At 47.9% G+C, this 279483-nt stretch overlaps 61 protein-coding genes across 61 annotated transcripts; 25 read left to right on the top strand and 36 right to left on the bottom strand.

The window, feature by feature from the left end:
- Positions 1-4029: 4029 nt before the first annotated feature.
- AFUA_1G00780 (DUF2841 domain-containing protein) lies at positions 4030-4958 on the bottom strand (the record flags this gene model as incomplete). Its single annotated transcript, XM_744737.1, has 5 exons — positions 4030-4085; positions 4133-4321; positions 4371-4576; positions 4627-4739; positions 4875-4958. The coding sequence occupies 5 exons, from the start codon at positions 4956-4958 to the stop codon at positions 4030-4032; spliced, it is 648 nt and encodes a 215-aa protein (XP_749830.1).
- Positions 4959-6505: 1547 nt separating this feature from the next.
- On the bottom strand, positions 6506-7113 carry AFUA_1G00770 (uncharacterized protein; the record flags this gene model as incomplete). The annotated part of the gene is made up of 2 exons (XM_744736.1): positions 6506-6919; positions 6967-7113. 2 exons carry the CDS (start codon positions 7111-7113, stop codon positions 6506-6508), a joined length of 561 nt encoding a protein of 186 aa, XP_749829.1.
- A 3270-nt stretch (positions 7114-10383) lies between these two features.
- On the top strand, positions 10384-10740 carry AFUA_1G00760 (uncharacterized protein; the record flags this gene model as incomplete). The annotated part of the gene is made up of 1 exon (XM_744735.1): positions 10384-10740. The coding sequence occupies one exon, from the start codon at positions 10384-10386 to the stop codon at positions 10738-10740; it is 357 nt and encodes a 118-aa protein (XP_749828.1).
- A 614-nt stretch (positions 10741-11354) lies between these two features.
- Positions 11355-13103, top strand: AFUA_1G00750 (phosphotransferase family protein; the record flags this gene model as incomplete). The annotated part of the gene is made up of 3 exons (XM_744734.1): positions 11355-11428; positions 11478-12091; positions 12175-13103. 3 exons carry the CDS (start codon positions 11355-11357, stop codon positions 13101-13103), a joined length of 1617 nt encoding a protein of 538 aa, XP_749827.1.
- A 9369-nt stretch (positions 13104-22472) lies between these two features.
- Positions 22473-23539, top strand: AFUA_1G00740 (uncharacterized protein; the record flags this gene model as incomplete). The annotated part of the gene is made up of 3 exons (XM_744733.1): positions 22473-22922; positions 22945-23158; positions 23184-23539. The coding sequence occupies 3 exons, from the start codon at positions 22473-22475 to the stop codon at positions 23537-23539; spliced, it is 1020 nt and encodes a 339-aa protein (XP_749826.1).
- Positions 23540-30620: 7081 nt separating this feature from the next.
- AFUA_1G00730 (DnaJ domain protein) lies at positions 30621-32652 on the bottom strand (the record flags this gene model as incomplete). Its single annotated transcript, XM_744732.1, has 3 exons — positions 30621-31313; positions 31649-32502; positions 32556-32652. The coding sequence occupies 3 exons, from the start codon at positions 32650-32652 to the stop codon at positions 30621-30623; spliced, it is 1644 nt and encodes a 547-aa protein (XP_749825.1).
- Positions 32653-34350: 1698 nt separating this feature from the next.
- On the top strand, positions 34351-35096 carry AFUA_1G00720 (uncharacterized protein; the record flags this gene model as incomplete). Its single annotated transcript, XM_744731.1, is given in 4 exon segments — positions 34351-34604; positions 34617-34827; positions 34930-34971; positions 35025-35096. The coding sequence occupies 4 exon segments, from the start codon at positions 34351-34353 to the stop codon at positions 35094-35096; spliced, it is 579 nt and encodes a 192-aa protein (XP_749824.1).
- A 1978-nt stretch (positions 35097-37074) lies between these two features.
- On the top strand, positions 37075-38233 carry AFUA_1G00710 (uncharacterized protein; the record flags this gene model as incomplete). The annotated part of the gene is made up of 6 exons (XM_744730.1): positions 37075-37092; positions 37182-37286; positions 37551-37562; positions 37583-37809; positions 37883-38043; positions 38214-38233. The coding sequence occupies 6 exons, from the start codon at positions 37075-37077 to the stop codon at positions 38231-38233; spliced, it is 543 nt and encodes a 180-aa protein (XP_749823.1).
- Positions 38234-38916: 683 nt separating this feature from the next.
- On the bottom strand, positions 38917-43463 carry AFUA_1G00700 (uncharacterized protein; the record flags this gene model as incomplete). The annotated part of the gene is made up of 6 exons (XM_744729.1): positions 38917-39768; positions 39844-40091; positions 40148-40535; positions 40657-42072; positions 42175-43183; positions 43288-43463. The coding sequence occupies 6 exons, from the start codon at positions 43461-43463 to the stop codon at positions 38917-38919; spliced, it is 4089 nt and encodes a 1362-aa protein (XP_749822.1).
- Positions 43464-44258: 795 nt separating this feature from the next.
- Positions 44259-44588, top strand: AFUA_1G00690 (uncharacterized protein; the record flags this gene model as incomplete). Its single annotated transcript, XM_744728.1, has 1 exon — positions 44259-44588. One exon carries the CDS (start codon positions 44259-44261, stop codon positions 44586-44588), a length of 330 nt encoding a protein of 109 aa, XP_749821.1.
- Positions 44589-52852: 8264 nt separating this feature from the next.
- On the bottom strand, positions 52853-55444 carry AFUA_1G00680 (uncharacterized protein; the record flags this gene model as incomplete). Its single annotated transcript, XM_077803769.1, has 4 exons — positions 52853-53098; positions 53144-53342; positions 54971-55199; positions 55246-55444. The coding sequence occupies 4 exons, from the start codon at positions 55442-55444 to the stop codon at positions 52853-52855; spliced, it is 873 nt and encodes a 290-aa protein (XP_077659942.1).
- Positions 55445-59895: 4451 nt separating this feature from the next.
- On the top strand, positions 59896-60111 carry AFUA_1G00670 (uncharacterized protein; the record flags this gene model as incomplete). Its single annotated transcript, XM_744726.1, has 1 exon — positions 59896-60111. The coding sequence occupies one exon, from the start codon at positions 59896-59898 to the stop codon at positions 60109-60111; it is 216 nt and encodes a 71-aa protein (XP_749819.1).
- A 2430-nt stretch (positions 60112-62541) lies between these two features.
- On the bottom strand, positions 62542-63810 carry AFUA_1G00660 (DUF2786 domain-containing protein; the record flags this gene model as incomplete). The annotated part of the gene is made up of 2 exons (XM_744725.1): positions 62542-63202; positions 63272-63810. The coding sequence occupies 2 exons, from the start codon at positions 63808-63810 to the stop codon at positions 62542-62544; spliced, it is 1200 nt and encodes a 399-aa protein (XP_749818.1).
- A 1154-nt stretch (positions 63811-64964) lies between these two features.
- On the bottom strand, positions 64965-66387 carry AFUA_1G00650 (glycoside hydrolase family 71 protein; the record flags this gene model as incomplete). Its single annotated transcript, XM_744724.1, has 2 exons — positions 64965-66260; positions 66310-66387. 2 exons carry the CDS (start codon positions 66385-66387, stop codon positions 64965-64967), a joined length of 1374 nt encoding a protein of 457 aa, XP_749817.1.
- Positions 66388-70116: 3729 nt separating this feature from the next.
- AFUA_1G00640 (putative choline kinase) lies at positions 70117-71308 on the top strand (the record flags this gene model as incomplete). Its single annotated transcript, XM_744723.1, has 2 exons — positions 70117-70593; positions 70676-71308. The coding sequence occupies 2 exons, from the start codon at positions 70117-70119 to the stop codon at positions 71306-71308; spliced, it is 1110 nt and encodes a 369-aa protein (XP_749816.1).
- Positions 71309-79552: 8244 nt separating this feature from the next.
- AFUA_1G00630 (putative SWI/SNF family DNA-dependent ATPase) lies at positions 79553-82741 on the bottom strand (the record flags this gene model as incomplete). Its single annotated transcript, XM_744722.1, has 3 exons — positions 79553-81028; positions 81102-81892; positions 81991-82741. The coding sequence occupies 3 exons, from the start codon at positions 82739-82741 to the stop codon at positions 79553-79555; spliced, it is 3018 nt and encodes a 1005-aa protein (XP_749815.1).
- Positions 82742-83312: 571 nt separating this feature from the next.
- AFUA_1G00620 (F-box protein) lies at positions 83313-84623 on the top strand (the record flags this gene model as incomplete). The annotated part of the gene is made up of 2 exons (XM_077803768.1): positions 83313-83363; positions 83433-84623. The coding sequence occupies 2 exons, from the start codon at positions 83313-83315 to the stop codon at positions 84621-84623; spliced, it is 1242 nt and encodes a 413-aa protein (XP_077659941.1).
- On the bottom strand, positions 83810-86009 carry AFUA_1G00610 (Atg14 domain-containing protein; the record flags this gene model as incomplete). The annotated part of the gene is made up of 4 exons (XM_744720.1): positions 83810-84332; positions 84499-85219; positions 85328-85655; positions 85770-86009. 4 exons carry the CDS (start codon positions 86007-86009, stop codon positions 83810-83812), a joined length of 1812 nt encoding a protein of 603 aa, XP_749813.1.
- Positions 86010-89674: 3665 nt separating this feature from the next.
- Positions 89675-94127, top strand: AFUA_1G00590 (uncharacterized protein; the record flags this gene model as incomplete). The annotated part of the gene is made up of 10 exons (XM_077803767.1): positions 89675-90137; positions 90261-91408; positions 91493-91670; positions 91725-92038; positions 92126-92272; positions 92351-92713; positions 92765-93084; positions 93157-93610; positions 93669-93816; positions 93874-94127. The coding sequence occupies 10 exons, from the start codon at positions 89675-89677 to the stop codon at positions 94125-94127; spliced, it is 3789 nt and encodes a 1262-aa protein (XP_077659940.1).
- A 1368-nt stretch (positions 94128-95495) lies between these two features.
- On the bottom strand, positions 95496-97181 carry AFUA_1G00580 (transcriptional regulator PacG/VIB-1; the record flags this gene model as incomplete). Its single annotated transcript, XM_744717.2, has 3 exons — positions 95496-96222; positions 96258-96974; positions 97036-97181. The coding sequence occupies 3 exons, from the start codon at positions 97179-97181 to the stop codon at positions 95496-95498; spliced, it is 1590 nt and encodes a 529-aa protein (XP_749810.2).
- Positions 97182-97891: 710 nt separating this feature from the next.
- On the top strand, positions 97892-99458 carry AFUA_1G00570 (uncharacterized protein; the record flags this gene model as incomplete). The annotated part of the gene is made up of 2 exons (XM_077803766.1): positions 97892-98892; positions 98947-99458. One exon carries the CDS (start codon positions 97892-97894, stop codon positions 98867-98869), a length of 978 nt encoding a protein of 325 aa, XP_077659939.1. The 3' UTR covers positions 98870-98892; positions 98947-99458.
- A 352-nt stretch (positions 99459-99810) lies between these two features.
- Positions 99811-101508, bottom strand: AFUA_1G00560 (Pfs domain protein). Its single transcript, XM_744715.3, has 4 exons — positions 100389-101508; positions 100129-100330; positions 100021-100077; positions 99811-99957 (listed from the first exon to the last, which is right to left on the bottom strand). The coding sequence occupies exons 1-4, from the start codon at positions 101379-101381 to the stop codon at positions 99917-99919; spliced, it is 1293 nt and encodes a 430-aa protein (XP_749808.3). The 5' UTR covers positions 101382-101508; the 3' UTR covers positions 99811-99916.
- Positions 101509-102795: 1287 nt separating this feature from the next.
- Positions 102796-104931, bottom strand: AFUA_1G00550 (uncharacterized protein). The gene is made up of 2 exons (XM_744714.2): positions 104799-104931; positions 102796-104737 (listed from the first exon to the last, which is right to left on the bottom strand). Exons 1-2 carry the CDS (start codon positions 104855-104857, stop codon positions 103378-103380), a joined length of 1419 nt encoding a protein of 472 aa, XP_749807.1. The 5' UTR covers positions 104858-104931; the 3' UTR covers positions 102796-103377.
- Positions 104932-110683: 5752 nt separating this feature from the next.
- On the bottom strand, positions 110684-113890 carry AFUA_1G00540 (glycoside hydrolase family 3 protein; the record flags this gene model as incomplete). The annotated part of the gene is made up of 6 exons (XM_077803765.1): positions 110684-110797; positions 110908-111346; positions 111632-111932; positions 111963-113369; positions 113527-113645; positions 113841-113890. 6 exons carry the CDS (start codon positions 113888-113890, stop codon positions 110684-110686), a joined length of 2430 nt encoding a protein of 809 aa, XP_077659938.1.
- Positions 113891-116413: 2523 nt separating this feature from the next.
- On the top strand, positions 116414-118868 carry AFUA_1G00530 (gluconokinase). The gene is made up of 2 exons (XM_744712.2): positions 116414-117427; positions 117493-118868. The coding sequence occupies exons 1-2, from the start codon at positions 117200-117202 to the stop codon at positions 117868-117870; spliced, it is 606 nt and encodes a 201-aa protein (XP_749805.1). The 5' UTR covers positions 116414-117199; the 3' UTR covers positions 117871-118868.
- Positions 118869-118949: 81 nt separating this feature from the next.
- AFUA_1G00520 (F-box domain protein) lies at positions 118950-121566 on the bottom strand (the record flags this gene model as incomplete). The annotated part of the gene is made up of 3 exons (XM_744711.1): positions 118950-119535; positions 119690-121377; positions 121432-121566. The coding sequence occupies 3 exons, from the start codon at positions 121564-121566 to the stop codon at positions 118950-118952; spliced, it is 2409 nt and encodes an 802-aa protein (XP_749804.1).
- A 341-nt stretch (positions 121567-121907) lies between these two features.
- dld1 (FAD-binding oxidoreductase) lies at positions 121908-123957 on the bottom strand (the record flags this gene model as incomplete). Its single annotated transcript, XM_744710.1, has 5 exons — positions 121908-122000; positions 122082-122257; positions 122318-123556; positions 123675-123755; positions 123807-123957. 5 exons carry the CDS (start codon positions 123955-123957, stop codon positions 121908-121910), a joined length of 1740 nt encoding a protein of 579 aa, XP_749803.1.
- An 814-nt stretch (positions 123958-124771) lies between these two features.
- On the top strand, positions 124772-126587 carry AFUA_1G00500 (lactate 2-monooxygenase). The gene has a single exon (XM_744709.2). The coding sequence runs from the start codon at positions 125189-125191 to the stop codon at positions 126401-126403; it is 1215 nt and encodes a 404-aa protein (XP_749802.1). The 5' UTR covers positions 124772-125188; the 3' UTR covers positions 126404-126587.
- A 735-nt stretch (positions 126588-127322) lies between these two features.
- On the bottom strand, positions 127323-128941 carry AFUA_1G00490 (putative biotin-dependent 2-oxo acid dehydrogenases acyltransferase; the record flags this gene model as incomplete). Its single annotated transcript, XM_744708.1, has 4 exons — positions 127323-128402; positions 128466-128537; positions 128589-128692; positions 128767-128941. 4 exons carry the CDS (start codon positions 128939-128941, stop codon positions 127323-127325), a joined length of 1431 nt encoding a protein of 476 aa, XP_749801.1.
- Positions 128942-129976: 1035 nt separating this feature from the next.
- AFUA_1G00480 (putative glucosamine-6-phosphate deaminase) lies at positions 129977-131198 on the top strand (the record flags this gene model as incomplete). The annotated part of the gene is made up of 3 exons (XM_744707.1): positions 129977-130055; positions 130123-130271; positions 130335-131198. 3 exons carry the CDS (start codon positions 129977-129979, stop codon positions 131196-131198), a joined length of 1092 nt encoding a protein of 363 aa, XP_749800.1.
- Positions 131199-131751: 553 nt separating this feature from the next.
- On the bottom strand, positions 131752-133356 carry AFUA_1G00470 (betaine aldehyde dehydrogenase; the record flags this gene model as incomplete). Its single annotated transcript, XM_744706.1, has 2 exons — positions 131752-132766; positions 132872-133356. 2 exons carry the CDS (start codon positions 133354-133356, stop codon positions 131752-131754), a joined length of 1500 nt encoding a protein of 499 aa, XP_749799.1.
- A 1645-nt stretch (positions 133357-135001) lies between these two features.
- On the top strand, positions 135002-136724 carry AFUA_1G00460 (GMC family oxidoreductase; the record flags this gene model as incomplete). The annotated part of the gene is made up of 3 exons (XM_077803764.1): positions 135002-135248; positions 135343-135427; positions 135533-136724. 3 exons carry the CDS (start codon positions 135002-135004, stop codon positions 136722-136724), a joined length of 1524 nt encoding a protein of 507 aa, XP_077659937.1.
- A 780-nt stretch (positions 136725-137504) lies between these two features.
- AFUA_1G00450 (N-acetylglucosamine-6-phosphate deacetylase) lies at positions 137505-138854 on the bottom strand (the record flags this gene model as incomplete). Its single annotated transcript, XM_744704.1, has 2 exons — positions 137505-138425; positions 138483-138854. The coding sequence occupies 2 exons, from the start codon at positions 138852-138854 to the stop codon at positions 137505-137507; spliced, it is 1293 nt and encodes a 430-aa protein (XP_749797.1).
- Positions 138855-141877: 3023 nt separating this feature from the next.
- On the top strand, positions 141878-143612 carry AFUA_1G00440 (unc-93 family MFS transporter; the record flags this gene model as incomplete). Its single annotated transcript, XM_744703.1, has 4 exons — positions 141878-142468; positions 142529-143136; positions 143214-143309; positions 143375-143612. The coding sequence occupies 4 exons, from the start codon at positions 141878-141880 to the stop codon at positions 143610-143612; spliced, it is 1533 nt and encodes a 510-aa protein (XP_749796.1).
- Positions 143613-144189: 577 nt separating this feature from the next.
- On the bottom strand, positions 144190-146443 carry AFUA_1G00420 (putative carboxypeptidase S1; the record flags this gene model as incomplete). The annotated part of the gene is made up of 11 exons (XM_744701.2): positions 144190-144531; positions 144580-144759; positions 144861-144919; positions 144986-145139; positions 145202-145252; positions 145309-145425; positions 145473-145488; positions 145557-145680; positions 145750-145866; positions 145932-146036; positions 146095-146443. The coding sequence occupies 11 exons, from the start codon at positions 146441-146443 to the stop codon at positions 144190-144192; spliced, it is 1614 nt and encodes a 537-aa protein (XP_749794.2).
- A 1427-nt stretch (positions 146444-147870) lies between these two features.
- Positions 147871-150661, bottom strand: farB2 (uncharacterized protein; the record flags this gene model as incomplete). Its single annotated transcript, XM_077803763.1, has 5 exons — positions 147871-148241; positions 148305-149342; positions 149388-150086; positions 150156-150346; positions 150411-150661. 5 exons carry the CDS (start codon positions 150659-150661, stop codon positions 147871-147873), a joined length of 2550 nt encoding a protein of 849 aa, XP_077659936.1.
- A 2126-nt stretch (positions 150662-152787) lies between these two features.
- Positions 152788-153402, bottom strand: AFUA_1G00400 (uncharacterized protein; the record flags this gene model as incomplete). Its single annotated transcript, XM_744699.1, has 2 exons — positions 152788-153063; positions 153178-153402. The coding sequence occupies 2 exons, from the start codon at positions 153400-153402 to the stop codon at positions 152788-152790; spliced, it is 501 nt and encodes a 166-aa protein (XP_749792.1).
- An 8349-nt stretch (positions 153403-161751) lies between these two features.
- AFUA_1G00390 (uncharacterized protein) lies at positions 161752-164566 on the top strand (the record flags this gene model as incomplete). The annotated part of the gene is made up of 4 exons (XM_077803762.1): positions 161752-161883; positions 162057-162947; positions 163376-163934; positions 163983-164566. The coding sequence occupies 4 exons, from the start codon at positions 161752-161754 to the stop codon at positions 164564-164566; spliced, it is 2166 nt and encodes a 721-aa protein (XP_077659935.1).
- A 20803-nt stretch (positions 164567-185369) lies between these two features.
- Positions 185370-187023, top strand: AFUA_1G00350 (ferric reductase family protein; the record flags this gene model as incomplete). Its single annotated transcript, XM_744694.2, has 5 exons — positions 185370-185575; positions 185620-185854; positions 185905-186649; positions 186696-186763; positions 186814-187023. The coding sequence occupies 5 exons, from the start codon at positions 185370-185372 to the stop codon at positions 187021-187023; spliced, it is 1464 nt and encodes a 487-aa protein (XP_749787.2).
- Positions 187024-190743: 3720 nt separating this feature from the next.
- AFUA_1G00340 (uncharacterized protein) lies at positions 190744-191136 on the top strand (the record flags this gene model as incomplete). Its single annotated transcript, XM_744693.1, has 1 exon — positions 190744-191136. One exon carries the CDS (start codon positions 190744-190746, stop codon positions 191134-191136), a length of 393 nt encoding a protein of 130 aa, XP_749786.1.
- Positions 191137-192779: 1643 nt separating this feature from the next.
- On the bottom strand, positions 192780-193022 carry AFUA_1G00330 (uncharacterized protein; the record flags this gene model as incomplete). Its single annotated transcript, XM_744692.1, has 2 exons — positions 192780-192904; positions 192953-193022. 2 exons carry the CDS (start codon positions 193020-193022, stop codon positions 192780-192782), a joined length of 195 nt encoding a protein of 64 aa, XP_749785.1.
- Positions 193023-194070: 1048 nt separating this feature from the next.
- On the bottom strand, positions 194071-194907 carry AFUA_1G00320 (uncharacterized protein; the record flags this gene model as incomplete). Its single annotated transcript, XM_744691.1, has 3 exons — positions 194071-194208; positions 194349-194536; positions 194595-194907. The coding sequence occupies 3 exons, from the start codon at positions 194905-194907 to the stop codon at positions 194071-194073; spliced, it is 639 nt and encodes a 212-aa protein (XP_749784.1).
- Positions 194908-196272: 1365 nt separating this feature from the next.
- Positions 196273-197740, top strand: AFUA_1G00310 (putative class V chitinase; the record flags this gene model as incomplete). Its single annotated transcript, XM_744690.2, has 5 exons — positions 196273-196349; positions 196395-196687; positions 196739-197199; positions 197230-197345; positions 197395-197740. 5 exons carry the CDS (start codon positions 196273-196275, stop codon positions 197738-197740), a joined length of 1293 nt encoding a protein of 430 aa, XP_749783.2.
- Positions 197741-198312: 572 nt separating this feature from the next.
- On the bottom strand, positions 198313-200251 carry AFUA_1G00300 (ankyrin repeat domain-containing protein; the record flags this gene model as incomplete). Its single annotated transcript, XM_077803761.1, has 5 exons — positions 198313-198391; positions 198960-199209; positions 199310-199650; positions 199808-200086; positions 200211-200251. 5 exons carry the CDS (start codon positions 200249-200251, stop codon positions 198313-198315), a joined length of 990 nt encoding a protein of 329 aa, XP_077659934.1.
- A 1027-nt stretch (positions 200252-201278) lies between these two features.
- Positions 201279-202719, bottom strand: AFUA_1G00290 (uncharacterized protein; the record flags this gene model as incomplete). Its single annotated transcript, XM_077803760.1, has 5 exons — positions 201279-201360; positions 201400-201501; positions 201560-201842; positions 201893-202093; positions 202557-202719. 5 exons carry the CDS (start codon positions 202717-202719, stop codon positions 201279-201281), a joined length of 831 nt encoding a protein of 276 aa, XP_077659933.1.
- A 2920-nt stretch (positions 202720-205639) lies between these two features.
- On the bottom strand, positions 205640-207537 carry AFUA_1G00280 (uncharacterized protein; the record flags this gene model as incomplete). Its single annotated transcript, XM_744687.1, has 2 exons — positions 205640-207177; positions 207231-207537. The coding sequence occupies 2 exons, from the start codon at positions 207535-207537 to the stop codon at positions 205640-205642; spliced, it is 1845 nt and encodes a 614-aa protein (XP_749780.1).
- A 725-nt stretch (positions 207538-208262) lies between these two features.
- AFUA_1G00270 (uncharacterized protein) lies at positions 208263-208778 on the bottom strand (the record flags this gene model as incomplete). The annotated part of the gene is made up of 1 exon (XM_744686.1): positions 208263-208778. The coding sequence occupies one exon, from the start codon at positions 208776-208778 to the stop codon at positions 208263-208265; it is 516 nt and encodes a 171-aa protein (XP_749779.1).
- A 9946-nt stretch (positions 208779-218724) lies between these two features.
- On the top strand, positions 218725-221062 carry AFUA_1G00250 (putative serine-rich protein; the record flags this gene model as incomplete). Its single annotated transcript, XM_744684.2, has 2 exons — positions 218725-220817; positions 220876-221062. The coding sequence occupies 2 exons, from the start codon at positions 218725-218727 to the stop codon at positions 221060-221062; spliced, it is 2280 nt and encodes a 759-aa protein (XP_749777.2).
- A 1156-nt stretch (positions 221063-222218) lies between these two features.
- On the top strand, positions 222219-222600 carry AFUA_1G00240 (uncharacterized protein; the record flags this gene model as incomplete). Its single annotated transcript, XM_077803759.1, has 2 exons — positions 222219-222472; positions 222558-222600. The coding sequence occupies 2 exons, from the start codon at positions 222219-222221 to the stop codon at positions 222598-222600; spliced, it is 297 nt and encodes a 98-aa protein (XP_077659932.1).
- Positions 222601-223915: 1315 nt separating this feature from the next.
- On the top strand, positions 223916-226195 carry AFUA_1G00230 (uncharacterized protein; the record flags this gene model as incomplete). The annotated part of the gene is made up of 1 exon (XM_744682.1): positions 223916-226195. One exon carries the CDS (start codon positions 223916-223918, stop codon positions 226193-226195), a length of 2280 nt encoding a protein of 759 aa, XP_749775.1.
- A 6294-nt stretch (positions 226196-232489) lies between these two features.
- AFUA_1G00220 (uncharacterized protein) lies at positions 232490-234658 on the bottom strand (the record flags this gene model as incomplete). The annotated part of the gene is given in 2 exon segments (XM_744681.1): positions 232490-232763; positions 232782-234658. The coding sequence occupies 2 exon segments, from the start codon at positions 234656-234658 to the stop codon at positions 232490-232492; spliced, it is 2151 nt and encodes a 716-aa protein (XP_749774.1).
- A 3187-nt stretch (positions 234659-237845) lies between these two features.
- AFUA_1G00210 (uncharacterized protein) lies at positions 237846-239500 on the bottom strand (the record flags this gene model as incomplete). Its single annotated transcript, XM_744680.1, has 2 exons — positions 237846-238488; positions 238890-239500. 2 exons carry the CDS (start codon positions 239498-239500, stop codon positions 237846-237848), a joined length of 1254 nt encoding a protein of 417 aa, XP_749773.1.
- Positions 239501-244495: 4995 nt separating this feature from the next.
- Positions 244496-245692, top strand: AFUA_1G00200 (ankyrin repeat domain-containing protein; the record flags this gene model as incomplete). The annotated part of the gene is made up of 1 exon (XM_744679.1): positions 244496-245692. The coding sequence occupies one exon, from the start codon at positions 244496-244498 to the stop codon at positions 245690-245692; it is 1197 nt and encodes a 398-aa protein (XP_749772.1).
- Positions 245693-249645: 3953 nt separating this feature from the next.
- AFUA_1G00180 (uncharacterized protein) lies at positions 249646-250411 on the bottom strand (the record flags this gene model as incomplete). The annotated part of the gene is made up of 2 exons (XM_744677.1): positions 249646-250259; positions 250294-250411. 2 exons carry the CDS (start codon positions 250409-250411, stop codon positions 249646-249648), a joined length of 732 nt encoding a protein of 243 aa, XP_749770.1.
- Positions 250412-251188: 777 nt separating this feature from the next.
- AFUA_1G00170 (PLAC8 family protein) lies at positions 251189-251691 on the bottom strand (the record flags this gene model as incomplete). Its single annotated transcript, XM_744676.1, has 4 exons — positions 251189-251307; positions 251335-251431; positions 251482-251570; positions 251628-251691. 4 exons carry the CDS (start codon positions 251689-251691, stop codon positions 251189-251191), a joined length of 369 nt encoding a protein of 122 aa, XP_749769.1.
- A 298-nt stretch (positions 251692-251989) lies between these two features.
- On the bottom strand, positions 251990-252373 carry AFUA_1G00160 (uncharacterized protein; the record flags this gene model as incomplete). Its single annotated transcript, XM_744675.1, has 1 exon — positions 251990-252373. The coding sequence occupies one exon, from the start codon at positions 252371-252373 to the stop codon at positions 251990-251992; it is 384 nt and encodes a 127-aa protein (XP_749768.1).
- Positions 252374-254953: 2580 nt separating this feature from the next.
- Positions 254954-256529, bottom strand: AFUA_1G00150 (BRcat and Rcat domain-containing protein; the record flags this gene model as incomplete). The annotated part of the gene is made up of 2 exons (XM_744674.1): positions 254954-255440; positions 255529-256529. 2 exons carry the CDS (start codon positions 256527-256529, stop codon positions 254954-254956), a joined length of 1488 nt encoding a protein of 495 aa, XP_749767.1.
- A 10133-nt stretch (positions 256530-266662) lies between these two features.
- On the bottom strand, positions 266663-268950 carry AFUA_1G00140 (uncharacterized protein; the record flags this gene model as incomplete). The annotated part of the gene is made up of 5 exons (XM_077803758.1): positions 266663-266714; positions 266796-267003; positions 267053-267209; positions 267472-267687; positions 268387-268950. 5 exons carry the CDS (start codon positions 268948-268950, stop codon positions 266663-266665), a joined length of 1197 nt encoding a protein of 398 aa, XP_077659931.1.
- Positions 268951-270864: 1914 nt separating this feature from the next.
- Positions 270865-271753, bottom strand: AFUA_1G00130 (uncharacterized protein; the record flags this gene model as incomplete). The annotated part of the gene is made up of 2 exons (XM_744672.1): positions 270865-271226; positions 271366-271753. 2 exons carry the CDS (start codon positions 271751-271753, stop codon positions 270865-270867), a joined length of 750 nt encoding a protein of 249 aa, XP_749765.1.
- A 2745-nt stretch (positions 271754-274498) lies between these two features.
- Positions 274499-275166, top strand: AFUA_1G00120 (uncharacterized protein; the record flags this gene model as incomplete). Its single annotated transcript, XM_744671.1, is given in 3 exon segments — positions 274499-274709; positions 274844-275071; positions 275090-275166. The coding sequence occupies 3 exon segments, from the start codon at positions 274499-274501 to the stop codon at positions 275164-275166; spliced, it is 516 nt and encodes a 171-aa protein (XP_749764.1).
- A 2309-nt stretch (positions 275167-277475) lies between these two features.
- On the bottom strand, positions 277476-278219 carry AFUA_1G00110 (uncharacterized protein). Its single transcript, XM_077803757.1, has 2 exons — positions 277718-278219; positions 277476-277636 (listed from the first exon to the last, which is right to left on the bottom strand). Exons 1-2 carry the CDS (start codon positions 278017-278019, stop codon positions 277510-277512), a joined length of 429 nt encoding a protein of 142 aa, XP_077659930.1. The 5' UTR covers positions 278020-278219; the 3' UTR covers positions 277476-277509.
- Positions 278220-279483: the final 1264 nt, after the last annotated feature.

Here is a 279483-nt window from a genome sequence, read left to right as displayed (position 1 = left end):
TATAGGAGCTTGCTTCCTTTAACACTGGCACAATTCTTATACTCCAGCCTAATTCCCATCTCATGCCTAATACTCACCTAGTCATATTCCACCAGCAATATCCCAGTTCCCCCCTTACCCAACTATGTTGCCTGTATTTCACGCTAATAACTTTAAGACATGGACTCCCCCTTTCCGCACAAGATCCTCCTCTAAGCGCTCACGCCTACACCCTCCTTCTAATGAGCCTCCTGCCATCAAATTTCGTCAGTCACCCCTCCCTTAAGCATTGCCATTGCCTAAGCATTAGCTCCCAGCGTGGCCCCCAGCCGAGGTTTGCATTCATGCAAGTGCTGTGGCGCCATCTAGTGCCTTCCGGGCCCCCCAGTCTCCGTCCCAGGAGTTATTTAGGCTGCACTCTGCCGCGACGCCTGCCCTAATACCTGCTACATTATCTGACCTGTAGCACGCAGAGCGGCTGGAACAGTCTCTGAGAAATAAATCTAGTCCATCATCAGCTCCGGATTTAGCCACACCACGCAGAGTCCACAATACCATTGATGCCTTAATTAATGCGCCTTTTTTTCCAGAGGATGCCCTAAGATATATATCATCACCTAGTGTATCCAGCTCAGACAAGAGCTAGCAGGATTTTCCCCAAGCAGCAGACAAACAAAATAACATTCTAATTAACCCAGTGATCCTCACCAACAATGGCCCCTGGGAGACGGAAGACGAATGCCAGCATATTAACACGGACGGTAATGCCGTCATCTCGGAGCCTGTTTGTCAATATCCCGACCCTCCACTACTTCTCCGCGACACGCGTGCTGAGAATAGAAACTCTAACGTATATCCTAAAGCGCAAGAAGGAAACTCTCAGTCAGATAGCCCGCTATGCAACCAGTCACACGCACAAGTGTCTACTAATAACAACCCTAAAGCCTACATTCGTGCGTCCAGCAACCCCCTTGAGGTCCTAAACAGCAGCCAACAGTTGAAAACCCGCAAGCAAAAGTTGCAAAAGTCGCATGGACAACCACAACTGTGCAAACAGGTCAGAGGTTCTTCCGCTACCGCCTTGAAGGAGAATTCTTTTTCATCACTTCGTTCTCACTTTACATCTGTATCGGTCGATGAACGCCTACAATTTCTGTCGTGGCTGTTTGAGGGCGCACTACCACGCTGTATATCTGAATTGGATCTGGGAGTGTCTACGCATATCACATAACTAATACATTATGAGTCTCAGCCAGCTGATTCCACTGCGCTTCCTGAGACCTCTCGGAAAGACATGCTGTAGTCGTCAGAAGAGAAGGACCTTCTATTAAGGCTCAGGAGAGATGAGAAACGACCTTGGTCGGACGTGGTAAGGCTATTTTCGGACCAGTTTCCGGGTCGGAGTCCCGGCTCCATTCAAGTATTTTGGAGCATGACCCTCAAGAATAGGGCACATTAACGACGATAAACTTTCAGTCTCTTAACCTTTTTTCTGTTTCCGAGCCTACATAGTGCGATATGTAGTTGTGGAGTAATAGAGTTGGGGATGGGGCGTGGCACGACGATTGGATGAACAGCTGGCGGACGGACAAACATGGACGTAAGTCGTTGCATCCCTGGGACAAACCAGAATATCCTAAGTATTGCCGACTTCCGAACAGGGAACCGATTCCCCAGGAAAACTTCTCCCCTTGTTCAGGAGGGCTTCCCACTGGTCAGGATACTCCGCAGCCAGCAACCGAAAGTTTCCGTTTTTAGTCCACGAAATCCTCGACGTTCGCGCAATATGTATTAGCCTTAGGATACAAATCACGATACAAAATGTGGACACGAAAAACTTAGCTGCAGGGACTATCCGGGAAATATCGTTCACATGATTCTCTGATCTTCTGTCTCCATCACTCGAGTGGTAATGTCCAATAGGCGACCAAATTCTAGTCGTGCGGAGAGAGCAAAAGCAACAAACTGATTACTCAAATATCTAGATACATCGTTTCCAGCACATATCTTGCGAAGTAACTTGCTCAACCGATGCTCTTTTCCTACTCCTCAGCTTCGTGATGTTGAAATTGACGGCTGTCATAACTTCCACAATCAAAGGCCGCTTCCAATGCGCTGACCCTCGCAATTTATTTGATATTGAGCTTGAGGATGTCTCAACCCGAGAAAACAGCCCCGTTGTGAGAGAGACCGACTTGGAGGCGGACCATGAAATTGGGTCCCAACCCTGAAATGGCCTTGGTGATCGATGCGAGGATGCTTCTCCTAGTCTTGGTGCATGGGAAAAATCTGTGACAGTATTCGAAGACTCTCTGCTGATGCTACAATTTTCCGACGTAATCAGTCGGAAGCCAGGATGCCCCTGGAAATAAAAGATTGATCAATTGACCATGGGCAGGCAATCATTCATGCTTTGACATCAAGCAAGTTCTCCGTAGCACGTCAATGGCAGTACAAGCAGCCAAGATGATCCTCAGGACGGGACTCCTGGGTCAGTTCCGGGCAACTAAAATACTCATAGCGTAGACGAGTGATCATTGTCATACAGAAGCCAAGGAGAGTTCTGGAGTATCAACCTCCTGAGGCAAACATGCACCCTTGCACGATATCACGACGGTGACTCAGCCTTGTGGTGGCGTCCTCCGTCAAGCAATGGGTACCTGGTTTCATTTGGATGCGCCTGAGAATCTTGGTGATGACTAATCCAAGGAGCCAAGCCGTCAAGGGAAGGGGTCACGTGGCAAAAATGGCCGCAAGTTCCTCAAGTCTCTTTACGGATTTTCGATATCCTAGGAAATCGAAACGGACACTTCGCCCTCGCGCCTTAAATGGCAAACGCCGGCGAGAGCAACGCACAGGCAAGCGGGCTAAGCTTTAAGCCAGAATTTTTAATATTTTGCGGATCATGTTCAAGTAAAAGCAGAAGCACGTAGTATTGAAGTGAACAGCAAGCATGAACGTCCAGAATCAGAACCAGTCAACGCACACTAAGTACACAATAAATGAGATGCCAACAGGGGACCCTTGCGAGGCAAAGAAATGGGTTGATGGTGCAGAATCCCAACCTCAACGCCATAATCGACGACATCAAAACACCCAAACCGCTTGCGGATCAGCATGCAACGCTTCCGGTAGCGCATGCAGTGATTCGACTTTCCAAGGATTGCTGGACAGACATAGTGTGCCTTTCGAGGATATGCCAGCGAAACATCATGACGTCCAGAGACACTTCAACCGTCGAAGGCAGGGAAGGATCAAAATCGGAAACATGCGCTATGTGAAGCCAGTGTAATTGTGTGGGAAGCGCTGATGATTCCAATACCCTGACCAGGAGTCCCAGTCATTATTGGCGTTATTGTTCTCGTTTGACCATGATTGCTGAGGAAGGCCGTAAGAAGTGGTATGTGCAGAAGATTCTGGATTTGACCGAAGCGTCAGCTGGGACGAACCTGGACTTAGGGCTGTAGAATTGACTGGGCCAAAGCCGCTATGTTGAGCCATGAGAGTGCAGTGGCAGCAGCGGCAGGAGTGGTATGCCGACTGTATAGGTTGAGTTGATTGCAGCCAGCGAATTGTGTGTTCAGGAGATGGAACTTGGTGCTGTTTGTTCGTGTAGAGTCCGGTTGAAGGAGCCTTCATAATGCTAAAAGATAGAAGATAATCAGCATGATGGGTATAAGGGTGAGAAGAGCAGTCTTACCTGGCTCCCAAGTTGATAGATTGAGCCACCGTATATGGCGTGTGATACTGGCCATGATAGTACAGTAGGTTGGCTGACGCTTCAGATGTAGAAGGATAGAGGCTAGGTGTAAGCCTCGGCGAAGATCTTTCTGAAGGACTAGCCGGAGATGTCGTTTCGATTTGTTCTTCTGGGCTTCCACGATAGTACATTGGTTTGGCTGGCGCTTCAGATGTGGAAGGATGGGAGCTAGGTGTAAAGCCCGACGAGGGTTCTACCGAAGGACTAGTCGGAGAGATCTCTTCGATTTGGTCTTCTGGGCTTCTCACTGGATATCTCCCTCGTCCATGCTTGCTAGCTAACCAAGAAACTTAGAGGAGCTCCCAATTCAGCACCTCGTCTGGCGCTCCGGTAGCTGTAATGCCATCTGAAAGAATTAGTACATCTATCGAGATCCTTAGACTTGGTACTCACCATGGTTGCGTTGCGTTTCTACTTCCTCTTCATTCTTTCGAATTGCGATGATCTCGTCTAGGACCGTTAGTGCCCTTTCTGTTATCTTCCCAGCTTCAGCTTTCTGCTCTGCGGCCTCCAGCAACTTAGCACATGTAATTTTTCCTTTCCCAGACATGCGGAGAATATGGATCAAGAGAATGATCCGCTCTATTAAAAAATTAGTTGGGTTGGCTAGCAGATAATAATGGTGACCCACTATTAGTCAAAAGATGATGTGGTGTTTCGTGTCGGAGTCTACGTGGCCACCACTTTGGCTTTGCCTTGTCACCTCCAGAATAGGGATATAAGTGTCTCTTGTCGGGTTCAATAAGTTCAATCCAAGCTTCACCAATAACGCGCCAATCGTTTTGGGGGCAGCTGGTCAAGATCTGCCAGTACTGAACTGTTGCCTGCTGAGTGTTACTGTAGTCAGATAGGACCTCAACAGCTTTTCGCTTGCCCGGATTATCGACAGAGGCCCTGCAGCGTTTGACTGGACGGCCAGAAGACAATTAGGTGGGTTGACCTGAGAGTAGAACATCTTGGAATCTTTCGCGAAAATCTTGGGTGAACCAGGAACGAGTGTCTTTAAATAAACCAGCTCCAGTGGCCTTGATCGTACCGTCCTTGTCCTGGAAGACAACGGCCTGGAAAAGATAAGGATTGCAATGTTCATTAGCTGTTACTGATCAGAGGTGCCAGGAGTTGGAAGCCTTCTTACTATATTCTCCCATCCAATGAATTGATTTTCATGGGAAGACCTTTTAGTGGATGGGACCCGAGTGCGAGAGCTGTTGGCGGCCATGTTGCGAATCGGCTCTAGTGTATGAGGGAAGCTGTACGAGAATTCAATAAAAAAAGAGTCAGATGAGAAGTATAAGAGATCTCACGGATGAATAACCTTGAAGATGAAGTACTTCCGTAGATGCACTGGAAAGACAATAGGAAGAATGGCGACATATGTCCTAGTAGTCTGTTAATACAAAGGTGGGGATGAAGTCTTAAATAACTGCATCAATTGTAGTGCTGGGTGCTGTATGCGTCTTTCTGCTCCTCATACTCCCCACCCTTGTCAGGCTGCTGCAGACTACTCATATTAATTCTTTTTAGGACAAACGAGGGCACCATGCTACCCTCCAATCACTTTTTTAAGGACAGGTTGGAGGCAAAGAGTGTGCCGGACTAGTATTGCCTATGACTCGTGGTGCACGACAATGGTACATGCACGACAAGCTGCAGACAGGGAAGTCATGCAGGGGCGCTTGTGGGGTAGCATATCTTCCTCTGCTCTGCTAGTGCGAAGTAGTAAGGTACATGAGTTCTCTGTCCTACTTTCCGCATCTAGTGCGATATGGATTGTGTATCATGGCTGGTATGATTGCATGAACGCGAAACCCTGCAGGCCCTTGCTAAGAATGGAGTATCTTCCCTCCTGGCAGCAGTAGTCGGATGAGTCTCTTCTGGAGCACTTGAAGTAGCAACTATCCTCTCCCCTCAGCTATAACAAAGTACCAAACGCCACCATTAAGGTCAAGTCTATTCTGGTAACCAGTCCTAGTATAACGGCCCGTGTGTCTGATCAACATCCGTAATCTCACTCTTGCATGTACAAGCACTCAGGACAAGACTCGTGGTGACAAATATAACAGACTAGGCCTACCGGTACTTCCGTCCTACAGCTACAGCAGGGCCGCCTAAGGCGCAAACCGGGTGACTTCTTGTCCCAACCATGTTTCGGCGCTTCTCCAGCCCTCCTGTAGATTAATGGCGGCCTCCTGACAGCACGGTCGTTGTCTACGGGCGTATGAATGCCTGTTTCTTGCTGTAACCCATCAGCTAGTGGACGCCAATGACGATTGCTACTCCTTACACTCTCGTGTTCTTCTTTGTCCTTCTTCCTTGGAATCAGCCCTTCCCTTCCTGCCCCTGTATTTTGCCGCTTCCTAGTTTCCATCTAATATATTAGTAACTGGGGGCCATAATTATGCCCAGAGGGGACATACAGAATCCATGTTACGCTTGATGAAGATGAGTGAAGGCAGCAGAAGACTCAGTATCAGCAATGCGCTTCTTCTTAAAGCGGACGTTCAGGGCAACTAAGACAAGAAAAGTTCCCATCCATATACCAAGAATAACGTAGACGAAGGGAACCATTGCTTGAATGACGTGGATTTCATGCCTCCTTTTCTCAACGGATTGACACTATTTATGTTCTTGCCAGGGATGAAAGCAGTTTGTGACATACTCTATTATGGAGATAGGACTATCGGTTTTGTATAATACCATGATAACATCAAGCAGCAGAGCAAACACCAGTAAAAGCAAATAACAGCAACGGAAGAGTCAGATCATTCAGTGGGGACCGCTTGAAACCATTCGAGCCTTAGCGTACGAATAAGGAACATATACCCAGATATCAGCCCCTTGATAGTGAAAAAGAGCCTCAATCAGATCTTCGCTAGACTCCGGAACACGCGATTCCTTTGCTCTCATCTCAAGATCATCCAGTGGTAGAGAGACCTTGTAGAAGAAGTCGACCGTGCGTTTGCCAGTGGATCCAATATACGAAGGGCGAACTGTGAAGCGTTCTGGTTCTTCCAGGGCCTTCGCCTCGTCCTCATCGACAGCTGTACTCTGGTCCGACATACTATTGGAGCAGGAATTATCCGGTTTGGTATCCGCAGTGCAGACCTCTTGTGTATCGAGATACTCGGTCTGGACGACATATGCAACGATCTCCCCATTGACATATCTAACAGAGGTGTTCTGCCAGAAAGTAAGGAGACGGAAGCAACCTCATCGACAGTACTCACGATAATCTTATCTTCAAAAACGGGCATTTTATCGGTTAGCGAAGTTAGGTCGTCTTCGTTCCGTCCATTCCTCCTGGTGCTGATGAAGGGCCGTATGCGCTCCCAGCACCACCATATCCATAGCACGAAGACATCATACCAAGCCATCTCGATCAAGCCATGCAGCGATTGTGTAACACGCTCTGGTCAAAGGAAAGACGAATTGGTCTGTGCTAAATTACGGTGAGGACCTGGGACAAGGCTGGCGCCTTTATAGACTACGCTGCGCTCATTGAGAGCTTGCTGATGAGAATCGAATCATTTGGTTTAGCTATGTTTATTGAATCTATCCATTGGACAATCCGATACATTGTCTCTATTAATTACTTCAGGAGTTTTCCCAGTGCATCTAACCAATAAGAGTGAGGAGAGCTTATACTGGACGTTCTGTCTCCAGTGTGGTGTACCGTCCTGTCCCGTCCCGTCCTGTCCTGTCCCGTCCTGTCCCGTCCTGTCTTGTCCCGTCTATCCCTTTCCCATCTTTCCCATCATCCCCCCATCCTTACCGAGTCCTAAATGACAAAGAAAATAAACCGGGCTCTAAAGTGAGAGTCAAGCGCTGCTTTCCATCTTAGGGCGCGAGATGTTTGCATCAGGTACCCCGTATCTCGTACAGTAGGGCGTATCATTCGGTTGGACATCCCACTGTACACACCTTTTAATGTTCGGAAGAGGGCTTTTCCGTCCTCCCTAAATGGGATGTCCATCTTGATGACTCAGCGAATTTGTTTGATTGGAATTTGTCGGAAAAGATGGAGGGGTATTGGGCCCAAAGTCCACAATAAGCCAATTAAATTTCTATCAGGCCGTAACAGCACCTTGGGCCACACGAGACGACGGCTTCACAACATTCCAGTACTGGCCCATATACACTACTAGAAGTCGAGTTTTTTCTTCCGCTAAGCCTTCAAATAGTCGATTCTTGCTGCTTTGCGGCTACAGATGCGCAAATACTGACGGCTTGCAGTTGAGGAAACAAGTAGGACATATTTCCCTACCATCGGCTGCGACCTTTACAGTTCAAATAATTCTCCTCGCTTACTTGGCGGTCCGGACCAGTCATGACCAATGTTGTCGGGCAGAAGGCGCTGAACGGAGAGTGGGAGCGGATATCAAATAAATGCTTCGAGATCCAGGAAGATATGATCATGACATTCGAAGGTCAGTCCTGCAATATTGCAGATTCTGAGGGAAACCCTATTCCGAATGGGAGCCTCGGACCTACAGATGGACAAACGACAAGGGTTGTAAAGGCTGGCTACCGATGCTATGTCATGAGAGCAATGGTGAAGTTTGAAAAGACACAAGTCGATATTTGCTAGATGTAAGGAACATTTTCACTAATGAGGATCACCAATCCCCAAGATGTCAGAGATGTTGAATCCATCAGAATACCCCATCCTAATTACCAAAAGAGTGTCCTCGTTAATCTTCTTTGGCAAATACAGGGACAAACAGTTCGTTACCGACAAGCCTCCTCTTTCCTGCTCATCCCTCCATAGCTTGCTCGTCTGCATTCCGGTCCGAAATGGCTCGGGCAACTTGTCGATCATATGACGTCTCATAAATGAGAAGGAAAAATAGGGGCCTTCGCCGAATAAATTCGGATTTTCTGGGAATATGAGTCATGGCTTCTATCGCTATTCAGCTATACATACCTAAGGCTTGGGGTTCCAATCGCGGGAGTTTTGACGGCCTCTCTTCAAACGTAGGCTCGTCTCCTTGTCTATTTAGCTCTGTTGGATTTTGCTCCTGGCTACCGTTCAAAGCAATTGGGCGCCCTTCGTGCCCTGTATATTAGAATCAATTAGCAAATCGTGGACCAGAAGTTTGCAGAACAGCCTCACTTATTGGAAGGAATTCTCTTGACGTCGCTTCAGCCGGCAAATCACTGCTCTTCTTTACCGGTGCGGAGGCAGGAGAATTTTCGCTTTTGTCGTGAGGTAGATCGCGACAAATCGTCTTGGTGGCCAGAGCAAGTGACTTTTGAGGGGGGCATGATGCCCACCATTCTTCGAGCTGCTTATAGAATGGCCCAGGCGGTATTTTAGGCAGACCGTAAATGGAATATGACAGAGAACAAAGTAAAAATAATTCTGCACTTATTAAATAGACCTTTCTAGCAAAATAGCGAGCTCGACGCCTAATGCTTCGGTTTGACGATGATCTCTTTTGAAGCGATTCATCAGTTTCTGCCCAGAGCTCTACCCAGGACTTGGCTTGAATTGCCTCGACATCAGGTAGTGGATTCACGATATCAAAGAATTTATCTTCTAGGCGAGGTTTAAATTGTTTGTCGAAAAATGAGTTGTCGATTAAGTCCATTGTTCGAAGTCTCCGGACTTGGAAGCCACAAAAGACGAGATCAGACGGTGTGCGAAGAGACAGGACATGCCAGGAAGGGACGGGAAGGGAAGGGAAGGGACAGGAAAATGGGAGTTGCCCTACATTTAAGGCTGCGCGGGATGATGTCCCTTCAGCTAATTGTCAAGATCGGCACAAACATGATTTGGGGAAAGGGATATGGCCTCATGCACTGATCTCGACTACAGAAGCACTTATTTGTTGGAGACCTTTCCTGTGGCGTCATGGAAGGGCGCCTAATCAAACATCAGCCAATCTTATTTGGTAAATTCATACTTTTTGTTGCGGGAACAAACTAGGCGTGCATCCGTCTACTGTAGTAAGCCCTGGAAGAGTCCCATGACAGCTCAAGCGTGGTTAGACGCCCAGATGGGAATTGTGACGGTTGGTATATATGCGTCAAATCAACCCAGCCATTCGCTGGATACTGATCTGGAGAAAATCCAAATGCCGTGTCCCTCCATCCAAGTCCAATTAAATCTCATTTATGGATTGATAGGACGGGCTATCCAATTGTCTGACCTAACCTCCTCACGGATAGCACGGTCCGATTTGACCATGGCGCAAGTTCACAGGTACTATCACCCAGGCCAAGGCGCAATCACGATGGTGAGATAAAGAGATCTAGACTCTGTTTCGAAAATTCAATAACTATTTTTGGTTAGGAATTAGCGCCGACACCTCACCGACTATGTAGGCGATTGCCTGTGCCGCTATGCATTAGTTGCTCTTATTCCAGAGTCAGCATCCGCTAAACTGACCAACCATGACAACTCGTGTCGCAAGCTTCAGGTTTTATCAACCGCCCTTACAAGACACCATAGAATTGGTGGGCAACAAATAATGTACTTGCAAGCCAAGACGTGATTTCACATTCCATATCCCAAATTCGCAGCCTTGGAATAGTATATATTAGTTGGGGAGTCGCAAGATCAGACGGTTTATATTTGTAGTTGCCACAGAAAACTTCGAACATTACTTCCCCATTCTTCTGCATCCGCTGATTGTCTCATTATGTCACGTCGGGCTTGGGCCAATGTTATGGAAGCCATCACAGGGCGAGGCTCCAAGGTCTGGGAAAAGCTAGCCAAACCAACTGTCGGCAGGGGAAAGACGCAGTGGCCGAAGTCCCCTAGCGATCTTGAAAACCATGGCGTCCGCTTCGACTATGACGGGACCCTTGAAGAGGACGGCCAAGTTTACCACAAGTACCAGGTTCAACCTAATGCGGGAAAAATCCCCAGCTCATGGAAGGAGTGGAGGGATAAGCATGGCGGGACTCATGCCGTTATTGGGACAATCAAGATTAAGCAAGACGCAACAAAAGACGACGTTGACTCGGCTCTGAAGTCTCTCGAAGAGAAGCTCTAGTTTGTCGAAGGTTAGCATCCTTGTCCACTCCTTAAAGATACCATTATTTGCCAGTATTGGCCTATGATCTTTGTGTTTGACGTCGGAATAGCATGCCTTCCGTCAAGCTTGGTTTTCGTTGTGCGGCGTGGAAGAAAGAAAAGACTTCCTAAGGAATCGCAGATTGTTAATACCTAGCCCAACGCCTCTATGTCATGTGGACGAAACATAAGTAGGATTCTTTGTACCGGGTCCTAGCTGTTGAATTTCATCTCTTCGTTGGGAATTAGTAAATCACGTTTTTTTGACGGTAGTAACGTAGTTGCCGAAGGAATCTTAATTCCCTAGCCTCTCGCAACACATTAACAGAGAACGGGATTACGGATCATGGAAATATTTTATTCCGAATGACTTGGCAACAACATCCTCCTCAGAAGCCCGAACAGTGACCGGGCTTGCTGTAAATCATGTTTATAAATATGCCGATCCCCTGTCATTGCAGGTTTTTGAAAAGGGGACGAAAAATCTAAAGCACAGAAGAAGCTCTCTATAATATGCGGGTCCGAAACTTCTTTCGCGCTATCCGCTCTCGCCTTTTACCCTCACATAGATATCGAACGAGGCAGGTCAGGAAGATGTCAGAAACCGCTCACCCGTCGCTCATAACTTCCAAAGACGATCTATTCAAATATACCTCTGGCAGATGGATGTGTGTCTTCATTCAAATGAGTACTGCACTTTAGGCTAACGTACTATAGCCATAATGAACATTTGCGTTTGGCCGAACGTTACCTCCAGTTCGACATACCTGCTCTCCTGAACGTTATCGCTGCCGCGTCTGGCCATATGACCTCTGACATCGTTTCCTTTTCCAAGTTGGCTGAAGGTGGATTCAACCGTTTGTTTCAAGCGACCTTCAGAGATGGAAAGCATGTCATTGCTAGACTACCATATCCTTCTACGGTGCCCGAACGCTACACAGTTGCCAGCGAGGCTGCTACTTTGGACTATCTCCGGCTACATGGATTTCCTACTCCGGAGGTGTATGCTTGGTGCGCAACAAAAGCAAATCCGGTTGGTGCTGAGTACATTATCATGGAGAAGTTGGACGGCACCCCTCTGGGCGATATATGGTACTCGATGACACCAAAAGAACAACACAAAACCATGAAACAGATTGTTGAGTGGGAGGCACGATTGATGTCAATGGAGTTTCCTGCAATTGGGAGTATATACTATCAGAGGGATCTTCCAACGGGAAGAAAGGTTCCACTATCTGGGCAGCTTGCCAGTGAGTTCTGTATAGGACCAATGGCACATTACAGTTGGTGGCACGGAGAAAGAAGCACGCTTGATATTGACAGAGGCCCCTGTGAGTTGATCGTATGAGGAAAGCACTTGGTGCAACTCATTAATTACTAATAGGGTCTTCATCAAGCGATATATTTCGTGCAGTTGGTAGACGGGAGATGACTTGGGTCAAAGCCTGTGCGAAACCTCGTCTTCCTTATGAGCGCCTATATAGGGAGATATACGGGTTTTGCCAAGTCTCCCCTAATCGTCACATTGAGAATCTGTCCGAGTATTTAACCTTGGCGCCTTGTCTCGGTTTCAGGATGGGTTCATCACTGGATCGGCCGGTCATCCGACATCCTGATCTTCAACCGAATAATGTTCTCATATCAGATGCGAATGAGGTTGTCGGATTAGTTGATTGGCAGCATTGCACTATCCTTCCCCTTGGGCTTGCAGCTGGTATACCGAAATATTTCCAAAATTATGGTGACCCTGATTCGGAAAAGCTGATAGAGCCCCGAATCGATCTCCCATCGAACTTCGAGACTTTGCCCGAGTCTGACCAGTTCGCGATACGGGAGGCTATCCGAAAAAGGCTGGTACATTTCCTTTATGCCGCTTTCACGAAGCGGCTGAATGAAGAACATTATGACGCAATGTTTGACGAGTCCGCTATCTTGCATCAGCGTCTTTTCAAGAGTGCGGGTAGTCCTTGGGAAGGGGACTCGATAACTCTAAAGGCTGACATGATCCGCGCCGTACAATGCTGGACGAGTCTGATCTCAGCCCACTCTGTCGGATATGGCCGGGAAACATGTAGCACGCCCACAGTCACATACCCAGACAGAGTTGTCCGTGATATTCTGGCTTTAGACGCGCGACAGAGAGAAGCTGACGTCGCAATGGATCAAATGCGGGATGTTTTAGGTATCGACATTCTGGGCTGGGTGCCAAATGACGAATACGAAACTGCGAAAGAAAAAGCGCGTGAGTTAAAAGCCAAGATGCTTGACGCGGCCGAGACCGACGAAGATAGAATAGGGATTCAAAACCACTTTCCCTTTGACGATTTTGATGAGAACTCCTGAAAGTGGCTCCTTTGATGTGACAATCCTCATGAAGTCATCCCTCTGGATCATCACAGTTTCACGATAGTTTGTCCCGAGGAATCTCATTGGCCGGGAAATTTTTTTCAGCTTGTTGAATCTCCTTCTAATGCATATTAGGACTAGCGGGTTAGGACGCAAGATGCGTACCTGACCGCCGAAGTTCAATAATGCTACGAGAAATATCTGCTTGGCAGGCAAGGCGTTTAGGATGAGCCGTAACTCGTATGTGTTATTTACCATTCGGCGCCCACGCATCCACACAAAGTGGCTCATCTACCCACGCAAAATGCGAAATCCCATCCTTTCTAGTCTTACCAACAAGGAATAACACGAAATCAAAACCAGAAATAGAAATTAAATCAATTCAAGACAAGGCGATTGGTACAGCACGCTGATAGCCATGCGACCCAGATATAGGACTACTTGGGAGTCACTGCAAGGGTCTAGGAGAACCATGGCCTGCACACACTGTGGCCTCTGTATGTTCCTGCATTATTCCGGCCAACCCTGATCTATCAAGCCATTCTTTTCAGGGATGGAGGACTGGTCTTCACATTTTCTGAAATGGTGGCCTCGAAAGATCGTGGCCCAGGCGCGGATATAACGCTGCCTTCATCTCTTTACGCATAGTAGAAATCGCTGGTCCCCCATTATAAAATTTAAACCCCTCATACGAATAGAGTGAACGCGAGGAACCATGCTGGATACTAAAATAGGTACGACGCATCCAAAACTGAAAGAGAGCTCCAGGCCAAGCAGAAAGTCAATTCGCCAGAAGCGAGACCGTCGCAAAGCCGGCTTAATGAAAAAAGCTTCCGAGTATAGCAAGATGTGCGGCGCCGATGTTTGTTTAGGTATACGAACAAGAGACACCGGTCGCGTTTATATATTTTCCGCGGATGCTTCGGGATTTTGGGGATTTGTTGGAGCACAGTTGGTATCACCTCCCCGACATGCATATCTCTTCAATAGCTGATTCGCTTAGGGATCCTATTATCCAACCCCGAGTCAGATCACTGACAAGGACATTGGCAAGTCAGGAGATCAAGAGCTGTCTCCCACTCATTAGAGGCGGAACCGGAAACGACCTGGATTCGCACGTGACGCTCTGTGGACCTTTTCATCCAACCAGCCAACCAGTGGATTTTGAAGAAATGGCCGCATCATCTGCCTGGGTCCTTTGTCTATCTACAAAAGAGACGACAAAAACCGGCTCACAATCAGTGCCCCAAAATTAGACAGCGAGTAGGCCAAATAGTACTCCACCTGTGTCCATAACAATATAACAAACTCCCACAGCTTATCAATTACGGCTTTCTGCCTCCTGTCCGTGTTTGCACATAAGAGAGCCGTAACAAATTTCTCGAAAACATCCAGCTCATCAAAATCATTGATGCGGACTGGTTCAATCCCTCCCTGTCGCTTGACAGTAAACTCCTTTTCTTAGGAGACGCATAAACAGGATGTCTGCTGCCGTTCCCCGCTGGATCTTGATACCAGTAACCAAACAATACGCCCCGTTCAAAATAATGGAGTTGGGGAACGCATGGGAGGGAGACTCTGGGTATCGTCGCTGCAAGACTGAGTGGCACTAGGAGAACCAGTCGACAGTTCAATCAACCGAATAGGGGCGTCAGGATCGTGCGGCATGTTGATGATAGCTGGCTATTTCCAGCCTTTCTTCTTGGATTCGGCTTTTCCTTTTGACGTCTGGGATCTAGGACGTCGATTAGTATTGCTGACCTGGAGAACTGAAGCACATACGCCTAGTGTTTTTCTGCGGCTTCATTTTCAGCTATCTCCTATGGTGAAGTGCCACTCAGGAAAGGGACAGCCGCTACCTTTATGCACCTGGCAGCCCAGCTATTCATTGTCACTATCTTCCAACTTCGCTGCACTCACGAGTTATTGGCAGCAACGTCACCAGCTACAATTCGACCTTGCTTATCAGCTTGAGCTTGTTCTTCTCTTTTTAGGAGCTGCCGCAGTTTGCGTCACATTCACTGATGATGGTTGGAACGTCTTCCGACCATTAGCTGGTGATGGTTAGGGGTCACAGGGGGCAGCAGGAGCAAGGCATGGTTCGCTACTGTACCATGAGTGGTGAAGCTGGCTATGTCTAGCTGATTTGTCGGATCAATGGACGCCTTGCTCCTGGATACTCGGACCTTGCCGTCTCCAACAAGACAAACAGCGGCGGTATCCTGCCTCCGCGGCCATCGAGAGCCAACCGTTTGAGTTGCCTATGAAGCTGAAGCATGATTCAGCCGGGGTATCTGCCTTGGACATGGACCATCTGACGTGCCAGGGCCTCTACAAGCATCGAACGCCAACCAAGAACGTATGTTGGTCGTGCATGCACCACTTGTTCTGTCACAGCCACCTGTATGTGCACAAATTTAGAACTCTTGCGGGTTCCAGATGGCAACCTGCCTAGCGCTGAAGTTGCTTCACGTTCAACAGTTCTTCGGGGTCTTCCTATCGGTGTCAGGTGGACGTTCTCGAAAATGACAGTAAGGCGCTCGGAGCATGTCAGGCACGAAGAAGACTTAAAAGGCCATCTTACCCTCTTCCTGTCGGACTGCTCTCTTGTTTCTGGAGACTACCCTTTCCTAACATTACAAACGGTTTGCTCTTATACCAAGATGAGACAGCCCGAGTCGTATCGAGGTATCACTTTTGGTTATCAAAGAAATCTGCGCTGCCGCTAACGTCTGTAAGGGTAAATAGACAAGCATGATGTGGACAGCTCGCGAATCGTTTAGTTAAACATGGGTTTTCAGGTTTCCCTTCCTAAGCTTTGTTTCAGGCGCGGTTCTCTTACTACGGATGTTGTGAAGAAATACGATAGCTGTCTAAGTTGCTCTACACAACATATCCAGCCGTGATAAGCAAGAAATGACATGCGCTTCCAGAGGGACTTCAGCGCTAGGTAGATAAACTGGCTTGTGACGGAGTAGCGCTAATGACGACAAACAGATCGCCTACTGACAGTAGGCGACTCGGCGGACTGGCGGAGGGGCGGTATGAAGACAGGTTCTTACCAGCTTGTTCGTTGACCTGCTGAGCAAGCCTATTTACTAAGCTGACAAACGCAAGCCGTAGAGGCTGAAACTCCAATACTAGGTCAAATTGGTCAGGATACATCGCTCAGGTACTGACGTTCGACCCTCATGCCCCGCGCGTTGACAGGACCTGGGCGCGCGGGCCTAGGTCCGGAGAACGCTCGGATTAGTATGGCTGAATCTCGGCATTGCTTAGGCCTCCCCATATCCCAGGCACACAAGTTTATAGCTGGCTGATCCGTAGGCCACCTTTCACGTCTCACGCATATGGCTATGCCCCGCATATCTTAGGAAGTAACGGCGAAGTTTCTAAGAGCATCTCTTCGATTGCTACTATGCATCTCATTCTCTTCAATGCCTTGCGGGTTTAGAGACCCTCTCAGAGGAGGTAGGGGACATGGGAGTTACACTAAAGTCATGTGTTCAGGCTGGCAGAGACCCAGATTTTGCCTTGGAGATCGGGAGCTTAATGGTTCACTTCCAATATTACCAACTTCAATCATTAGTTTGGTCGTAGCTGGCGGAAAATGCAAACTTCACTGGAAAGAACCACTGAAACAGCGATAGTGTTTGGTCTGATAGATATCCTACACTCGGTGACCCTATTCGTATCAACTGCCCCAGGGATGCTCGCGATCTCTTCGAAAATGACCCTAGCAGTTCCTCGATATGCACCTTCTCGTCCTCAGCCAAGCCTACCCGGCGCCTGTGAAGCTGCATTGGTCATCAAACGCGCATTTGGATCTTGAAGGAACACCTGTCTCTAACTGCAAGTTAGAGGAATATTCACGTCGGTAATGGGAAAGCCGCTTGAGGATCACTCATTTACGTGCGGTCATGGCCACACTTTTCCGTGGGCCTCAGGATGGCGGTGCGCGGCCTGGCAGCGATTGCATCACGAATCTACGAAGTTATAGTATTCGATGACACGGTTAGCGGGGCGCCAGAAACGGCCCTCATTGAACCGCCCCTCTGCCGCTTGCCACCGCCTGCCCCATACCGAAGTCCCACTGCCCCTTGCGGCCTAGCGCGTCCGCTTTGGGGATCGCGCCCGTGTTCTCGCCGCTTTTGCGCCCATTGCCTGCCGCCTCATGCCTCCCGCACAATCTATATAACCCCGTCCACACTCCCTCGAAAGGCAACGCACTTTCTCTTCCTCTTTCTCCAGCTGCCTGCCTCGCGCCCAGTGCACTGCCCCCTTTCTAGGATGCCGCGTTATCCAAACACTGCCCCTTTCTGGTATGGCACTGTCCGCCTCTTCTCTTTTTAACATCGGAGTCGCCGACAGCTTGATCTATTGGTAACTATTGCTCCGTTGGTGTCTCAGCTATTAACGTCTCCCTTGTCCATGTGCACCCTATTACATGTGGCCGCCATCGGGCCACAGGGCTCATGAGATCCATGGCGAATTGCGCCTTGTGTTGCATGGCTAGTGAATATAGATGCATTGTTTTTCCTGTTTAATCTCTTCCTAATTAGAGTGCAGGGGCGTGAGGTACCACATAACGCAGGTGGAATCTCCCACACGGCTGGAATAATCCTTCTCTTTGACTCCTCACCGCAAGTCTGTGGGCGCAGCTGACCAGCGTCGCGTCCTATGCCATTCGTGGCTGATCCTTAACTCACTATTCTCTGTACCCACCGAGCCTACACTTTCACCTTGACTGCTGGCCAATGGCAAAATTGCCGCATGTGTCTTTAGCATATTTTGTATCTCTGAGAGGTCTTAAATACAAGACTTAGGGGCAGCAGGCCGGCGTGGTTAGCAGAGAATGCTCCATCCTTATTTCATTTCCGGGCGGACCATGTGAGCGAAGGTCAATATATAGGCTGCTCCAGGAGTAGCTAAAATAGTGATGATTCTGCCTCAGTAGCTCTTTTCTCCCTCCATATATACTATTGGAGCGACGAGACAATTCACCGATGGGCGAAAGTATAAGGAAGATCAAACCCGCGAGGATAGCAGTATAGGAGCTTGCTTCCTTTAACACTGGCATAATTCTTGTACTCTAGCCTAATTCCTATCTCATGCCTAATACTCACCCAGTCATATTCCACCAGCAATATCCCAGTTCCCCCCTTACCCGACTATGTTGCCTGTATTTCACGCTGATAACTTCAAGACATGGACTCCCCCTTTCCGCACAAGATCCTTCTCTAAGCGCTCATGCCTACACCCTCCTTCTAATGAGCCTCCTGCCATCAAATTTCGTCAGTCACCCCTCCCTCAAGCATTACCATTGCCCAAGCATCAGCTCCCAGCGTGGCCCCTAGCTGAGGTTTGCATTCATGCAAGTGCTATAGCGCCATCTAGTGCCTTCCAGGCCCCCCAGTCTCCGTCCCAGGAGTTATTTAGGCTGCACTCTGCCGCGATGCCTGCCCCAACGCCCACCACATCATCTAACCCGCAGCACGCAGAGCGGCTAGAACAGTCTCTGAGAAATGAACCTAGTCCATTATCAGCTCTGGATTTAGCCACGCCACGCAGAGTCCACAATACCATTGATGCCTTAATTAATGCGCCCTTTTTTCCAGAGGATGCCCTAAGATATATATCGTCACCCAGTGTATCTAGCTCGGACGAGAGCTGGCAGGATTTTCCCCAAGCAGCAGACGAATAAAATGACATTCTAATCAACCCAGTGATCCTCACCAACAATGGCCCCTGGGAGACGGAAGACGAATGCTAGCATATTAACGTGGACGGCGATGCTATCATCTCGGAGCCTGTTTGTCAATATCCCGACCCTCCACTACTTCTCCGCGACACGCGTGCTGAGAATAGAAACTCTAACGTATATCCTAAAGCGCAAGAAGGAAACTCTCAGTCAGATAGCCCGCTATGCAACCAGTCACACGCATAAGTGTCTACTGATAACAACCCTGAAGCTCATATTCGTGCGTCTAGCAACCCCCTCGAGGTCCTAAACAGCGGCCAATAGTCAAAAACCCGCAAGCGAAAGTTGCAAAAGTTGCATGGACAACCACAACTATGTAAACAGGTCAGAGGTTCTTCCGCTACCGCCTTAAAGGAGAATTCTTTTTTATCGCTTCGTTCTCACTTTACATCTGTATCGGTCGATGAACGCCTACAATTTCTGTTATGGCTGTTTGAGGGCGCACTACCATGCTATATGTCTGAATTGGATCTGGGAGTGTCTACACATATCGCACAACCGACACATTATGAGTCTCAGCCAGCTGATTCCACTGCGCTTCCTGAGACCTCTTAGAAAGGCATGCCGTGGTCGTCAGAAGAGAAGGATCTTCTATTAAGGCTCAAGAGAGACAAGCAACGACCTTGGTCGGACGTGGTAAGGCTATTTTCGGACCAGTTTCTGGGTCGGAGCCCCGGCTCCATTCAAGTATTTTGGAGCACGACCCTCAAGAATAGAGCACATTAACACGGTATGCTTATCAGCCTCTTTTTATGTTTCCTGTCCCCGAACCCACATAGTGCGACATGTAGTTGTAGAATGACAGAGTTGTGAATCCTCTCCTCCCCACTTCCCTCTTTGTGAGGACTTCCCACAGATCAGGATGATATCCTGAGTTCGACAAAAACTGTAAAAGTCACTTTTGTCTCCATTGTACGTGTTCTCAGGCGCCTACATGTAAAGGATGGCTTGAAGGCCTTACCACCCTGATGATGATCCAGCATTAACTTCTGAGGACAACGCTGACGCGCCTAGTTCTGTAAGCGCGATCCATTCTGTTTTTGCTTTTGGGCGGCTCCTGCGCCAGCTAATGTATTGATTAGTCATTAGTATTGGAAAGTAAAGTTAACTAGTGGCGGCTTTGAGAGTAGTATATATATCCCTTGTTTCCCCTTGTAAACTTGTCGATTCCTCAACTTAAACTGTACAAAAGCTTACACCCAGAAAACAAAACCGCCTTTTAGAACGCATTCAATGCAGGGTATGATGAGGGGAGAATATAACAGTTGCTTCCAGTCCCCACAACTGTCTTTGGTCAGCGAAGAATTATCTCTCAAGCTAAAATATACTGAGGCCTAAGTACTAGATCATCTGTGATAACAATACTCTCCAACTGGAAGATTAATAACTTGACGAGGCGCTGGAAAAGAGCCGCAAATACTGGTACCAGCTTGCAGCTTCAGCCTATGAGATTCGGGGTTCTGGTTTGATTTGAGAGTTCGTAAATCCTTGCCACGCTCTTCATAGGATTCCGAAACTCCAACCCCGCTCTGAAAGACACCATGTTCGCCCTTTTGGGATCTCTCCAACACCTAGCCTTTGCTTAGAAGGTTCCTGTACTTGGAGACTACCAGCAGATCAGGACTGTGATAGACTCAAGAAAGAAATTCCACATCTCGCTTTGCTACAAGTCGGCAACGATACTGCTATGCCTTTCACCTTCACTGAGGATACCTTCAGTTCGTGGAATGGAATCGGAGAAGAAAATTGCACTGGGGCCAGTTATCTAGGAATTCTTGCAATTGGATGGTGTTATGTTTTATCTGCACAGCTGGTTGAGACGCAAGGAGAGAAGGCTTCTATACAGTACACTAATTCTAAGGCTGGGTACAATAATGAAGGATTCACGCATGTGCCTTCAAAATATGCTAAAGCGCGAAGTAGAACTGGGTTTAAGGGATGAAAAAAGAATACAAACAAGCATGAGTACAGTACATAATCAGTTGATCAGAGAGTCCTGAAAGTGAGCATTTATATCGTCTGCCTCTGCATTTGCTTCAGTCATGATACTGTGGTTGTCCCCTTTGATTAGGCTGATCTCTGCCGCTGCATCAAGCAACTCTGCCAGCTTGGAGACTCCTTGTCAACAGTCAAGAATATCCACATGGACCAGGCATCAAGCGTGGGTTATGGGGACATAACTTATGGGGTCAATATGAATCGCAACAATCAGTGCCAATAAATCCACTCGGCGGTACCGGCCAATATTTTCTGAACGAACCCCAAGGCCATCGAGGACTTTGCCCACCGAGTCCTGCACACAGGGACGGCTTTCAGTAAAGAACTGACCAGTCCATCCTCTTGGCAAATGATGCAGCGCTTCATACTACCGGGGGTGCTCGAAAGGCGGCCGACGGAGATGGGTGTCCATCCAGAGATTGCCAGATGTCTTTGATGGCGTGTTGGTTTAGCACTGGGTGGGGACCTTGCATCAGTAACAGCGCGTTGATCAATTGTTGAACTATTTTGACTCATCATCGACCACTCCCTCACCTTCATTTGGCTGGGGATCTCAATTGGACTGGGGAAGAAGTACACATTAGGCTGGAAGGATGGACAAGGATGCGGACTGGCGATCAAAACTCAGGAATTGTTGGACCATTTGCTTATCATCCAGCGTTCATCAACATCGTCAATGCAATGTTACTACGGGCAGACTAGAGGGGACTGTTTCGGGCCACTGTGGTCTTCAACAACAGACATGAACTAATAGAGTCAAGATAATCGCTGACTCGCTGGCCCATGCAAGTCACGTCGCTCAACCGACGGGTCCTCTACAAATGAGATGCTGAAGTTGTTGAGCCCGGTAAGCGCCCGGAAGATGTTCCAAGACATGGGTCTTGACAAGAGCTTATCTTTCCGAAATTGCACCGCTCCCTTGAAGTGATGATCTGGAACCTTTGCGCATACAAAAAAAAAAAAAAAAAAAAAAAAAAAAAAAAAGGGTTCGACAGCATGACACCGCTGATGGTAGCATACTCCAAGACAATGAGGGCACCCGGTCCCAGCGGACAGCCCGAGTCGGTCGTTCATCCGATTTTGTTCAACGATTTGAGGGATTTGCTTCCGTTGTCGTCATCGTCATCGCTGGATAATGGTACTGTGTACCGTATTAGCGTTCTACTGCTACCGCTCTGCAGCAAGTCAGTAAAGCGACCTTTCGGAACACTGTGGTGGGCAGAGTATAGGAGACTTGGGGGGAAATGATTCCAAAGAGGTGCTGAGATAGGTAGATGACGGCCATCCATTGACTACCGAACCCCATGTTCGTGAGTAAATGGCTGATGTTCAACCGGTAGTGCCCACAGCTGTTCAACAAGCAAATGAAGCAATGACAGCTAGCCACAGGGCCCGAAATATCCAAGTAAAGAACGGACGGTGGTCTGAAGGGCGCTCCTTGACATTTAAGTCATTCCGCACCCGAGGGTGAAGAGGCCAGGCCTCACCAGCCCTTTGGGAAAAGGTTTTCAAGGTAAGACTAGGTCTCCTCTGACATATGACTACAGTACCATGAGTCAGTTGTCAGAAAATCTGAGTCCCGGTCGTCCCCATCCAGCGCTGGAAGAATGATTGGTTTTGATTTACAACCGCTCCCGGGTGGCCTTGAACCACCTACTTCAATCGAGCCAGACGTGATCAAAATTCACGATTACTCGGAGAAATATCTGTGGGTGCTGAACAATAACGGCAGCATCTCCTTCAACCGCGGCGAAAGTCCAATTAGCACGCAGCTTTGCGAGAAAGTAAGCCGACTCTTCACTACCCCAAGACCGCATGTGCTCGAGGGCCCTTCCATCAGTTGGGTGCAGGTTGTCCTTTTCGCAAGAGACTCGCCTGAGCACTTGAACGAAAATGGGCCTTTGAGAGTCGGGGATAGCACAATTCAGCTTTCAGAAAAGGACCGCGATGAGATTCTCTCCGGAGGGCCATGCCGGTATCTCGGCCCATGGCCCGTGGAGGGGGACTGTCAGAGAGAACTGGTACTAGTGAACGAAGATCTGGATGTCGTCTGCAGGGTGAAACATACGCTTTTAAAAGGTCAGAAATCTGCTGATGATCTTGTGGGCTGGTGTTAATACGACCTTTACGGATGCAGTCGTCGAATCACTGGATGCCCTGTGCCAGAAGCTCTCATTCCGTGGAGATCTCCTCTCGCGGACTCCGAATGAGCAACGCCAGCCGAGCACTTTTGAATCCGGCACTTCATCTGATATCTGTAGTATGACTGAGACCGCTCTAATTCTGGTCCAACGTTTGGGTTTAACTAACTACTACAGCTATTGAGTACATCGCACCAAGAGCTGCAGAAATCTCAATTAGGAAAGACGCTTCAGGAGTCGAATCGGCTGGCCAAGAATGCAACGTGGAACCTGCCGCTGGCTTCCCTCACAGCCCACCACATGGATCTCGCGATTCCTCTCAAGCCACTGAGTCTGATCATTCAAATTCGACAGCGGATGAGAAATACGGTGTTGTGGCAGTGGTCCAGCAATCAAGACGCGAAGTCAGCGGTTCCAAGGGAGACTATTCCAGATATCAGGCCACTGAAGACCTGGTCCTGCATGCTTCTCAAGGCAGCTTGATAAGTACACCGACACCCATTCCCCCGTTTATTAGGAAACTGGTTGAGTAAGGTTGTGCCAGAACCCTCATAATTCTTGTACTTATAATAGCAGTGCTCTGGAAAACCCCAAGAATTCACGACTAATCGGCTGGTCCGATGACGGCACCTCCTTTATCATCCATAATCGGAAAGACTTCGTGAAGCAGGTACTCCCAAGTATCTGTCCAGGCAAAACGTATAAAAACTTCCTTTCCCTTCTCTGGCAATATCATTTCCACCTCAAGCATCCCTCGCCAAATACGGATTGGAGTAGCACAGACGAGAGAGAATACCTTAACCACCACTTTCACCGCGGCGACGAAGAAAGCCTAGCATGCATCCAGGCGCGCTGGAAGAAAAGCCCTGTGCCTCGCACGCGGGCAGGGGACTTAGCTAGTCCATCGTCTTCGGTGCGAGTCACAAGCTTTCATAATGGAGGTGACGGAAGGGGCAATTCTCAGGATGGCCTAACAGCTAAGAGAACCGGAAGTCCAGGCGTCGAATCCTGCAAGAGACGGAGGATTACAGGTTAATACAAGGACCAGAAGAGATCCGACATCCACTCAGGGGCACTTTGCACCATCATTCTGTGGAACTTCTAGTATATATGCCCTGCTCAATTAGCATTCCTGACGGAGGATCTCTTTCTGCTCTTCAAGATGAGGCAACTTACACGACAGTTGATCGGATGGCCAGTGACCCACCCTTCCACTCCGGTCCTTTGCCTTTTTTCGGCCCGATTATATATATTCGAAGCTAGGGACATGGTTACTACTGACGCATATGGGCAAACTGTTGGAGGGAACGCCAGTCGCACCGGATCACCCTTAGAATGTAATACGCCGTCCTAGAGATGGATTTTCCTGCCTGTACTATTCATGAGAGGAGACCCTAGTAGATTAAGGGCTTTCATGGCTTTGCCCTTATCCTTTCAAATGGGATTGATAATCGAATGTACACTGCCCAGTTTGACACCTCCTTTCGCCCTGGTAGAGCCAGGTTTATTTCCAAAATCCCAATGCAAGATTTATCTATATGGACCATTAATATTATCGGTGTGTAGTGTGCTGGTCTCTGTGTGATGTTTAACTTAGTAGTCGTATTAGCGGATCGAACCCTGGGTACATATAGGTCCGCAGGTTCTTTGGTATTGACCGTTAGCCAAAACTCATTAGCTCTTGTATACGGGGGACATGCTTTAAGATTTGCCTTGCATTGTTACGTAAGTCAAGCCAAGGGGCGAGGATATAACCACTTCTGCCACCCTTAGGAAATTGTCCTACCCTGCCTATGTTCCTCACGTCTTCCTTTAAGCTACACCATCTCATCATATTCCTTCGTCACTTGCCCTTCAACATGGCAGATTCTCCTGCGAAGTCGGACTTTGCTACCGTTTGTCCATGTGGAGTATCTGTACGGAACTGCCTTGACACGCTCGCAGAGTTGAAAAAAGTTAAGAATGTGAATCAGTCGACTGATCGGGATATTTGTCACCTTCAACTACTCGGGGAGAAGCTGCATTGGTGGGCAGCGAGATGGGACACACCAGGAGTCAACATATCCGCTTCACTGTCTCCCGACGTCCAAATCCAGTGCTCCCTAAGCATTATTTCTGGTTTGGTAAACCAACTACCGCCAACTTATGAGGACAATTACGACGAAACCAGAGCTATCATAGAACAACAGGAGATGGCTTTCTCGAATGAAGCAGTTCAAAAGCGGTTCAAGAGCATTTTACAAGACATCGTGATCAACTGAGGGAATTAGAGGGCTTCCTTCCGTCTGGCTTTGCTCTGAATGGTGCAGTCATTTCAACCAAGCTCTATCTGCTAGTTCCCAAAAGCTCATCGCATTGAGTCGCTAAGTGTCAAAAGACGGTCTTGTCCTGGGACAGGTCTACAAATGGATTATTGGACATGATTGGAAGAGCTAGCTTCATTTGCAAAAGCTCAGTTTTTTCGTTATAGTTTCATACTTTCTTGTATTTTACCCTCTAGTTACTAGCATTGATAATCGAAACTTGCGAGTAGCGCGGCCCTCTGCCCTATGACACCGGAAGCATATATAGGAGCCTGATCACAGAGCACTTAATGTGGTTCGAAGAGGCTCACTTTATAGTCTTCATTCTCTACATAATGTGGTTTGAAATGGCTTTCTACTTTGTCTCTATTCTCTATCTAATTTGGTTCCTATTTATCTTTTTTCTTTTGTGCGCCTATTACTATCTAGCACCGGTTAAGAACCCAAGGAAGCAAGCAAAGCCTGCATCAACAGATGAGGCAGGCTGTAGCTCCGCCGGAGCTAATACAAGCACCTCCAGATCGACTCCTCCAATTGCAACAATAACCGAGGATGATATTGATTCTGAGCTTTGTCACGCTGGAGTGTACTTTGCGGACGATTATCCAACTAGTAAGCACCTAGTACCAGTACAGCACACTGGCTGACCAGAACTCTACTAGGGACGATATTTATCCACAAACGACTTGAAGACGAGCGATTCTGCTGCTTGGCACCAGCATCTCCTGCCGTTCGTGCCAAATGCGAGGACATTTTCCCGCGTAGTTGGGACCGGCTCTCTTACAGTCAATGCTATATAGCATTGATGAGCATGTCTCGGACAGAGACATTGGGAGGAAAGCTTGGCCAGTCGATTCGGAAAAGAATCAGAGCTGATCTACTTGCCAATGAGGAATCCAAGGAGAGTTTAGACGGCCAGTTCGCACGCATTGCCATACATCTACAGCAACCCGTTTACGTCTGGGACCCAGAAGAGGCTGAGGTTATCTGGGCTATGTGGCTGTGGTTGACCTCAAGCCTACATACTAAGTGTGATGACGCAAGCCGTAAAGGCTAAAGCTCTCATACTAGGTCAATTTGGTTAGGAGACAGCGCTCAGTTAGTGACATTTGACGCCCAAGCCTCAGGCGTTGACAGGACATGGGCGCGCGGGCCTAGATCCGGAGAACGCTCGGATCAGGATGGCTGTATCTCGGCACTGCTTAGGCGTCCATATATCCCAGGGACACAAGTTTACAGCTGGCTGATCTCTAGGCAACCATCCACATCCCAAGCACACGTTTAGGCCCCGTACATTCTAGGAAGTAATGGCAAACTCCCTGAGTACTTCTCTTTGGCTGCCACTATGCATCTCACTCTCTACAGTGCATTGTAGACTTGCGAATCGTCCCAGAGGAAACAGGGGGCATGGGAGCCACACTAAAGGCAGGCGTTCGGGCTGGTAGAAGCCCAGACTTTGCCTTGGAGATCGGGAGCTTAATGATTCCCTTCCAATGTTACCAACTTCAATCATTAATTTGGTCGTGGCTAGCAGACAAGCAAGCTCCACTGGAAAGAATCAGCGAATCTCTGAGTTCAGAAGGACCCTTGGCTGGTAGAGTTAGTATGGCTGACAGATTAGAAATGGAACCGTCACTTTCTACGTCTGGAAGAGTTACAGTACAACCAGGTCTCTAGAAAGCTTCCCTTTTTTTTTTCCTTTTTCCTTTTTCTTTTTCTATTCTAAAGAGCAAGAGCAGCTTCGCACAAAAGAAAGCAAATAGGAAACTAATAGAAAATTATACGAAATACAAAACCCGAGCCGTCGATATCATGTCTTCTAACCAGTTCTCAGCCTTGAGGACCTTCGTAGGGGCATGGAGGATGGAGCGAAGCGGTCACGTTTCCTCTTCCGGGAATTCAGCGCCTCCGGTATACCAACTTGATTCTCCTCCGAAGCATGCTGTGGAGTCGTCTGTGTGCTTGCTACGATCAATCAGCCAGGCGTCACCTGAAGTTAAGTATAACACATACCATCCATATATGCTGGTATCTCGTTGCGTATGGGGGTAGCTGTTTGCACGCCCACTTTAGTCTATTAGTAAATAGCCACAAGCAGGAAGAGTACCATACAGTACCATCAACTGGAGATAGTTCTTGCAGGCCACGGGCGAGGCACTCTGGACAGGGAGATGCGGGGGATCCAGTCCTGGCAGTGCTCTCACTTCGAGGCTGACTCTCTATAATCAAGCTATGGTTCCCTTGTGGATTGGAGTGGTCCGCTTTGCTCTCGGGAGTAACAATGGGATTCAACGATGGTGTGCCGTATAGAGATTCTGCAATAACGCCCAGCTCGCTTCTGTATCTCTCAAGGACCTCTTGAGACGGGGCGCCGTATAGAGATTCTACAACAGCGGGTAGCTCACTTTCGACTCTGTTAATAACCGCTTGGAACGGCCCGTCATCAAAGTGGGGGAGTACGGAGCCGTGGGGAGTTTGCCCAACAGTGTTTATGTCGCCGCAGTCAATTAAGATTGGGTTATCCACTGAGTCACCTACTCCCAAACATAGGAGAAATGTTAGTAGCAGTGTAATCATATTGAATAATGAATATGCGTTACCTTGGGTGGCATACGGCACTTCCGACGGCAAAGAATTTGCCATTCTTGTGTAAGCAGGAGAGGTCTAGGAGGTTTGCGAGAAGAGTAGGCAATGGAAGGAACAATATAGACGGGCTGAGGGGAGCGAGAGGCCCTTTTAACTGCTCTGTCATGCCCGGTCTAGTTGAGCTCCCTGCCAATTGCAGCGGCAAGGTCCACACCTGAGAGCAAAATGCCCCTGGAGTCGGATGTTATAATTAGTATAAACTGCGCACATACAGGGGACTGCGACAGAACAACAAGCTGTGCATGCCTGAGATAAGTTTTTGGTTGGCCCTCAATGCTCCTAAAGGTCCTGGCATGTCAGATGGCCCATGCTCAAGGCAGATACCCGGCTGAATCATACTTTAGCTTCATAGACGACCCAAACGGTTAGTTCTTAATGGTCGCAGTGGTAGGATGCCGCTACTGTTTGTCTTGTCAGAGACAGGCCAGGTTCCAAGTATCCAAGGGCAAGGCGCCCATTGATTCGACGAATTATCCGGACAAAGACGGCTTTCATCACTCATGGTACATTAAGTAGAGTATGCCTTGCTCCCGGTGACCCCCAACCGGCGCCACACCAGCCAATGGTCAGAAGACATTCCAGCCATCTGTGAATGTGACGCAACCTGCGAGTGCTGAAAAAGAGAAGGGCTGGTTCAGTTTGATAATCAAGGTTGAATCGTAACTGTGGCGTTGCTGACCAGTGGGCAGCGAAATTGGAAGACAGCGAGAGCGACTAGTCGGGCTGTCGTATTCATAAAGGTAGACGCTGTCCCTCTCTTCAGGGCACTCCACCATGAGAGATAGCTGAAAATGAAGCCACAGAGAAACCACTAGGGGGTATGTTGTCTTAATTCTCTGAGTCAGTAATGCTAAGCGAACGTAGTAGATCCCAGACCTGAAAAGAGAGAGCCGAATCCAAGAAGAAAGCAAGGGAAGCTACCGGCCATCATCAGTATGCCACACGATCTGACGCCCGTATTCTATCAACCGAACCGTCAAATGGTTCTCCTGGCACCACTCAATCTTGCAAGAACAGTACAATCTCACTTCCAGGCGATCCCGGACTGCGCTATTTTGTGAACGTGGCGTATTATTTGGTTACTGGCATGAAAATTCACTTGGAAAGGCAGCAGACATCCTGTTTATGCTTGTCCTAAGGAACGGGAGTATACTTTAGAGCGACATGGAAGGATCGAACCGGTCCGCATCAGTGTTTTTGATGAGCTGGATGTTTTCCAGGAATTTGTTAAGACTCTCTTCCGCACAAGGTCAGACAGGAGGCAGAGAACCATAACGATAAGCTGTGGGAGTTCACTATATTGTTATGGATACAGCAGGAGTACTATTGAATCCATTGGATCTCTCGTTGTAAGCCGAAATTTCTCGTTGACACTCGTTGTAGAAAGATAAATGACTCAGATAGATGGCCCTTTCGACGTCAGAGACATGCTCTAGGGCATCAGTTACCAGTCTCCCGGGTTTTAGAGGATTATCCCTTTAGTGGCATTGAAGAGGAACACTGATCGTCTGTGACAGATCCTGGTTAGCCTTGCCACCGGGAAATCTCTAACATGCTTGGGTAATAAAAGCCTTTGGTTAGCTCTCACTGCTTCAAAGATTTGCGGCCTGGTTAGGCTGTACTGGAAGCATATTAAGTCCTCTCTTATAACTCGAATGGTTGGCTCTCGGTGAAGCCGGTGATGAGGTAGGACCGCTTTACAACTTGCAGTAGCTAGGAAGCTGTGCTTCGAACGGAATGGGGACATAGTCCACCACTTGCCATCATCGTCTCGTGGGACGCATTGGCGGCTCACATCCCCCCTGGATGATTTCCCGGTCCAATATTAGCATGGAAGTAGAATAAGTCAGAGTAGAAGGCTTTTGACTCGTTCATGGGTTTATTCCGTAAATACGATGCGGGGCCGTTCGATTGTTCTTGCCTCCGTCTCTCACAGCCGTGTTTTCTTCGTTCAGACGGTGATCTAATGCGGAGCGATGGAAGTCAATAAGACGGCCCACTTTAGCCATCATTCCACAAAATGTTTTCGAGCCAAAGGTCTTCATGCGTGACATCGAAAGCGCGGATCGCTTTCCGTCGCAGTACCGACGAATACTCGAGTTTGATGACGTTGATGCCCCAAGCTATAGGCAGCATATGATGAATCTAACCAAGTGCATGTATGGAGAGATTCGTGATGGTTCTCGCCAGCGCCCTCCCCATGTTCCCGTAACCTTTCATCCTCGCCCAATGCGTCCATAAACAGCCAATCCTGCTTTGCCCTCTCGCACCGTCATAGGGTTATCAATATCAAGGCCAAAATGGTATCATGAGTCGTTCCCCTACCATTTTGATTACTCGGCCAGTCCATCCTAATATGCGTGGAATCTCCAACAGAGCCAGTCTAGGGCCGTTCCTGGTACCCTCGCGTCTTGGCGTGCATTAAAGTCATGAAGAACTCGATGATCGAAGGCGTTCCACTCTCTAATGTAATGTAAACAACTCGTTCGTACGATATTGGCATGCCATGCTCCTCAAGGCAGTTCAGGTTGTTAGAACCCTCCGGTGGGCTGGGACTTTCCGGTCAAGCTGAGCAGTTGCGAGAATTCGAAGATGACTCGGTGACATGTTCTTTCGATGTGTCCCATTAGCTGAAAACACCATTCATATCGTCTCCAGGTATATCCTAATCGAGGTCCATGGCTTCCACATCCCCAGGATCTCCACCTGTTGCCTCTTGGACTATGCTACCTCTGATAGTATTCTGCACCTCCTCAGCTTCTGTTGCAACACTGGCAGGTTGCGGTGTAGTTCGCAGCGCCCGATATCGTGGTTTGGCCCTCTTGCTAGAGCCTCGTGGGCGCTGAGCATTCTCTTGCTGAGGGGCCTCGTGCTGCGCTATGAACACCAGCCAGCTCTTGAAGGCGTCAGCCCACTCCTGCAATGAAAACTTTGCCTTAGGAAATGCTCTGTGCGGCTGCCACGAAACGGATGGCGACCTAGACAAACCCTGGCCGAATAGATCTGGCTGGCCAGGTCTTGAAGTACTCGCTCTTGCCGAGGCTCGCCCATGGCTGTTCAGACTCTGGTCGGTATCCGGTCGGTCATTCTCTGTCGCGGGTGATGTAAATGATCCATACTCAAAATCGCCTCTCCAGTCCTCAGCAGTGAATGCTTTGCGCAAATCGTCGCGACTCCTACGCTTGAAGGTTCCGTTTATTGGGGCTTGGCCAACATTTGGTGTCAGATTGCTGCAGTTGGAAGTGTCAGCCTCAGGGTGCATTATAGAGATCGAAGGCGAGAGTCTCATACGGATCTGATGTTGGCTGCTTTGAGGAATCTGAATGTGCCAGTCAGTATCCGGTAGTTCATGATACGACTAGAGGGATATTCAGCATGGATAGGCCAGCAGAGAACAAGCTATCGAGTGCTTGCCGGAAGAGATGACGAAGGTGGCTTACCGTTCCTTGGAGCGGAACCTGTCTGAGAATGAAGATTGGCAGACTTACGGTTTTGCGGTCTGCTCTTGGGAATGGTCCTTGTTTCGCGAGCTAAGGTATCATCTGTGTCACTCGAGTTTATGAAATTGCACTTTTGATCTCCGTGACTACGGGACTTGGAGCAGGCGCTTTTGCGTCGTTCGCTGCCCGGGGAACTCCAACCTGTATGGGGTGTCCGCGATTGGGCGCTGGATCTTTTGGGTGGATCGCGCACATCATCGGAATGATGCCCCGATTCCGAGAAGGACGCCCTATCGCCATCTGTACCGGCATTCTTACCGCCCGTTTGTTTAGAATTAGGTTCTCTAGTGTTTTCGGTTCCACAGCCGGACGGTGCCGCGGGTTTCTCGGTCGTTGTAGTGGGCGCGCCTTCCCTTTGATAGTCGTCAAGCGCTTGAAAGCGCTCTCTTCGGGGTACAGTGGTGTAGGACGATGTGTTTGCAGCCATGGGTTCGTCACCACTAGCAGACCGGGGAGCGAAACCATGCTTCTTCGGTGTAGACTGTGTGCGGGATGACTGGTCGGTGGGTTTCTTGAAATACTCATAGGCGGTTTTCGGTCTAGTGGGTTGCCCCGTAGGTGTTGCATTCGGTCTAGGCACAGAATCCGTATATCCTGCTCTCGCAGTACGTGGATTAAAGCGAGACCATCCTGTTGTGGAGTTTCCCCATGTCCCCTGAAACCGTCGATATGCGTCAGCCCCGGTCCGTCCTGCACCGTACGTCTTCTCCCACGGTGGCTTGGGACCGGATCTCCAGTAGTTCGCATAACTCTGAGTACCGGTGGAGTACGCACTATGAGAAGACTGTGGGCGACCCGAGAACGGTTGTCTGGAGGTCTGAGCCTTCGGGGGGGTTGCGGAGGCGTAAGGGTTGGCAGGCGTTCTCCGGGGTGTGTCCGGCTTGGGTGGACCATAACGGTTGCCGTAGCCAGCTTGTAGTCGATCTATATCATATTTTCTGCGCTGTTGGGGGTCACTGAGAATTTCGTGAGCTGCTTGGATAGCCTGGAATTTGGGCTTAAACTCGTGCTCCCGACCTGGATTTCGATCGGGATGGAACTTGCGGGCTGAAATCTCATTAACCCAAAAGGCATTCACTGAATGCGGGTTGTTGCCTTACCTAATTTCCTGTACTGCTTCTTGATGTCTTCCTCATTCGCGGTGGCCGTCAGACCCAGGTCCAAGTAATAATCCCTATTCACGTCTGGCTTGACCATGGCGAGCAGGCAGCACCAGCTTCAAAATGCGTATTCAGTCGTGTGCGCAAATTGAATTCTGAAACGTATACAGCCTAGCGACGCCTTTAGAAGCAGTGAAGGGAAGGCTGTCACCGGAAAAGGAATATGGAATGCCATAGAGTAATGGCGACATAAGATGCCTCCTACCAGATAAAAGTCAATGGGGAAAGCAAAATTTGCCTGTGCTCTGCTCTGTTCTGCGCAGTTTGGCGCACAATCACAGGGTCAACTCGCACAGCATTCGGTGATCTGTGTACTAGCTTTGCGTTATTAGTCGAAACCAGAAGGCCCCAAGAAATATACCGAGAAACATATGACTGAATCCGAGGCAGTCGATCGACCCTCCTCGTCGGTCATATTCCGTCTTGTGGGATTGTTAGTTAGGTGTTCAGTGAGTCGATGCGCGAGATGTCACTGGGGCGGGCACTTCATTTGTCTCCTCATGTCAGGAGTAGACAAAAAGTCTTTTATTTGGCTTTCTAAAAGTTAACTGTGCCGATTAATATCAAGAACACTCCCTTTTAAGAATCATAACCCCAAACACCGAAAGCTAAAGGTTGCAGCGAACGGAAGGCGCGGTCCCTATAAGAGAGGGGCTACCGGCCTCACTTCGCCGAAAAGCGACGAAGACTGCATTTGATTTGATGTGGCAAGGGAAGACATGTCTCAGTTCTCTCTGATACGGTCCAATGCCGAAGCGTCACAAGCGGAATATGGGAGAGCATCAATTTAGGGCAGTCATGGATGAAACTGTCGTCCTTCTAAACGCACTCACTGCGAAGAGACGTAATCGACTAATTGATGTCCAGATATTTGTCGACTCGTGTGAAATATTAACAAAGAATCCAGCGACCAAAAACCATACACCTAGCAAAACTATGCGCAATCCAATCTACAGTATCCTTAAAGACATCCTCTACATGGTTCTCCAGGATTCATTTGACGTCCCGTGGCACATGGTTTCCCCGTCATTGATACAAAGACACAGACGTTATACCCTCTTTAGAATCTTCAGCCTGCATTACCAGGAAGCTGAAAGTGCAGAATCCGATAGTAAATGGTCTCCGTAATAGAGAAGGATCTGGCTAGCCAAGGTAGCAACGTCGATACGATTTTCGCTCGCCCTTGTGATCAATACGTGCTGTATGACTCTGAGTAAGGACTGAAGTTCGAGGTCTAGATGACAAATCTGGTGGGTTACCATACCTGGGTGAGGGAACGGAGCGAGCTACTTGAAGAGATCAAGGTTAGAAAGTCGACGGCGGCCGAATCCAACGGCCAGCGTTCTACGTTGTCGACCCCTAATATCCCATCTTTCCCTGCGGACTTCTTCATAAGATACATCATTAAATCCCCTAGAGCCTTTATGCTTGGCAGGTGCGACTGGCTTGTCGAGCGGGAAATACAGTTCTCCAATGCGGCTATGATCCTTCATTAGCTTCACCGATTCATGGAAGCGTGTACGGGCCATACCAATTTTGACCGTACCGTCTTTGCCGAGCAGAATATTTTTGCAGATCAAGGATCGATGTTCGAAGTCTACAGTTGCCAGATAAGTGATGCCGCTCAAAATCTAAGGACACGTCAGTCGTTGCAGCGAGCGAGTGTTCGGCGGCTCAAGGGACACACTTGCGCGATTATTGATCCTAGCTGACCTTCCGTGGGATAAAGGGTGCAATGTTGCACCAGATGTTGGAGCGTCAGAGGAAGATTGTCGACTACGGCGAATACTATGCCGTCGTTGACATAGCATTCTTCGGCGCACATGACGTTTTCGTGGTCAATCCGCTGGAAGATGCACAGAATCTTGTTTCTGATCTCTGGGGGGTGCCTCCGGATAGCCTTCGTCTTATACGGGCGAGTTCGACGTTGCACAAACACGACAGTGCCAGCCAGCTCGCAGCTAAAAAGCTGTTGGAATGTATCGAATGGTGATTCCTTAGCTCGAACTACTACCAGTGGCTCAGCAGACCTTTTTGCTTTCACAACCTGAGGAAGGCCGAGCTGCTTCGGTCGGCCGGTTACAACTTTTCTTGCCTTACGGTCAGACTCCATCTTTCTCTTAAGTCTCAATCTGAGCTCGTTCCTATTGCTCTCTTGATTGGCTGGGCGATAACGGGAACTTTTTCCCAAGCAACATGCTTAGCTGACATAGTAGGCTATAGAAACCATGACTTCTAATATACGCCGCAGGGGAATATGTCAAATGCATATGTCAGTAAACTTGTGCTCCCGACCGCCAAATTGAGCAAATAGGGTGGGTCATGTTGTTGCGGCGACCAAGCTTTCCGAAAAATTGTACGTCTGGAATGCACTTGAATGAGCCTTGTGTTGCACTATGTTTTCTTAAGGTTCAACAAGCTAGACCGGACCATCAGCCCCACCATTTAATGTCCGTCGACCAAACTACAATTGTAACCTGACTCACTGGTGTAAAACCACATGGGAGAGACGTAAAATGATTAGGGCAATGGCTTGGTTGACCACAGCTCATGAAGTTCAACAATCCGGATAATACCCGTTGCCCGCCTGGAGTTGTTCTGTTGGAGCGAATCTGACTGTTTATCCGCCGGCTCAACCATATGGGACCGCATGCTCAAAGGGGGTCACATCATAAACGGGGTCCAAGCTGCAAATAACTGATTCTTCTATTAAGTCTCGGTAATCGTTGCTAGATATTCAAGTTGCTACAGGACTGACACATCGTACTGGCCCTCTTTAAGCTATACGATATTCCCTCCAAGTCTTCGACACCACAGGTTTCCTTCGCCAGTCATGCATGTCGGTTATACAAAGGTCCCTTGGCAGCAGTGCGACTCCCCGTCACAATCCCCCGTCTGCAGTTGCAACGCATCGGACATAGATGACGACATACCCGCCTACCAAGATACCCATTACCCGAGCGTCCTATCGCCATTGTCTCTCACCCCGCTAACCCACACACATCCCAACCTCCCCCTGATGTTGTCATGGGGCGATCATTATAAGGGCGACGACGATTATCGATCCTGGGTGAGAACAACAGTTACTCTTCAGCCGGGAAGTGTTTTTCACAGAAGCGAAGGAGTAGTGAACATGTTGCTGCAAGAAGTCTTCTCTATACTCGCCCCCCGGAAAAGATTGCGCGACATGAGCACCGATTACCTCCTACCGCTAAGGGCGGGGCTATCTCTCAAAATAGTGGCTCGATATGACAAGCAGTCGCATGCCCTGTCGGGCGAAATAAACCTATTTTTGAGCAGCGAGCTCGTGGCTATCGGGAAAGCGCATTGCAGCCCGTACGACTATCCGCTGGAGCAAGCACAGAGACCTGTCAATAGGAACCATGAGGAGGCCTTTTGAAGGGAAGAATATCCGAAGGTTGTGATATAGCGAGAGGGGACTTGCCATAACAGTCTTGGCTTTTCAATCTCCTTCTGTATGGTAGCCTGTCCAATGTGAAGAAGCATGTTGTCAACAAATGATATGAAGGGAGTGGTGACTGACGCTGCATTTTCTAAGAAGGAATAGCTCTTTTTTGTTTTATGAGACACTTTAGGCGCTGGATTCAAATGTACTGTACCTTGTCCTTTTCCCTCCTACGCACAGAAATATACTGTGGTTGTATGATTAATAGTTACTGTACAGGGCAATTAGGTCTCGCGACCCCTGCTGACCGGCAGGAGACTAACTCCAGCACAAGTTAGATTGGAAACGCTCTTCAGTCAGGGGAAGTTGCTCCCTGCTTGTTCCAGCCTTGCACTCTACCGCGTTCCCAGCAATATAATCACTGATCCATGTGGCCAGCTCTTGCCAAACTTTTTAACTGAGTGCGTCCAATATTATGCAGCTTCAAATTTTTTCTGCTATGGCCAAGCGATCGAGTCAAGATACGTACGGCGCAGGCTTGGTCATGAGGATTCGTTGACCTCCACGAGCAGGGCCAAGGTGACGTCCAGCTGCGACACAGGCCACGACATGGGCAAAATCCCCCGACTGTGAAAGAGCTTCTACTATGCCGCGATTATGGAACGACCGTAACTTCCATTTCCTACGTCACCTTCGACCCAGATAAACCACCTGTGGACGTCCATCTGAGGCAGATCAGATGCATAGCAAACTGGCCGCAGGCCAGTCAATTCGTCAACACAGCAATCCCATCTGTGCCTAGCAAAAGCAGGTATCGCGAGGGCAAATTCCTGCGGGGCTATGAGGTTGAATATGGGCTACGCAATCTATCAGGGAATGATGATGCTGAGTCGATAAACTGTGTCATTCAGCTTCCGAATCTGCTACTCGATGATGATGGAGAGGCCGCGGACAATGACCAGCTGTCACAGCCGAGGGAGGCGCTCCATAAGGTAGGTATAACTGCCAAGGACGCCATCAGGGACTATCTCATTGAAGTTTTTAAACATACCCATGGCCAACTGGCCAAACGTGAGGACTTCAATGAAACTTGGGAGGTCGAACTCGTGCTGTGCATGTCATCCAACTGGTCAACGCAGGCGTCTCTCAAAATTCATTAGATGGTGCTTGACGTAGCGGCGGAGACGGATATTACAGGAAGGGAGTTTTCCACATTTATCACCGATGAACCTGAAGCTGCAGTAACCTTTGCACTGCGCCACGAAGTATGTACGGATGCTCCCCTATGTCTGCGTTCACGTTACCTAAAATCTACAGGATGGGTCCAACTTCATTGTGTGCGTTGCTGGAGGTGGTACTGTTGTGAGTTCACCTAGAGGTTTTGCTTATCAGCAGCTGTACGTGACTGATGGTTCACGTCTCTCTAGGGTGCGGCAGGAGGATCCCTTTAGAGTCGATGAAATAGCCACCCCAGCCGGTATGTCCCCTTCCAATATTTATACTGTGTAGCAAGTTAACGACATTATCAGGGAAAGACTGCGGTTCGAGCTTTATTAACCAGGCTTTTATTGAAGAAACTAGAGAAAGGCTGGCACACATCATTGAGCTGGGCAGCGAGCCCAGGTATTCCAAAGAAGCGGTCCTTCAAGACCTATTTCGTACCTTCGAGCATGAGTTGAAAAGAGCCTACGACTCGACCGACTGGGACGAGAGAGACACTAGAAACGTTTTCGGCTTAAGGGAGGACCCGACGAGGAACTTTGGGAATGCGGTGCTTTTCGTCACGAGGTAAGACACCGGCAGGATCTCAGGTGTCCACCTTCTGACGGATTTACAGAGAACGGATGAATAAATACCGCAGACGAAGCCCCGAGGGAACCGTGGATTTGGTAGCGGAACAGCTGGAGCAACATAATGGTGAAGAGGTCAAGGTGAAGCTGTCTACCGCGTCGGACATCCCTCGAGGCGTCCTGTTGAAATCAGTCTATTTGTCACTGACTGCAGTAGGCCATTCTCCTCTCGGTAAGTTTTCTAGATCGCCGGCCCTGAAGCAGTGCCTGAATGACACTTTCGGTGCAGCCGACCTTAAAGTCCTGGAACAGGACGTGTAACCATCCCGGTTCCTTCTGAGATTCTTCCGGCCATGAAGCTGATGATTATACAAGAGACATGACAACGGCAGTATCTCGGAGTGGTGTTCTTCGTGTCCTGAATAAGAGGACGAGTCGCCGCCGCAAGCTGAAGCTGAAAGGGTGAGTGTTAGGTTGGCCACTGGTTGATAATCTCCCGACTAGCTTCATGTTCACCAGGCCAAAAGCCCAGAAACAAACCAGCGTCTAGGAGGTCATGCGGAAAGGCCCAGTGACTCTTCCAGTTGAAGCGTGACGAAGTTACAGACCCGAGCGGGAAGCATGGACAGATACTCGAGTTGTATCCATACCGAACTACCGTCTACTTCACGACAACAGCTATTTACGAGGATGGTGCCAACATCTCCAGAGAAAGTACTACCTTGCTAGAAGATCTCTAGAGGATTAGCCAATAAAAGCACCAAAGACTCCTTAAAATACCAGACAATTAGGCAAGTTGGCAAAACTGCACACGGTTTCTCTACTCCTACTAGAGCTGCTTCATATCATTTGTAGCTCAGAGGAATATTAATCGTTTCTGGTCTCATCGAAAAAGTGAGGTTTCATTTATAAGGCAGATGGGGAATTGATCTGATTCAACAAGGATTGTTTCCGTAGCCCTATATGAATGAAGCGTACATTGCGCCCATGAACGTTAAATTTATTTGCTGCCCTACGGATCAAGCCCTATGGACAGCCAGGCCAATGCCGAACTAGAGTAGAGATCTGGAAAAAACAAAGAGAAAAGAGGATGGTTGTACAGTATCTAGACTCTCCTCCGCTTAATTGCTCCCTGGGGATTAGCAGATCCTCTGAACGAGAAAGACTCGAGAGATGGCCTGTGCTTGGAGAGTTCTCCAATAATGCGTGAGACTACCATTGCATGTCGGTGTGCAGTATCCGCCGCAAGGGAGCGACGAGACGTGCCATCTTCCGAGCTTAGCTGCTTGCTGTCATTCAGGGCGGAAGGCTGGTCTTCTCCAGCAGTACCTAATTGGACGAGCTGCAAGGGCACCGATTCCGCGACCGTCCCATCCTGTAGCATAGCCGGTTGATCAACTGTGGGAAATACTGTAGCAGTAAGAGGAGAACCAGCGTCCCGGGTTTCACAGCCCGGTGCATTGACAGGTATGGCACAATCCGCGAGCGCGTCATCAATCCACCGAGGATTAGTGCAGCCTGGGACAGCCAGAAGAACGACGTCCGGAGCCATGTGTGGAAGCTCTGGCTTCGTATGGGACACGCCTATTTTTCGAAGACTCACCGCGTATCCCCGCGCTAGAAGCGTTGTCGTCGTTTCTGCCAGCTCCTCCCAAAACTCCGCTTGCTCTCTGATGCGATGCAGTTCAAGAACGATAAAATCTGCGCTCCATACCGCTGACAGAGCCACCAAGGTGCAGCACTGGAGTAAGTGCGTGTGTTCCCTCAACCGTTCTGCGGCCGCAGCTGCATCGGTAGGATCTGGGTCCGGTAAAGCTGACCTGCTGCAGCCCGCAATCGTCACAATACGGCTCAGCTGTGGATCTTCCAGGCCAGGTAATTTGGACTTCCCGCTATCGACGTCGGCAATCACAGACGCAGGGTCACCGGAACAGAGAAAAGCGCCAGGACAGTGGTCCTACGAATGATCCAGTATTAGTCGCAGTCTGCAATTCCTAGAGAATCCAGCCAGTTGACGGATCTTATATCTTACCAGCCACCATTGCCGAGTTTCGTTGTCCCCTATGACTGCCGCGCGAATGGGGTATCCTGCCCGTGCGAAGGCAGCCGATAACTTCGTGTCACCGAAGGAAACATCAAAAACTGACGCCACAGGGATTGTCGACAAAGGAAGGGCGCAGCCACGGTCAGGTAAGGGAGGTGCCAGCGGAGTCACGAAGAAACTGCCATCCTGTAGGTCGCCGCAGGCCGCATAACGCGCGAAATATTCCTTGCTTGAACCTGCTAGTAGGCAAGGTTAGTAGCGTCACTTCGATGGCTAAGAGCAGTATGACTACCACTGTCAGGCGTCCGCGTGGCATGAAACACAGTAGGATATTGGTCGTCACCACCAACGTCCTCCAACTCCACGTTCCTGGTGTCGATTAGTTCCGCGTCCTCTTCCTCGCCCATTTTCGCAATATCTCGGAAGTGAAGGAGCAATTCCCTGTCACTAGGTACGTTACTCTTCCTCTGGAAAACACAGTGATTGACAAGGAAAGAATATTTTGTCACGAGTAATCGGGAAGTATCATTATTCCTGTCGGTTGGCAGGAGAATGTCATGGACATATAGGACGTAACGAGCGGTATGGCCCTGGGCATCTGGCTCCCTCAGCGTTACGCGGGCATACGCCCTCCGGGAGAACTGTACATATTGGTCGCATGATCGATAGAGTCCGTTTGCCTGGGAAAAGTTAAGTGAACGAGAACAAACGGGATGAAAAGCAGATTAATAACTGAAGGGAAAGACAGCCTGAATATGCGCAACAAGATAAATATCGCCACGAAACACAAGAATGATTTACCTGACAGCTTCGGGCCGGATTATTTGCTGTATCCGGCAGGGATCGAGGTATTTCCGAGTCCGAAACGCTCGTCTCATCTACAATGCAAGGCACTGAGGATAGGCTGCTCTCACGGGGTCTGACCTGTCGAGGACTAATCGCCATTTGGCCGTGATCCCTGTCGGTGTCAGTTATGGATGCGCCTCCCGGCGCAGCAACAATTTCGTCTTCTGTAGGAAGGAAAGCAAGGGAACATGTAGGTAGGGCAGAAACGTGAGATTCAGCTGCCGGTCCATCACTCAGATGAGAGATGCATTCGCACCCTGGGACTAAACTTCTCTCGTCGGGCAGCTGTGAACTCTGCAAATCCTGGATGCACGACACTGCAGGGGTTTGGGCACTTGCCATCCCCTTGCTGGCCACCTCCGTGTCCGGCATTAAGATCCTCTTTTGTCCGAAAGCGCTCAGTTGACTGAGCGAATTGGCTGCTGTATCTCGGTCCTGAACGTTCTCTATGGGGCAACCGAAAACAATTTCACCATTCCGCAACCACACCGTCTGCTGCAATGTTCCCATTAGCGCCCCATGAGTCGCTCGAATGGGCCCAGAGGTCTGATAGCAATCGGGAGCGCCATCCACATCTTGCAATCTGGCGACAACTGGTACCCACGGCCCTTGGTTCAGATCACTGAAGCGAACGGTCCGAATATCGAGCGAGACCGTCTTTCGTGGACAGTCACAGGCGTCCTTATCCATATCGTACATCAGACTTTCCATGCCATTTGTGCCAGTGACACAACTGGACCCGTGCAGGACCACCATGTACCTGACTTGAGAGCCATACAACTGAGCAAACGCAAGACTGTGGCCCGTGGTAAAAGAGACCTCTAGTGCCCGTTCATCCTCCGTAGTTAACAACCGAATCATGCGGGGCATCTGCTCGAGCTGTTGCTGGCATTTCTGAACTAGACGTTCCATTAACAGGCTGTGTTCCTTGGCGGACGGACTGTATATGATCGCCAAGGCTCGGCAATATAGTTCTTGTACAACGTGATGGCAGACGAAGGTGCTAGCCTCCGGTTCGATTGACGGATGGCACGCATGACTGACGCCGTGGTACTGAAGCCATTTGTCGTGGATATATAGAACGTGGCCATCCGCCTGGTACGCGAGGTCAACAGTATGGATATCGCACCGAACAAAGACGAGCTTCAGTTTCTGCGTGTGTGTATCTAGCGCGAACAATGCGCGGAGAATTCTTGCCACGCCCTGTGCGAATACAGTGCCAGGGATTGGGGTCTCCGCTGAAGATTTCAGTCGGCTCTGCAGCTCTTCAAATGGAGTGCGAACCTGGCCATGCTTCTGTAATACTTGCCAGAGCTGATTCGGTAGTGGGTGCGGCGTTTTCATGAGCTCTGTTTGAATGACGACAGTATCCTATCCAGCACGAAGGAAACCATAAGCAGATGCGATGGATAAAATTGCCCAGGGAAAGCACGCGGAAGATTGGTTCCTGGGTCATCGGATAGCGGAACTCACCTTCTCTTGGCGGCTTCGGGGATAGTAAAACAAATCCTTCATTTTCGATTCGTGACTCAGTATACCCCACATCTTCTTGGCCGTAAGTTCCGTCACCCATTGGTGGGCATCGTTCACTTCGATTGGCGGTGGGACACACTGGAAGAGGTCGAGATACTTTGGGAGAACTGAGGCTTCCGCCTGGGCTATCGCATGCTCCCAGATTGAATGAATATCTTGCGTGACCTGCTGGCCGTTCAGTAGCCGCCTGCGGTCCCGATCTACGCTGCCGCGGATCAAGTTGTAGCCGGAATGGAACGTCGGATCATTGATGCTTCGCTCTTGCACACGGATGCCTTTCAAAAACAGGCACCCCCGATACATCGGTTCCAAGAGGAGGTCTCCGACAGCCGTCCGAATTCGCCCGGCGGGTGCATGAAGGTCGACCGTGTCGCACATCCAAGCTCTGAACTCTGTGAAAGAGACCCGCTCTCCCCTTCCTCTTTCCACCGTCACTGACACGTCTTCCCACGCACTAGGGCTAGGGTCCGTATCTCTGCCTCTACTACTGGCCCCCATCGGCTCGTGTCTAGCTTTGGCGTGTGAGAGACGACAGTAAAAGTTGTTTCTTGATTGCCCGCCGTTGAATCCAAAATTCCAGTTAAACCCACTTGCAGCGATCTTAACGTGGTGATTATTGCGGGAGAGCACAAGGGCGGCGATTTTAAGTCCTTCCCCGTGGCCCCCAGCCAAGCTCTCATTGTCCTTTTTGGTCGTATAGCCCAACTCCAGGCATTGAGGGTCCAAGGTCGCATGGAAGTTCGTAAACTCGGCACTCCCTCGTATTTTATCGAATCGAATATATCCAAGTGTTGGTCCAAATGCTCCCTGTTCTCCTTCAGCCTGCGGCTGAACCGGTCGTCCTTTAACAAGTATTCGTATCTCGTCCCGCGTTTTGTCCCGCGTGGCCAGGACTTCCGGAGCGAAGTCTAGCAAGCTGAGATTATGCCTCTCGATTATTGCGTCTTTCCTGCACCTCGACTCAGAATGACAAGAAGCAGGAATAAGAACGGAAAGATGATGCTCCTTCATCTGTATAAAATGGGCAAGATCAACACTATAAACGAGGCTTACCAATTCTGATATAGCTCTCGGAAAGCATCCCGGACTTGCCAGTTCGCAGCATAGCTCCGAGTAAGGCCGAGTCCAATTCTGCGGGGAACTGCCGCTCTGGGAGCGTCCTCCTGGTTCGTCTGACTTGAGTGGTACGCAGACGTAGTCGCTACTCGATCAGTATGCGTAAGATCCATTTTTCTCCGCGTCGTGATGGATTCGTAGGTCCACAAAGAGAATATCCTGTCTACGGCGAGTCGTGCGCCGTGATGGTAAACTTCGATGATCAGGTCATCGGGATGCCTCGCCCTTTAAGCTTCTCAAGGAAGCTTAAAGGTAATCAAGACACCGAGATGTCTGCTAGAGTATCGTGTGTCCATCTACTCTTGGTTGTCTGAGGTCCGTCCATTGTTGATGGTAATCTATGAGCCAGTCACGATTCAGTTGAACCGTGCTCATCAACCCACGAGAAAACCAGCACGAGTCTCTCCTTAGTGTCTTGATTGGCGTAATTTACAACAAACGCCCGTCTGGTATTTACATCATATCAATATCAATCTCCTTTTTGAGAGGTCGACGTCCTCTTCGCCCACGTACCAGTGCTGTTAATATGAAGGTGGTCTATTGTCTCATCCTATCTGTGGTTGATACGTAGTGTAAATTCCAGCGAGTTCACCGAAGGCTTCTAAATCTTGAAATTTTGGGCCTCTCATTTCTGCGGACAAGCAAGCTCTCGGCAGGTAGCTCCATGGCAAAAAAATTATATAATTGAAATCACTGGTTTCTTCGCCGTGACGGCTTACTCCGACCTAGCTGTTCAGCGCATATGCTTGGAGGCTAGAATTAACCGTAGTGAAGAAATTAGGCAGTGAAGGAATTGCGCGACAGGGCGCCATGAACGCGGTAAGTGATCCTCAAGCTCAGGTTTATCCTGCAGATTAGTCTGAACGTCGCTGTAGGACATAACGCACTTTCTTGATAATCTGTCCATCATGGGTCCTCTGGTTGCCAGGATTCTGGAAGAAGGAGATAGTGAGCTTCGCAAAGAGAGGGCTGCACGTCATCGAGCAGAGGACGAGCTCAATGGCATGAAGGAGCTCACAGACATTCTCCTTCACCTCATCGAGAAGATCTGGGCGTTCCGATGCACAAACAATCAAACCCCGGATGACGCTTCTCAGCAGCAGCGTGCAACGTTGGAGTCAATTCTCGACTCGGCACTGGCTCAGCTCGAGCTGCAAAGCGTCCAAATTGAGTATGAACAACTTCGACGGGAAAATGACCAGCTTCGAACCTCCAATAACTTGCAGTTCGAGAAGTAATGTGTGTGCCTCCGTATGCGCCGCCGTCTTGCTAGCATCGGGTTCTATCAGCCGTGCAACAACTTGCGCACAAGCTGAGGGGAAATCGCAATCACGTTCCCGGAATGACATGTTACTGCACCGTATTATGAGACAGAAATTGAGACCCGAGTGAGTGGTTCGTCCATTACAGTTATGTTTAGAAGGATAGTATATTTCGGATGCGTGTTATCCTATGATACTGTATGTTAGCCTAGCAGGGAGTTTCTGCAGGGGCGATCACGTGGAAGACGCAGGCAGAAAAGATAATTCAGAGTCGAGTAAGTGAGTGGTTAAGGTGACAATATTACGTGTGACGATGGGCGAGCGTAGGTACCAATGTCGAACGTCAGAAACGCTGTTCAGCAATGCCTTAAGCGAAAGCGGTGGGCCGAGAACAAAGTTGAACCACCTTGTTCAATGCTAGGGGCACGGTGCATACTCAGTTAGCAGGAACATTATTCTGACCACATGAGAAACATAACGTCGCGATAAAATACCGATGGACCCAAGCGTCAACAGAGTCTACTCTCCAAAAACCTGGGAATAGGTTTCAGTGCTGTTGAACAGGGTTCAACCGAAATATAAACGGAAGTAAATGAGCTGGTTGAACACTGCTTTCTGTTGCCTAGTGAGAAAATTGTGCGCTATTGGTCCTAGTTTAAGGATGGTGTGCATAGGCCATGGTAGCTCCCGTTTCTTCCGATTGCGCGGCTCAACGCAGCATTTCAACGAGTTAAACCTTCAACTGTGGCAGACCTGCGACAGCACGAAATTCCTCGTAAAGTTCAATGGCAATAGGCTTAGACGGCTGACATTCCCTCCGCTTAATAGTCTCCAGACAAACCACTCGCTGGAAGACTAGCCAAAAGAAAAAGAAGGTTTAACCAGTTAATTGTCATCAACGACCTTGCACTTCGTAGAATGACTGCTTGTTGAAAGGGGCAGCTGATAGTTGTGCTTGACTCAAGACTAGGACTGGATAAACAGGCCAAACATTGGTGATCTCACGCCCTCAACGGGGAAGGGTAGATAATAGCCTGGCCGTAACTGGTCACCTGTCGCTTCGGTCTTACATAGCTGCTCGTCCATACATCTCACACGAAGTATGCAAGCCAGATACATATCTACAGTACACGAAATCGCATTAGACCGTAGCCTCAGATAGGGCACATCCGTGTTTCCTTGTAGCAAAGCCAAAGTGTGTGTATATCACGATGGTTTCTATATACAGAGCAAAAATAGGAGGGAGGAAACTGAATATGGTAGGTTGAGACGATGAGGCACAATTAGGATTGAGTAGTCGCCTCCTGTGAGGCAGCTGCAGGAGTGATGGAACCCCAATAATACTACTCTTGAGTCCCTTTTAGAGTACGGTGGCGGCAACCTAGACCGAATATACAATTTAAGTTGAACGACCACCAACAACCGACCGCCGATATGGCTGCGTTGGACTCGCAACCAGCATCTGTTCAACTGATTATGCTGTTCCACAAACATCCTGAACCCCAAGCCAAAGAAAATCCCCGGTTTATAGAGGCAGATTTTCAAACTTCGAGCGTTATGCTTCGTACCTGCCCGTCGTTCACAGTCGTTACTTTGTCGATCTACGAGCACCTCTAGTTGGGCCTTGCGCATCCTACGAGGGCGACTTCCAACCTTTTCGCGTGCATTGTCTCTTGTTTGTCCCTTGCACTACCTTGTCGCATAGAAAGCTATTGGGAGCTGGGGTTAAAACTGCGTGAGAGGTCGTTGTTGACATCCGTAGTAACGGAGATATTAGACTGGCACATGCCCGGACTTCAGAAAGCAGGATCAGGCATTCCTCCCTCACGGCAACTGAGCCCCCCGTGTTGTATCAAGCTCCCCCCCAGCGATGGCAGGCACCTCTTCGTGGTGCTGGGGATTACTACTCAGTCCACCACACATGGATGGACGAGGAAGCTAAGATCTGCCGTACTCTCTCTTTCTGACACTATTACATCATCCCTCGTCACGGATCCTGCCAGAAAAAATATTTTGGAGGTTACCGGCAGTCTGATTCTCTGTTGCTAAGTCCGGGTGAGTCAAAGCCCTACAAACTCCGTCTGTAGTATTGCTTTTGATCAGACTGGGCCAAATAAACAACAAGTCAAAAAGAAAACTGATCGCCTGACGGTACAGTATATCTGCGAACTCGAGAAACCGGTACTGTATACAGCAAACAAGCGCGAATCTCCAACAGTAGCTCGGGGCAGAGAAATGTACATAACGAGGAAAACTGTTTACCGTTACTGTAAAATTCTCGGATGACTCAGGTCCATGTCAGTGATGTACTTATAGCACATAATATCCATGACACTTAATGTTCCTGCCACCGGATGAAACAGAAGTTATACAGTACTGCCTTTTACTTACCCGGGCAGTTTGCAATTACTGAGAAGTCGAGAATCCGGTACGTAGCACCGTGGTTTCCGGACGTTAACGAGGGCATTCAAGGACAAATCGTGACGTCATCCACAATCACTCCCCTTTGTACAGTATTTGACAACAACAATGATGCCCAGGTTCTGCGAGTATTAAAAACAACGCGACCGAATTTGCAACCATCTCTGAGAGTCGTAGCACCCATCCGTTATTTGCGTAGTCCCGTATAAGACACGCCATCGAATCGTCTAACTCTTTTTTTTCCGGGGCAACAGTTATTCATTTGCCGACAAAAACATCACAGCTCTCCGATACAGCTGTAATCTTGTCAGGAGCCAGTGTTCATCATGCTGAAAAGTGTTGATGGTTCGGGGTTCGCCAAGTTGAACATGCCGCCTTATCGTGGTTGAACTGGTTGAACGTAACTGTTGGTCAACGATCGTCGGTTTTTGAAGGCTTCAGTGGGCACGAAGTGGGGCTGCCAGCCAATCGGAGACGACTATTCCCCCATTTTCGTAGAAACAGCACGAAGCATCGTACCCATGTTGAACCATGCTGCTGACTTTCATGTACTCTTTCTTATGAACAGGGCTGGCATTCAAATAAGCGAAGCCCGTACAATGTCTCAAACAGCAAACGCGCAACTCCTGTCCTGAAAAGTTGTGCCAACTCCTGAGTGTCCGACAGCTGAACAATGTTGCGGGTGCGTGAGTGGTCAACATGCGAACAGAACCCACACAACATGCGTTTGACTGTCATGGTTGAACCGTGCAACTAATTTGAGCGCCTCGATTCACGTATGCCTGACGACTTGATTGTAGTGGGCCACGGCCGACTACAATAGAGCCAATACATGATCGCTACGCGCTTAGAAGTCCTTGCTGGAAAATAGATCGCTTACCACTACAGTACTGTGGATTAAACATGAGGAAAGTTGTTTAAGAGGGCCAAGACTGCATGGCTTTCTGTTTTATAACGTAAAATATAGTTAGTCTCACTACCCTTAACCTTCACTAGGTAGTCCTGCCTACCTGAACACTTATTAAGTGTAGCTACAGCAGGCCATATACTGCTAGCCAGCCATTAGAACAAGCAACTGTGTGAATGAACTGCTCATGGTTCATTATGACAGACAAATAAACATTAACTTATAGGTACAGTAAACCATGATGAAGATGCTGGTCTTTGTAGTGTAATATAAGGTGGTCTATCTCTGATGAAGTCAGCGCACTTGCCCCTGCTTAACAACTGGTTCACAGGCTCACTTAGAACTCACTAAACTGTGACGGTCGCTCTTGAACTAATAAACATATTCAACCTGTTCAGCTAATTCAGGTGGTTTAACCGCGATTAATAACGCAAATGCGTCACCCAGTGCTCACTGAGGGTTGAAATATTTCTTAATGTTTCCTTACTGCAGATAGGCCATTATAGCGTACACTATCTCAACCAGTACATGTTGGACTTCATGAAATGAGGCTCCCTTAAATCAGCTGCATGGTTCAACGGCGATATATAACCAAACATAAGACCCCTGGTTCTACTATTTGTCCTGGCGTTCAACAATGCTTGTTTAATAATATAAAACACCTAATATAGTTCTATATGAGCTACAGTACAACAGCCAGCCCCTTTAAGTTTCTAAGAGCTCTAATTACCTTCATAGCTGCGTCTTCAAGTCCTGCAGGGGTTGTGGTTAGCTAAGTTAGCACCAGGCTCTTGGGTAACAGATGATCACCTAAAACTGGCGACTTTGTTTAACTAAGGCGAATACCCATGCCCAACTAATCATTCATTAGGTGTCATTTCTACGTTTGCTGCGATTTTCGCATTAAAGGGTTATACCTATAACTGATTTATCTATATTAAGATGAGTACGATTCAGGTTCAGCATCATAAGGTGCTCCTTGTTTTTACCCTCTCTCCCTTCTGGATGGAAAATTGGACACACTTTCTGCTCTTTGTTCTATGATTAATTGCCAGCCCACTTAGTAGCTATTCATTAAATATTGGTGATTGCTCTAGGAACTGACGGCCAGGTTCAACCAGCTCAACCATAATATGTAATCCACGTTAGCAGCGTGATTCAGCACGTTGAAACACTGAGTAATACTTTTCTCCCTGCTATTAGTAATGTCGCTCATTCATAGCAAGATAACTGAAGAGTTCCGCGACAAATTCTCGTAGAGAACCTGTGCTAGGTCGACTCTTTCCAAAACAGAGGATTAGGCCCTTTTGCTCATACTTTACCATGCATATCTTTCTGCCGTTAACTAGTTAGGTTCCTTTTTGCCCTTGTGCATCCATTCAAGCTGGCTAGTTTTACCTCATTCAAACATAGAACACGCTGGAACCTCAGGACTAGGGGGGGTGTTCACTACAGTTAAACAACACCAACTGATGTTTTGATTTCAATGTGTTAAACCATATAGATGATAATGGTAACCACCTATCATAGTTAAGCATTATAGCCGACTGAAGCAGTCATTCCAAAGCAGTAGCTAGTACTATTCTGGTTATACTACAGGCAACACTGAGCCCTAAGAGTTGCGTGAGTGGTTACTGTATTATGGTTGGGAAGTCTTGATAGTCTAGGGTTGAATATATCAAACATTCTATCATGGTTGAACTGGTCGAACGATGGCTGTTGGTTCGTGATCATTAATTCTAAGGGCATGCACCAAGTGGGACTGCTAGCTAATCGGAGACTGTTTTCCCTGATTTCTTGAAGAAAACAGGAGGAGGCATCGTACCTATATTGAACCATGCTTGCGATGTTATGTGGATATCAAGGGGTTGGCGCTAAATAGGCCAAGCCTGAGCTGTAAAATGACATGAACAGCAAAGCACGCAGCTTTTATCCTGGAAGGTGGTACGGACTTTAGGGTCCCATCACAGTTAAATAATATTGCGAACGTGACCATTCAACACGTTAAACCATAGTTGAACTGACTATTATTTGGGAGGTGGGGTGTGCTGATTAGCGCACCATACTCTCCTGAGCTAATATGGACTACTTAGACTGACTACTCTACATCCTAGAATTAGCCGTTCTAAAAGGTTCAGCTAGTTCAGTCGCGATTAATAATAAACATAAGCTACATAGTTGAACAAGTTACATCTCAGAGCATTAAATATTATCTAATTATACTGGTATGCGAGGAATAGCATCTCACAGTCACACCTATAGTTAAAGGTAATACTAGGAAGACGTCAGCGCGTAGCAAGGGGGAAACAGCACAGTAAACATAAACAAAGCAAAAAGAGGACCGCGCATGCGTTGACTTGTGGGCACCCTGTCTAGTCTTAGATGTGGGTAAGCAACTTATATGATGTTGTCAGCCAGCCTGGGTGCCAAATCTAGTAAAGGATTTACGGAACTCTCTGGATTTCTGATTCGACTAATCAAACCACGAAAAATAGATCATATTGCGATTTAATTCGCTAATTTGATTCTAATTTCAGTGAAATCTATCTTTCCTGCCTATAAATTCTAGTATGAGAGCGTAGATTCGAAGAATCAGACCTTCGTCCCCTGATATTCTGCGTATATGCGTTTACCATACAAATGTTATCATCTCGGATAGGCTAACAGATGTCTCCTAATTGCCAGGGAAGTTACTAATTATCACTAACACAGATAACCCTGGGTGAGGACTTTTGCAGAGTGAATAAGCCTTATACAGTACTGCCTACGCAGCATAAAAGAAGCAGTCCAGGGATATCATGCCTCTTACAGAACAATCCAGGCCTGTCCTATAACATAGCGCTGTGCTAGTGACAACGCGCCACGCAACCAAGGGATTAATCTGGATCTCCTTTTCTGTAATAGGTTCCCAGTCTGCCAGCAGCCATGGGTATGAAGGAGTACCTCAAGTTGAGAGAACTTAGACACACGGTGAGGTGCTTACCTCTTAAGCAAATTTGTAAACAGTGGTCACCACGCATCCGGCGTAGCCTGCTTTCCGTCCATGTCTATAACAACAATCAGTGGCAGTGCTGAGTTTACGCGCGGTGCCTGCTTCACTGATAGACTGGCGGTTCTGTCTTTCTTTTAGTGTTGAGTATGTCTCCTGGCAGTGCCTTTCAATGCCTTTAGTTTCCCCCATTGTATCACTTTCTTGAGAAGTAGAAGCATACTCACTGAAAGAGTCTCTAGTATAAATCTAGAGCGACTTCTACAACGCCAGGGACAGGGTGGCGATAGGACTTTATCTATAGCTCATATCCAGTTCATAGGTTTGTCGGGTCGTGGTGAAAGTAAAAAATGCTGATAAATATTAAAGGAAAGTCTTTTTAATAATCTTAGTGCTGTAGCAAGGCGGGCCTAACTATGCCTAAAGGCTTAAAAGGCTTTATATAGACACGAATTACTGGATGGAGATTTGATGTTTAGGGCAATAAAATTTGCCCAGGGAAATTGATGGCATTGCCCGTATATTTATTTCTTTTAATCAAAGAGACCGTGATTAATATGCTGCTGATGAATGGTTTCTTTAACTTTCACACCCACCCAGTCTTCCTGACATATTTGAGGCCAATTGAAGTGTTGGTACGTATCGCATTTGTTGCTCATGCTTAGTGTCCTTTTTGTTGCTTGAGAGACATTAAGAGTTGCTAAGAAGAGTCCGCGCTTCGTTCCTGGGAGGGTTGAAGCCCGGTAGGTCCACGCATCTATATATATATATATATGCTCATTCAAATGAAGTTGTTTCCCACCCAGCGCGGTAACTATGTAGGCTGGCTCTAAAGAGAGTATAGCAGTAGACGAAAAGGTTTTGCTTGCGTGATAATATTGGACACCGAAGTTCGTAGCTTGCCAAAGCGTACAATAATAGTAGCATATCACGCCTAGGAATCGCTGCCTGGACTATCATTATTTAAACCAGTCCCAAAGTTGCTTAGTGCCTGTCTGAAGATTCTGTCCCGACTCTCCGGATTGTATAGTTCAGATGGCCATGATATTCATGCTAAAAGAATACAAAAAGTGCAAGTAATTAGAAACTGTAAAACAGGATGGTAATTAGTAATACAAGTCTCGTAGAACAGCTACTTGACGAGCAGGTTCTTTGGCTACACTACTCGGAACTCCGCTACTCTCTCATTTTGGGTTAGTTCGGTGAATTCTTTCTCTAGCCTAGCCCCTCTCTGTTATTATCTGATGCTAGGGGACAGCAGGGGCTAGATACTGTTCTGTGCCAATTCCTGCTTATGCCCTGAGTCAAACAGGTGAGCGGTGGCTGCTGGCTGCCGTACATCTAATCATCTCAGTCCGCCCAACCATCTACTAATCGCTAGGCCCTCTGTTTGCGTCCTAGGCTCTCCTGACTGAGTAACTCCGTTGCCCCACCGTCTGTTCTTTTCCCTCTTTGCTAACTTCCCTCCCTTTTCTTCGTTTCAGGCCTCTGCAACTCACGCTAGACACTTCTTCACTCTGCTGCTCTAGGGGACTGCTCATTCTACAGCTATCTCCCTGTCTGATTGTCCTTCTATGCTCGTTATGCGTAGCTGTAGAGGAGCCGTTGTTATTTGCGAGTCAGTTCTGCCTTAGATAGATGCGGCCGCTTTTACAATGGGCAATAACACCAGCGCGATGGTGGCCACTGATCAGTGCGATGATCCGACCGCCCTAATGGACTGTCGACCTGCTGTGCCTCCATGAGCTCCTTAATAGAGGTTAGAAAACCACTGATGGTGCAGAAGCCCATCATGCCCCCGAGGCCTAATCAGATTATCTCATGGACGCTGACCACAGGGAAGGAAATGCACTTTCGGTAATAGCCACACACAAAGCACCCATTGTGTTTGCTAACAGTACCCAGATCACAGCCCTGCCACAGCTAAAAGCGAGCACGGATGTAGTTGAGCTTCGTCTGGCAGATAATTCCAGGGGCGTTGAACTTGCAACAGAGGATGGACCCATAGCAGCAGTAAGACCTATTGATTTTCTCGGGTTCTCCGTTGAGCTTGAAGAAGAATGTCTTGGCCAGCCAGGCTCGGACGAGCTTATCAGGCACCGTGTACGCAAAATCCCGGAGTGAATCGAGGGCGCGGATGTCGTTGAGCTCCGGAGCCTTTCTGGGAATCTGCTGGTCTAGTTAGTATATACTCCCTTTGATATCAGCGGGCACAGTGTCCAAGGCGTCCTGCCACCCACGCCGACCATTAACAGCCAGCGAGTGGAGAAACATCTGGAGGGCGCGGTCGATGAACCTGTCGCGCAGCCAGCGGCGGCCTGGCTCTGTCATCATGGGTGCTTCGCCGACGGCATAGCCAGTCCCAACACTGATGATGAGGTCTGGCTGTTTGCGGGTGGGCCAGATAATCTTGCTCTCTTAAAGGGCAGTGCAGAGGGGACAGTTGGCTCTGACGCCGCCATCCTGGAAGGTGCCGATCCCGGGGAGATACTTAGGCGTGAAATACCTGTTTCAGTTAGCCTCTCGGACATCTGGTGCAAGAGGATGCGTACCCCAAGGCAGCCACACTGTATCTCGCCCTGAATTACGCAGTGCATGAGGTTAGCACTTCACTGGAAGCTGTGGTGCAAGGTAAACCAAGGTGAGTAGTCTAAATAGTAGACTAACAAAGGGTGAATCAACCAGGGAAAGCGCAGGTACTCCACGCATGACGCCTGGGCAAGGAAGGGATATAGCAAATACAGAAGGATGACAACAGTAGAGGAAGAATAGTGGAGGAAGGAATGAGGCAGAAGGATAAGGACGGGAAATAACAGCAGGCAACCAACGGGGGCATGTACACCTCCCATAGGAGTGGCTCCCGCTCTTCCGGTAGGAAGAGCTTGTATGCGGATTACATCTGGGCACAGCCAGCACTGCGGTAGTTGCAGAAGAGGCTAAGCAAGCTGTCGTTGTCAACCTGACTAGCGGTCAGGGCCACGCGGACGCCAGAGATAAGCAGGGCGGCCGGGCCAAACAACCAGCGCGTGGGATCGAAGGCCTGCTGCAGTGTCTTATTGAGGGTGTTAGAGTTGTGATGACTATCAGACACCCAGGTAGTCAGAAGGTCCCACGTCTGTGCCAGGATCGTCTGCTATGGGGGCCGGGGTTGGAAGATCTGCCGTGCGAGAGCCCTAAACTTAGCGTGGGCCACGGCCGCTGGCCTTCCAAGGTTGATGACCTCAGACACGATTACCGCGCCTGCGGTGAGGGGATTAGTTACCAGCCAGGCCCTAAATAACGTGCAATAAGGGACTCTTACCGACGCTGGTTCCCAAATTCAGGTTGAAGGCCTCGCGAAGTCCTTGGGAGCCACTAATGCGCTCCTCGAGGGCCGTGAGGAATCCCAAGGTAACAACGCCGCGAACGCCGCCGCCGTCGAGGGTGAGAATGGTCGGCCGTTTCGTGGGGGGCAGCACCTGGGCGATGCATGAAAAACACGCGAGACACAGCGGGCAGGAGCGCAGCTTAAAGTGGTACTCAGCACCCTGACTGCGGGCCCTAAAGATCTGCACGCAGATGTCGCATATAGTATGCTTGCAGGGCAGGATATGCTCTGGAGCTCGACACAGGCACAATAGACAGACGTGAGTGGAATGGACTCTGGACTAGAGTGGGGCATTCTCACGCAAGACAGTTTATCGGATCTGGGCTGTAGGAACGCCGGCAGAGAGGGTGTGGAAGAGTGACACGAACTCAGCCTTGACAAGGGGACTGAAGGTGCTTTTAGACAGGAACTGGGATATAGAGCAAGCTGTAACGCAGTCTGCGGCATACAGGGTTCAGAACATTGCCCTAGGCTTAAATCCTGGGTTCGTTAATACCCTAGTATCTGACAGAAGAGAAAAGAGAGAAAAGAAAAGGAGGAAGAAAAGAATAAGCGGGCAAGAAGGGAAAGAAAAGAACAAGTAGTTAATGAGCGCCTGAGCTTCATCTCAACAATGCAGCTTACCATGCATTCCTGGCAGATAGGTATCTATGAGCAAAGCTGACGCAACATACAGGATCACAGTGTCGGTGGCCGCGCTAGCCCGGTCAGTGGTATCCAAGAAGAGCCGCAGATATCGCGAGGCCTGGTCTTCCAGAGGTTGATTAGGGTGGCATGCTTGAATGCAGTTGAATGGGGCCGTAGGCTGTCGTGCAATGTGATATAGAGACTTTTGCCAGATCCAGTCAAGATGAATGGCGGAAAAGAGCTCATGGGCCTGGCGCCGTGTGAGGTATATCTTATCTAGTTCCTGTGAGAGCAGTCGCCGCAGCAGCTTGAAACGACTCACCAGGGATAAGAGCACTCAGTCTCGCAGATCCAGCACGCACACGGAGGCGACCAGGCTTGCGATAGCGACCGCTCGCAGGGTGCTCTCCAGGGTCTCCAAGGGACCGGCCATGTCTTGCGGATTGGTCAAGATAATAATTAGCCATGGCCGAGCAATGCACGTTGGTTTGAGAGCATCGGAGGACAGCGCTGCGCACCATGCAGTGAGGAGGTTCTCCACCTGACAGATGCCGCTAATGTCGTCTGTAAAGAGCGTCCAGGTATCAGTGTGAGGAAGGAGAAGGCGGCGGTAAAGCAGGCCTTGGATCTCCTGGTAGGACTGGCCGGTGCTGTTCTGGATATGGTAGCGGCAAAGCAGGGCTCGTGGACAAGACTTGGCTGTTAGCTGCGAAAGGCTACCGTTGATGAAGATGACTGTGTGAGGGTGGGTGACTGGGGCATAATGCAGCCGGGCAAAGCCCAGTCCGCCCTGTCGGCCGGTGTTGTTGTGGGGATATAATGACCAGAGCACCTGGGCCTTGGCCGTCCTCCTAACAAAGAGGTGAATCAACGGATACTAATTTGGAGGATGTTCCATCTCTGTAAGCACTTGTGCCATGCCGCCACTATCAGTGACCGCCTAACCACCCACTTCTGACTCTAATCCTAACCAGGCCGGCATCTGTAAGCGTGTCTCGGGGCATGTAAGACACAGGCCTTTAGCTGCGCTTAGCTGTCTGGAAGTAATGTCTAGGTACCCTCTGGGTTTCTGTTCATTTGGCGCATGCTGGCTTTGCGGTGAACTGGGTCTAATAAAGGTGACTAGAAGGGCTCTCTGATGAGAAATCACTGTGCCCTCCTGCAGCAGGGACCTACTGTTCCTATCTGCTTGAAACTAACGGGTATGCATTTTCTGACTTAATGACTATTATAGAAAGAAGGGCTGAGTGAAACTGTTTCTATAGAGCTCTATATACAGGGGCCATACTGTACTTGAATAGATAATGTCAGCAGGAAAGAGCAGCGGAGCCGACTGTGGGCACAATTTCCGATGAGGATATGAGGAAGATGAAAGAAAAAAAAGAAAAAAAAAAAGGAAAGAGGGAAAGGAGTGCCAGAAAGAACAGACGAGCCACAACTCTAGCGCTTAAAAGTGTATCTATCTATTGTACATGGATGGCATGGGGCACCATAGTTTGGAGGGTTTGCAGAAGGGAAAGGGAGGGCTGGGGGCAGGGGTGACGTGGCGTTAGGGCTATCTAATAGAACAATAATCACCCGGCAGTCGGTTATGGCCCTGGGGTAGGACCTACGTGGGAGCCGATCCTGAAATGACCCATGACTGGCGCCTTAGGGCTAGCTGTAGATGGGTCTCGCCGGGCCAGATAATCGCCTCCTTAGACGATGTGGGAGCGCTATTTCATTAAGAGTTAGAAGTTCTGGCTAGGGCAGTTTCACTATTACTAATTAGTTTGTCAGTGGGTATTGCAGACAGAAGATGATTCTGACTGACGCGTAAGGTAATTAACACAGGACTGTATGAGCCCGTAGTCCTTATTCCTGGATTCCTTCTCCGTCGCCTGTCTGACTGACTCCCGAAGGTTTGAAACCTTTCCCCGGGACATGATGGGCGTGGAGGCTGGAGGGATTCCGATCGTTAATAACTGAGAGCGCCCTTCACTTGACTCTCGCAGAAGGTGCTTCGAAGGAGATTTAACGGGGGAGATCAGCTGTTTAACCGGTTCTTAGAGGCTTGTATCATTGTTCCCAACCAAGATAGATGCTGTGGGTGGTGGGATTTTAATCCGCGGTAATTAAGTGCAGCCTGCCTGCTCAGCAGGCTGGTCTGACTCTCATAGGAGCCTCTTCAAAGGACCCTTGACAATGGCCATCGGTTCAGGACTTGAGGGCACGCTTCATTCAGACCGCCGCCTCAGACGCTTTGCCTTTCTGGGCTTGCTGATAAGGCTTGGGCTGCAGACTCTAAGAACTTTGATTTTGCCAAGCCCATCCTCCACCCTGCGTGGCGCGGACGGGGCGCCTTCTGCCTAGTAGACTGACTAGTGTGCGCTCAGCTCTCTTATCTTCTCTTTCATTTGCCAGCGCTCCATTTTAGAGCGTATGGCTTGTGCCCCTTGAGGAGTTCTGACATGTTTTCTCCACTAGCGCTTAACATCAGCCTATGAAACCTTCTTATTTCTCTGCTCAATGACCTGAGGCAGCTTGCCTTCCTTGTAATTACTCCAGTCCTCTCTGCGCGGCATGGCGATATGACGTCGCTCTAGCTTGGTTAAAAGTCACAGGGAATAAGAGGGGCTTGCTTTAGCAGTACAACAGAGCACAATGAACATGCTCAGTTTTAACCACAGATAATTTTGTTCTGTATAAGAATGAGCTAGGAGAAGAGAGAAAGATAGGCAGCGCAAGGGGAGGGGAGGAACAGGGCGATTCCTTATGTCCCTTACTGGGTCGTTCAGCTGTGCTCAGTCGTCCACTCAGTGGTTGGCCCTTGGGGAAGCAAGTAGTACCACCTGGGAAGCAGACCTATTTAAACTCCTGCGCCGCAGAACAAGCATAGTTCAACATATTCTATGGAGTCTCTCCAGGAAAACGACCAATTCGGACTCAGGTAGGGGAGGGAGGATGAGCTAGGGGGTTATGGTTGATAAAGAAGCTAGTGCAGAGCTAAGGAGTCAAGGCCTGCACCCTGGGCCACTCAGCATTATTGGCCTTTAGTAACCATTGAACGCTAGAGGGCCAGCCCGCGAATTCGAACCGCCCGCACTGTTTGAGGGGTCAGGCACGCACGCGTCGCTCTTTTACTTAACGCCATCCCTGACTCCCGGCCATGGATGATGTTGGTTGGCTCAACCAGACCTGGAGGCTACTCTGTCTAATAAGATACCAGCCAGAGGCAAGTGGAGCGGTAGTAGTACCGGGGGCGGGTTTATGATTAAAAACAGGGTAGCTCTGCTCAGACGCTACTATATAAAGGGCTGTGTGTATGTTATCTGTGTTTACTATTTAATTTTCCCTGGCAAACCAGGGTTGGGTACAGGCGGTTGAGAGGAGGCTTAAGTCCTGTTTTTCTTTGTTTATCCCTTGGTGCATCCAATGCTGATAGGAAACAGGCTTTAATTCATCTCTCAGTGGCTACAACCTTTGTCTAGCTCAGTCACGCCCAACCCTCGCCCCTGCTCCCCCAGTCTCTCGCTCCCGTGATGCCCAGCCATAATCGCTGTAACCCCCCTCGGCGTTGATCAGGCCGCCAATCGTTGCGCCAGAGTGATGATTCTGATTCCTCAGACGAAGGCAATTACTCACGGACTATGGCGCTGGACGAGGCCTCAGAGCTGGATTACGACACATTCTAAGAGAATCTCAAAGGTCATGCAGCCAAAACCAACGTTAGAGCTGTGGTGGGCGACTATTTTGCCTCACCCAGAACATCCCACTAATGGATGATAGCTTGAGCGACTAGCACCCAGTAGAAATCAGTAAGCCTCAGAGATAATGGATTGTTTTGCCAGTCTTTTCATAAAGCTTGTTGCTGGGTTTAAACTTATCCTAGATTGTATGCCGCCCAAATACTCTGAGAGAATTCTCCTGGAACTACAAGAGCAGTGGCACTCAGATCTACAACTGTTTCTACTGCTCACTGAGGAGAACCTTTTTAAGAGTGCTATGCCGCAACACGGAGCCGTTGTGATGCGGGGCGAAGGAATACCAGTGCCTGTTGCTCTAGCCAGGACATCTGCTAAGCGACCAGCATCTTCAGACGTACGAACAGAGAACCCAGACGGAAAGACCAGACGCAGGGAGGAAAAAGAGAGGCGCGCAAGGCTTCGTGGGAAAGATGCTGGCATAGCGGGGGCAGGGAGAGAAACACTCGCTACTAGTACCCTTCTGAGCGACACCCTCGGCTGTTTGTCAACGCGGGATGTCTAACATCCTGTCCCACGCATCACCCTAGTTAGTAGCTTGTCTATGGTGACTGGTCTGACCAGGCAGATGAACACCCCAGTGCAGCTAAATCCAGCTACTCTAACCACAGCCCCATCTGCTGAACTGTTAACGGGACCTCCACCTGCCCTAATGCCTAACCCTCAGGCCTCTGTAGCACTGTATCAAACTAGCATGGCGCCTAACCATCCAGCAGCGCATGCAATGGCCCCCCCAGTGCCGCCAGCGACCCTGGACAGAATTACTGGCCTTCTGCAAATGCTAGTGGACTGGCTACCTCCCCTTACCAGCACTGGACATCTTCCCACTCAGCCTCCTGCAATGAGCGGCGTTCTGTTAACTATGCCGCAGCTGCCAGAGTAGCCACTGGTTAAACAGATTATTGCGCCGGTGCTGGGTGATATCTATGCTTCTGGAGCCAGCCAGTTGCCTCAAGGCTCTGATCTGGAGGGATGGATGAGCTTTATGATGGATGATGGACACCTGGGAAGCCTGGGGTTCGACCCCGACGCGGATCTTTAAAACCTTGTATAATCTACTTTCGTATCTTTTCGCATTATATCTCTGGCCCTTTCTGGTAACACTCCTGCGAGTGAGGCATCACTCTCCCCTCGCCCTAGGCTTAAAGAGTAAAGTATCGCATTGTTCGCGGCGTCTTCCCAATCTGTACGGATCCGACGGCATTTGCCCCAGGGACGCTAACAACGCCATGTCTGACCGTATTTCCCGCCAGTGGGTTGAATATATCGCGGACTTCGTGAATGCGGGTCCTCTTTGGGACCATTCAGACGGAAATTTGAGTGGCAAAGAAGGCAGCAAGCTCGCCCCACGGCAAAACCCGCTGTTGTCATCTGGCGATCTCATGCCTTTACTTTACCCTGATAGTCCATCAGCCATCACCCAAGCTGAGGATGCTTTCACGTGAGTTACTCCACCTTTTACGGCGTGATGTGCCTTGCTACTGACAATTTAACAGATACAGGGAGGAGATGCGGTAAGTAAGTCGCGACAGTTTTGGTAACCCTCTTGTGAGTCTGACTAGAAGACAGTCAGCTTGTGCTTGATGTTGCTGAGTAAGGTGGCCCTGCGGAATCTTTCTTGCAGTAAGCCTCTGAGACGCTAACCAGTGCTAATGCAGAATGGAGAACGCTCACGACCACCAGGTAAAGTTCTGAGGACTCACTGACTGGGAAGATGTTGGACTGACCATCCAATCATAACCTAAGGGCGTGTCTTGAGTGGTATGTACGGAACCCAAGGGGACGGTTTGAGGCTTGGCTAGCATGTTCAGGGGTGGTGTCCAACGGGCTCATCTCTTATTCTCTTACAGACAGCGAAAGGAGACTGATTAAATCGCGGCACAGATCACAGACATACAGGGCCAACTGAAGGGAATCCAGGAGCAGAACAGGTATGTCCAGATGCTGTCCGCAGCGAAGACGAACCGACGGCTGATCGTCACCTCCAGCGCACGGGACAGTTGCCTGAAGCAGGTGTGGGCTCACGTGAGAAAGCTAAATGAATGGGCGGCGGAGGCCCGGGAAATCATTAACGGGAAAAGCTTGCCATCGCCTGGCCAGTGTGGGTCGCTGGACGTGTAACGGGGCTGTGCGGTAAAACCCCGTTAGAGCCAGATAATTCAGACAAGCTAGATTTCTCGTTTTAATGCAGTTCTCGTTATATCGAGGACTAGTGAATACATGAGCAAGCAGATACACGTGACTCGTTGTAATGAGGGATCTGGTTATATATATGGAAAATTAATTCAGACAAGGAGAAAATCTGGCATTATCGAGGTTCTCGTTGTATCAAGGCTGGTTATAGCGAGACTGTCGTAGTGCGTTTTTGGTAGATCCTATGTAAGGAAAATCGTTGCCTTATGCGATATGACGTTTATGGGTAGAGTGTAGGTGGGAAGAGAAAAGAGAGCTCAACCGCTCGTTTTATTGGCGGTTATTTAAGGGTCGGACAAGGTTAGGCTCCAGCAGACAGGCAATGGAGTCAAAAGTACCTGTTGGCGAGCAACATGCACTAGCGCTTCCGCGCCATTTTCATTCGTGGAAGAAACATGTGCGGCCCGTCCAGCCTGCCCACCAGGGGATGGCCCACCGGGTAGTGTCAGGAGTTCGAGTGCTGGACACAAGCGCCCGTGATCTTGTGGGACAGATCTCGCATTGCGTCGATCGTGCCTGCCTACAGAATGACGATAGACTGTGCCCAAGAATGCCGATAGATTGCTTGCATGGAGGTTGACACAACGTCTGACTCTCCTAGCCGATTAACTTGGGGGATGCTCATGCGACAAAGTGGCTTGCTGATCTGAGCCGCTATTGTTGAATACTGTTGGAAAAATTTGGAACCCCGGTGACACTCCGTACAGGGCGGGCTTCTCCGAAAATGCAGTGGGTCCATCGTCGGACAGCGAGAGAGTTCCAAAACACGGGTGGCCAGAACAGACGGCAAAGATGCATCCGACATATCCGGCTGCATTTGGCTAGTCTATGAAGTGCAGCGAGTGCCGTGTGAATAGTTATCCTCCTTGTCCGTCTTGTCTCCCGCCGTGGTGCTTCCGTGTTCCGCAGCAGTTTTGAGGCATCTCTTTGTGTTATGCGCCCCTTACTGACGCACCAATTCAAATCAAGGTACCGCCCCTGCTAAAGGCACGGGCGACGCTGTTTGATTTGCGGTGTATTTCTCCGAATGCACTCAGTAAGTATCCTTTGAACAAGATCGCAGATTAACCACAGAATGACGGCTTGCAATCAATTATTGTCTATTATTTTTCGATGCTTTCTGTTGAAATTGACGTATACTTTAAGTTGCTGAGTACTTATTTTTTGCGCTCTTACGGGTAAGGAGAAATCTAAAGTCCAGTACTTGATTGCTTCCTATTGAGAGCTCCGCAAACACTTTCTGCACGGGGAGTTGTAGACTCTTTGTACTCCACGGTATCTGTCTGCTACACCTCTAGATTATTCAGATCCTCGACACTGCATCGTATCCCCCTTGCGAAAATGGACCGCAATGGGAATATTGCACACACTTAGACCCCAGTGGCTCAGCGACTATCTTGCCGCAACCGAAAGGTATATCCTGTTCTTATGCGGTGAGAGGTCCTATTGTACGTACTGTACTCCTTTATTACATAACTTGACACAATGATATCTGCTCCAATTGTACTCCTCCTCCCAACTTTGGGGCGCTTGCCGTATTATCGCCTGTATCCTTGATGATTATCGACCCCACATCTATAGAGATTCGGGAGAGTAGGCTCAACGAAGGTAATATGACAGTGGAGGTTAAAGGTAGAAGGAGAGAGATCATAAATCTCAGCGGTCTGAGCAATCAACGGTTTCTACTCAAGGCGTCGCTGACGGAGGTTAATTTTCGACCTGTCCTTCCATCCCTGCCGATAAGCGTGCGTGTCTCGAGCCGCAACTGGACGCGACCTTTGGCGATATAGCTTTATGTTGTTTTTCTCAATGAAGTCATCAGCAACTTGTTCTGAAGTGGCGCGGAACCGCGTCAGCTGCATCTCAGACGCCCACGGGGAGGGCACTGCATGTTCATTCGATATGGGCGCGGATGAAGCAGCAGACAACTTCCGTTCAGCGGAGGACAGGTGTATACTGGCAAGGTCGGAAATCCTATAACTTTCTTGCTTGATGGCTGTTTCAGTATTGTCATCCACGTCTCGCATAATGTCCATAGCACTCTTGTCGTTCTCGTTAAAGTCGTCTTCTCCGTCGCGGTCACTAGAGTCATGCATAACAAAAAGCTCGAAAAGGGTATCGGAGTCATCAAGGAACAGACCATCGCAGAAAGTATTCTCAGCTTCGGCTCCAACAGGATCGATGTCTATTGCGGGTAGGGTGTGGATTCTATCAAGTTGCTGTTGGCGCCCCGCCGCTCTGGCGGCGACGACATCCAGCTCCTTTCGCCTTACTTCCTCGAGCTCTCTCTTCTTCTTACGGTTGGCCATGGCTACCAGCCCATCGGCAACGCCGATACGATAGCTGAACGTAGGCGAGCCGCCTTTGTAGGAGCAGGCTCAGTCAAGAATCTTATTATGGGTCATCTCGAACGCCGATGCCGCTGCAACTGTATTCTCCGCGATGCCGTAAAAAGTCCACCGTATGGATGAACCATAATCTGTTGAGAAGCATTTGCAATCGAAAAAGGTGCACATGGCCGTGGCCACCTTGCCGACGAAGCTCTCTTTAGTAACACGCTTTGAGGAGTCAGTATGCCTAATCGACACCACACTTCTTCCCACATATTGGGCCTTGCTTTTGTCGGGTTCGCTAGCCAATAGATCAGCCTGGGTGACATTGTATTGCGTCATCATTTTGTGAGCGATGAATAGCGCGGCTTTGGCCTCCGACTCCGTGGAACTGCTATGGGCAGCTCGGTTCAGACATTTCTGGATCTTCTCAAGGATACCTCGGTCCAAGGTCTCGTTCGCTTCTCTGGGTCGCTCCTGGGCGGTTTCGGTCACAGTTGCCTTTTGCAGTGGTACCCTTGATTTTCGCTCTTTTCGAGCAAGGCCGCGCTCAGGAGGTGGCATTGCTTGACCGGTTGTCTGTATTTTATGAAAGGTAGATAAATGTATCCGTCTTCGCATCAAAGGCAAACGGCGGATTAGGGCGGGCTTCGAATAGTTATATGACTATTGATTGGCCCCTATCTTGCCCTAGCCTTGGCGCTAAGGATGTGTCCAACCGATCCGCGTTGCAGCTGTTTCTTGCTTAGCGTTACCAAGAGACAGCAACTGCAGTATACCACTTCCAGGCAACCGACAGATAGGCTCGAGCCAACAGCAGAAAGCCATGCTAGGCGCAGTGTTCCCTCTGTTGCTACAAACGGATCACCCTGCCCTTTCTGTTTGTGTATCTCAAATTCAAGTTCCAAACAGTTGAGCGTACACTGGGCAGTTCAGCGCGTCCCATCGACTAGGATGTCCGGGTGTCAAAGAATGATCGTATGCAGTTGGTGGAGCATTCGCCGCTGATCAGAAAGGAAGAATTGTTTAACCTGTCGTCAATCTCTTAATGCTCGTCAATCTAAAGCTCTGGGTTGCTACGAACTAGTAGGACTCAGAAGTGCTTTTGTGTGGACAAAGTCGCTGGGCAATTGAGTGTTCCCCATTTGCAAGACGCCGCATGTGGCACTAACAAATACCAACTCCCTCCGCTCCTCGGGTGATGACGTTCGTACGCAAGTAGCTGAGCGAAGGCTCGCAATGTTTCGAATTAATACTCTAAGAGGAGCTAAGTCACTCGGCTCTGTCTATCTTGATGGGAGACCGCAACGATTGATCTTTCATCTGCCATGCGGAGAATCGAGCAAAGTCCGGTATAGCTTGTCCGTGCACAACTCAGAGATGACAACTGAGCTTACTGTTGGTCAACTTCCCTTCCTGCTTGTCAACCCCTTTCATTAATGCTGCGGGTGGTTTACAAGGATATATTGGTCGAAAATGTAGATGCCGCTATAATCTCTGGACTTTACACAGTGAGTGGAGTAATTGAATGGTCATACGAAATACTGAATGGCTAAGTTCACGATATGTGACTACTTCAAAGCAATGGAAAGCCCCGAGCTGGTGTAGTAAGTGCCGCATTTACCACGCGGGCGGTATTCTGCAATAGAAAGATGCGCCCATACTCTGATGGTTTCCAGCCCTAATGGGCCGTTAAGGTCCAGTCCAGCCATCCATCTCACACATGCCCATCACCTGCCAGATTTTCCGGAGATCTTTGAGGATATGTACCGTTCTTACACTTCTGAAACAGCCGCTGGGTTGGAAGGGAGATAAATCTCTCGCGAGATGGTTGACGAGCGGCAGGGGACTCGGCCACTGCCAACCCAGGCATTCCAATTCTGGATATTATTGGGGCAGTCTCCAGAGATTGCTTTTCCTCTCAATGTCAAAACCTTGTTATCTCTCCTCGACAAAGTCACTTCTACATCTCCCGTTGCACCATTGAACGGCGCACTCCCGTGATAGATGCCTTTGCCACTGCTTGGCTCGCTTCCCCATGTTCCAGTTTGCGTGACGCCACCAATGGTCACCTCTGCCACGGCGTATTCTGTGAGTAAGGCAGAGTAATAGATACGATCCTTGGTCACCTCTTGAGGGCTGAATTCAACTTGCCCATGACTACGCGTGTTCGCCGATGTTCCACCCGCATCACACGCAGCTCCCGGAGTTGTGCGATACCATGTGACCAATGACTCCTCATTCACTGCAGCACTCCCATTCTTATAATCACCGACGATGAATGGCAGTAATATCCGCCATCCATCATGTGGCATGCCCTCGACATAATTAAATGGGGCCTTACCCGTTTTAAATACTCCATATCCGCCCTGATGAAGTGGTCCGATGTAATGCGATTCGCCGTAGTCATTCCACGAAATGATCTCCACAAATTCCGGCCGGAGAGACAAGACCTCTTGCCAGCGATCATACCACAGGTCGTCCCCGCGCCAAAGCCAATTCTTGCCATAGCCGGGCAGATTTGTATAAAACCATGGGGAGACAGGCATCATATATGCAAGTCCTCCCTGCTGAAGAAGTTCCAGGTAGGACATGTCCACCTGAGTGTTCATATCTTCCGCACCAGAAGGCCAGGCGGCCCAGCTAAAGAGCCCATCCACGATACCGTAACCTTTTTCCAACGCTGCCTTGACTCCCAGCGAAGACCAGTCGGGAATAAAGAAGCAATCTGTGCTGGCCTTGACACTTTTCCACTCCTCTGCGTTCTCCGAGCCCTCGAAGGTAGATGCAAACGGGTGCCCATTAACGCGATAGTAGGCCTCGTTCGTTCTATATTGCAGCAGCAACCCAATAACATCATGTTGATTCCAGGGTCCGCGGGCAACATAATCAAATGAAAAGAAAACCTTGAACCTCGCGCGCTGGGCTGCTGTGAAAGCCAGTTGTAATGCGTGACCGTTAATCGCATCATCCGCCGCGATATTCAATGCGAAGGCATCTACTTGGGCATCTTGCGCCAACCTTATGTGGTCTGCCCAATCAGTAATTGTGAAGTTAGCTGCGTTTGATACCTATGCAGTTAGTTAGAACAGGAGACGAATATTCGGGAATGGTTCGCACTAGAAAGTGGGCGAAAACAGCCGCTGCGTGCGCTCTCCCTGCGATTAGGGCTGCCCACAGGAAGATAATGGCGTGCATCATGCAGATGCCAGAGATGCCCAATAATTCTCTCGGTGAGACGTATGGATACTGGTATAGATCTTTGGAAGTTATAGCGTTATGACTAAAGTGTGAACCAACCACATCTTATGCTATGCAGCAGTCGCTGCAAGAAGTGCTTCTCTGTCGCAGCGCTCTTTCGTTTTGTACCTTTCCTCGTAGCTATCACACGAGTCCAACCTATCGGATGTGTTCCATTCCATTTCTCTGCGACTCGGGGATTTTCCCCTAGTGGGCATCTTGTATGGTGCAACAAAGCAATGCAGTGAACGGAGCCAGCTTTTCCCCCACATGCGCGGTACACACACATCAACTTTCTGATTTACTCTCAAATTCAGTTAGGGTGCTAAAATCAGAGGGCAGTGCAATGTAACTCCAGTTGCTGTTCGATAGGGTTATCCATAATGATATAAAGGCGCACCTCTCTGGCGGTCTTTGGAATCATCGAATACGTAGCAATTATCTTACACTATATTGTCTCATGTCCGGTAAAGATTCCCAATTCCTTGTATAGATACGCCAAAGATATGTAACGCCGCATATTTAATGCCGATTTGCGTGGTACCAAAAGAGGGGTATCTGAGTGTGCTATGTCGTGACATCAGGCAACTCCAACATGTTGAGCATCAAATGATCGAAAAACGTGAGTCCGGGTAGCGTACATTAAGTCCTCCTAGGATTTATGGCAAGAAATATTTGAACACAGTGCATGTAGTAGCTATGACTGAATACATTCTAAGCGTCCTCTCACAGGCTGCCGCACAGTCAGACCTTGCCGGATCCATACTGCTAGGCGCCAAGCTTTGGCCATCGAAAAACAAGCCACCTTACAGTTTGCTATGCCTCTCCAGGCTGTGTTCACAGAGTTGGCATTGGTTTTAGGTGGATAAATTACAGTTTCTGCGCTAGGGTATGCACTGAGCTCATTAACGCGTACGGAGCTACCATGAGAGCGATCAAACACAAGTATCTTTGTGCTGGCTCAGCTTCGATGACACGAAGGCAATATGGTTCCTTCGACTGATTGCCAAATCTAATACTATGTCGTACATTAAGGTCAGTTTCCCTAGAAGCCATGTACGCTCAACGCCAACAGCGTAATTCCAACCAGGAACATTTGAGAATTGGCTGCGCTTCTCAACTGCCGGTGATCGCTATACTATCAAGGCACAAATCATTGTGCGTATGCGTCCTTTCCGGAGTACAGACGCCTGGTGTATATCTTCTCAGATCGCCGAGATATGCCGCTTACGCAAGCTATGGCAATCCGATAAGGCCGACCAGAATATGCTGACCCAGCTACAGTATAATGTGTTGCTCTGTACATAGACCCACAAGTGACGTAGCATGGGCTCGTTTGGCTTTCTCCTTGCTTTAATGTTTGAACATGCTGGACGTTCTGCTTCAGGCATTGGTATCAACCTTGCGCATTCACGGCTCCCAGTGACTTGGCGACTTTGCGAAGATGAACCATATATTTTTGCGTCCATTTCTACATTGAGCCTGCTGCAGCTGACTATCCGCACGACTCCAACGTTGTCAAATGGAAGCCACGTTGAATGGGTATCTAATTTATGAGGGTGCTCTTCGGCTGAAGGAGTCCGGTCAACAATGACCCAGTGCACATTATAATATAACCATTCTGGTCAAGACATGGAGTCTCCCAAAAATGAACCTCAACGTTTAAAGCGATAAGCTTCGCTTGAGCAACCGCCTCGGTGGGGAAAAAGAGACTATAGCAATCACCCCGGCATTTCGTCGTTATTAGATGAAATAGATGGAAACGGATGTTATTATACTTGTGGGCGCTGAGCGCGTGAACTAAAGGCTCTGCATAATTCCATCCCTAGATGTCCAAAGCACAAACTGCTCCGATATTCTCAGTGATTACTAAAGGCAGTGTTCTCGAACTCCATGCTTATAACTACCCTGGTTATTCATGTAAAGAGTTACTCCCTGCTTCAGGGATGTTCGAATCAATATTGGGAGCCTTTCCGCTGCTGTATAAGGGCTTATCTGGTAAAATGCTATTACCTGAATCTCCCGCAAACTTCATGTTCACTGACAGGAGCTTAGGAAAAAGAGTAACGATGGTCCCAACACTTCCAGTCATCGCAGTCATAGCTCTGCTTTTAAGGGCGGGTGTCCATGCCCAAGGCGTTTTATCTAGCGGTAGTGGCTTTGGGACATACTACTACGATATCAATCAGATCGATGCTTGCGGTACATCCTTCGTATCGCAGAACAAGGGCCCGGTCGAATGTTCTTTGATGACAGCATTGACGCTGAACGATGTGAACTCAAACTATCTTGTCGCCGTGAACCATACTCTCTTGGCGGGCAATCTATCAAAGTACTGCGGGAGGCGAATTGTTGTATCGATTGACGGACAGCCATCCAATCTCCCCCTGTTTGTCGGCGATGGCTGCCAACGCTGTGCTGGCCAATCAGCCCAAACTGATATTTGGGACGCAAGTGGCGCTCCGGGTCTAGACTTTAGCTACTCTGTACTCAAAGAGTTATCTACCCGAGCCTGTGATGACGGCCATATTCCCATTACTTGGGAAATCGTGGAAGAAAAACTCTATAACTTCGATACGGACGGTTCAGGGGGACCACAAGGTCCAATCACTGTCGCAAATCAGGAAATGGCTACCATGCCAGTAATATCTGCGCCAATATCCAGTATCTCAAGCAGCTTGGTGCCTGAAGGTTCTTCGATGCGAAATTCTCAGACAGCAATATGTTCTACCGGAGCATGGCGATGCGAGAGAAACGCCCTTGAGCAATGTCTTGCCGGAAGCTGGGTTCCTCGCGCCACGTGCGGAGAAGAAATGACGTGCCGAGGAGACAGTAACCCATATTGTACGCTTTGATGAATGGGCTAATCAGGTATGTCTGGTACTATCGTCGTCTTGCTACCTGGTAATTCCTTCGGCGTGATTTAACTTTGGATACGCTTAGTAAGGTCAGAGAGGACAGTTATAGAGCACACAAGATAATACCGAGTTTTGCCAATTTGTAATATAGGATCCTTTATCTGTAATACTGGATGTATGCAAGGCCCGTGGCCCGAATTGAGCATGCACCACATTATCATGCGGATTCCTTTGAATCCGAACTACTGATGCACAACAACCTCTGCCGTATACAGGATGGCACTTCATGTGACGAATGTTCTAGGGCACAGGCCCCTGATGTCGATTGGTTGGGCTTCAAAGCACATGCCGTCACTTCAACAGAGGCATTCTTGATTCCCAGAAATTGTTCAGTGATGCGTCTAATACGTCTCTGATAAAAACGTCAATACTGTATCCCTGGCCCTGAAGAGTAGAGATTGGGCTTTGGTGGAAATTTTGTCCCGTTTGACTCCAGGTGAGCTGCTACGTTTGTACCATTTATCCCCAAGGCCGACGGACGTCGTACCGACATGGCTGTCTGAGGAAGAAGCGGCATGCTGTCGGAGGATCATGGAGCTTTTGAAGAGTAAATCTTCCTAACTTTTAGGCCCATATGGTACGCCCATTTGCTGATATTTTACTCAGTGAAATTTTCAGCGCTGCACCTATTATTTTCCCTATTGAGCCATGACACTCAAAACCTGCGGTGCCTGATAAATGATTGTACCCCTGGCGCGTACTTTATCGTAGACACGTCTTGTGCCTCTGCTCGTATCTCCCAAGTCATCACGTGTCACATCAAAGCAAGATGGCTACCGCGATCTCCGTTCCTGTCACTTTTCCCGAAGACAAAGTACCGACTACCAAGGATGTCAGGGACATTATCGGCGCATTTCTGACGGAGGAATGGCCACCTGTGGAGTCAGAGACCCTGACTGTGTCATACCATGCATCTTTTGTTAACGCTCACCGCCCCGTGGAGCGACCGAAGCCCGATACTGCCACATCTACTGAGCCCTTGAAGGTGTTCATTAAACTCCATAATGACACCAGTGGTGGGCTCGAAATCTTCGAGCCTCTGGTGCCAACCAAGCATGAGGAAGCACTTTTCTGTTACGAGTACGGTCAAACTGAACTGGGGGCCGAAGTCTACGGATTCTTCAAGACACAGGATGGCACACTCGGGAGAGTCGAAGAGTTCCTGGATGCACGCAACATGGAACTGGAGGATGTTGAGGATTCGGCCATCCGAGCAGATGTTGCTAAAGGGCTGGCGATATTTCATGTCATGAAGACCTCACTGGAAAAAAAGGAGAGTGGAATCCTACTATGAAGCCGTTATCAATGGCCTCGGGAATTACCACAAGGCGGAAATGTTGAAGGCACTCGGCAAGGAAGGAGGAGCGATGATCGACAACCTAGTTAGCTACGACTTTGGGAAGAGGCTGAGAAGTGTGGTGGACAAGCTGGCATCTGTTGTGCGAAAGACCAGATGGTGTATACATGATGTCCAATTCATGAACGTGATGGTGAAGAATGACCCGAGGGAAGGGGAGAGCAAAGTCGTCCTGATTGACTTTGAGTTTGTGATGCAGAACTATCGTGCATTTGACATCGGTGGGCACTTCATGCAAAAGATGTTCAAGTGGTTTGATGAGGAGAGCAAGATCGCCAAATGCAGAAAATATACAGAGAAGGAAAAGAAACACTTCTGTGACGAGTATGCCCGACAGTGGAACCAGCTGACAGGTGATTCAGATACCGGTGATCAGGTGTTTGAGGAGTCCGAGTACGGATATTTGTTGGCCATCACTTTCAACATCCATAATATGCTTTGCTTCATGTATGAACAAGGCGATAAGGATCCCTTGAATCTCCATAGAAAAAAAAAGGGAGGACATGCACTCTCTTCTATTTCTCTGTCTTCTTATGCCTCTTCTTACGTGTGGTCCACTGGTGAGTATTCCGCTCGGAGTTTCAGTGTGTTTGGATGTGAATAAGACAGTCATTATCAGGTATTTATCCTCTTCCTACAAAGTTAGTTGAGGCAGCGGCATAGTATCTAGGGGCCCAAGTTGTATCGCATAGCGGCAAGGCCTGCTCGAACGCTACCTCTGTAACCACATTAAAACCTGTGTAACAAAATTGATATATGGCTCTCAGCCGCGTGAATAGCAGCCACACGCGCATTTTCCAATGCTTTGACAAACAATGGTGTAATTACTGTAGTTGAAAACGCTGACTCATCGAAGATATTTAGACGGACAGATGCAAGACCGCAGGACATTGAAGGCTGCCAAGTATCCAGACATGGCACTTACTGCTGCTCTCTACAAAGCCAAAAAGGAAGAGAGGGGAGGAGGTATTGTGTCTCAACTGCGATGTCCTCTGCACAGGTGGAGCCTGGTAGGGCGAGAACAGTGTGGCCAATATGTTCTGGTTCCGAAGGCAATAAAATCCGCACTAGCCCTGGAAGCCCCTCTTTGTCGGTGTTATTGTACGTCGCTGGTTTCACTGTAAGCCCTTGCTGCGTGTTCGTCGTTGAATGTTCACGGTAGAGAAGGTTCTAGCGGCAGGTTACATCACATCTGCAGGATCGCAAGTGCAATTTCTGTGATCTGTCGCTCAAGCATGAAATGCACCTACGGTTACAAGGTACAACCGGCTTCGTACCTGAACGTTAGGGAACCCGGAAATTATATTCTTCCTACTACTTCCCCCCTGCTACAGAATAGATGAAATAGACGAATATGTATTCATTTGACCATGATCTGCTTTGCAAGGCCTTGTGAGAAATGTTTCATATTGTATACAGTCTGTAGGATTCAACTGTGTATGTGAGCTACCCTGTTTCAGGGAGAATACCTCGAGGGCTGAAAGTGGTAAGAGCAAGTTCTTGACTTTGCCGAGCCCTTGACTGCCCTACACACTTCCTCTGGCACTATGGATCAGGTCTTTCGGGAAATTCTTGGCGAAGCGAGGGAGCTTAGCAAAGGAAGTAAGCCACAGAAAGCGTGCCTCAAGCGGGCGTGCGGCGTTGTAGTGCGTGTGGCTGTGACCGACAGCTGCGGGGCTAAGGCACTCTTGCTATCAGCCTTGCCCTTGCACTCATAAATAGGATTTTTGAACGATAGTACCACCTACCGAGCAGAAAACTACGGCCACCAAGGCCATTGCCCTTCTTGTTTTAGTAGGTGAGCAGTGCCGCCCTGAGCTCGCGCGACTTGGGTGAGCGGGTACGTGGAGGGGCTGAGCGAGGTGAGCATGCAGGGATGACTCTCGCGCGATGCTCACCTGCTCACCCGCGATTGGTGAGTGGCCAAGGCGCCACCCATCCTTCGCGCTGGAACTAGTTTCAGATTCCCAACTGGCTGCCGAACATAGCCATTTTTATTGGATTGAACCAAGGCAATATCTTATTGGCGAGTAATGAGGTGAGCTTTTGCTCGCTGTTTTAATGCCATGTATCATGTGAGCATACTCGCTATTTGTCAACACTACAACAATATGACTGCCAACACTACAGTCTCTTAGATCTAACCATTGCTATCTGGTCGAAAACCGCCAGTATCTGAGCCTTTGTGATAAGATTGCCGCGGACACGAGAACCCGTGAACCTGGCGTTGTCACGCCTCTGAGAGCGTAGATACCTCCAGTCTGTGTTTGTGGCAGCGACAGAGCACTTTCATTAGTACAAATCAGCTTGCCATTGGACATTGGGATCGACGGTTTACTGGAGGAAACCGTTGACGGTGATCTCTACCGTGCACCAAGCATGATGATTAAATGCAGATGCATAATACTGCTGGGCTAGAAGGTAACTGGACGATGTACGCATCAGCCTAAGTTAAATCAATAATCTAGCTTTATTTCAGCATCGGTCTACGTTAACTTTAGTCGATATACTGTACTACTATGTTTTCTGCAGTTGGCTACTCCAGTGGTGACCACTGTGGAGACTCACTTGGGGTATGAATGCGATGCACAATTGATGGAAGCCAGGGTTGGTGCATACCAGGTTACTATTGCGTGGTACATAGAAGCGCACCCGCTGATATTTGTCTTCATCCGACGCCCTGTTGCCAACAACCAGGATTCCTGGCCGGTACAGTAACCCTCTTCTTCTGCCTACATTGAGCTCCGTGATTTCTGGGATGCCACTATGACAACTGACGTTAAGCAACGGACGAAAATTCTGTTGCTACAATACGGCAGATCAACTGATATAATTATAGACTAAAAAGCGGTCCCCCAGAAAGATAAATCAATTTCAGGTCTAATTCATGCATTGCTTAAGTTGCTAGGAGACCCCAGTGATGGAGCGGAGAGCTATATCATACCTCTGAAGCTAGAAGCGCAAGTGGGCTCACACAGAAATGGAAACCGCCACCACAGAGGTGCTCTGCCAGTGTCTAAGACGTATATACTTCAGCGTAAACAAAACTCACAGACCTTGCTCAACGAAACCCTTGGAACAGTCCGAGCAGTGTACTGTAAGTTTCATTTATCGTCTGCGTGAGCAAAGTTGCAGCACATTCCGTGCTACCTTCCTACAGTCATCCGAGCCTTTACGGATACGGCATAGACCTTCGTGATCTGCACTCAGGCGAACCTGTGTCTCCCCATTGCCTGCTAAATTCATTTTGGACGAACTGGGTGCGACCACCTAAGCATATCAGCCAGCAACCTTTAGAGCTTCGGCTGAGGGCCAACTCACCTCATCTGATTCACTGTAGAAAGAAACGAAGTTGTAATCCTCGACTTGATCACGAAATCCTGGAACTGTCAGAAGCTTCAGGTTATAAGGCGGTTGTAGCGATTTGCCGAGGCGAAGAAAAGAGAATACCTTTTCAGTAACACCAGAAGCCTCCTGGAGCGGCACTCGATGAGGTGTTCCAAAGAAAGCGACCCCTCGCCTTGTGCAATCAGCTCTCAGCACTATGTATTTTCATTTGGCGACCTACGTGGCAGTTTTGACTTCATGGTAATGACCCTCTTGGGACGCATTCACTAACGCCTATTGAAGGTGTTAATTCCAGGTTTCCTTTTTTCCAGCTCACCTACACTTTTCACGAGGATGCCCCTAGTCCATGGCACAAGAATATGATTTGTGTGCGCGGATCCTGTGATTATTCTTAGAGCATTGTGAAGAAGTCCAGAACCTGTCACTTACTGCACGTTTACTTTTACTCTGGCTTAGCAAGCCATTTGCCTCTCCGGAAATCTTTGAGTCTTCGCTGAAAGTGACGGTTGAGTCGAACTCGTATACAGCCGGTTGCACAAAAGGCGCAAATGTCTATAGTCATCATTTCTTTCTGGAGCCCTGAAGCTACACTATATTTGGTATCGGAGCGTAATAGAAGTAATCCAGGTAATTTACTTCAAAAAGAATACCGTAAAGGATAGTATACTGCTGGTGGCGTACCGCTCTCTCATTGAAGTCCACAGACATGCTATTTATTTGAGTTGTCTTCGAGCGCAATTAAACGAAGCTGAAATCAAAAAAGGCGTGACATTATTGTGATATAGGCCCCATCGAGTCCATAGCATAAACGCACTCAAACTTGAGAAGCTCCTCCGATTTGAGGATATCATCTAACGAATCTCCGAGGTGATCATGTGCGTATCCGAGGATATCATACATATGCACTATTACCTTGCTTTATGGATAAAGACTGGATAGACCACATGGGCTTCGAGATCCCACGTTCAGCTAGGATTTGGAGAATAACTTGTAGTAGACCTTGACGGCTGGGATGGCTGATAATCCTCAATGCCCCCATAGAAGGCTGATAAGGATACTGGATATGCACGAGGACTGAATACTCTTCTTGTTCCTCATGGCGCAAATCTGAACTCCGCGGGGTTAACAGATTTGATTCTGACACATCTTCATCGATTTTCTCTTGGGACATGTCAGCTGCTGCTGCCATACATTGATATCAAGAGCCTAACCTGTACCTGCTCGAACATGTTCAACGCATTCCTCAGACGCCCACTTTTCTTAAGGGACTGGCTTATTCAAGGGAGCCACATCATCCTCCGGCGGCGTGGGTTGATTAACATCGCTTGATGCCTCCGATCCATGGGGCAATCGTATACGGCAATTGACCAGATCTTGATACAGTACGTGATGATCGCAGTCAGCCAGAATGTCCCGGATGCGTTTTGATGATAAGTCGAGCAACTTTCGTAGCACCGTTGCCACGTCAGAGCTCGATGCTTGCATGACTTTATTCCGCTCGCCGTTGATTCCTACCATATATGCTATGGCAGCTACATTGCTTCCATCGCCTACGTTGCACGTAAACACGTCAACGTCGTTACCAAACAGGAAGCAAAGGTTTGCTATAACTTTATTGTTAATGCTTGTTTGACAACATAAGAACACATACACCAACCTATAGTTTGTTCACGAAGAAAGATCTCACGTGTCACCTTCATCCTGAGAAGAAGTATAACGGAACGGCAATGCTATTGGGTGTTCCTTGGACATGAGGATTCCAAGGATGTTTCCGGCATGGCCAAACTTGTAGCTGTGTAATGCTCAATTTCCCGAAGAGTGCTCAATGTTCTAATTCGTCGATATGTACCATATCTTTTAATAAATCGACCACAAACCGCTTAGTCTCAGAGGTGATCATAACTGCAATTTTTAGCACTGCTAGCCCTCTAGAAAGGAACATGGAGCGGAAGTTGAACGGCATTTAACTTACCGCGAGTGGGGAAGATATTGGTCAATCTCGGCTCTTCATTCCCCATATCCAAAGTTAACGACTTGGACGGCAGAGTAGACAAAAAGAATCTCATAACTTTACTCCAGGTCTGCAGTGAAAATTCCGCTTTAACACCGTTGTCCGCACCTTCGTCGCTGTAAGACGTGTAGACAAAGCGACAGGTATTGTTTGATAACTGGTAGAACTGCTGCTCCAAATCTTGATACTTTGTGATAGAGCCACACATGATCGAGACTTCTTTTTGTAGCTGGCGCAACGTGTGCTCAATGTCTGCTATAATGCACTGTTTCTTCCACTCTTGACAGTGCGCGTAAATATTGGTCAATAGTGAGGAAAGAAGTTGCTGCCTATCAGTTTCATATTTTGCGGTTGGCGCCTGGAATATATAGCTTGGGTGAAAGGCTTGGATGACATTGATCGTGTGACCAGCGAATTGTACCCTTTTCACCCTGCGGAATCTGGCATCTGAAACGGTTGAAGAGAGGGCCTTCACCAGAGGATGATCGATAACAGGTGCAAGCCATTCAGGGGCTTTCTGGCAAAGGCACTGACAGGAAATGACGGTATCCAGCTGATAAGCCTTGAAAAATTGCACTGTCAAGTCTAGTGATTCTCGCACCGCTCTCTCCCGATCTGTCGGGCTTTGGGACATCAACCAAGTCTTCGTAATAAAAGGGAATATGTTTATTGTGCATATGTCCCTTAGATTGAGCCCAAGTGGATTCAGCGTTTTATTGAGCCAAAGAAAAGTTCGCGCCCTGACTGCCATGCTGTCGTAAGGCAGCCCCTCTTCCTCCGATGGATTTTGGAGGATCAGAGCGGGTAAATACTTCATACCTTCAACCCTTTTGATCTGATTTGCCAAATGTCGATCTGGGATCTTCCATCGTTGAACAAATGCTTGCCAGGCAGCGAGGATGTCTGCCCTCAAAGCTAACCTTTCATCGTGTCGAGTGCGATTAAGAGATGGATCCAACCGTTCTCGAATAAATTGGGGTAAGTCTGTGACTTCCGGGGCGACAGACGTAATGGACTTTGAGAGGTCAGACAGGTCATCAAGCCCAGACATACTGGAGGAAGTCTGGTGAGTACTGCTCAGTGTTGAGAGTGCAAATTAGGGACCATGTTCTGCAAGTACGTCAGTGAGTGAATGAAGTACTGTACTTATATCGTTGCTCTTTTGCCACTATTTGGTGATTATACTCTGCCAACTCCTGGGTTGACCGGCGGTACAAAACACATCGCATGCAACATGTTGACAAATCCGTACTGTAATTCGGACCAGCCAGCTGAAGAGGAGTTACGGTCACTTTGGAAAAGGGACGCCGTGCCCAGCCGAATATCTCTGGTGGCAGCAAACGGTCTCAGCTATCTAGCACATCCGGATTAGCCTGAGTTCCACCTTCCAACGCCTGGCACTGGGGCTTCCTGGATCCAAGACTATATCTCCATACGAACTTAACCATCGAAATTTTGCCCATTTTCTCACAGTGACTTGCGCCGTTAGCGGTTTTCGAGTCTCGTCATCCACGAATGGCGCGGTCACCCGAAAACGTCCTATCAGGTGCCATGTTTCCACCTAAACTGTATAGCTATAGAATAACCCTATATGATAGCCCAATACTCATCGTTACCATACCATCCCAAAGATCTGCGAAGGGGAGCTTTGCTAAAGGGGTTACTGTGTTTTGAATTAGGCTTCCGGAAACGATCCAAGAGTATAAACATTTGCGCCGTTTTTGCAGTCGGCTGTACCAGCAGTCGCGCTCTCGCTCCCAAGCCGTGGTCCCGAATAAGGGCAACCAGCCAAAATTCGCCGGGCTCCTTCGATGACTCGCGCCAGGAAGATGTTGAGCACCTCCCGCTTGCATCGACAGAATCGAGTCCATGAACAGCGATAATACTGGGTACATTCAGTGTCAGCCGTTGGGAAACAGTGTGTTCAATCATACTCTATACAGTAGGGCTTCGGTCGCTCAGAGCTTCACCGGCGCCAGGATAGATCTGACGTAGAGACTGTAGGAGAAGAATGAGCTAACCAAGTACAAGGTCTTACAGGGAATGTTCAGTAGCTCACCATGGTCCTTCCTCGAACATATACAAGAAGAAGCCAGGGAGAATAACGAGTATTTATAGATAAGCAACCCGGCTCTGCCTCATCGACCTGTGCCTCTTAGCTGAGGAAGCCTGATATCCCAGGCTACTGAGTAACGAACTTTACTATGTAGCGGGCGAAGTTCTCCCGCTAGTTTTTTCGTGGACCCGCTGTGGTGAGTTGGTTCAACTACAGCGAACAGACAGGACGCTACTATAGTAACTTGATTAAAAATGAGGTAGGCTTGGATAACCTACTCTAGTATTGAACGCAATGTACAGTTCCTTGTGCGTTCCTAACCGGCTAAAGTTTGCCTGAATCTTTTACACTGCGTCACCTGCCTCCGGTCGGATATTGATATGAATTCTTTGCTGGTGAGCCTGCTATGTCGCGTCAGCCATAACACTACGGTAAGCTGATCATACTAAGGTAAGAGGAGGGGTGTAAGAAAAGTTTGAGCCGATTAATGCGCCCGTCATCCAGCGCACTGTTTTGAACCATGTTGCTCAGGTGGCTGGACTACTGCGTTAGCCTGCACACAGCTTCTAGGAAAGTAATCTAAGCCACGAAACACTGCCCCAGCACCCTCCATTGTCAATCGTTCGAACTCGTTCAAAGGTGCGTTGGCCAGTCCTTGCATATTCCTATTCAATTAGGCAATTCGACCGAGAGCTCACCAGACATTTACGGTCTTCACTTCTTGGAATGACGTCTTAGTTCATCGATCCAGTAGGCTTTGCTCACCGAATGCTGTTATCTTACTAGCAGATTACGACCTCAGAAGGTCGCTGGTTTGAAGTAAATGGACCTGTTCCGCTTGTACCTTTCGCTCGCAAGATTTGAATGGAAATGACATTATTTGGACGCATATACTGTATGGGCGCTCAATGCACCCTATGATGTGACAACATCTTCAGTTCAAGATCAGAGTTATCAGCTAATCGGCGTTCGCAGAGGTTCACAGTGGAGTGGTATTGAGTTTTACTCAACTACACATCGTGAACGCACCCCATGGCTTAATACTATAAAGGAAGCTGATAAGGCTGTGAAACCTCCAATGTACGTTGACATCCAATAACCAAGAACGTTCATAGTCGGCTGGCGAGCCATCTGAACTTAGCGCAAATGGACCTACAGTAGACTGATCTCCACGCTTCTTCATCCATTTCGTTTGATATCAGTACGTACGTAGCTTTAATCCAAAGCAACAGTCACCAGCCAAGTACAGCTAACTGAATATTTACATGACCCATTAAGGCTATGAGTAACCGTGTCGCGAGGTGTTGAAGTCGCTGCACCGTAGCAGGTCACTACAACGGTATGCCGTAAGCAACATCTCACATTACCTCGCTAGGGGTAATTCCTCTCGGCCCTAAAAGGATGAGACAAAATCAGTGTGATATTATGTGAGATTACACTGGGTTCCTTGCGACGAACGTGGGACCAACCAAGAGATACGTTAGGTTCTGCCTTCCCAGACGGATGGTTGCATCAGCGGCGTCGCTTAGGGCTCCTTGGACAAGCCGGCGCTTTTCATCTTGAAGATTTTGAATGCGGTCCTCAACCGTATCAGGAGTAAGAATGCGGTACACATGCACTGGTCGCTGTTGGCCAATTCGATGCACGCGACCTATTGCCTGTTCTTCGACAAAGGGATTCCAGAACGGATCGAGGATTATGACTTTTGACGCGGCCGTGAGGTTCAGGCCCGCGTTTCCGGCCCGCAGAGATACTAACATAAGTCTGCAGTTAGGGTTCGTCGAGAACTCAACGACTACAGCATGGCGGTCTGCGAGTCTCATACTTCCATCGTAGCGACGAAAAAGCCAGCCTCGCCGCTGAAGTGGTATCTCCATAAGGTCCAGCAGCGAGGTAAATTGGCTGAAAATAATTATTTTATCTCCTGTTCCGTCGTTCTGTATTTGCTCCACTATCTCTAGAGCCTTATCGATTTTGGAGCTAGTAATCCATGCATTTTCAAGCGCTTGCCGGTAGGTGCGTCGGGCGGCAGAGCTCCTGCTTGCTTGTTTCCGCAATAACGACAACCTCTGTGTAGATTCGCCTTCGTTAGGTTGCAAAACGGTACGCCACTGCTGCTGTTCCGTATCTACGCCGCTCTGAGACGCACTTAGGTCACCCTCCCGAGTAGAGTTCGATACGCCACCCCTCTGACTACCCGCCCTTGGGTATTCAGCCATTCCCGCGACAACCTCTGGCACAGGTGACTTGGTATCCGAGACACTGTTTTCCAACGCAAGTGCATTAGATCGTGCGAATGAAATGTAGTTTGTTGCTCTGGCGGGATCGATCACTGCACGACAACTGTGGCATCGCACCTCCCGAGCGCTGGAAATCCGGCCAAAGCAGTCGACACAGGCACTATGTCCACATGGGAAGAAGATCATGGGATCCTCCACCACGTCGAAGCAAATAGGGCAGTCGAGAAGATTCTCGGATACTCGGAGGCGGAGATTTACCGCCTCTGGTAATTGTCGCGCATTCTCCATCAATTGCTCCTCCGTCAGGAAATGTTTCCCGAGTGGTCTAATGTCGTCAGTCACAAGGAACGGGTGGCAACATGCCAGTTGGAGGCGCTGTAAGAGAGAGATCATGTGTGTGACACTGTGACGCATCGCTTCGCTGTTCGGGTGGTGATCCAGTTGGGCATGTACACTACCTTCCAGGGCGGTGTACAGTCTTCGCTCCTCGTCATTAAGATCCACGTACACCTTCACTGTAGTTCGAGAAGGCAGCTGAACAATAGGCTGACTGCCAATAACCGATGACTTTGTACGGCGCAAGAGCATCGCTTGTAAAACATTTTGCAGTTGCTCAGCCGCTTCCCTCCGTTCATACTCGTAACCGCTGTTAAATGCCGACTGAAAGGTCTGGAGCATAAAGTCAGCCGCGGCTTGGTGGTGGCAAGAAGATGAGAAAGGAGGTAGTACAGCACAGGACCACTCGGATCTTGAAAGGAAGGTTTAATGAGCCTGCCAAGGGAAGACTTACTGTTCCGTCGATGCTGGTGTACTCGGCGACACGGAGGAACTTTAACAACGAATACAGCTCCCGCTGGTGGTTCATGAGCGGGGTCGCACTCAGGCACCATCGGTAGGTGGCATCAATCGCACAGCAGCCCATGGCCGCATTTGAGCGGTCATTCTTGATGTTCTGAGCCTCATCGAGGATGACCCGGTGCCATCGACTAGAAGACCCCAGAATCGGCTCACTCCTGGAGAGCGACCCATGATGGATGCTCTGTTTTCTTTGCCATTCAGCTGCCACGGTACCATATGTAGTGATAACAATATCATGGTCATGCAAGTGCGCAAACGACACCAGTCGTTTGCTGCCGTGATGCACATACACTCTACGCTGGTAAATGCCGGGATTCAGCAACCGCTTGATCGACTCCTTCCACTGCTGGACCAATCCAGCTGGCGCGATGATGAGGGTTGCGTGCCGCTCCACGATCGATCCTGGACGCACTACAATGAGCGATAGCGCCTGAACTGTTTTTCCCAGGCCCATGTCGTCTGCTAGGATCCCGCCTCTTCGTGCGCTTTTCTCCAGTTCGTTCATCCAGACGAGACCCTGCCTCTGGTGCTCCATAAGGCTACAGCGCAAGGCATGGCTAGCAACTTCACAGGGATCCACGACCATACTCGGCTGTATGCTGGAGATGCTCTGGGCAGAAGCACTGAAACCCGACTCCAGCGGAACCGCACTAGGTTGTACTCTTTTCAAAGAATCTAGTGTTAGTATCATAAAGAGCTGTCGGGCAATGTCTCAGAAAGTACTTGCCTTGCAACGGTACTGTGACCAAACGGCCCGTTCGCCGGTGCTCTACCGTTCCTGTACGAAACGGATGCAGCCAGGGACTGAGAACGGCGCTCGCAACCCATAGACTCTAGAGGGGACCCACTAACAGGTCCTGGCGGGTATGGCTCAAGGATCGATTCCGTACTTCCCCATTCTTGGAAGTCTTGAGCGTGGGCTCTGTGTGAAAATATTGTAGCACCCACCGAAATGGTCCCATCATGTGGCTCAGGATACTGGCAAAGTCCTGAACTTGAACTGTTCATGAGTAACTCGTCATTATCCCACGATTCTACCCTTAGCCTGCCAGGCACATTGTGACCTGGCATCGGCCAGTCCATCCCATACCCGATGGTAGAAGAGGTTACAGTATGCGGGTAGAGATCCTGCGAATATGGGTCCGGATATCGCGGATGGCGTGCTACCGAGGAACTTGGTATTGGCATCTCCACTCGTCTAGTCGTGCTTGTGCGGGACGTAACCTCTGGGTTCAACGTGAACTGTGTCCCCAGGTGACAGCTTTCCAGCATCGGGTTGATAGGGTTCCGGCTGGATCGCGGTCTCCCTTCATCCGGCCTCGTCTGCGAGCTTGCAAGCCGGTGGTCAGGGCTTGACTCTGTGCTCAGGACTGGAGGCCGGAGGCCGTTTTGCGCGGGGATACCAGCCGCGCTGCAGGATTGTTCGTGTTGATATATAGCCGAAGACGCTGCGGTTTGGTGCACGTTGCCTGTGTTCCACGTTGGCAACGGACTGCAGCATTCGTCCGTGGAGCATGCAGGCATATTTACTAATTTCCCTTGACCTTGTCAGACCGGAGTATCCTTGTCTGCTATGGACAGGACGAAATCTAATACCTTACACTTCCCCTTTATAACCCGGGCAGGGAAGACGCAGAACTAATCTTGGTATAAGCCTCGTTGGCACGGTGAGACTCCGTTCTCACAAGGTATTCTTCATCCCAAAGAAAAATAATGCGGTGGTTGATCAGCCTGATGGACGCCGGCCGGAAAAGTAATTGAGGCCGTGGGTTAGAACCGTCTAGCACCCATACATAGTTCACCGCGCACTCCGCCCACACTCGACAGCGCTGAGCATTTCCATTGAACAGTGCACTTTACGAGCATATGTATATGGACTCTTCTCGCAATATCTCGTCTGATGACACCTGGGATGCCATTCACTTTAGCAGTACTCAAATTTGTCCCCTCCGTACCCCTCAGAATTTTTTAAGCTTCCGTGCAGTTGTGAAACAACTGGCCTAAAAAGACCAGATATATTGCGGACGATGACCTACTCCTTCCCTGCGAATCCACTTTGAAAGCAGACACGCACTGCATACTCAGTCCAGTAGACATGCCACTCCTCTCCCTGCCTACTGAAATTTTACTCCTCGTCACCCAGAAAGTAAGGCACAACAGACTATAGCTTGCTTTCCAGCCGGCATTTAATGAATGAGGATGACTAAGGTGACAGTTGGATCACCTAGAGCTCTGGAGCGCTTACGACACGTGCCGAACTCTCCGATTGGTTTCGGCTCCTTCTCTCTTTCGTAACGTAAACATCGTCTTCGATGACCCGCCGATTCTCAACTTCCGGCTATTCAGGTCGTTCGACGGGAGCCTCATTGGCACACTCAAGCAATGGGCAGTTCATGTTAGGGCTGTTGAGATCTGGGGCGGCGACGAAGAGTCGCTTCAGACGGAGTTTTTCGATCTGCTTCCCCTTTTCGACCGTCTGGAAGCCTTCAGGCATGCCTTCATGGCCGATTATCAGAACAACTTCATGCAAGCTAACCGTGACTACAGCATTGGTTATCCCCCTGACTTTGAGAGCTTTCAGCAGCTCTTGGCTCAGCTAGCCACTGTCCCGTCCATGACGACCTTGAGCGTCGAATTTATGTCACCGCGCACGTGGATGCTTCCCATGTCCTTCAAGCATCTGCGGAATCTACAACTATCCTGCATCGAACATGAGCCGGGATTGTGCGTTCTACCTGACCTCCCATCACTGGTCACTCTCGCCTTAAATTTCTCCTGCTTCTGCCCGGACTGTCCACGTGGAGGTAACAGACCAAGGACAAAGATACGGTTCGATTCGCTGCCACATTTAGCTTGCTTCTCAGTATCTGGGGCGCAAAAAGGGAGCATCATCTGCTGCGGACAGGCTCGACAGCTTCGCCGCTTTGAGGTCAGCTTTTCCAGTGGTTTAGGATGGGCAACACTTCTCCAGAGCCTGGGGTCAAAGCTCGAAGCAATAGAAATTTCCAGCTGTGAATTCACCGAGGAGCCGCTCGTGCCCGTTGAGTATCCGTCTCTTCGCTCGGTGCGGATCCTTGACTCGACATCCAATATTCTTCTCTTCTGCGAGGCTGAACTACCGTGCTTGAACAAATTTCAAGTACACCTGCATCCTGAAGATCTTGATAATCTAACTTCTTGGCCACGTTTGTGGCGGTTCCTGAGAGAATACCCCATCACCCTCAGTCTCGATTGTCCTCGGGACAAAACGCCTTTCCTAAATCGAACCGACCGCCTATTACAGGTAGTAAAACTCCCAAATATTCGACTGGAAGGTAACTCTCGTCGAACTCTGTTCACTATCATTCCACTCTTTCTCCTCGAGAACTTCCCATTCCGCGCTCGCCATCTCTCCCAGGAGTGTTGATTTCAATTTGTCAACAACCTTGAGCGGTATCGGCAGTCTCCACGTCCTAACGAACTCCGTACCTTCCGAAGCACCGAGGAATGAATGCACAGTGCCATGTGAGTAATGCCCCATCATGGGGAACGATATGGTCTTTTGAAGAGAAGTTTTAGGAAGGTCTCTTAAGGGCTTCATAGGTTTCGTTTCTCGAACAGCAAATGCCCTCATCAGAGTTGCCTCCTCCAACGGAGGAGCAACAAGTAGCTGCCACATGTTCTTCCCAATATTGCAGATCTCTTCCCAAGAGTCCGACGCGATATTGAGTCCTTGCGTACGACATAACCAGGACACGTTCCAAGCCAATAATGTAACTCCTTCTAGGAAAAGGACGTATGACTCTGGGTCTTCCCTCGCGAGCTTTGGTAAACTTCTATCGATAGTGAGAGGCCGAGGTTGGTAATGATTAGACTGAAAGCCCAATGGGTGCGTAGTAGATGAAGCAAGGTTATGCGGCTGCGTTGAGGTGGCTGTCAAGATCAACTCCCGTGAGATATACGACGCAATAGGTGCATGAATCGTGGGAACGGGATGGTCTTTATGAGGAAGGGTAATCTCCGCTGGAAGCCTCAAAGATAAGTAATGTGAAACGAGGACTAGAAGACGAGCAATATTAGAGAATGATGTTGATATTTGAACCGCAGTGGCACCTATTTGGGCATTAATACTGGGTGCTGGCATATCCAGGAGGAGGGGGCAGTTTTGGGACTTCCCGTTGAGGTCTCGGAGATCAACGATAGGGACACCACCAATTACGTATGTCTTCTTCATTTCACTGCCATCCTGCTTCATCCACTGTCTTAGGCTGTAAAGATTCGCAACCTCCCGGCAAAGAAAGATCCGAGCCTCAACTGTCTTGCTGTGCAAGGAATGCCAGAGACGCTCCGTCCTTTTGATGGTATTCTGGACACCACATATCAGAGCTACCTCACGACTTTCCAGCTGAAACTTTGACGACTCAGCATCTGAACGTCGTCGGGCTAATGTCAGCCTCCGCTGAGAAATGCCAAGTTATCTGTCTTTGATCTCTGATTTCAGTTGCTGGATCTGAAGCGCAAGCTCTTTCCTCCTAATGGAAGACTCGGCCTTTGTGGTTATAATTTGCAGAACATCCTGAGGACTGGGCACCTTATCTGGCGACTGCGTCGAGCATTCTTCGAAGCGATGATAAGAGAGAGTAGGAGATGTCTGATGCAGAAGTGCTTTCTCAACCTGCCGTCCTAGGGTTTCCTTCTCCAGGAGAGCCCTGGCATTATTAATACGTAGTGTGTAGATTTGATTACAGGCACAGGTGGGGCAGTAAAAGCGTAGGCGCGAGCTTGAGACTCGAGAGCAAATAGGACAATTCATCTCAAACGTACTGTCTATTGTGTTATCGTGCCTTCAGCAGATACCTCACATTCTTGCGCCCTCCTATTAGTCTATGAATCTCAGTCTGTCTGCTAGGCAACTCATAAAACATTAAGAAGTGTATAAATTCGAAGAATGATGGGTCAGGACCCCCCAGCAGTTAAATTTTTCCTTGTAACAGGCCAAGTTGGAGGTGCGGTATGTGCTTGAACGTTGACGTCATATGATCTCACACTTGATGCCTCAGGCAACTACGCAGTCTGGTATCTGGCAGAACTGGAGACTCCCATGAACTGTTCAATGCTGAAGCATGTTATTAGCAAGGAGGGAGTGACAGCATGGTAAAACAAGCTGTTTAAAATTTAGATCCTGCAAGCAAACAATCATCCATTTGATTTCAGAACTTCTGTCTTTCGCTCTAATTATACAATGTTTGAGAAGTAGTGCCGTGATAAGGCACTGCATGTAAAGATGGATTCACTGGATAGAACTGACGTCAAAGCTTCTACTGACTACGGCGATCATGGATCCGGACTGGATCAGCAGAAAGGTTTGGATGAGCATTGTAATGTTCCCTAAGTCAGACGGCAGTTGGCAGATGACTTGTCACAATGCCACTGGACAAGACTTCAACAACTATACTCAGATATTATGAAACAACATGGGAATGCCGAGGAAGAGTTGCGGGCTCGATCTTTAAGGCTTCTCGAGGTACCTTGTACATTTCTAAGCCATGACTCATATCTCTGACATTGCTGGTCTAGATATTTACGGCCTGGTCACAGTCTGCTGTTCTTCGTGATGAAAGTAGAGCGCTGAAGAGGTCTCGGCCTGTACCCTTACAGCTAGCCGACAGTACAGCTGACTTATGTCTAGGTTCAAAACCCAGTCCCAGCATGTGCAGACCTCCGAAGAGGATTTAGAGAGCAGGAGAAAACATTGTGCGAGAGTACAACAATTGCCGCCATCCAAGCTGTGCTGACATATCCATGCAGATGCCGATGTTGTTAAGGCTTTTAAAAGTGCTCTCGCTCTCCTGAATAATGCCCCAAAGTCTTAGGTATAACAGGTTGAAGGACACTGCCAGAGAGGCTCCCTTGAAGTTCAGACCAGCCCGCTTGAAAGTTACTGTGAGACTCGACGACGGCATCTCGCAAACTGTGACCCTAGAGGTACTAATGCAAATCACGTGACACAAGGTTATAATCCTTCGGCGAAAATCACCATATCCGCTGTCTCTTCCTTATTATCGCCTCTTAAATATAAAAAAACCTTCTTTAAATAATCGTTCATAATTCGAAGTAGCGGGCTCTCTGGAAGCGATAGGACATCCCCTCATGTAGGATTGCCGCTTCTTCTAGTGCTTGCTAATAGACTCTCTTCCTCGGCCTCTTCGACGTCCTCCTCCAGCTGGCGTTCGTCGAGTCTCGGCGAGCGGACGAGAGATGCCACAAGGACGATTAAGTAGGTACCTAGTTTTGCACAATTGTTAGCCTCAAGTTTGCAACATAAGAAACAAAGTGCCTTGGGACAGGTCTGCCATATACCAAGGAAAAGAAAGTGTGCCCAAAGCAGCAAGGCACCGAAAAGTGGAAAATTCAGCGCCACCCGATTTAAAATGGTGCTTGCGACGCTGGGTGTGCAGGTCTTATCTGCAGCTGTGCTATCAGCCTTCTCTAAACATGGCTTGACTAAATGCCTGTGGTTTGAGCAATCTGACTGCTCTTCTGAAGACGTCGGGGCTAAATCACAGAAAGTTTGCGGTCCAAATGTTGCATACCTGGGTACAAGCATCATGACAATCGAGTAATTCAAGCCCAGGGTTATCAACGTCAGCACGGCTGTCGCCAGCAACATGGCTTGGGGTAACGTGTGACCTTTCCTAATTTGGAAAATTCGTATCCAAAGAAACCGAATGCCCACTGCGACAACGCCGACTACTAAGCCCCAAAAGAAAAAGAAGACAATAAGCGCAAAAATGATATAGTCAGTTGGAAAAGCCCTGGAAGATTGAATAAAAATCCAACTGATAGGGTTGAAGTTGGTACGGCTGAGTATATAACCACAGTGGTGCTTGCAAGGCGAATTAATTAATTTATCAACAACAGTCATGAGCAATGAGATCCAGGTCGAAAGCCCAATGAGGAATAGACAGAAGCCGCCCAGAAGCCTAAATAGACGGAGGATAGTCTTCAGTTTGGAGTAAACGGTGACTGGCCAGCTTTGGTCTTCTTCTTGGCGTCCTTCAATCAAACGCTGCTGGCGGATGAGAGTCCTCTCTTCTCGCACCAAAGTGTCTAATTCTCTTCGGTCTTTTGCAGATAGAAGCGCCGAATTACCCCCGCAGCGACCTTCTAATTAGCGCTGCCGTTCACGATTAAAATTCAGTTCCATGGCTGTAGAACCTCCCAATGTTTAGGTTGCGAAAGAACTTGATTTTCTGAGGAAAAGCGCTGGAAGCATTGCTAGCCCTGAAGGTGTATAGAACGCATATAGACAAGAGCCAATGATTGTTACGAACCCGAGGAGAAATGTGAAAGCATGTTCACCTTCTGTAGGACATCATGAGCGTTCTGATAAGAAAGTCGCCATCTGAAAAGGCGTTAAACTCACGGTTCTCGATCAAATATCCCCGCTAATACCCCAGATTGTGGCCAGGTTGACTCTCCATCATAGGAGCGAAGAAGCCAACAAGAACCAACGCAATGACTACTGCAATGAAAGTCAGAGTGTATTTGGTAGCAGTCCAAAACCGCTTGCAGGCTGTCTGATCCCCCGCCTCGAAGGCTACTTCATCATATTCCTTGTGCCAGAAGTAGGCAAAGGGGATTCTAACAAAGCAGAGCAGAGCATCCAAGAAATATAGCGAGTAATAGATAATTGTTAAGGAGTAGGTAATTTTATCGACCTCTTCTTGGGTGGCCCACTCTTCTCGCTGACCCAGAGCGGATGATATCATTGAGGAAACTAAAGCGACATTAACTGGTAGTAACATTACAGTCGCAAGGAGAGCGGCAATGGAAAAGACGCAGATGAAGGTCACGAATGAGGATCGATCCCGAGGCGTCTGATATACATGTATAAAGACTGAGGCAACAACAATCAGAACAAATATCACTATTAGATACGCAAACCAAATCACGGAGATCCATGGAAGAGGCATGGTGGTATATTTGCGAAGCCTTCAAGGAGTCCAACTAAGCAAAACTCAAGGGTGACGAGGCTATCATATATGTTAGCTTTAATGAAATGAATAGTCCCACAGGCTTTGCGGAGCAGAGCAAACTACTATAGTTCAGGGGTTCTCTGATCAGCCCTTGTGATAAAGGTGATAACAACAGTGAGAACGATGAGCGATCATGGTGTGTCGGGTGCATGAGTTACCACTCTGGGTAATGGATAGTTTAGCTGATTGTTATCAATTACATCATCAACATAATAAGCAGACTGTATCACGTGACCTATCACACAGGAATGGCAAAATACTCAAAACACAGCAGACTTAGTTGTATAGATCATCAGCCTATGGCCACCCTTCATTCATCCTTTAAATCCCAAGTCTTGCCCTTGACATTGCAATGTATTGCCTTCTTGATTGTTTTGGACTGTATTAGGTTGATAAAGGTTTCTAGCAGGAAAAACCATAGCAATCAGCCGCCTAAAAAATGCAGTGCTATACAGAATTGTTATCCCCTTCCGGGGTCACTCATGCCCTGGCAATCCCATTTCTCTCAGCATTGGCGGAAAATCTGGTCGTTGTGAAGACCTCTGTTCTCCAGATCTTCTCTTTGCTTAAGGTTCAACATCACTCGAGAGGTGAAACCATTGAGACTAAGTCTGCGCGGCCAGACCAGGTAGAGACAACGAAGCTCGTCCTGGAGCGAGAATATCCGCTTTCTGGAACAGTAGTCGACATCTGTCGGGTCAAAATCCTGAATTCTAAGAGCAGTGGTGAAGCTCTTTTACTTGCTTTCCGCAATGCCAAACTTAGCTTGGTGGAATGGGACCCAGAGCGTCATGGGATCTCAACCATTTCAATCCATTACTATGAGCGGGACGATCTAACCTGTAGTCCATGGGTACCTAATCTGAGCAGTTGTGGCAGTATCCTGAGTGTGGATCCGAGCAGTAGATGCGCAGTCTTCAACTTCGGGATTTAGAATCTTGCAATTTTACCCTTTCATCAACCAGGAGATGACCTAGCCATGGATGATTATGAATTTCATCTTCATCAAGATGATCTCAACCAAGTATCGGATCACGTTAGCAATGGGTTGAAGAGCAAAGACTCCACCGTGTATCAGACCCCATATGCCTCGTCCTTCGTGCTTCCCTTAACTGCGTTGGATCCCTCTATACTTCACCCTGTCAGTCTTGCATTCCTTTATGAATATAGGGAGCCGACATTCGGCATCCTGTACTCGCAGATTGCAACCTCACATGCTTTGCTCTCTGAAAGAAAAGATTCTATTTTTTATACTGTGTTTACACTAGATTTGGAACAGCGAGCTTCCATGACTTTACTTTTGGTATCAAAATTGCCTAGCGACTTGTTCAAAGTGGTTGCCCTTCCACCTCCAGTTGGAGGCGCGTTACTTATCAGGTCCAATGAATTAGTGCACGTCGATCAGGCAGGCAAAACTAATGCGGTTGGAGTCAATGAGTTCGCCAGACAAGTCTCGGCATTCTCCATGGTTGATCAGTCAGACCTCGCACTCCGGCTAGAAGGATGCGTTGTGGAGCATATTTCTGATAGCACTGGGGATCTCCTTCTTGTTCTTTCGTCGGGCAATATGGTGCTTGTCTATTTCCAATTGGACGGAAGGTCAGTATCAGGCATCTCACTCCGCCCTCTACCTACACAGGCTGGGGGTACTATCATGAAATCTGCTGCATCATCCTCAGCTTTTCTTGGAAGCGGCAGAGTTTTTTTTGGTAGCGAGGATGCAGATTCTGTGCTTCTCAGCTGGTCCTCAATGCCAAATCCAAAAAAATCTCGACTAAGAATGAGTAATGTGGCAGAAGATCGTGAAGAAGCCTCAGACGATAGTCAGAGTGAAGAAGACGCTTATGAAGACGATCTTTATACTGCGGAGCCTGAAACACCAGCCCTTGGTCACCGTCCATCTGCTGAAACGACCGGAGTCGGGGCGTATATATTTCAGACACTCGACAGACTGCCAAATATTGGCCCCCTGAGAGATATAACCCTAGGAACGCCTGCTTCGACTGTTGAAAATACAGGTCGTCTGATTAAGAATGCCTGCTCCGAGCTTGAGTTAGTGGCTGCTCAAGGCTCTGGCAGAAATGGTGGGTTGGTACTGATGAAGCGCGAAATCGAACCGGATGTTACGGCTTCTTTTGACGCTCAATCTGTACAAGAGGTTTGGACAGCAGTTGTAGCTCTTGGCAGCGGTGCACTATTGGTTCTTGATGAGCAGCAAATCAATTAAGAATACCGCTAATATGTTATACTGTCGAAGCCAGAAACTCTAGACAAGGAAACGTCAGAAGTTTTCATTGCGGATACACAAGACTTGAAACCCTTCAGAGCTCCTGAGTTTAATCCAAACAACGATGTGACCATAGAGATTGGGACGCTGTCGTGTAAAAAACGAGTTGTTCAGGTCCTGAGGAACGAGGTCCGTAGCTATGATATTGGTGAGCCTCTAACCCTGAAGATCAAGGACCATATAAGCAAACTAATAATGACAGACTTGGGCCTGGCCCAGATCTATCTGGTCTGGGACGAAGACACCAGCGATGAGCGCATGGCTGTTAGCGCCAGTTTGGCTGATCCATACATAGCAATCCTTCAGGATGATTCAACGTTGATGATTCTTCAAGCAGATGATAGTGGAGACCTTGATGAGGTGGAATTGAACGAGGCTGCGAGGGCGGGCAAATGGCGCTCTTGTTGCTTATATTGGGACAAAGCTGAGTTTTTCTTGTCTACGGGGCCTGCTTTGAAGCAGGGGACTCGTTGCGAATTGTTTCTCTTCCTACTTAGCATAGATTGCAGACTTTATGTAAGTCATTGTGACTCCAGTCACACCAGCATCTTTCTTAAGTTTGCCAATGCTAACAATCGTCAGGTTTATTGATTGCCTGATCAGCAACTGATATCAGTTATCGAGGGTATTGACTGCTTACCACCGATACTATCAACTGAGCTCCCTAAGCGCTCTACTACGCGGGAGGTCTTATCCGAGGCTGTCATTGCAGATCTTGGCGAATCCTGGAACCCTTCACCTCATCTGATTGTACGTCGCCGGGTCTTTTCCTTCCACTTCACCTTCCTTGGCCCCTGAGGTAGGACCGTGTACTAATATTCTAGGCAGTTACGCACTGAAAGCGATGACCTTGTGATATATAAGGCATTTGCGTCGTATATCAAGGGCGAAAGTCATACTCGCCTAAGCTTCGTTAAAGAATCTAATCACACATTGCCTAGGGTCACTACTTCAGAGAAGGAAATGCAGTCCAACGAGAAGCTATTGAGGCCCAGGTCACTGCGGATTTTGCCCAATATATCAAATTTTAGTGCTGTTTTCATGCCTGGACGGCCTGCAAGCTTCATTCTTAAAACGGCCAAAAGCTGCCCCCACGTTTTTCGTTTGAGAGGGGAATTTGTGCGGAGCCTGAGTATTTTCGACTTAGCCAGCCCTTTGCTTGATACAGGCTTCATATATGTGGACTCGAAGGTTTTTCCCACTTCACCACCTTCATGCGGCACATACTGAATCATTTCCTAGGACGTGCTTCGCATCTGTCGGTTCCCATCAGAGACCCTATTTGATTATACATGGGCCTTGAGAAAAATCAGTATCAGGGAGCAAGTGGATCATTTGGCCTATGCTACTTCCTCTGAAACGTACGTTCTGGGTACCAGTCATAGCGCAGATTTCAAGTTGCCTGACGATGATGAATTGCACCCGGACTGGCGAAACGAAGGTATGACTTTTGTCATCACATATATGCGCATGTTAACAGGTCTAGTAATTTCATTCCTCCCCGAGCTTCGCCAATGCTTGCTCAAAGTCGTGAGTCCGAGAACATGGATGGTTATCGATAGGTATGCACCTAAACCAACTTGCAAATTAGTTTTCTAATACTTACACTTTTCTTCTTCTTCTTCTTCGTGAAGCTACTCACTAGGTCCCGATGAATATGTAATGGCGGTAAAGAATATGGACCTTGAAGTTTCCGAAAACACCCACGAGCGCAGGAATATGATTGTTGTCGGAACGGCATTTGCTCGGGGCGAGGACATCCCCTCTCGCGGCTGTATTTACGTGTTCGAAGTGATCAAAGTGGTTCCGGACCCGGAGAAACCAGAGACGGACCGCAAACTGAAACTAATAGGCAAGGAGCTGGTCAAAGGTGCCGTGACTGCGCTATCACAGATTGGCGGTCAAGGATTCCTAATTGCTGCGCAAGGGCAGAAATGCATGGTTAGGGGGCTGAAAGAGGATGGCAGTATGCTCCCTGTTGCTTTCATGGATATGCAGTGTTATGTCAACGTGCTAAAAGAGCTCAAGGGTACTGGAATGTGTATAATGGGGGATGCTGTCAAAGGGCTTTGGTTCACGGGCTACTCGGTATGATCCCCTACATCCACACATACAGGTGGATCAGTTAAGCTAACGGGTGGTTTAGGAGGAACCATACAAGATGAGCCTCTTTGGCAAAGACCAAGGGTACCTTGAAGTGGTTGCTGCCGAGTTTCTTCCTGATGGTGATAAGCTGTTCATTCTGGTTGCTGACAGTGATTGCAACCTCCATGTCTTGCAGTATGACCCGGAAGGTGAGATCTTGTAACATTGATAGACTACGGAGGAAGGCAAACGCTGATTTCAAATAGATCCAAAATCATCTAATGGTGATAGATTGCTGGCCCGCAGCAAATTTCATATGGGTCACTTTGCCACAACAATGACTCTGTTGCCACGTACCATGGTCTCCTCAGAGAAAGCAATGGCCAACCCAGATTCAATGGAAATAGATTCCCAAACCATATCCCAGCAAGTCCTTATTACCTCTCAGAGCGGCTCAGTTGGCATTGTGACGTCTGTTCCTGAAGAGTTATATCGCCGGCTTTCAGCCTTGCAGTCCTAATTAGCGAATTCGCTGGAGCATCCTTGCGGCCTGAACCCTCGAGCTTACCGAGCTGTTGAAAGTGACGGAACGGCAGGGAGAGGCATGCTTGATGGAAATCTGCTGTATCAATGGCTGGATATGGGACAACACCGCAAGATGGAAATTGCTGCCCGGGTTGGGGCACATGAGTGGGAGATCAAGGCTGACCTCGAAGCTATTGGTGCAGAGGGACTGGGATATTTGTAATAATACTTTATTTGAAAAGCTCTGTTTGCGCGAGTTAATCAGGGCTTGCTTGAAGATAGTCGTACAACAAGGCATCTCTATTATCTGTCTATATATATCTATATATGTGTGTGTGTGTGTCTGTTGTGTAGAGGTGCGCCCATGAGTCTTGTAGTATTCGAAGGCATCACACTCTGAAGTGCTAAGAGTTCATATCACCTTTAGATAGTCATACAAGGTCCATAGCACTGACCAAGAAACAAAAGAGAGCCGATAGCCATTGAAAGACATAGCATTCATTACCCATTTGCGGATCTGATGTGCCACTAGAAGCTAAGGAATCGCTGGCAAGTAGTACGGCCATGAATTGAGTGCGAAGAACACCATAGAAGAATTCCTTGGACACGAGGTGGACGCTGTTTATTAGCTGCCACGAGTCATTACTTACATTTCGTCATCTTTCCAGGACTAATTTTCAGGACCAGGCATCAGCTGGATTTCAGAGTCTCCTTAGAGCATGTATATGATCCCAACAATTCTGCCGTATGCTGACAGAGTTGTAGCAAGACATCATGACACAGTGAGATATGTGCATACCAAACCACATGAACTCTTAAGAGCCTAAGTACGGAAATTAAGAAGGGGAAAGAAAAGGTCAAAGGGACAGCAGACAAAAACAAGGACTCCGCCGTCATCGTAAACTCCCTCACGCCGGAATTGCTCCTTCGATTGCAGTGTAGCCCATACCCATACATGAGACTAGTTAACGCGCATTCTGTTGGTGCGTATTCTGTCCGAAAGATGTGCCAGTATAGATAACGCCAGAAATAAGAGAAAGCCATGGAGAAAGTGGAATGTGAGGTGTTAGAAAGGACAAGGGATCAGGGGTATGGGGAAGGGCGGGGTGGTCTGATGCAGAGTCTTTCAGGATAGTGGATAGCTGGTTGATCGAGATAGGAGTCATGGATGCTATTTTTGCAAAGAATCTCTGCGGAATAGTGGAATGAGACCCTGCCGAATTCCCATACAAGGGAGTTCTTAAAAGACATCTTCTGCAGTAAAATACCGCTTGCTTCTCCCTCTTCCAGCAACAAATTTCATTTCTGGCATATTGGTGTGATGTACCACATGTAGACGGTAGACAGCATCCACAGGAGCTTGCTAATCGTCCAGGCCCAGAGGGAAATACTCGTACAGTAGATCAGCACTTTCATTCGGAAATGGAAGAGATGATGCGAAGGGTTGCTGCAAACCAGCGGTGTTTAGCAAGGGTAGCGACGTTGATGTGCTTTGTGACGGTGCCTGCGACACGCTGTGGGACAGCTTGCGCATTTTGGTGGGCGGCGCCGAGCTGCCCATATCGTGACTCTTGTGTGAGACGTCATTGGCATACGAGGAGCCAGGCCTGGCTGAATCGACCAGGTTGACACCTTCGCCAGTAGTATCGTCATCTAGTAGGGAAAGGTTGATTGGTGCCGCCATGACGCTCGATCGTCTTTGGCTATCTGTCATGCGAGAAAATTCAGGAGTGGACTGAGGATATAATGACGGTTGAGGGAGGGGTGTAGAAGAAAGCGCGCCTCTAGAGGAGTGAGGTATGTGAGTCCAGTCAGGGGATGACTGTCGCTGCGCTGCAATGGTCGACTGAGGAAGTGAAGTGTCTGGCGAGGTGCTTTTAGCTGTGGACTTCGCCTTGCCTGGCGTCAGACTGGGCCGATGGTTGGTATCGCTGGTAGGGGTGCGGTTGAGGGTGGCAGCCTGGGCGCTCTTTCTTGATGCCGCAGCGCTGCCGCTTAGAGGTAAGTCCTTACGCGACTGGAAATTGCGCGGACTACGACCTCGTACAATCACAGGCCCTGAGTGAACCTCGCAGATCAGAATTTTCGCGCTAGTGGACAGAGTCGCAACAACCTTTAGTCGGACGACGAAATGTTGTTGCAGCTCTTTTCTCCGCCCGTTGTTGGCCGTCGCAACACGGAATTGTAACCGCTTCTAAGCAATCGGGAACGTCGCATAATCAGTGTCCAGGTCTTGGCCCGCCATGATGTCCAATGGAATTGGTGGGGGTTCTTTCTCAACCTTCGCATTGCTGTTACTAGCACCATTGTCATCAGTTGGTTGATTGCTGTTCGCAGCGGGCGTTTTCCAGGGCACTGAAATGATCTTGAATTGCCCTCCACAGACTCAGTGGCGGAAATGCAGAGTTCTTGCGCAAGGATAGGTATACGGTCGCCCTGCTCGGTCATGATGTACCGTAGACTCCGAGGCAGGGTCACGGAGCCTGTGATCTGGAACAGGTTGCGCCGGTAGCATGTCAACTCCGCCCCTTGTTGGGGCGGTGCGTTTTCCGTCGGGGATGTGGTCCAAGGCGATTCGGCGAGAAAGAACATGCCATGTAACTGGGCCGATAGCGATAACGACGTCCGCCGCAACGAATAATCAAGGAGAGTGAAATTATAGGCGGGCATTGAGAAACTCAGCAACTTGTTATTGTGGTCAATAGACGAGTCTGGAGGTTGTTCGGAGGGTGCGGGGTTGAATGGGGTCACTATTTCCGTGAAGGGATCGTCGTACCCCGAAGAGAAACGTTTCAACGTGTTCGGCAAACTGTGCTGAGTGAAGGGAGGGATATCCTCGCCGCTGTTCCAGTGCGCTTTGGTCAGAATGATCATTTGTGAGCGCAAAGCGAGGATGGACTTACCTAACGAACGTGTCGGAGTCGAAATTCGAGCGTTGGTCGGGTAGATCAATACCAGGCATGGCATTAAGGTAGTCGGCGCCCTGTATATTGCCCAGTGACAACAGACTGGCCAGATACGGCATGGCCATAGTATCGAAACCCTCCATGGTGATGGAGATGTATGAGTGGATAGAACAGCACCGACGAAAGAGACAACGAATTTGAGGACGCAAGGCAAAGGCAGAAAGGTCAAGGTAGTTGCGTGAAGAGGAAAGAAGTAGAAACGAAAGAGGATAGAAGAAGAGGGAGGAAAGGCGATCGTGACCAGCCCGGAGGACGTAAGAAAGACCTAATGCGAAACGAACATGGAGAGGACGAAGATGATGAAAAAAGGAATAGTGCAGTGGATCGAGCAGTCCGTAAGACCAGAAGTAGACACCTGGATGGGTAGGAAAGAGAGCGGGAGAGGTGAGCAATGAGAGAGGAAAGTAGGAGTAAGAAGATGGCACAGGTCCGGACTAAACTAGGTGAGGTATTTTGAATTCCAGCTCCAAGATGATTTTTTGTTATAGTAGAGAACACGACAGTAGGAAAACTGATACAGCTGGATGCAATACCGGCGCAAATGTTTATACTCTTGAATACTTTCTGGTACCCTCATATGAAACGCGCTAAGCCACTTTTGTAAAGACTTCCGAAAGTCCTTGTTACATCTTCTTGTATTGCATGGTACTGGCTGTTCCATGACGCATAATATTTTACATAACCGGTATCACCATGTACAAGGTACCCGTCAGGCCACGTGGGTATATCCCCACGAACCTACCAAGGTTCCCTCCCGGAAGATCACGTCGATCATCCTCGTAGGGCAAGAAAGATGGCTCCCAATCTAGCTCCATCGACCCTGGAGTTTATCCGTGACATGATTTTGAGCAATGAACTTACTCACTCGCAGATTGCCAATGCGGCTGGCTGCCATCCAAGTACTATCACTAGGCATGTCACCAACATGAAGCTGTTTGGAAATGTGAAGGCACCCCCAAATAAGGGCGGACGCCCACGAAAACTCACACCGGTTATGATTAAAGCCCTCTGCGATCACCTACTCGAGAAGCCCCATTTATACCTTGATGAGATGGCGATTTTTTTATGGGACGAGTTTCAGGTGCATGTAACCACATGCAGCATTGGTCGTGCTCTTAGGCGTGAAGGTTGGTCCAAAAAAGCTGCTAAATACAAAGCAAGAGAGCGAAACGCAGATCTACGTGACACGTACTTCCATTTTATATCAGACTTTTGCTCATACCATCTTGTGTATGTGGATGAATCTGGGTGTGACAAGAGGATAGGATTCAGAAGAACTGGCTGGTCTCCTCTTGGTATCGCCCTAACTCAAGTCGCCAAATTTCATCGTGACCAGCGGTATCAAATCCTCCCAGCCTACGCCCAAGATGGGATCGTCCTGTCCCGTGTTTTTCAAGGCTCCACCGATGCGTCTGTCTTCGAAGATTTTATAGAGGAGCTGCTTCATCATTGCGGGAGATGGCCGGAGCCAAAATCTGTTCTCGTTATGGATAATGCCTCCTTCCATCACTCTGAGAGATTAGAGCAAATGTGCGCAGGAGCAGGGGTACAGCTGGTATATTTGCCCCCGTATTCGCCTGATTTGAATCTAATTGAGGAGCTCTTCTCCGAACTGAAAGCCTTTGTAAGACGGCATTGGCAAGTCTACGAAGATAACCCCGACCAAGGCTTTGATTCTTTCCTTGAATGGTGCATTGAAACCGTGGGTGCGAGGAAACAGAGTGCAAAAGGACATTTCCAGAATGCTGGTCTGACAATCGAAGAGATTTAGCATGGGATACGTACCGTAGATCGGTAAGTTACGCATCTGTCCACAAGTGACTTATTTTAACAAACCTATCATGATAGAGTTGAAGTCTGTCTGCTTCCGATGAGGAATTGGAAAAGGGCTGAATAAAGTACATCATGGATAGTGAATGTATCTAAGCAGGCATCGAGTCGAAATTAACTATGCGTCCCAAATTCCCAGGACAATCTTCTTCCATACACCATTTCTCCAAATTAAAGGATATCCTCTATCTAGGCGCTGCTGAGTTTAATAACAAACGCAACTGATGGAGGTCAGCTAAAGGTCTAGAATGCTGTGCCTTATATTCTTCCACATTGGTTGCACGTGACTACTAGCCACCGTCTGAAGCACAACGCTAGGCAATCACCCTCCGGAATAACAAAGTTCCTGACACTTGCCAGTCGGAACTGGCTCACGGACGGACTATTCATAAATCCGACATCGCACCCGTACCATCCATCTTTCTAAGGGGGATTTTACAGGAAGGCAATCGCCGCTAAGTCAGAGGCTGTATGGATGATATTACGGCAGGTATCGATTCGCTCGGTTCTGATAATGTTATTGCATCGAGGGCAAGTGGTCACTATATAATCACACATCTGCCTCATTGTTAGCCTGGAGATTGAAGGCTGGGAATGCTCATGGTACCTTTGAGACACAAATTAAGGTTCCACTGAAATGATGAACGGCAGAGATTTCATTCTATTTATTGACTTAAATAATCAGACTTGATAATAAGTTAATTGTTTGTTTGCTGATTTGCGTATTTTTGCGCCCCGCTGAGCTGAGTTGATGTGAATAGGGGTTGTTATAACTCGGACGCTCAGACGCTATCTACTGTAACCCCGCACTGGATCGCCCTGTTCGTGCCCTGCGATGACTTGAACGGGGAAACAGAAAGTCCGCGCTATGCTCCAGTAGAGAAATGTCTTGTACAGTCGGGGTCGAAACCTCATTCACCCCTACAGAAACAAAGCCAGATAAAGTAGCAGCATAAAACATGTATACAGTACCACTTCCACGAGAAGTCTAGGCTTCACAATAACGTGCCATATGGTTCTGACCACCACCTGAATTGAGATCTTCTTGTTAGCAAAACTCTCACAGGGTTTATTTTTACTGGAAAAACAGACATTTAAAGCATCTCAAGGGCATCCGACAGTCTCGCTGAGTGTGATTTCTCATCCCACCTATGTAGTATGAATCAATGTCTCAACAGGGGGGAGACCAGGGTCTCTTACACCTTCCACATTTAACCCAACACGTATCTTCCAAATGATCATGGCCACAATTGAAACACTCATCATTCCACTTTCGAGCTCGGATAACATTTTTCCATTGCTGTTCACTGTAATCTGATACGGCGCTGCTACTAGAAAAGCCTCCATGGCCGTTAGTCGTCCAGCCTATAGGGTGGTAGCCAACGCCATGGATGTCCTGTGACTTAAGGACACTGTTAGATAAGATCGACATATATTATGATGAGACTGTGGCCGCTTACTGTGGGCGAAGATGGCACATTCGTTATAGCTCTTGTGTTTCTGGTCTGATCCGCAGACACTGTGAGTAGCAATTCTTTCGCATATGCTGCTGCCACTGCCGCGGCGTATCCCTGCCACTCCTTATTTTTGTGTGAGTCTGCATAATCACAAATTCCACGTATTACGAGACATGGGTAGTTGTTCATGAGTCCGGCCGCTTCCATCTCCACGCAGAGAACACCCAAATCGCGACCAAGCTTATCCCGTAGTTGACTGTCTTTCACCACTTGATTTGCCGATGCAATTAATCCATAGTGGATAAAAGGATTATTGTGGCTCCGACACTGACGCCGTATGGTTTGGGTTGTATCACAGCCATTGCAAGTTTGAGTGTGGGTGTTGGTATGCTCATAGTTATCAAGGAATAGCTGATCTGTCTGTGTAGGACGAGCAAAGTTTGCAGCTTGTTCTGTTGGTAGTTTCTGCTCAATCTCAGCAAGAAAATTAATCACTTGGCTTGGTTTTGTGTAATGAGTCGCTTGTAGTTTAGAAAGCGCCGTCAAGAGACTCTGAGGCGGACGGTTGAGCATGCCTGTCCGTCGAAATTCGCCGCCACTCAATGCTTTGCCGTAATTGTATTGCACTACTCCCCCATGAGTATAAGTTGGCTCACTGACCACGATATCACCAAGTCGGATATCCTTATCCTCCTTCGGGACCCCTCCTCCAATTCCGACCATAAGACCAAAGTGAATTGAGTGGAAACTAGACAGCAACTGCATAGCTACCGTAGTAGCAGATGTAATTCCATATTCGCCGCTAGGCAGGCATGCAACCACAATATTATGTTCCCCAATATGTCCAAGAACATACTCGTTGTGGTCATTCGGTTGCCTGCGTAATTTCTCGTGCTTCTCATCGAGCATAACTGTTGCAGCGGCCATTTCCAGTGGTAAGGCGCAGATCCATCCAACTGTATAATCATCATGTGAAAGACAGGTCTTACCCGCCATAGTGTACGAGATATAGGCCTGAGCAGGGGTGACGAGGCCAACAACAACAAAAAGATATATGAGAACCAGAAGTTATCATAATAACTTGAGGAATGGAGGATGAAAGTTATATAACGGTGCAGAGGCGGAGAGGGGGCCCCTGAGGGAGGGGGCGGAGGAGGGAAAGACGTGAGGCTGACTCCAGCCTTGCATAGTAGCGCTTACGACTACTAATGTACCAATAGTCTTCAGAGAGAATGACAGGGTTGTTGGATGCTATGAAGTTGCTTCTTATTCCAGCTGGCACAACAAAAGAGGGGGAATAATTATGGTTTTATAAAATCGGCGAATTCCTACAAAAGAAGCAGTGTCTCAACATAGGATCTCAGGGGTCGAAACAAGATTCTCTGGCCAAGGTAAAAGTCAGTTTGGAACTTGGTTTGCAAGTTGACTGTTTGGAAAGGACCAAAATCTCTCCAGGCTATATCGTAGATTTGCCGTGGGTTGTTTAGAAAGAGCTTCGATCACAGAGAAATCATACCTTCGTGACCGTCCAAGGTTTGCGGTTGGTCTTGAACTTTCCTCTTTAATTCGTATATGGCGTGAGAGAAAACCTTTAAGTCGGAAATTTACGGGTGATATACATCTTAAGTTCATTGATCCCTTGATACATACCTAATGCACGTACTTCCATATGATCACCATTCGCAGACACCTCTTTCGCTTATCTAACAGGTCTTTCGACTGGACCTAAGGTGTCACATGCTCGGTGATATTATGCTGACTCTAGGTCATTATGAAGCCTGCACGATCTTGCATAATGTTGTTCTAGCCAATGATCTGGGTGGGTCACATTTATAATATGCTTAGTCACCTACCATTTGGGACTCTGTTCCGCTTCAGTTTCTTGGCACGTTCCACTGACTGTGTTTCCTAAGTATAGATTGATACTGATACGTACCTGGTACAGTATACATTACGAGAGTTGATAGCATATATCTATCCATAAATAGCTTTGTCTTTTAGTGCCTTGGCATTAGGGTTTGGAAATAAGCTTTGTTTTTGTGGGGGTGAAGAACCTGGCTGTAGTCGAAATTGGTCACCCAAAGGCAGCACCGTTCGTGAAGTTCAATGAGATTGTCCACGTCAACATCACGTGATTCAAATCACATCTTTGGGTCGAGAGTCGGATCGATATCCAGGAGCCCCAGTAGCTCCTGTGGGACGTCCTCCACAAGAGGCCCACTTGATCACCACACCCTCTTTTAAATCTACCAAGTGCAGAATCATCTTTAGGTAGGATATACTCCACCATTTCGTGCCCGCGCCACCACTCTAATCCGGCTATTGATAACAGTTATTATCAACTATTTCTAACTTAGCTTACCATCACTGATTACACCTCTTGCCTCAACAAGCCTGAAATAAAGCTCTGCCCATGTCCTCCACGCAGTTCCAACGTATCCTCGCCAGTTGCGAAACCATCTGGGGCAAAGGCGACTATGACCTTGATGTTGAAACAGACGATTGGGTGACGTACTGGGCAGTTGTCAAAAAAGACTTGGGAACTTCGTTTGGGCCGCCCTTGACTATAACTGGGGCATGTGGCTCGGACGGTCATGCATGGAGAGAGTTAGACCGGATGCTGCACCTATGGGCTGAGCAAAAACGGAGCGGACAGCCAATGACAGATGCTCAGAGCTTGGAGATATTCGGTGGACCTAGCGGGCGGAACAAACCGATATTACGGCAATTCATTGCTAGGATTAACGAAAGAGAGATGGATGGTACGGTGAAAGAAGCCTGAGGCAGAAATTTTTAGTCTACCTGCTCCTTCTGGAGGGGCTAGTCACCTGGTTGAATGGATGCGAAGAAATTACAATGTGTGCAACGGGCATGCAGACAAGCCGTTCAATACTTTTCATCTCCCAAAGTTCGGCAGCATAACTGAGTGTATTGTGCTATGAAATCGATGACCTGGTGGAGCAATAAGATAACCTCACATCTCTTGTAATCTTTAACCAGGACCTTTCTCCCTCTCCTCGAGCCAGAGTTTAGTGTGGCTGACGAATCGCCGTGCAACACCAATTTTTACACCCTGCTTAACGAAGAACTCTGGGTTTTCCGTGCGGATTTGTCCAAGGTCAAGACAGTTCTCCAACGCTATATCACGCGCTTTTTTAATATTTTCCTTATAGCTGTCACTGTTCACCCGTGATAGATGCCAATTGGCATATTCTTCCACCACCGCCTCAAGAGGTCCGGGAATATCAGGGTAATCAGCCTGGTCAGATATTGAAGTCGCTTCAGTTCCCCAGGATGAAGATATCACAGGTTGGGATGACTGCGTTGGAAGGACATTAATGTTTATTGGTGGGAGCGTTGATCCGGTAGCGAGGTTGTTGGCGGGTTTATTTTCTTTCGAGAGCCGCTGATGTTCTTCATCATACAGCTGTTTGCGCACGTTGTCAGGAACATCATCATGAGTGTCTAGGATACCGCCTTGCTCCACATATTTGATGATGGATTTCAGATGATATGTCCTGAGTCTGTAATGCTTTTTCCCTATTGGATCCTGCCAACAGTACTGACCTTCGTGCTGGCAGGGCGGGCCTGGACATCGCATTTTCTGATACACATCTCGCCAGACTGAGGGTTGGCCAGAGTAGTTTTCCGCGTCAATCTGATCATCACGTTCGCGAAGCATTCTGTTGGTTACGGAGGAATTTCCTCTTTTGTCAGTTTTCCTGGAAGAAGAGTCGGCGTCCTCTCGATAATTAATAGATATAGAGACCGTAAGCTTCTTCTTGGGCAGACAGAGGAGATCTTGCCACATGCGGATTTGCCTGTTTATAGCTGTCCAGTCAATATCAGTTTTTTCAAAGCGTTTCGTAAGATCGCGCTGTGAGCGGTCATTTACAGAAACCATGATTGAGGTGTCATCCGGCTTTACACGCCGGTTACGGTTTAATTTTTGGCGCAGCACACGTTTAGCTTTCTGTTTAATCTGCTGCCAGTACGAACTGGGTGCTGAATCCAGGTCTTGCTCCGTATCCTTAGCCAAAACCCGGTTGTTGAGAGTCACCCTCCACTCTATTACATACGGTATATAAGACGGATATTCATCATCTGATGCTCCGTCGTCTGATTCGACATGGTCCAGGAAGCGTAATCGACCAGGCCGGGATTGAGGTAGTGGCGTAGAACGTTCACCATGGGAAGAAAAGCTATATTCAGAAGCCGTACGTTCGCGGCCGAAGTCACCAGGGGTGGGACAATACGATGGAGACCGTCCCCAAGTGTCAGCTTGGGAAGCAATATAATTGTTGAGAGGCGTGAGTGGCACCTCCTCGAGGCATAGGATTCTACCAAGTAGCCTATCATCGTTCGTCAGCTTTCCAACGGGAATTTATCTTATAATGGAGCGACTGTGCTGACAAGCTAAGAATGATAATAATGAGCAGAGTCATTTGTGTTGGGCCACTCAGCTCCTGCATAATCTGCAGTAAGCACCTCACTTCAGAAGGACAGGATACGAACAGGAAAGTGTCTGTTGACAGTTTGCCAGATCGGCCAGGCACAGCTGGCGGTTTGGCTAGTTTGCATGGAACCTTCCAGCTACCCATGGATCACCCGTACAGAATCCATACGTACGTGTGTATTGTCATTATTTCATGCTACAGTTCTATACGGTATCATCAAATACAAGGAATATAGATATTCCATAGACTTGCCATTTATGGTTTAGCTCCGTTTCAAATGAGGTTTCGGAAAAGAAGTCTCAAGTATAAGCATTTGCACCGGTATTGCATCCAGCTGTACGAGTAACGAGTAATAATGATAATAATGATAATGATGATGATGGTGATGATGTTAATAACAATGTAAAGTATGCAAGATTACTGCAAATAGTTGTAGATATGTAGTAGATAGATGCAGTCAGTGGTAATAGTAGTAGTGGTGTAGTTAGTGCCTTGGGTAGTGGAGGCGATCGAAGGCTTAAAACAGAAAGTCCACAAAAGACAATGAGAAGAATGATCCGGAAGCGCAAGAGAGCAATAGAGAGTAGGTCGAAAAAGGCCTTAAGAGATCTGAATTGAACGGGACTGGTTGAAAGCAGCCCGAACAAGAAAAGGACCAGAAAAATAAATGGGATGATATGCAGCAGGCAAGAAAAACAAGAAAAACTAACCAAACTGGCGTGGGGAATGAGGAGTGGAAACCCAATCCTTCTCCCGAACTAGTAGACAGTATGGAGTGGTTTGGATACAATTCCCTCTTCTGATTCACCCAAGTCGGGCTACACTACCTGACAGATACTTCTTCTATAGAGTAGTAGAGATTACTATAGTCTGGATGGAGAAAGACAGTCTGTAGGCTGTACCACAAGCTCGCAAGTTAATAAAGGTTTATTCATCATCAGAGTGCATGATGGACTCTGGAAAACAAAGCATTGGTCTAGTTGGCGGATTCAGCATGAGTGGATCTGACCCAGATACCTCAGGGCCCTCGTCTGTCCTCGGCTCATACTTACCGTAATACTAAAGGTTACTGAGCCAGCTGTGGTACCTACATAGGTAAGGTACTGCAAACCTAGTTCGTATCAAGGTATAGCTCCTAATTGCTATAATGGAATCGGAATGCCCACAGGACATATATGACTATAATTATTTTGTGGTGTAGAAGTTGATATGATGGAGATTGGATCCTTTGCAGAAGTAGCTAGAAGAGTAGCCAGTATTACTTGTACAGAGTATACAAAGTACTCCGTACTAAACTGGCTACGTCCTAATGCATCTAGCCAGCAGCCACCCTAGTGTACACAGTAGTAACTACCTTAGTCAATACGGATGAGCAGGACCCCTGACACAACCGGAGACGGTATATTATTGACTTGGCTGAATTCGGAATTAACTGTAGAGACTCGAAGAAGAGCATTTGGGAAAGGTACGGAGTAGACTACTGCACTTTGTGATTCGATTATTGACTGTATTAGAGGATGGGTATTAATTAAGGATTCTATCTAGGTCATCTGGTTGGCTGGGCTCTTAGGGATGAAGTAGGTACAGACAGCCATTCTTGCTTTCGCTGTTTGAAATCATTAGAAGAATAGAGGGAGGGATTCTTATCATAGATAATTTTCGCGTAGATTCTTTCTCTCACCTCTTCTTTCATTACCTTGCTTTCTGCGTCAGATTACTGATGTCTATCATCTTATCTACGCCATGGGCTGAGAGCGAGTAGAAACCTTACTCTTAGCACCTTCTTCTAGAACAGGGGGCGCTGCATGGAGGAAATTTAGATACCAGATCATAAGGCAATATTCATCCTTAGCTCCTTCCAGGCTTCCTTAGCGTCCGCAACTGATCCGTTCCAAAGTTCTACCTGTTAGCAGTCCCCCTCAAACCCCCCCAAAAATGGGCCCCAGCCCCCAAGTCATCAAACATTGGTGAGGTAGTTCCAAAGTCCACACACACACTCCATTGCAAGGTGCCTGGCCAGTTAACTAGGTGCAACTGATCAGTAGATATTTTGGTGCAATGTTAGATGGACACCAGTAAGATAGCAGCGTTCCTCATAGGAAAAGGTTCTACTCCGTACATTACCATACATTTCGTACCATATTACCTTGGAGTAGCGGAAGTTATGGAGTAGATGTCGGAAAATAATATGACACTGACTTGGACATAAGAATGATGATGATATTATAAGGTCCTATCCCGTATCGGAAAGGCAATTAACACATGAAGAGAGAAACCCGAATAACGGATCTGAAGCTTCAGCCATGATTATCCCGCTGCAAACAGACATGATTACTCAGTCCTTACCTTCCTTTAGCTGCATCATGTCGTTTAATACCAACATTAACCACCTAACGTATGCATGACATGTATTGACAGCCAAAATCTCGCTTTGTAACATGGCTGTAATCATTGAATTTAGTGCAAGTTTACCCCAGCTTGGCATTTTAAGGACCTGCTACTTTTGGAGACATGGCCTTGAGTCTAATTACGCTATATCTAAACAGGAATGGGCCTGTTCTCAAACCCGGGGAAACAAGGACGAGTCAGTACAACGCAAAGGCTGACCGGATGTTGTTCTAATTTTTCGCCTAGCGAGGCACTGTATTCAAGGTGTCTGGGAGACTACTCAGACCATTTCTCGACTTGTTGCCCGAGCTTGATTATTACGACTAAGCCTAATTATGGTGCCTGAGGTCCGCTGTGCCTATTTGTTATCAATAAGGATCCATAACGTTGCCTTCAGAGATCTGAGTGGCCAGTGCATATGATAAGATAGTTCTCCATAACAGATAGCTTAACACTATGAATTTACAAATCAGGAATTAGTCACTTAAGTCAGGATTGCAGCCTGCCTCGCTAGAGCACCTGTCCAGGACTACTTTATAGCTCTCTTCCAGTCCTCCAGGGTCCATATTCATCTAGGACGAATGCAGTTAACACTTGGGTTCAAGAAAGCTTTAGTATCTGAGGCCCCCTTTTTTTTTTTTTTTTTTTTTTTTTTTTTTTTTCCAACCCCTTACGGATTCTTCAAGGAGTACTTCACGATAACTCTCTTTTCTAGAGATCCCACATTTTGTACCATTATTTATTATTAACTCGTACGTTGATGAGAAGTGCAGTGCATTAAATTTTCCAGGTATTATTCGATATATTAAGGTCGAATGATCCATGGGGGCCAAAATCAGACTTTAGCCAGTTACCATTTCGATTGGCTAGGTTCAGCTGTATGTCTCAGATCAGACAAAGCGGCGTTGCCGGATTAGCCACAAGCCCACAACCCAAGGGCCCTTCATTCAACTCTGTCGGTCATTCCCGTCCTTAAAGTTTTTAAGAAATTTAAAAAAAGGGGTTGGTAAGATGCGAAGGCGGTCGTTGGTTAATTATGGTCATAATCACAACATGACGGAGCACAGTACTGAGCTTACATGGATCCACGACATTTTGAATGGACTACTCCTCAGCAGTGTGGACATAGAAAGCAAATTAACACCGCCATGGAAGCCTGATTACTAGTTGATTATTGCCTGTTGCAGTAAATTTCTAGAATATATGCCTGCTCATCTTCCTACCCCTCCTCACACAGGCTTTCTGTAACCTGTAGTCTTACTAAGTTGCTGCTCAGCTGCAATCCACTTTCTTCTTATCTACCTCATTGTACACTGATCCCTATGATTCGATATCAGGTAGTTTACGTAATAATTGTGGTGGTCTTCCAAGGGAAACCAAGTCGCTTCGTAGAATAAGCCTGCCTGAAATGTGTCATCCATTCGCTGCTAGTTAAACGTCTCGAGTCCCAAGTCTCCGAGTACTCCGTATAGTGGATTGTGGCCTGTGACTGAACGGTACTATCACAAGCAAAATTGTTCAGTAAGTTCAGCGAGCCTAGGAACCTTCGCTGAAGAGGGGCATTTAAACTTTGACCTATTGCCCCCTTTCATAACATTAGCTGCAGCCATCACTGTCTGCATTATCCAAATTCAGGCTAACCTTGTGCCAGAGGATGGTTGCACAACTTGCTTATTAAACCAATCATACATGTAATCCAATTAATCTAAAATCAGGCAGTCTCGGGCTGGGTCGAGATATGTCTCCTATCTTTCTAACAAACCTTCGTATGGAGTACACGATTGATTGACTGAGGGAGATGGAAAGTCATGGTACTCCGTACAGCGGGTATTTCGCCTACACGAGGCTCGGTACGAGGTACTAGTCTCATGATGCCCATCTGGCCTATTGTACTACTTAGCCGATTTCTTAGCTCAGTGGAACTGAGGTGAAACCGTGAAACTTTCCGAGGATCTGCATGATTTTCTTTAGTCTCATGCTAAGGAACTCAGCGCGGCTTGGTTGCCATCTCCCGTCAACAACAGCGGCAGTCGAAGGAATGGCCCACTGAGCTGCTGCTGGTCTGTCAAAATCACTCATGTGCTCTCCTCTTCCCTGTGTTTCAAAAGTCCAGTCCAGGCATGCTATGATCTCAGTCAAGACTCACTGCCTACTTCTCATTGCCCCTGTGTGACAGCGGACTGCTGTTAATGATCCCAAGGGCCCCGCAAATGTTAAACAAGTCGTTACAGCATGGCCGCAAGCAGCCAGTACACTCTCAAAATCATGTCTGAGCCCGATTCTTCGCAAACAGCCTTTTCCAATTCCTTATGATTTAATGATCGTTCTACTCATCCTATTTATCATTGGCAATACCCGAAACGTCTACAGACCCTGATTGTTTCCCGTCCTTAATCTAGCGAAGAGAAAGTCCCGCTTGGGATGCCGGCTCTCAGATGGGATGTCTCAAAACCGTCGAGAGCGAATGCCGGATTTAGCTGGGACTTCGGTCTACCGGACTTCGACTTCATGAAAGCCTTGATTTTCATTCATTAACTCGGGTTCGAGGACAACAGATTGTCTCTTTCCAAACCATTGAACGGACGAAAAGAAGTAGTGAATTAAGTCGGCCCTTAGGTTGTGAATTTGATTCCTCGATGCTCAAATAATAAATCATCCTATCTCGTAATCACAACCTAATCGCAAGGTCCTTTGCTAGACTTGGTTCAGGAGGAGCTTTTCTGGGTGTCTTAAACGAGGCAGCGAGAAGAGCATACAGCCTTCAACAGGGACACTCTGAATCAACCTTCTACCATCTATTTGGAACTGAAATGTTCCAAATCACGGTGTTCACCTCCTCCTTCCCACAAAAGTGGCTTCGAGAGCTGACTTTATGGCTTTGACCTTAGCACCATTATCATTCTAATCCTAGAACGTGTAGAAAATTCGTCCATTTTCAGTCACTTCACGTTGAACCTTCCAAGGCGTAAGAAACGTATTAGTGCTCTGCAGTGGCTTTTCTTTTGACCCTCTAGAAGACGCGTCTTACACATTTCCCTATCTCTCCTCAGAAGTTGCTTCCGTAACCTCTTCGCTGATATATACACCCACGCTCCCCAACTGCTGATCAAATACCTTGGCATTAAGTCAAGGTCAATCTGTCAGACCATGGAACATGCGATAAAATGGCAAACATAGTGGGAAGCGACAGAAGAAGTGAAAATATATACATATAGACATGGAAGAAGACGAAAAGAGTCCCCGCGAGTCGTGTACGAGATCAGCCAGACGGCCGCCTTAAGGTCTTGCAGAAAGAGAATAACTTCCAACGCGGATAGACTGTGCAGTTGAGGTCACTCAGACAAGAACACGTTCAATAGCAAAAGGAGGAGAAAGATAAAGTACAGGGATATCATCAAAGTCATAGCAAAGAGAATTATGGTAGTCGAGCGAGGCGAAAAGAAAAGACTTCGTTCATATTGTTGGCATCATGGTCCAGGTTGCTGCATCGCAGTTCACTTCCTCAAAGCTATGCAGCATGCTGAAGCCCATTCCAGACAGGTAATCAAAATTGCTGTCGCCATTAACCTGGAAAGATAATGAGTTAACATACTGCAGATCAAGATGCAAACCTAACCCGTGAGCTGGGGGAGTGAACGGAATGATTGGAACGCTGGATAAAGGGGATTTGAACTTACGCAGTCAATGACAACAGCCTCTGCGCCTTGTCTCCGAATTTGTTTGATGCCCAGTAATACGAGCCCCTGCATCACCGTAGCATACTCGCCAACAGACAGAGAAATTACTGGAGACGATATGCCTCTGCTTGACGGTTGTGTGGCTTTCAGCACAGGCACGTGCTCTGCCAATGACGACCGTCCGTTGTATATCACCACGGTACCCAGAATTGCTCCATCGCTCGGCCGTGTGGCCCGTATTATGCCACAGTTTGGTGCTCCTCCCAAAGCGATCTTGTATATATCAATAAGTCCTTGTCGAGAATTCGTCTTGATGTGATCAAGGATAGGCTCCGCGTAATCCCACCCATGAACAAGATCGTAGGAGATGTCGGCATTTTTCAACCCCTGTATGAGGCCATCAGGCAGCGTCCATGTTGGAAGATTCCGCAGCACCACACTGCAAACTGGCCGTGAAAGGGCAGTGTTCCAGCCAAGGTTGGCAAACCACTAGCGTAACCTCTTACGCTCCACTGGATTCGAAGACGGAATGCCTAAGTATATGCCTGGGAGTCGAGAACCTAGCTGAAACCTCCTCATTCCCTTTCGCTGAAGAAGTGTTCGGATTGCGCGGTTGTGCAGTGAGTTCCCGATAGATAATTTCCGTCTTGCAGGATCAACAATCAAAGATCTAATAACACCTGTGCCTGTCAACCTAAAGAAATAAGTCGAGCAGAATACGTACAAAGCCTGCGTACTGCTGTTTCGTATAACAAAGTGCGCCTTATCAATCTCTTCGCTTCGTAATAAAAAGCTGCTGGATATCACACCTAGCAGCTCAGAACACTGACCCTGTGCGCAATCCGCTCTGACTGCATCCAGTAAAGTATCCAAGGACTGGGCATCTCTCTCTTCATTCCAGTTTTCTACAAGCCAGTGCTGCCGCGCTTGATGGAGCTTCTGGCTGCGGCTGATAGAACCCGGCAATGAGCCTTTTGGTGTCAATTCTCCGTAGAGAACTTTGACTAACGCCTCCAAAGCGGTCTCTGTGAAATCCTAAGTGCAGATATAGGTACCAATGGACGTATCCATGGCAAAATCATATGGGGAACTAGCGGCGATGACGATCATAGGCTTCTCTCGCAGCTCGCCCGATGGAGAAAACTGAGACCTACAGATTAGAGAGACATATTTCGTGAAGCCATGCTGGTACAAGTTCCTGTTTGCATCGGCAGTGACGACAATGACGGCATTAGCCCGATCTATTAAATTCTCGTGGATTGGTCGGACGCCATTGGCCGTGTAAGATGTATGTAGAACACGACCACTTCTTTGACGTGAGAGAGAACGACCTAGTTCCTTGAAAACACTCTCACCGCTCAGCACAGAGGCGGTTCTATCTGAAGCAATCAGGTCGATAGAAAGATTCATGTGCTCCATCACTGAATGAGAGACTGCAGATGCGGGCAGTGGCTTGACAAGCGGAGTCAAAAGTAGCAATTCCTCATTAGGCTCAATGATGTTGGACAGCGGAAGCAAATTCTGCTTATCACGTACAACTGAAATAGAGTTGTTGTATGCCCTTTTGGAGAGGCTGGTATGAGATGGTTGCATCTGCATTAGAGATGGCAGCCCCGGAGGGTTCAGGGCTTGGTCCCAAGAGGTGCATTTCGCCTTCATTTTCAAAACCCGGCGCAAAGATTGCTCTATGCGAGCCCGACCAATGATGCTGTTCTCCACCCCGAGCTTCAAACCATTGATCGCCTCCTGTTGCACCGGAAAGGATCTACACAAGAGGATTATATCACAGCCCGCATTCTTCGCCATCACTGTTCCGCCGCCGACACTGATATTATGAGTGAGAGCCTCCATCTCCAAGCACTCAGAAACCACCACACCATTGAATTTCAAATCTTTCCGCAGCAAGTCATTAACAACCTGCTCACTCAAACAAGCATGCATAACGTTCACACCGGCAGACGACATTGAGACACCTCCCACCATCATCGAATCTAAACCGTGGACTATGGCATTGCGGAATGGGACCAGTGCTGTTAAGCTGAGCTGCTCCAGTGACTCAGTGATGATGGGAATGTCTGTTTGAGACCCAAGAAATTCAAGGTTACCATAGGACGGAAAGTGTTTGCCACATGTCACCAATCCTGCTTTTTTGTAGCCTTTCATAAACTCAACGCCATATTGCGACACCTCCTGGGGATCATCGCCGGTAGTGCGAACCCCCAGCGGCTGGGTTCGTACGTTAGTTAAAACGTCTAGTACAGGGCCAAGGATCCAGTTGACCCCTACGGCTTTCAGCTCTTGGGCTGTAGCATATGCGACATTATAAGCCAGTGACTTTGAGCCAGTTGCTGCGATTCCCATTGCGCTGGGGAACTGTCGAATGTAGATTTCATCATATAGGCTATTCACACCGCCATTTTCCTGGTCCAAGGCAATAAGTAAAGGCACAGGATGGCCAGCATCTCAGGCGATTGTTTGTAACTCAAGCACCAGTTGCGTTGCCTCTTCTGCAGCTGCTCGCGATTCGTTTTGTTAGCAAAGGGAAGGTTGAATGTCTTTGATAATTGGTTAATAAAGAGGTGCTTGAAGGGAAGAGGAGAATGATCGATGTGACAATACATTTTAAGTTCTTGGCTGTCAACAGAACTGAGCCCAGATGGTAATTCTCGATAAGAGAGCGAATTTGGGGATTGACTGACGTCCCATCGAAGCCCATCATGAAGAGCTGCCCCATCTGTCTGGAAACAGGACGCGAAGGGGAAGACCAAAGAGTCAGCCATTATTCAGTCGTCAAGCGAACTGTACGGACAGAGAAGTAAAGCCGAAGATCCAGAAAAAACTTAATAGATTATGCTTGATGGACCGAATGCAGACCATGGAATACAGTGAAGACGAAAAACAATACACAAGTGGCTAAGACGTTAAATTCCTACCTGTCTAGATCCTCCCAGCCAGGGGGCAGTGTATCCTCTTTTGGGGCCATCAGGGCCCTGGACTGAGGAATGCAAGTGCAAAACTGAAGGGAGTGGAGAGTAAGGGGACCTGTCAAAGGATTTCAGAGTGTTGTGGATGATGGAAATGAGCGTGGTGTTGTGGCACGATAACCGCAAACGTCGACGTAAGCCGAACTGGGAGTAACCAGATATGGCAATTGAATTAAGCTCCTGATGCTGAAATCTAACTGGCTGGTCCCAAAGGTACTCGTGTGAGTGAGTACTAAGTAATGTCAGGTAAGCTATCTTGGTAGTAGCTCACATTCCCAGCTTCGAAGCACTTTAGCTACCTCACCTAGGTAGCTAGGACGGTCGATAAGGTAAACAATTATTGATTATGATCAGCGCGCTCGGTACTCCGTCAGCTTAATGCAAGCCAGAAAATGGAGATGGCCTAGCAGAGAAGACGACTGGGATGGGGGATGGGGATGGGGCACTCGACGTGAATGTCTCTAATGTTACTAGTGAACTGCACTATTAGTACAGCATTGCCTGACAGTGGCATTGGCAAAGAACTGTCTTCGGTCTCCTACTGTAGAAAAGTGTCGGGGGAAGGAGAGAAACCATTGATGGCCCATTGTTTTCCCTCGATCACTCGTGTCAGGGAGGCTCTATGACTAAGGATGACTATCACGTGACAACTGAAGCTCGACCTACCTTCTGGCGCCTCCGCACACTGTACTTATACAAAATTGTATAGTTATCAGAAACAGTAATTTCATGTTGTAATATACATTACCTATTCTTTACAGTACATAACAGAACAAATGTATTTGTAATTTTAGCCTGTTACAGCCAAGCCTGACTTTTGTGAATGAAACTGTATGCAACGCCACAGCCAGACTGCATACTAGGGTTGCACTCTTCCCCGGGTTTCTGTCCGATGCCGAATGCAACAGCGGAGTCATTCGTTAAAAGTGAAGAACGCCTAATACTTATCAGTAGCTATATTATTAGGTCACGTTATATATGTAACTTTACATGTCATTACAATATTTTGCTTAGTCGGAGAAATATTGTTCCTTCCATTCCAAAATAGGGTTAGCGTTGTTTCACACCAGGGTTGCTCACACAATCGAAGAGTGTAAGTGGTGACGCCGGTATCCGGTGGCACTGTAATAAGAGAGGACAGTGGGAAAAGCAGACAATAGGAAAGGAAGAAGAATTTACAAGAGGAAGCACTGAATTGGGTGTGTATGTTTCAGTGTTGAATGAACCCATCTGGCTAGTCAGAAACTTTGGTTTTAAACTGAGTAACCTAATGTTCGCTCTCAGTCGAAAAAGCCAACCGAGGGGTGACCTTGGGGAACTTGTATCGAGTGTTTAACAAGTTGCACTGTACCAAGTCTCATAATTCTATGCTATACCAGCAGGACCCACTTAATCCGATGGGCAAACTGTATTGTTGAAAAATTTCTAGAACACATCGCTGGATACCTCTGGTCTCCGACTATACTGATCAAATGGAATATGACGAAATTTGATCATGTCGGGGAGACCCGTTCAGCATGATCTTTCCTGGACTGGCACAATGAAGACAGCTGCTATTGTTTAGTGTTCATCCGGTACCGGCATGTGTTGAACACTCCCTTCCCCCACCAGCAAATGAGGGCGGTACGGTACATTGTTGGTGAGCTAATCCATTGGTACTGTTAAGTACCAACATTCCACAACGAATACAGTGGGTCCGGAAGGCAAATGTCCTCCTCTTTGGCTAGCTGGATTGAACAATGATATTGGTGAACAGCCCGATGTTTACAGAAAACAAGAACAACGGTAGTATTTCTATTTATTCATTAAAGAGGGTATATTCAACCATGGCCCATAGAAACGAGTTCACCTGACGAAAATATCCGAGAGAGTTTAGAATTCCATAATTATTAAGCAGACCCACTCGACCTCAGACTCAAAGTACGGTAATGAGGACAGACTCACATTAGTCGACAACTCGTGCCTAAATCCCCGAGTTTCGCTTTATTTCATTTTTATTAGGAGGCGACAGTAAACCTAGAACATTTATCCAAAAATCTGACGAGCCAAGAGATCTGGAGTTAAAATCCTATCTTCTTTTCATTATTTCTCTACAGTCAGCTGCGAAATCAGCCTGCCCCCCAACACTTTCGCGGTCTCTGTAAATCCTTAGTTTCCGGATTACTAATATTATAAGCATGATATTATTGGTTGGGTAATGCATTCTATAGCCATTACTGGTTTAGCTCCTATGCCAAGACAATTTTAAAACGAATGAAATGGATTTTGCTGGGCAAGCTGATTTCGCAGTTAACTGTACCTTATTGCTAGACATGTCCCATTCGAGAGAAAAATGGAGGTACATATTCTAACACAAACTGCCGATGCTATATTTCCCGTTCAGATAAGCTAAAATCTCACACATTCTCATGCATCCGCTTCAGTATAATATTCCGCCTCTGCTCAAGGTTGGAAATTCCGTTACTGTAGATAATGATCTGGGCGGTACTGTATCGTGAGATTTTTTCTTTTTTTTTTTTTAAAAAAAAAAAAATTTCATTGCTCTTCGTTAAACTCTTCGATTCTAGAATATTAATAAAACTATAGTATCCAGGTTACGTAAATCTGTGCTACAGATGGCAGCCACCACGTTATGACACGCTCAAAACAGTAGGGGGAAAAGAATCTATTTCTTCTTACTTTCGAAAGGACAACTACTAATCGTTGACACTATATCGGATCTCCCGCTAATGACCAGACCGCCGGACTCTCTTCCAGTTTCAAATTATGGGGGTTTGGTTGCTTCGTCCCTGCTGAATATTTTTCCCCCACTCGAGGGGTTTTTCTTAGAATTAATATTGTTATTACTGCGCATTACTGCCTAGGTGTTTTTTATCCCATAATAACTGGTTTTATGAAATCTCTCCTTGCCCCCGTAGATGTATGACCCAATACCAACGTTCCCAATATAAAATGAAAATACCATCCCCGGCCTTTGACCCACCGACCCAAATTTGATACTTACGTTTGAAGGAGATTTATGCCCTTTCATTCCCTACTTTTCTTTGCTCTGTGATTCTCCTTTTTCTTTTTCTTCACTTGCTAGTTCAAAAGTACTCCCATACTTCTTTGCGGTTTCCAGTCCTCTCGCCTTCCCAACCGCCCTTTCACTATAGCATCTATCTATCCATCCGCTCACCTTACGTATACATCCGCAAAACAACTCATTGGTCGAACCGTTCACACCTATCCCACGAATTGCGCCCATTGCACAACGTCATACACTCCCTCCGTCTTGCAAAAACCAATCCCCTCCGTTCGAACTCACAATGCTCTCTGCCGGAGAAAGGCCCCAGCCGGCTATCGGCAAGAATGCCGCTGCCACTCGCGCCCAATCATCCCTGAGTCACTCGCCCGCCCCGATGTGGTCCGTCCAACCCAAGCCGGAGCAAGTCCAACACATCTGGGTCGTAACAGGTCCTGCCGGTTGTGGAAAGAGTACGGTTGGACGAGGCCTGCAGGCCGCGCTGAACGTCCCATTCCTTGAAGGAGATGATGTAAGCCGAAGACAGCCTGGAGATTCGCATAGTTGACTAGATCCCACAAACTAACGGCTACATAGTTCCACTCGCAAAAGAACAAAGAAAAGATGGGCAGCGGCATCCCTCTCACAGACGCAGACCGCTGGGACTGGCTCATCTCGCTCCGCAATGCAGCCATCAAGGCCCTCTCGCCCTCGGAAGCAAACAACTTCCACCCCCCGTCGGGCGTGGTGGTTGCCTGCTCGGCCCTGAAGCAAAAGTACCGTGATGTCATGCGTGTGGCTGCTTACGGCACGCCATCCGTGCAGATCCACTTCGTTTACCTGAAGTTGGATGAGAATGCCCTTCTGCAACGTGTCGCCGCCCGCCAGGCTCATTACATGAAGAGCACAATGGTCCAGTCGCAGCTGCAGGATCTCGAGGAGCCCAAGGGCGAATGGGAATGCGCTGACCATTGATGCTCATGTGCCACAGGAGCAGGTTATGCGGGAGGTTCTGGAAGCGGTGAGGGATAAGCTTGCTGAGTATCAGTAGCTTGCGTTCCCTCTCTCTCTCTTTTGCCCGTTTCTTTGAGTTTCCCCCGCTGTTCTTTGTGAGCGTTCTTTACTACTGCTCTTGACTTTGGTTATGCTTCGAGAAGCTTTGGTTATGCATGGATGACCTCCCGGTCTGGTGTCTGTGGAGTTTATTATCTTGCCGTGGTTCTACGTGTTGGAAAATGTTTCGTTGAAACTATGGATGGAGTTACTTGTTGGATTCGCTTTTCCTCTTGTCATGGTTTATAAATATTATACCTATTGTATTTGTTAGATCTACATATGCCTTGTCGTCTTGTTTTGGGACAGAGCTACAATATTTTCTGGATAAGCTCATTTTCATTATTCCATCGTTATCTCTTTGGTATACGTGCTGATCAAGCAAGAACATGACGTTGGGTAAACACAGGATGTGGACTTCCCAGTGACGTCATGTCAATCTTGCCAGTTACTAAATAGTGACTGAATAAGAGGTCATCTTAAGCATCCTTGATCCAGCCCATAGGGCCATAACGTTGAACTACTGTGTACTATGACAATACCAGGCTAGAATCAGACCCACAGCCAGCCAGATCTAATATGCAAATGGAGCCGAATAGTCAAGCGGCTTACAACCCCAACCCTATCCCCGATACGTGATATCAGACTCACCATATGCCGATACCAACCGAGCAAGAACCGGGTCCGAGGCCATCCGATAAGATCCTTGCTAGCCCTAACATTGCCCAGTCCCAAAAGGTGCCGCTCGGTGGTTCTGGCACTGGTGCATGAAACCAGATACTGCGCAAGTATACTTACGTCGGTCGAGGGTCTCTGTATCCATACCAATAGTAGCGGAAAGAAGACTTCAAGGTTGGCTAATCGGCATAACCAACATACAGGGAGAGATTTTAAAAGAAAGAAAAAAATCAAATTCAATTTGTTACCGACTACTACTACTACTATTACTATTGATTTTGCCTAACTAGTAAGAATTGAACATCATGCTCTGCTACCGCCTGTTACTCAGTATTCCCGACTTCCCGAGCCATGGTGATGTATTCTACAGTGATCGGATCCCATTCTGTTTCTAAATCCTCTTTGTCGCAGAAGACTTTGAACCAATGTTCAAGCTTTGCGCGGTCATCTTTGTGATGCAAGTCGATCGGCTCGCTCCCAGGAATAAGCTGCACTAGGCGATGCTTCGGCTCCAGGTCGGTACAAGATGCCGCAAACTGAATACTGGTGGGACTTGCATTCTGTGGGACAACAGGTGCCTCTTCACGGTGATAGATGTAGTAAAATAGTTTCACCCTCGTACCGAACGCTATAATCGCAGGGCGCCCTCGTACAATAAACACAGAGTCGGGCCACTGTTCTAAGTGACTAAGCTGGTGCACCGCATATTCGATTGTCTTCATCCATTCCTCATGACTTTCGTCTTGTGGGTGGCGCAGAAAGGCTTGGAGGCCATTGCAGAAACAGTGGTACATGCCCAGCTTACGGTACCCTGGCGGGAGGAGGCATCGGTACTGGGCGCCACTTATCTGCACAAATTGTGCCACCTCAGGGTGTCTAGTCTCACGTTGGATCATACTCTGAATGTATCTGCCCCATGCGTCCTCGACGAAGCCGATATACTGGTAATTAGGTATTTTAAAAAGCTTCGAAGAGTCCAAAGTTCTTCCGAAATGGTAGCAGAACCGCTCCCTGGAGTTGTCAGGAACCCTCAGAGGTAGGATAAGCAATAAGTAAGACTTACGAGATGGGCTGCTGGACTTCGTTGGTACAGGGCGTGTCTTTCGGAGGCAACTTTGGGAACTGCAAGGCTGCCAAGCTTATGACACTCCTCCTGGTAGTTTCTTCTCCAATCACAATATACAAATCTAGCATGCCCTTGTCGGTATTGCGACAGAAAAATAAATCCAAGTGCTGTACTTCGGAGTAGAACCTCTTCCCCGTTTGTATATCTTCAATAATGAGCCGACGGGGGGATCCCATGTTTTGGACGTCAATACCGACCACATCGTAGCCATCATTTAGACGAAACTTGCGATCACTCAATTGCCGACAGCTGGCAGACACATTGGCCAGGTTTTTGTATGTTCGAGTGTCTGTAAAATGCATGACGGAAGTTAGAATTTCATTGGGGACTCTGCGTGACTTCGCATCCGCCAAATGCAGTCGGGCGGCTATATCCAGGAAACGTATCATCGATTTGAAGGTAATATCGACATTTTTATGTTCATCCTCAATCACAGTCTTCATGTCATCACTGCCGTCGCTCGCCTCGCTGAAACGAGAAGCATCACCCCCCTTCTGTATCTTACATTGCAATGCATGATTGGCATTTGTTCCTGGCGTAGGCGGCTGGGTATCTTGCGCTGGCCTTGTGCGAGGTCCATTTAGATAATTGGAGAGCTCTTCATCGAAGTAGAACAAAGGCATCAAGTCTGACCTCTGAACACGCACCCTACCACCCCCCTTCTGAACATGAACAAGGATAACGTCCGAAATTGAGAAGACCATGGCATAGAATTCATCCAAACCTTGGTCAAGTCCGGCGTCTACCACCTCGATAACCGCTGCCTTTTCAACATCGACTACGTCCAGTCTAGAAGCTAGGTGTACGAGGACATTGCTGAACCAATAGGTACGGTTTCGAGGTGCTGATCCAGGCTCAACACCGGGAAAATGGCGCTCATATAGGAAACATGGAAGCAAGTGACCATCTGGAAGTATGTAGTAGCCCTCCCTTTCGTAGCTTTTATCGAGAGCGCGGATGGACTCGAAGGTCACTTCACCAGCAGCAATTGACAGAAGCGCAAATGCCATTTCCTGGAACGAAAAGCTCTCAGGTGTCCACTCCAAGATGAACGGATCCAGGAGTTTCTTAAACGATTTATAAATACATGAGAAAGTATTCAGCAGCAGAGCCTCGCGGGGAAGCAGCATGTCGATTGAACCATGGAAACCCTTTAATGACATTGGTTCAATGCCTATGGATGTATATTTGGCCGTTAAATCGCTGTTTACGCTCGGTTTCAAGGCAATATCGCCAACAATACTTTCTGGGGTCTCCTTCTGGAATACCCTACGGCGGCGATTCTCGTCTACATCAAGGTACTGATGCCACCGTCCCTCACGTGGGATCTTAGATAGTTTGAGATACACTGAGTGGTCGACGCCCAGAAGCTCACGGTCAAGATCGATTGTGTACATCCACTCGATGTCGCTTCCCCACAGATGAGGTAATAGAGTTTGCATTGGTGGCATCTCAAGCCTGTCATCAAGGGCAAGGAAGCTCTTCATGTACCTCTCGGCAAGAGAGGATGTAGGGCCGTCTTGCTTGAGAGAATCAGGGATGACAAGTGGAATATACTGTTCTTCGAGCTTTTGGACAAATCCGGTGAATACCTTTCGCATGGCTTCGAGCCATTCTAGAGAAAACTGGACCAGACAACATGTATGTATAACGGTAGCACTCAGTCTAGCTTAGCCTACCATGATATTTTTCATCATTTTCAGGAATCTGGTGTACGATGGCTTCCCCAAGGCCTTCAGGATAGCTATCAAACTGGTTCCAGTAGACGAAGTATCTACCGTGGCAACGGATAATACAAGGCCTCTAGTTCCCATTTTGGCCAACGGGTGACAGTAAATAACAGTCTAGGGTACCAACATATATAGCCACTGAAAGTGAAGGAAGAGTGGAGAGGAACTGCAAAGGAGATTTAAGGTGGAACAAAGGATGTTAAGGTGGTTGAGGGAAAGAGGGGAAGAGGGGAAGAAAGTAGGTGACGTTAAACGCGGCGAAAATGGCAAGGTCGACGAGGCAACAATCAGGCAGGCAGCAGGCATTCACTGACTGTCCGCTAGACATGACAAGCCCCTCATAGGACCCAGCACGCTCATATGTGACTAGTACCAGCATGTACTACAAAGCCTAGATACCAGTTCTTTTAGGCTATCCTTGACGCTTACCACTCGGGAACTTCTCCCTGCTTTGGGACTTGAACTCTCACAACCTTATCACAATTGAGCAGGCAAAGAGGGTCAAGAGCTTGTTTAAACTGTGAAAAGTTCAATCATTAGTAGATAGAATAGTAGAAGGCGAGGGATGACGCGAAGACATTGTGAAGGTTGTAACATACTCTGCGCATAGTATCGACTGTTGTCTTCCCGACTTCATGCTCCAGATAGTCCCTCTTCACCATTCCCACTCCATGCTCCCCAGTTACAGTCCCCTCCATTTCCACAGCACGCTTAACCATGTTGTGAACAACACTCTCTGCTACCTGGCGTTGATCATCATTAAAGAGGAGCATTGCTATTTCAGGGCGTGGTTAGTGAATATTCCAAACACCCTGGCATAAGTGTGAGTGCCTACCATGGAAGTTGCCGTCACCTACATGACCAACTATGCCTCCAAGTAACCCGCTGGCAGAAATCTCCTCTCTAGTTTGCTCGATGATATCGGGCAGTCTGCTCATTGGCACAGCTACATCGGTAGTCCAGACATGATCCGTTGGCTGCTGTTTCATCTGCAGAATACTCCACAGCGCGACTTTTCTTGCACTCCACAACTCATCAACCTCCTCCGAATCGCGGGCAAATGTGAAAGTCTTCTTATTAGCATTCTCAGCTAATTCCTGAACGATCGCAATCTTCTCCTTCACTTCACCGGGCGCTCCAGAGAACTTGAAAAACAATGTTGGGGCCTCGTCCCACGAACGACTCGTTGTTTGACTCGTGTTGATGCACTTCATCTGAACGTCATCAAGTAGCTCCACGGCGGCAATATTTACCCCCTTTTTGACCACTTCGGATACACAGCTGGCTGCATCCCGCACGGACGGGAAAGATGCAACTGCCACTGCTTCATTCATCGGCTTGACAGCTAGCTTCAATGTCGCTTCTGTGACCAGGCCAAGTGTACCCTCACTGCCGATGAATATCCTAGTCAGATCATAACCGGCGCTAGATTTCCGTGGCCTCTGCCTGGTCTTGATAATTGTCCCATCGGCCAGAACAACAGTCAGAGACAGTACCCAGTCACGCATTGTCCCATAATGATAAGCGTTTGTTCCGGAACAGCCAGTACCGACCATACCACCGATCATTGCGCCGGGGCCAGGGTCTGGAGGGAAAAAGAGCCCATCCTTGGCGAGCTCTTCGTTCAATACTTCCCACTGCACTGCAGGCTGTACTACAACATCCAGATCATCTTTGTGCACAGTTAATATTTGGTCCATGCCTTGGAAGTCAATGCAGACCCCTCCTCTAGTCGGCGCAAAGTGTCCCTCCAGACTCGTCCCCCCTGCATATGCTGTCACTGGAAGTCGGCGTCGGTGACAGACTTCCATCACGCGGGAAACCTCTTTTGTAGTCGAAGGGCAAACAACTACTGAGGAGACTTCGGTTTTACTGGGAGAATAAGATGACCACTCGGAAGTGGAGTAGGGTGCCAAAGCTTCCTTGTCACTGATGACGTTGTCCTTACCTAGGATACCAACGAACTCTTCAACTGCTCCTTGGATGTTGGAGGAAGAAGTATCGTGGCATGGTGCCGGAAACTCATTGAGCGGCGTAGTAGATGCCACTGCTGGTTCCGGGGGTTTTGCAATGCCTAAGTAATAACCAGTAAGACCTGAGAGAAGGAGAGCTGAAGGGGGTTTGCTTAGTTAGTCAAACTATATCCTCCATCATAACATACTAATGCTGGGCAGCAGATATACTGCACATACCGGATGATGCAATAGCAATACCAACACCTGTAGTCCATTGCCTACGGAGTGGATAACTGGACGCCCCCTGTTTATGATATTCTTTGGCTAGTTAGCAGGAGTATACCCTGGAGGTCAAAGAACAATGCTCACCAGACTCCTGCCCGCCTTGAGGACCCACCGACATGAAAACCCTTGAGACTAAAGGCCCGCTTATCTTTTGCGAGCGAAATCTCGACCCGGTAAGACCGGAAGAGGCGGCCTGCCTTAGAGGGCGACCTGCCCTTGCGCCAACCCTTAACATGTTTTGCGTTTGTTTTTTTCTCGCTTCTGATGTGTAGCTTATGACAACAGGAGGGGAAAGAAGTGCCTATTCGCGCGCTAGGTATTGCAATGCCTTCCAAGTGCTGGTACCATTTGTGAATGTGGGTGCCACTTTATCGGCTGAAGCGGGTGACCTTCATATAATCGTCCTCGTCGGCCGAATGGATCTTTTATTCGATTTCCATAGTGTTACCGAAACTAGATATGTTAGACGACTCAATTCTCATGGACAGACAGTACGTCTCTCGGGGTTAGACTGGTTCTCCCCGAAAAAATGGTACGAAAGCTCGTTGACGTCATGCCACTTAAGGGCAACTGAGCGCAACGCCAGTAGTATCCCCGAAAAAATGGTACGAAAGCTCGTTGACGTCATGCCACTTAAGGGCAACTGAGCGCAACGCCAGTAGTATCCCCGAAAAAATGGTACGAAAGCTCGTTGACGTCATGCCACTTAAGGGCAACTGAGCGCAACGCCAGTAGTATCCCCGAAAAAATGGTACGAAAGCTCGTTGACGTCATGCCACTTAAGGGCAACTGAGCGCAACGCCAGTAGTATCCCCGAAAAAATGGTACGAAAGCTCGTTGACGTCATGCCACTTAAGGGCAACTGAGCGCAACGCCAGTAGTATCCCCGAAAAAATGGTACGAAAGCTCGTTGACGTCATGCCACTTAAGGGCAACTGAGCGCAACGCCAGTAGTATGCATGTTCACATCCAATTGGACTTCCGTCCGAGGTCGTACGATTATCAAGGCATCTCCATATTAACCCTGACATTATTGGTTAATGTATAAGAGACAAGCTTCTTAGAACACAGCATGACTATAGTCATTTCTATCGGCCGAAAAGAGATCTCCGTCCCTTGCGGCAGCTAAGCTGAACCCTGAACCCACCAGGCGGGTCTTAAAGTGACATAGTTCGCGACCGTGGTACTGTACTTACGTCAATCGTACAGTGTTCGGCCGGCCCGAATCGATTATTCTTGGTCTGCCTTGATCGATGAAAAACCTCTGCTGAACATAGCCGGTTGACCGGGTTCATTGTCATGGAAGCCGGTCTTGTACCGAGACATGCCCAGAGTTGCTCGAGTATAAATGGGAGTGAGAGCATTCGCTTCTAGTTAGAGCTCTATACGCACAGCATATGAATATCATACATCAGACCTGAATACGCAAAGAGCCAAAGAGAAGGAGTCAAGCACACTTCGCAACGATGTCTACAAACCAGCACAATCCATTGCCATACACCTACGAGACGAAAGTCTATACCGAGGGACTCAACGACAAAAAGCCCGCTATCACATTTGATCCTTTCAAATGGGAGGGACTGGCTAAAGAGCGCCTCTCAGCAGATAGCTTCGGCTATGTCTGGGGCTCGGCTGGAACGAGAGAAACAGATGATAACAACCGGAAGGCATTCAGGAAATGGGGCATCGTCCCATCTCGTCTGGTTAAATCGGACTTTCCAAATTTGAAGACGACGCTGTTCGGTGAGGATTACGAGTACCCGATCGCAATCGCACCAGTGGGGGTGCAGCGGATTTTCCACCGCGATGGTGAGGTTGCTGTTGCTTCCACCGCACAGAATGAGGGGATAACGTACATCCTGAGTTCTGCATCTTCGACTAGTATTGAGGACGTCGCAGAAGCCAATGGAGATGGATCCCGCTGGTTTCAGTTGTACTGGCCGTCAAATGAGCACAACGACATAACAGCCAGCTTGTTGAAACGCGCCAAGGCTGCCAACTATAAGGTCTTGGTGGTCACACTCGACACCTACATCCTTGGATGGCGCCCCTCGGACTTAGAAAATGGGTATAATCCATTCCTCCGGAAAGACAACATCGGGGTCGAAATTGGCTTCTCCGACCCTGTGTTTCAGAAGAAGTTTGCGGAAAAGCACGGCAAAAGCATCCAAGAAGACATGGCGACTGCGGCGGCCGAATGGGCTCATATGATATTCCCTGGGATGAGCCATGGGTGGGAAGACCTCCAATTCCTTCGGCAGCATTGGGATGGCCCAATCGTACTGAAGGGTATACAAACGGTCGAGGACGCAAAGCTGGCAGTTGAGTACGGAATGCAGGGAATAGTAGTATCCAACCATGGCGGACGCCAGCAGGATGGGGGAGTAGGATCTTTGGACATGCTTCCAGACATTGTCGATGCGGTGGGAAAAGATCTAGAAGTCATCTTCGATTCTGGCGTGCGTTGCGGTGCTGATGTAGCTAAGGCTCTGGCGCTAGGGGCCAAAATGGTCCTTATCGGTCGGCCCTACGTGTACGGACTTGCCATCGCTGGTAGGGAGGGTGTCCGCCATGTACTACAGAGCACCTTAGGTGATCTACAGCTTACTCTTCATCTGTCGGGGATCAGATCTGTGCAGCCAGAGCACCTTAATCGATCTAGACTACGACGGATGGATTAAGCAACATACAGGTACTAGCTAATAAGGTTGAACTTGTGCCTAAGTTCAAGATAAACATATGTACATAACCCTAACCTGAGCTCTACAGGATTCAAGGTCAAAAACTAGTTATTTGATTATTATAGAATGGCCATCTTGTATTTAGCCACGCCAAGTAGGCTCAACTGGATCAAATACTTCACAAGAGCAGAGCATAAACCGAACTGGATCCTAAAAAGCCTCGCCTTCAAGGTCACAGATACATATCTTTCGGTGAGCCAAAGCTACCCCAGCACGTGAATGCTACATGTCTTGAACAACTCCTCTACTATTTGAAATGTACGAATTCATCCATAATGCACTCTTACTGTTAGACCAGTTACCCATTTAATGATCACGATATGTTTTATTGTTGGGGGCACAAAGAGACTCACCAAAGCGCAGTAGCTCACATAATTAGCTTGGCACATACTAGTGAGGGAGCAAATAAGGTGCAACACACCAGCAAAGAAAGACATGTGCCAGACAGAGATAACTCGCCCCGAAGGGACCTCGCTCGCTGTTGAGCGGACCATTCAGGACTTTTGTTTCCAAAAATTGCTTGCGTCTGACCATCGAACATATCGAAGATATGAAAGCAAGATCCCCTACTCCAAGTCCCGGCGTATAGCCGGGGTGAGAGCAGCCCGCACTATGGAGGAGGAAATGGAAGAAGAGAAAAGGGGGAAAGCTCCGTCTTTATATAGTTTCCTTTTACGTCAGGATTGCAAGGGAAGGACCGGAGTTGGTTTGTGTCTAGTGGTAATGATGAAGGCATCGTCAAAGTAACCAATTACACTTTTGACAATGCATGACAGGAGGTGGTAGTGTGTCAGGTCACGTAAGCCTACTAGTAGTTTATTTAACAGTCTGAATAACAACTTCTATCTATATACAAGAACTACCGTAGCTTTAGAAGCATCAACTCTGGGGATTCGATACATTCCCGGACTTTATTGGCCATCCGAGCCATAGTCGCGCCGTCCACGACTCGGTGATCTGCACTCCAGCTGAAATTTACCAATTCACCCTTGGTAACCTGACCCGCCTCATCGAAGATTGGTACCGTCTTGGATTTTCCAACACCCAGGATAGCCACTTCATTGGACACAATCACTGGTGCGACATAGGTACCCCCAATATTTCCTATATTTGAGACGGTGATTGTTCCGCCACTCAGGTCGGCTGGAGTGAGCTTCCCTTCTTTACCTAAGGCGCTCAGACGGGAGATTTCTGCTGCAACATCTTCAATAGACCGGTTGGCAACATCTTTAACATTTGGCACAATCAAGCCTTGCGGTGTATCCATTGCAACACCAATATTGTGTCTGGGCCGCATGATGAGTTGTGGCTTGTCGGGATTGCTTGTGTCAACCTTGGCGTTCAAGATTGGATATTCATTTAGGGCTAGAGAGACGGCTTTAATAACGAAGGAGAGGAAGGTAATTCTCCTGGGGTCCTTCGGATCATTGGCCAGTTTCTTTCTCAGAGCAGTGATATTGTTGATGTTTAGCTCATCTGCAAATAGGAAGTGAGGGATGTTGAGCGACCGTGTCATGGTCTTAAACATTTGTGACTGAATTGGTGTCAGGTTGACCGCTGTATCTGACTGCTGTGACACAGGGGTTGTAGGGATTGTAGGGGTTGTAGGTTGCGACGTAGGTGCAGAGTCCCGCACTGTCACAAACCGAAGGACATCTTCTTTGAGGACTCGTCCGTCTTTCCCTGTCCCTGGAATGTCTAGTATATTCACATTATGGGCCTTCAGCATCCCGCGGACGGCCGGGGTGGCAAGAGTTGCATATCGTGAACCATTCTTCGGAGCTTCTGGCTTCTGGGTAGTAGCAGCCACTTCTACCGAGGGTTGTTTTGTCTCAGCCTGTGCAGGAGCAGGGCTAGGTTGCGCCGGTGCTGGTGCTGGCTCAGGTGGTGGGTTATCCTCTGGATATTTTCCATCCTCAACCTCTATATCACACAGAGCCTACAGTGGAATTCTCTCAGCGATCATATTTTCGAAGTATAGATGTAGTGCAATTTTACGTACCCTTCCTGTGGGGACAGTGTCATCTGCTTGGAAGTGAAGCTTCTTAACAATGCCTTCGTACCTCGAGGTAATCTGATACTGTTAGGTCTCTATTTGCTGGTCATTGGTGCAAAAGCGACTCACATCATCCACTGCCTTATCCGATTGATACTGGCAGAGAGGTTTCCACTCCTCTATATGGGCGCCTTCCTCGACGTACCATTGGATGATCTGAACTTCCGTGATCCCTGAGGAGCGCAAGTAAGGTGAGTAAGCATATGATATATGTGTATAACACAGGTTACGGGATGTTTTGACGTACCTTCGCCAACATCCTTCAGGATCTGAGACTTGACCCCCCACAGAGCCGGAGCAGCATGGAATGTGCGACGGGGAAAGGATATTGTTGACGGGGAGCGAGTTATCGGCAGGACTCTGCGAGATTGACAAGAACGGAGAGCCCAAGAGAGGCCTCCATTGCAGCGTAGAATGCTCATCGTCGAGCTGAAGTCAACCCACGGTTATGGAGGAGGAAAGAATACTTTTCGAGAGGGGAGAGCGCAACATTTCATTGTGGAATGATGGTGGTAGGAACTTAATATGGCTAGTTTTCTGCCACTTTCCTATCAGAATATCCCTTTCGGATCAAGTTTACTATGATGCCCATCAAGGTCACCTGTTTCGTCTGCCACCTCTTTTTGTAACGTCAGGTCGATTGCCAGCCAGATGGAACCTTTTTGTCCAACCTACTTCACCTTTAAGTTGCTTCTTATTGATAACTAACAGTATTCACATTTCTCCATTCGCCTCCCCGATTGGTCGCGTCTTGATATCACCTTGATGGATGGTGGTGCGTCATCTGCAGCAGTTGAACCATGGACTCTTTCTTGTATAGTACAGAGCAAACGGGCGCTGAATATTTAAATGGAAGCTCAGCAATAATGGAAGCTTTGCTACCATGGCCATGTTTAGCGGGCAAGTATTATGAATTCAGGGCGAGGAAAAAGAAACAATCATACGTTGTAGTATTGCGAGTTGCGCGGAAGAAGAGGAAGTACCTAGTAGTAATCATCCATGCAATACAATATATCGAATTCTTTTGGTGTGAGAGGTATCATCCTGTCATACTCCACAAGCCGATCCAGATTGACAGGCTGAGTTGCAACAGATCCATAGACTGAAATCCTTCGTAGCAGACGGCTACTTTATCAGCACCCTCCTTTGTCCAAGTTGGACACACCTTTATATCTAATTCTCTCACACACGGCGCGATAGATCCATTCTACTTCCCTGACCGTGAACGAAGCCTTTCGTGCCATAACCAGCTCAGATATTACGGGTCTCAGCCCTGCGATCTTATCAGCCCTCACCGGCTAATCCTTTTTGGTCCAGTGACGTACAACTACAGATAAACTCACCATGTAAGTATGCCTTCTATCTGTTGCCACTTTCATTCAGACGTAAAGAAATGTCAAGAGGTGTTTTCAAGAGGGGAGATAAAAGAAAAAGGATTCTTTTCGCTGCTTTCTGACATGTCTGTAGGAGAGTTATCATCAGGGAGAACGCTCAGCAGGCGTCGGAATATATCGCGGACTATATCATCAGTACGCTGTTATGTTGTCGATGAGGCTTACTTGGTTACTTTTCTGACACATTTTTCTTCTTCGATCCTCAATAGGTCGTATCAAGGCTTTCAAACCTACTCAAGATCGTCCTTTCGTACTGGGTCTTCCCACTGGCAGCAGCCCCGAGATTATATACAGAACACTTGTGCAGCGCCATCGGACAGGTGAAATATCTTTCAAAAATGTCGTGACGTTCAACATGGTATCTCCCCCTCGTTGGCATTATCATGACTCTTTGTATGCCGCCATTTGCTGATCGACTCAGGATGAGTATGTGGGTTTACCTCGTGACCACCCAGAATCCTATCACAGCTTCATGTACAAGCACTTTTTCTCGCACGTCGACATTCCACCGCAGAATATCAACATCTTAGATGGCAACGCCCCAGATCTGGCTGCTGAATGTGCTTCCTACGAAGCCCGCATTGCCGGTTATGGTGGCATCGAGCTTTTCCTGGGCGGCGTTGGAGCTGATGGCCATATTGCCTTCAATGAGCCAGGATCCTCGTTGAGTAGTCGAACCCGGGTGAAGACGTTGGCGTACGATACAATTCTTGCGAACTCGCGGTTTTTCGACAATGATGTTGACAAAGTTCCCCGCATGGCTTTGACAGTTGGCATTCAGACCATTATGGAGGCCAGGGAAGTGGTCATCGTGGCAACGGGCGCTCACAAAGCCCTTGCGTTGAAGAAGGGTCTCGAGGGTGGTGTTAACCACATGTGGACACTGTCAGCACTGCAGTTGCATCAACACCCGCTAGTTGTCTGCGACCGCGATGCTACCTTGGAGTTGAAGGTCAAGACAGTCCGCTATTTCGAGTCAATCGAGCAGTCTGGAACAGATGCTCGTACGCAAGGCCCGCCACTTGTCTATCGACCAAGGACCTATGTGCCTGCTCCGTTAGGGGCGGGCAAATTGCCGCACCAGCTCACCCCCGCGTCAACACCTTCTAAAGTTCCGAAGGACCTGAGAATCAACACAGAGTTCCAAAACTCTATAGAAGAGGATGAATTGACACCTGATAGCATGTCTTCTCGATTGGTGGACTCCGCTATTGGCGGGTTGGATACGACGCTCAAAGCCGACATTATGTTCGATCGGATGGGCGCGAGAGTCGTATCCCATTGAAGAGAGTCGCAAGTTTCGTGACTGAGGTTGCTACAATTTATTGGCAACAAAATGCTGGACAACTCCGCTGGAGTATTTACTATTTGTCTGAAGGTTCAAGGACTTCGGGTGAACATGCAGCAGACTTGTTCGTGCGCCGTTGTTAATGACAGTTTGTCATATTTATGAATGTGTTGTGTTGTATAGGCCGATCTTGCTTCCTTCATAGATATATTTGCTCGCTTTGCATAGCAACTAGTTATTGCGTATAGAGTTGGCTCCTGAAGATCATATCAGTTGGCGTTCTTGCTGTCTGTGAGCTTTTATATATCCCGCTAATTCATTACTGTTGCAATGGTTAGTTTCTAGTAGAAGATGAGTTACCTGTAACGATACATCTTATACACAGAAGGTAAAACAACAAACACCGAGGAGCTGGGATTTGAAGTAAATTCGGTTCGAATTTTGTTCCAAAATCTTTTTCATTGTCTGCAGTGAGAACGACACAGCTCTTCTGGACTAAGATACTTGATATAATCGCTCCTTTGGCGGATAAGTTGTACACATTCATTTACTATAATTTTGCAAAGACAGTAGCAACCCGTCCATTCATATCCACCAGCGTACTCTTGTTCCTTACCCAGGCTTCGATACCTCTGCGGCCATTCTCCACGCCAACACCACTCTTCTTCCAGCCACCCACAGCCATCTCGGCCGGGCTTTCACCCCAGGAATTGATCCATGTAATGCCCGCTTGGAGCTGGTCGATGATACGATGTGCCATATTCAGGTCTCGCGTAAAGACGCCAGCCGCAAGGCCAAGCTCAGTGTTATTTGCGCGTCTGACAGCTTCCTCGACTGTATCGTAGTACAGGATTGACATGACCGGGCCAAAAATCTCTTCCTGGACAATCCGCATGGAGTCGGTGCAGTCCGTGAAGACAGTCGGCCTTACCCAGAACCCATTCTCCAAATCCTTTGGAAGGGAGGGCTTTCCCAGCCCGCCATAGAGGAGCGTTGCCTTGTCCGTCTCAATGCCATGACGAATGTACGAGGTTACCTTTTCGAGGTGAAGAGCAGAACTCAAGGGTCCGAAGTTCGTTGCGTTGTCAAACAACGGCCCGGGACGGATATATTGCATCTTGTCCAGAAGAGCCTTTTTAAAGGCAGACTTCATGCCTCTCGGGACGAACACTTGAGTCCCATTAGTACACACCTGGCCTGTACTAAAAAAATTAGCCATCATGGCCCCATTTACTGCATTTTCAAGGTCCGCATCAGGGAGGATGAGCAATGGGCTCTTGCCTCCTAGCTCCATCGTGACGTACTTCATTTGTCCCGCGGCGGAGCCGGCCACCTTCATTCCTGTGGACACCTGTCCTGTGAAGCTGACCTTAGCGACCAGGGGGTGAGCAGTCAAATAAGCACCCACATCCCCAGCGCCATAGACAACATTAAATACGCCAGGGGGAAGTCCAGCTTCCCGGTAGATTTCAGCCAGCATCTGCGCATGCAGAGGCGTATATTCACTAGGCTTGTAGACCATGGTATTTCCAGCCGTAAGACATGGTGCTGATTTCCAGAGAGCACTGTGTCACATTCGTCAATCGCTGAGCCTGGTTGAGGAAAAGAGAGGCAAGCAGATGCAATATGTTTTGCGCGCTCCGTCCGCCTATGTAACCCGAAGTACTTACATCTGGAGAGGATAGTTCCATGCGCTGATGCCAACGCAGACTCCCAGCGGAGCCTTCTTGGTAAAGACCCATGCATCTTCTCTTAACTGCGTCGTCTCGCCGTTAAGACCACCGCCTCCTACCAGGTTGGCATAGTATTCCAGTACATCTGCACTAGTCACGATGTTGACTGTGCTTGTCTCTGAATAGGCCTTGCCGGAATCTAAAGTTTTGAGACGGGCGAGTTCGTCATTTCTCTCGCGCAGCAACGCCGCGGCCTTTTGTAGGATGCGCGCACGAGTGATATGAGGGGTTTGCGACCATAAAGGGAACGCGCGGTCAGCAGCTGCAATGGCGGCATCTGTATCAGAATTTGAAGCAACATGGATTTCTGCTAGTGGAGTATTGTTAGCAGGGTTTATTGTGCGAAAAGTCCGACCGGAAGACGCCAACTGGACTTTGCCGTCGTAGTATGGGTGACAAGGAGCGAAAGGTAGGTCCGCCATTCTCTTCAGCTTGAAGGGGCCCCGCTGGAAAATTGTACAGGGCGATCACGACGTAGATATCAAAATAGGATATATGAAGGATAGATGTTTTGCCCTTTGTGTAACGGGCAGGTCGGTCAGAGTACTAGAGAGGTATTAATAGTACTCCGCAGATAGGTGCAGGTAATTATTGGCTGGTGATGTATTCATACCTGAATCACACCGCCTCAGAATTCCGCCCCCTCTTCATTTCAACGAGGACAGGCTCCGCTGTGGCTACGACCATTAAAACCAACTCCACAACAGACCCATTGGCCAACAGAAGGCCTGTGAGATCGTGGTTGGTTTTTCCTTCTGAGCATCCGAAAAGGTCCTGTTGTCCCAGTACTCCTCCATACTAGTAGTAGAATCAATAGCCAACATTAAAAGCAGTCTACTGCCCGCGAGATGCTGCGCCGCAATGTAATCTTTTGAGAAGATCCACAGCTACTCCTGAGTACGACTTCCTCCATAGTTACTGCTCACAATGAAACCAAGTTTTGATGGTCGGGGACTAGCCACGCGATGGTCAAACAGCGTCAAAAGCTAAAAAGAGGCTGGGATGGATGGGGAAATTAAGGAATGGCCTCCAATAGGAAACACGGGACAAGGCCGATATCCAAATAGCGTCGTCTGGTGAGGTGAATTTTCTTGCATTTTACTACCCCATCTGGACATGATTAGCAGAGTCTCCAGTCAATAATAATCTTTTAGAGAAAAAAGACTCATGCCGCACTGTGTTGTCTTACCATGTACTAAGCAGGTAATAGAATCCAGGATCTAGCACAGGGACGAGTCTTTGAAGGAAGTTCAAACCGTTAATGAATTAGTGCGACTGTATAGTGTGGATTCGTGGATCATGGCGTCGTCTTTAGTCTCAAAGCCCTCGTGAGTCGTGTGGGCCGCGGAGTCGTTCAATGACGTCGAGTGATCTTTTCCTCCGACCAGAGATCACAGCCCGCAGGTACACTGGTACTCGATTTATGAAAACGAACGCGGCCGATGATGATGAGGTGTTTACTCCAGTACGGAGGGAACCCTTCATAGTACCTGCATAAGGTAGTCTTCACCCAGCATGCAGATTGATTCGGTAGGGTAATTACATTACCTCTTAGGTGCGGTGGATCAGCCATCGAAGCAGAAGATGACAATTTTCGTCCAATCCGAACCCAGTATCAGGCCATTTTATAACTATGTTTCCATTATCTAATACGGCCTGCGTCTTCTGGGGATAAGAAAACTTTTGTCTTCGATTGGCTGATCCTCCGTTCAGCACCTTTTCGTGTGGTGGGGAATAGTTAGGGGAGAGAGAGAAGAGGAAAATGATTGGTGGCGAACGGCTGCATGGCCGCCTCGACACCTGAGGCCTAATTCTCTAAGTTGATTCCGTCCCTCAATTTAAAATCTATCAGAAGTCCGTTATGATTCTACACTTTTTGTACTTTTATCTTCCTAGGCCGTCTCATTACATCTTGAGCCCTCTTTACCTAGTCTCTCCTCACTTACCAATCTTCAGAGGTGCTGGAATCCTCTTGTATCCTCACCAATCCATTCTGGGTTTGTTCTCCGCACCAGTAGAAGCGCCCTTCAATCATCATAACATTTCATTCTATCACTATCATTCGACATGGCCACCACAAACGATTTCCCTTCATCCGACGTCAATAGCTATGACTATGTTATTGTCGGCGGCGGCACAGCTAGCTGTGTCATTGCTAGTCGGCTGGCTCAGTACTTGCCCTATAAGCGTATCCTAGTCATTGAGGGTGGTCCTAGCGACTTCATGGATGACAGAGTCCTTAATCTGCGGGAATGGCTCAATCTCCTGGGAGGCGAGCTAGACTATGACTATCCCACCACAGAGCAGCCCATGGGTGTGTATTCTTCGCACATTCTTTGTTTTATCCGCACGTCCTTGCGGGTTATTTAGCAATCCTGTCACTTGCTGACCGTCTCTTCATTCTCCAGGCAACAGCCATATCTGTCACTCTCGTGCTAAGGTCTTGGGTGGTTGTTCCAGCCACAACACTCTCATTTCCTTCCGCCCCTTTGAGTATGACTGCAGGAGATGGGAAGAGTAGGGTTGCAAGGGCTGGTCCTTTGAGACCTTTACTCACGTCCTCGATAACCTGCGGAACACTGTGCAGCCTGTTCACAGCCATCACAGAAACCAGCTGTGCAAGGACTGGGTGCAGGCTTGCTCGACTGCCATGAACATTCCTATCATCCATGATTTCAACAAGGAAATCCGTTCCAAGGGTGAACTGACGGAGGGTGTTGGTTTCTTCTCAGTCTCATACAATCCAGATGATGGCCGTCGCAGCAGTGCTAGTGTGGCATACATCCACCCTATCTTGCGCGGTGAGGAAAAGCGCCCCAACTTGACTATTCTTACCAACGCGTGGGTGTCTCGCGTGAATGTCGAAGGAGACACCGTCACTGGTGTTGACGTGACTCTGCAATCCGGTGTCAAACACACCTTGCGAGCCAAGAAGGAAACTATTCTTTGTGCCGGTGCTATTGATACGCCGAGATTGATGCTCCTCTCAGGGCTGGGACCCCGTGAGCAGCTGAGTTCTCTGGGGATTCCGGTCATCAAGGATTTGCCTGGTGTTGGTGAAAACCTCCTCGATCACCCAGAGACTATTATTATCTGGGAGCTCAACCGTCCTGTTCCCCCCAATCAGACTACCATGGATTCAGATGCGGGCATCTTCCTGCGGCGCGAAGCTCCCAATGCGGCTGGCTCTGATGGCCGTGCCGCCGATATCATGATGCATTGCTATCAGATTCCCTTCTGCCTCAACACGGCCTGTCTGGGCTATGAAACCCCAGTTGATGCCTTTTGCATGACACCCAACATTCCTCGCCCCCGCTCTCGTGGTCGTCTCTACCTGACCTCCGCAGACCCCTCGGTGAAGCCGGCATTGGATTTCCGCTACTTCACTGACCCCGAGGGCTATGACGCCGCAACCATCGTGGCCGGTCTCAAGGCGGCGCGCCGGATTGCCCAGCAGGCTCCGTTCAAGGATTGGATTAAGCGTGAGGTGGCGCCGGGACCTAAGGTCCAGACTGATGAGGAGTTGTCAGAGTACGGTCGCCGTGTGGCTCACACGGTCTACCACCCTGCTGGTACCACTAAGATGGGAGATATCACTCGCGATCCCATGGCTGTTGTCGACCACCAGCTCAAAGTCCGTGGCCTGGAGAATGTCTGTATTGCGGACGCTGGTGTTTTCCCTGAGATGACCACCATCAACCCGATGCTGACGGTGTTGGCTATCGGAGAACGCGCTGCTGAGCTGATCGCTGAAGAGGCTGGTTGGACTCGGGAACAGCCCAAGCTGTAGACGGCCTTGTTTTCCAAGGTTGGGGTTTGCTTATGCATTGCTGGTACACGGGGTGCGCGGGGCCTTGTAAAATAGCGCCTAATTGGCAGGGCACTCTCTTATTTTCCGTTGAGATGCCCGTCTTCGCCCATGATAAATAATCCATAAAGCGACTGACTTCATGCGGGATCATGAGTGGTGCAAAGTTGGGTGGCGTGCTGGTATATGAATCACTGGGGTAAGAACGCGCGCAAAATGAAGGAAGTTCAACTATGATGCTTTTTTGCATGGTGTTGGCTTGGATTGTATGATGGCTTCTTGTGTACAGATGCTGGCTTATTTTTGGATATTGTCCCCAGACAGCAATTCACACGTGTGAAATAATATGCTGTATATACCGAAAGAAGGTGAAGAAAGTCAAGAAATATCACGAAATACGAGCACTGATACATTTAGAAGAACCAATGGACAAGTCTAATGATGTCTTTGTCTTTAGATCTAGTTCATAGTCTGAGCAATATCTTTTCTCCTTATATCTATAGTACTTGTTGCACGTGGCTAGAAAGGACAGAGGGCCTTTTGCGCGGAAGGGCCTGTAGCGCAAGATTATCATAGGAATCTCTGGATCGGATACAGGGCACAATGCCGGAAAACATAAAGCTAAAGACTGAGGAACAGTCAAATCCACAGTAGAGCCAAAGTATGCTAGTCGGGGTTGGAAGAAAATGTGTGCAATGCTCGGAGCAATTACCAGAGGCGAGAAAAATAAAAAAGAGGAACGGATATGCCAGGGTGTCTGCTTCATACTGTAGTTGTAGACGCTATTTCTTTATCAGAGTCATGGATCTTGACTCCCCGTTTCCACACCTGGCAGACAGTTAGCGTGGGCGACTCAGGGTCGTCTTCCTCGCTCAGCACGACAAGGTCCGCGTCGGCGCCGCTATCCAGGGAACCCTTGACGCCTTGTAACCCCAATAAGCGCGCCGGAGTCGCCGTGGCAGCGTTAATGGCATCAGCTATAGAGGCGCCAGACCAGCGCCGGAAGTTGTTGATGCACTCGATCAGGGTGGCCGAACTACCTGCGATCTTGTCGGATCCCTCCAGGGTCAAGCAGGCTCCCGTCTTGATAATGCGCTCGCCGTTCATCCAGTCATAGACACCGTCGGGAAGGCCGCAGAGCTTCATTGCGTCGGTCACGAGGACGAGCCCGTCCGGATGGGCGTTGTATGCGATTTTGATCGAGGTTGGGTGCAGATGGATACCGTCGGCGATGATGCTGTAGAAGGGCCTGTAATGTTCGCTCTGGCCCAGCAGTCCGAAAATGCCCGGGTTTCGGTGGTAGAAGGGCCGCATCGCATTGAACATATGCGTGACCATTGTAGCGCCCGCAGTGGTCGCTGAGAGCGCTTGTTCGAATGTCGCATCCGAGTGACCGATGGAGCAGACGATGCCGGCCGAGGTCAATGAGGGGATGGTCGATACCATGTTTCCCACCTCGGGGGCGACTGTGATCATTTTGACTGACTTAGAGCTTCCGGTGAGATTCTCTTTGCCATAACACTCCTCTAGATCCTCGAAATTTTGCGCAGCACGAAGCACCTCGGTCTTGTGAATGCCATTGCGATTTAGGTTGATGAAAGGCCCTTCGACATGGGCTCCTAATGATTCCGCGCCATCCTCAGGACGATGGTTGCTGCCCGAAGGGCCCAAAGAGGGCAATACCTGGAATGACATTTGCGTCAGATCTGCTGATTCTCGGAGGCGCAGGGGCCGTCATACCTTCCAGTAAACCTCTGGGGTTGAGCTGACAACAGTAGGCAAGTATGAAGTCACCCCGGTCCTGGCAAGGCCTTTGTTCACCAAGCGCAAACCCTCATTATATTCCTCCTTGGACGCTTGAGGCACAGAGAAGTCAAAACCTTGAGCGCCATTTAGCTGGACATCGATCAATCCCGGAGCGAGAATACGCCCGCCGAGGTCGACGACCTCATCTGGCGAAAGATGTAACCCATAGAAAGCTTCCTGATCTTTGAGGATCTTGCCCGACAGAGAATCGATCCAGACATCCTGCTCAACAAGCTCGGAACCCTTGACGATGCGACAGTTAGTGAATTTGGTGATACGCGGAGTAGTCGTTGTTTTGCCTGGCATGATGGCTCTGACTCTTTCGTTTCCTACACCTATAATGTACCACCGGGCGGTATTCCGCTTATAATATAAGAAGCGCAATAGTGAGTATGAAGTTATTCGCCAGTAAAAAAATCGAGAGTGTGTATGGATATAGTTTGATACCTGCGGATGGAAATAAAAATCAAGATGAAATCCACACGGATGTATATGGACAGAGTCTGGAGGTAACAAGCGAAGCAAGGGACAACAATGACAATGCCAGGCTACATGATGGTGACATCAAAGAAACATACGCTGTTGCTCCACGACGGAGGGGTAGAAGAATCAAAGTATACCGCTATGGGATGTGACGTCGAAAAAGGTAGTGGATGTGAAATCCTTTGTACGACCTATACTAAGCCAATTCACTCTCCACGTGGATGCGACGTACATGGTCATTCGAGGCATGGCTACCTTTTGCTGATAAAGAGGGACTTATCAGGCAAACTCAGACGTTAACAGGTTTGATTTTGGAGGTGCTGATCCATGGATGAAAACAGGCTTGCCTCTTCTGTCTGAGGTGATGATCATCCTGGATTTGATATCAGGTAGGTTATGTAAGCCAGGAGGATTGTCCCGTCGAAACTGATTTCACTTGATTACATACAGACCTGGTATGAATACGCTGGTAAAACATACACATTACGAGCGATGACCGAACCTTTGTAATATACTACCATACTTTACCTACCTTGTTCTCCAAGACTGTCAGTGAGCATAGTTTGAAGCAGAGAAATTATGAAATAAGATACTCCTCTGACTGGCTGATGATCTCAATCTCAATATTTAAATTCTATCATATGGGGCATCTATGAATTCTAAGTCATCCGATATTCATCAGTAGATTTGGTATTATTTTCCCACTTCCTCGGTCGGGAGTAGTTGGAATTGATTAGCTGACCGATACTACTTCGACCCGAGGAGCACCCAAGCCCGTGACCGGTACCGGGTACTACCATAAATGCTGGACTTGAGCCAACAAAAGAACTCTGACTGGCCTTCTGCATTTGTACAGTTGCACAGATGCAAACGGCCGATGTTACCGTCACCTTCGATTTTCGTTGATTCTTCTGGGTCTAGTCTAGAGATATTGAAAATCCAACCATTAGGAGCAAATTTCCAGAGCTTCACAGGTTCCACTACTCATGCGATAGGCAGTTATCCACACAACAGAGATGCGCAGATAGGTACCCACGGTCTTGCTCGGTCGGTCTGGTCAGCCTATCGTTTCCTTAAGACCCATGTCCTGTACTGTGGTTTGCCTCAATTTCGCTCGCATGTTCTTAAGAGTAGCTAATATTAAACTCTTTGATGGTGGCAGGTTAGTCAAGCAAGCCACCATACAACCTAGTAGTAATTAATATCAAGTAGTGCCAATATTGTCGTTAAGCATCAGTCTAAACAAGACTTAATTGGATACAACTACTGGAGACATCTTCTGCACTAAGCAGGCGACTCCATCTCACCTGTCACTGTTTCAATTATCTGTCTGTCGCGTGGCTGTCACCTTGACCTGGTCTTTTGAAACTTTTGTCTAGCGATCTGTTGCTGTTCATGGCATATGATCGATCAGAAGGTATTGATGCTGGAAACTGCTCCCATCCCATACACTGATCTCAGTTACTGACAGTTACGACCTAAGACATCCTCATCACCATCATCATAATCTTGGCCACCTTATTTGTTTTTCATTACCAAGTTGCCCGTGTGATTTGTGTGGCTCTCTCCGCATTCCCCATAATCCTAGAGTTGCTGTGGAGTCCGTTGCACTCCCAAGACCCAAGATTCAGGGATTCTCAGTTCTCCCCTAATCTGCACGCTATCTCCTCAACCTTGCAAGTACCACTGCCATATCAACGACTACCAGGTATCCGACTATCAACTCATGTCAAAGAACAATGAGACACCAGACACAGTCCTTGGTATCATATGATTGATGGAGGAGCTCTGACCACCCTTCTCTCGACGCAACCCTTGCACTCTATCCCAAGAACAAGGAAGGTATGCCTCCGTTCTCTCTCGCGCTTTCTCTTCTGTTGTATCCACTACATGAGTGTTACTATACAATCTATCTGCCATTGTCGGCCTCTTCTCAGCTTGTCCCTCGAGTGTTACTTCGCTTATCAAAGACTTATCTATCTGATAATCCATCTTGATCTGACTATCATTAGACTAAGGTACATGGTGTTACCTCTTAGTGCCATTTGAAACTTTTTTTTTTACCCTTTTTTCCCTTATTAACTTCTCTTTACCGTCTCCTTCTCTCTGATCCTTTTTCTTATTTGACAATAACTCTTCCAGACACAGTTTCAGAGTATTATTTTATTTTCTCTTTTTTGAAACAATCGGATTCATTGAACTCGAATGTTTTGGTGGTTGGGGATCTAGCTCATCGCTCCTCGCATCCTCATCGCAAATCAACTATTTGTTTAGCTGCTCTCCCTCACGTGTTATTCTTCTTTCTCCCTTTCTCTTTACCCCGGATTCGTCTGACACAAACAAACATCGGCTTTTCCCTCTTTGGGAGTAATCCAAGTCGTACATATTCATTTGTGTTGTTGGCCCTCATACTCTACTATATATCATTCCCTGTCCCTTTTTTACACACATACCAACCCCCAGTCATCTCGCATTCTTCCCCTCCCTTCTTCTGTTTCCGGCGCAAAGGGTCGTTGTCGATCTTGTTCCCTTACTGTTTATCCTGCCTCACTTTATATACATCTATCTGCCTAGTAGGGGCTTGTGTTTGGTTTCCATAAACATACTCTGCATATCCGTATATACCTAGCTACCTACACCCATATACACCTCTTACCTTTTTCACCCTCCCCTTGTTTGCTTGCAGTCCTTGATTATACCTATCCTGTTGTACTAGGGCACGTTTGTGATTAACAAAAATTTCCATTGCTGCTTAACGGGTCTGATTCACCTGCTGTCTCTTGCGGGGCCATTGACTACCGACACCATCACTTCTCTTCGTTCTTCTTAACATACAGTTTATCAGCATGGCATCCGAAAAGCCAGAAGACGGTCACCAGCCCGAGAAGGAAGGTCCCGCCATCACCGCAGACCCCGAGCCGGGCCGTCATGGCGCCATCACCGGTAAGCCGTGGATGTACAAGCCGTTGAAAATTGGCCCCTTGACTCTGCCATGGTTTGCTTCGCCTGAGGTTCAGTTAGTTCTGGTCTCGTTTGTTTGCTTCCTATGCCCTGGTATATTCAATGCCGTCAATGGTCTCGGAGGTGGTGGACAGGTCAATCGAACGGACACTAGCAATGCCAACACGGCCCTGTACAGTACTTTCGCTGTTGTCGGCTTCTTCGCAGGTTCTATCGCGAACCGAATCGGTCTTCAGCTGACCCTCTCTTTTGGTGGCTTTGGCTATTTCCTCTATGTGGCATCACTTCTCTCCTATAACCACAACAAAAATGCCGGCTTCCTTATTTTCGCTGGTGCCTTGCTGGGTGTTTGTGCCGGTCTATTATGGTGCGCGCAGGGGGCAGTCATGATGAGCTATCCGCGTGAGAACGAGAAAGGAAAATTCATCGCAATCTTCTGGGTCATCTTCAATCTTGGTGGAGTGATTGGATGTTTAGTAAGTGATCATTAATAGCTTCGTCTTCAGGGACGCAGTTTACTGATTCCTAGCACACAGATTCCCTTGGGACAGAATTTGCACTCGAGTGCCGGAACGGTCAATGACGGGACTTACATCGCCTTCATGGTTCTCATGGCTCTGGGATTCGTCCTCGCCTGGTTCCTTTCGGACTCCAAGTACGTCGTGCGCAAGGATGGTTCCCGCGTCATTTCGATGAAGAACCCTACCTGGAAATCGGAGCTCCTCGGCCTCTATGAGACTCTTCGCACCGACTACTATATCGTCCTGTTTTTCCCCTTGTTTTTGGTGAGTAACTGGTTCTACGGATACCACTTCAACAGTGTTAATGGCGCCTACTTCAACATTCGTACCTGGTCTCTCAACAGTTTACTCTATTGGCTCATGCAGATGGTTGGTGCTTTTGTCTTTGGTAAGCTTCTGGATCTGCAATTTCTTTCTCAGTCCATGCGAGCCAAGCTCAACTGGCTCATTCTCCTTGTCATCACCATGGGTGTCTGGGGTAGTGGTTATGCTTTTCAGAAGCAGTATACCCTTGAGACCGCCAAGCAAGACGTCGACTTTACGTCCCATGGCTATGTTAGTCCCATGTTCCTCTACATGTTCTATGGCTTCTACGACGCAGCTTTCCAGACGTGCGCATACTGGTGAGTCTCCACAATGGTCTCTTGGGGATCTTTGTTAACTCCACCGAGTTTGTATCGGAAACTCTGACAACTTTTAGGTTTATGGGATCCCTCACCAACAACAGTCGTAAACTAGCGAACTTTGCTGGTTTCTACAAGGGAATCCAATCAGCTGGTGCTGCAGGAATGTGGCGGTAAGTCTCAGTTCCCGTATATGAACTTGCAAGGGCATCCTTGTTGACATGTCCGATATTTGCAGCATGGATGCAGAAAAGACCCCCTTTATGACCCAGTTCGCCTCCTGCTGGGGATTGCTTGTTGGCAGTCTATTAATTGCTTCTCCCATCATCTTCTTCAAGATCAAGGATCACGTGGATGTCGAGGAGGACCTCAAGTTTTCCGACGAAACAAACAAAGATGTGACTAGTATTGCCATTGAAGACCACAGGGACTCAACTAAGGGAGAGTCAGTCACAAAGCACGTGTCCGCGTCCTAAGTCGCCCCTTGAGAACTTCGATTCCCTTCAACCGAATATATTGACGTGTTGTGTTGGCGCACAGTATGACAACATGATCCTTCTTCATATTTGTATTAGTCAGGACTTTTATTATTGCATCACTGCGTTTTTAGTCATGTTCCGACTCCTTTGGAGGGGTTAGATGTTTGAATAAGGCTCCTGCGCATGTATCTATGATGGACGATCACTAATGTTCTCTCTAATTGGCCGACGAGGCAGGCCCTAGTCGATTCACCTGTCGCCTTGTCTTGCTGTCTCTCTTTGGTTGAAGGCATTGGGCGCTGGTGTCTCGAGCTTGTGATGCCTCGTCAGATGTGCATCAGGTTTATAACTGCACATGCATATATATCTACTGATTAATCAATACCGTTACACGTTGAGATGCTGATTCTACGCGTGAGGATTATGATCTAGAGCCCGCATAGCAGACCCGTTGCATGCGACGGCGGTGGGCGCCGGTATGAATGTATTGTTTCATGTATGTGCACACCAGATCCCAGGGTCGCCTTAATCCTAATATGCACTGATCTACAAAGACATATACACACGCACACGATCAGTGGACACTGGTGCTAGGTGTCGCGGTAGGCAAGGGCACGGAAGACTCTGTATGCGTCGCCTTGGCCTTGCCGCTGGTGCTGTAATTGGGACCAATCTTGGTAGTGCCCTTGGCAATGTCCCAGCCGAAGAGAGTGCGGTTGAAGAGCTGCAGCGACGCGACAGGCTGGTAGTAGGGGACCTCGTGGCCGGCCTGGTACACGCGGGTGAATGAGAAGTTGCCGTACTCGCGAGTTTCGCCATACTCGACCCCATCAACCACCATCGGGGTGTACCCGGCGGCGCGGAACTGCTCAGTATGGGTGTAGTTCACGGCGAGGGAGACGGCCTCGCCACCGAACTAGTTGCAGATGTAGTCAGCGTCACTGTAGATGAGCGACATGCGCACGGGCAGCTTGAGGATCTCCTCCAGGTCTTCGAGGAAATTGGGCCAGACGAAGTCGCCCGTCTGCTGGAAGGCGTAGTAAACATCATTGTTTGACTGGGTGTAATTGATGTTCACTCCGATAGCGTTCATGACCCAGTCTTTCTTGAGGTAGTCGACGTAGTACGATTCCGGGGTAGGATCCTGTGCAGTGAATCATTACTTTAGTCAGGGCTTTCATGCTCCTCAGATGACTGATTCCGAGGTCATCTCCATCCATAGAGCGCGCTCTGCCCCCCACTTACCTTGGACGGGTGCCGGATGTCATATACGCCACGGTTACCAAATGCATAGTATGGCCCCTCTAATTTTACCGTCAGTAAGTAGTTTACCTTCTCAATATGAACCCCAGGACAATTGAAAAACATACCGACATTGTCTCGGCACATGTTCGTGGCCTCGCTGCAGATCGCGTAATCTGCCAAAGATGTACGGTTTGTCTGCTTGCAATATCCGATTTGGTCTTGACAGCTATTTGGCATCTGGTTTGCGAATTTCATGTAGTTGTACACGGTATCATTGACCTATGATATCAAACGATGTAAGTAGGCTTGCTTCGTGACACTGCCTCGTAGGGTTAACTCATGAGTTTGATACCGTAGGTATTGTTCACTGCAAACTCCGGGTAGTAGCTTGCCTGAAAACGACATTAGCGACTTCCCCCTCCCTTTCCTACCGAAAATGCAAGCATACCTGAATGCCCTCGTCGATGATACCGTTGATAATACCGAGGGAGTTAAAGTTGAGGTGAATTCCTTCCACGGTACCATTGGCGATTTTCTCATTTTGCTCATGGAAGTAATTGAAGAACTGCAAATATTAGGCCATGTGCTCAAGAAGAGGAGAAGGAAACTCACCGCTGGGCCATAGTGGCTTTGCGACGGGTGTCCCTAAGTCAGAAAAAATCCCTTGCATAGTGACTGTTGAAAGACATGGCCTACCCTCCATAACTTTCGGTCCACAGACTGAAATCTTTCAACTTGATTCTGTGATCCAACTGCGGTAGACCACCCATGAAGCCTTGAAGAATCTCCCAAGCGGCGTGAGTAGCAAGATCGGTAGTGTCTATGAGAACATATTGTTAAGAGGTCTGGCTGAGTAGTATGTGAAACGGGGTCCGAGGTGAGGAATTACCAATTAGGGTAGCGTCAATGACGGGATATTGGCCTTGAATGCCGGCCGAAGATGCATTTTCAAAAACACCAGTGAAAGGATTCAGCGAGCCGGGTTCTGCCTCGCTGTAGGAAAATCCTGCATTGCAGTATTGTGAGTCGAGAGTCTGGAAAATTGAAGAGCGCCCGTGGTCTGATGCATACCGACACCCAGAGGCTGAGACAGGAACAGCACATTCGAAACTTCAGTCCACGAGTGGGGATTGATAGTGGAGTCCAATGTTGAATTGATCCTGCAAGGCCCCAATTCTATTTCATCGGTAATCAGATATCAAGCCATTATCGAGTCAAAGATGGTTGCACAAACCTTCAAACAACCTAATTAAAGAATCACTTCCAGGACCACCGTTCAGCCAGAGAGTAATGGGGGCATTTTTGGGGTCATGACGTGCTTCGAAAAACCAGAAGAAGGTATGAGACTCTGGCGAAATGTCAACATAGCCAGAGTATGATTTGACCCCAGGCGTGGTCTCGCAAACGCCCTCCTTTCCAGGTTCCTTGTAGCGAATCGTAATATTATTGGCGGTATGGATAGTCTTCACTCCGGTAGGGTCTTTGGGCAACTGTCGTTTATCAACAGTCACCAGTTGATGTATTGCTGGTGCCCAAATGGCTGCAGCCACTGGCAACAAGGAAATCAAGCCATACCCACGCATTTTCGGCTTGCACTTGCAGTATAGCTTATAGAGACCATGGTAAGACCAGGGTACTCGCTGGCTTTAATAAGAGAGAGCTCGAGCTTGCGAATTAGCTTACAGCTTAAACCGTGAGGGGAAAGTATCTGCATTGCGGGGAAGTCTGCGATCCTGTAAACTAGTTCAATAAGGAGGTTGCATCGACGGTACTGGAAGGTTGGAACTTCTGGAAGATCTAACCAGCGACAAAGCAAATAGACAGAGTAAGCATCTTATCGGCAATGTCTCGTATTCTAGGTGCTGATAGGTCTAGATGGGAACGAAGCATCTCCAAGACCACAAGCTAAGCATCGGTTATGGCGCGATTTGAGCGTCTCCACCAATGGTAGTGTCGATCAGTCAACAGGTCTCATCCTTTGGACGTATTATTAATGAAGATCGACAGCTGTCAACGAGTGTGATGAAAAGACTTATGGCTATGAAAACCATGGAGCACAATTCCAGCTTGGGACTTGGGAGCTTGAGAGAAACCAGACGGGAAGCAGCTCAAGTGAACGAGGTAATATTCTGGGTTCTTGATGAGCGACTCCACGAGAGACGATGGCAGACTCTTGGAGATAAGGAAGTGTAGCAACTACGGAGTAGACAGATGTGTTAGGCTCCAGCAAGTGGAGGACCGACAGTGGACTGCCACACGACCTGCCAGAAGAGGAATGGCGTAGAAGGACAAGTCGCTGCTCCGACGGATCAATATTAATAGCCTTTTGTTTGATTGATTGATTGATTGATGTATGTAACTCAATTGAAGCGGTCAAATAAATGCCTGGCCCGCAGTGCTATATGAGTCTGTGGTTCGCTCCGGCTTTGACCTAGTCAGCTCATTATAACGCTCAGATATCAATTCATGCGGCGTGAACGCGAGGGAGGTTAGCAGGGTGAACAAAGACAAGCAATCCCAACCACAACAAAGCACTACGGCGTAGAGTCTTGGCCTGTCTTGTCATCGCCTCACCGCTGCTTGGCCATGGTCTAGATGATGATCTACTTCAGAATCTAAGAAGACATGTCGAGGGTTATCAAGTACTGTAATCATCAATTTTCCTGCGCTCTAAAGCACCAGGATGGCCGGAACCCGAGACAGAGTCTCTGCTGTTTGATGCTGTGAGGCATTAAGTAAATAACGCTATTCGACCAGTAAATTTATCGTGTTAGAGACATATAGATTGCGCCATAAGACGGTGTTCATTGCTCTTTTCCTCGCCCGGCTTTTAATAACCCTCTATGTAGTCAAACAGTCGCAATGCGCACTACGACGCAATATAGTCATCCAAAAATGATCATGTCCCAAAGACCCATTATACATATATTCCATGACGGAAAATCATCTCTCGAGGCATGCAGAAAGTAAAAGAAAAATTGTCATACTGCTCTTAGTTGTAGAGTGTTTATCAACTACTTAGGCAGATGCCAAGGTCAGCGTCGACATTAGCTGTAAGACCGTTAGACTCGGAGGCCGCTGTCCCGGTGTTACTGTGTCCCGTTGTCGTGGCCATGTGGTCGCTGTGAAGCTGCCTGTCACCCAGGCTGGCGATGTCAGGTTTGTTTCCAGCGTCTAAGCCCATTAAGTCAGACATGCCATTGATCGGATCCATGGAGAATCCAAATCCCTTGCTGTTGGGGCCAGATCCGTTGAGATTCAAATGATCGTCGGCCGTGAAGAAGTCGGCACTAGCATCATTAAAATTGATCAGCGCGTCAAAATCATTCTGAGTCACCTCGGCGTCATTAGCCAAGTCCATCAACTCGCTAATACTCAGTTCTGAGTCCAAATTTGGAATGCTGAAGGCATCTCAGTGATAGTTTGGGTTAATGTTGGCGGTACTGCTGTTTTCACTGCCATCTGAGGGGGGAGGGGTAGAGGCGAATAATGTATCGCCTTCTTCGACGGGTTGGCGAGCAGTTCCAACCACCGCCGGCTTCAGGTAAGTCAGATCAGGGATCTTCTGGGCAAGAGAATCCGGAGGAGGTGTCAGTGTATCGACACGTGCGCCAGCATCGAAAGAGCTGCTGGGACGAGCTTGCACGTCCTGGGGAGCCACTGTGAGCTGAATACCAGCCTTTCGGATTGCAGCTTCCAAGAAGGATGTCGCGAAGTCAGCTGATGCATAAATCTCTTGCAAACGTTGTAGAATGCGCATGCACTGGTAGAATCGCTGGAGGCTGGTCATCCGCACGCTGGGGTTGCTCGATTTGATATTGAGTAGGTGGATGATGACGGCGGGCAGAAGCACAGTGACGCCGGTGGTAGGGAAATATCTCGTCAAATCCAAGCTGTGCAAGTCCTGCGCAATATTCGTGATTTCAACCACGGCGAATCGGACCTTATTCCTCGAGATCTCCTGCAGCTCTGCGTCCATTGACGGAAAGGGGTTCGCAGGAAGGACCTGAGGACGGTGCAGCGCGCTTGATGTAGTCAGATAAACCATTTTGAGGAGCGCGCGATGAGAGTGCAAGACTTCCTGGGCTTCTGTTAACTTTGCAGATGCCGCCGGAGTGTACTGAATTTCCGCAGGAAGATTGGCCAGCCAATCTTCCAATTCCTGATCGCAACGTCGAACCTCAAACGTCTCTGCCGCTGATTTCTTGGGAACCAACATCATTGTCGTTTCCATCGTCCCGCCGAACTTGTGGCTGAGGACGGAATACTGAGCTGATAGAACATGACTGACGCACAGGCAAAGTTTCGCCTTCTCGATGAACATAAGGGCCAGCTTTTTCTGGTGTTCAACATTTTGTAGAATTTCAGAGTTCCCCACCATCCTCACGATTTCCGGCGAAAATGGATGGAATTCGAAGTCGTTGAGTGTCAACATTGGAACATCACAATCGTCGTCTTTGACACGCATAGGGCGCCTCATGCCTAGGGCAATCAAGCGATCGCGAGTATATGTGCTCCACTAGATACGTTTCCACATTCGCTGGCGCCTGGCGTCCATCCGAGAATTGCCGGGGTCCCGATGCAGGCCAATTGTATGAGCCAAGGACAAGCTGACGCCCATCCAATGCCAGGTGTCTTTCTGGTCGTCAGGGGTCTCATACCAGTAAGTCATCAGCAGCAGGGATTGGACGAGAGAAATTCGATCGACTTCATAATCGAAGTCATATAGAAGTCGGGCTCGTTGAAAGAAGACCTTGCGGGCCGCCTTTCTCGAGGGGTAACCGGCAGCATGAAGGTGCTTGAGGTTGATGAAAGCTGTGCCAGCAAACATCACAGCCTGGAACAGCAGAAGGCTCATCCGATGAATACCGTTATTTTGCACAATAGTCTGCAAGAACTCCTCTAAATCTAATAAAGGCATGTAAGTGTGCACATAGTGGATGTAAGCCTTGAGCAGTTCGTTCCTCAATCCAACGTCGGGTACTGTTAGTGCTCCCTTCATGGACAGGTATTCAATATCTTCTCTCTGCAATCGGGATGGTAAGCCTCTGATGTAGTCCGGCAGAAGTACACCACCGGATCGCGCGTTGGAGAATGAAGGATCCAACAGCTGCTGGATCTGTGACGTGACATAGTGAAGAGGAAGAGTGGCCGGAACTGCAGGATTAGGGGCCATTCGCCTGCGAAAGTGGTTCCCTCCCCTAATTCTGTTGGCCTGACTCTGGTCTGTGGGCAATGCAGAGTATCAGTACAAGAATTACTGACTGCACAAAAACAACGGGCGAAAATACGAACACAGAAGGTGCGGCATATGATGCCCTTGATCCAGGTCAACGGACTGCTGAGATGGTGATTCAGGAGCAATGTCCGCATTTAGCCCGTGAGACTCGCTGAGTCTTCTGAGAAAGCTTCCTGCATCATCGAGGCCATCTGCGGGCGACTGAGAAGGCTGGCGGGTGCCATTTTCAACCTCGATCCGTGATTTCCTGGAGTGACGACACTCAATGTTAGCCACAAATACTGCAGCGTGTCGACATATGAAGAACGAACTTTCTCCTTTTGCTCTCTGTGACAACACATTCTACCTGATCTAAGCAGCAATTCGTACATGGCGAACCGTTCTCCACCATATTACAGCGGACTTTCCTTGCCCGGCAGCAACAGCATGCTTTCGAAGCCCGCCGCTTAACCGGGCGAGAATTAGCAGAGAGGCCAGCCGCCGAGGCTTTACGTTTACTCTGGGATTCAGACTCCATGGTATTTGCGGATGCAGGCGTCGAGGATACAGCGAGATCAGTCATAGCGAAAAGTAAAAAACAGGCGAACCGATGAAGTGTGCGACCTGAGATGATAGGATATCAACTAGTGGTGGCGGTATTAACCATAAAGAGTGTTTCTCTCTCTAATTTGCTGTAGAGGGAAGATAAATGGTCGAAATGATGGAGGTACAGATGGAAACTGTCGTCCAACCAGGGGACGAGAAAATGGAAGGACAAAGTAGATGGTTAATAAAGAAGAGTGGAGAGTGGAGAGTGTTTTTTTTCAGATTATTTATTGAATTTTATACTCGCAAAAGAGGAACATTATCATAATCCATCTGTTCGTCCAAAGGACGAAAATTCAAGTATGGTTGGGGCCCGGGGAAAGAGATTGTTTAAATAGCAAGGTGACAACAAGTGATCGATCTGTGGATATCCAATAAACCATACTATTAAAATACCCCAAATAATAAAATCTTAATAATGTGTAGAGTCAGGAGGCCCCATGAGTGTTGGGATGATGAACCCCCAGATCCACTCGCCGTCAGAGTTGCCTCCCCCAGACAAGAACCGCATATCAATCCAGAAGAATATTTTTAATTATTATCTAATTGGGACTAACTACGTACGAGCACCTACGGCTTTGCAATTGGATTAGCTGAACCATAACTCAGCTGCGCTAAGGATCAAGGGTAGACTTTGAAACTGGAGTTAGAAAGAATTTCTCAGTACCAAACGGGATTAGCATGGGCCAAGTTCGGGGGAGTTCAAGCGGACCGGGGCACACCACAGAGACTGTGTGCATGGGATCGGATATCGAGCAAGTCGTTGCTGCATTGCTACGATGGCAGATGCGAAGTATACCGACTATTGAGGACTTCAGATGACATCTACTCAGGGTGAGTGTCGTACAGTATCCCATTCACTAATTATCTGGAGTCAGGAATCGAAATTGAGAATGAAGACCTCCCAATTCCTTGTGGTCATAAGCAACCAGGGGAAGAATGGAGAAGTAAGAAGCTTGCAAGTCTGTGGAAATCGGAGAGTAGGAGGCGGCACGAGTGAAAATTGACCAACACTGCAATTAGAGCGACCATCCAACAGCGAAAGTTCTCCCCTTCAGGAATGCTCGAAATACTGAATTTATCGATTCCTGACAGGCTTCCATTACCGGCCGTGTAATTGAAAGGCAACAATACTGGGAGAGTCAAGAAGGCTACAGGACCGAGTATGTTGAGAGCTACCTGTAGGAGTCGTAGAAACAAGTAGCAGTCCAAACCATACTTCTCAACCAGTGTATCTTCATGCTGAAGACTGCACCACAGCAGCTTCACACACGAACCCAATTCTTTGGGTAACGGCTCCAGTCCCGCTTCAACAAGGTGCCTTGGCTGGCTGTTGACGTAGCTGCGGTCAATAGGTGAAAGGATTGGTGGACACCGTACTTCGGAACTTACAAGACACCATAGCTCCGGTCTTTCAGGAAGCTAAAGATTCCAGTAGCTACCAGAAAAATTGCCCCGTAAACTGCAAGTGAGATGAGCAAAGATTGCGCGGAGAGGCCTTCGCTTCGCTGGGCTTTCCCTGCCGTCTCCCGTAACGACTCAGCGAGAGCAGAAACATTCATGTCGGTCCGAGTCGTAGTGCAACGATGTTCACGAGATATCTGTCCCAGCTAGAATTCTTCCATCTAGTCAGTTGCCTTTCCGCTATGCGTTTTCTCTTTCGTTCTTTTTTCGTTTTCCCTTTTCCTTTGATTCGCCTTGGTTGTGGTGTCTTTTCCAATGGAACCTACTGGTCGCTTAGGAGTACGACAGTTACATTCATCTGTTTGAAGCGGGGACTATATAACTATATATATTTATGCATTTATAACGGTTGAGTCCACTTTCGTTGATCTAGTAGAGGTACCTGCAAATATATTCATACTTCATGTTGCCCTCCGTAAAGATTATCAGACAGAGGGTCCAAGGAAATACGACATTGTATTCGCCATCCAACAGACGCCCAAATTTATGAGGCGAAGGAGATTAGTGACAGCCGTCGAAAAGCCCATGCCAGCATGTCTATCGCCACTGTATGTTCTAAATCTTGTCTATAGAAGTGTATTTATACCCTGGTGATAGCTCAGTTAAGAAACTCTAACAGAACTGGGCGAAAATGCTGAGCTACGCTGCCCTCCTCTCTTTGATTGTTAGCACATTGTTGGCTAAATGCTGTATTTGTCTAGATATCAAGGGCGATTTTAACCTCCAAGCCATCACTTGGGAGACGGACAAGGACGTACGCACGACAAGCACCACTGTGGGCGTCAACAACTTTGCGACAGCCTGCACAGTGATACCTGCTCCAGTCCCCATTTCAGAAAGTGGCACGATCTTGAGATCAAGTGCAACACCTTCGCTGTCCATCTCCGAAGGACATACACCGAACCATAGCTGGTACTGGAATGCATCAGGGACTCAGATCCCTAAAGTAGGGAGCAGTCATCCGCCGGCCATAGCCTCTACGCAAGCAGCGCTGTCTAGTGCTGCATCGTTCCCACATCACCGCCCGACCTCTCTGGCATTGACATTTACACCAACTGAAGGCAGTATATCAACAACAGCAATGCCGGGAAAGACCACAAGTACTCCGCTCATCAAATCTATGCCCACTGCAAGTAACTCCATATCTCCAACGCCATCAAGCTCCAATGTCTTCGCCGCCCTTAGTTCCAAAGCAGGCGTATATAGGCCAAGGATTTCGCTCGTGATTGCTTTGATTTCGGTACTCTTCAGCATAGCCCTATAATAGCACTCGACATCGGTTCGTCTGAGTTCTCCGGTCCGAATGAACTACGTCCGGTCAGTTGTTTTGGAGCCTGCCAAGTGGAGAATATGAGCGGATAATAGCGGGCTTTGTCCAAGGTGTCAAACATCTTGCACTATAGTCATCTGAGTACTTCCGTGTATGTAGTCGCCTATAACAGTGATTAGAATGCTTCCAAACATCGTTGTTTCCAATCATTAGGACCATTCGAATTGGCGAAGAAAAGAAGCAATGAAGCATCTGCTCAAAAACGGAAGGAACCTGCAGCAAGCACAGCTTGACCGGGACCTCGCGCCATTATCGATGCCAGTGTGGCCCAAAAGAGCCATTTTTCTCTCATTCAAAGCCTCCGAATTATTCAATATCAAATGCAGTTCGAAAAATCAGCAGAGTGGAATAGTAAATGGCACGCCCGAATTCAATTTCTTCTGCCCTCTTCGATTTATCCTTTGGACGCTATCTTGCATGATTCTATACCAATCACAGTTGACACACGTCAAAGTGGATCAGCACCACTTTCGCCTAAAGTACCTGTTAGCTGGTACGGGCCGGATCATCATACTCGCTGAAGAGGTTTGTGTATCCAGCGATTTAAATGTAAAATAAACGCCGCTTTAGATGTAGAAATAATAAAGGTTGCTGGTGGAGTTGTATGTAACCTTGTCCATTATAGCTTAAGCTCCAGAGCTAAAGGTCCTATAATATAGAATATAATAATAAGTAGGTGTCCTTAAATCTCCGTGAGTACCCCAGCTTCAGGAATAAGCACATCTCCCCTCTTGTTCTAGCCACTTTAATCCCTTTCCACTATCTCACGAAGCGACTACCGGACACAGAGCATGGTCCTTTCAAAAAACATTGTTGCGGCCAAATGCATCGTTATTCTATCATTGAGCTAACCACATTTAAATTGGGCAGACCTGCCCAGCCATCTCGAACGGAGTACTTGAGGCTGTGCATATCGACCAATGGAAATCCCTCGAGGCGCAGACACCAGGCGCAGACAGCAGGCGCAGACACCAGGCGCAACACTGGGCGCTGCGAATATAGAAGGGGCCTCCTGGTGACTCGGATCAAGCAAACAACTAATTCTCTCCGAATATCAAGGTGACAATGGGATCTATGCCCCAACATCTTCTACTTGATATACTTGCGAGTGTCGATACAAAGTCACTTTACCAACTTTGCCTCGTTTCAAAGCTAATGAATTTTCTAAACCGCCCTTTACTTTTTCGAGTTTTCGAGGGACACTGGTACGACTCGAAGCAATCCTTAAAGCGGTTGACAATCTTTTCCCGGCAGCTTCAGGCCGATGCTTCTCTTACCCGTCAGGTACGCTCGATTGATGTTGGCTCTGTCGAACAACCGTATATTCGCGAACTTCAAGCTGTGTTCGAGGTTCCCCTCAAACACACACCTAACCTTCGACATCTACGCGTACCAGCGGGGCAATTTATGAATTTCTTAATAGTCTGCTCAAGGAGCAAAACTATCTATTTGAACTTCGATCCCTTGAAACTTATGGGTCGCCTTTGATATACAGTCCTCTGCAATGGTGGGGGTCGATTCTCAAGCTTAGGCGACTGTCATCCATTTTCATCCGCAACTGTGCACATTGGAGATCGCTATCTGCCGTACAGTACTTCGTTAAGTTGAGGCTCACCCCACCTGAACTTCAAGTTATTCCACCTGAACTCCATGGCAAAGGAGATCTTTCACTACGTTGCATTAATATTCGAAACAGCAACCTGGGCTACACCATCCTTGCATGCTTAATTCGGTCATGCAAACGGCTTGAAGACTTTACCTACTGCTCTCCGTCAGGATGGAACAACGAAGATTCAGAACCAGCAACACTTATACAGGCACTATTATTACACAAAGACAGCCTTAAGGCTCTTCGATTCGACTTCCGTCAACGATGTTATGATTCAGATGGGGAAGATGAAAACTTCGACCAAGTTCCGAAACTTGAATCTTTGGAGGAATTCTCATGTCTTGAGGGATTATATGTCCCTCAAGACTGTTGTCACACCCTGGGATCCGTCTCTGCTGTTCTCTGCTAGTCAACTACTTTGGGAACGAGGCGATATAGTCCCTGGACTATATCCGATACTTGCCTGAGGCCTATCAACCAGATAGCCTAACGGTGCAATGATACGATGATCCGACCTGAGGATCAAAGACAACCAAAGGTAACACAGGAACAATAACAGTAGAGATAGAAGCAAGGCCTATTGAGTACGTATACTCAATAGTAGAGAGTAACTGACGAATCGGACTAGTTGAACCTTGTACTCAAGTGAGATTGTTATAAGATTGAACGCGAGGAACTAAAACTAAGAGTGCTAGATACAACGTGAATGAGCGTCCTTATATCCCATAGTTCCTCCAGGTGGTAGTGGTGGTATATGGTAAAATAGTAGACCGGTAGATAATTGCAATACCATCTTATTGTTGACCCCGTATACCCATCTACTACGTCACGTGATGGTCTGTAAGCATTGATGTTCAGCAACTACTGAACTGTATTTCTGCGGAAACCGGATTAAGCGTTTCTCCGGATCGCGCCCTGATCACTCCGGGATTGACTGGTGATCATCGATCCTTGGGTTTCTGCCTGTCACATCCGCCTTGCGCTAGCGCGGCTGTGTTGGTGTCGTAACAATATCAGATTATGGTTCCACTTTGCCTCTCAAATAATTTTTCTTTGAATGTGTCCTTGCCTCTCAGCCAGACTTTCTGTGCAAAAGACTATACGATTCACAAATTAGATAGACTCGTCTAACAAAGATTGATCGTCAGTATGACAAATTTAGTTGGCTATCCTCATTTGGAAATGCTGGAGTATTGCCATGCACATCAAAGTCAATGTTCGTTGATTTTCGATCATTAGTATGTCTCTAAGAGCCAAGGTGATACTAGCGTTGACATGACGAGGATTACTTTGCTTTGGGGCTGATCTTCTTCGAGAAGTAGGATAACTTTCGAAATAATGAGGTTTGGTGAATAACAAGCCCATAACAGAATGATCTCGAGGATAAGGAGTGTAAAATCACAAGTATTCCTGCTGAATAGAACGACTCAACTTTGACTTATGAGCAATGCGATGTCAAATAGGTTCCTTGCGAGGTAGAAAGCAACCTGGTTTTATCCTGGTAGCACAATGGTCGATTCAAAAGTATCATGGTGTTTTTGTTTCTTCTTATATTCAGTTTGCCATGGAAACATGGAAAATATTCGATAATGCGGATAAGTAGCCAAAGGTCAGCATACGTACATTACTACTCTAATACCACTACTAGTTACAAGATTATTCAGTGACCAGCACGATATACACCGATAATATTAATAGTCTATATATATAACTTTTGTGCATTAGCATCTTGGCATTAGGATTTGGGAATGAACCTGTCTTACCGGGGCGGAAGGAAGCTTCGACCCGGGCATTAATGTCGTCCGCTATGTGCAATACTAATAAGCTTGTTTCAAGCAAAATGAGTAGGATATAGGCCTGGGTAGTGCAAAACCCTTCTGCCACTTCAGTCAGCCCACTGTGCGGTCAGACTACAGCGGTAGCATGCCGCTCGGCTCAGAGATACATATATTTAAGTTACTATGAGGAGTCATGTTCTCATGTGGATATCCAGGGAACACAGCCTGGTCTGCAATGACTAACTTCTTCAAGACGTTTATGGTGTCCAGTAAGTATGCCTTGCTAGAAATGAGCTAACATGTATTAACAGGAGTAAAATAACGAGCAGTTTCTCACAAGAGTGTAAAGGTGGCTCAGGGGTTGCCACATCACGTTGCCCTGCTCAGAATTGACATTACCTTGCGATAGCTGTTGTTTGACACTAGCCTCCTGGTCAAGACTTCGATTGTTGTCGAATCAACAGTCTAATGTCAATCACGAGGTCATGCCTCTTGCTCTCAACTCAGAGACAGAAAAGGTGCGTTAACGTAGATATGTCTGGTTGGAGGGCTCTAGCTTACTGGGGCCTATCGTCCTTAATTATCTGCGCCGGGCTTTGTAGGATGACGGAGTGTGAGCCATCTTGTAATAGACTTATCCTCTTTTGAGCATCGTGCGGCCTCCTCGGAAGTGCTTATAAGGGCCTGCGTTCCCAGCTTTCCATGATTCAGTTTCCTAACCCGGGAACATCCTCCATCCTCTTCTTCCCCTTCAGATACAGTATTTTGCACTCGAGCGTTCTAAACATCCCGAAGTCTACGGTTCAATGGCGGGGGTCTTGGAATTACGTGAAGAATTAGGCCGAGAAATCATGGGTTGGCTCGTCGCGGACCAGGACGCTCTTTTCTGTCTATACGACACGTCTACTACCTTCTGTTCATCACTTGTTTCCTACCTCGTTGAACATAACCCTCCGCTTCTCATCACGTGGGCGGCAGAGACAGGAGCTTTCGAGCTACTAGAGAGAGTTGTGGCGCAATATCCTGAAGCGACAATAAACGGATCAAGCACTATGAAACTGTCTGATATATGTCCGCCATATGCTTTGGTTATCGCGGCAAGAAAGGGCTATGCAAAAGTTGTTGAGCTCATTCTGACTCAGGAGACCACCCATAAGGCAAAGGACGCCTTAATTGAAGCTGCCAAGGGAGGACATGCAGATGTTGTCTCAGTGATGTTGGAGAACTTTCTGGGGCATCGCTCGTCGGGCTTCCATGGCGCTTTGTCTGAGGCCATGGAAAGAGGCCATTTGGAGGTTAAGAAGGTGCTCCGGGAATTTTCTAATCCAGCCTGCCATTACTGCACCAAGAATCTGAATTTGACTGCAAGGAATGGTAAAAGGGGGGAGTAACATGGGCACGAACACTTGTTTGAAAGCATGACTTTATCTTGCTTTATTTAACTATCCGATTTTTGCTGTTATATAACATTTTATGAGAAATTGTAAAGGCAAATGACCGGGATGCAGAGTCTGATCCTCACCGTTAAAACAATGAGAGCAACTGGCTGACACACAATTATTCTCTTGGGGATAGCTGAAAAGCATCATCTGAGCATATTCAGGGATGTGGCAATGGTCCCGAAAGACAATCACGATGTGTTTGTAGGTCAAACGGATTCTAGGGGGGAAAATATGCCTCTATTACCGCATCTTAAGCAGAAGAATTGCATTATGGATTATGACAAGGTACATGGCGGTATGATGTACCTTTGCTGTGACGACATTTTATGGGCACGGTCATCTTTGGGTGCCCTCAAATGAGCCAGTGAGATTAGGAGAGTGTGGGAGCCATCGAACTGGTCAGAACAACATACCAATCATGGTCTTTTTAAGAAAATAAATATATAGGTGGTGCCATCAATTTTCTGGGGTAGAATTAATGGCCCTAAAGTTTGATACATCCACTGAACTTCTTTCCAACATAGTGGTAGCCGTTTCTTGGTACGATCCACTAAAAAAAAAACAAAAAATAAATGGATGTGAACTTAGAAAAAGGTCCATCCTCGCCTCCATCATTGGTGCTGTAGGTGTCGCTCTATATAGATCTAAAATTCTTTGTCATTGAATATGCTCCGGCTGCTTAAGAGCTTGATATCTTGGAGGCAGAGACTGAAGAGATTGTCGGCTGCAAGTAGACATACTGAAACCGAAAATGCTATTCCATAATGCTGGAGCTATGTCGAGGTTGTTTGCAGATGCTGATGGAAGAACAAGATCTCTAATAGAGAGCTAGATTTCCCGTGGCAAGTTATTCAAAAATGGGATACTTGCACCAATAGCGCAAATAAGAAGGGGAAAACGCGATGTGACTACTTGCTAGGAGACGATTTTGTAATCTGTATGAGAAGCAGCTCTGCTAGCTTTTATAGCAAGAGCCGCAGGCTATTGAATTTAGCGAAAGTAGGCCCTTTACCAACAGACCTGGGATCATCCAGAAGAAAAGAAGAATCCGAGACAGAAATTAGAAAAGTAAGGGGGTTTGGAAAAGCAACATTAGGGCACAGATATAACATCTGCCCTTTATCCTGGTACGGGTTCACCAGACTTGCCGTTGTGTTGGAGTATGATATCTTAGGCTTGTAGGATAAGATGGTCTGGAGAATTGCTGCGGCATACCATTACATGATAGGCACATCACGAGAAGGGACTTAGACGCGAGGAGTAATGCCTTGTCTCAAGTATGTTCGCATCTCCCCGGACTGGTGCATTTGGGTAGACTCACCAACCATTTTGGCATGTCTCATGTAAAATGGCCGCCGAATCATACGTGGTGATAGGAGCTTCGCTACCGTGAGTTCTCGGAAATATAGCGATGACCGTATAGTGAGCAGTTAAGAATGACGGGGCATCGGAAAGGAGGGTAGTGGTATCCTCACCCTTCCATGGCTCACCTTTGAAAATGTAAATAGACGAAGCGTGGTCTTCTACAACGCCAGATCGACTTCAGCAGTAGTGACCGGGCATATAAATTCTTACATTCCTGATGAGACGAGGAACAGTCAATCGTCAGCGTACTTCGTCAGAAATGTTCTCTTTGGTTAGAGCAGGTTGGACCCTGAAGCGCCACACGGAAGATATTATAAGGCAAATATGGCTGTATATGGCTGTATCTTCAGCTGGCGAGCAGATTAACTACCGCATCCATATCCTACACCTTAGAGCATCCTGCCGCCCCCTATTCTTTTTCACCTTAGGAGGTGAGTGACTTTTGAAAGAGAACCATATCATAACCAACTGATCTATGGTAGATGTGTCGATATATGCGGGAAAGGAGTGAAACAAACTTCAAGAGCTTTACCCTTGAAGAATGGCAGCTGGCGTAGTTGCATTTATAGAGCCCTGAGCCGTGCCTTGAAGGTATTTACGTCTCATCCGCGCTAATAACGATTTGAAACTCTGGTCTCGGGTATAAGAACATAAGATGTCCTTTGTGACGAGTCCAATATGATATGCTATATAGCTGACAGTTCATCGGACGGAGTCTGGTCGCAGCTTAATTCTATATCGCCCCGCCTATAAGGCTCGTCCTAAACGGGGGCATGTCGATGCTATCATTTTACTACTACTCGAAGTCTAGAACCAGCGAAAACCCTCGCATGCTACACACAAGAGACTTAAAACAAACCAGTACCAAAGAGCAAACCAATCCCGTGGAATAACTTTCACAATGTCTGGTTTTCTCCTTTCCCGCAGGGTACGTAAGGCGAAAAGCAACGCTATGTCCAAGCTTGCGGGTGCGATTGTCGTCTCTCTTGTGGTCGTTCTTCTTCTAGTGTCCGTTGCGCTATGGTTTTGGGGCCGTAAGCGTACAAAACACCAAGCCCAACAAGTCCCGAAAACTCGAGACAAGAGACCGGGAGCCGCCAGTTATGAGGATGCATCACATAGATTCAGCGTTGACTAGCTAAGTGAGTATGGCTATGCGCATGCTCAGACGTATAAGTTGTTTTAAGGGATTTTGTTGCCCAGATTATTTGCTAGTCCTTCACTGATCTAAACCTCAGCGTATACACTTAGTGCCTTCTTCTTCTGGCATACTGTTTATCTCTTAATATAGAATCTAGTAAAGGACCACGGTTGCGCACAATCGATAAGGTTCCTCTCTTGCTGCAATTACTGTAATCATCTGGCTGCAGGCCGCTAACCCGTCACCTTTACGGTTCACTTCAAACTGACAACCTGCGAAGCATTGGCAGTGGTAATAAAGGCTCTCGCCTCTCTAATGCTAGCATTTCGGCGATTACGTAATAGCCTCTTGACCTTTCATACGTTCTTGTTAGACCTCGCCAAAACGCGGGTTGGGTCGGGTTTCGAGCTTGGAGGAACCGCCCACGGGTAACCCGTCGCGGGTTTTGTGCACTCTGAACCCGCCCGTGGGCTCTTGACGGGTACCCGTGGGTAGACCCGTTTGGCCCAAAATCTGTATAATTTGCGCATAATTTTGATTAGTCACTAGTCGTAAAATTCGTAATTTATCGCCGTCACATCCTTCCCTTGCATAACACTAGGTGCTCTTCCCTGGAAATATATTTTTGATATCTATATACACCTACACGCCTTCAGCCTGTTTATTCTGAGCATGGATTTCGGCGCCGAAACAACTCCTTTGATGCGCCTATAACACGTTCTATGCAAAGAAGTCATCACTAAAATGATAGCCATGCCAAATCAATGCTGATTCAGAGGCAATGACCGCGTAACCAAAAAGAAAACGTTGACCAGGAAGTCGTACGGGTTCTCGGGTCAGGGTGGGTTTTGGGTACCCGTGGGTTCGATTTGTTCAACGAAATAGATAGATCAGAAACCGACGACGCGTCAGTAAACACCAGATTTTCTACCACCACAATGGAATCTTCCTCTCTGTATCAGCTTGCCAAATTGCACCATGGCGATTTCTATGTCAGCCTCATCGCGCTCTATGTCACAATCTCTCAGTCAATCGATTTCAATAGAGCCATCGTCAGAGCTGTCTCTGGAGTCCGATTTTCGATCTTCTGTAAGCCATCAGAAATTCTCTAACCTTCCCAATCACCGAAGGCGGTACCGACTAACCAGTATGATAGCCGTTCACTAGTGCGTGAGGGACACTCGATATCGTACCATGAGGACTCCCAAGGACCCTCCGACGTGTCGGACCGGACCGCCGAAAGAACTGGGTTCTTTACGAGACCGCAAACGAAGATGACTTCTTGTCCTGGTGGCTCCAGACTGAGTATGGTCGACAGTTGAATGGAAGCGGACGGTCCAAGATTAAGTGGTCTGTGGAGCATTCCGCAGAGGTGTGGAAGCACTTCGACCAGGTGGCTGAGTTGAGCTCGGGGCGGCCTAAGGTCATCTGTCGGGCTTGCTCGACTTTACTTGACCACCCCCAGCACAAATCACACGGAACAAGCGTGATGGGTAAACACCAGAGGTCCTCTGCTTGCCGCAAAGGGAAGAAAAGGGCATACAGCCAAGTCCTTATCTCCGATGCGATTCAGAGAGCATATGCCAGCCCACCGTCGGACGCGGGGAAGTTCACTAAGGCACAACTGGAAGAACAGCTGCTGAAGACTATTACGTGTCTACGACTTCCATTCAAGATTGTTGAAGATCCTACGTTTCAGGACCTCCCCAACCTAATCCACTCTGGACCTCGAGAGCTAGAGATCCCTTCAGCCAAGACACTCCGTCGACGTTTACGTGACGCAGTAACCACACGGCAAAAGTTGCAATTAGAGGAACTACCTGACGATGCGAAAGTATCGCTTGCATTAGATTGTTGGACTAGCCCCATCCAACAAGCGTTCATGGCTATCACCGCCTACTATATTGACAAGGAGTGGAATTACCGGGAACTACTTCTTGGTTTCGAACCCCTGCACGGCGCTCATACGGGTGCTAATCTGAATGATGTTCTCGTCCGCTTTCTGAGAGAAAGGCAACTCTTACATCGAATATTCAGCGTGACCACCGACAATGCAACCAATAATGAGACCTTGATTCGGACCTTACAGGACGCTCTCCTTTCTTCTGGTGCGATTAACTCTCGAGAATCTATTGTTCGCGTCCCTTGTATGGCTCATGTTATTTAGTTATGTATGAAGCAGCTTCTTGGGCATATTAGGGCCGCACCGAAGAACAAAGAGGTTACAGACGTCTGGTCAGACTCACAAGTCAGTTCCTTGAGGGATTCAGCAGATGATGGGGCCATTGCTCATACTTTAACAAAGGTGAATATGCATACTGTCTTACGGCTGGAAGTGTGGTACTGACGCTGTTATATTTTCAGATTCGGTCATTTGCAATCTTTATTAACGCAAGTCCTCAGCGGCGAGATGCGTTCTTATGCCTCCAACCAGGCCCCGTCTGGGTCTTTCCGTTGCATGACGTGCAAACGCGGTGGAACTCAACATTTCTAATGCTTCGAAGAGCACGCTGATTATGAGATTGCATTGATAAGTATTGCGACGACCATGACTACTTGCAGTTCAGACTGTTGGAAATGGAGTGGCGACAAGTTAATTACCTCCTCCAGTTGACAAAGCCTTTCTTCCAATTCACCATGGCCCTTATGAAAAGAAGAGATGTCATGATTCACAGCGTGTTCCTTGTGTATAGAAAGCTTCTGGAACACATTGAAAGATCGAATCAATACCTCAGGAAGAAGACAACGCCATGGAAGAGGAACATGTACGATGCATTGGTGGTGGCGAAGCAGAAGTTAAGGGAGTATTACGAAAAGACCTATTGTGACCATGGATTTCTCTATGGAACGGGCACTCTGCTTGCTCCTCAGTATAAACTCTCCGCCTTTGACGACACTAAGTACTCTAGATGCCACGGCCAAACTTCAAAGTGTTACTGTGAATACCTAAGAACTTCTTTCCAGCAGTATCAGCAGCAGATCCCAGAGATATCCTTCCGCGTGGCTTGGTCGAGTTGTCCTCAGCAGGCATCGGAGTTAGACCGGCTGCTTATTCCATTGGATCCGTCTGAGTTCAACACAGGTACTGTTCTGGATGAAGTAGATCGATACCCTAGGGAAAGTAAGGACTCCCGGTGTATTCTCTACTACAATATTTAACAAGATACAGGAACCATCCAAATCTCGCCCCGGGCTTACTGGAAAGATCATGAACGTGAATATCCAGTGCTCTCACGACTAGCTCGTGATCTTCTTTCTGTCCCGGCTACAGGAGCGGGAGTCGAACGGCTGTTTAACACCGCACGAGACATCTGCCACTATCGTCGAGGGTCTCTGAACGAGTCAACCATACAAGACCTGATGATGTATATGTTCTCGGAAAAATTCGGCCTATACGCCCAGCAGGGAAGCGGTCTCGAACCCCACTTTGCAGAAAGCAGTAGGCAAGAGACGCTTGAAGAAGAAGAGGCTCTCTCAAACCAAGAAGACTTCGATCCTATCAGTGACGACGAAGAGGACGCTCCCGAGAGAACGGACGGTCATAGCTTTCCCAGCGAGCAAACATACCGGGCGGTGATTGAGGTGGCAGGAGCAATTCCTGGTAACGGCAACGAGCAGAATATGAGCGAGGAAGAAACTGATGAGATGCCGCGGTTACCACCTCCAGTCACTCAGCTGGGTGGCAGGGCCCAGAGAAGATCTGGGAGAGCGACGATGCTGTCTAGTAGACTCCAGGGTTATGAACTATATTAGAGCTCCTGAGTTAGAAAGAAGACTGTTGTTTATCTTTTCTTTGAAAATTATCAGCAAATGCCGGGCTTTTTGAATTTGCAACCGACAATGATCAAAATCTGATAGATACGCCTTGGATACACCGACCTGCAGGACAAATACGGCATAAATTATGCAAGCTGACAGGTCAAGGATTTTTTGCTTTTGCGGGTTTGGACGGGTACCCATTTGGGTCTTGGGTCGGGTTTTCAAATCCAAAACCCGCCCACGGGTCTGCTGACTAAGACCCGACCCGATCCGCGGGGCGGGTTTCGCACGGGCGGGTTGGGTCTTGGGCGGGTAGTGGCGAGGCCTAGTTCTTGTTAGACCAGCCTATATCCACTGTAGCTTTACTGTAAGTAACGAATGTCGACGGAATTTGCGTTTCTTAGAAAAACTTACATCATACAATTGGCACCAGCCGACTCCTTGCCTGATGCAGAAATCGGGGCAGTGAGCCATCATTGGCTCTCAGCCGTAGGGAGCCTCGGTCGTGGTGATTAGGTTCCGGTGAAAAGTCCCGCATGTCTGGATGATGATATATGCCCTCAATCAGGAGATCTTCCAAAGACAGCAGCTTGATTGATATTAGATGGCGAAAGAAATCTACTGAATGCTGCAATACCAGGCTCTGGAGCTTTGGGAATTTGGTCCTGTGCTGGGGACTGTGGCACGATAGATTTGAAAAATTTGCCTCAATCTCCTTTATATTTTGGCCAGATTTGTGAAGGCCCAGAAGATCAAAGTCTGACCAGCTTATGATGACGCTTCTTATCGCCAGTGCATCTCCTGAGATGAGCAGGGTCTGAGAGTCCATATTCTCCAAACTGAATGTTGATAGCTGAGGCAGCCTTGACAAGTTCACTTCAACATAGCCAAGATCGCAGTAAAAATCACTATAGCTAATTGTTAGCTTTCGAAGCGCTGGCAGCTCTGGGATAACTATTGGGTTTGTAGAGGCTTAGAAAACCTTAAGAGCTTTCAGAAACTGAAATGGGTAAAGCGAGCCAACGTCAGGAAAGAAGCTGAGGCTCCCAGGAAGCATACCACTAGGATCACAGTGCTCACCCGGTTTCGATGTCTCATCGCGCTTATAGGTTGAGTTCCGCTCGCACTCAATCCTGAGGAAGGTTAAACCAATGCAAGAGTGGGCGGCACCGCAGGGGTGATAGGAGATTCAGGCGATCTCACATACAGACACTGTTTTAGTTTAGGTATTCTACCCAGTAGACTGAATAACTTGTGTGGCCCAGACTGCGAACAGCGAAGTATGTGCATGCTTCTAATGTGCAGTATTGATAGCCCTAGGATTTCAAATATTCATCCTGCCCGCAGTTGTTTACGATTCAAGACTGTGGGCTGAACAGGGTGGAAAGTTATCTCTGTATGCTTAAAGAGTGGTCCCAGCACATGAGCCCAAAGAGTCATTAATGTGATGTAGAGTGTCCACATATACTCAAACAAAAGCTATATTATTTAGTTCTGACACGGCGGATTTCGGAGGGTTTGGAGGATTTCCGTACATATTCAAGAGTTGCTCTTAGCAACTCTAAAGGAAGGTTTAGCAGCATCCTATCTATAAGGCGCGAGGAGATAGTTATTGAGATAACTGACAGCCAAGGCTCAGGCTTGGCGGGGCATTAACATCAGTGGGAATTTGGCAAGGGATGCCGTATTATTTGCTGCTAAAGGATTGAATAATCATATATTCACTGTTACAGTCAAGCAATCACGAACATGTAGTAGAAATCCTACTTCCATTTTAAAATTCTCACAGATTCAACAAACTCTCCAAATAGTGTCAATTAAAACAAGAAATAAAGCAGTAGAACCAATAATCACTCACAATCATCAGCAGACTCATCATATGAATCATCAACAACCCATTTCCTCTTGAACCAAATTCCACCTTCACCAACCGTGAATCTACCAACACCAACTGCGCCTCCAACTGGATCTGCATTAAGACTAAAGTAAAAACCAACTCTGTATGTAAGATGATCATATACATCACATTCACCCCTAAACTCACCGATATCTTCAACTTCCTTACGCCTCACACGTAAAAACCCCCGCTGACAGTACTTGTCCTATACTGACAACTCTGCCTCCTCCCAACTATGTAATACCATTATTTTGTGCTTCAATGTAGTCTCCAGAAAAAGATAATAAACTCCTTCCCAAGTCGCAAAATTCATTAAATGTGTTCCCCAGAACATCTCAAGGATATACCTGACTGGGTCTTGCCGAACCACAACAATCTGAACCAACATGCCTCTATTACTGTTTCTGTACGTATAGCACTGCATAAATAAGCAAACACATCTTGCTAATATATAAACAAGACACACCTGTCCAAAAGACTGATTACCCTGGCCCAACTAACGACTCAGTCTGTACCCTTCTCCTTTGAGATAATCAAACCAAGGCACCATGCTGTCTTCACCCAAACACTGATCTTGAATGAACAAATCAAGATTACCTGGTTCCCAACCGGGAGAGTTTAACAGACTGTGAAGAACAGCACTACCAGTAACGACTGTATTAGTCGTCTTCATAACATGAAGACATCCATCAACACTTAAAAAAAACTGTCTAAACACCCTACACTCAGGGGTAGGACCTACACTGGCGTTCATACAACGCATCATAAAAACAACGAACAGATTATAACAAAATCTGCTTAAACCAAAGTAACGCTGACAACAGCGAACAATGACAGATACTTATACCTGTCATACTGCCTACAACGCTTACGCTATAAACATCCTCGGACTAGCGTACTACATTATCTCTAAGTTGGGTTATGGACCTGGGAAGCTAGCTAATCAGCAACAAGGAGTGTGGTGAACGTGTGCTGGTGCCTGGGTTAGAATATCCGCTCCTTCGCCGAAGTGTTTATTCAACCAGAACCACGCAGGAGGGGGGTCACCTTGAAATTATACTGTAGGATTACCTGTCTCTGAGTTCTTGAACTAATTAACAGCGAAGTGGTGGACTTCAAAGGGTTTGTATCTAGTGATACGAATGCGCACGATTTGCTTCACTTTTCGGCATCTACTTGTGATTTCATGTTTGGTAATCACTCAGGCTGCTGCTATTAGCAACGTCAGGTCGCCCTGTCATAGCTATAGGCATGATCTCCTGCTTTGAGTTCAGCCCAAATGTACAACTCTACAGAGTGCCAGCAAAAGGGGCAATTAGTAGGGATTAGCCTTTAACGCATGCTAAATAGACAGAAGCGATGATATGCTCCCGGGAAGAATGTCACAACTTATCTTAGGCGAAGAACTTACGTTGGCTCAGCCTCTTTGTAGAGGTAGACAAGCAGCGTACCTAAGAATTTCAGTTCTCCTGCGGTTGAATTAAATCAGCCTAGCCTCTACAGTAAAAGTGGTGAGCCAGTGGCAAGGAATATCATCCTCATTCGTCCAACTACCATGAATATGGCTTTACCGCGGTAAATGCTACCTGATTGAACGTGCAGCAAAACATGTTGAGAGACTTTTAGGAATATACCACTCGTGCTCTCTGATTGTGCAGTCATCTGCATCGTCAAACTGCTTGTCTCTTCCGTCTAGTCTTAACAGAGTCAATGCTGGTAGGAAAAGCAATAGTGGCTAGCGACATTCCCTGCTTAATTTACATTTCCTTATGCGTAGCACTCCAGAACGTAAATAATTCAAGGATGGTGCTTCTCCCACTTCTGTATATTACAAGCTATTTTCCCCATTTAAGCAGAATTACATTGCACTTTCCTAAGCACACCTAGTAATCCTTTCTTGAAGAGGCTTATATCCCAGAGTGTTCTACCAGCTTGGACTCTTGAGTGTTTCAAATGGCTATGGTTGTTGAATGAAGTTTGGAGATCAAAGCTGCTCCAAGGCACCTCTATCATGCTATCTGGGTGATGTTAATTATCGGTCTATTTTGCAGCGCGATGTCCCTATTTGCCAGATTAAAGATGAAGTATTATATTGGGAAGAAACTCTATGCAGAAGACTGTGAGCATATCCCGCCATTTAGAAGACTACAGCCCAGCAGGTACTGTGCAGGGGAATTTCTGATAACTCAAAATTTACCATACACTAACCGTACACAATTATTAGTATGCCTCGCGGCGGCCTGGGTACAGTCACGCAACTCCAGCATATCAATGCCAAATATACTGACCTTAAAGACAGGCACTCTGCGCGGGAACACAGGCCCTAATCCTCTGTATGCCCTGTTCATCCAATCGGTGTAAGAGTTGTCTAAGAAACGATGACCTTGAAAGATGCTGTGGACAATGCGGGACTAGAGATTCACATCTGGAACTTGGCAGAAACCACGGTTAATACATTCCAGAAGGTAAGCTTCTCTCTGAGAATAATCATAGACTTCTAAGACCCTGCTGAAACGTGACTATAAGCTATTCACAGCAGCGGCATGTTTGTTCGTGAGTGGCCTATGCTTGGCTAGGCTTTCGCATTTGATCCTCTTTCATCAATTGATGAGCGCTAAGAGGTGTCTTCGTCGTTGTTTACTAGCAGTGACCATATTTACAGTTAGCGGGTCGGCTGTTCTGACTGCTCTCTTTATCTTCACTTGCCAGCCGATCTCTAAATCATGGAACGTGTCATTAAAAGGCACATGTATTAATAGAACTGTGATTTTTGTGGCAGTTGCCATTCAGAATATTGTTTCCAATGTTTGCCTTATACTTCTGCCAATCCTAATGATTTACGAGTTACAGGTGTCACAGTCTCAGAAACTTAAACTTGCTCTTCTTCTGGCAGTTGTTTGTTTGTACACCTAACTATACAACTAGCAAATAGCACTCACCATTGGTTTTAAGGCAGCACATTCATTGCAAGTGCGATTCGGCTGCGCGTCACCGTGCCGCTTCTGGGGTCTCACGATCTCATATACGCCATCGCGCCCGTCGCTCTTCTGGTGTACGGGAGTCAATATTCTAGAGTCATTTCAGTCACTGGAGCTAACGAGGAATAGAGGTGTCGAGTCAAACCTCATCATCATAGCTGCTTGTGTTCCGGCGATTGGGCAAATTATCTGCTTGTTCAGAGGAGAGCCTCGGCTATTCAGGGCAGTAGACTCACCAGTACATCCTTTGCGAAGTAACCGGCAGAGACCAGTTGTCCTTAGTGATGGGTCCAACGGGAGGTATTCAGGAGCACATCCAGCCTCATACATGCGTGGCCAAGCTCACTGCTTCCAGCACAGAGCCCTAGCGTGGCCGGTTACTATTGAAAGTGTTCGTGGACATAATAGTACGGGCAAATTCGAGTCGGCTCAACCGGGACTGCATTTGCAGCAAGGGTTCCCTTTAAAGCAAAACAGAAGACATGTGCGTTTTCCCCCTTCAATCACCATGGACAATTACTAATTCTCTTTCGAATAGCAGCAAGCTTTAAGGCGACATCCCACGCCCAACTCATGCTACCGCGGGACCCTTCATGGTGCTATGGCCCACCTTACAATGTAGACAGTACTGGAAGTGAGCGACGAATCGATCAAACGCGATCGTTCTTCCTCACCTTCCATAGAATTTCCTCATCATGTTGCCTACTGAGTTTGTTCCCCTCACAGTACTGGCAAAAACGGTCCGAGGCTATATTATGTACGGGATTCCCGCATTTAAGATTACGAAATGAAGCTACATGTTTTTCCTCAAGATATCTTTGCTCCACCGTGTTACAAGGCGCTAATCTCAACATAGGTACTTTGCAGGGGCTTTTTGCTGCGAGTGCGCTATGATAGTTATGCCGCTCATCTGATATTCGCCAGCAACAACCAAACGCAGAGAAGGGTGATATGCCTAGAATGAATGCAGTCTCGATGCGTTCCTTACGAAAACCCACTTGTGAGGTCGTAATTCATACAAGCTTACAATACCTGGCACGGCTGGGGCTTTTCTAGTGTTGACGCAGTAATTGCAGCAACTGCAGCTCACAGAGAAAACGATAGTATCAACAAGAAGACCCGTCTTTGCTCAAGATAGCCATGATAAGATTGATTGCCCTAACCAAGCCTCCGTATGCCAGCGCCCATATAGCTGCTCCAGGAGAGGTAACCATTGGTAAAGATATGTGTAGATACACTATACACATATATATATATATATATATTTATATATATTTCGATAAAGAGGATCGGAGGCAAACTGTAGCAAGATACCAAATAGCATGTGCTCTCTTTTCTAGAATCTCGAAGGGGATTTCCTCCTTTGAATGAGAGGACAATCCATATGGTTGAGATGCGACTGACACGGTGATATATACCATAGCAGTGTACGGCGGGAAGGTCGGGTCTCTGTCGGACGAATGTTACACAAGGCTCCTGATGTGCCTTTCCTTCCGTCAACCTTGCCGCAAGTTCAATACCACATCGCTCATCTCCACTGATGCATCTCTTCATTCTGCCCCTAGTTTACGCGCAGTATCACTCATCGACCCTCTCCGCCAATCTCTCCGTTCTTGTAAGGCCTTCTCCTCGCCGCTCCAGTCTTATAACGTCGAAATCTTAACTATCGTTGACTGAGGTTGCATAACGACGGTAAACCACACCATGATCACTTTCTTGACAAGTGTAGCGACTGATCTTAGATATCGTTACCCTTACCATAATAATTTATTTCCACCACGGGCTAGTCTTGCCGGGCATGTTACGATATTACGAAGACTAGACGATACCTGCCTCATGATCCTTGAACATGTACCAAGAGTAACGATCACAGTGATATTACTTTTTCGAGACTCTAAAACGCAAAGAAAAAGCCAGAGCCTAAAATATCCGATAATTCGCGGCTATGTTCACCGTACTGTATAGTACATCCAGCAGCCGAGAAGAAGAACCTCTCAACGCAGCTAGACTTCATTCATAATGACGCCTGCAAGCCAAAGGTGACCCCTGGCGTTTTTCTCTTGGGCTCCTCCCACGCACCATTCTAAGAAACTACCAAAGCTAGGCTGTCCCCCATGCTCAGCAAACTTAACGTCTTGCTCAGGTAGACTTGAAAAGAAGCTCTCAAAAAAACGCTGTAGGCAAAGAAAAAGATTTGCTTTAAGTTCCATACTTATGAAAAGTCAGTCTGAGAGTAGTCTATAAAAGATAACTTGCACAAAAATCACCATTTAATCCTAAAATAGATTGAGATTTTGACCCTGCCGTTGAACCCATCAAAGATCTCATCAGACCAACCATAATCATCAGGAAGGAAGACATTGAGCTCCAACAGCATCTTTAGTGACGAATGACTAGCTTTTCCAAGATTGTAAAATAGATCTGGCTCAAGGGGCTCGTTCGGACACGCAATGCTAAGCACTTTTAGTGATGGAGGCAACAATGGTTTCCAAGGAAGACAGTTGTTACGACACCAACGCAGCCGCGCTAGTGTAAGGCGGATGTGGCAGGCAGAAACCCAAGGATCAATGATCACCAGTCAATCCCGGAGTGATCAGGGCACGATCCGGAGAAACGCTTAATCCGGTTTCCGCAGAAATACAGTTCAGTAGTTGCTTACTGAACATGTTTTCCTACGAACCATTATCACGTGACGTGGTAGATGGGTATACGAGATCTACGATAGGAGGGTATCGCGATTATCTACCATTCTACCAGTATACCAACTATCACCACTACCATCTGGAGGAACTATGGGATATAAGGACGCTCGTTCACGATGTGTCTAGCACTCTTAGTTTTAGTTCCTCGCGTTCAATACAAATCATTCACTTGAGTACAAGTTCACTAGTCCGATTCGTCAGTTACTCTCTACTATTGAGTATACGTACTCAGTAGGCCTTGCTTCTATCTCTACTGTTATTGTTCTTGTGTTACCTTTGGTTGTCTTTGATTCATAGCTTGGCCATCGTATTGTTGCATCGCTAGGCTATCTGGTTGATAGGCCTCAGGCAAGTATCGGATATAGTCCAGGGACTATATCGCCCCGTTCCAAAGTAGTTGACTAGCAGAGAACAGCAGAGACGGATCCCAGGGTGTGACAGATATCTTGCCTCTCTCAAGTTGAGCTATGACATTCTTATAAAATGCCACAGCACCGACGCGGTCGAGCTCCCCGGGAACATAGCTGTTTGACCTGAGACAATATAAGGCCACATCCGCATATATTGAGCCCATTGTAGATCTGACTGTAGGAATAAGCTCAGTAATGAGATACTCTTGGAAACTTCGGCGGCGTGGGGAATATTCCGACCATATTCGGAGAACCGACTTGAGAAGGCCCAGTTCAACAAGAACCACTCCGTAGCTATAGATATCGTGGTTTTTTGTAAAAGATGGATCATTATCCCCGAGGCTTGCATCATACGTAGTGGTGGGATCACGTTGGACATAAGGGTGTCGGTAAAGCTGCTGTTCCCTAATTTCAACTTGCATCTTCTCGTCTCCCTCATCGTCAGGCGGTATAAAAGTGTAATCGAAGCCGACTAGATACGGAAGATCAAGTTGCTCATAAGTATCAGAGAACAACTTCTCTGAACAGAATACTATATGGCTGCTGCGAATTCCTTTTTGAAGCCACCCAGCTATATGTAGATAAAGGATCGATCGGGCGAGAGATTGAGCAATCTTAAATCGCATAGTAGGCGAAATCAGGCAGTAATCGGAAATGATCAATATTTTTCGCGCGTAACATATCTCGCAGTAATATAGCGTCCTTCCCATGGATAGAGTATATTACCTTATGACGAATATGAGGGTATCGCAGCGAGTATTCATAGGAATACCCCAAGCAAGGGAGGATTCGTAGTTCTTTGATGTCTTCCGAGAATTTCAACTGCCACATCAGCCTCTTCAGCGTATGCTCATGAGAACTGTGGTTGTGTCTGCTTGGGATAATTTTCCTGCCCACAAGAACCAAGCTTTCGTTGTAATTGGCGACGTAAGACAGTCCTCTTATATTGTGGCGTTGACGCTCTGGATCAGCATCGAGTTTCCAAGATCCACCCCCCAGATTGTACAGGACTTCTTCAACATGACCTAGACTGGCGGCCTTCAGGCGGGCAAGCGACATGGTAAAGTCATCGATGCCCTCTTAGCGACTCAATGCGATGAGCTTTTGGGAACTAGCAGATAGAGCTTGGTTGAAATGACTGCACCATTCAGAGCAAAGCCAGATGGAAGGAAGCCCTCTAATCCCCTTATTTGATCACGAAGTCTGGTAAGACACTCTTGAACTGCTTCATTTGACAAATCCATCTTCTGTCGTTCTATGATAGCTCCGGTTTCATCGTACTCGTCTTCATGAGATGGTCGTAGGTAATTCACCAAATCAGAAATAATGCTTTTTAGGGAGCATTGGATTTGGGCGTCTGGAGCCACTGAGGTGGACATGTTGACCCCTAGTGTGTCCCATCTCACTGCCCACCAATGCAGCCTCGCACTGAGTAGTTGAAGGTGACAAATATCCCGAGCAGTCGACTCATTCGCATTCTCAACTTTATTCAACTCTGCGAGCGTGTCAAGGCAATCCCGTACGGATACTTCACATGGACAAACGGACACCAAGTCCGACTTCACAGGAGAATCTGCCATGTTGAAGGGCAAGCGACGAAGAAATATGGTAAGATGGTGTAGCTTAAAGAAGACTTGAGGAGCATGGGCAGGGTAGGACAACTTCCTAAAGGTGGCCGAAGCGGTTATATATCCTCGCCCCTTGGCTTGGTTTATGTAACAATGCAAGGCGAATCGTAAGGCCGATTGAATCCCTTGAATCCCACGCTTACAATCCTCGGAGCTAATGAGCTTTGACCGCAGTGAATACCAAGAGCCTGCGGACCTATTTTTATCCATACTTCTACTCCTTGTTGCGGTCGGTTAGCATTTTTAATGGCTTAGGTCTGGGCCCAAATATATTAATCATGGGCTATGCACATGGCAATCATCCTTCCCCACTCAACGAAGCTTCAGGTCCAGTGAATAAATTGGAACAACCTCCAAAAATTGCGACGTATCAGTCAATCAGCATCTCCACCACCCACCCTTATGACAACATTTCCCATACCGGTCTGTAAGTCCTTGCTATGGAGTTGTTAATTTCGGTGAATCTTGTCTTTAAGATTAGTGGGTGGATTTCCGATGTACTGTACCTTGCAATAGTAACCTGGCATGCACAAACCCAGGCTTCCATCACTTGCACATTGCTCCTTGTATCCCAAGCGATACTCCCCATTGGTTTCGGCCACTGGGGTGGCTAGAACTGCAACAAAGAGAGTCGTAGTAAATGCAAGAAGAAATATATTAAATTGCATTTTGCGCAATGCTTTCTGCACTGGGGACTCTGAAGACAGAAAAGGTATCATTGTACTGTAAGATTACCCTCTGATGACTTTCTGTTATAGACAAGCGAGGGAAATATAATAAGTATTTATTATTCTTATAATTGATCCGGTGATATGTTATCCTATTCTTCCCTTTCTATTTCTGTCCATCAACAATAGAGGGGCTGACGTATTGCAGTGTGAACCGAAGATAGGATATCCATATATCATCCAAAAGTGAGGGATGAGAAGATGAAAGAAAGATATTCCAAGCCTATTTTCCCACTCACATTGGCCCGTTCTTTTGCTCAACAAGGCCTCCATAAGGACTAAGCATGTTTTAAACAGCCAGATCAACCAACTTCTGGTGGATTCAAGCGTGGAAAAAATGGGCAGGCATAAGATGGCAAATATCATCAACCTTGCAGGCTTTTTTCAAGGCTAGGCGTTAGACGGCTCCCATGGCCATCTTGGATGAGCAAATGTTACACCAACCATACTGCTAGTTGCCCCAGTGATAAAGACTTTGAAGACCTATCTCATCTGTTATCCATCCATCTGGACTTACTTCAATTCCCCAATTACGTGGTAGATTCTTGTTTCGAAACCATCCTTCAATCTGACCTATCCCTTGAAAGTTATACAAGAAGCTACACCGTTAACTAGTCGTATTGACGCGTTTGATTGTTGTAGCCCGTTCGCGACTGCCTGGCTGAATCAGACGAGGCTTCCCAGGTTGGAGCTCAAAGAATCAGATGGAATAGACACGGCTTATGATTTGTTGACGCAGCCCACTTGAATTATTGCATTTGTCAGTTCAATCGCTGGTCTTTTGAACGCTTGTATTTTGCACAGCCAGGTGAGGAAGGTTGGTGCTAAATATAAGGTCTATGATGGTTGTCTTCTTGGGCCGGTAAGTGCCAATAGGTACCAGCTAGCATCTGGCCGCGCCAGCAGCATGCACAAAGGTCCATTGATAGATGAGTTTTCTCTAGCACCACACATATACTACTGTCTTGTGCACCGCTATAGAGAAGACCTGTGCGTGATAGTTATCCATTCGGTTTTTGACGACCGAAAATGTGGGTACTGACAATGATTGCAACCATTCTATCTTGCGTTTCGGCGAGGGCTCATCAAGCCCGGCGAAGAGACTCTCATCCAGTACATGACATGGTTATCAACAATGCGATTCGTGCTTACCTGCTTTTAGGATCACTATGGCCGACTGGATCTTAGAGCTTGGACTGAAAGCAACTGCCAAGGCGAAATAGCATTCACCACCTTCGACAACGTCAGTTTCGCGCGAAACATCTCCAACGCATATGTATCCCGCAGTTTTAAGCTCTCTCGACCACTGCAAGGTCAAGAGCAGCTGGACATTTCTGTGACCCGCGAATTCGAAACCTGGTTCTCAGATAAGGATCAACTATCTTTCAACAGCTCATCGTGTGAGCAATTCCACCTAAGCTATTTTGCTGTCAACGGGAGCATAGATTGTCATAACACACCCGACTTTACCTGCCATCGGTTATGGATCAATCCTGGACTCTAAGCGACGCCAGTTCTCTCCCAAGGGGGAGCACACAATCTGCAAAATTGAAACTTGCTATGACTAGTCTATTCCCAGACTCTAATGCCAAGACGCCGAGGTGCAAGAGTTATTCATATACATACCATTAATGTCATGCAATATATTCTCTATCATGCTTGCTGTAACTAGTCATAACTGTTGCATTAGTAATCGTATTAGTGGATAGAGACTATGGAGGATTATAGGTCCGCAGGCTCTTTGGCACTGACTGTGCGTCGAATACCTGAGCTCCGAGGATTGTATATTTTCGGGGGCTTAGCCGCCATATGCTCGTGATGTTAATCAAACCAAGGTGGCAAGGATATACGACTCATTCGGCCACCCTTAGCATTGTCCTACCCTGCCCCTGCTCCCCATGTCCTTTTTAGTCTACACCGTCTTTTTGCCATATCCCTTCACCACTGGCCCTCCAACATGGCAGATTCTTCTCTGGAGTCGAACTCTGGTGCCATTGGTTCATGCGAAGTATCAGTTCAGGATTGTCTTGACAGGCTCGCAGAGTTGAATAAGTCTGAGACTGCCCAGGATATTTCTGCCTTTGTCTACTCGGTGCGAGGCTGCATTGGTGGGCAGGGAGATGCCCACACTAAGAGGCACCATGTCTGCTTCAGTGGCCCCGGACGCCCAAATCCAATGCTCCATAACATTATTTCTGAATTGTTGAATTACCTAGTACGATCTTATGAAGACAGGTATGATGAAACAAAAGCTATCATAGAACAGGATATGGCTGTGTCAAAAGGAGCAGTTCAGGAGCGCTTTGCAGTAGAAGACTTCGTGATCAAATAAGGGAATTAGAGGGATACCTTCCTTTCAACTCCGTTCTGAATGGGGCAGGCATTTCAACTAGGCTCCATCTGCTCGTCCTGGAGGGCTCAGGCCATTGAGTCGGCAAAAGGGCATCGATGACTTTATACCGTCGCTTGCCCACATGAAAGCCACGCAGTCTAAGTCACGTCAGTGTGATCGCTTTCGGCATGAGGGAGAGACCGTGGAAAGTCGATACCTCATCCGATATATCTACGCGGCAATGGAGGACCACAGTCTTTACCTCGCCAAATGCAGCAAAGGCTTGATTCTCGTGAACCAAAGAAAAAAATCCCAAGTGGCGGTATTACTCATAATTATACGCTCCGCGGGCTGGACTGGCACTTGGAAAGCTCGGAAGACGTAAAAAAACTAATAATTCTTCCTTGCTTGCGGTATTCCTATGGATTATATTCATCTTCTCGTCATATTCGTCGCAAGATATTATACTCCATCCACGGGAAGGATGCTATATCACTGCGAGATATGTCCAATCCGTCTTCCGCACTCTTTTACTACTTAGATAGTGGGAGTGGTTCCTCTGGCTGGACTCACATAAGGTAAACTCGACACTGCATCGGTACAATAAGGACCGCATCCTCGCCACCAATATCGTCTCGTTGGACACAATGTTCAGTAGCATAACTGGAAGTCCATCAATATCCAGCGTCTCGGATCTGGCCATTCTCACACCTGATGAATGTAATGGGGACGATGATGATAGAGGAGACGAACTTTCATTAGGAGCAATGATGTCGTCGCTCGTGGGAAGATCGTTCCCATGTGCTGTTGAGAGCTCAGCATACCTTCATACCTTCCCTAGTCTGTTCTGTCCTCTGTGTCTTGCAACAGGCAGTGAAAGGGTCTTCAATGATGTGAATGCTTTAATTGCACACATTTCATCCGCAACACAGGCTGAGAAGGCCTTCAGATACCATAAGACCAACTTGGCCGCGTTCGATAAATCTACCTGCGACCTCTGGACAAGCCCAATGCCAGCCTTCCAGTCAGGGTTGAATGCATTAGCTACTATTGTTACTGCACTTAGAAGGCTTTATACCGCGGTCATATCAGTTATGGGGAATTTCTCTGGGTAAATTGAAGCAGAATGAGCGACGCTCCTTCATGGCACGCATCTTATGTGGAGAATAAACACACTAGTAAGGGGCTTATACATAGTAGTGGCCATTACAAGAGTACGCTAGTAGTCCAAGCCCGATTGCATACCTTGATGGAGCATTCTGTTGTCAACCCCTACACCAGGGAAACATTATATAACTACCTCGTGAGGAGATCTTCAAAACAGTACTGTAACGGTCCATTAGGTATGCAACACCTGTAGAAGTTCTAAGAGACTCTCGACGCGTGTGTCATCAACCCAAAGCTGGACCAAGACCTGTCTTTTCAGTTCCCCCTCTGTCCATCGGTGTCTTTCCGCAAGGAGGTTGACCTCCGAGGCTTCCCTAATAGTGGACTGGTAGTATTAGTCGGCGGTCCTGTACGCACTAGAAAATGCCTTACTGAGTAATTCTCGGTAATATCCATAGATGATTGTGATGACGATTCCGAGCCACTTGGCGAATAACTAGGGTCCGGTGCTCCTGGTTCGATATAGTCATCGTCGGCAATGAAGTCCTTGTCCGATTCGGTCGCAGAGTATACTGACTCCGACTCCGAGATTGATGCGATGTCCGTCTCATCGCTCAAGATCTCCAATCCATGGTCCTTGTAGCTGTCCCCGGGCAGCTGTAACTCCGCCATGAGATCCTCGTTTCTCTAAGATTGGCTCTCGCTATCGTAATTGACACCCTCACTCGATGAACTCGAGGCTTGTGATTAATATCATACCGGTTACCTCGCATCTAGAGCTACTTAGGTTATATAAGTCACACATCGTGCGCTGTGTCACTGTCGCAGCATGCCCATTCGAAAGGCTTTCTCAAAGATAGTGTTGTTTTCGAACGCTAAAAGAATGCCCCCCCTAAGAAGGCAGGCCCTTACTAGACATACTATGGAGGGCCCATACCTTTACTGCGGCCTAACAGGTATCAGCAAGCGTATATCCAGCCACAACCAACCGTCGACATAGTATTGGCCCTCTGTCTATAAAGTGTGTCGTTCCGTTGGCGATTAGCCGCTTAGGGCTCAGAAGTAGAAATACTCCACTTGATTTTGGCATATGCTACTACTCAGAAGACCACTGCTTGTGGACCGGGCTACTTCGAGCACAAAATCGGTCGCCTCCCTGCCTATCACCAGCTTCCGTACTATCCATAGCTACTTCAGGTCGCTCAGCTATGCCAACGTCGTCTTCTAAAACATGGAGTCACTCCACTCTGGAGTTTCACACCATGTGGCACATGTATGCTCCCATGACCTTTCACCTGACTATCCCGGGTGGGCTAATGTATATCGGCTGTTGGCGTGTAGGCCTGTATGCATGCATGGCGCCCTGTCTACTCTTCGGCAAAACGCAGTCTCGACTTAAAGATCGACGTTTCAAGGCACACTCTGGTTGCAACAGTGACGTAAGATTATACTCTGAAGTCTATTGTACGATTGAATTATACGCTTACTCCTGTCGTAGTCTAGTGCGTCTGTCTCTCACTCCTGGGTTGCTGCGGGCTCTACTGGATTCCTCTAAGGCTCGGACGATGAGAAATAAGGCACAATTTTGCAATTCCAGGCTCTTGTCTTGGAGATTGCACCAGCTCCTTTTTCTGTCCCTGCTGTGTGTTGGTCCAGCAGGAAAAAGAGGTCGAAGGCCGATCACAAGTGATCGAATCTGAGTACCGTAGTCCACGAGTTATGAATTACGGAGCCTAACCTGCTGCTGAGGCGACCATGGTGTGTGTGTGTGTGCAGTGATTTGACGTCTTCTACAGTCTTCTGGAAAGGTGATACAATATTTTCTGGTTTTCCTAATGACTTGCATAGTCACTAAGGGAATTATCGCTTACCAGCAATATTTCTACTTTGCAATAGTCATACTTGGTAGGGACTGGTTAGCTTCGGTTCCCGTCTGAATGTATGGCATTGGTTGCTCCATATCGCTGTTATCTGTCAGCTGTTTGGCATCCATCGATAGGGTATGACTGAGAACGTTGTACCGATAAGGTAAAGCGATTGATTACTATCCAGTGGTTGTCGGAGCTTCTCGTTGACGAGCTTAAGGCTCGGAAATGTTGGAGCCATAATTATGCGGGACCAAAGTAGATCCAAGTAGCCTTAACTGTACCCTTGTCGCAGAACGGAATTCATCAGTACTGGATGCGCCAGTGCCGGCTCAACGAAGGTCGGCCAGCCGAGAGGACAAACTATGTTCCTGTGAAGGACAGCGGCGAGGCGCACAACGAGTTCTGTTGATGTGGCCCTCCAATATTGCTGGTTCTTGATCAGTGTTACATTGCGGGCGAGTACGGATGGTTTAATTAGAGATGGACTCGTTCAACGATGTTGATGATACTTGAAATTTCATTACTCTTCGTAATCAGATGGACCAATTTTGCTCCGGCGGCCGTTAAACCGTGTAATGTGCATATCAACGCTTACAGTTGCAAACCCGCTTGAGGAGGGCTCAACACTATATTCTCCAACGACTCAATCTTGGAGCTCTGTGCGGACAGTTTTACCCTGACTAAAATGAGCTCAACCATTCCGATCACAGGAGAATGTTTGAACATTGCCGGCTCTGGATCGTCTGAACCCCTTTTTCCGTGGGCCATAAAATGCCGAGACGCTCTGACACAGATGAACCCCACTTCGAGCGAAGCGTCTCTGTCAACGCATCAACGAATAACGTAATCCACAACCGAGCGGGCCACAACCGAGCGGGCCACCTCTATATGCCATAGGAAATGGCCCTTCTTTGGATTTCAATATCTCAACTAAAGCACCTATTAAGAGCTTAATAGTAAGGCATATAGTTTATTATACTATTTAATATTTACAAAGGCATTTATCATGCCTTAATAAATACTAATATCTTGAGTAATATTTTAATTACCGCTGTTATTTTCATACTCTGAGTAAATTTAAGAATATATATTAGAATTTAATTTCTAAAAACTTTGAAAAATAATTTCTAAACTATTCATACTTGATTATACTATATATCTTACTTACACTTTTATTCATCTTTGCGTGAGATACAGCAGTCGTAAAAAGGGCCTTTTTTATGGAATACAGAGTGGCCCGCTCGGTTGTGTGGCCCGCTCGGTTGTGTGGCCCGCTCGGTTGTGGATTACGTTAAGTAATGGACCGCATCTTCGTTCGAGCGTTCAACAGCGTTCGACCTTTTACTGATCGTGACCACAGTAACCAACTAATCTAACGGTCAATCTGACGTACTAAGGCACTTACTTACTCCAACGAGATCGTCTAAGGCTCTAACTATTCAATTGTGCCCCCTTCATTGGTCTTTCTACTCTGCGCTTTGGTGAGAAATACGCAGATTGAGCGCGAGAAGTGAGCACCGAGGCACAAGCCGCATCTAGCGCACTACCCGATTGGGACGGTCAGGCGCGCACTCACTTAGATGCATTTGCAAGCCGAATATGGCAGTTAAATACCAAGTTGTTGGAGAGCCCTGTAACTCTAGCTGGGAAATAGCAGCTTCAGAGAAAGATACTGCGGTAGGTCCATTCCAACCGCCGTGTACAGTACCTGTTTCTGGAATGAAGAATCTTTGCATGCACCCAACTGACGCAATTGCCTACGATGGTCGAAGGACCTGATTGCACGTGCGTAGATGTCTCTGTCATCAAAGATTATTCAATAACTATGGTTACCCGGCTTGAGTCAAGCAATAGTGGTGATACTATGCTTTCACCCTCTCATCCTCCTAAAGCCGGTTGACGAAAGCATGAGGCTTTTCTTTTTGTTCATCCACAAATTGTCGCACTCCTCTCTAGTTCAACAGATGTCCATCATTGCAGTACTGTTCCTCCACTCTGGCAAGTTTGTAGTGTGCAGCTCACGCACACACGCACATCCTCCAAGGAAAGGAAGACCAATTGTGCCGTACGCAATGGGGTTACATTCCGCAATGGTTCTGAGACCTGACGGACACATTTGGCACCTTGGGAGAGACAAACATAGACTTGGAAGAGAACCATCAATGGAGCCGCATAAAAGACGGCTACTCCTGTTCTCATAGTGGTCAATTATTCGCTCAAGGGATTTTTATTAAGGTTGCAGATACCCGTCTACTTCTGATATTCACCATGTCTAAAGGATGCTTTGAACTAATGAAGATAGCCAATAGAAGGAAGAGATGGGGCGCCCTCGGGCCACGAGATGGGACAGACGCCGTTCTTATCGTCGGCGACGTGAGGATACCCGTTCACAGCATGGTTTTGGGAACACAAACCACTTTTTTCCGGGGAAAGGCCGGCGACATAGACGTCAATGGCTGCAGCATCCATATCATATGGAGGACACTTGAGCTTATCTATTGCGGTGATTACACAGAGCAGCCGTGTCCAAAGACCAATATTCCAGGTATGTGGCAATACCGGCGCTATTCATGGTATTGGGAGCTGACGTTGAATTCGAAAACAGACATATGCGATGATCTCAACCGGCACGCAGCAGTCTGTCAGCTCGCAGAGCTATGGGGCTTACCACAAGGCCTTCGGGAAATAGCCTACCAAAAGTACAAAGCGATCGCTCAGGACACGTGCAGATCAAAGGATTTTGCTCCCTCCGCAGAGAATGTTACGAGTCAACCCTTCAGCATGTAATCAAACAGACCGGAATCTTGCTCCATTTGATGCTCTGAACATGTCAAGGAATCATGAAACCCCGATAGATGGTTTACAGTATCTGGTAATAAGCTTCTTTCTTGGACTTGAACGACGCCTATACCGCCATGAGCCGAGGCCGTGTTCCCCCAAGTCCTCCCTCCAGAGGGATTCAGCCTGCCACGTAGTCACAGATATAGCTAGACAATTGCTCATAATCCGAATCCATTCTTCCCTCGTAGAGGTACAGTACAGTTGCCCCTCCTCGGCCTGTGAGATGAGGGCTAACCGCAGTTCCAAGCTAGTAGCGAAGAGACAACATGCCCTGTTATGTAGAACTATTCGTCCATGGCGAGGACCGAGTACCTCCCCTCTAAAGTTAATATAGAATTGATGTACCTGACTACAGCCTTGCTAATTTCTCGTGCTCCATGATAAGATGGAGCTGAGAACCGCTATCTTTTTGCGGTCCATTGCTCGACTGGTTCCTCAACAATGGTTCTCGGGAAGAAATTGGTATATGTGCGCTAAAGAATTTGGACGCCACATTCTCTCTTTTATCCCATCGGGCGGGGAATTCGCCATATACGAGGGAATGTATGTAGCAACGTCGGGAATAAATATCTTCTCTGGTATTTGCTAACTTCCTATAGGATTCAACGGATCCCGCCCGAATGTTTCAAGGTACTTCTGGATGTCTTGAAAGGGAAAAGAGGTCACTTTCTTCGCGAGTGTGGCAGAAGGATGTGACAGCTTCTCCACGCTGACGCCACCTTCTGAGCTTCCTTTGGAGACGATAGATCTGGAAGTGGTTAAAGGGATTGAATTCGATTCTGACGAACTACTTGATCTGTTTAATCCTCGGTAAACGGAACCTTATCTAGTGACGCAGGTTTGATTTGGAGATACTGAAACTCGACTTGGAAAAGCGGGCTGAGATTCCCAACAATGCAGCATCTGTGATTTGCTAAACCAGTCGTGTCCATATGCAGCTAATCTCCCATAGTGATTGCCTGTATCCTTATTTTCTCTCGTCAAGAGCCCTTTACCCCTCAACCAAGGATCAATCTAGTATCTTGATTTAGTTTTCTTCAATGCAATCGTTTCGCAATGGCTAGCTCACTTGAACAAACCGAAAGCTAGCCCAGATAGCAACTGTCAACAGAAAGGAGAGGGCGCTGAACAATAGATACCATCTCCAGTCCGGACTATTCCGCAATATGTCTACGTTCATACCAAAGAGGCTCTGGTAGTGGTAATGGTCATCATTTGTCAGCATAGGAGTCACGTATCCCAAGGAAAAAATTATCTAGGATATGCAGGCACTTACTGATACGAACATTAATGGAACGAAAATAAACTTAAGGTAAATAAGCCACCTGACTTTGAAAATCAAAATTAATTCCGACACTTACAGTAATCCAGCTGAGGCGCTTCGTGCTTGCCGCCTCATTGATTGACACCCAGGCGAACTCCTGACCACGTTAACGCAAGAATGAGGAGAGTTGGCTTGGATACCCACAATTTGTAGAAGTTCTGAAACTCGAGTCAGGAAGTAATCTGCTTGGTATAGACTATATGTGCAGAATATTACTGTTAACCAACTGCTAGCCTGAATCAACTATCCCCGGATTCAGACCCCGCGTCTAGTCTTTCTTGTGAGTTCCGCGGATCCGCCACTCCGCCAGTGAAATCTGTTGGGGTCTTCTTAACTGGAGGTGGATAGTGTCGATCCTATCACTGTAAGCTTTCTGGTCGATCAGAGCTATGGTCATTCGCACCAGTTCTTGCAAAATAGGCAAAATTCGTCGAATGAGTCAGTACTGAAGGTAAATGTTCGGCCATCTTCCCGCGTCCGTAGGATAACGCAGACATCCGCATCACACTCGACGCCATATTTATGGGCACTCTTAAATAAACTCTCCCGGAGTCTGCATCTTTGCTGACCTTTTGCCCGCGGACTATCCGACCGACGAGGTCTTGCTATAGTTTGGCGATCCATTTATTTTTTTCACAAGAGACAATAGGAGACCAGAAGAGCTGCTGGCCAAAGTCGACGCAACGAGAATTACAGGGCAATGCCTCTTGAGTTCGGGGACAGCAGGTATGGCTTTATATATTTCTCCCTCTGTCCAAGGCTTGTTTCATGTGAGATTTGAGGACCACCGTTCTTTTGACCTAGAGAACTCCAAAGAAACCAATGGGCTACTCTCTATTCAATTCTCTCGGATGATGTAATGAATGTGATGTCGGATCACTGGAGACTGTCGAAGACAGGCACCAGTCTCCCACTACGTAAAGGCACCAAGCCCCTGGGAGATTTTGGCTTGCTGCATCTTCTTTTATCTCCTCCAAGTAAAATGGAATTTATGACCTTGTACGCAATTGTCGCAGGCGGCATTTTCTTGCTTCTAGTTCTGGTACGAATTGCTCCGTCGTTCGAACCACTAGCAGAAGCTCTTTCCAGGTGGGTCGCGAAGCATCTTGCCTATCCATATCTCCTAGGTCGTCATCGACTTATAGGACCTTGGACTCGGCTGGCTGTTTTCTTTCCCTTGCGTATGGAGTTATCAATATTTTCTCTGTGACTTTTCGCGCTTCATCAACCAGCGAAATTGGTCGGCGAGCTGGGACCTTGTCGCTTCTCAATATGGCACTTCTCTATCCCTTCATGCAGCTTGGCCTCTTCGCTGATGTCCTTGGACTTTCGTTCGACACCTGCCGCCGTGTCCATGGGGCAGCAGCATGGATGGCGTCGGCTCTTCTTGCCTTACACATCGTCGTAGCCATGCTTGACCAGCAGACGTTTTCGCTCCACGAACAAAACAACCTTTTTGCTGTTATTGTATGATGAGAGAAACGACCGTGGAGGTGTCCTTAACTGATCTGTTGCAGGGGGCTGGGTCACTAGTGGCTTTAATGCTGTTCTCGCTTTCATTATTCCGCCGTCTTTCATTCGAGCTGTTTTTGCGTACACACCAAGCCCTCGCTGCCGTGTGCATCTATATGACCTGGCGACACCTTCCCTCTGAATCGATATTCCCTCGAGTCTATCTTTATATTCCACTTGCCATACTGCTACTGTCAACTTTCGTGCATGTCCTACTATTTCTTTATCGAAACGGCATCCTTCCCTCTCGGACTTATCCTTATGCATCGGTCATGTGCAGGAAGAAAAGCAAAAATACTGAGGGATCCGACGAAGACCCGGCTGAGGGCGCGCCATTGAAGATACGTGTAGCGCTTCCAAGGCCAATGCACGTGAAGGCTGGCCAGTATGTGAACCTCTGGATGCCCTCCGTCAGTTTCTCGTCGTGGCTCCAATGCCATCCGTTCATGGTAACGTCCTGGTCACCCGGAAGACAAGATGTTTTGGACCTGTTCGTGCAGGCCCGTCATGGCCTAACAGAGAAGCTACGAGCGCGCGCTCCTCTGGAGGGAACGGCATCATTTACGGCCTTTGTAAGCGGTCCGTATGGCAGAAGTGAGCCAGTAGGTGAGTACGAGAGCGTACTAGCAGTTGCTAGTGGCTTTGGTATTGCTGGTGTCGTTCCATACATCAAGCGACTCCTCTATGGCTACAACACGTCCTCGGTACGGGTTCGTCGCGTGCACCTGGTGTGGCAGGTGCAGACGATAGGTAAGTGAATGTGGCCTTTGAGATATTCCACGCTAAAGGCACCCAGATATTGCGGTTGCCGCTGAACCATTGTTGAACAGTCTCCTGGATGACGATGTCCTCGATGACGGCTATGTATGTCAATCTTCTGCGAGCTCGGCTGGCTTACGGCTAACTGGGCATAGATTCTCGAGATGTCGTTCTATGTGGAGTATAAGTCAAAAGCCGGGAAAGGAAGGCCTTTCGGAGACCATCACCGGGCAACTATCTACAATGGTTTTCCAGATTACGACAGTATCATATCGACCGAAGCCTCCGGCGAACATATCGAACGAGTTTCCAACTCTCAAGAGGAAAGGGGTAAATTACTAGTACTGAGTGAGTTGGTCCACTAGTTCCTGCGGTATTTTATGCTAAGTGGCCCCAGTTTCAGCAAAGGATGAACTGCAAGATCATTTGACAGTGGTTGTGAGGAAGTATCTCGACTAGAGGGTCAATTTTCATAAGGTGGAATTCCAACCCTCCTAAGCCCCAGAGTATTGTGTGTTTCATTTTGGTTGCGTGATGGGACCAAAGGTCACAAAGATTGAGGAAGAAGCTGGGAGAGCAGTAAAGAATAAATGAAATTTAGAAAGTCATCACTTTTATTGAAGATCAGATAGAGTGAGCGAATCATCTTTTGAGTTTATTTTCTAAATTTATCTATTTATTTTATTTAATACTCATTCAACAGCCGTGAGAACTGCCGTAGATAAGATTTCTATTGCAACCTAGAAAACCATATGTTGATCTTTGCTCTGACATACATGACGTGTATGTGTAGGGTGAGTTCTATGTAACGCATCCGGCGCTAATGTCAGACCAATGGCGGTGGTCGTCTCTCAACTCCTGGATAGAGCAAGAGAAGAACCTGTATAAGGCATGTGTAGCTTGAATTTATGAATGTGTCTCGCATGCTGAACAGAGTCAGGCTATTTTATTCCCGGCTGCCAGCTACCATCTACAAGCCATGCTCGTCCAAGCTCGAATAAATAACTATTTTAAAGCGCGCATGGGATAGCCAGTCTACACCAGATAAGTCGCGAATCATTTGCGTGCTACTGTATGTTCGAAACATGTCTCTTTCAGAAGAACTTACTAGAGCAATATGGAAAATAAGAGTTGGAGCAGACGCATTTGTTGTCGTGGCTGGTTATAGAATTCCTGTGCACACCTTCGTTTTCCAGAGCAAAAGCGCGCATCTCGAATATCATCTTCGACACAGCTTCAAGTCGACAGGGTTAATTGAATATCACGTCAGCCATTGGCCTGCCAACGTTGTCTGGAAGGCTCTGGAGCTTATCTATCTCGGTGACTATTCAGATTGTCCTCCTTTAGCAGAGGGCTCAGGTGGGATAGCAGACCCTATTCACGTCCTTCGCTCTCATGCTGCGGGTTACTCCAGCACTAATACTCTACGCAGATAACATCCACGAACTCGTCCTCCAATGTTCCATCTACATGCTAGCGAGGTACTGGAACCTTCCTGAGCGTTGTAAGGAAACTCCGTTGAGAAGATTCAAACAAGCGGTGGAAAACGAGTGGGAGCCCTACGCTTTCCTTGACTCCGTCAACATGATCTTTAGCCATCTACCATCGGCTACCTTGATCCCCCTTTACCGTGATTATCGGAACCAAATCTGTTCAAGCTCTGAATCGATGCTTGAGGACGACATTGTCCAGTTCGTCTCTCAGCAGATCGAAAGTCGACGAGGAGAGTTTCATTGGGGAGAGGTCTGTTGCTCTCTTTCAATGCGTTACTGCATCACCTCTGCTTCTAACCCTGGTCTTAGACCGATGGCTAGCGGAGGGTGGTGTGCGGAGTTAGTCTGATTTAATAGATATTACTGTGCCTGGTCATTCAATGAGTTCAATGTCCCGACATATTGATCCTGCGCTACTGGAAGGAGGAGCCTAAAAGGATCGAGTCCTGATTACTCTATTACTGTATTATAATTTTGTAATTACTTCATGACTTCACGATGTTGGATTTTGCGAGCGAGAGCAGATCACCGTTTTCATGGCCGCCGCCCCTGGGGCGTGTCCTCTTACGAGTTCCCTCTACCGTGTTTGTGGTCTAAGTGCGCCGCCGTGGAAATAGTACGGGGATGATTTATCTAAGTCCCGATATCTCTGGCCATTCTATCCCAATAGATCCCATCCCAAGGGTGCGCCACGGTGGTCGGGCCCGTAGTTGTATTGGTAAGTTGGCATCTTGATGAGCCTCACAGGCGTCAGTCACTGTGAGGTCTACGCTGAAGGGTTGGACTTGGATTGTGTAGACCCCAAAATGGCGGTATACCCTGGTAGTGCGGGGTTAGATGACAGAAATCCAGCGTCTGACAATGTATGGACAACCTCAGCAGTACTGAACTCTCTAACAAAAATATCAAAGGTCTGCAATTCAAAAACCTGTGCGAACATTGATGATCAACGTTTTCTTATTCTGAGCCTTTACTCTGACAAATGAAGCTATCCTTGTCCGGTCCATTTATATTAATAACGTTGTACAGTATCTGTGCTATTCTCAGATGTCAGTAGATGAGTTAGGGCTTGTATCTAAATGGAGACAACAACCTCGGTTCTCCGGATGCCAACCTGAATTCACCCATTTCGGTGCAGGCCCGTAGAACACTCAGCAATATGCAAGCCAAAACCTCCTGGTATGTCTTTGTTCTGACGTAGAGATTCGTTGATTCGTTCTGACCTGACAGTGCCTCTCCAAAATGTCCGGATCGAACAACTCCTTTGGTCCAGGTTGAACAACTGCCCACCCAGCGTTTTGAACGACATTGTTCCTCATCTTCTTGCTCTCTTTCCCTTCCATCCCACATAAAAGCCATATTTTCTGCTCCTAGGACTGAACACTCTTGCTCGTACTGGACCATCCTGCAGGTTCTCCATTGCAGTGGACTCGTTAAATTGTTGTTATCCGAGCTTCCATTCTTTTGCAAGCTGGTGCAGCGGTGAAATGCAGAACACACTGAACTTTTAACAGCAGGAGGGATGTTCATCATGGTCGAACAATGTCGCTGATGTTTTTGACTTTCACATGTTCAACCATCCCGGTCACATTCCATAATCGCGGTCGAACTACGTAACCTGTCGAAGCAGTCATCTGAAGGGGGCGGCGGGTATGGTTTGTCTACTACAGGCGACGCAGCCGAGTCTGAGCCTAAGAGCTGCGCGAATGTTCATCATGCGGAAAAGCATTGAAGGTCCGGGGTTCGCCACGTCGTTGAACATGCGGCCTTATCGTAGTTGAACTGGTTGAACTGGTTGAACGTAACTGTTGGTCCGCGATCGTCGGTTTTAGGCTTCAGTGGGTACGAAGTGGGAATACCAGCCAATCGGAGGCGATTATTTCCCCACTTTCGAGAAAACCTCACGAAGTCATGTTGAACCATGCTGCTGACTTTTGTGTACTCTTGCTTATGAACAGGCTGGCATTCAAATAAGCGAAGCGCGTACAATGAGTCAAATAGCGAACACGCAACTCCGGTCCTGAAAAGTCGTGCCGACTCCTGAGTGTCCGACACAGCTGAACAATCGAGATTGCCTACTACTATCTCCAAGTTTCAAACTCCTCGGGAATCCTACAGGATGCTACGCCCGGCTGGATCGATCGGTACAGCGAGGCGTTTGTTACTGAGTTAGAGCAGTTTACGGGCGCCATCTTGGATGGAAATGAGCTCCCTCTGAAGTTGCAATCCGCCTTTCATGCGTTAGATATAGCTCTTTGCTTGCAGGAGAGCCTGCGGAGTGGATGCAAAATCGACTTTCACGAGGATGGGAGACGGAAGGTGTAGGGAATTAGGGATATGAGCGGAACTTGTCGGCGGCTACATAAAATTAGCAAAATTTTATGCTTAGGATTCTGCCATCAACCTGGAGGTTGAGATTTTATGGAGGGAAATAGAATTCCGACTATACCTACAAGTAAGAACATCGTAGCACGCGGAAAGTACCATGCTTGTAAACGTTGTGGCAAACTCTTTGAAAGATCGAAAAGCTTGTACTGTAGGTGATGTAACCTGTTCACGAACTGGAGTACTGACACTGACACAGTTTAGGTCATGGCAGGAGACTCGTATCGAATGACAGACTTCAAACTGTCTCGGGACGAACGCATTCGCTTATACCTGGCGAGTATTGTTGCAGATCCCAAGTATAGTGGATTTGACACACAAATGCTCCGGACTGTGGAATACATTGGAGCTCACGCAGAGACGAGAACAACCGTGTTCGAATTTGAGGTAGCAGATTCCATGTGCAACAAGGATGTTCTACAAGGTGGTGCAGCATCAACTATGTTTGACAATATTAGCTCAACTTCACTGTTCACAATTGGACAGCCCTGCTACTGGGATAGACTAGGAGTCAGTTGGTCGCTGTCTGTTTGGTTTCATCATCCCATCTCTTCAGGAGCCAGGATGCGGCTTGTCAATACTGTGGTCGACGCAGGGTAGAGGATGGCGACAGTGCGTCCAATCATGAAGTCCCCCGATGGGAAGACATGCGCTAGCTGCGTACATGAGAAGTACTTGAGTCGCCGTGCAAGTCTTTAAATCTGTCAATCTCAATACCATTGGGGAGATAAACGCAAGGAAATGGAAAAGGGGACCGAGGACGAAGAGCACGAGTGGGGAGTTCTCGACTGAGTCTGCTATTATAGCTGCCAAACCTGATGCGGCTAAGGACGCTGAGCTTAGTAATGAAGGTATACTCTCAGTAAATTTGAATATAGGAAGAAACCCCCACTTGACCACACTGTTCAAGTGGAACAATCAAGAAGAATTTTCGCCGGCTTACATCTATATTCACAACAAAAGGGGCTTTTCTGACCATGGCGATTTGGCGGTGTCAGCAATTTGCTTTCCAACTGATGTTAAAGATATGCCTCTCTCATCGATCAATTCAAAGCCGCCATACCACGCGAAATCGAAGACAGTTTTCATCCTACTGAACTAGGCTACTTTCCAGAACTGACTTTAAGCCGGCACGGACACGGACTCTTCAGTATATTCTAACCTTTATAAAACTGTGGATCTAACCCATCCATTTGGGATTTCTAGGCTGTTGATCCAGAGTACAGGATTTAACCAGTTTCCGAAGGCTGAACTGTCTGGTGTAGACAGGCAGCATGCGCAGACACAATATGGAACCCTAGACTCTTCTCGTACTTGACCTCCGTGCTAGTTAGGGGTACTGGCAAAACACGACTCGACACGTGGTCGGTCAATCTCCACGGATATGCTGTCGAACAACAGTAGAAAATAATCGCAATTATCATCAACATTGGAGTATTACTGTTTATCACAGATAACTAGATTGAAGATCGAACAAGGAGGCTTTGCCTTCGCATAATCGGACCGAGAAACCTAACTTGTTAGGGAAAGCCTATACTAAGGCAAGAAGGTAATTGCTGAAGAGTCCGAAAGTGCTTGCAACAGACACGGCAAGTAGCATCTGAGTAAAAGATCAGCAGGGCCCCACAACTGCTGTGATATGAATTTCGGCCACCATACAGTTGGGAATACAATGTCGTACGCCTTGTCTTATGTTTGACTGAATTGCTATAATTGAAGACACCACCATTTCTGCCATCTGGTGGTCAGATGTTGGCATAGGATGGAAGCCGCGTACGTTGACTAATACTTCAACGAGGACGTACAAGGGAGCATTCGAAAGCAACGAAGCAATGGTACATAAAAAGACGACGTGAAATCACGGTATCTTCAATTTGACACCCTGCACCATGTAGTTTTTAATGAAGCAATGGGAGCTTTCCGGGTCTGGGCAGCGCAGACGGACATAAGCGCCGTCCAGAGAATCACGATGATTTTGACCAGCATAGCGGCCGAGAAGATAATCCCCACAAAATGGACACCGGAGTTTACACTGCTGGCTTTCTAGGTACTCACAGGCCAAACGCTGGCTTCCCATAGCTTCGTCTAGGACCGACTTGTGAAAGTATTTGTTGAAACAGTCAGAGCAATAGGTATGGCCACAGCGTAACGCAAGATCTACCACATTGCAAAAGCAAATTTTGCATCTGTAGTGTTCCTCAAAAGAGCGGCCTATGGTTTATTTCAGTACTAGAACACGCCGGCTAGGGTGGGAACTCATTCTTACCATCGATGACGCACTCCATCTGATGGAGTCTGTCTGATAGGTTGTCGATGGTTCCTGTATTGCATGCTACCGTAGTTGCAGCATCGAGATCAGTTGGGTTGTCTAGGTCATTAGAGCGCATATTCTGATCGCAGTGAAACTAGAACTAACCGATACTATCGCCTGGTTGCTGGCAATCGTCCAAGCGGACGCTGGAGTCACACTCTTCGTCACTAAACATATCGAGTTCAATAGAGTTCTCTGCAACCCGTCAGTAGGTTGCCGAAGAAATCTAAATATGCGGTTCACCATAGCTTGTCCCTGGGAGAGGACACGGTAGTGTCGGCAGCCCTCCTATATCCCTGACATTCTGGTCACTGGGCGAAGTCTGGGATTCTGTAAGAACAAGAGCAGCAGAACTATTCGGAGTTGACAGCCGCAGTCCGAAGCGACAGTAGATAAGAATAAAGAGAGACATGGTGAAAAATGCAAAGTGAGAAATGCCGTCAGTTATCCGGGCTTGTAAGTTGTAGGTTGGGATAGGGATGCGAATATGAGCTCTGGGGACAGACAGGTACTTATATATTCTCAAACCCCCAAGTATGTGCTAGGCTGCAATGCATTCCAGCTCGAATATGCCTCACATGGAGCAAGCACTCGTTCCGAGGTGATGTCAGACTGGTTCGGTCACTCGCTGTATACCTATAAAAATGGGTAAGCGTACATCGATTGACACTTTGCCGCTCGATCATATGCACTAAGCACAAAAGTAGTACCTTGGTCTGAAAATGGAATTATATTACATTCAAAAGGGCGCCTGCGAACCAACCGGTCGAAGGTTTGGCCTGACGGCAATCAGGATCATCCCCAACAATGAGTCGGGCTGCTTGGGGACTCCTCAGAGCCTTGACACTTAATCCAGATTGCCAGAGTTTAACCATAATTTGCTCTAGCTTGAATTACATTGTCACCTACGACACCTATATTATACTGAACAGGAATTCAAGGAAGCGGTTCCGAATGATCGTTCACTTGCAATGTGATGCGCCGCTGCCATACCGCAAGAGTAACATCTTGTGGATAGCAGCATTGTGGCTTATGTTTGAACACCCAAGGTAGCAAGCAGCCTCCAGAAATTCTTCAAAAATCAGGTTCTCCATCTTTTCACTCCAGATCCATGCTTGCCGAGAACAAGACTGCGATGTGAGGTGAAGGCCGGTACTCTGTTAGGATACACAACTTCCCACGGGAGCAGGCGTGACATCAACGACTGATGTCGTCGTGCCACCTCACTCTTTTTGAGTTCCGGGGCTGAGGCCCAGAATCTTTACCAGGCCCATCGTTGACAGGAGGCTCAGGTTCTGGGGCAGACCTCTTTCGCGCCCCAGTGTCTGGAATTCGAAGTTGTACTTCAAGAAAGCCATTGTCTGGATACACCCCGATGATCTCCCAGCTTGGCAAAAAGGCAGAAAGAAACCGAAGTAAGATGCTATGTGCGGCCGAGCCTATTTGAAGTAAGCCTCAGGGACACTCAATGGGATACAGAATAACCCAGCTAACTTCCTACTGCTGACGAGTCTGATGCATTGCAACCAGAGTAGTTGCTAGTGACAGGCCGCCTAGGTGTACTGGCAGACTCTGGGACCTTATTCGGCGGGATGGGGCCCACAGGATGAACAGGATCAGTGTCCTGGGAAACGTCGATGGCGGATTGTCGATACATATGTTCGCCGTCAGTGGTGGCAATGGTAGATTCTGTACTATGTCAAGGAGAAGTAAAACAACCGCTGCATGGAGGGCACGTCAAACATACCAGGAGGGAACCCCAAGTCAGTGGCTTCTGGCTCCTGGTCCCGCTCAATATCCGGCGGTTGATGGTGTAAAGCTCCCCCAACCATGTCCTCAGTGAGAGTGGGTGGTGGGGTTGCAACCTCCGTGTCTACGGTAACTTGGTCATCTTCCACAAAGTCATTCAAGGGAAGGCCGTGTGAAGGTCCCTCTCTACCCTCAGCCATTATAGGGAATCCTGTCTTTTCGGAAGATGTCTCTCTGCCAACAGTTCCGGGGTGCTCATAGTCAATAGGGATGGGGTTTTCTATCGTGTCTCCGCGCCGATTTGGAGCCATGTGAGCTGAGAGGTAGGAGATAGGCAAGAAGGAATAATCAATAGTACACCTGCGATCTTTCACGGGTGACAACGCCTTTTATATGTTCCTTAGTCCCCTCAATTCAGGGTGACTGGCCTCGTTTCACCTGTAATAGTAAGCGTGGTTTACCTCACTGTCTGCGCTTCGGTAAGAAGCCCTGTCATGCACCCCTGCTGCGGTCATGCTACTGCAAGCTCAAGGTATCATTGTTATGGCCTCCTATCCTCAACCAATCATGGTCATGTTTGGCCCTCGCTAAGTTGCACCAGGAAGATGGGATGGAATGGCTTAGTCAATGGCTGCGCATAGCTACAGTCACAATTTCGGGGACTGCTATCATGCATGGCTCTACTACACTATGATAGGTTCAGATGATGTGTCGGTCTTTCTAGGAACCTGTAAACCAACTTCGCCATTCTTTATGAGAGGGTTGACGACGATCTGCCCCTGTAACAGCCAGTACCTTGTATAGTTGGATCACGATCACGACCCTAGACATACCGACTTATACTTTCTGTTCGACCAGTGACTCTTCGCCCAAAATTCCCAGTTCACTGGCCAATGTATGCAACGAAGCTAGAGTGTGCTGCTTGCTCAGCACTTTCGACATATTTCCCCATAACGGCAAGGACTGAGCTGTCAACGATGACAATTCGCCCATGGGTGAGAACTTGCAACTAGGATTTATTTTGGGGCGCATATATTTGCAATAACCCCTTTTTCTTTGGCTGTTTGTCTCGTGCTGATAGTGCACTTTCTTATGGCCCGCAAATTTGACTCGGACCTCATATTCTTGGCCATGAGCTTGGGGAGCCTTCTGCCCCTTCCTCTCGTCTTTCACATTTGAGCTGTTGGTTGAGGAAGACCACGCCGTATTCGTACAGGGATAGTCTAACTTCCAGGACGCGTCTGTAGGTCACGCACCGCCAGCCACGAATAAAGATCACCAAGGACAATGGTAGAACCAAAGATCAGCCGAACTGGCTTTACATGACACATATTCCGTACGCATTCTCTTCTCCGAGTCCTAATTAGAAGACATCTAATTTGTCGTCGCGAAATTTCTAAGTTCTGTAGGCCTCCTAACGGTGTTACTGTACTGTCAGATAATAACTTCATTTTTCAGTCCCTCTGGACTGGGGCACCGGGTGCTTTGCTACGGTCCATGCTAATGCTAGTAGGACGGCTATTTTAACCCAGGATAGTCCACCGCGTTCCATCTACCAGTAATTTCCACTATTTCTTATCATTCCCAGTTGCTTGATTGCTTTGTTGCTTCAAATACCTCTTATCTTGCTCGGTCTTCCCTGGTTCCTCTGTCAATTCTTTTTAACATAGCACGCCATGCTTAGAGTCCTTCTCCAGTGCCTCCTGGCTGCCCCAGTCGCATTGGGCTTGAGATTCGCCATGTATATAGACGAGTAAGAACCGCGCCTCCCAAGAAGCGATATATAGTAACGATCTAGATATCATACTGTTGATCTCCCAGGCAGTGACCGCACAGAAGGCATAACTCACGCGATCATGGCATTTGCGAATTCCACTATTTTCAACTCTGATTCTCCCCCCAAGTTCGTGCCGTTTGAGCCCGTCGAAACTTTGCGGAAGCGCTTCGGACCTGATACCAAGGTCATGGTTGCTATTGGAGGCTGGGGCGATACCAAAGGGTTCTCGGAAGGTGCAAAGGATGATGCGTCCCGGGCCCGTTATGCCAAGAATGTCGCGACCATGATCGAGGACCTAGGTATTGACGGTGTCGGTGTGTAACGAACACAGCGAGCGATCCAAGGTACTGACGCTTGGGCTCCAGATATCGACTGGGAGTATCCTGGTGGGAACGGCGGGGATTATATTGAGGTACCCAACGGCCGTAAGATCGACGAAGTCGAACTCTACCCACTCTTCCTCCAAGCAATTCGTGAAGCTATCGGTCCGGACAAGCTCCTTTCAATATCTGTCCCTGGAAAAAGCGCCGACATGATCGCGTTTACAAAGGAACAAAGTGCCAAAATCTGGCCGTCTGTGGATATGGTGAACGTGATGTCGTACGATCTGATGAACCGTCGCGATAAAGTTACGAACCACCACACAAGTGTGGTAGGGTCACTCGACGCTATCAAGGCGTATGAGGAGATCGGTCTCGACACTGCCAAGATCAACCTGGGATTCGCGTATTACGCCAAGTGGTTCATGACCGACCCCAAGTCTAACTGCAATGAACACCCACTTGGATGCGGGGTTTTGGCCCTGGAGAACCCCGATGGATCAGACGCAGGCACGTCAGGAACCTTGACCTTTTAGAAAAGCGCAATGGCAGCTGCTCCAGGTAACTTGAAAGTCTCCGCGGATGGAACCTGTGGCTTTTCCAAAGGGACCAAATGCCCGGCTGGTTCATGCTGCAGCCAGTATGGCTATTGGTACGCTCGCTCTTCTCCTTTCTCAATGACATGAACTAAGCTCAATCAGCGGTACTGGCAATGACTTCTGCCAAGCAGGCTGTCTCTCGGACTATGGTGAGTGCAAGGGCATCTCGGTAATCGACTCGTGGCGCCGCGCTTCCAAGGGCGGCAAGACGGACGAGCAAGCCGGCGGGCAGTACTTCTGGGACAAGCAGGCCAGCCTTTTCTGGACTTGGGACACTCCTGAGTTGATTACTCGCAAATTCAAAGAAATAGTGGATGCAGAAAAATTGGGTGGCGTGATGGCATGGAGTCTGGGTGAGGACAGCCTGAGCTGGGAGCATTTGAAGGCTATGCAGGATTGTCTCAGAGGCCGGTCGATTGACCAGAACTCTCCTGCCTCATGTGCCTAATAGTGCATGTTGTCTAAGGCCTCGGTAGGTAGTGTAGAATAAGGAACGTACTGAGATGAGCTGTCAAGAAATTCGCCAAGCGAAGGATTGGAGATTGAGGCTGCAGATATAATAAACATGTCGAGTCGAGACCCTTTCTTATCGGAAGGTGCCACAAGGTTTAGAATAAACATCATGGTTGAAAGAACGACCGATATCTGTTATCATAATGGGGTCCGAGCCTCGCTGAAAAGGTCCAAACATTGCAAAGGGAGAATGCGTTGCTCCTCGAGGGGCTAGAACACGCGAAAACCGTGCAAAATGCAAGGGCCTTTTTAGATATCAGCACCCAAATGGAGCTGCTGAGATCGGTGATTATGGACGCACAGGTGGTTATACATATACACCAACGACTTTTAATGATTGCGTTACAGCTCCTTCCGCATAATCAACCCGGCTTCACATAGCTCATGTTTCCTTTTTGATCCCTTTCGCTCGCTCTGACGGTTGGCGTGTTTCAACCTCAAGGTACTTATCCTCGGAGGCACACTGGGCCTATCAAGCAACGCTTGGGAAGTCGCTCACTGCATGGGCTACGAAGAAGCGTTGCGAGCTGATTCGCAAGCGGCTTGGGCCTTTCTGGAGTTGTAGATAATCACGACCACGACGGGACTGTCGCACCAGTAATTATTCCCTTGCCTCGCAAGAGTTCCTTGTTGAAATGCCATTTATTGTTTACTACGTGTGCGTTGCCTTGTTCTGATTCACCCTGGAACTTCCATGACGCATGCTACCCCTCATGTCGTCTGTCTACGAACATATCAACTCAGATGGCCATTATGAGACTGAACTGCGGTCACGTCATACTAGTACTCTGCTATTTCAGTACTGAAGACTTCTTGTGATGAGAAAGGAACTTGGTCAGATACTGGGAAAAACGTTCTGGGTTGTCGGCACCTAAATGTCACAAGGGTGCGGGGCACCCTGCTACAGAATGCTTGCTCAACAGCATAGAGCTTTAGTCAGAGCTGGCGTATGTGAATATGTCAGTTCTAAGATATCTTCGAATAACGATCACCAAAATTGCGGGCGATATTCGAGTGTCTCTGGAGTTCAGGTGACTCCTTGCAGGCAGAAGAGACGAATTGAGCATGTCCTACGCTACCAGCCCACGACGCTCCGGGATGCATACACTATATAAAAATGAACCAGCCTGTGACTCCGGTGGCGGCAGCACTACTAATTGCTAGCCATAAGCGGGCGAGACCCACCGACACCGTGATGATGCTCTGGCCGATGAGTCCGTAAGAGTTTGACAGTATCAAAATGATACCGCTTACTCGCTGCATTCAGGGCGTCTATCCCGTCGTCGTCCCCTATATCGACCTGTATATTATCGTCCAACAGGAACCGTTCCACGACAACACTCTTCCCCGTATGGGCTGCCAACCATAGCGCAGTACGTCCCCAATCGTCAACACTGTTACGGTCTGTGCGGGTGTCACACAGGATACTGTTGACTACCTGTAGGTCACCATGACGCGCGGCCAGAGACAGTGCGGACACTTTCGCGTAGGTTTGGATGTTAACGTTCAACTGCTTCCCGGACGCAAGCAGCTCCATTGCTATGTACGTCGGAATGGCCTGTGGTGATGGCAGCCAGAAGCGGTGGCAGGTAGGCACCCCATCCCTGGTCCATGTCAATGCCTGGGTACTGGAGCAGGCGACGGACTACTTGGGTATGGCTCTCTCTTACCGCTAAACAGAGCGGCGGAACTTCTTCGCCCTCGACCCCGTTTATGCGGATTTCTGGCCGGGTGAGGAGCAGATCAACCATTTCCACATCCCCTTGGCTAGCTGCCCAGCAGAGTGGAGTCCACTTTTGGTGGTCGGCGACATTTGGATCCAGGTCCTCTTTCGTTAATAGCAGGCTCATTATGCGCACATCGCGTGCCTGGACTGCACGATGGAGAGAGGTAGATCGATCCGGGAAGGGTCTCTCTAACTGGTTGACAGCGTTGACGTCCACATTCGGTTCAGCCAGTAGTAGGGCGGCCAACTCATCGTGGCGATTTTTGAGTAGCCCACCAGAGTGGGGTGACGCCATCCTTGTCCTTCACGTTGACGTCGATGCTCCCCTCGGTCAGAAGAAGCTTGACCACTTCCAAATGCCCTTCTTTAGCGGCTGCGTGCAGGGCTGTCGATCCGCAATGGTCCTGCGCGTGCAAATTGATTTGCGGGTGGTTCAAGAGGACTTGGACCACTGAACTATATCCTTCCTTAGCTGCCAGAAGCAATGGCGTTAGCTCTTCTGCATCCTCGTCGTTCACATTCCATCCATGGTCGAGCAACAGTTGCACCATCTCGCTCCTCTTCCAAGCGGCAGCTAGGCACAGCAGCGGTTCCTCGTCACTTTTATCACGATTTTCATCGACCACAAACGCAGAATGGCTGCGGTGGCAATTTTTTCAACAACATCTGCAGTGTAGACAGCTTTCCCTTCATGATGGATTTATGAAACGGAGTAACCATTTCTATGTCTGGGACATTACTATCGGCTCCATTTCTTAGAAGAACCTTTTCCACTTAGCCCACTTGAATCAGGCTAGCTCTTGCTTATCTCCTCCCTAACGGCTCAATTGGGTCCAATTTTGCCAAGCAAAGAGCAAAGAATCACAGTAAACGGAACATCTTCAAGTCCATATCTGACTGAATTGAAAAGACTCTAATTCCATTTGCCGGAATTTGTTTTGTCTTTAGGGCGCTGGATTCGGACCATATTTTACTAGCGTTATAGCCTGTTGATTCAGTGGACGACTACAAGCTCAGGGGTGTCTGGATAGATTGTGGCGACAATGAATTCCGCGAACTATAACAGCCCTGCGACGGCATATCTACAGTACGTAACTACACGAACTGTGTCTTCGTCCTTTACTCGAGAAGGCAGCGTTGTGGGCAATAAGTGGCCAGTTAGTCGAGTGAGAAATTAGAGAGACCGACAAGGGATTTATGTATGCTGCGATCAGATGTGCCTACCGCAGTTGTGTTGTGGCCGGGAAGAGTCAAGGCAACCTTACAAGATCAACGTTCATCACTATGACAAGGATATTCTCCTCAGTATCCTAGCTCGCTTTACATGAGTCACATCGTGCTGTCCATTCTATTGATTGCCAGCATCACCAGCACCAAGAACTGTGCGCCACGCCCGGGGCATTGACGATACCGCATGAGATGTAGCATATTCCGAGAAAACACACTTGTGGCTGGGGTGTATCACTGCCACTACTGTCAAATCAAGGAGTATGCTTCTTCGGTCGCTTCATTGGGAGGATTACCTGTCGTCCAATCGCTAGCTCCAAAATACCTGACAACTAGATGGCGTATAAGGGACCGTCGTTTGACCAAGGCAGTAACAGATGCCTCGGCCTAGGTCGTCTCCTCTGACAGAAAATGTTAGTTGGTGCATCACTCAAAAGTTGCGTCCCCATACAGGGCTGAACGCGAAATGTCTTTATCGAGTCGTCAGAAGCCCACCAGAACTGAAGCTCATATTTCTGTTTCAGTCGCTGGAGAGGGGGGTGGACTTCACCCAGAAGCGGGCTGTGCAAACGGCTGCGGGAGCAATGACGCCATCTTGATGGCTAGCCGTATAGAGAGGTATGGCAGAACACTGGACTTACTTTATAACACAATAAGGCGCAGCCGAGGTAGCTGACGGCAAAGATGAACTAGGAGTATCTGCTGCTTGGCTTTCCAAACAAGGTGCAGACTTAGGCGAAGTACTGATTTCAAAGTTATGTAAGCGGGCTTTAAGACAGTGAGGACGGCTATTTACAGTACCTCGATGGTGTCGGTGCATCAGAAGATGTTTTCGAGCCCTGAGTCGCTTTCTGGCTGTCTGATGTACGCGAGGCTGGTGGAGTCTGGTGTTCCTCGGTAACTTGCTGGGCCGAAGTAGACTCCGTCTCCTTACTGGCGATTGTCATGCTAGGCACTGTAGCGATCGTGCGCGACTCAATCTCAGCGCTATTAACCGATTGCAGACTTATCGTCGTCGAGGACGAAGAGCGGCCAAATGATAAATGGATTTCGTTGCAACTGGTAGACGACGATTCCGTCTGACCTGATCCGTTGTTAGCTAATTTCCTCAACGTAGAAGCTTGCCATCCTTACAAGCAGTGAGAACTTTACCCAGGTAAGCTTCACAACCCTCCGCGAGTGTCGTTGACCATGTGTAAGTCTCCGTCAGTCCATTATTCAGTATCTCTATGCGCACTTGTGTGTACCCTGAGACGCCAGCAAGGATGTTGCACACATTAGTGGATAGCTTTCCTATGGAATCTGAATTCTGCGGGCTTTCCGAGGCAGCAGTAACTGTGCAGAGGGCGAAACAGAAGAGAGGAAAGACCTTGGTTGTCAAGGAGGGCCAACAATGAGCGAAAAGGTCCATCTTCCCGGGAAACTCTGAGGATGCTGATTCAAGGGACAAAGAAGGTCTAACGTGACATCGGCAGTACGACCCGAAACAGAGTCATATATTCCTATCGGACAATGCACCTCATTATCCTTTATTTCTTTGGTTTTGAGTACAATGCAAATAATGGATTTACTTGGCTTCTTCAGATCAGATGGAGTTCAACGGGTAGCAAGTAACGTGCTCAACAAGGGATCATTTGGTTAAAGCACATTTGGTCACATTGGCTTGAGTACTCCTCGCACTTGAACCTGTCTCTGTTCCGCAGTTTCTAGATTTACGCGAGAACTACCGAGTCTTCTGACCTAATACGGTCGAACAAACCAGATGCGACACTTTAAACTCCAAAAGGTGTCTCTCCACCAATTGCTAAGGTATACTTGTAAGTGGAACCGTCTTCTTCCAGAGTCTGCTCAATGTATCCGTAATCGTAGTAATCAGACAAGCGGCACGTGCTGGATATCTGCTTCGCAGGAGCAACAAGATCCCCACATTTTGTATGGATTGTCTGAGAGTTTTGCTGCATCAATCGCGTCAATGAAATTTGCGTTGTGACTGTGGACCTGGTACCCACCCAGTTGCAGAAGAAAATGGACGAAGTTCCTATGTTTGACACGCGTGCACAATTGTTCACCGGCGCAGCACAGGTAATGTCGCTCACATGGCTGAGCCACTCTATGTTTTTCTCAGTAACATCGACATGCGCAAGGCTGTAGCTGAAAGAGCAAGTTGGTTCGTTGGTCTAAGTGCCAAGTCAGATCCGAAGACGATCTTGGGCCCACAGAGCTCTCCGAGATCCTGCTCATACCGTGCCTCGCTTAAGCACCTTCGTCTTGAAAGCACTTGCACTAGCGGGAAATGTTGGTACGTTCAGCACCTTGTTTTTTGGGGTAAGCTGGGCCTGACATGACACACTTATGCGGTACGTACCATGCCGCCAACCGTAGGATCATATATGACCGAAGCATCTGTGCGAGATTTCAATGTGACCTACCCCACCTAATCAGCTTTCTATTTTGAGCAGTCGCCTAGATGCATGGATCGCATTTGTCATCCTACAGCTTTAGCAATCAACGGAAAAACATAGAAGAGAAGAATAGTAGCCTTCATTCCTCGTTAAGGCCAAACAACGGTAAATAGGCACAACTCAAATGCAGAGACACCCGATTGGGTCTCCAGGCCCAGAGTTCGTCGTCAAGTTGGGATATACTGTAGAGAAGATAATAAGAATATAACCGTAGGACAGCTAGGCAGTGCTATGATGTTGATCTCTTATATTTTAGTAACGGTCTGCAGAGCCTGGTGTAATTCTCTCGGCCCAGCATTTACCTCAAATGTATTCTTTTCCTAACCTGCACTCTTAACGAATCTATTCTACAGTATGATTCGGCTTATCACTCACGCTCCAAGCAAGAATATGAGGCCAAGATTCTTCATGCGGATGCTTATTTATATTGTAGGTCTTACGTTTCATAAGAGGACCTCCAAGAATAGCTCATTATTGGCCATTACTGTCGTGATTTTTGATATAATAGAACAAGGGAAGTTGAATATAGTAATATATTATAGACCCGTTGAATACTCCCTTCTGAGGATAGCCCAATGACCAACGTTAAAGAATTTCGAAGAATACAACGGCGATAGTTAGCTCTACTGAAGACACTAGGGGATTTGAGAGGCAAATACCATGGGTACTTACCGAGCGTACTGCCAGCCACTTTACTCCACATCTCATCTCTCCCATTGAGCGTTGTTTTAGAATTATTGACATACAGTATAAGTCTTGTTTTGCTGGGCGAGTCGATTTATTTGCTTCTTGGCTTCCTATATGCTAGCAAGAGCACGTTCCAAAGCCCACATGAAGACAGCTTGAGTTTTCAATTTGCTATTACTGTACAGTATGGCGGTTGCGATCTCGACTCTTCTTTTACTGCCATAACATCAGCCACCTCTACTTCTCTCACACCGAAGCCCTCGTTTACCCCAGGCACCTTTCAGCCCCACACCCACACCTCACAAAGTATCTAGTCGTCTCGCTGCGATTAGGTATGGATTGCTATGTCAAGCTTGCTCACATGTATGGCTGCACGGGCCAGAGTGACCCAGTTTGGAATTGAAAGCAGCCTTTGTCAAAGCTGTTGATTTCCCGTTTCCCTAAATATACACAACTGGCATGCTAGTTAACAGCTAGATCTGAAGCTGTGAAGGTCAACAACCGTGGCCCAGCTAAACTTCTTTTGGATATCAAAGAGGTTTTCTTTGATTTTAGAAATACTTCCGGTGAAACCGGCAAGTATGGAAGCTTCCTTAGGATGAGCCTGGAAAAATATCGCGGCCGGCGTAGACTGGTGGTCCGGATCAGCCATACAGTACCAGAATAATATCTTTTCATAACTTCAGAGACCGTTCTGAGCGTTATTTATGCCATGCTATTCGATATAATGGAGACGCTTACAAGTACACAGTGTATGGTCACTTAATCTTCGTTTTATTTTGAGTCTTCCACCATTATTGCAAATGTAGGGGGTTGTATCCATGGGACCTTAAGATTTAGAGTCGTTGATTAGACAGCCGTCTATATACGAAGTAGCCATGATTTTGAACAAGTTTCTAGCGGATAAGGTCAATATCAGAGCCCTAATCGCAGCAGCCCAGCAGCTGCGGCAGGATTCACTGAGGCACCCCACATGCTTCTATCAAGTCGCAGTAGGACATTCCTTTATGTACTTTACTGTGAAAGCTGACATGCCAATATAATATACCTGCGGGCGGTAGCTTAAACCAGCCATCCAAATGGAGTAATCGGCGTTCTGCTCAACTGCTGTCTGTGCTATTGCATCGATTAACTAATGTTTGTATTTCGTTGCTCCTTTTGAAGGGCAGATAGTCATTCTGCGCTTGTCCAGTTGCGTCTGGATCTCCAGAGAACTACCGGAGCTGCAACCTGAACACGGTTGAGCAAAGGATAACGCAAGGGGAACTACGCGGCGAATAAATGATCAAGGCCAGACCGGATTACAGATAACTCAAATGGTACTGTTGGAGTTTGATCTAACAGCGGGGATGCCTAATGGTCTCACACTGCTGATACATTTTGTTCGGTCATAGAATGAAGCAAAATCGTTCGAATATACCTATCGGAGACTAGAACTAGTCTGGCCACGAAACAAGAAAGAGCAACGAGATTTGGACAGAAATTCAAGATATACGAAGCATGGATTAACAATGTACTTTGGACAAGTACTCACCGCTGAGAGGACAGAATTCGCCCGAGGATTGGTCAAAGCAAGACAAAGATACCAGGGGAGTGCTTTTCTTTGGATTCAGCTTTCGTTGAGTGACATAACGATGGCCAACTTTCTTGGAGCTGCTAGCCGGAGATGGTAGCTTTCCGATTGTTCACTGATACTGTACCATGCCATATTCTTGCTTGCGTTGTTGCTTGCTCAAAACCGCGACTCTAGCTTTTCACTAATTTGTCGGAAAAACTGATTGAATCTGTTATCAAGGTACTCCGCGGTCACCACACTTTCTTCTAGATGATCCATGCGAGAGTTGAGTTTTGAGAATTTCTCGTCGAATTCATTCCGCAACCGACCCAATCCATTGTCGTAATTTGGAGAAAAGGTGGATTCCCGCGTCTGTCTGGGTATGTCAAAGTCAGGGGGAACCGAATCTCTCGAGTAGTTTGACACAGAGGGATCAATTGGCGTTATGTTGCGCCACTTGAGGGCCTGATCCAGACGAACTTCTGGCATGCCATCCCTCTTTGGCCTCATGGGTATCTTGACACTGTTAGGAGCAAATTCACGCGGGAGTAGCATGTGGTCTCTCTTGGCTAGCCCCTCCAAGATGTTATCAACCTCCTCGTCGGCGGGAAGAAGTTTCTGGACGTCGCATTTTGGAATTATCCGGGGCCAGATAGATTTAGCGAATTTAACGCAGACCTCAGCGTGAGCAGGCTGGCTTGAATGTGCAACACTAGTCTGCTTCTGCGTCATCGTATAGAAGAAGACCTCTTCTATCTCTCCGTCTTTGTCCTTGCTATGTTTGCGATCTGCCGCCGAGAATTTGTAAGTACCATTAAGCCCGCGCCATTCGTTCAAGACTTCGCTTCCAATCGACTTCCTCATTTCGACCCTGAACTTTTTCGATTGGACGTCGAAGACTTGTACTCCAAAAGAGCTTTGTTCCCCTTTCTGACTTCTTTTTTTCTTTTCAAAAAGTACCAGGAAGCCATTGCCTTGCAGTGTTCTGTACGGCCAGTATTCCGTTGCACTCCGATTTTCTTTATTGTAGATACTCCGATACTCATAAGTAGCACCGTCGTTCGCCGAATCAACCAAAAGTCCGCTCAACCATTTCTGCGGGATATTGTGGTTACGACAAAGATAGTAGAGCTTGATCTTAGCTTCCCCCAGCTTTTCGGCGTATTCGTCGGATTGAGCATCTTCTGGGGCCGTGACCACCTCTTTGCTGATCATTTTCTTCAACTCGTCGAACGGAATAGTGAAGTTGGTGGTGTCTTCTGGTTTGCACTTTAGCAGTTGCGCTGCATCAGAGCGGATATTGTTATTCAACGCTCGAAGGTCTTCTTTGGATGCCTTGTCACCACAAATGTATTTCCTCAAAGCCTCAATAGCTTTGTCGTAGTACTCTTTCAATCGGGACTCTAACTGTTCTCGGACCTCATCATTCATGGGCGTTGCGGATCTTCCTCTACCCCTTGAGCCAGGAGTATACTCAGACCCGTACTCACTGTCAGAGTCGTCGTCAGAGACCTTTTTCTTCTTTTCCTTTTCCTTCTTTTCTTTCTTTTCCTTTTCTTGCTTTTCCTTTTCTTGCTTTTCCTTTTCTTGCTTTTCCTTTTCTTGCTTTTCCTTTTCTTGCTTTTCCTTTTCTTTCTTTTCCTCGTTTTCCTTGCCATCGCTCTCTTTTTCGCTGTCGTTGTCGCTCCCGTCGGTTATGTTGGTGGAGCTCACCTCTTGACGATTGTCAGTGCATGCAGATCCAAATAGGCGTTTATAGAAGACTTACTTTTAACTGCGTCACCAGCGCCTTCAATTCCCCCCTTTTCTGCCAATGCTAAGACATCCAGTAGGAAATCTTTTGCCTCCTGTCTATTTCCCTCGAAACCCTCCACATCGAACACTTCCGAAGAGTCGATTTCACGAATCCTTTTGCATACTTTGGCGATTGCATCTTCAAGCTCCCCAGTTCTTGCATTTCCTTGGAGATCCTTGCTGACATCTTGTACATATTGAGGAAGGTCCTTATCAACTTTGATTAAGCCCTTATCTACCAATTTTTTATAGGCAGCTGTACGCGGGAACTCGTCCGCCATCTGATGTTATCTGTTGTTTAGTCTCTTCAACTTATTTTCTGCAATGTGCTGGAGAGCTATCACACGGGAGGCATTTACGGTATTTAAGCTGCTCCGACGCCCCTCTCTTTCCTGCCGTCTTCTCGTGGAACGCGGGGCTAGAGAATAGCAACCATAAGCGCAGCAACATTATCAACGGCCTTCAATATATCATGACCGCAACATTGATGTACTATGCGTTCCGCCATTTTCCACTTAAACTGCTCCTACAAAATAATAAACTATTCCGCTGGGAAAAACTAAGAGCTAAATTACCACATTCCGGCGTTCTCATAGTGGCAGTCTCGTTTATTTAGAATCTGGTGTCGTCCTATCACCATGAATCCGAAGGCTTTTCTGAAGAGTTACAAGGTGTTGTGCATTTTTCCATCAATCTCGCTGGGCACAATGACGTGATGATCTTGACGAACTTGAGTATCTGGTAAGACATACTAGGCTCTACATGACTTTGTTTGCAGCTATGGCATTCTTGTGGACTCGCTCTACTCTTTGCGCGCAAGAGGTGAGCTGAGGCCGGACTACACCCTACTCAATAGGAGGGCATGTTAACGCCTTTGGTTAACATGCAATATTGTACCATATTCCCCAGAGTTATTATGCCTCCACCGGGTTTTTGCAACCTGTCTAAGTACATTATTTACAGTATCAATGGTGCAATCAAATACAATCAGTCCACAGCTAGCCTACTAAGGGGTCAGATTCCGAGGCGTAGCATTTCTGGGACTTGTTGCATCAAAATCAATAGGCGGAGCGAGGAGCTTTCTCCGGTCTCCCGTCGCAAACGAAGTGCTGTATGTGGCTGATGTCGTAGCAATCAAGGAGCCTTCAACAGAAGAAATACGAGCTTCTAGCAAGCTCTCTCCAACACGGTGAGCCATGAGAACGAGTACTGCTCCGGGCCTGACACAGTTTTGGATGTCGCGATAGTATGTATTGGTATTGCGGATCTTCTCGCCACCGCTGATCTTGGACATGACCTGGTAGAAGAGTATTCCGATTATTCCCCAATTGTCTATGAACCGGGCGTCTTCAGGCACTTTGACTGTAGCCTCCACGTATGATGCCGTGGCGTCGCAAAGTTCAAGAGCGTCAAAAACAAAGTCCGGTTTTTTATTAATCTCGGCGAAGAGCGCAGCTGTCGCTTCTTTGGAGAGCATATGCCTCTCATTGCGAAGGATTGTTTGCCCGTCCGTATGGGACATGATACTTAGGCCTTCCGGATCCTAATTGCAGGCCCCACTGATAACCTCAATCTCAGTCTGTTTGATAGTAGAAATATTCACTCACAACCTTAGGAGGGTAGGGGAGGGAGAGAGAAAAGATGGTAGCGAGGCGGTCGAGTCGGCTCGTAATAAGTCTGCCAGTGTTTACCTATTAGTAAATCATAGGCCGATGATCAATATTGAGCGGGAGAATATAGGGTTGCACCCCAAAAACGTCCCTGGTTGACTGAGCTTAGAGGCATACGTACGGTAGACAAATAGGAAAGGGGCCGTGGGGTTGACGGGGCGGTTCTGGCTCGGGCAAGTTCTGTTTCTCATGTATAACTTGAGCAACACACAAACCGCCCGCAACTCACGTGTTCTAACTTGCCGGTTTTGAGTGTTCGGCACGCTCTGTTGTTTCAACTCTTTCTCTCATGCCTTTCTGTGCAAGAGCAGGTCACCATCATTGCTTCGTTCACATTAACAGTTTCTCTCAATGTTGACTCCCTTTCGCGCAAGAGCACCTATCGTCTGAGTATTTACTTGTACTATGGAAAGGTGAACCGGATTGAATTACGACCGTAGATTTTCATCGGCCTTGCAGCAGCCCCGCCCCGACAAAAAGAGACGACTCATTATCCAGGCATATCAGTCCAAACGACTTCGCGTTGATCGGCACTTTATAAGACTTCATTATTGATAGTTCGCAATAGTCTTCTGAAGACCGCAAGGTGGCTTATACAGGCAACAAGCTACATAGAAAACTCCATCATGGCCTCTGGGGACACTACATCAGCACTGTAATATGTTTCTGTGTCCGTCCCACGTCATCTCGCGGACATCAGAACATGCCATTAGCAATAAGGGCCTCCACGTTCCCATCAGCGTCAATTTCTTGAGAATTCTCCCCAGCAATATCAGGTCAAAAAGAGGCTTGATTCTCTCAGTCTTGCTCTGTCTGTGACTTTTGTAGTTCTTGGCAGATAGTGAAGATCGTTCCGTAAGACGTCTCCCATTCGCGATGTCGACGAGCAAGCGTTGTGCATCCGGCGGAAGGCAGATCACAGCGTATGACCACGACACGTCCGAGTCAGGCATTTCAGGAATCCGGTCCCTGAAAAAGTTCCATGCACGCCAAAACAGGGAGTTCGCTGCCACATAAGGCACACAGTTGTGGTGAACCGCAAAGGTTATCGCATTGCAGACCTTTCCTGGCGTAGGTTCAAGAAGCAATATCCTTGCGAAAATTGATTCTATGACTGCTCTGCCTCCGTCATATTGGTCTTTAAAACTCCGGTAGAGGTACCGACAGGATTGTATTGTTGATAAGAGGCTGTCTAAATCCGCCAAATTTGAAAGTATATCCACAATAATCTCAGGAGGTAGGTTTGTAATGTTCCGGCGCACTGGTCGAGGTGGGCATTCATGCATGGTTCTACAGTGCCTGTAGAGTAGAAGTGACTCAGATGAAAGTAAAACAATCATTTGCGGGCATACCAGGTTTAAATAAATTCTGGTCAATACATGTTTCACAAATCTGGTTAGCTTGTCACCCCGTCGCCGCCACATGTGGCTATGCGCGTGGAGCACTGCCTGTTTGCTTGGAATTAACGCCGAATAATAATTTACAATATGAGATTTCAAGTTAAAATTACCTCTAAGTTATATGCAAGGAGCAGCGGTTTGAGTAGTTGTCGTAAGTAGCATCTACGATATTTTCTCAAGAAGGCATACGAGAAACGCTCTCAACAACTCAGTATTCCGCACAGTGCAAACAATAATATCGGGCTATAGATCAGCGGAACTTTTGCCTTACCTAAATCGCAGCATTGCATCAAACATACAGATATTACGTCTTATTCCCGTCGACAGAGCGGGGGATGTCTACATCACGATTCATGGAGAGTGCGCAATGCCACCCAACGTCGCCCCGCATTCGTTAGATCGGGCACCTGTAATCAGGATAAGGTACATGCTGGAGCACGAGAGAACGTTTTAAGGGTGGCATAGGATATGAAGCCGACAATGTTCAATGCTAATGTGGTGGCGTGACGAGCCGGCCAGTCACATCAAGTTCGGTTTACTAGGACTGGGACCACTTCGGGACAGTACAAGCTACGTTCATAAAGGACGTCGAGACGCGGCCTGTGAGTGAAGAGAAGGACGAGTATATCAAGACCTTCGCATAAGGAATATTAGTTAGTCCTGTCCGAGCTTGGAATGGCCACCACGGCTCCGTAATAGTGGGGTTGGGTTTTGTACACCATAGACAGACGACAATCACAGGTTGGGCTACTTGAATTTCCTCCATTGTGAGTTCTGGGGTTGATGGAAGCCTTCTATCGTCCGTCCAATATGGCTCTGAGTACGTCAATCTTTGTTTTCCTCTTTCAAGCGAATGTGAATACATCTGTAGAGCCTAGCTCGTGTCAGCATTCACCTTGAGGTGCGTGCTGTTTGTCTTCAGAGTTGGCTTTGTAGGGAATCTCAAGTTTGCCTAAAATATTGCTCAGCCGATACTTGGGACCTCGAGCGGCGTAATGGTCCGAACAAGCGTTGAATCTCTTATGGGAGCTGCTATCGACTTCGGTGGTTGCTGCAATCTCATTTGGCTTCAAGGAACCATCTACCGTAATTATGAGTAGACCTATCTTTGTATTTTTTATTTTCGTTATTTGTTGGCTTCGCCTTACCACACAGGGAAAACTTTTTCGACACCCTGGCCAAAATTATCGGGGAGGGGGGCTCTTTTCCACACAGCGCTATTACTTGGAATAAACTTGCTGGCTCTCAAGGTTACTAGTCCTGCACGATTTAAGTGGACCAATAATCTATGTACTCTACCCGAATTCATACAGTATATATAGGCAGGTCTGCCGCGCCACTGAAACCCATCAATAGCAGGAATTACCAAATGGACACTTCCGAGATTGACCTAGTACGAGAAATAAGCTGGCATCGGGCTCGTAACTGCTTCTATCGGACAGGATATGCCCTACTCAAGGAGTTGCAAGGGATAGTAGAAAGAGCCACTGATGATCTTTTATTTATATATTATTCTGATTCATCCCTCCCCCAACAACTCCCAGATTATAGAAGTGTAACTGATGTTCTAAATAGGCTCGAAGAAGATTTAAGGCGTGTGTCAGAGCGAGAGACTGCAGCAATCAAATGGTGGGACGAGCTGTGGAAACCCCCTAATTCCGACACTATGTCATCATGAAACTGTAATTCTGCGGCTCCTAAATAACAATCTAGAAGAAGGAGTGGGAAGTCTGGTCACAGACAAAGTTCACTTCACGGTGAGCTCGTCTCCTGGGAGCGCAGGTCTCTCTCAGCTTGGCACTTGGAGGATTCGGCTTGCATTGACAAGTGTTGCAGAATATACTATACGGGGTGGAGCCATTCAAATATGTACAGTTTGTGATAAACTCATCGTAAGCCGTCGGGGATTTACAGTGCCTATGATGCGCCCAAGATTTATCAGTCCACTTTTGTACCGAACATACCTGCTTTACTGCTAGGCATGGCGTTAACAGCTGCATAATACTCAGGAGAGCGCGGGGAGCCCAGTGGGTAATAGCTTAGAGCCACAATTCCTGATACTGTATACGCCATACAAATAAATTAAATGTATCCAAAGACAGCGACCTAGCTTTGACCCATTGCCCATTCCAGAAGGTACAGATGACTGCATAACTGATCAATTTTCATACTCTTCTCTTCGTTCCGGAACCCGAAATCTATCCATTATTTGGAGTTATTACGGAACAGCTATAAATCCGGTAATTTATGGTATGAAGCAGAAGGAAGTTAGAAGATATTACAGTAGGATAGCCTTCAACACCCACGGAAGATCCACGTTGGGAAACTCCTCGATGCCGCAGTTAGAACTTCGTTGACTTGCGTCAGTGTCAAACCCGGTTCTAATACCAACTCCAATCCTACATCCTTCAAGGTAGGGTCGAGCGATTCCGACCTGGGATCGTTTCTTAATCATTCTCTAACAAATACAGCCAATCTACTCCCGGTTTTTCATGAGGAGGTATAACCTGGTGTGCAACGAACGTCTGGATGGTACTTTGGTATCCCAAACTCTGGATCGTGACGTTCTATGACCGACAGTCATCAGGTCACCGTCTTTTCTGCCGTATTTATCCTTGGTCTACACGGAGATTCCAGAGTTGACGCATCGATCTTATGATTACCTAGATGTAATCATGAAGTACAGTAGAAGGTGTGAGGTGACGAATTCATTCTACCTTCAAAATGAAGGTGACATCATGATGTACGTGCCCAATGTATAAATATTATCAGTTCTCTAAGGGAATTTTCACACGTAGGGTTTTTCCAGATGGCTCTGAATTTGACATCTTGATTATATCCATATGTGCTCACCAAAGACACTCGAAATTTTCCTTGACTTTTTTACCACCCAGGAGGCAAGACAAATCTGCGATCAGTTCCCCGACGATGTGTGGCAACCCGGCCGTCAGGTTATGTGGAGTGGAATACCCCGTCAATTGGCCCAGATTTGGGCGGATAGACATGGAATGCAGACTTTAACAACAGTCATGGGGCCTCTAATGGCTCATGGTCATCCCCAGTGCTTATGGTCTAAGAAATCAAGCAAAGGCTGGTCTAAGTATATGAAGGGCGCATCTGCTATGTACGCCTATCATATTGCTCAAGACAAGGGAATAGTCACTGTGCTATCGCCGCCTCCCCCCGAGCGAACAATCCATACGGCGGATCAAACTACGAAACTATCGAGGAGCCAATCCTTAAGGGAAACCTAGGGCCCAAAGTTTCAAGGATTGAGATGCTACATCCAACTATCACCGGGGCTGCGGAGTTTCATTATCAGATCTGGCCGGAAGACAAGACCGACTCCTGGCATGAAACTTTCGGCCATCCTGATCCAGCTACACACTCGGCCTCGTCATTTTCTACCATGGTATGACGAATTCAGGGCTCAAGAATGATTCATTTGATGGCTACCTACGGCTGAGATGAGGGTAGCTCAAAAGGCATTTTATCTGAGCAAAACACAATAATAGGACATCTGTTCTTGCTGTGGCTCATCCTTTGACTGTGGTCCCAAGCGCTGAATCCCGTGTCCCCTAGCAGCTATTACCTGGGCTAAAAGTGTGTTACTATACGTTTCCGCCGGCCACCCTCCTTCCCTGTTTTTCTTTTTTTACAGTATATAAAAAACGAACTTACCAGATTGATGAGATGAATAAATCGTAGGATGAAATATCTTCGGCCGGCAGCTAAAGCACGTTAATCATCAGAAAAGGTATTGACTATCAGCTTGACTCACAGTAGCAACAAATGGATCACTCTTGAAACCTGGTCCAAGGCTATCTGAATGTGGCGTGTCCGTAGCTTTAGATATGGGGTCGCGAATTCGTTTACGTATGCCAAGAGGCGTTCTAGCAGCAAAGTGACATCACCCGAGGAATCGATTTGGCCACGTCTGCTCAGAGCAATTACTCCCATTTAATGTGGCTGTGATTATTGACTCATCACGATGCTAACAATCGGTCCGATTTGGTAGGCGAGATTACATGAGAACCCCACAACCGCTTTGCAGTCGTCTCCGCCTGTCTCGATCAAGGCAGTGGAGCTTATCCCCCTCAACCGTTTTGGATAAGGTAAGCATCTGGTGTCCTCGTTGGAGCCAAACTAATGATCGTTGTGACCTCTGGATGGATCTTTGGTGGCTAGTGCTTGCTAGGGTGTGCATGGTTGCAAGATAGTGAACTAGCTAGCTGAGTAGTTAAGTAAGAAATGCTGACTCGAGAGATAGGGATTCAGTTTAGTAAAGTGACCGGGTACCCGAAGCTTCCCGGAAATGTCTTACGCAAGAAGCTTAGCAAGTCCCCGTGATTATGGTTTCATGGAAAGTCGGAGAAAATTTGCACCACTTTTGCAATTGAGTATATCCGCGAGTATGCATCAAAATGATAGGCTACTAGCTCGTTGGTCCTCGTGGAGCAGATTACAGTACGCCCATGATTTTATACATTATTTGTGGATCTGAGACCATTGTGACCATTTGCATCAAGCAGGAACCCTAAGAATATTGAGAGGACTATATTTCGATTGCAGCGATATTGGAGTGATTATTATCGCACGGTACCTAGTGTGGGAAGATCTAAGTGTCCTCAACTGACATAAATTAAGCTCCAAGGATGTTCATCAGATCTGTCACTGGAACACCGTACTTCATGCTAAATTGGAAATATAAAAAAAAGTATGGACCTCACCACTACTACCGCCCCCGCGGTCACGTCCCACGTTAGTCACTGTTCCCAAGTGGTAAACAACGGGTGAGTATTCATGTACGTGTTCGTTCTATGGAATTTTCGATGGTCGTATGTTATTAGCCATACCGTGAATCTCTACTCGTTAGCAAAGAATGAAGCCGCATGGTTAGCAAAACATGGAGGCAAAGTAATTTGGTTTAAGGAGCCGGCAGCGCGAGAGGCCCCGTTATCGAGAAGTGAAACGTAAAAAAGCATATGGCAGCACAAAGACGCCACAGTGGCACAGGACATCTCCCGCCAACGGTGGGCAAGGTAGACATTCAAGGCATACAATCGGTCTTCAAACTGTCTTCAATATTCTCTCGACAAGCGGAACGAAAGGCCGCCGAGTACACTGTAAATACTGTACCAAGACCACCGCCTGACGAGAAGAAACGCTGCAAAGCAACAGGCCGCAAATATGATATGGCAGTGAAAATTGTCGCAGACCGATGCCTAGCGCTGGCTAGAGCGAGCTCCTAGCGGAACGTTATTTATTCTACAGTCGACCTGTTCGTCATGAATTGGCTCCCGAGGTGGCCAATGGTAGGAATACCGATGTGCTAGGCGATGCAGCAATACTTGGTCATTAACATTCCAGTCCGTAACATATATTCCTCGCCGCTGTGCAGAAGCTGAAGATTTTCAGGTACCGGAAGTGGGCGATTCCCTTGTGTCTCCATCTCCACTTGATGACCAGACGAGAACAGTAAGACTTCTGCCGCTCAAGTTCGGGAAATGTAGTTAATTGGGCTTCTGTGATTTTGCAGGCCGTACAGCATCTGATACAGGGCGCGGTGTGCATGTCTACTCTCACTGGGCGGCAGCTGGAAGACTTATTAAAGTCACTGCAAATCTACCAAAACCAGGACCCTAGGATGCAAAGCCCCCGAAAGCTGTTTCATCAGCGGTGTAAGTCAACTACCCCCATCCACTGTTTTACTGGGTCAAGGACGGAATGCTCCGGATCTTGTACACTCAATAGAGGTGTACTGAGACATCACGCTGCAGTACCCAGATATTCTAATGTTTGCTGTAGGGCTTGAACTTACTGAAGGAAGCGGTGACTCCGAGGTCTCCCATATTGACCCTGCCATGCTTGAAATTCCGCCAAACGGACTATCATACCAGGAGCTTTTTGATCAGTTTGTTAACTTCCCACCTCCTGGGGATGGAGGCACGAGCCATGACCTGAGAGAACCGACCAGCAATACCGAGGTGTCTGTGACGCCGCAAGCCAACCACGAATTTTCAACAGCAGACTCCAGTCATCCAGTATTTCGTCAGGCGGGAGATCCCAGTGGGCCGGATGCTCTACCAGCACAGGATATAGACGATCGGTTGTTTTCTGAGGAGCCAGTAGATCCAGAACTGTCCCGTGCCAAAGAGACGCTCGACGAGAAATACCATAGAAGCTTGGACCTTATGGCAACTTACAAGAACCCGGATGGATCAAGTGTTTCCTGGAATAAACTCGCCGAGGTTGTCAAAGGAAGCAGTGACATTCTGAGAAGCGACCTCGCAGGCTTTGCAGAAACGCAACTTCAAGGATGGTTCGAGTACGGGTTGTGGCCACCTCAAAACCATTCTCAGGCAAGGAATGACACTTGTCACCAACTGTCAAGGGACATACAGGATGCCAACCTAGTCACAGATCCAGAGACCCGAAAGATGCTCCGCCGCGTGGCGAGAGCCCGGCTCTACCTTTTGTTCTGCGAGCACAAGAAAGAAATAGAGGCAGAAGAAGTGAGCCGAGAAGAGCGCGGCCTTGACAGAGCAGACGAACAAGGCGCGGGTCAGGATGAAACTGACAGGGAAGTGAGTGGGCAGGTTGCACGGAGCGCAGTTGGCGTTCGCAAGAATACTCGCGCAATTGATACACTCCTTGGGAAGTCGATCGCCAGTTGGATGGGAATGGATGAGAACAGCAAAGACCAGTACCGCCGCACTTTCTTGAAGGACAGAAAGACTGGAAAGAGATGGTGTGAATTGGCCCGCTACTTTGGCCCAGGGGTCTTAGTCACGTGTGGTACAAAAATAGACAGATTGATGTATGTTTCTACAAGGTTACCCCAGAGAAGAGCTAATCCATGAGACAAGAAACGGAGCCTCCAGCAACACCGTTCATGCCCTTGCTACGTTCATCGCTGCATGCTTCCCAGACGTTAGGAGGGTTTGTCAAATGTTCGACAACGTGGCAGAGACATTTCTGGGACGAAGAACTGGTGAAAAAGGCTGGTGGGAAGGTCACATTCAAACCGATAGCATAAAAGACACCCTGAAACGGTTAGAGAACCACACTCTCGCCGACAACGTGGAGTCTATCACCCATAGCACTCTTACGCCGCCTTCCGACACGCAGTTCACAGCGCTACTATCTGAAGTTCTACGCTCTGAGGAGAATCGGAGGATTGAAGAAGGCAGTCCAGAAGGTATTTCACCCGTGGCCGATTGGATGAACTAAGACAGCCGGACAGCGCAACTGGAAAGCTTAGCAGTCAACCTCTGGAAGATCATTTCTTTGGGCGGGCTGGGATGAAGTACAGTACAGTACCGTACTTGTACGCATCTCGTCTTAAACAGGACCGCTCTAGGAGGCCTGCACAAGCTAGGCGTCAAAATATAGGTGCTAGTACCAATTTATACGACGCCTTACGCATGTATAGTCTCCGTTGGCACTTTTTGTCGTCTTCGCAATTTGATAGGATACATGGTGTTGTTGGCCTTGTGCAACACAAGTATTCGATATTCGGACGGACACTTGCACTGATAGACTTCTTATCGTTCTCATCCAAGCATCATCCACTACCTACACGGTGTTGGAGGCAGAAGACAATCCATAAACCCCTTGCCGGGATGGAAGCCAGATGCGTTCAACCGACTTCCACTTCTGTCAATGATCCATCCACTACAGTTACTGAGTGGAACTAGTGACAAGAGGGCGCTATGATATCCGACATTTATTCGCTGTAGGGCATATACCAGCCCAGAAGATATTGTTTGGAGTCTTGCACGGCACACTTAACCGCTACCGTTCCGAGAGTTTGACGGATGTGTGATCAGGACAATTTTTGGAAGTAGACAACATTCTATAACGAGAAGCCCCTGATATTCGTCCTTATACGATTGGTGCACCATTTGTTTTGCCCTTTTGGGGTTGTATTACTGCCATCGCTTGCCGCAGTTACATCGCGCAAGGGGCATGCACGGAACTGGCAACCCGATTTAAGTAAGGGCTTAGGGGTGTTATTATCAATCACGCGAGCTTATCGTTGTGCCAAGGTCGGTGGTCTTACATGTTTGTTGAACATAGCTGGTTGCGTTGGCCATGGTAGTTCGAAGCACTTTCATCCTTGTTCAACTGGTTCCATGGGCACCGACGATTCCTATTGGGCACCAGTCAGGGTTCGTAGAACAGGTATAGGCCCAAACAATGCAGCTGATATATCAAACAATCATTCATAGTATAGCTATGGTTTGTGAGGTGTAATAATTTACAGGGTCGCACTGTTTTTATCAGACAAATGAGCAGAGAGCTAGCACGGTAGCTGTTCCTTTTTATATCGCTCTTCGCAGCGATGTCGCTTGAACTATGAAGAAACAGCATTTCTATAGGTGCAATCGCGGTTATGGCCACTGACCTCTTTTCAGGAAGCGTGAGTATTAGCACACACGCCTTTGCTAGTAGCTCTATACCGGGTCCTTCGATGACTCTGGAGGACAATGCTGCTTTCGCATTACCTTCTCCCAGAATACCTGGCATTACGCGGCCGACCACTGTACACTCACAAGATAATTATCCCGCCTCTACGTTCACCGTAGACTCGCCAACGACTTCAAGACGTGCTATCATGGAGAGCCCATTCACAGAAATACGTTCTGTGCAGATACCTATTTCGCCTTCTAGCCCCCATGCGACATCCACGCCGCCGACCATGTCGCGAAGCCACTCTCAAAGAACGGATATCATGACTAATGAGACTCTCGATACAAGTGCGACCGCTCTGAGCAACAGGCCTTTCTCCGTTACAGATGCCGCGAATCAGGAGCTGTCTCGTCAATCCCTTGATATGACATCCGCTGCCAGTCGAATCAGTCGGAATGATGAAATGAGTCTTACGACGTATTTACCTAGCGCATACTACTCAAGCTCGGCCAGTACTGCCTCCGAAATTGTAGTGGATAGCACGCTGTCCCTGGGGCAATCAAGCCTAGATACTGAGAATTCCCAGTTAAATAGCGAACTGATAATCTCGGTAACCCCGACTGCTCAGGAGAGCGTTTCACATGTGGAGAGTCAGTATGCTAAAACCAGTGAGATGGGCAGCACTGGTCTCGGTTCTCTTACTGTGGATAGCGTGAATTTATCCACACTGGCAGCGAGCAGGCCTGATGAGAGAAGTGACGACTTTGAGCTACCCAGCTCCATGGCTGTGTCTTCCATGAGAGCGGAATCTTCCGCGCAGAGAATTACTGAGCAGCCAATTACAATGAGCGCTCCTAGAATCAACGCCTCACAACCTGGGACAAGGAAGATGTCCAGTGGGACTCCCAGTCGGGGTGTCGACGAGACAGCAAGCGGTTCTGTTTCTCAGGAAGGCACTGCGAGCGGTTCCAGTAGGAGTGGTTTCTCCCGGGAGCTATCCTCGACCACGACGCTCGGTGGCTGGAATACTGGTGAGATTACGTTTTCCACTCGCGATGAAAGCGTGGCCGCTACGAGAACAAGAACCTCTTCCATTGCAGATACTGTAAGCGATGGATCGGCTCATCAATCACTTGATGGGACATCCGTTGCAAGCCGAATCAGCCCAACCAGCGAAATGGGTAGCACGACGGGCTTATCTAGCGCATACTACCGAAGTCCGGCCAGTAGTGCTCATGGAACTCTCGGTGGCAGCACACTGTCTCAAGGACAGCCAAGCCGAAGTTCTGCACCTCCGACCTCAGATGATGAACCGATAATTTCTACAACGGATATTGTCCGAAGCGAAATCCCTTCGCTCGTGGATAGCCAGCTGACTACCACCAGCAAGCTGGAAAACAATCGCGTGGTTGCTCCTATCGGTAATGAGAATGAGCCCACGTCAATGGCGAGCAAGCTTAGTGAAACAAGTGACTTTGAAGAAAAATCGCTGTCAAGTGTCTCCACAGCAGCAGGATCTTGGACGCCAGGAATCTCTGTGCAGTTGGTTACAATGGGCACCTCGCCTGATAATATCTCCGAGCTCTTTGAGTCAGCGAACCGCTCCTTAAGCCGGGAAGGCGGAGCCGAAAATGGTCAGACTCCTAAAGGTACTGCCACGAGCGGTGCTAGTATCAGTGCCTCAGTGGGAGAAGAATCCTCAGTTGCTACGCTAAGCCACTCGAGTACTACCTTTGAAAACTTCGTCGTGACTACAGTTAAGCATTTAAATGAAGAAAACAGCGAAGCTATATCCCTTCAGCTGGCAACAGTTAGCCGGCCATCCCGCCTAGACCGAGGAGGACGGCTCACCGGCGGCCACCCTACAGGGAATACTACGCATATACAGAACGACCACCCCATTGTGCCGACTCAGCCAACCCAACCATCTCAATCTGCAGAGTATGAGGACTTCCGGGTAACTGTCCTTCTGAGTCCATCATCGCATAACAGTATAGCCAATCTATCCCCTCCGTCGTCGCTATCAATGCATCTGCATGCCTTGACAAAACCTATCCCAACGCGATCTGACTCTACGTCAGTTACCAAACTGACCACGACATACAACAAACTAACAATTGCTACCATGGTACAGTCTGTTGATTCCGGGGGATTGCCAGCCGCACTATCATGGGAACACAGCCACCCTAGAGACCTTCAATCAGTCACTTCCACTCAAGTACAGAGTCACGAATCACTGTCCAATGCTGGTACTCGTACCGCTCGGCCGACTGGTGGGGACTCAGATGCTGTATATCAGGCATCACAATCGCTCAGTGTGAATAAGTCAAGTGTTTTCATATCTGTGGGCGTAGTTTCCGGTGCACTCTGCGTATTCTTAATTGTATTCGGCTGGGCCCGCCGCTGGTGTAAGAACCGGAGAACGATAATGATCGCTCACGCAGAGACGCAGAAACTGACACCGCGAGATCCAAACCGTTCCTATTTCTCCCTGTACTCTGAGGACGGATCTTGAGATTATGTCCTTTCATTGCCTTGTTTACTACATACCTATTAGCCCGCAGATCGTAGTATTTCTTGAGCAACATGAATAATGCTACATAACCATCTGCCAGCCCATCATAAGCGGATCTTGTTGCGAACGAAGTAGATCAAGGAGACAACAATGATTGCCAACATCCCGGAAATCATCCTGCTCTGCCACGACGCAGACTTCGTCACCGCCTTCCAAACAGCGCAGCAACAGCACTGGCCCGAGTTGCCATCAAAGCTCACGATCACCCCGATCAACTCGCGCCTGAACCGGCTTGACCCTCAGTAATCTTCGAACTGATTGTCTCACCTGCAAACTCGTACGGCCGTCTAGATGGGGGCTTCGACGACGTCATCTCATTAGCTTTTAGCCCACGCGATGACTACGAAGCCTTAATGCGCGCAGTGCAGCTGGAGCTATACGAGAAATGGCGAGGATTCGGGACCCCCACCGGTGGGGAGGGGGACATGCACGCTTGTGCAGTTTCCTATCCCACTGGAGCAGAATTCACGGCGCTGTGCCTGGCTGGCTGTCTGTTCAACTATGCGGGAGCCGATGAATGTCGTCTGGGACCGGGAGGTTGTCTATGAGAGTGTCTGGAGTTTGTTATGTAAGGTTGAGGGGCATAATCGGGCTTCTGAAAAGAAACTCACTCGTCTCTTGATGGCACCCCTTGCTGCTGGTATTGGGAAGGTTAGTAAGGAGCGTTGGTCGGCGCAGATGGTGCTTGCAATGAAACATTTTGTGGACGCAGTCAAAAGGCCGGAGTGGTGGAGTCGAATGCAGTGGAATGAGATCATGAAGGATTGTGATGAAGTTGCGACGACATGATGACAAAGAAGCATAACGGATAAAGTCGTTCCCAGTTCATGGTCTCTGCCATCTTAGGTCTGCCGCTGGGATGGGTTGACACGCTCGAAAAGCCTCGATCATCCTGACTTCCGATGCTGTTATGGGCGTTCTATCGAGTAGTGGACATCGAGTGGGTCTCGCCGGACCAGCTCAATTATTTGGGTCTGCTCCCTGGTGGCTTCTCCTTGACCGCCCTGAACGACGAGTGGGACGTCGAAGAGGGCGAGGCCCCAAAGGCTAGAGATCGCTATTTCAAATGTCTCGAGACTTGCATACATGTACTTGAGGAGGAGGAAGAGATAGGAATGGCAGAAAATGGCCCCAAAGAACTTTCGGAGTTGGTCAGGTGGTCTAGAGACACAGGCGCAATGTGGCTCCACATGCTTCTTTCCAGTGGCTCTTTTGACATGCTGACCTGACCTTATATGCAGCTGCGAAAGCACAAGGGTGCGCAGTGGTGGGATGAGCGCATGAACTACCATGAGCACACAGAGGACGTCGAAAATTTTGTAGCTGCTAAGTTGAAGGACCTGGCAGCGTATGAGAGATCAAGGGTAAAGTCGACCATTTGAAGGTCCTCATGGACAACGAGGAGATGGCTATAGAGGATTTCATTTCCAGCGTGTCCTCCATTATCAGGTCTGATTGATAGCTCTTTCCAAGTTTTAAAGAAAGCCATTGTGCCCTTCTCTGTTTTTAAGACCCAGGGGGGCCTGATACTGGAGGACTCCAGGTGATAAGATACAAGTCCTTCTAACGTACCAATTAGGTATGCAATGTTTTGACGCTGTGGAGCTACCGCTCCTACCATATCCATCCATCAGATAAGCTGCGAACTACACTCCACTTGTAGATTTCATTTGTGGGATAATTTGTCTCATGTTCAACACCCAATCGTGACGAAAATTAAGTCGACCGGAATAATATGGGCTGGTCGAATCAAAGGTTGATTCCAAACGGAACACTCAACGAAATGATGCATGTACCTCTGCATACAGCGTCTATGGCATCAGAGTTTGTGCCAAGCCTTCGTCACGAGTGCTTTCCCAAGGGACTGAGCAGAAACTAATGGGCACTAAAGCCGCCACTTCATTGCTTCAGTCGCGGGATATACTTGAGCAAGATGGTACGAATTGGCAGCCATTCCCTAACTCTGACATTTGGTGGACTCTGATGCGACTATCAGCAAATGGAGGGGACTAAAACAGGGCGCAAGCCGCAATTTCCGACCAGATAAGAGGAGGCCGCCCTTTTAGGATGAATGAGACGATGGGCCTCGGACCGGGTGAGTGTAGACTACAGGTGGGCGCATTGAGGAGGGGGAGGAGGAGGAAGAAGGGGAGGAAGAACAAGTTGGGATGGACAGAAGAAGCATAGCAGCTTGTGTATGTATCGGAGTTTGAATCTAGAGAAGGCGCTCAGCAGATAAAATGGAACACGCCAATAGATCTAGGTATCTTTGAATCAGTATTTATCTTTAGCTTGAATGTGCTTTTACTAACGCTACTGACATGAATGGGGACGTGTGATGGTCGTACTATCTGACAATTTTCTGCCCAAAGGGCAGCTTGACAGACGGACACGACATAGAAGTCATAGTGTACACGACAGGATTTTAAACCATGGGAAACCTCGGTCCACAAGTCCCCCAGGAGGGGACGGAGCCTCATCAGCGAGTCCGCATTCGGCGGATAAATACTTTTACCGAAATGCCGCTCCTGACAATCGATAAACAGGGACAGTATGGACAAAGTCGCCATGGGGCTTCTCACCCTTTCCCTCGGCCACGATGAGTGGAAGCAGCTCGCCTGACTACAAGGAACTATTCCTCAAGGCGGAGGAGGAAAGGAAATGGGCAGAGGAACGCCAAAGGCAGGCAGAGGAAAGGGAGAAGCAGGCAGATGAGGAGAGGAGGCTGGCAGAGGAACGCCAAAGACAGGCAGAGGAACGCCAAAGACAGGCAGAGGAACGCCAAAGACAGGCAGAGGAACGGGAGTGGCAAGAGAGGGAGCGCAACCGACCGACGACTTTTTCAGAGTTCATCCGTCATTGCCACGATCTCCTTTGGCGGCCCCTACGAGCTCAAACACCGTCACGCTCAACGACAGGCAAAATCCCTTCTCCCACCGGAAAATACTGCCCTATACGACTGCTTCCGTGGACCGAACGTGAAGCTAGACAACGGGAAATTTATGAGTCTGTTTGCCGCTACCTTCAACCGACAGAAGAGGATGCACAACAGTTATTCACGCCGCTTGTTGCGTTGGAAGACCATGGCCGACGATTCGCGCGTCGACCCATTAGCAGCGAACAGGATTTAGAGACCTATGAGCGACTCGCCGTTGAAGATCATGTGCATGATATCGTCACTGAGTTATGTAAAATACCGGATGCTCGCGAGGAGTTCCGGTTAGGCAGCGGAGTGTGGTTCGATAATCACGCCAATGCTCTGGACGAAGATGATGAAACCGATGCTAGCCAGCCATCAACCACAAAACCTTCGAAGCCGGATCAATTTTGCATCCATCGAGTCGACGGGGCCACGAGCACCTTGCTCACTACGGTCGAATACAAACCACCCCATAAGCTATCCGTGGCGGTCCTGCGTGAAGGACTCCGGCCGATCGATTTTTGGCACGAAATCGTAGAACCGGATACTGTCCCGACGGAAGAGCCGGAGAAATCAAGATATAACGCCGCGCGGCTGGTCGGATCCGCGATTGTCCAAGAATTCCACGTGATGATTCAAGAAGGGCTCGAGTATTCATACCTAACGAACGGCCTGATGGATGTGCAGCTCTGGGTGCCCTACGACGACCCAACTACCCTCTACTACGACCTTGGTGACCCCAGTATGTACAGAACAGAGGGTGTCGGAAGACTCCGGGCTCCCATGACTCGAATTGAGAGGACTCTATGTCTCTGTCTGATGAGTTTTCGCACTCCTCTTCGTGATCAGGCCTGGCGAAATGCCGCCAAAGCAAGGCTACCGATTTGGCACACGAGTTTCGATAGTGAGCGCTCCCAGATTCCAGCAGCGGAATTACCACAGGACGCCAGCGTGGACTATGCTGGCTCCGAATATACTACTCCTGAGCAGACTACCTCTGAGTACGTACCTTCATCGTCTCCAGCGGGGTCTCCTGTCACCAAAGGCCGTCGAGTGACCACACGAGCAGCCTCTGGCTGCGCGCCTTCATCCGACCAGCACCACCAAGAGGATTCTTCGGATTCCGAGGTAGACCCTGCCGCATCTGCTGGACGGAAGCGGGGATTTAGCCAGGTTACATCGTCCCCTTCAACCCAACGCTCCGCACCCCGAACAGATTCGCAAAGGTACCAAAGCGGACAATCTCGTCCACATGTTGCTCAATATTGCACACAAAAGTGCCTTCTAGGGCTACAGCAAGCCGGCACGCTTGACGCTGACTGTCCGAACACGAAGCTGCATACACTCGGCGGAAGTGACGTCCGCCACCTGATCAGCGCAGAAGACCTAGTGAAGAAACTCAAGGCGCAGCTTGATCAAGATCTCGATCATAACTGCACTCCAATAGGCCATTGTGGGTCCTACGGTGCACCATTCAAGATTACTTGTGCCACATTCGGGTACACTATTGTCGGGAAAGGGACGACTTCGAAACGCTGGAAGAAGGTGTCGCGCGAAGCAGAGGTTTACCGTGTCCTCCAGCGGGCCCAAGGTTCGGCAGTCCCAGTCTTTCTCGGAGCTATCAATTTGGCCCAGGTCTACTTCCTCCACGCTGCAGGAGAAATTCGTCATATGCTCCTTATGGGCTGGGGTGGCGAGAGCGTGGAGCATATAACCCTTGACAAGACCATTCAACGTGCGATCTCTCGGTCAGTAAGGGAAATCCGTTCTTTGGGCGTTTCCCACCAGGACCTTCGCCCGGAAAACATTCTCTGGAATGCCGAGCTTAAACGAGCGTTAATCATCGACTTCCACCGCTGCACATTGGACCCTCGGCCGATGCACAAGCGGCCTGGTTCTCTCAAACGATTGCGGTGTGAACCTGAAGAACGTGAATCTAAAAGATTGCGTGTGGCGTGAGTAAAGGCCGTTGGAGCCGGAATTTTGGGACAGCGGAGATCGGCGGTTCCTTAGAAAAGATGGCACTCATAGCGTTCGGGTACTTCTTAACGAAGAATGAAAGAGGCCGTCATGCACTGCTTTGGAGACGGACATGGAGAGCAAGTGGTCCTCAACCAAGAGCGAGGGCAAGATCTGATGCGCTTGAAGCATCCAGTTCATTGCCGACTGCCGTAGTGCTCGACCTCATTTCGCCGCTAAAGACGATATCCTACAAATATTGATGGCTAAGAAGGCTCGCCTGGGGTGAAATTGAGGAGTAGTTCAGTCTGCGCTTACAAGGGCAAGTGCTAGGGCTGAAGCATCTTGAAGAATTCAGTTCATTGTCTACTTCCCGCAGTGCTCGACCTTATTCCTGTGCAGAGGAGAAAACGACAGTGAACGTTGAATCCTCAAAGTAGTCCCAAGGGTTCCGGTCAGAGTTGCCCTCCAAACAAAGAGTATTGTACACAAGCATGCCTCCAAGGTCTCTCTCATAAACGCGAATTTGATCCCGAGTGTCCGAATCTGTCCTCGCACCAGAAACTTTCGTCGAACGGTCGACATCCACTTTCGCGATCAGACTTGGTCAAGCTTGTAAGCGAACAACTGAACCGTGATCCTGATCACTGTTGCCGACTATTACCTATGGGGACTGAAGGACTGCATGGCTCTCTTTCTACCATTACCCTAGATGCTTATGGCTATACATTTGTCGGCAAAGGAACTGAGTATACTTCCAATTACGAAGCCAGAATTTACCAAGCTCTTAAAGCTCTGCAAGGGTACGCTGTCCTTGTATATCTCGGAGATATCTACCTGCGGCGGAATATACATTATTTGCCGACCCGTGCCATCTTGCATATTTCCTTGGTGTCATGGGGTGGAAAGTCCTTGAAGAGAGATGAGTACTCCTTCTTCAAGGATTGTGGAACGAGGAGATGCAACGTGTCATGTTCATCGATTTCGGTCATGCACAGGTCACTCGGAAACGGAAATCCTCGGGACGGAAGCCGCATTCATCAAAGTCTAAAAGGCAGAGAATGGCTATGCGGTATGAGCTCGTTGAATAGGTCGCTGAGTCGCCTCATGCACGTGAGATGGCTACAGTAACGATAGCAGGGATCTCCCCCAGAGGTTTACTTTTACGGTCAAACTCAAACTGAGATATAAAGTTGTATGCAATAGATACGACTGTGAACAATGTCTATCCATGCTACGCTTTGCCTGGAGCGTCTCAACTACCCTGTAGCCTTTCCTCGTCCCCTTCCGCCCCACTAAGTGCCGAAGGACGTATGCCTGATTATCTCAGCCGGTTGGAAGTATATCCAAGGGGAGTCGTGCTCTCATCCAACAGAAGATTGGCGATTTCCTGTGTATCCGGTACTCTGGAGTTTCCGTATCCAAATATGTTCATCCTTGGCCGTGATTCGTATGCCATATTGGGGGGTTTCCAGAAGAGCCAGCACGGTCTCATTTCCTGCTGCAGCCTTGACCTCCTCTTCAGTAATCATAACCTCATCTCCTCATTTCTCAAGGAGATCCATGGTCCTCGTCGTAAGATTCCCTGCTATTAGTGAGACTGGATTCGGTGTGACCTTAAAAGTTGCCTCCCCATTGCACACTGCCATGGACCCGAATCGTTTGTCGCCGTTCAGCGAGCGGAGCTTTTTGAATTGCGCACCCCCATTCTCCTGGGTGAAACAGTCTCGGAAGTTAGCTTTGACCAAGCCAGTATCATCGTATCGTCCGATTTCCGAACTTCATCTAGCTGAATCGGGATCCATTGTCCTCGAATGTTCTCAGGTTGTCACTGAGAACTCACAGCTATACCGATCGTTTTCTGTAGTAGGGTAAAATCTTAGAGGATGCTCTTCGCTTGCGGCGTAGTCCTGCTGGATGTCAAGGCCAGCCATTGGAAGGCTGAAGTCTACTCGGGATGACCTACTTGCCGGTGAAACAATTGATGATGGGGTGGCTATAGTCACTTAACTTCTGCCCACGCTCGACGTTTGAGATTGTTGTTGACTTGTTGTTGAATTCTTGGAGCGGACAGTTGAATTGAGTTCTGTGATTACACAGTACATTTTCACTCGCGTTGACATTTCCCTTGCAGATACCGCTACGCGGTCTTCGTCGCTAGCACTTCATCGGATATCAGTCGGTTGAATCCGCTCAGGTGGGACTGTAGCCTTATGATCGGAATGGTGAGCAATCCGATAACCAGGAAGATCAAACGTAAACCACGTGAGCTTCTTTTCTTTATGCACTCCTTGTGCCACGGCTAATCGTTTTTCCTTTCGCCGCCTCAACCATCCAAGCGATTGCTTTGTTCGCAGACGTTCGACCGAAGGTAAGATAGCTAAGTTGCGCGACCACGGATGGTTGGGCAGCAAATTGCTGCTGCCCCTCATTTCAACTAGTCTTTGGGCTCAAACAAAGTTGCACAATATAACCTGACTGACGCAGCTTCCTCATCTGTTCTTCTAAACACAATGGTGGGGTTGCTTTTTCTGCCGGGTTACTCACCGCCTGCTAAACAGCGACTTCTAGAAAAGCATCATACGAATCGAATGATCTCGGAAGTTAAACATGTCCGTATCGAGCCCAGATCAGCTTTTCAGCTACATTATACCGGACCTCTCATTTCAAAACATACAAGGGATGCCTCAGAACAAGTACGTGCGGAGGATCCTGTACGGATGAGGACCTCGAATATTCTGGCATTGCCGACTTTGACTAGTGACACAGCAATAACGCCGGAATTTAGTAAGAATTACCTCCCGAAGGTGAGCTGCAACAGCCAAATGAATTGAAAATTATGCTAAGATTGAAAGATATTGGACCCAAATTCCGAATATCGCTCCCTTCTTCGTGATCATTCACAGCCGCTCAAAGTCAAACTGCGGAACAGACCTCGCGTTTTTTATTGGAAGACGGCGATTTCACACTGGACGGGTGTTTATTCGCCGTCTGCATACCATTATTCGGCCTGGAGAAAAACACTACTCTAGCAGTGGGAGAAGCACCAGAAGGGCGGTCTGTCCTTGTCAGCAGATGGGACGTGGGAAACATAATTGTTGTTCCTGGAAGACATCATCTTGTATATTCCGGTGGAGAACGAAGACATAGATGCACCTTCCTTTTCCTAGCCTACGTTAAAGACGAAGTCAATGAGCATTAGCTAGCTGGTCTGTATTATTTCCAGTACAGGCTATATTCGATTGAATTGGCATTGTTCCCGTTACATACATGTACCCGTTCGAAAAGATGAATATAACTTCTGAGCTATTAATGTTACTGGACGGCCACCATGAAACCGGAGGCTCGTCGCAGCCGCTAATGACAGAAAAGAGAGTCTGAGTCCCTTAGAAAATGATCCGTTCACCCTGAGGAATTCCCGGGGAAATTCACCGCCAACGGATATGGGTTGCGGTCTCCGTCGAGATCTAACAGGTGTTGGAGGCCAAACGAGCTGTCAAAGAAGTCGGTTGCAGCTACTAATGATAGAGGATCTGCCCTCGAGCTTGTGGGTTGTGCGAAAAGAATTCCCAGGGCAGTCGTTGTCATTAGTGGTTGTGCATTGTTGCCTCTGCTGAGATTCTCATGATCTTAGAGACCAAATGAGTTGTCGAAGAAGTCAGTCGCCAGAACAGTGGCATTGAGGGTGCCTGGGTCAGTATGGGAGAAAGTCTCATCGAAGAAATCCGTCGCTGTCACTAGCGACTGGGGACAGGTTGTTTGAGAGTCATACTGTGCGGGCGACTGTTGAAGATATGGCTGGCATAGAGAGAAGCTCGTCGGAAAATTCGTATTGTTCTCTGGGACGCTGGGGATCAAAGACCCAGACTGAGGACTCATTTCACTATGAGTCGGACGATCTGATAAAAACGCGCATTCTCTGCCAATGAAGCAAGAATCAGGTACATGGATCAAATCGCTAACTTGTGCATCTGGAAATAGAGAGATTAGAGCCGGCCGGGGTAGAACTATCGTTGATCTTCTTACCATTCAACTGACCGCGAATATGCTCCCTGTGAGATATTCCATGATGTGTCGAATAATTCGGCAATGTCCGTCGACGCTTCGTAGGTCTTCCACTAGGACCAGGTTCATCCCAAGTTTGTGCGGGTCCAGAGAACACTGGCGGCTCTCTAGTTTCTGGATTTAGATCATTATTTAATATAGCAGTGATCCGAGTAGGTACAGCTTCGGGCAAAGACGATCGTTCAATAGTTGTAGGCTCACAAGTTTCTAGTCCTTCTTGCTCTACTCCGGCAATTCTAGAGGTGTATCGAATCCCTCCCCTGTTACATGACAAATACCCAGCAGTCATAAATGCCGCGTTGCAATGGTCTAGGCTCATGGCCGACTCGGGTCGGTTGTACAATGGTAAATACGATCCTTTTCTAACCCATGTGCTTGTCGCTAAGTGGAGAACAGACCAGCTCTCGGTGGGACTAAGACACACATAGTATCGTTATGGGTGATCCGTGCTTTTTGATGATCAAAGAAAGTTCAGCCGCCTTGGGGAGGTTACCGAACTGGCCCCACTTGTAAACAAGTGGATAATTAGTAGCCTCAGTTTTTGGACATGATATTTTTCTCCATAGAGTAATGTACGGCTAGCGTAGATCCAGAGAACAGAATATTTCTATTGTTTGATCTGTCAATGGCGCCGCGTACTGCGTAGTCAATGCACGCTCCTGGCAATGATGCCGGTTCCAGCCCCTATTCGCCAGAGACAGGGTTCTCAGTCACTTGGCCTTCGAAGGTATCCGCCTGCAGTGTCTTCTTAATCAGCGAAGATAGGTCCATTCCATTGAGCGGACGAGGGCCGTCATGCGACGGCCTCCGCGAACGCACTTGTTACCTTGATGGGAATCATTAGTGTGGCTCCTTCCCGATACTGCTTGATGACGCTAATGGCAGTAAAGGCCTGGTGCTCCATGAGACAATGTGACGTTGACCTCATGCACGGAGGCAAGCGCGGATCTTGAGAGAAACCTGCTGAAATGAAGCCCACCAAAATCCGAAGCATGTGATATAATTGACATACAAGGAGGCCATGTTGCGCGCCTAGATCCCGACACTTCTCTACCGTGAGAGTCGTGGGCCTATCGGGGGATTGTAAGCCATAGGCGCCTTTCGCCATCTCCGGAGGGTCTGTAGCATATATCCGAACTCGATTATATCCAGACCTTAAAACATCTCAGCAATGGACCATCTCTGTTGGCGAAGAGTCTGAGTCTCCGCCTTCTGGAGCAGATAGTCATCGTGGGAACGACGGGGTCGGAAATTGGACCAGCACGCCCCGGCCAATCAGATACAGCTTGCCCCAAGAACATATGTGCTGTTGAACTCTTAGAAATTGATTGGTCAGCAATATTTCTGCCATTCACACCCGCTGTAATGGTGCAGCTGTGGTTTTGGGGATTACATCAGACTTGTATCCGCACGCTCCGGCACTTTTTGATGGCCACCCTTGCACCGCAGCAGAGACACTTGCGGGGACATAAAGATAAAACGAAATCAGGATACCTGTGAGGTCTGTACTAGCGAGGAATATCGGATCTTTTGTCCGCGACAGGTCAGACGGGCTTCCTCCTGTGCCAGTGCACAGCAACCAACCAGAAAAAGCGTGACAACCACTCAGAAAAAAAAAAGAAACGAGTCCTGTCGACAGCATCGCGCACAGCGACCTCAGGTCAAATAGATGTCCGTGGGAACTGCGATGATCGCGAGAGACCAGAGATCTCAATATTTGAATGGTCCAAAAGGCTCTTTCGTATTTGCGGTAACTTATGATTGGTGGGAGGAGCACACCAAAAACAACGGCTAGGATAAGCGCACCAGGCAAAAGGTAACGAGAGTTACGGCCCAATCACGCATGCGAAGTTAGCGCCTGGTCACCAAAATCCGCCATCATATGTAAGTGACTGACCAGAAGAGGTTCTCCGTGGTTGATTGGCTGCTTGGAAATGGAAGGGTCCCTGTGCGTTAACGAGCGTCAGCCGCACCACCGCAAGCTAATGGGATGCACATTAACAGTCAAAAGTACAGTCAAAACCAAGATATTTAGATCATGGTTTTCCACGGGAAAGAAACGCAATGAAAGTCTCTTCACTACATTCTCACTCTCCCACTGAACATCAAAACCAACGCCTTTCCCCGCCAAGCCCTAAACAACGATTTTCAACATCCCGAACCCTCCTGTGGTATGGCAGAAGATAAGAACCCCAGTGGTTTGCCACGCTAATTAATCAGGTTATCTACTTAGAACACAACTTTCCAGCCACGATGACGGCGAGTTCGGGTGCCAGCGGCTCCTGTCGGAACAGCAGATGCAATCATTGGAACGACGGGCATCGGAGACACGTCTGCAAGGAGCCTGACTGCCGGAAACAATGGAAAATTTGTCAGACTGGTGATCATGGCGGCCCAGAGAATCGTGGCAAATATGCTATATGTGCCAAATGCAAGGATCACCCGGCTGGTGGACCAGACGGTTTCCAAGAGTACATAGACCTGACAGTCTAGAAGAGCATCTCTGAGTGTCTAGGGTCACTCCGGTGTGGAGTCAATCGCCTCAATCCACTTTTGGATAGATCTGGTGCTGGAACCTGCAGATTGTCCACAGTTAGAATCAGCGCTGTCGAGATCCGACTCATCGGAACTTTCGATGTCAAGCCAGGGATGTTGATATAAAGGCTTTTCACGTGGCGGGTATCCTGTCATCCGTAACCATTCGAATATTCCACGAGTTGCTCCTTCAGATAATGATTGTGAAGAAGAATGACAATAACGCAGAGTTGGAGGAGATCCACGAGCCTTCCCGATATTTAACTCCGTTTTATCTGCAGTAACTTGGCCAAGCCCCGGATCTCGTAGTTCTGCGCCGTTGGTGAGACACCAATACCAAGCGTTGTATCTGAAGCAATGACAATTGCATAGTGCATGTTTCTGGACTTCCAGCTCAGTGTCGCAGAGGTGAGATTCGCCAAAGGGTTTCCAAGGAGTTGTAGGAGCGCGAGCATGTTCATTGCTGGAAGTTAGGAATAGCAGTCGGCATTCATCCTCACGGCGGATCGTCCGACCATCACTTGCCCCAGGGTTCAAGGTTATGAACGACTGTGTGGTTCCAGTCCACGCAGCTGCGTGGAGATCGACAGCCGTCAATCCGTTCTTAATATCTCGTAACTCGGACTTCGCCATCCCCATAATGATGGCACCAAGCCAAAGCGTTGCTAACCGCGGCTGTCGTCTGCCAAGAACGGCGGCAAGCTTAGCCATGTCTCCATTTCTTAAGATTGGGTCAATCACGGCGAATGCCGGATTGAGCCAGGCACTGACCAAATTGCATTCAATATCGGCATTGAAAAAAGTGCTGCACAACAAAGATCGCATACCCCAAACGTCCGAGCTCAAAGTCATGTAAGCGGAAAGGAACTTGCCATATTCACCAACAAGTTCCATGTGTGACGGTTGGGTCCGGGGAAAAGCAAAGCTCGCCGGATTTTGAATCCGAGTGATAGATGTGGTGGCTGGCTTCGGCACTGGTAGCGTAGCTAACCTACCGCCCAATAATGGGATGTAGAGTGTCGCAGCCAGAGCAGCCGAACATTGGCCATATAGTCGGTGATGCGCGCAGAACTTCGCCAAATACTTGAGAGCGGTTTCCGATGATGGTGGTGCAGGATTATTGTTGCACATAATCGGACTTGAATGGCTGAGAGTCCCGTTTTGGATCGATACAGACCATGGTGAGATATAGGTCTTGTCCTTATAATCTGTAGTTATCCTCCAGCCCTTATCACCAACCAAGATAGCCCTCCACCAACGAGCTTCACTTTCTTCAATGTCATCACCAATCGCAACCTTCATGTCGTATTTTCCGCGCGATTTTGCAATCGTTCCGTTCATTTTATACTCAACCGTACATTGATGATCAGAAGAGCGACTCAGGAGCTCTGTCCACCGAACAGATAGTATATAGGCCCATGCCAGGAATAAAACCGTGACATAATTGCCTTCGTCGTGGCCATATAGGCCCTGGACGATCGGCCATTCCGTGAAAGGAGTTTGCTCGGCGAATTCGACCTTTAGAGGGGTCTGAGTTGCAAGGAGGAGTTGGTGCGGTGCGATCTTTGGCTCCAAATCGCAAAGCCCGTTCGACGTTTCCCACTTTGATTTGCCTTTCACGAGAAGATCATATGGGCCTGGTGGTGTGCCTTTCTCAACGCAGTCGAACGAAAGGGATTCGTTAGCGGGACGTATGCCGTGCGCGAGGAAGCTCGGTGTTTGCGAAAGAATATTTCTGAGCTCGATGCAGTGAAACGGGAGGGTTCCGGAATCATCCGCATCGAGATACGACAACCAGAGGTTGTAGCTCTCACACAAGACGCTGTCGTAAGTCTCTTTACTTGGACGGATGATATCACTCATTGTTGGAAGGAGTAAAAAGGAACATCCACAGCACCTTCAGCAGCCAGTCGAAGTGTCTTGCATCCTTCGGGGCAAGGTGTTCTCGGTATTTGTTGCTAGGTCGAAAACAGAGAATAAGTAGATGTATGCTGGTGAGATGAGTTATTGTGAGGCTGGGCAAAAGTCATGACTCCAGCTCCAATGTTACCAATGAAGACGGGTCAGCCGCAGTTTCCCTTGAACATGGCTGACAGACAATCATCCAAATGGTCACGTGACTTGGATACGATCGTCCAGGCGCATTCCATAATCTTCACTCAAAACACTTTTCTTCCAGTATTTTTCAACCATCTTCACTACTCCCTCTGACGCATCCAGCTCTGAAATCGATAGATGCATCCTTCTCTTCGTCAGTGCTCGAATGGCCCTGCCGTCCAGCGCAGATATCATCAAAACCAATCCCATCGGTGATGGACTGAGTAGTTTTCGCGTCAACCTGACGTTGACATGCAAAGACTCTGGACTCCCATGTTCGACTGAGACACTACACGATTGGACTCGGATGGTAGTGAATTACTTCTAAAATTACGAGTATTTCTAACACTGAACAGTTGTCCAAAATTTGTATCTTGACTTAATATTGGCTTTGCAAGCACTTCCCGCTTCGCGTATGTTACGCTCCGTCGGCGGCAGCAGAAACCTTTTCAGTGATTGTCAAGACTGGGCGCGGCTGTTAACTCTGATGACTTTGACTGTGAACGACTCTTTCCCTTACTCGGTGCGGTCCTCAACAAAGAATCTGATGACGCACACTTTGGGCCAAAGTCTACGCAGTTGCAGCCGAATCTACGCCTCCTCCCAGACCGTTACCTTTTCTCGGCCAAACTCCCTATTTGCACACCACAAGCAACTTTGTCAACTCCTCAGAGCATCGAAAGCACGTGGATACTGTGTTGAAGGAGGAACTGGGTTCAATATATGTCGGGATACCCGACTTCTACGACGCATACTTTGGGAATGTTGATGGCCTCGAAAAGCAAGTGCTGCCGTGCTGAGAAGATGCAAGGAAGAGCATAGACCTTTGTTCAGCGAAGCAAATGGATGGCGGAATTGGCCTGAGGGTGCTAAGGAGGAGGAGGTCTTAGACTGGCTCTGTACACTGTTCAACGCGATCCGTGAAATAGCGACCGAAGAGGGCTTTACTACAGCCCCCTATCGTACGGTTCTGGCGCTGCCTGGTCAACGTTGCACACAAGAGCGGGATTTTTACACGGCGATATTTCGACTGGTAACCTTATCCTCAACGATGACGAAGAAAATCCGTCCTGGTCGGCTTTCCTTATCGATCTGGATCTTGCCATCAAGGAGCAACGAGAACGGCCGTCCGGAGCGAGAGGTAAGACAGGGACAAGAGCGTTTATGGCATTAGGTCTGCTATTGGGTGAGAACACTCCTTCATGCACGATCTGGAGTCGTTCTTTTGGGTCATTTTCTGGATATGCATCCATTACAATGGACCAAATGATAGTAGAATCGTGCCAAGATTCGAGAAATGGAACTATGTAGACATGGAAGAGTTAGCCGGGACGAAACTGGGAATTGTGGTCAAGGAATCGATTTTCCTCAAATAACAACAGACAACTCTACATCATACTGCGAGGCTCTCATTCCATGGGTTAACAGGCTACGAAAGGAAATCTTCCCGATGGATAAGCCGTGGGAGAAGGAAGATCAAGGTCTCTACCAAAGGTTTCGAGAAGTACTTAGCAAGGCACGAGGCGAACTCTCAGTATAATCGGTTTAGAATGAATACTATTTGGCCCATACTCCTAAACCAAATCAGACGCTCGCGAATAAATATTGTGCCGCAGTTAAAGGTCCCTACAAACCCCTGGAGGTTAGTTGTAAATCGACACCACATCATTATCAGTCAATTCGGACAGCTTTTGATTCTCTCCCGTGGTTGTCGGCATCATACGAAGTCACTTGATCACACATACGCACTATACCACTCTTTACGGACAAGTTACTGCCGCAAGAGTATATTGGAACCGGGATTGCCCTGAGGACGTCTTTCCACAGAATGGAATCTCCCACACGAACAATGCACGTGACAACCGAGCTGCATTGCTCACGGTCGAGCTTCGGAAAGCTTCTGGTAGTTGCCCGATATTGTTCAAATTCGTTCTAGCGTCCTTTTCCCGCCCACTTGAGCGGAACCAAGGTCACGTGCATGAATCACAACCTTAGCGGGGCAAGGCGGGAAAGGATATCAGGTATCATCAGCCCGATTGAAAACAAACGTGATTTGGATCGACACTTCTTATTCTTTTAATTATTTTCCCTTTTCCCCTCTCTATAAAATCTGCGAACAAGGGCTGGTTCCACGATACAGCTACCCAAGTCTGAGTGGTCGGCTCTCCGATTCTCTTGGTGCTACGAGGACCTATTATGATTTTCGCATCATGTCGCTCGAAGTCCAAGTGGTGAATAGTTCCGGAAGGGCCTCTCTAGATCTCTCGCTTGAAGTCTCCCAAAAAGATGTCTTAGAAGCGATTGAAAGCGATGGATGGGTGATTCTTCAGAGAGCAACGGACATTAACTCAAGCGAGAGAGCAAAGTCCAATAAGGTATGGGAATCCAGATATCCACGGGACCAAAATATCTGCTAACTCACTCTAGTACGTGGCAGCAATTCTTCGATCGGCGAGAGACGGCAAATTTGAACCCAGCAGACCTCGACACTGGCCGTACCCTTCTCTGATTAGTGCCCCAATGTTGCGCATTCCGAACTGGAAATCAGTCTCCAAGGAGAAAGAGCTTCTGGCAATTACGTGCTATCACCTTGGGGGAGCAGAGACGGTCAAGTGGCTCTGGGAATATGATAAAGGGCTATCTGGGCCGGAGACAAACGACACACAAATCGTGGAAGCTCGCGGACGAGACATGTATGTTTTCAATGTTAAAACAGCCTTGGACACAGCAGCTAATTTTCTCGTCAGAATAATCTGTAATGGTTGGCTAGCACAACGATTTCCGAAACCAGATGAGGAGATGGACATGATCATGGTACAATATAGATGGACAGGCTTTAATTGGGATTAGTCGCACAAGGCGTCAGTTCGTCGGATGAGACACAAGCATGGCATTACAGCGAAATCTTTCTATCTTTTCATTCCCCTGTTACGTGCACCTTGGGCAAATCATTTCATCTGAAGTTACTGCTAAAATCATAGCCCACTGAGTTCCAGTCAGGGCTCGTTGAAAGGAAATTGTAGAAATCGTACGTGTAAGCTGTCTGGAGTGGGTGGGCAACCTGGGGTAGATTACCATCGCCGAGAAAAACGCTGGGGTAATGGGGTTCAGTCGTCTGATGCTGCGCTAGATCCACAAACTGCTCTGCTCCTGGACATGGTGCGCTGGGTAATGCGTCATGGACTGGATCAACGCCAGTCCTCTGAGTGTCTCCGTCTTGGCTGTAAGTAGTGAAGAGTGCATCAGGCGAGTTTGACTCTCCTTGCTGACCTCCAGTCAGCTCGACCAGTGCAGTTCCATCTGCTGGCCTAGCGTCGTGGTTGGAAGGTCTAGTATAACTGATAACTAGATTGTCTGGAACCCTATTGCTGCCGCCGTCCGGCTCCTCTTGCCTTGGCGAGCGCTGTGTGCCGTTCCGTTTGTTTGCTTGCGATTTGGACATATGATCCCTCTTTCTTTTGGGATTACGCTCGTTCAAGGAAGGAAAGCTAAAGGAGGTGATATGGTGATTTGAGAACCTGCCCGCGTAATACTGTCGCAACCATTCTAGCGTACAATTGCGGTCGTACCCGAGAATATCAGATATGACCGCCAAGCTGCAGATGTTAGCAAAAGGGTTCAAATGATGTTGAGTGTAATCCATACTCAAGAGCATTACCGACTAATAGCTTAATAATGCAGGGGATAATAATCGGGATCCGCCCGTGCGGATATGATCCTGAACGACTTCCATCCTGTTTCCAGAGACGGGCCATAATATATGGCTCACTTTCATAGCCACAGGCAGCGTAGCGACCGTAGAAGTTCAGTGTTTGCCCGTCTATTTGATTAGCATCATACACGGAACGTCTGCTGGGCGAATGACTCACTGACAACAAAAATCTCCGAACTCCGTAAGCCCCAGTATGTTTTAGATAGATTCGCGATGCATCTATTGACCCATCGGGAACCAGATATGATTTTATCAAGATTCTGCCCGCTCGAGTCTGAAATGTACAGTCGCATCGCGTCGTGGACTTTGTCCTTTCCTTCGCCACACCCAAGAACAACGTCGCAAAATGACACAAAAACAAGATCTCGGAAATGTGCCAGGCATGAGAGCACGTCCGTGGACTTCTTCGTGAATTGAGCATAGTTAGAAAGAGTGCGGAGAAGGCTGGAATCTGAAAGCGAAAAATCGCTTGTGTTAAGGCGATCATCAGCGAACGCAAACCCTTTTATTAGACTAGTTATGACAGCTTGGTTATCCCCGAGTCCCAGCTCTTTCCTCCTCAATTCCAAGTTGTTGATATCGCACACCCGTCCAATAAATTCATCGAGCTCTTTCTTCCATCTCTCAGTATTTGGCCGGGTCCGGCTCCCCGAACGATTCTTGGATGGATCGATTTGTATAATTTGGAGCTCCTGGGATGCTGTTCTTTCATCTTCGGAAGCAGGTGGGGTGTGGGTGTCTATCCCCCGCAAATGTTCGCAAGGCTGTGGGTCATTTCCGTCTTTTTGAGTAGATGGCGCTAAGGGTGGAACCAGGCCCGATCGTTGAACGATATCCTCGAGAAATCTGATATATTGAGCATCATCGCCCTCGAAGAGAAAACGTCTTGAAGCCATGAGTGTATGGCAAATTCTACCCTTGGACCGCTGCCAGGCTGAGTGTCAATTGCATTTTGCTAGCATTCAGATCTTGCAGAAGTCCAATTGGATTGAATTGCGTCGATCTTTCCTCAATCAGGAACAACCCATTGGGCTGTGCTAACAAGCTCCGTGCGCCTCTCGATTTGGAACAACCCAATGGGATTCGCCTATAATGGTTAGACCAAGCCGTTACTTGGCCACCTATTGATTTAGTCGTATACCCCCCAGAAATAGATGGTGCTATGAGAGCACATTGTGAGTTATTTTCTAAATAATAAGTCCTAGGCTGGTTCTCATTTCTTTTCTTGGGTTCGCCGACGGCCAGAGTCTCGCTCTGGCATGGGCCTATTAAAAAACCCTTGGCGCTATTTGGCGTTTGTTGCCTTCTTCAAACCCTATGTGCGGATTGGTTAATGCTCCATAGTCTCAAAGTGATTCGGTAATGAGGCAAGCTGAATCCATGACCCTTACATTGATGCCTTCCCTCTTCGTACTTTATCTCATACTTCTGTGGCCAGGAATAGTTTTGATTGTCATTCGAGGTGATCATATGCAGGCTCAAAACAAGTCACAAAGCCGAATCTGGTCCCATGAGAGCAATCAGCCCGCTGCAGTACCCTCGACTGCCCAACGGACGCACTGGAGAACCGTCATTGATATGCTATCAAGCAAGAAGCTTAATAGCTCGTTTGCACTGCAAATATAACGAATCGTCGTGCGAGGTAAACCATCTGGTTCGTCTACTGGTTACGGGAACGATTGCATAAGCCCTGTCATCTGTGTCTAGCCATGCGCTCTTGAGAATTTAGTTAATCTCATACTGTGGATGTACCATAACATTATCATGAACTAAGCCAGACAGTAAACCCTACAACAAAAGCAAAGTTTGCGCACTGGGAGTGACATCCTATAAAGATATCCAGCATCGTCTTAGGTCCGCGAAGTTGCAATGACCAAATCGCAGCCATGTCTCTTCAATGGTTGAAGAGCAAGTTTCATCAGCTTAGCACAAACCTGTGTGGACAAGACCTTGATTTCTCATGTCAAGGTGGGATCCAGTTTGAAAACATGCCAACGACAAAACCTATAACCGAGCAGCCGACAATAATCAACTGGATGAAGTTTCCTCCAGCCCCAAGTATGCTACGTGTGCCGAAGCCCGAGACACGATCATTTGCCGCTGAAAAGAAGCCTGGGGAAGAGAGTTATCCTAAGATCCAGGCCGCAGGAAGAAGGGGATACAGACATCCCTGGCAATCTCCCAGGGAACTCAGTTCCTACGGTGAAAGCATCTGTTCGTATGTTTCTCATTTTCGAACCATTGCCCTAAGCTTACTTTTCTTCAGGCGACTTTCTGGATGTCATGGTGCTGCGTGGGCAGACAAATTCAAACGAAGATGAAGAAGCTATCCGTGTCTGTGGTTGCAGGCCTGATCTTGACCACAAGGAGCACAGAACATATGTTCTTAACTCTGTTGGGCAGGAAACTGTGCTTTGCTCCCCGGGGGCTGTAGAAATGCGTTCTGATTTCAAAATTATTAGCGGTATTGAGGAATGCGACAGATGCAGATGATCTCTCTCTATTTTTATTGTTTTTAGTGTCAGACCTCCTCTCTCCATCATAGATAAATTTGTTCAGTTTCTTGTGGTGTCCTTAGGACTACGTGGAGAACACGTTTTCATTCCTAAGTCATTGTCTGCGCGTTTGGCCCATTCCCGTCATATCTACGTAACTTACCATCCAACAGTGAGTATGCCTATATTTGGTTGATATCTATTTTTCTCAATTCTGTTTTCAGATGTGCTTCAAATACATCTACATGTATGGGTGCGGCTGCGAGGAAATAGCTGAGCACAAGCTCCCTTGCACCAGTATTCCATGCTCTGGTGTGATAGACAGAACACAAAGATTCTCGCATCCATGCCTGGCCCATAAGCCCTCGGAAAAACAGTGATTGATCGTCATATGCTGGGGTATGACTTTGATGTACAAACTTCAATGCGCTGGGGTCCGCTGGTAAGTCTACCCCACTCAAACTAGAATAGCACAAACTAAGTCATATAACTTAGAAGCATGGGGTTACTGGGCGGCTCACCTACTGGTCAACTTTCGTACTAGGTCAGCCAACTTCTGCTGTGATTAGAAGCAATCCTTAATCCAACTATTGGGCGGCACCTGCTCTTTGTTTAGACGCGTTTATCTCGGCTCTAGGTCCATTGATATATGTAGCGCAGTTCCTTTTTAAGCCATCGCGATGAAGGAAGACCACTTAGCTATGACCAAGCAATGGGTATAGTTGCGTTCCCAATCCATATAAAGCCTTACGACGCAAGAAAAGACCTGGAACTGTTCATGACCTCTCTCAACCTACCTGAAAGGCAAGTAATTTTCAACTTCGCGTTACTACCTTACTGATCTTGATGCTCTGGCCAGAATCGAGATGGCGCGAGGAATATATGACACGACAGGAGTCAAAAAGCCTGGAGCACCGCCTCCACCACCGTCGACTCGTTGAAGACGTACTGTCCACCTGTCTAATATGCAAGAGAGATGAATACCCGTTAGCTGGACGAGAATGGGACAAGAGGGCGAGGAAAAACAATACGTTTATCGGGCGTCCCCTAAAGGCCGAAGATGCATCAGCGGCCGAGTTTGGATTGGAGCACATACGGCGAAATTTATATGTATTGTTGCAAAGTCTACAAAAGGATAAAGAGATCCAAGGGAGTCAATGGTATGTTTAGGGAAAATGCCTGAGTTGGGACATAAAAGACCCAATCCCTCTGAGGTTATACCTCAGGCTCTGTGTACTTCCAAGCATCTTTAATCTAGCCCTTATTACCTAATCCGAAGCCCAAGTTTCCCCACTGCGGCGATGGACGCCCCGCTGTTTTCAGAGCTGCTTGAAGAAGATTCAGTAACGGATATGGTAAATATGGAAGAATACGGCTATTGTCTTTACACCAGTGCCCAGGGCACAGAAGAGTCCCTGCTTCAGGACATCGAAGACTCAGTCGGATTTCATGTTCAGCCTAGAACAACATCAACCACGTACTTTGACTCCGCTGACCGTCCAAAGAATGTGAAAGAACTGTGGAAAAGCTTTATCAACTACGGCATAAACGTAAGCGACTCTTCTGGAACTAAAACTTGATCCTGCAGTTCGGACTAACAAGCGAAGTTGCCTGTGATTCTTTTGTCCCTGTTCGAAGACACCTCCACTTTGCAGCGTCAGGGGCCGATTATTGTGTCCGAAATAGGTTCAGCTCTAGGAGCGACAGCAGCATTGCGGCGATCCCACCCCTGTCGTGACGGCATCTCCGTGTGGCGGCCCATTCGAAAAGGTGTTGGCCCAGAGGACGGGCTGTTCAAAGTTTATCCCAAGTCCCACAGGATTGAATCTGAGCAACAGCTACGGGAGAGTGATATCTGTGCAGATGTCATCCGCATCCGCGCCGACCAGGTACTTATTACACACGGAGGTCTTTGGATAGAAGAGCGAAGGGGGGCTGGCCTACTGATGTGGATGGGGTTTTCAGAAGAGTGCGTTGGTTTGCATATCGATATGCACAGTTTGCCTTTTATTGCGCTAGCTTGCGGCGCCTCCCATTTCCTGTCACGACACCGAGCACTCAGCAAAATAGAATGGGAAACAGCGGAGTTTGCCCAAGTGGACATCTCTTTTACTCCACAAGAGAGACATACGGGGTCAGGCAACGATCGCACCGAAACCGCCGAAAGCGTCCTTATCCGTGCTCAGGAAGGTTTGGAAGAGGTCCAGAAGTTCATTACAGAACTTGGCGATCCAACTAAGCTAATTCTTTCCGCTGATTATGGCTCTGTTGAGGACCCCAGGACGGCATTCCTTACCGTAGGAAGAGATTTAGATCCACGGAAATGGTTTCTTCGTGCTGTGAGTATACGGTACCTTGTCAAGCGCTACTGGCGGGCTCAGAAGTCAATTCGCGATTTTGTCGACGAGGAGGGTTTGCCAGATAAATCCCGGGTGCATAGCGCCATCAAATGCGGTCAAAAAGTTTATCTGGGAGAACTGGCACTCAAAAAGCCGGGGATCTGGCTTGTTTTGATGGGAGTCCTCTCTAGATTCCCCCTGATGCCTTGGCCAGAGGTGTATCTAATCCCTTCCCTCTTACATGACAAATACCCAGCAATCATAAATGCTGCGTTGCGATGGTCTAGGCTCATGGCCAACTCGGGTCGGTTGTACAATGGTAAATACGATCCTTTTCTAACCCATGTTCTTTTCGCTAAGTGGAGAATAGACCAGCTCTCGGTGGGACTAAGACACACATAGTATCGTCATGGGTGATCCGTGCTTTTTGATGATCAAAGAAAGTTCAGCCGCCTTGGGGAGGTTACCGAACTGGCCCCACTTGTAAACAAGTGGATAATTAGTAGCCTTAGTTTTTGGACATGATATTTTTACTTTCCCCTGGAGCAATGTATTGCTAGCGTAGATCCAGAGAATTATAGTTCTATTGTTTACCTAGCGATGGCCCCCCGTCCGTATCGCGTAGCCAATGCACGCTTCTGGTGATGGTGCCGGCTTCAGCCCCTATTCGCCAGCGTCAGGGTTCTCAAACCCTTGGTCTTGGAAGTATCCATTCAGCAGGCAGTGTCTGCGTGATCAGGAAGATAGGGCTTTTTTGTTGAGAGCACGAAGCCCTGGACTGAAGATACTCGCCCCCTACGATTGTCCCCTGTCATAGCCGGGCTCTTTCCCTTTCTGGCTCAGTCACAAGTTAGCTTCGGGCAGTTTAGCTTGCCCATCCCAGCTTAGAAACACCCTTCAAGCAAGAAGTGGAGGCGAAAAGGAAGCAAAGGAAATGGGAATATATACCGCCTCTGCCCGGACCTGACAAAGACGTTGAAAGAGGCGTAAGAGGGAGCCTTCTATCTGGAGCCGTCACGAAGCTTCGAGGTATAGCCCCCTGTCTCGAGTTCAAACTATGTGTCTTTTGAATCTGCCCCCCGAGTTATTCTGGTGTATTGTGGAGAATCTCGAAGAAGCTAGGCATATCTTGTCCCTGGCTAGGGTGAACAAGCAACTACACAACAAAGTTTACCCATGTCTCTACCGGTTCAATGTTAAACGACAGAAAAGCTCAGCAATGATTTGGGCGGCTGAGAAAGAGAACCTCCATGCGATCCGGTCTCTCCTCAGGTACCAGGCAGATGTGAACGTGAGAGATGACCGTGGCCGCACACCCATTTTCTATGCAATCCGTTCCCGAAATGAGACGGTTGTCAAGGCGCTTTTGGAGCAGAACACAATTGACATTGCTTGTCAAGACCCACATGGATACTCTCCGTTAAATTACGCGGCATCTACAAATTTCCTCTTTGCGACATCCATGCTCTTGGATAAGGGCGCGAACATGAACACCGCGAACCGCCATGGGTGGACGCCCTTGAACTGGGCTGCCGAGCAGGGGAACACAGCTATGGTGGATGTTCTGCTGAAGAAATTGAGCTCTACGCCCCCATTGCCGTCCGCTGAAATTGAACAAAGCAACAGTTGGTCTCTCCATATCGCTGCTGGTGCAGGGAACCTCGGGATTCTTAAACGGCTGCTTGCGCACGGATATGACGTGAATACTAAGGATAGTGAGCAGCAGACTCCGCTGTCTCTAGCAGTGAGGAAAGGCTACCTGAAAGTGGTGAGCCTTTTACTCTGCCAGCGGGACATTGACATCAATGTGGCCGATACCCAGGGAATGACACCAATATGGCTGGCGACTCGATACCGCCGAGATGAAATTGCCCGTCGGCTACTCGCCATACCTGATTTAGACGTCAACGCTGCTGCCACCGAGAGAATAGTCGGCGTCGGCCGGGAGATGTCCACATCCCTTCATCATGCAGTAAAAAGGGGTTGTTTATGGATCGCACGCTTGCTGGTAGCGAACGATCAACTCGATCCAAATGTTACCGACCATCTGCTAAGAACCCCACTTCACTGGGCAGCGGACAAAGGAAATTTGGAAATGGTCAACCTTCTTCTTAGTAGACAAGATGTGATGTTGAATGCCGAGGACATCGATAAGTCAACTCCGCTGATGCTGGCTGTCATACGAGACCACACGGATGTAGCGAAGCGGCTTGCTCGCGCATCCCGGCGTTATCAACAAAGTGAATGGTCATGATCATAACTTTTGCTTGCTTGAAGGGTAGAGTTATTCTAGGACAGTCGATGATTGCAAGGGGTGCTCTGAAGTCCATTTCTGGATGTCAGCTATTTGAGGCCTTTGTAGGATCAACTTTCTCAGTTTCTTTTCTCTGTCATCTATGGAGTGCACAGCATACGCAAAATCGATATCCCAAGTTGTTTGGTGTCTGCCAGACTAGTTTAAGGAGGGCAAAACTCTTGTAGTGTAAAGTACCATCACAATTTAACCCGCAGCTAAGCTGCGTGTACAGCCGAGCTGCGCACTTCCGCTGGCTTAAGGCTTTTCAAACACCAATTGACCCAGTCGGCAATGGCAAGGAATCTCAAGAATCGGCTTAGGTCCTCCTTAGCAACGATAACACATGCCACATCACCCAGACTCCGAGGACAAAAGCTTTGACTCTCTCTTCGCATGTTAATGATGCGATGAATAAAAGATATCCTGCGGCCATGAGCCATAGATCCACCGGGTGAACTAGACGTGGTTCTCGACGGCAAGGCTGAATCAGGCTGAAGACACCGATTGCTAGACAGACAACTCCCAGACCATTCAGAATGAGAAAAGGGCGAATTGAGCCAAATGCCTCGATAGGAAGAGCGCGCAGGTTGACGAGTGTAGAAAACAATGTTTGTGATAAATGAAAGTAGTTCCAAGTTTTACTGAAAACTTCAATATGTTAGCATACCTAGCGCTGGAATTTGATGCACTGATCTTGGTACCTACAGTATCGTTCCAAAGCATCCATGGCCCGAATATCCATGACCCGAATACCCATGACCTGAAGACAAATATCCATAGCGGTGACCAAGTTGCCTCTGATGAAGCAGTCTGCGAAACAAGATTTATAGTGATCTTCAGGATCTGAGGAGGTAGGTCCTAAATATCGCCAAGGGTGCAGCATTGACTGGCTGCAACCAAGAGTATAGGGGGCTTAACAGAGTTACCAAGGTCGAGGTCGAGGGAGCTGAATCCTTGTCCTAGTAAGAGAAAAGAACGGGGAAAAGTAAAGGGATACGGCTGAGCAACAATGGAGTTTTAGGCTAGTCAGGTATAAATATACCCATCCTCGTCCCAAAGTCCGTGACAAATTCCATTACCACGCATCTTCGGATTGGGCATTCTGAATTGCTTTTATACGGCCTTACTTCACTACGCTCTCTTTTTCAAATGCAGGAACAAACCCAAGCCTTCCCACAGCGCGTCAACGGGTCAGAGAGCAACAGCTCAAGCATGCCGTGTGAAGCAAAGGTACTTACCCCAGGTTAGCCGTAAATCAAACTAACTATTCTGAAATACATCACTACAGTCCATGATTAATTCATCTTCTGCCTCTACTCCACGCACCCCGCATTATACTCAGCAGCATGAGAAACCTAACACCGACACCAATTTACGTCCACTCCCTCAGATGCCAAGCGAGTCTACTGCTTCAGTCCGGTATGGCGAGTTCACGTCTTCTACGTTCATCCACTGAGGGGCCGTACTTAGACACGTTGCCTTTGCTCATGCCGGTCACGAACATAGTCAAACAGGGACTTTCCGGGAGTCCCCAGCTGACAATCAGTCGAGATGGCCTACGCTCGATCTTCTTTTAAATCCTACCGACGACCAGCCGAGCAACACATGCGACGTACCGAACAAGAGCCATCTATATCTCCCGTCGTCAGCATACAACACAGACTTCGCGCAAGGGAACGAAGACAAACCTAATGGCTCATCCTCAGAAGCCATTTTCCAGGGCTTGCTATCAATTTATAAGCTCTTAATTCCACCTAAGTCGACACCAGAAACAGATTCCACAAAATATATATGCATCAAGTGCCCCGAGCTATATCAACACCGCTACTTACTCAAGAGGCATGTTGAAAATGAACATTTATCCAACCCGTTGCCACCAACTTGTGTTTGTGGCCGGTTAGTTTGTTCTCGGGGCGAGTACTTATCGTGCTTCAGCAATCATTGCGTGGACGCTGCCAACAACATCACAATAGAGGGAGAACACATGCACGACTCAGTAGGTTGGGCTGCCTCAGCTCCGCAACATCGCACACTGGAGAAAACCATCGAATCCTTTTTTTCGCAAATCAAACAGGAATTTCCTCTACTTGCACATACGCTTATTGACCGCTTAGCTCGTGCCCAGCTGCGTCAATTTGGCAGTGTCATCAAAAATATGAAGCAGCATGCACGAGCGGTTGAGCATAATCCTTGCAAAGCTGGGAATCATTGCTTTGTGAAAATCCTTCCCTCTCTGATCGTCGGAGCCTCCCAAAATAGAGCCATTATTGACGCACCCCCTTTCTCGTCGTCGCTGGCAAATTTGCCCGCTACTTTCGAATGCCCATACTGTTTGAAGACTCGAGTATTCAAGACAACACTGCAATGGAGGGATCACATTCGTGAAGATATGCAATTATTTGATTGCACTTTTCTGGGTTGTAACGGCTGCCTGAACCGAACGCAGTGGTTCCGTCATGTCTCCGAAGTCCACCATCAGTCGGAGAAAGAGTGGAGATGCAAACGCCCTGGCTGCAAATTCAGTACTTATCGAAAAGAAAAAGTTTCTCAACACCTATTTCGGGAGACACGTATGCCACCGCGAGACACCGACAGCGAGCTCAAGCACATCAACAATAGAGACAAAGGACCGTGCTGTTTCTGTGGCGACTCCTCTCGTACTTTGAAAGACCTACGAAATCATTTAGAGGAGCACATGAACCATATCACATTAATACTTTTGGGACTCGATGAAAGAGCTCTAGCTTGACCAAGGATACCTGCTGAACCGCCTTGTGGTCCTCCATCGCTTTTCCACTCAGCTTTTCCTTGAGCGTCCTGCTATCCCGCAGCTGAGTTTGACGCTGTTTTGCCATGCTGCTGCTTGGAGCTGCCGACATTACTCTTCGTCGCTTCTACTGGATGGACCGTAGCCCCAACGTCTCTCAGTCCCTCCTGGAATACCAGCCTTGGACCACCAGACTTCCACTCGCCCGAGGCCAGTGTTGGAAGAAACCTTTCAAAGCCTTTTCTGGCTGATGGTTGTTTGGTCTCGGGAGGTTTCGTGTCTCTGGTCGGAAGCATGATCTAGCACCAGCGTTTATCTAATAGTCCGTTATGTATTTGGAACAAGATGTTGTTATACCATGTCAGTTCGCCTAACAACGTGTTCTCCCGGTTTAATCTGAAATCGCAGCACCACTTGATAGCGTATTTAGACGAGCTAGTGTATACATGCACCGGCAAACTATGAACAATGGCGCCCGGCAACCCATACAGATCAGATCGCGTCTTCCTTTACCAGTGGGCGGTGATGGAGAGAATCGTGTCTTCGAACTGTTTCCCGCTGGTGGTTGCTGCGCTCAGAGACATACAGGGAAGGAGCCTTCTACTCCTTCCATCCAGGACAATGAGTCGTCCCAGCTGTCGGACCGATCAACATCGCTGAACGCTATTCGCTACCTCATTACAAGATTGTTGAACTAGACAATAGCCTGCAATACCTATTGAATGTAAAGTCAAGAGCTCCACGAGGTCAAAGATAATATATTTTTGTGGGGTTGGGGATGCTGGCCGCTGGCACTACCTTTAGGCTTCTGCCTCAGGTATCAAGGCCGCTTCAGGCATCCACTCCGCCACTGCCACAATTTACGAACAGCGTATACCTACCCAGTACATTTCGCAGAATACGAACCAAATGCGCCCTAAATCCACTATGTGCCGCAAACAGCACTGAGTGGGACTTTCATGAATACAGGACTAGTTACTTGGGCACAATTTTATGGAAGGAGGGTCGGAGGTGAATAGAGCAGTCCGACAGACATAAAAGCCTTAGCAGTATAATGATGATATAACAGAAAAGCGCAACAGGACAAGGAAAGTCCGAGCATCCCTCGTCGGCCATTACTGCGATACACACTTCTATATCTAATTCAAACCCCCAAGGTAGTAATGACGTCCCCATTAGGCTCGACCACGATAGTTCCTGTCATTGTGGGATACACGTTCGAAGGGTGGGTGACGCTGACGACCTGGCATATGCGTCCAATTGAGTGGAAAAACTGATCCTTTTGGGCCCCAGGGTTTAAAGCAAAGTAATTCGAAGGGCAACAGCTGTATATGTCATGATCCTGAGAACCGATGAGGAATAATGGCTCTGTGGAGTTTACTTGGAAAATGACGCGTTTATAGGCATCATCTCCGTATCTAACTAGGCGTGTACACGGCGCTTCGAGGGTAGTGTTGTAGAGTATAAACGACCCATTCAGAGAGTAAAACCAGACAGTGTCGCCGACGGAAACGTCAAGGGTCCGAGGGGAAAACTTTACGATGTTACCGGGATGAAACTTTAGGCTGTGGCTGTCGGCAGGCTCCACGAGAACCATCTGGGTGAAGCTCCTGCTGGATGTAGTTGCTGTATGTTGTGGTACAATTCTTGTAGTTGAAGCGGAAGATGTCCGTATTAGTGAATGTGTGAAACTGCTTATAGGATTCGTAGCGGTTGTAGCGACTGGTGAAGAAGTCTGTGGTTTTGGTTGCCAGGAAGCTGTACTCAATAATGGACTTAGTTCAGTGTCCACACTTCCCCTTGTGGCTCTCGACGATGGCGAGGAGCATGATGGGGAATGGATGAAAGAGGCTGAAGTTGACGCTGGACTGAGCCGGAAACAGACAGACGGGAGGATAGTCCGCAGACATGAGAGTTGCGAGCCCACCACAGAACAGCGCCTAAAGAGAGGGTGTGAGAATGCTCCTCCACTATCAACTTTTAGCAACTGCATTTTTTCAACAATATTAATGCTCAAACCTTATCTCTGCTTTAAGAGTAAACCCATTATTGCCATAACAAGAGTTTAGATCTAGTTTTGCGCGTTGGGAGGAAGAGTTCTTTCGTTGGCATTCCGCGACAAGGTAGCGTGAATCCTCAAGGGTGGTATCATTACAAGTCTTCGAGAAGTCTCCCGCGATGGCTAGGCCAGCAGCCATCATTATAATAATGAATGCCTTCATGGCTATAATGTAGAATCGGTCTGGGCACGATAGTAGAAGTGAGCAGCCCCTGGTGCTCTTCAACCAAGTCAAAGACGCAGTAGAAGGCGTCGACAGTGGCGACCTATATGTTAGAGCTACAGTATTTAAATCTCTCAAAACTCGGGCACACTCAAGCTCGTCGTTCAATCTTGAACTGACCAGGCTTTCCTCGGTCTAAAACATGCCAAGAGAGTGAAATACCACTAACCAGTCCAGGAAACCTGGAGTAGATTAACTTTCCCAAAGAATTAGCCGGCGTTTCCTAAGCATTAAATTTACAACAGCCAGGTGAGCGAATTATCACCCCACGGTATTTTACAAATCGTCAGTCTGTAAGTTATCAGCGGGGCATATAGCATATAACCCAGTATTGTATTTCTGCGAGAGGATAAATTTAACAAGTCATCTTAAATACACGCTCCAGAGACATGATTGGCTTCCCGCTTATTTCCGTGTATTGTAGGCCATGCCCGACGGTCGTTGATACCCTTCCTGCTGGGCAGATGGACGGTGTTTTGTCTCCCAGTCCAGCTGATGTAGAACGCAGCAAGAGCAACACCATGCTGCCAGGCAGTCCGTTAGGCCGTTACCCTTGATTTTATATTCATTCCGGATTGCGTATCGTCGAAATCCCAAAGGGATGCATGGAAGACCGAGGACACAACCAACTGAGAAATACATGCAGCACTGCATCACTGTTCAGCAGGTTGTACAACACATCCTGCCCGAATACTTACATCCCAACCGCAGCTTTGAGCGTCATGGCCCTTGAATTGGGTACCTATTCTGTTGAACAGACAGCAAGGAGTAAATGTTGCGCAAAGACCTATGGGGTATATGAGTTGGCGTTTGCTGTGTTCAACCAGAGCAGGGTTTTACCTACACACATCGCAGGAAGAAGAGCAGTCACAGACTCCGCGTTGCCATGAAACGTTTTCCTGCGCCATTGTTGAGTGTCGTAGGATGCCACTGAATTGCAAGTGATGGAGGGTTCTCCGGGGAGAAACTTCGGGGCAAGTCCATTTATATCTGGCATTTCGAAACAATGAATCTGTAAAATACGGAGCCTATTGGTCGCCACTCAGCCTAGAGATTATCAATTTCTGATTTTGCACTGAAGAGAAATTATTTGATGGCCACTAGCTAGCATCCGTAGTACAAAAGCATGCCCATGTTTCATACAGTAATGTCGTGTCAATCACCAGTCCAGCCAACTTTCCCAAATCCCATTTTCCGTAATTTCATTCAGATCACACCTTCTTCAGTATTCGCATTTGGGGTAATACCCCACAGACCCAGATAACGCTGTTCTGCTTCTTGGAGGCGAGTAGTCACTTGAATAAGAGCGTCCTCCATTTTATGAAACAGCTGGTACATTTGCTCCTGCAGCTGGAGCAGCGCCTGTTTGGATTCAGAGTGCCATAAGAGCTCTGCTTTTAGGTAGCTCACTTCGTACGCGAGGTCTTCGATCTGTTTCTTCATGCTTCTTGATGTTGTCTTCGATCGCTGGAGGCGGGATGGAAGGCGCTCGAGATTGGAAGAAGTGCCACCACCGCATAGAATCCCATGGTCTTGAGGGGTGACCTCCTCCGCGATCGAGTAGAGAGAAGTAGGCGAGTATTGGTCCATTTCTGTATAGGGTATGGGTGAACGGGAGGGCTTTGATTACAGGGGCCAAATAAGACTTTTTAAAATGAGCTCCTTCCAGGTCAGGGCCCTACGGGTTTATACTAGGCTCTCATGTGAAAATTACTGCACCGTCCACGAATCATCTTATTCTTTGAATTCGTCGTTGTTAATTACAACAATCTGTAACGAACTGGATTGGTCACCTGAACAGAGATGTTCGAGCTTTCAACCGTCATGCTGCCACTATCGCAGAAGCCTAGATCCATTGGAATTGCCAAGTGCCTGATAATTTCGTCCGTATGAATGTTTATTGTCTGTTTAGACTTTTCCGGTCAGCCACTATTAGAGCCACGGCTTCCGACCTCCTTACCTTGTTACAAAGGTACACAGCCGTCTTTCGTAGCCCTGCAACATTATGGCACCCCTGGTCATAGGAGTGATGGAATGGATGGCTTCGCAAAAAAGTGCATATCTCGACCAAATCAGGCATGTCCGTTGGCATGCTTGAGTCACATTGTATCCGAAAACTTCTTCCTGGTCAGCTTCATATAGGCAGACTGCAACCGAACAACTTACTTGCATATCGGCTGCCGCCACGACGAGCCACACGCTGAAATCGGAGTACATTATAATAGTCGTCGTCGCGAAGCTCAACTCAATAGTACCAGGGAGGCAGGGGAGTAACTTATTCCAAATCTGGGATTCGTTCCTACGAGCACAGGTTGCGGTTGATATCAGGGCTACTATGAACACGTGATGTTACTTGATACATGAAATGTGACTATTATTCAATTTTCATTGATACCGAGCCCTTTGACATGTATTTTACCACCTGGGAATGAGCGGCCCGTGCTTCGCTCCTGGGAGAAACTTACAACATCAGCCACTTTTATAAGAGTCGGATTGGTTTAATATTATGCTTATCAGTACTCCGTACAGAGGTTAATTTACCAGTCTTTCGGCTGTAAAGTACAGATCTATGAATACGTTGCAATACATTTGTTTCCCGCTAGTTACTGACATGGTGTATGTGCGGATGATCTCAAGGAAATGTAATACGGTATTTAAACCCATGCACTGTGTAATTACAATTACTAATCCGCACATAACCATCCCCTTGTAGAGTTGCCAACAGCTTCACAAGGGGGCTCGTCGGTTCCTGTACCCATGGGTTTTGCCTCGTACGAATACAATAGGACGCTGAGTCAAGACGAAGTGTAGGCTTTTATGCTAGCGTATTTTACGATTTGTGATCTCTCTTAATGTCTAACAAGAGAAGCACTCACGATGAGAACAAACATCCCAAGCGTCTAGGGGCTATAGCTTGTCTCTAAGACAGGGAACAAGATCCCGTCTACAAGGTATCAAGAACCCAAACGTTGCAGCACAAACATACTGCCACATTGGGTGGGGTCTGAAGTTGTTGAGGAAAGCGATTGCTCGCAGGCAATGATCAATTCCCGAATGCAATGGGACCAATCACTGATAGAGTTGTTTGCAGATGGCTGAACAAAATGGCGTGGCTATGTTTGTAGCCAAATTCATTGTTGGGTCCCAATACACCGCTTCGCACCACCATCCCAGACCAGCTCCCCCGATTTAATGGCACTGCAGCCTTTGACACAGTAGAGTCCACAGAAGGCAATAAACGTGCCTCAGAAAAATGTCTCTTATTACTGTTCTGCACCCTGTCCCAGACGTTAGCGGTGTTGTCAGCAACATATGTACTTTCAGCGATGAAAATGCAAATGCCGGTGAAGGAATGACTTGCGACGTGGAAAAGGATGAGTCTCTCGATTTGGATTATTTAGTGTCGATGCTTCGCGATCTATTAAAGGTTTGATTTCGTACGCGGACAAGTATAATGAAAGTCATCTTTTAATGAGTGGCAGGAGCCGTCATTGTCTCCGGGCCTCGTACACGTGGAACAGGAATTTTACAAAATCGAGCAACCACAGTGGATTTTCTGTCTAAGACGGAGTAAGGAAGGCGGTGCAATGTGGTCTGATGGCGTACGGACTATAGAGCTTGAAGAGTTCAATATTGTTTACTGTATCAACGGAAGACTGGAAGCCAAAGATGGAAAGGGGGGCCTATACCTGATACTTATTTAGGCCGTTCTGAGCCATGGTCAATACAGTTGTAGTTTGACCCATGAAGGAAGCTTTCCTGGCCCACGGATTGCTTGACCATCGAGGGATTTTGAGTAATGATATGGAGAAAGTTCTTCCTCTATAGCGTCCCCTTTGTCACGTTGTTTGGTCCGTAGGGTAATGTCTCTGACGAACCTAAGCGCAACACCAATGCCCTTACCTTCCTCGACATTTCCCGCCCGAATTAGCTTTTGGCCTGCCGTCAATACGCTTATGAGTGATGCAAAACAAGGGATGAGATCCACCAGAGCTTAGAGGAACCGAGTCTACCTCAGCACAGCACTTAAACCTTGGTAGCGGGATTGTAAGGTATTTTTATGTCTTATATAGAATTGAACCGATTCGATAGCTACTGTGCTGGTCATACAAAAAGCCTTGGCACAGCAGTCAAGAGAATGAGTTACTAAAATATCTGCATCCACTCTGACTAAAGCCTATTCCTTCTGCAACGGTTGCAAGCTTGAATCCTGCATTGACGACATTCGAATATATATTCCCGCAGAAAATAGGAACACTCCTCGCATCGATGGGGCCCAGAAATATACTTCCATCTATCATGCACGCACTCATGATTCTCTCTGAGCTCCTGTATCGTTCTCGCAACCAAAATGTCTCGTGGTGTCTGAAAATAAGGTGATGCTGAAGCTCCCAGAGCAGCGTGCGACTCTTCATCTGACTGCTCTGGTTGCGTTTCCTGACTTTCTAAGTGGGACTCATCAGTCTCCGGAACAAGGTGATCCTCCAGCGGAGGCTCATCGATATCTGGTGGGGGGTTAGCAGCGAGCGGCTGCTCTTCTTCTCTATCAATCAATTGATAGGCACGCGCAAGAAGACGGCGTTCATCCCATTGTTCACACCTGCAATTCTTCCACTGCGCTCCGCAGTTGTAACAAAATTGGGCACCACAGCGACAGCTATTACGTTTTCTCGTTAGAATCAGGGCCATGAAAGGTAAAGAAAGGACAGCTTAGAGGTAAGGGAGAGCTTGGAGAGATTACGAACGTCATATGATTGCAACCATGATCCAGTTCCACCATTCTCCAGCACGAATAGCAGCGTTGCCATCCGTTTTCTTGTGCGGTTGCTAACAGCTGTTGCATGGCGGTGTCGTTCGGACAGTCTCCCATGTGTGCCCGCCCTTTGCAGTTCGTACAAGTCGTGTGCCTGCAACAGGGGCATGTGGCTACTTCACCATTGATGTGGGATGTGTTGATGAACGCACCACATTCAGAATAGTAGCAGTACGTTCTGTTTGGAGTTTCAAACTCAATCTTCTTTTTCTCGTACTGCTCTATGAGATCGGACTTGAGAAATATGCGAGCTATGTTCATATTTATGGGTTGTCGGCAGCATCGCGGAGGGAACAGGGATTCATCCGTCAGTGAAGCTTTGAAAAGGTCCTCCAAACAGGGACGACAATACTCATGCTGACAAGGAACACGGGCCACGTTGACAAATTCAGTTTGTTCTCGACAGGCTACGCATCGACGCATTGGCGATAGTGATTGACCGGTTCGTCGAGCCGCCCAAGCAGACGACTCGGCTTGCTCGGTTTCGGAATCGCCTCCGCCCATCACCCCTATGTTGTGATATCCCTCCATGCCGGACACGTATAAGATTTGGAGTTTAGCCAGAGTTTCATCATCCAAAGTCGCTGGATTTGATTCGAGATCAGCTGAAGATTCAAGGCATCCATTCTCCGTCCACTGACGAGCGATATCTCGGTCTTTACAGGCGTTCTCTTCTTCCATCTGGTTCACAGCCACGATGCATCCGTCAGCTTGTACTGCAGCTGCGAAACTCGTAGCCATTCGTCTATCCGCGAGCAACTGAGAAATAATTTCCAACTCCTCGTTTTGTAATTGAAATGCCAGCTCTTCGTCAGTGGGATCACGCGATTTCCCTTTGGAGGATTCAAAATAAAGGCCTGCATCTTGCAGCTGTAGTTGAATAAGCAGGTCAGCTGTAGGCTGGTCTATTTCTGGTGCTAGTACAAAGGCCATCGTGGCTGACTGAATAAGATAAGAGGCAGATTATGTCTGGTAAGCTGAGGGAAAGCGTTTAGGGGTAATCTAGGGATGTGTTGTCAAAGAAGGGGGCCACAACTACACCGCAGGTTGAAATCTTGGTGCATGTATGGTACACATGCCTTTCCGTATCTTGTACGACCTGGCACCGAAAAGCAGCAATTATGGCTTTTGCCCCGCTCCCTACATCCAGCATGGTAGAACCTCGTAAGTGATACTCGATGGCATAGCACGTGGCACTTTGTCGCCCGTTTTCTAATTTGAACCGGTTCAATCACGGAAATAAGTGCAGACCGCCATCGTGTCCCTTCCGTGAAATCGGATGCTTTGGGTGGTCAACCAATAAACAGAAAAACTCAAAGTACTGTGATAACTGGCGCTTGAAAGAAAACTCCAGACTCGATGTTATCCAAATAGTGACTGTACACGAAGCACACAGCGATTTGCAGGCAAGTCGCATCTCAACATCAAGTGACCACTACACTTTATGACTGAATCATTGTCCGTTTCAGCCTTACCGGCCCTCAATCAATCTCGATGTCTCATGGGATCTATTGACAAATTACCCTCCAGGGAGAGCGAATCGCATCGTCTCCAAGGGCTAGGCAGCAATGGAATATCCACATCAGTCCAGTCTGGGGTAGAGCCGCTTGGGTCTTGAAATGTGGCCACTTCGAGCGCCAGTGGCTTGTCTTTGCGTCACTGCCCTAGTCAGTCGATGGCCTCTATGAACCCCATCGTCATCCACAGTAGGATGCCTGGGTTTCTTAAGTGCTTTCTTCCCAGGTGCTGCAGTCAAGGGTGGGGAAGCTTCCAACTTCGGCACTAACAGGTGATATGGTCGTGTTTGCGTTTGGTACGGCTTCTCTGCGAAATGGTCTCGCATCCTTCAACTTGAGACATGGGAGAGGTGTTGGGATGTGGGCTGCATGTGGCATATGAAGAGTCATCCCGCTCTCTGTCCTCATAAGTCCTTGGCTCATGCCCACCAAAAGTCGACGAGTTAAAATCTTGCATTAATTGCGGGTCGATCGGTAGAATTTCAGGGCTTGTATTAGTAGTTAAAGACCCGAATTCATCGCTTGTCGTAGGGATGTCGGAAGCGTTTAGTGTGTCCGCAATAGAGTCAGGCTGCAGGGACGGTGAGTAGATTAAGCATTCACTGCCATCTGCATTATATCTTAGCCCATCTTCACATAGTTGGTCCAGCCTTTCGTCCGCTGACGAGAATGACATCTCGCCAACCTCAGGAAAAGGCATTGTCAAGTGGGTTGAAGGTGAAGGAACATAGGGGCGATGTTCAGCTACTTGAACAGGGGTTAGTCCTGTCTGGTTGCCTTCGAGTAGCGTAAAGGCATTGGGCTGTCTCTTGATATCAGAAAAACGGCGACCGGTGGACATGGTAGTAACTTTTACTTCTGGAGGAGCCCACTAGATAACGCTGAACATCCCAGCTCCGCTGGGATCAAGCCTTTGCCGTTTCTTATCCCCTTTCCACTCCCGGAATCTCTTCTTGCCTCGTGAGACAGCATCGGTTCGAGTGCTTAACTTGCCCTTGCTGTCTGACTCATCACCAGATGAAACCCAGATCGCTTTCTGCAGACCATGCGTATCACTCAAGTGATAACGTAGCCGAGTTTCGGAATTAAATTCTACTCGGCACATCGGGTGAGAACATAGGTATTTCCCGCACATCATCTTCATATCATTGATGACACGGCTTCTCAAATCATTGCTCCTCTTCCAGGATCTCATGCGGTCGGACGGGGAGAGACTTTCAAGGCAAAAAGGACAGTACCCTGGCTGGATGAGAGTATAGCAGTAAGTGATTATTTCACACCGCCGCGACATGCCGTTCTCGATGTGCATGCGGCAATGATCTTCCCACTCTTTCTTAGTGTAGAAGGCGAAGCATTCGTAACAGTACTTCAGCTGCGTGTCCTCGTACCCAAGCACCTTGCAACGTTCCTTGCGTTGGCAATCTTGGACATGATTAGATCGCTTAGGGCGGGTCAACCTGAGGATATTTAGAGACATGACACTACTTTTAATCATTGCATCAATGCTCTCTCATTCAGTACCCCGGCTATCAATACGAATGAAATCACGTGATAGTAGTCGTGTCGCTCAGTTCACAACAACTCGATAAAACTTCTGAATTGCACACTCCTTGACCTACATCCGTACCTGAGATAACTCGGATTCGAAAAATGAATCTATCAATGGTTCCCCACATTTTACGACCGGATTATAATTGGCCACGACCAATGCCTCTCACGATCTCAAAGACAACGCCGCCTATGCCCTATGTTCCTGACAGAACCATCAGAATAGCATGGGGCATCATACACAGGTCGCTATACTACTTCTCCCAGTGGTATTGTTCCTGGTTCCAGATCCCTTTCGATCCCAATATTGTCCAATTGCCCTTTGGACTCGTTATGAAATGGACAGATCGCACCAGTATCGAGGAAGTAGTTTCTATGCAAATGGCAGAGGCTGCTGGGATTCCCGTGCCAAAGGTTTTAAATTGTGGTGAACATCCGAAGGCTCCCTTCAACAGGAAAATCTCGATCTTGATGACCCGACTGCCCGGAGTACCTCTTGAGAATTCGGATGATGACTTGCAGAGTGACTTTGAGGAACCATGGTTGGAGGAACTCAAAATGTGTGTACACTCCATGCGTTTATGGGTGCCTCCAAGCCAATCTATCTGCTCCCCTATTGGAACGCCCCTGCGAAGTTCACGGGTTCCTGGTCATATAATGGGGCCTTTCACGAATCAGACGCAATTTTTTGAGCACCTTATTTCTCCCGCTTCATCCCATGGCTTCAACTCCGTGACCGAATATGAGGACGCGCTAGCACTTGCAAAGAAGCTTCTACAGCATCATTATCGGATTACGTTCACTCATGGAGATTTCAAGGCTCATAACATTCTCGTCGGTGACGACGGGCACTTATCTGGATTTCTGGATTGGGAATGTGCGGGATGGTATCCGGAATACTGGGAGTTCACAACGGCAATGCGATTCGGAAAAGGAAGCTGGTGGTATCAGGTGGCCTCTTGGATAGGTGGAGATAAGTATATCAATGAGCTGGATTCGGACATCGCTTTGAACCTATTAACAGTTGACTCTTACATAGCAATCTAACCACTTGTGGCTGTAGACTCAAAACTCATCTCCTTGGAGACTTGATTGGAGGACATATTTGCGACTATAAGGGAGTTGAAGTATGCAAGAACGGTTTGTAGGAAGCCGTGTATGGCACCAAACCCACGAACTGACCGTGAAGAGAGCGTTTGGTACGGTTACATATACTACGGTACCAACACACAGATCTAACGAATGACAGACGTTTGAAGTACAATAGTCAAATGACATGAGAAGAAAGGCAGCCTCAAATAGGCGTTTTCCCAAAGAACTTGTGCCATCACCTGTCCTCAAAGGCAAATACGCGATCTAACGACGGGCCGTGGCTGGCTATTTTTTGCAGCACCAGCGCTATATTGATTCCCAAAAGCGATACACTCCTGCTGCAGTGCCTCGGCATTACTGCAGCGGACTATCCCGGCCTGAATCAATGCCAGCAGGATCACCATCAACCACACGCGGCATGTGACGTTTGGGATCGAATTGACATCTCGATCGCGGGACCTCATGGTCTGATCAAGCTGGCCATGCTTCTCCACTGGAACGGTTGCTATCTGAATAAGGACTCAGAGGAAATTTGATTTGAATACGCCGCCAGTTTCGCCATGATCAGGTATCCATCCACCACCCAAATTTCTCATATGGTACTTCGATCCACCCCGGGGGCTAGTATGAAAGTAGTAGCCCCAGTGGAAATCGTTTGGCTGAGGAGGGTCTGATCGTATATCAAGGACGATGTAAAGTGTGTTCAACGGTAGTCGAGCCAGTGCATCTTCTTGGCTCTTTTTGATTGCGAGAGCCCTTTCTCTGGCGGTCGTTGGGAGGCGACCAGTTTTGGAACCAGCGGATACTGACATTTTGGGTGGCCGCGTGGGTACTTTTTGACTGGGGTATAAATGTAGAGGGAGACTATTAGAATGCTAGAAAGGGATAGAAGATAGAAAACTGGACAATACTATACCGCAAGGTGCACGGCTTTGACTTTATATGTTCAGTTCGATGGCATACCACACTTTCATCAGTTTCAGTTAACGAAAGTCCGTGCTCGATTGCTAACAGGCCAGGCGTCTGGAACCTTTGCTTTTTTCCCCTTACGAGGTGGGTGAGGTTGTCCTCCTACCAGCCAATCTCAAGATGAGAATAGCCGCCTTTGCTTAAACTGTATCTCATAGGCGATGTGACTGTCCAGTAACACAGGTTTTGAGAAGACTTAACCGCCATTGCGCATGCAACGGGGCAAATGATGGTCAGTTACATATAACTGCCCCCTAATTGCCCCCTAATTGCCCTCTGGTCGCCCCCGGGTTACCCCCTGGTTGCCCACAAGCTTCGGACCTACTTCCCCCTCCGTCCCTCCCTAACTCCTACTAACTTCCGCTGTATTTTTATCCAACTTCTCTCCAGCACTTAGAAAACTGTTCGGGAAGTGCGCCACCAATAACTCAAGCTGTTGGCAGGGCGGCGGAGTATTGAATTTTAATTGACCCTGTATGTATTTGCAAGTTCTGGTCTGCTCAGGTACGTTATAAGTATAGTATCGATGTCCGGTTTTCGGTAACGAGATGCATACTGACGCCAGAATTTATCCTCTATGCCAAATATCAGTAGTACTATCCTGCGTAGCTTGATAATCTTTAACAAGCCGGGCATCTCTCCATGGGCTAGCACGGTACGAAGACCATACACCGTTTTGTACATTATCAAGTCATTGGGCATATAAGTCCTAGGTATTAGACTCGGTGGACGGAAATACCAAACTATAATCCCATGAGACAATGTGACATTGGCCGCATGCAGAAAAGCTAGCGCGGAATGTGAGATAGATCTGTAGGAATGAAGCTGAATTAATTCAAAGCATGTGGAATAATTGAATCATCCCCTTCGTTTTCACGGAGGTCGAGACAAGATATGGCTGGCTCTCAGGATTTCTCCCCTGCTCTGCCCTGAACTTCAATTGCCCAAATAAGTAATGAGAAGCGCTTTAGGAGCACGACGTCGTCTATAAAGGTGCCAGCCTTGTCCCAGATACTCACCGCAATTTGGCACAGACAAATTCAGCTTTTCCTTGACCCATTGTCGCTTGCACAATCGCCGCATGGCTTAATCGAGATGGCTTGGTATGAAGTCTTCATGCTATAGATATGGTGCTGCTGGGAGTGCATACGGCCCTTCAACAGCACCAGGAGGAATGGACGGACTGGAGACGACCTAACCTCGTTAACTGATAGAATGCCCGTTTTTGAAGATAAGATCATCGTGAGTACTGTCCATGAGGTGGCTTCCATCTCCCTGACCTTGGCAGAACACCTCTGTCAGATATGTCAATGGAGAGATCGCGGCATATGTTGTCCAGACCCAGTATCTCGATAACCCAGAGGTCTCCTCTGCTAGGGACTCTTATTGGAACAGCATTGCGGATATCAAACCCAGTGACTTCTGCTCTAATAGTATTTCAGATCGGAGTACAATTGTCGAAGAAAACGAGGCGAAGGTGCTAGAAGGACCCGAACTCTTTGCTGTCCGCCCTTTGTACATCGGAACCACTAGTAAACGCACGGTCGACTTCTTCTAGAAGGTCTCTCTACCACTGGATGATCTTGAAATGAGAGGAATGGAATCGCGTGTTCCGGAGTCTAGCGAAGATCTGATTGAGGCTCTTTTTCACTATCAAGGGGATGATATTTGGGTATATGTTCCTTACTTGTATGCCAGAGATCGAGAGGTTTCACGGGGTGTATACTGAATAGCCTAACTTCTTCATTGCTGTTATTTTCTTTTTCTGGCTGCTGGTCGCTCAATGTCATCTCAAGCATTATACGAAACCGATAGTTCTATCTCCATAATAGAGTATGTCGCAAACTGCTTTCATCCCTAGCAAAAAAACATAAATAGTGTCAATCCACCGAGAAAAGAACGTCCGCTTTAAGTCTTCTGCTGCCTTCACTCATCTTCATCAAGCATAACATGGATTCTGTTTGTCCCCTCTAGGCATAATTATGGCCGCCAGTTACTAATATATTAGAAGGAAACTAGGAAGCGGCAAAATACAGGGGCAGGAAGGGAAGGACTCATTCCAAGAAAGAAGGACAAAGAAGAACACGAGAGTGTAAGGAGTAGCAATCGTCATTGGCGTCCATTAGCTGATGGGTTACAGCAAGAAACAGGCATTCATACGCCCCAAGGCAGCAACCGTGCTGTCGAGAGGCCGTCATTAATCTACAGGAGGGCTGGAGGAGCGCTGAAACATGATTAGGACAAGAAGTCAGCCAGTTTGCGCCTTAGGCGGCTCTGCTGTAGCTGCAGGACGGAAGTACCAGTAGGCCTAGTCTGTTGTATTTGTCACCATGAGTCTTGTCCTGAGTGCTTGTACATGCAATAGTGAGATTACGGACGTTGATCAGACACACGGGCCCTTATACTAGGATTGGTTACCAGAATAGACTTGACCTTAATGGTGGCGTTTGGTACTTTGTTATGGCTGAGGGGAGAGGTCAGTTGCTACTTCCAAGTGCTTCAGAAGAGGCTCATCCGACTGCTGCTACCCCAGAAGAACCCCTGCATGACTTCCCTGTCTGCAGCTTGTCGTGCGTGTACCATTGTCGTGCACCACGAGTCATAGGCAATACTAGTCCGGCACACTCTTTGCCTCCAACCAATCCTTAAGAAAAGGATTGGAGGGTAGCATGGTGCCCTCGTTTGTCCCAAAAAAATTAATATAAGTAGTCTGCAGCAGCCTGACAAGGGTGGGGGGTATAAGGAGCAGAGAAACGCATACAGCACCCAGCACTACAATTAATGCAGTTATTTAAGACTTTATCCCCACCTTTTTATTAACAAACCACTACGACATATCTCGCCATTCTTCCTATTGGCTTTTTAGTGCATCTACGGAAGCACCTCATCTTCAAGGTCATTCATCCGTGTTCTCTTATACTTCTCATCTGACTCTTTTTTTATGAATTCTCGTACGGCTTCCCTCATACACTAGAGCCAATCCGTGACATGGCCGCCAACAGCTCTCGCACTCGGGTCCCATCCACTATAAGGTCTTCTCATGAAAATTGCTTCATTGGATGGGAGAATATAGTAAGAAAACTTCCAACTCCTGGCACCTCTGATCAGTAACAGCTAATGAACGTTGCAATCCTCATCTTCTCCAGGCTGTTGTCTTCCTGGACAAGGATGGTACGATCAAGGCCACTGGAGCTGGTTTATTTAGAGACACTTGTTCCTGGTTCACTCAAGATTTTCGCGAAAGATTCCAAGATGTTTTACCGTCAGGTCAACCCAACCAATTCTCTTCTTGCCGTCCAGTCAGATGCTGCAGGGCCTCTGTCGATAATCCGGACAAGCAAAAAGCCGCCGTTGAGGTCCTATCTGACTACAGTAACACTCAGCAGGCAACAGCTCAGTACTAGCAGATCTTTACCAGCTGCCGCCAAAACGAATGGCGCGTTATTGGTGAGGCTTGGATTGAACTTATTGAACCCGACAAGAAACGCTTATATCCCTGTTCTAGAGGTGACGATGCAAAGCCAAAGTGGTGGCCACGTAGACTCCAACACCAAACACCACATCATCTTGACTCATGGTGGGTCACCATCAGTATCTGCTAGCCAACCCAGGTAATTTTTAAAAAGAGCGGATCATTCTCTTGATCCATATTCTCCGCATGTCCGGGAAAAGAAAAATTACATGTGCTAAGTTGCTGGAGGCCGCAGAGCAGAAAGCCAAAGCTAGGAAGATAACAGAAAGGGCACTAACAGTCCTAAAAGAGATCATCGCAATTCGAAAGAATGAAGAGGAAGTAGAAACGCAACGCAACCATGGTGAGTACCAAGTCTAAGGATCTCGATAGATGTACTAATTCTTTCAGATGGCATTACAGCTACCAGAGCGCCAGACGAGGAGCCAAATTAGGAGCTCCTCTAAGTTTCTTGGTTAGCTAGCAAGGATGGACGAGGGAGATATCTAGCAAGAAGCCCAGAAGACCAAATCGAAGAGATCTCTCCAACTAGTCCTTCGGTAGAACCCTCGTCGGGCTTTACACCCAGCTCCCATGGAACCTTCCAGCCTACCCATGGATCGCCCGTACAGAATCCATACGTATTTATGTATGGTCATTATTTCATGTCACAGTTTTATACAATATCATAAAATACACGGAAGATAGATATTCCATAAGCTTTTCCATTACTGGTTTAGCTCCGTTTCGAACTAGGTTTCAGAAGAGAAGTCAGAAGTATAAACATTTGCATCGGTATTGCATCCAGCTGTAGGCTATACCACTTCCAGCACCATCTAGTACTAAACTGGTCGCAGAATGTTCACTGAGACCTGAGATTTCGGTGGAGTCCGACATTGACTTCGTTTAACTGAGGCGTTACACTAAGACAGTAGTGAAGAGGAAAATGACTTCATTGATGAGAACTGGTAGCGAGACCTTTAGACTTGGTTGGCAGCTCGCTTTCGGATCTTATATTTAATATATCGGGAAACAACAGCCACTTAACAATCTTCCAGCACTTACAGAGTAGTGTCTTAGAAACACTTGGTATTTTGACCATTGACCCCTCAAAAAAGAAAATCATTAAATTCACATCGAACGGGAAGATATTGAGTGCTGCGTTGAAAGAGAACAGTGCCGATTTCTACAAGGAACGGTCAACCGTGACGAGCGAAATCAGTAAGCCAGCCCAACAAGTCCCCGGGAAGCGCAGCTTAACACTAGAGCAATCATTAACCACCTACATGGTCATCTTTCGGTGAGCAGCCAAGCATCACGGACTCGCATGCATCACTCTCATGTTGGTCATTAGATATTGGTTGCTCTGTTATGTGTAAAATAGAACAAAGAAGTGAGGACACAATAGCCCGTCTAGTCTTTCTTCAAAAGTGTGTAGCCCTATCCTACACTGGGTGATCGCCTTCGATGTATCGCTCAACAGTACCAGCGAATGCGTCCCGAACTGGTTTGTTTGGCCGTCGCCCTTGGTAATAGCTCCGCCTTCTTCAGCCCTTCGATTAAACTAACTTGACTTGCAGAAGTTTACTGCCATCCAGGCAAACTGGGTTGCAGTGTTAAGCTCCATCAACCGCCCTTATCTCTGTCCGTTTGTAGATACGTCAAGGTAACTCACCTTGTTCAACACTCCATGGCGTACAGTATCTCAACAATTTTCATCGCATTGATCGACATTCGTACTACAGGATACACGAATCTCATTTTCAAGGCATCTCAGTATTCTTACCTCCGAATGCCAGTTGCACTTACTCAGCTCAGAGTACTCTGCTTGTTGTGCATCTGAGTTGGCCATCCGGGAAGAGTCTGGAACGCACCAGGGAAATGGGCGACTTGATTGTGCGAGAAATCCAGCTTTATCGCTCAACTCAGCTGCTCTGCTCCGGGTAAACCGCACAGTGCGATTCGCATTAACTTTTCTTTGCATGGAGCTGGTGTAACCCATTCTATGATCATTGGTGACAAATGTAGGAACAGCAAGAGTGTGGAAAAGCACTTCTGGTTGATCAATCCATATAGGTCCATATCAAGGTGCTTGTTGACCAAGCCTGGTGATAGGAAGGACTGGTGCACGCTGAGGCGATGGGTACCAGACTGCATATTTCAGGACTACTGATATTCTTTAAAAATCGTAAAGTAATCCCCAACATCAGATTCTTAGTAGGACATTGTCGAGTAGCTGAAACTCGCCTCTATATCCAGCAGTATGACCCTTTCTCAGTAATGCACGTTGTGCAATGATGCGTAAGGTGAAGGCCCTTCTCAGGGATATTGGTCCACGGATGATAGTTTGGCACGTAGCCTTTATTCAAAGAAGCTAACCTGTTATTCCAGCAGTTTGTTCTTGTGTTGCTCACCGCACTCACCGTCTACATCATTGTGAGTACCAATGTCCGCCTCCGGGAACTTTTGCATCTGCGACTCAAGGAGAATCACCGTTGCGAGTCGTTCCCTTGCGACGGGCATTTCGCCCTCACCACATTCCTAGCCGGTGATTATGACGGGAAAGAAGGTGATCACGACGATGACGATACCTACTTTGTTGCTGCGCGCGTTCTTACCTACCAGTTGCTACACGCTCCGAGAATTAGACTACAAAGTCCCACCCCGTTCATCGTGCTAGTGACAAAGGATGTACGGGAAAGCAAGCGTCCGAGGTTACGCGACGACGGAGCAAGTGTCGTCGAGGTCGACCAAATCGAGCACAATATCTCCATTTCCGAGCCCCGCTGGGTGCAAACTATTACCAAACTCCGGGTGTTCGACCCGACGGCTGTACCCTATTCAACAGCCCTATATCTGGATACAGACATTGTTCTTACACGTCTGATTGATTCCATCTTCAGCGACCCCAAGTAGCAGAAGAAAAAAAAAATCCGCTGAACTACGCAAAAGGAAATGACTTAGTCCAGGATCGTCTTCCAGAGAAGTAACGTAATCGGTAAGCGAGCGGATCACGTAACCGAGCGGATCACCATACTATAGAATTTGGCCGCGGCCGAAATTGGAGGCTATTTTGAACCCCTAAAACATGATTTTATTACTAAATCTAGTTATTCTTGCGCTGCGGACATTGCAATCGCCTATGGCCTAGAATATGGCAGTCACTGCAGCGTGGGGGTGCCCGTTGAGGGCGTTGTTCTGTATCTACTACCTGCTCTGGAGGGATAGTTGGGATAGCTTCAGCAGCCTGATCCCTGCGTTAAATGATCTCCTGCCCTTCCTGGATAGATAATCCCACTGCAGTTTCTATCTGCCGCCTAGATCGCTTCTGCTTTTGAAGGTGCTTTTCATGTGCAGCACGTAGATCATGATTTTCCTTTGCAAGAAGGGCAGCGTTATTCATTGCCATCTCACACCCCTTGATAATCTGACCTAGCACAGCCTTTGTAGGGGTAGGAGGGCTGTATGTACGCTCCCTAAGTAGCTTCTTAAGCGTAGTTTCCTGCTTCTTCAGCTGCTTGAGATTGTAAGGTGTTTTTGGGACAGAATTAGTTGATCGGCTGCCTGGTGGTGTAGGTGTTCTAAGCTGGATATTAAGCTGACTGAGCACCCGATCTGGATTCAGTGGTATTAATCCAGTTGCTGAAAAGCCACTTTTAATATTATCTGCTGAAAAGATTGCCGTATGAGCTTGTGGATAGGCCTCAAGGAAATCAAACTTGTCAATATGGTTGAAACCAAGCCGCATCTTATCCTCAATCAAGCGGCCATACGCACGCTTAAGAGGAGAGAAACAGCCAACATCTAGAGGCTGGAGGAGATGTGATGAATGTGCAGGCATGCAGATTGGAATGATATCATTCTCAGTGCAGATTTGATCAAACTGTGGTGTTAGATGGCTCCCATGGCCATCAAGAATTAATAGTCGATATCTACCAGTTGTACGACTGGTAGTAGCAGGAATAAAGACTTTTTGAAGCCATCGTAATCCAATCTGATCAGTCGTCCATCCATTCTCACTGACCTCGATCCGCCAGTCTGCTGGTAAGGCTGTATCTTAATACCAGTCCTCAATATGGACCTTTCCCTTGAAGATAATGCATGGTGGAAGCACCCAGCCAGTAGAGTTAATACACTCTATAGAGGTAACCCATTCGCGGTTCCCTGGCTGGATAAGGAAGGGCCGACTAAGCATCTCAGCTCTTGTAACTACCTTAGCAGTAGCTACTAAGCCCATTGCAAAGCCAGTTTCATCAAAGTTGTAGATATCTTCCAGTGTAATCCCATGCTGCATTATTGTGATCTGGACACGATTGAACCATTCCAGGATAATCTTTGGGTCTTCACATTTAGCACGCTGGTGGTTATAGCGCCTAGAGAATCGGGTTTTGATCTCATCATGCCGATTAATGAAGTTATATACCCATTTCTCTCCAACAGTCTGGGTAGGAGTTGAACCACGCTGCGCAAGCAGGATATTCGCCATTTCTCGTACATGGGACGGTCGGGGAGCCGCTCCACGTTGATCCATAGATAGAATCCATCTAATAAGTGAATCCTCTTCATTCTGAGTCATTTTATGGCCATTTGCGCGTAATTCAGCTCGAAAAGTATGCCCCTTTAGGCGCCGCTGGAGGGTAGTATAAGGCACATTATAGACACGCGCAGCTTCACGAATATTGAGAATTTCCTTATTTTTCAAAGCTGATACTGCAAGTAGGACCCTTCCCTCCTGCTCAACTGAATTTTTTGAGTTTATACGCGCTTTTGGTGGCATAGTGGCTGGCTGAGCACTGCAGCTTTTGAAATAGAAGTCAAAACGCGTTTGGTGATCCGCTCGGTTGCGTGATCCGCTCGCTTACCGATTACGTTATACCGTGGCCGCCTCGACTAAGCCTGGAAAGCTTGATCATCCATATCCCTATTTTGATACAGAGTAGAGGGATTCCTACTTCAACACCGAGTTCTTCGTATATTCGCCTAGTACTCAACGCTTTGAGCACTACATGTCCCTTTCAAAGAAGGAAGCTTGGTACCATGGCTTTCCCTACCGGGATTTATTGAATTATGCCCATCGTGTGGAGGGGCCAATGCCCTGGCCCGAGCTACAGTTCTCTTGGCATCTGAACTGGGCCAACGACAACGACTTGAACGGTGGGATGGCGGCTTTACATGCTAAGTGATGGAATGGAGATTGTGTTTCTCCTTGGTCAAGGAGTACGCACTGTCCAGAAGATGGGAGATGGAGGGATACTGGCTGGGTAGGGCTGCCGGGTATACGGATGAAACATGCCACTTTCTATGAACAGGCTAGAAATGATTTCAATCTGTACGTATAATCGCCTCCATCGAGCCGAGTAATCACCCTTGGTCAGCGACCTAGTGCGGTTGGCGATCGCAGGCTTGTCAATGAAGCCACAAACAACTAAACCTAATAGGCAGTGAAGCGGCCGACTAGTGTCCATCCACTGCCACTGCCATAATGCCAAACGGTGTCCCCGTGACATTAGACAATTAAAAATTATAGGTGGACACAGTAGGTAATTCTTTTCTCGGCTCAGTCGCATTTACAGGCGCATTTGAAAAAGGAGACACAGGAGAGATATATAAGCAGCCCTTACACTTTGGCAAACGAGTAACTCATGATCCCAACGCCTACTTTACATCCATGTCCCTTCCCTCCTCCTCTCCAAGCAGGACCAAGCAGTAAGTAATCGTTGAATAGTATGTACGGCGAGCTAACCTACAAGAAATGTACGACAACACCGAATCGTCCAATGAAGAGATTCTCGATAGATCTGCCTCCAAAACAAGAGGAAGCTCCCTTCAGAACTCGGCATCTCCTGACCAGCAAGAAAATTTGGAGCCCTCGAATACGTGCCGTGTTGATGAGAAATCCTCGGCTCCAGACAAAATCGGAGATCGGGGAGCTGAATTTGAGAGCTTTTACGTTAATCCTGAATTTGCATGCGGCGTTCCAATCGGAGAGATTGGAGCAACGCTTCTAGCTTGGAAGACGGGTCTCAATGCCAATCCACTCGGTGAGTAATTGGCTAAATACAGTAAAAACGCGTGCTGCGGTACCTAATTGTTCTTCTAGAGCGGGAGGGAGGAAGCTATGGCAATCAGGAAGACTCAGCCAGTATCGCTGATACGGAAGCGACAACCGTACGGGGATCTGTGAATTCGGAGGATGGTCATGAATGTGACCTTCTTTCAGGCGCATTGTCAACTTCGTACACACCTGATAGCGCAAACACCGCTGACGCCATGGCCCGCATCACGCTCGACGACGTGTCGTTACCGTTAAGAAAGCGACAGAAGGTCGCGCAGCAGAGCCAGAGCTGATGTAAACGACACTTGCCTGTGATGTAGCCCTAAACCAAGCTAAAGATAGTGCTTCTTTGCAAAGTGCTGTCGTGTTTGAATTCCTGGTGTTCGTCGGGGACGTGAGGCGGATTTGGTTCTTGGTGCGTATTTAACGATGGACGAGACTAGCTGCACGGTAGCCAATCCAGCGTCTAGTTTTGAATACTGTATCCTCTCTTGAGGATACAGGGCAGTAGTAGGGAAGTTATAATCAATGTGAAGTTTCTTGAATCAGGTGTGGTTGGAATCTAGACACTATTTTCTTTGTTCAGCCCTCCAGTTGCTTGGGTGGTCAGGCGGAGTAGAGCTGCATTCTAGCATTCTAGAACTGCGAAGCGTAAGTTACATCCTCTTCCTGCTCACCCACGTCTTTTTCACCTTCTCTCCCCCCTGGCCATCGTTTCACTTCCCGTCCCATCCACAACGCTGTCGGTATTGTACTGGCGATGCTGACCGACGCAAGAAGCAATACAAGTGCCGTCCACGCAGCTCGTTGATAGATAAATCTGGTGAGAACCGGGCCAATCCCCAGGGCAGACATGCCTTTAGTGAGGCCATAGACCTGGATGATAGCAGATCCATTGCCGAGTCGAACGGGGCAACTTGTTGTCCCCGCACTCGCCAGTAAGACTGCATCAAACCAAGAAGCAATCTCTGAAAAAAGTGCGAAAACGCCGGTCAAGGCTAGCAAAATGAGTAGTACTGGTTGAGACGGTAAGCCATTCCGGTCAGCGACAGATAGTAATGCGAGTGCTACGCCTGAGCCCAAATATCCGAACGCTGCGGTTTTTCTAGCGCCGAGTCTGTCTATTGCCCAACCTACCAGTGGTGATAGCACAGACGGTACCACCAGCGCTAGAGAAGAAACGCCTGCCTGCACTGAATTCCAGCCATACATATGCAGCACGAAAAGTGGTATACTCGAGTTCAACCCGCAGCATATTAGAGAAGACTGGAGAGAGCCCCATATTGCTGTCCACATCCGCGGAGTGCGAAGTAATAATAAGGCAGCGGGTATCTTGAGCTTTGCCGACTGCCCGGCGCTGGTACCCTGTGTGGGTCCAACGACCAGAAGCAGTCGTAGAATCACGTCGACTGTAAGCACGAAGAACGCAGTCGCCTATACCGCATGATACCCGTAATAACTGCAAAGCAGTGCCCCAACGATCGTTCCGGCCGCCACCCCCAAACTTCGAGCCATGACAAAGCATCCGAGATAACGTCCAATCACTTCAACTCCCACACGGTCCGTTACTAAGATAGGGGGTATGGTCCCAGCTACAGCACATGAAAGACCATGTAACGCGCGTCCGACGATAAGCCAAGTCGTAGATTCAGAAAAGTAAAATGCTATCGTTGAGCCGAGGAGCACCAGTAAGCCGAATAGAAAAGGCCATTGGCGTGAAACGCTCTTATTTGCCCACCATGCACATGTTGCTTCAGATAAGGTCAGAATACCTTGAGTTGACCGGAAGAACAATGTATCATTTTCAGTGGAAGGGGAAAACAGGGATGTGGGTTCTCACTCGACCCGATAACAATTGCTCCTCCATGGTCGGCCAGAAGTATTGAAGCCCACGTTTGCACTTTTGGGGTCAACGAAACGTGCGCCAGAAGATATGGTCTTGATTGCAGGTTTCTTACCGTCTTCTTCAGGGACACGGGCATGCTGAGTCAAAATGAATGGCAATACCGATAGAGCCTGGTTGGAGGTTAGCTCCGACTTCCATAGTGTCTTGGAAGTCCTTACTAGTGAGTAGAGGTATGTATCCTAAAGACTTTTGTTCTTGCAGCATATTTCTCGTAGGACGTTCCACATCCCGCAAAAAGAGTAACGCCACATGTTAATACAGTGAAACAGACAGACGAGCGCTGCATCTTCCAAGGCAAAGCAAATCTCCCGGTCAGGATTCTGGACAATATCGGTTTCAGGTTTTTCCCCGCAATCAACTCTTGGAAAGAATAAAAAAGACAGAACCACCAAGATTTCCAAAGTGTCCATATTCATCTTATACGTATTTCTTCCACTGCAGTGTATGCTGTCGAACCATCACGCTAACAGTTCCTCACAGACATTCAACAGAACCACGACAGCTCCATGCAAGTGCACAAAATCATGTTCATCATGGCATTCGTACCCATAACAATGAACTATGATTCCCGAAAACGAGTGAGCAACCCGATCTTTGACCAATGGCACGTGTTCAACCACTCTGGGGCGTGCTGATACGGAGCGATACCTGTTGCCATCAGTCTCACGAGCAGATACTGCTAGGCCTGGTCCATCTTAGCAAAGGATTGATGGGCACGTACTATCAAAGACGCTTGAAGCATAAAGACTCCGTGTCGCTCCAAACAACGCTGGAACCGCTGAGCAAGTGAAACGCACGATGAACGAGCAACGTCAACCTGTATTATACCTTAGACGGCCAGGACTCAGGGCGTATAAACGGGCTCCTATAGCCTTTCTGACAAGCCATCCATTGAAATGGAATATAGCGGGTAGGAGCGAAGCTTGTTCAAGGTCAAATTCCCAGGATAAGTAACCTCTTATCTAATCCAGTGCAACTCAAACCGCGCAAATCTGTTAATTCAATGTATATTTTTGACAACTAATGCTTGCCCTTGGGTGATCTGGCCCGTGAGGCTCTCGGGAAATGGAACGTGTCGACGCCTCTACAGTCAAATTTTCTTGCATATCAGTCAGATTTCTCGCGGAGGTATCTCGATGAACATCCGTCGTTTGAGTGTTCAGCGCATTCGTGTCTGAAGAGCCGGATGCGCAATACAGATCGTTGCGCCTTGTCCAGGCTCGGCAACAAGCCACATGCGGGTTTCCTAGTAACCTGTCAAACAGCTACGGAGTCCAACAGCTATGATTTAGGTGAACTATGGGTGAGCTCCACAGATCGAGTGCTGGTCTGACCTCCGGACACATGAAGATTGTTTTCCTAGCCCCACTGCCAGGCCCCTAGTCCTGTCAAATTATTTAACAGAAAAACATAAGTATGGTATGATACCTTACAATGAAGTCGACCCGCATATATACGGATCGGAACCGGTTGAGAAGCGGTACGACTCACGTCATTAAAATACGTATTATTGATAAATAATACAGCTATCGAGCAGGCCACCTCTTTTGCAAAGGCGCCGACAGGTAAATTTTGTGATTAGCACAGTTGCGAGTTTCGAATATTGTCTTGGTTAGAGCTCATGTGTGTCTACACCCTGCTTCCCGTTATATCGTACATGATTGGTTCGCCGCTACTCCGTCTCGGGTAGCATGCCTGCATGCGTCTATCCCATCAGGTGATTTTCCGGCAGAGAATGACCCCGCAGTCCAACTCTGCTTGCTGCCTCTCATTCGGTTGGTTGTCGCAAGCTCTTATGGTAGCTTCGCATGGGTTAGGTGGCGAAGCCCTACTAGTTGATTTCATACGATGGCTCCTCACCGTAACATACAAAAGAGCAATTTAGCCCTGGCCAACCCCCAGCTTGCACGAAGGTTGCCAATATCTACTGTACAGATCGCCACGTCGAAGATAAGTAAGAATGGAAAACTTCAAACTGTACGATCGCCGTTCATTGAAAAATTCGGTTACTAACTAGCAGCCGAAGACTTATTCGATCTCCAGAATTCCACATTCTTATTGGACGTGATCGAAGGAAGCTGACAATCCATACCGGTCTTGTTCATAATCTATCAGCGCCTCTTGATGCTCTAATGAACAATGGCTGTATGAAAGAATCGGTATCCAAAACTGCTACTATAGATGATGTGGAAGAAGAAACTTTCATCGCATTTTGTGAGTTTGGCTATAAGGGCAGATATACAGTACTACGCCTTGCCGCAACGATGAAGACAATGATAGTTATTCTGCTGCAGAAGGCACAAGTACTGGGTATAGTGTCACAGGAAAGATGACTGAAACCCATTCTAGATCGAGTGCAATCGAATGACAGCAATCCACAACAAGAGTCAGAAACAGAGCTGGAACCTGAGCTGGAACCTGAGCTGGAACCTGAGCTGGAACCTGAGCTGGAACCAGAGCTGGAACCAGAGCTGGAACCTGAGCTGGAACCTGAGCTGGAACCAGAGCCGGAAACACAACCAGGAATACAAGACTATGAGTGGTCACCGCCCAGCACAAAAGCGCAAAGAAAGAAGTACAGCTCTTCACCCCCGCTAAAGATCGAATACGCGAGATCAATCTACATTCTAAGTCCATATGAACGCGGATGGAGTCATTTTAGAGGTCTTCGTTTTGCTGGAGATGAGGCTACAATCTCTCTCAGCCCAGATCTCCTCGCCCACGCAAAAATATATGTGTTTGCGACAATATATCTTGTTGACGCATTAAGAGAGCAGTGCTTGAAGTCGCTTCATCGAGACCTTTCCAATTTTGTTCTCAACCGGCAAACCATAACAAACGTCTTGGATCTGCTAGAATATACCTACGATCACACAGGCAGACAAGAGCCGGGTGGACGTTGTTCCCTTAGGACGTTGGTTATTCACTATATTTCATGTGAGGCGCGAACATTAGTTGAGAATACTCGATTTCGGCGTATTTTGGACGACCATGGGGGAATGGCCTCTGACCTTGTTGGCGAGGCTTGTTGAATTTACGGGCTAGGGATATGCTTTAAGGAGAGAAATAGAATCCGTTTTCGATTTCGGTTTTGTGACTTACAAAGTGGAGAAAGGAGGACCGGCTGGTCACCACACAAGGCAATCAAGGGAATAGCCAAAGAAAATGAAAAAGAAGAACGAATGACAGACTCTAAAAAAAGTAATAATGTTCCAGTTTGAAACGAAGAGCAGCCCGTTACGTGAACAATGGTCCATGCTGAATAGAACCTGAATGTTTGAACCGGGAAGCCTCATGGCTGATGAAATCGTCGATCCCAAAACCAGAACACTCAGAGCTTTTGCATAAGTGCGATTGCGCAAGTTTCGCGAAGATTACAGCCACCATGACCGCTGACGCAAATTACACAGTTATAATTCAGAGCATGTGACCAGCCACCTAAACCAATCAACATCCTCCAGACTGGTAAGCAAGTGGGCCCTTACATATTTCCAAACACACTCTTAAAGAGATCAAGGCAGTTCAACCCATCACTATGTTGCTTAAAAACATCTATAGGTCTAGAAAATTTATGAGCCCTAGACAGCAAGAAGTTTGCAAGTTTTGAAGCATAGCTTGCTTATAAATTGCCCTGTATAATGTCCAGTAGTTTCTACTTTTCTCCACTAGCCAACTACTATGAGAATGGTTAGATATAATACCGAACTATATCCTATATTTCTGTGAGGCCTACTGATTGGGTGTCGCGAGATAACGAACAGGTATGGAGACAATGAAACGATATAATCAATGAAATATACATATTAGGATATCACTGTGCAATGATATCTAGTAGCTGATTATATATATATACTTAACCTGTATAGTCCTTCACGGCTTCGGTGGAATCACAAAAGGTAATACCATTTAATATCTAGGTGATATGTATAGGACAGCTCGTCTTATAGCTAGGGGCCTCCTTGCTGCTGTCAGTGCGCTAATGGCGAATATCGGTTATGGAAGAATCCTCGCGTCTTCTGCAGACTTTGCGAGTGCTGGTTACAAATTACTGAAGGTTATGCTCCATTTCCATCTTTGGGTGTATAATTGGACCGCCGAGATCGAGAGATATTCGAGCACTTCTTCAGTATGAACCTGCGCCAATTGCAAGTCGCAAGGCTGGCTCTCTGTCCACGAACATATCGCTAGTCGCTCTGTACAGATATTTCGTGCGCAGGACAAGCAGGCGTCTGTTCAAGTCTCTGGAGTATCATCAGACCCCCTGCTTTCATCTAGTTCTGTTCGCTCGGAACAACCGTCTTGATGGAGGGGCGACGTAGGCAAATTGGCGAGTCAACAGCAGAACTGGGCTGAGATTCCGAGAATCTCACACTGCAGCGGAAGGCCTCCATTGGACTCCACTACGGACATGCTTGTTTTTGAAAGGGACAGCACAGGTGCGACAACATCTATCACGCTGATGCAAGAGGCGCAGGAAATGATCGGTACAGAGAATTTCCGATGCAGGGAGTGTTAAGCGACGAGTAATCTGATCGGGCGAGAGATATCATACCTAAGGTGAAGGAGGAGTTCAAACGGAGTACATGCGAAACACTGAGGAACTGAAGGCCCACGGCTATTTGATTAGCCTCTTGTTTCTGGAGGACTAGGAAAGTTTGTGTTCTAGTCATCTTGTCTTCCTATTTGCTCATCCCAAAATGATTGGCACTGTTTTTTGACATATATTGTCATGCACGTAAAGTTATCGTCGTGATCCTCGGGGAATGGAAATCGATCATAGCACGTTCGGATCATCTCTCAGACACGAGGGGAGTCTGGATCAGTGCTGTTTCCAATACTAACCAGACAGGACCATCATAGACGCCAAGGACACCTACAGGGCGTGTTCCGGATCTTTGTCTTTAACAGTACACCAGATGAGAGCCAGTGGACGGGCAATGTCCACAACAATTTCCTTGACACAAATGTTGGGGCTGCAGGAGAACACGAGGGAGGCATCGTCCATTTCGAGGAAGCCTTCCGGATCCTCGAGCACCTTGATATCCGATTTCTCAAGAACCAGCCTATCTATCTTGAAATATCCCGGGTCCTGGACGTAACACGTGACTTCTCTGGTACCTAAATTGCATCCCTACAGAAAGGCCTTTATCATTAAGAGGAGTGCATGTTGAACGGCTGATCTTCTAGATCCACAGCACTCCAATGTCGGGGTGAAAGACCCGCGCGCCATACCTATCACCTTGGCGATCTTGGTATTAAGATTCAACGATGAAAGGGTGGATTTGAGACCTCTCTATGGCTTGCTCCCTTCCCAGTCCCGCAGGGTATTGTCCAGGAATTCTAGTCCTGAATTAAGATCCCCCAGGGATCCAGGCTCAGGCTCTTGGACGCCGTGAGTTATCCAGTGTCCTATTCCCACGCTGCAATACGCCTGGGACAGACTGTATTTCAGCGAATCTTTGAGCCCTGTAAATGAGCGATAGAAAATGTGCGGGGTGGTGCCTATGACATATCATGGAATTAGCGAAAGTTTCCTTACTCGCGTCGTCGAAAAAGGGTTTGAAAAGAGAGGTCTATTCTCACAGCATCCAATCCACCTGTTTCTCCTCTCCCGTGTTATTGTCAGCCTCCCAATGCGTTTTGATGTTGCCGGTTTTCACAGGCCATTCATACATCGACCCATCGAACCCTTTCACATAAATGGAGTCGCCCTTTTTAAGCGGCTTCCGCAGCTGGTCGCGCACTTCCTGGAGGGAATCGCGGGGGAAGAGCAGTCGTCCTTCTTGATACCACTGGTCGATGTTGGCGATGGCTTTGGATTCAGTTAATTCCCACTCATCCGCGTCTTTTCCATCACGAAGGGGGATATCGATCCAGGAGTGCATTTGAAATGTTGCAACAGGCTGGGGGGAAGAATTGGACGGTTGAACTTGACAGGGAGCTGTTCAAGTCGCGTATTACCCCGCATGCTAATAAGCATAACTAACATTGATCCCGACCTAGGCCCCAGATATGGATATGTTTATATAGATAGAGAGATAGGTAATAGCGCACGTAATAGCTCATGTCATCCACTGTAATCTATACATATAATATCCCATATATTGTTGGCCCTGTGATAGAGCTCTCTGCAGCATAGGCTACAGATTCCCCCCTCCTTTGCAGGACGCGATTGGACACTCATCGCAACTGACAGCCGAACTTTTGGGGGAACAGCTAGAGACGAGGTGATTTTGTTAACGTTGTGATAGGGAAACACTTACCGCGAAAGCCAAATGAAAGAGGAGTCCCCAGAAAATCACCTGCACCTCCACTCCTGTTGTGTTGAACTACAGACATTGGACCGGCTAGTATGCTGACAGATGCAAGTACTACTCTGTAGATGAATTTTACGGTGGTGAGACTCGGCACAATGAAGTGAAGAAGCCGGCCGGCTGTGGGGAACAAGACCTGATATCATTTGTGGAGATTGAATCCAAGTCTCACCTCAGCATTTGACCCCCTCTTCCATGTTGACCTTACCTGCGATATCCCACTTTCTACATCTTCCCAATGACTACTCCTCTCCGGCGCCGAAACGGTCGCAAGGCTGCATGTGAAACCTGTCTAAGGCGGAAATTAGCCTGTGACCACGCTTACCTACGTGCCAGCGATGTCAAAAACTCTCGACGGAATGCGTCTATCTTGAGCGTTCCGTTGCAGATACGAGAGTGGATAAAACTACCAAAGACGTAGGACAGTCCGCCAATCCGCCCAGGACCCGGTCCATGCGCCATATGTGTTGGAGACTTGGCATGTTCCACAACAGACCACATCCGTGATCAACAGTTCCATATAGTATCTGGGTCCGACAAGCTTTACATCAGTTTTCATGGAGTATGGTGATTGGTTTGAGTTGGATCATGATTTAACGCATCAGGGACCCAGGCAGACCATATCACTGATCTGGATTTGCGTTCTTCCCCGGGACCAAAGTCTGCTCTGGACAGGCAGTGGCAGCAGCTCGGCGCCGACATTCTACAGCATATACCTGGGGAGAGGGATTTTTCAACACTTTTCTCGAAGCATGTCAACCCAAATGATGGCTGGATTCGATTAGCCGCCCATCATTCGTCAGAGAGAATGTGGAATATTTTCCGCCCAGCGCTAATACGAAGGTTGACAGACGACTTCCTCACTCTTGCGGCTCATATTTCGGTGAATAGTAAGAAAACATTAAGGAAAGAGCAAGATCCTCACGGCTTGCTTGCCTCTTTTACCTGAAGGCAGATGCGATGGGAAACGCTCGGCATATTGTTCACCTACTGGGCGTTCGGAGCGATATCCTCGTCGCCAGAGAGCGAACCCGT

The sequence above is a fragment of the Aspergillus fumigatus genome, chromosome 1, assembly GCF_000002655.1.
Source record: "Aspergillus fumigatus Af293 chromosome 1, whole genome shotgun sequence".
Lineage (NCBI taxonomy): Eukaryota > Fungi > Ascomycota > Eurotiomycetes > Eurotiales > Aspergillaceae > Aspergillus > Aspergillus fumigatus.
The sequence above is the reverse complement of the archived record's forward strand: the minus strand, read 5'-3'. Positions and strand labels throughout refer to the sequence as shown.

Excerpts from the sequence above, each read along its gene's own strand:
- AFUA_1G00500 (XM_744709.2), top strand. The coding sequence starts at position 125,189 with ATGTCTACAAACCAGCACAATCCATTGCCATACACCTACGAGACGAAA.
- AFUA_1G00110 (XM_077803757.1), bottom strand. The coding sequence starts at position 278,019 with ATGCACTCCTGGATCGATATCCCCCTTCGTGATGGAAAAGACGCGGAT. Across the intron at positions 277,637-277,717 it reads AAACAGGTGGATTGGATGCT|GCACCACCCCGCACATTTTC; the intron begins GTGAGAATAGAC and ends GATATGTCATAG.
- AFUA_1G00550 (XM_744714.2), bottom strand. The coding sequence starts at position 104,857 with ATGCAGGAGCTGAGTGGCCCAACACAAATGACTCTGCTCATTATTATC. Across the intron at positions 104,738-104,798 it reads ATTATTATCATTCTTAGCTT|GCTACTTGGTAGAATCCTAT; the intron begins GTCAGCACAGTC and ends GAACGATGATAG.
- AFUA_1G00530 (XM_744712.2), top strand. The coding sequence starts at position 117,200 with ATGCTCTCTGCCGGAGAAAGGCCCCAGCCGGCTATCGGCAAGAATGCC. Across the intron at positions 117,428-117,492 it reads CATTCCTTGAAGGAGATGAT|TTCCACTCGCAAAAGAACAA; the intron begins GTAAGCCGAAGA and ends ACGGCTACATAG.
- AFUA_1G00560 (XM_744715.3), bottom strand. The coding sequence starts at position 101,381 with ATGGCGGGTAAGACCTGTCTTTCACATGATGATTATACAGTTGGATGG. Across the intron at positions 100,078-100,128 it reads TTGGGTTAAATGTGGAAGGT|GTGGGATGAGAAATCACACT; the intron begins GTAAGAGACCCT and ends CATACTACATAG. Across the intron at positions 99,958-100,020 it reads GCCCTTGAGATGCTTTAAAT|GTGGTGGTCAGAACCATATG; the intron begins GTCTGTTTTTCC and ends ATCTCAATTCAG.